The sequence below is a fragment of the Pomacea canaliculata genome, linkage group LG2 (genome assembly GCF_003073045.1).
Source record: "Pomacea canaliculata isolate SZHN2017 linkage group LG2, ASM307304v1, whole genome shotgun sequence".
NCBI lineage: Eukaryota > Metazoa > Mollusca > Gastropoda > Architaenioglossa > Ampullariidae > Pomacea > Pomacea canaliculata.
In genome coordinates this window covers 33,111,841-33,350,375 of record NC_037591.1, presented here as the reverse complement: position 1 = coordinate 33,350,375, position 238,535 = coordinate 33,111,841, and the positions used below count along the sequence as shown (strand labels likewise).

Sequence of the window (238,535 nt, the reverse complement as noted above, 5' to 3'; positions counted from 1 at the left end):
ACTCAAGCACACAACGATGAGACGGACATTGAGAAGTGTCTATGCCTGTACACGGATCAGTTTGTAGTTTGAAAAACCTGTATAAATAATTATGAAAGGCTGAAAAAACCACACACACACACACAAGTAAGGGTCCAGAATGAAGGGCAAGTGGATTCCTTTTTTATCCTTAACGAAGAGGAACAACAAATTACTCCAAGACTTTCCTCTTGACCCGTTTTGCATGGCCTGGATGCTTCAAGAACAGGGACATTGCTGCCTGACAGAAAGATGAGGCTGCCTAGCAAGAGTTAATCGCCCATCGCTTTTGATAAGCGCCCTTTGTCAAGGGCAGTAAATCAGGCTGTTTTGAGAAAGAAGAGTAATCAGGTAGATTAGTTGGCGTTGGTGAGATTTATTGGCTTTCGATTTTCTCCGACAAAACGGAGACTTTATTAGTTTGGCAAAAACAAAGCCATGAACAAGGCTTCTTGCTTTGGATCCATGCAGCCACACAAGCCATCTACTGAAACAAGTCTTGACACATTTTTGTAAGAGACTACAGAGCACAAATATTTGCCTGGTTTCTTTTTTTTTATCTTGTAAAGCTTTTAGGAATTTCTGTAGGTAGTGTTGTAAGAACTTACCTTACAATAACTCTGAAAATGAATAGAGTAGAGAACGAAAAAGAAATTACCTGCAGCGATATTTTCCTACTTTTACGATCCCACAAATTGTAAATTTTTATTTCTTTATTATTGCATTAACAAAAAAGTGTTGGAAAGCTGTGAAAAGTAGACCACTTATGAACAGACATACACAAGTAACAGACTGTGACATATAATCACTTGGCATGAAGATTTTTGAATGTACACGGTGCTTCAGGACGTAGATACTGGGTACGTCACATGACGTCCTCAAATAATTTTGGTTAATGCTTTCAGTCCGACTGACGGTCTGCATAATTAATTTTTATGCTTTCATCTTGACTCTAAATCTTAATTTTTAATTTTTATCTTTCTTTCTTTCCCATTTTTTTCTTCCTTGTAGTCAGTAACGACGCTCGTCTAAGTCTCGACTATCATACTGATGGTACGCGCAGACGCACGCTCATGCACGAAAGGACTATTTACAGCAAAGAGAGATAATTAATGCCGGCGGGAGCCGTGGGTGGCGGAGCGGGACGAGACATCAAAGTCAAGGAGAGAGTAATGACTATTTTTTTGCAGACGAATGGATATTTCTGGAAACATTTTCACGTTTAGCTCCTTCAGGCAGCTTCCCCCTGCGTGTGTCCAGGTCAAGAACTCGAGGTATGCTTGAAGGAACTGGTCACCTCTCAACAGTGACAACAATGGAAACTGGAACGATTGTGCTGTCCTCTTACTCGGTACATCTAGTAAATACTCATCGTTTCTGAAAAAGACGAATTCATTGTTACTGTTGGGATGGTAGTGGTTGCATTCCGTAAAGATGCCAGTCGTCTAGGGCGTGATTAGGCAATGAACCTATGAGGGTCTGGTCGACCATTTCGATCCGTTTCTACCGCTACCCTGATTCGGTTCGACCACCGAGTACATTATTTTAAATAATATCACCGACTCACACATTCATCAACACAAAACTGCAATTTTTCGATACGAATGAGTCAAGTGATGCATGTAGGTCAGCCGCCATTATTGTCAAATGAAAACGAGACGCTATTCGAAATAATTTCACAAGACACACCCACATACAAAAGTACCGAGAGAGAGAGGACACGCACTCACTCAAACTCAATCAATGGAATGACCACTCACAGAACAACTGTAATCACATCTGTCCTGTCAGCCGTGACGCCGCTACACGTAAGCTGCCCAGGATGGACTCCATCCAAAAATCACCTTTGACCTTTGATCATCCCATGGACAATTTTTTTCCTCTCGTCGAGAGAGGTTTTCTGGGTACTACTGCTGTTTACTGGGCGACACACTCTCGTGGGACCCTTTGACCTGGACACTGCTTGATTCCACTTCTTTTGCTGCGTTCGTATCTTGCTGTGGTCGTGGATGACCACACTGGAATTTTCATAAGTTATTGGACGATAGGTGTTTTTTTTCTCCATTACAAACATGTTGACACATACGACTACAGTGTAGATGATGCAACATGCCAGCAATTGATGCCTACATTAGGCGCGATAGCTTCCTTCGTGTTTTCATTCCCACAAGTGGGGTGAGTGATGGACCTGGAGCAGGAATTAGGAGGGTGTGCCGATTTAATTTTTACAGTTGTGTTCCCTCATTCTCATTTTTCTCGTCCCTTTTGGGGCTTATTGGGTGAAAGCTGTTTTTTCCCCCTACCCGTTCTCGATTCTGGCGGTGATTTATCGGGTGGCATGATCTGGCTTGTTTATCCAAGGGCTCCAAACATGACGTCAATAATGAATAGTCGAGGTCGTTCAATGTCCTCTTTAAACAACTGAAAAGACAACTTCATCCAAGAGGAGGCATAAAGGACGTCCAGAATGAGGATGATGACATTTTTATTGTTTGAAAAGTGTACTCACACAACCATATCCTCTTATCTCTTTACCCACCAGCGGTTCTTTTCGTATGTATAGAGTGTATGCGTGCGTGTGTGCGCGTGCTGCGATAAAGGTAAGGAACTCAGAGAATAAACTGAAAATGTCCATGTCTGGACATTTTTTTTTTTTTTGCTTCATGGCAGAGTAACTGGATTGTGTCCAACCCAAAGCTACATATTATGACAAGCCGAGCAAGTGTGTTCATATAATTCACAATATTTTCCGAGCAGGAAAGGTATCTGGACCCAAGATGAGAGAGCAGGGAGGACATCAGCAGCTTGGCTCACCGTAAAGCAGGCAGTGCTGTGTCAACAGACATCCCGTCGTTGTCGATGACTAAGCAAATCTTATCGATGCTCCGACCGCATGAGTGGGAGCATTAGCTGGTAGCTCCCCTGCCCGGCGTCCGGGCTTTGTAGTCAAGAGAGTGCTGACCCGATGGATCGCAAACACTTTAACTCTTTCACAATCACTCGCAACTCTGGTTATTGACTGTTAAACTGAAGGACGAGGCTAAGGACTGAATGCGTTAGTTGGTTAGATGAACACGTCATGCCGTGTCTTGTTTTCTCGGAGGGCAACTATATGTGAGGGTGGTGCTCGTCTCCTCTCCCTTACGTTCCCGGGACGTAAAAAAGACGTTGACAAAATTGTCACATACCCCTCTGATCTTAAAAACTTTTATTTGTAAGTCCTCTAGAGTAAAGTTTCAATGTAGAAAGTAAAGATGTGTGTGGTTGGTAGTTAGTTCATCTTGTATGCTTGAGAGTTCCCTCTCGGCATTCAACATTATGGGGTGATGTGTGGGGAGGTGGAGAAGAATGGAAGGCTGGCGATTTGTCCGCGCGACAATTTAACACACAAGGGATGAGAGTTTACTGTATGAACTCATCTTTTAACCCTCTCCTCTCCCCTGTACACCCTCCAACCATCCTACTTGGTAGGAATGGGATACCTGATTTATCAAGGGAGGTAATGACGGTTTCGTCTTCCACATGCCCTGTTCTAGACATGGTGAACCACTTACAGTTCACTACCCCTTACGACCCCCAGGCTTAAGGGACTCTCTGCTTTTATCTTCCTTATTAGGAAGTTTTGATGAGCGATGTGATCTCATTCTGTTGTTCACTTTCTTCTTTGATAAACCCGACATCCCTTAGAGCCACCTATGCAGATTACTCCCCCCAGGTTTATCGCCCAAAAGCCATTATAGCACAAAACTTTCTCTAATCTTTCAAACCAATAGAGAAAAAGAAATGCGACGGAGCCAACCAGCAAAGAAGCTCCTTAAATGATAGAAAGAAAAAAATGTTTGCTAAGCTCCGCCAAGACCTCCTCCTGTGTCTTGAGCATCCCTGCGAAGTGGATGAGCAATGGTCTCAGACGCTAGAGTCAGTAAGGTGCTCAATGCAAAAACAAAAACAAAAACAAAAAAAAAATCCTTCTCTGATGACATTTTCGCCAATGCATTGAAGGCTAGGTGTTTACTTGACATTGAGCGGCTGGCACTCCAATGACCGAGCAAAGTTTCCGGGGCTGCCTGGCAGCAAGGGTTTGCCCTTCTTCAGCCTCGACATTGTCAGCAGTTTATCTGTTACTCAAAATAATTTTTCAACTGTTGTTGGAGGATCGACGACAACGATGATGATGATGACGGACGAAGACGACGATGATGATGAATCTAAGCCAAATCATCCTCCGGCATTCAGTGTCCACCAAAAAAAAAAATCTTGCACAAACGAGTGAATGTGTATATCGTTCGTACTCCAGAAGCCGCAGGTAGGCAGGTGCAACATAAACACTCGTGAATCACTTTACTGCCGTCGCCAGCAATGCACACGACGTGATAACGTCATTTTTTTTTCTCTGTTTTTATTGTTTTTCCTCCTTTTTTCTGTCCGAGGCATTATCAGCGAGCAGCACGAGCTAAACAGTGGACTCGCTGACGTGTTGTGTTGTCATTAGGACACAGGCGGGACCGATTATGAGGCTAAAAAAATACAAACTCGGTTAAACTTGGCTTCGTGCTTTTGATGACATTATCAATCATTGAAAAAGAAGGAGAGGAAAATAAGCAATGGAGAATGTAGTTTATTTAGCAGGTGCTCGTGATTGCAAGCTGCACGACTCCACTACAGTGGCGGTCATGTACTGTATATTTGTTTGCTGTCTCGGCCATCAGGTTAACAGCAAAGCAAAATTGTAGTTGGTGTTTAGACAAGGAAAACACGAGCGATCTAAAACATGCATTTGTTCTAGTGTAGTTTTTTCTTCACAATATTTTTAAAATACTTAAAAAAACCTAGTGATGTGTGTGTGTGTGCGCGCGCGCGTGCGCATCCATTCCCATTCATACCGAAATTCATGTAATTTTAATTACTTATAAATAATAACCATCATCAAGACAGAGACATCCTCATTTTAAAACTTCATCCGAAATTCTCTAGAAGAAATCTGCTGATAATTTGTTTAATGATACAAACACAAGTCTTAAGTGGTTAGATGCACAGTAACAGAAATAAAAGGAGGTGGGTCTGTCTGTCAGTTTGTCTGTCTAAGGAAATACCTAGTTTAATTTACATATACAAGCATCCTACCTTCTCCATTCCAGCAACTAACGCTTTTTGCTGTTGTATTCTTAAAGGTCTACTAAGGTGCAATTTTGTCCTAAGCAAATCTTTCCAAAAAATATGGAAGAAGGTGGGTGGGTGAATACCCTCTTCCGTTATCGAAATACCTACAAACATCGCCATGCACATAGCGTACACAAGATTTACATATGTCCAAACACAACTAATTATTAGTCTCAGCTTTTTCTCTGTTTGAGGCTTACACATAAATGTCTAAGTACAATGCCGACCTCTGTTCTGTTGACTTCTGTGTTGTTGATCTTTCTGTGCTCATGAGGCATGTTTGTAGGAATGTATTTGAGGAGGAAGCAGGGGGGCGTCGTTCACTCAAATCTTGAGAAATACAATCTTGCACTGAGCTTTACTCAGTCATTATAAAAGCAAATTGCACCCCACCGGACCTTTAAGGAAGAGCACGTTGTACACAGTATCCCAGTTCCATTTGCTTGGCGTGCATGTCAATCAGCCATGGCTGGCTGCAATTTGCTAGTAAATAAAAGCCCGTCTGCACATCTTGAGGGAGGATCAGAGATCCACGCAGACATCGATAACACCAAATGGGTTTACATCGTCATAAAAAGACAACAAATATTTGCTTGGCGTGACAAGAAAGAGTTTTTCTTCCGCGAAGACCCATTCCTTCGCCTTCTGCACTTTGTGTTGTGGACACGACTGTTGTTACACCAGCCTCTCTTTGACCTCAGTTGGTAGGGTCAGGTCTGATACAGCTGCACTTGTATTGATGGGTAAGCAAAAGCTTTTTCTCGTTCTTTTGATGATGCTACATCGTCTGTCTATTCAGTATTTACAAGGTAGCTAGGTAAGCAGACGAGGGTCCGACGGGAAAACCTTCGTCAAAGGCAAAACACAATAGGTCTCTTGTCTTCAAGCAGGTAAAACGAGATGAAATACGAAATAAATATAAATGGGCTACAATAAAGGAAAAATATCAGTAAAAAGTTGCAAACAAAAGTGTTAGGAAAAGTAAAAAGGTTTGATCAATAAAAAGGAAAGACATGAGAACTTGAAGAACCCGATGTTATGAATTCTTGCACATTAAAGAATAAGACATACGAGAGGAAAATAACCAGACCTACTTACACGCTGACTGATCACACTTCTATAAACAATATTTTACTTGTGCTATATTAATGACATAAACAAGCATCCCCCTGTCACATCATTTCTACAGTTCGTTAAGGCCTGACAGGTCACGCTGTCTTCTACAAATAATAAATTTATAAACAATATTCTACATGTGTTACAGTTAATGACATGAACAGCTGTCACATCATTTCTACAGCTCGTTAAGGTCCTGTGGATGCAGCCACAAGAGTTATTTAAAAAGACACGCTTAGCCACTTCCGGTTTCAACGCATGTGGTTGCCACGGACCAGTTGCAGAAGAGTCCAGTCCCCACGAAAGAAAAGAAAACAAATGTTTACAGTCTGCAGATCAAGATACACGCGTGCAAGCTGTTGGCATGGAGCAGCTTTATTATCCGAGTGTTGATACAAAGCAGTCAGAGGACCTTATGCTTGGCAAAGGCTTTGCACTGAGTGAAATCGATTGTATGTAAATACAGTTGGAGTTTGAAAGAAGGTCGCTGCAGGTGTGGGTGGAGGGGAGGATGAGTAGAATCGAATTGCATGTACACAGTCCGCAAAGCGAGCCCACTTCTAATGTTCGTGCTGAGGGCATACAGCTTCAAACAAACAAACAAACAAACAAACAAACAAACAAACAAACAAACAAACAACAAACAAACTGTTATTTGGCACCTGCATACAAGGTTTACATACGTACGATGTACACTGCACTCAAGTCATCTGGAGTGTCATTTGTTCCAGTCCACAAATAGACAAACAGACAAACAAATAAACTCACGACTGCCAGTGTTCGTACCCACAGATACAGTGCCAAAGTCTCATCTCATGTTGACTTTACACTAATCACGTGTCATCACCAGTTCAGGCATGCGCAGTACGCCACATAAGTACACTTCCTGTCTCTCATCCTGCCTCTCTTCTCCATCTCTGGCGCGGAGGACCAAGCCATGGATACGCACGTCGGTTGAAGAGGTAGGGGTGTCAACCAACAAAAACAAAACAAAACAAAACAAAACAAAAATAGCGACTACCTCCAAATGCTCTCCCCCTTTCTCGCTTTTATTTTTAAATCAACAGAAAAAAACCTCAAGGTAATGGAAAGGAAAGATTTGGCACCCGGCATCAGCCATTCAAGACACTGTACTATTCGGACGGCGCGGTGGTTCCGGGTGTAAATTCTTTAGCTCATCACAGTGCCAAAAACCTTCACCAAACCCGTTTTAAAAGAAAAGCAACCAGGGAGCAATAAATAAGGTGATGAAAGAAACAATTGACACTATCGGCCCCCAACATTACATGCTTTGGTATCGGCGTAGGCCTGGGGTTTCCATCAAGCAAGATGGAGTGCATTCAACTGAACGTGCACCTGCACTAGATTCATCTGGACTAAGATGAAGTGTATTCTCCTTTTCACCATGCCCTGTTTAAAAAGAGTTAAAGAGACAAAGATGGATAGAAAGAATGAAAAACACTTTTCATGACCGACGCGTCTACACGCTCTCTTCTCTCTGACTCTTCCTCCCTTTCCGATCTCTTGGCTTTGCTGACAGAGTGTTTCTTTCGACTGAATGGTGAGCTCTCAGCCTCGGTTACAAAGTTTGTTGCGGGGAAGCTGCAAGGCTGCTCTTAATCATCCACAGCTTGCGCCAAGCAGAGCTGTAAACAGACTGCGGTAGCTGCGCTCGGCATCTGTCACTGTTCTTTTCAAAGCGAGGCTTGTAGCAGGCTATGGACGACAAAGAACACACGACTACAAAAATAACCACCTGTTGGACTTAAGCTGCCTTCTGAAGACATAGGGAGTGCATGGTCGTTTAGAAGAAAAGAAAAAAAGAAAGAATGATGGTGTGTGTGTGGACGGTTTGATTACCATAGTGGAAAATATATCACGCATGCCAACACACTCCCACACAGCCGGGTCCAAAAGGGTTTCTGACAAAAGCTTCATCCTCATCGTCGTTATCGCTGACGCCGTCATCGTTGTTGCCATCACCTGTACCCTCGACCCCCACTACCTTCCCCACCATCTTTCACGCGCTCGATACGACTTGGACATCTCCGTGTTGCCATGCCAACGGCATTATCTGAGGCCATCTGCTGTCTGCGACTAGCAGATAGGAATAATAACACAATACTCTCCAACCTGCAAGATAAACAAGCATATCCACACGCGCACGTGCACCGACAGAATCTTGCACGCTTGAGCCTTACAGGCGGACAAGCACACGCACAAGCCGACACAACCTGTACACGCTCGCCTCTTGATGGTGGATATCCACACGCATGCACCGACAAACTCTACACACGAAACGACACCTGCGTCTCCTCGTAGTCACGTGGACAACTCATTGCTTGCATCATCGCCACACACTTCTCGTCTACAAATAACCTCTTCAACCACAACCACACCAGTCTTACTTCACACTGCATTCCCCCACCCCACCACACACCCCTAAATAGAAATTACCGCTTACATTACATCTCACCTCGGAGGGTCAAATCTTTGTGAGAGAAAACCCTCGACGTGGGTATGTTTGCCTGAAGGAAGCTCCACCTGATCGGCATACCTGTGTCAGGAGAAGCTGTAACTCTTCCAGGACATTCCGAGCCTCTCACGTGTATGTCGTAGAAAAAGCGTTCCTCTCGAAAGATGCCGCGAGTGCTCACAGTCAACCTCCTTGCACCTCACTTTCAGAGGTGGAAGGTCAGAAGGAGGGATAACATCCTAGAGATGTGTTCTGATGTAGACACAAAGCTGATGCAGCGTCACTATTGATCAACGGTGACAGTTGTTGCTGAGGACAAACATTCACACAGTCACCATTGCCTGGTCTGTACTCCACGACAGGACAATCAAATTTCCCAGACAGTTCACCAAATAAACCACACTACAAAAGCCGAAAAGTCAAGACCAGACCTATGAACCTGGCAGACATACAGGAAGCTGCTGAGGAAAACTGCAGTTGCCAGACCGAAGACGAGAGGCAGATGAGGAAGAAGAGAGAAAGAGAGCGAAAATCAATAGGAGTTATCAGTCTGCTCAGTCCAAACTATGGGAACATTGCCAGGAGTGTTGGAGTTAAGAGCAGAGGCAGTGCATCATTTCTGCCTCCCTTGGTATCGGCCAGCCGTCGTGGTTGTGGAAAATCTAACCGTGTTGCAGCTGTTACTGGCGGCGGGAGACAGCTTCAACTTCTGAGAGTTTTACGAGCGTCTAAACCCGTGGTGAGATGCGAGGTCATTATTTCGCAGACTGGGCTAAAAACACATAAGCAAAATAAATAAAAAACACGAAAAAAAAAAAAAAAAGGAAAAGGGGAATCTCATGGCTGTTATGATTTGCGTAAAAGTGACTTTGGCCTTTTTCTTAGCACTGTGAACAACCTCTGGCAAGGATAAGCTGTCTTTTGAGAGAAAAAAAAATATGAAAGTGTTTATTTTCCCAACCCCATTCTTCCTCCACTTTTTAGTATTCTCTTGTGTTTATCGTCCTGGTTTATATCCACATCGCTCACCACAAGAGAATGATTTCACTACATTTTTACAGGTCCGTAAATTTCTTTCCATGAAAGCATTAAATTGTGGTAAAAACGAAGGAACAAATAAATATCAAAAAACAAGAAAGTACGAAAAGAAAGAAGAAGGCAATATCTCTGTGCATGCAAATTGAGAGAGAGAGAGGAGTGAGGATAGGGTTCCCGATGTAATGAAAGTTGTGAAGTGGTACTTTTGGAAGCTGCCTGATTTGAGTGCTTTCACCATCAATAGGACGGTGACCTGTCTCGTGGGTTTCAAAGGATCGTCTTTCCTGGCCACCAAAGTTAGACCAATGTTATGTGATTGTGTTCAGAGGGAGACCTTGCTAAATGGTTTTTCGTAGCTACAGACTTTGGCCTTTAATCCTTGGACATTCATTATAAGGAGATCGACTTGTCCGCCGGTGTAATTCGGAGACTGTTGGGGCGTCCTCTTCTTGAACTACAGTGCAATGTGAGCGAATTGCCGGTTTGACAACACGGTCTTTGTTATGATGTTCTGATCTGTTCCAAAGAAATTGAACATGGCTTATATAGTGAAGTGCCTGTTGTAAAGATGGTCTGATCTGTTCCAAAGAATGCTGCTGCACGAGTGACAGCTGGAAGAAGAGGCCAGAAAGACGCAGGGCGAGGAAGCTGGGTCCCACGCAGATGAAGGGTGAGCTGGGTCACCAGAGCTGATGTACTCCCTTTGTGGTTAGACATGGGGAAAAAATTTCTCTTTAAAACGGGTCGACCGGAGTACCAGGCAAGTGACATATCCCTGTCTATAGTGTGACATGAGGTGGTGGTGGGAAGTGATACGTGGCTGAGACTGCAACAGGTGTAATCACCGGAGTGGACTTCATAAATGTACAATCTCTGACACTGATCCACTGTCGTCAAACCCAGCTCACGCCAGCACGTGTCAGTGTACAAACTGTGTCTGGGCTACCCTTGGTAGACGTTACTTGTAAATGCACCCGACCTTCACATCTTTGCCTAATTCCAAAATCAATCACCCTTAATTAACAGAGATATTGTGTAGATAGGAATGTATGAAATATAATATAATTAATATCTGAATACCCCTTAGTGGTGACAGAATAATGAATCTTAAATCTTTAATCTAGCGCATTCTTTTAACCCTTCATATCCCTATTCACACAACGTTCTCTCAATTGTTACAGAAAATAAAAAAAACGTGAAGCTGACGGGTCGATCTGTGACATGTATTCGGAAACGGCATATCAAACAATTTTTGGTCACCAGTGGTCTGTGTGTGTAAATGCAAGACTATCTTCGTGCTTCTAAAATGTACATTCCTGAATGAAAATTAACTTTGTACACGTGAAACGTTTTTCATGTTACAAGGTCGGTAGCACCAACAGACGGAGACACGACCGCCAAGTGCAAGTCTATCCCCCCTAAAGACCGTTATTAACCGGGCAAAGGGCCAAGCGCTCAGACCTTCAATGCGCCCTAAAATCCCATTGCCAAAAAAGTCTGGAAGTAGCTCAGCATGCTTACCAATGGTTTTAATGTTTCGCTTCAAAACCATTTCTTTCCTGTGGCTTCCCACCCACCTTCCCAAACTTAGTTTAGTGCTGGACGATGTTCTCCAGGTAAAAAAAGACCATTACACAACAAAACGCATCCGGCAGGACTGGTAGTGAATCGGTAACCTTCTCAGTAACCAGGATGGAATAAGTTGAAACAATCCTGGAATAAGTTTTAAAGGCTACGTTCTCATGCCGTTAAGACCACGTGCTGCCGTAGTATACGATTAGGACGCGATCCTCCTTTCTCCCAAAAACTATTTTTACCACTCAGTCTCCTAACAGATCTCTGAAGCAAAATGTATTGCAGATAAACAAGTCTGGAACTGGTTTCCAGCGCCATGTTGTAAGGCCGTAAAGATCTATAGCAGTGTTTTCAACACCAGAAGATAATGTTGCAAGATACCGAGCATCGTGCCGTAGCTCTCCTAAGTGGACATAACTTTCCAGACAACATGCCACAGCTCAATGTTTTGTACGAGACTTCCATCAAGAATCGACAAAAGACAAAATCGAATAAGTTCTGGTGTTTTACCCGAGGACCTAAATAAACATGATGGCCAGGGGGCGAAGATAAGACTTTCATCCTTAGAACCCATGCAAACCTCGTGACGCATCTCTCGATTGGAAAACAAAACATCCTCAGTTGTGTGGCCTGCTGGAGGAGCTAGCTCAACCTGCTTCTCAGAGCTCGACAGCATTAACACTGTTAGCTTACAAGAAATAAAGGAAAAACAAGAGGAAAAGAAAGAAAGAAAGAAATGAATTTAAAAAAAAAATGGAAATTAGAAAAAGAAAATCGAAGACGAATTCTCGGGTCAGTTGTTCTATTCATGACTCATGTTTTTGGCTTATTTTCTTTGAGCACGAAAGAACACTTGAGGTCTGTTTCGGAAGATAAGCGGTGCCTTAAAAAAAAAGGTTCTAGCGTGCCTCGCGTTTGTTTTCATTTGTGAATTTTATAAAATTGTCTTGGGCAGGTCGTTTTTTTCGTATTGTGTATTGTCGTACACAACCGCCCAAAGCTGATGACCAGACAAGAAGTTGAGTTCAAGCCTCTGTTACACTTGACTACAACTAAAAATGCTCATATCTGTCCTACTCTATGTTGTGTTAGGGTTTTGATACTAACGGCGCTAAACAATTGATAACCGAACCCAGGTGCTTGAAAATATTAAAATTTGTACAAAGACAACCTTATTTTCTATTTTTCCACACTCAGGTGTTACGCCCGTTGCCAGACATAATCCGGGGTCGTTGCGGTACGCACAGTGGCAAGCCTCTAAGATACCACACACCAACACCAACGCTGCCATCTTCCAGCGGAAGTGACTGTCTGCAAGACGAGTTTACCATTATCCCTCCCCACCAGTGACATCAGGTGAAGGCACCGGCGCCGCCAGATAGCGCTGGATGTTCGGCGCAGACAATGGCGACTGAGGGTGGGCCTGCTGAGTGCAGACTCCGGTGCCTTCTCCGTGGTTGTTCTCGTCTGTCTTTTCTCCAGATCACTTGAGAGAAGTGCGTGCGTGCGTGCGTGCGTGGAGGGTGCGTGCGTGCGTTGTGTAACAAGCACAGAAAGGTCACTCCATCGCAGGTAATTTTTTTCTATGGACTCACACCCACACACTCGTGTTTGTGTGTGTGTGCGCCCGTATGAATGTCAAACATCTTCGTCTATTTTCTTCTGCAACCTACCTCGTACTATCAGCTGCATATTGATTAAGCGGCCAGCACGGACCACGGTAGGCCGCAACCAAGCTGTTGCTTCATATCTTACCAGGTCTTAAAGACCAAGAAGAGAGAATATTTTCCTAAATGACTGGAGGATAATTTCTAATAAAATTTTTCCATTTCAGAAAAACAAGTCCCTACGTTTCAACCTTGTGTACAACTAGAAATCAGAACACGGCTAATCCTTGGAAAGACCTAATACGTTTCCAGTAGTTCCAATGGCTGTAATCTTGACAATACAGCCCACTCTATGTACTAAAAGGGTATCATGGATGTGACATGTCCTTTTTTTCTGTGCATGTTGATCTTTGAAACCTTACTTGAAAAAGCACTGTTTGGTGAAATTTAAAGAATTAGTATCATCTATTCTTCTAAATCCTGTTTACCTTTTCTCATACCCCATCGGGTCTTTAACACGGTGGCTAACCGAGTTTTCGTGGCGGTCCAGCAGCCGAGAAGCAAAAGATTCGCTTGTAACAAAGAAGCTTTAAAGTTGATGTGGCTCAGACATTTGGGGCCTTCATTGCGGTTGTTCGCAGACTTGAAGGTTGACCGACTCCAATAGTTATGACACGGCTTAGTTGGAAATTTCAAAACCTTTGGGACGACCAGTGCCATGACTGTAAGGCCCTGACACACAGGCAGGTCTGAGATCAATATTTTTTATCTGCTGTACAAACGTTAGAACAACGGACAAGGGGCGACTTGTAGCCTTGTATCGTCCACTTCACAAGAGTGCACGACGGCGAAGAAGCCAACTTTGCTGATGTCGGGTATAGGTGATACCTAAAGTGCAATATTTTCCGAAAAACTGAGTTTAGCTTGTTAACAGATACTTATTCCAAAGTCTGATCTGATAACTTAGTTTCGTTAGCGACAGGAAACACATAGATGTCCCTGCCATTATCTTGTGCTCTCCGGAAACAGGTCAACCCTCTAGACATTTGTGACATCATTAGTGTAGACTTTTTGTAAAGGCGTTCATACATCTGCTTCGTAATCGAGGACAAAAGGCGAGAATATAGTTGGGGTGAGATGGCGGGGAAAGGACACCACCTTCACGACATGAAAATGTGAAAAATCGATCTTTACTGACATCTCTCGTCACGAAAGGTTGTAGCTGTAATAGCTGAGCTATCGCGGGTCCAAAAAACACGCCCTCCTACCCACAAACCTCCATTTCCTCAGAAGACGAGCCAAAATGAACGTCGGATCTGGCACCTCGGGGATCTCGGGCAGAAACTTGCATTATTCCTGAATTTGTTTTGTTAGAGCTTGATGACGTCGAGGCCGTTGACTTGCTTCTTCCGGGCTGTCAAGATGGAAACGACAAAGAAGTTGTTATAGCCACGAATGCGATTGAAGCAAGCTATCATGATGGATGACGGGAACGGTGAAAAAAAAGAGATGCATGTTGGTGGAGGAAGGGGTATAAAAGCAAAAATGGCAGGAATAAGTAAGATTGGAGGATATTTCCTAGTTAGTGAGGGAATAGGGTAATCCACGTTGGCAACATTTCTCAGGCGTTAGAATGATAACTTCTTTTTCCTTCTTCCGAACACTTAGTGTTTGTCACTGGAATTCTTCCCATCAACGACTGGTTTCTACGCTTTGAATGGGTTTCCTCGTAGAATGTAGGCTTAAAAAAAAAGTTCTTTACTGCTGCATCCAGTCGTGAATTGATGCTAGAATGACATACGGGGTTATGACCTCTTATCTAGATTTGCACACGAATACGACCCCTCCCAATATAGTTGACATTAATATACATATATCATCGCGCCTGTTATTAGAAACAACCTTTGAATGGCGTCGTGATATTCTTCCTGTCTTAATGTGCAGCCGACTAAAAAACAAAACCAAGAAAACAAAAGTGAATAATTTTACAGCTTATGTCTGCTCCAAAGTTTGGAGTATAAATATTTACATTCTGACTATATTGATTGTGCTCGCGTCAATTAAAACAGAAAATATCGTGAGATATCTAAGATGGCGCACACGAAGACGATTAATTCCTTCTTATCACGCCTCCACCCCCTAAGCCTCAAAACCCGTCCCTCTTCCAAGAAAAAAAGCAGACTACTCACTCACACAGCCCCTCTCCTTCCTTTAAAAAAAAAACCACTCAAACAAATAAACAAACAAACAAACACCCCTATCTTTTCTCCAAACAACCCAAACTACGCGTGCTGCAGATTAGCACGCACAGAACGCTGTGTTTGATGAGCTCGAATCAATGGCAGGACATCTCCTGGGTCAAATTATTGGTTTCAGCGGCTTTAGCATTTCCCCTTCTTATCCCTGCCTCTATTCATTTTACGGGTTTTTAAAACCAAATCCGCGATCGTCTATTTTTCTTGTGATTTCGGAGACCCTGGGGCCAGACTTATGCAGCTCTGCTCGTTTGCAGACCGATTTGATTGGTCGGTTGACCGTCAAAGGCTTGTCGACGATCTCCTGTAAAATTGAAGTTTCTTGTAAGAACTTCTCTCTTCCCCTTCAAAGTCCTCTTTTTTTAAGATATATATTGACCGGTTAAGAAGTATAATCGAAATATTCCGCCCATTTTCAAATGAAGACAACTTTGTTTTACTTTGCGAAAGATTTAGGCTATCGGAAGGATTTAAGCAGAAAGTGATGGAAAAACTCAAAATGCAGGCAGCTAGGTGGACGAGGAAAGAGGCTTAAGAAAACTGTTAAAAACAAGCCTTGTTCGCTATGCAAACGTCAAGAAAAGAAGCAAACAATAAATATTTCATGCCATGCACAAGTGCGTGCGAACTCACAACGGGACAGTGCTGAAGAGTCGGAGAAATGGGTTTGACGAGGTAAAAAGAGTAAGCATCGTCGAACCAAAATTCGATTGACCTATTCCTTTCTAGTTCCAGCATTTCTCTTCTCTTTAATTATTTACAACAAGAGAAAGGCACACTAGTGCAGCATGTCTCTCGGACAGATCTTTCAGACGAATGAATTACAGCCAAAAGTGCTGGGTTTCTGGGTGAAGCACTACAGAGGTCGCGACGAGGACTTGACCCTCCAAGCCTCCCGAGGACAGGACTGCTTTGCGGTGACTAGCCCAGGGTTCATTGGCACACAGGAGCTTTCCGCTGGCCTGCAGCCTCGTGTCTCAAGTGGACGTGATGGTGTGGTTAACGAGCTGCTCGACTTTGCCAGTAAGACCTACACCGAGTCGTTTTGCGGGGTGACTGTCGTCCTGTGGCAGAAAATTTAGCGACTCGGGGCGTAGCCCGGCCATGCAATCGCGCGCCGAACGCCACCGGAAGTCGCGCTGTGGACAGCCTCGCTTTGAAATAACACGCTAAAAGCTGGATGTCATCAAATGCCGTCTGCTTCATAGTAGTGAGACCATACATTCAGACTGGTGGAGAGTCTCTGAAGGGTATCATCTAACCCTGTCTGATCAGGATATGCGAGTAAGACCGCGTCAGCTATACGATCACGAACAAAATCTAACTCAATCATGATTTTACACCAAATTCATTTAGTTATGATGCATTTTAGTTATTCGAAAGGGTTTCCCACTGTTCCGACCAAAATAATTAGACACTCCTTGTTTTTTTTTTTTTTAAAATCAAAATAATCATCTCAGGGAAGTATAAGTAGAATGCAGCTCCGATGACAAGAATGAACGGGAGATCAGCTTTTTGTTTCACCTCATTAATTACCGATTCCACCAAGTGGAGTATAGTTATGAAGTGAGGGTAGTCTTCGCCCTGGCGGCAACATGAGGAACTCAAGGACAAGTCTTGCTTCCAAAATTATACAGTAGTGTTCAGACCCTGCAGAGGTTGTTTTACCTTTGGGATCTTATTATAAAACCGTGGCAAAGGTGCCCTTGTAGCCAGAGGCGGCGTTAGGCATACGCGGGGCCTGGGGCCGACCATCCGCGCGGGGCCGGGTCATGGAGGACGCGTATCAATATCCCTATTGATATGATGCCGGAAGCACTGAGTTATATACAGTTAGATAGGCTGGATCCATTTCGCGAAATAACACACGAATTTAGTGTTTTAATTGTTGGTAACTTTTCCCAGCGTTAGTGACAGTAGCGGTTTTTTCTTACAGCGAAATAATATGGTGACGACAACTAAATAAACTGCTTGTTGTTATTGTCGGGCTTAACGTGAAGACATGGGTTCAATAATTTGATTAATTAGAACCTAGAAGCGTTTTCTGAACGTACTTTTTTGTCACAACTTGTTTAACACAGCCAGCAATAAGTCAAACGCACGGTTTCAATGTCTAGACTCTAGGCAATGGTTCTCTACCCCTAAAAAGCGTCCACCTCTCTCCAAATCCCTTTCTCTTCCCCCCTTCCCACAAGTACACTGTCCCGGCAATGACGTCTCGCTTCCATCAGAAACACAATCCTCCTCCCCTCCATTTAGCGTCCAGTTTCACCTCCTCTCGCCCATTCCTTTCTACCCCTATCTTTCCTCGCTGACCGCTCTCTCCCTCTAACGTCACACCTTTTCTTTCGTTCTTCTTTAACACCAAAGAGGCACACATTCCAGAAACTCCCATCACTCATGACTTTCGCCCACACACATGCACTCAGTCCTAGTACTCTGACCAGGTCCCTGACAAAGACTGGAATAAGTTTCTAGCTGAAGCTATATGTTATCCGGGTACCTGTACAGGATTATGACTCACCAGCCAGACAAGAATGGACAAACCATCCACACCTTTTGTTATTTTGGGATATTTGTGTAAAGAACAATTGCGACCACTTAAAGGATTATATTTTCGGAGACCTAGAGGCGATTGACAAGGCCTTCGGAGAGCCCCTCTCAGCCTTTTTTCATTCAACACAGAATATAATATTTTAAGTTGACAAACTCATAAGGATAAGGTGACCAGACATTTAACGGCAGATCTGTCCACGCCACTACAATATTCCATTTTAAAAAGAAAAACGTTTTTTTAAATTTAAATATAAATATTCCTATCTTATCTTGTTTTCCTGTTTCTTTTTCTGGTCTGAAGAAGGAACGCCCAAGCATTACACCTGCAGATGTTAAGTTTCAAGTCTGCAGTATACAATTTCCAGGCCGAAGGTAGGCGGGGCGTCGGGCTAGAGGGCCAGGTGTCAGAAGGCCGGTGGACACCCAAGATTTATCGCGCATGAACCGTCTAGATTCTAGAAGAACATTCGTGCATTGAGGTCTTAAAATTAATGTGACACTCAAGGGGCCTACAAGCAAGTTGGAATTGACAGTAAAGAGGTGGATATGTTACTGATGTATGGCCACTCTGTGAATGGAAAGGATGGGCCCCGCTGCTGGCACTACAACCTCTAGGCCCGAAGTGAGATGTGTCAAAGGAGCTTGTTTCGTAGTTACTTCACGACACCGTGAAACTTTCTCTTCCCGTCTCTCCATCACCAAGCAAAGTACATTAGTCTACAACTCTATACCAGGGGTACGGCCTGTGGATGCCTTTGGATCGGCATCGTCTGCCAAAATGTAAAATGCACTTGTTTTCTTTTTTTTTAACATCGGCCTAGGTCAATTTGCTAAAAATTTATTATATCAAGAACAACAGAGTTAGAAATCAGCAGTCCGTAGCATTCCAACACAGACAAAGTAAAAAGACTCGGACAACCGTAACCAAAGAAGCTGACACCTTAAGAGGGACGACCAGACGACCACCGGCGATGTACCAGCGGCGCGTGCAATAAGATATCGGCCGGCAGGTCATTGTCGTCACGGGTCAAACACCGGAGCCTGCAGAGCGACGAAAAAGAAATAGGGATCAACAAGACACCTCCAAAACCAAAGGCGCGGATGAGAATCAGTTTACGGTAATCAGATTTTTAAAGACATGCGGGACTTTGATGGACTTTCCAAAAAGCGGGACATTGGGCGTCCCGCCCGGACATTTTATGAGCAGGCGGGACACGAGGTCTAAAGCGTCTGGTCACCTTACCTCGGGGCTGGAGCGCGGGGCCCCTTCAAGAGCGGGGCCTGGGGCGGCCGCCCCATTTGCCACCCCCTAACGCCGCCGCTGCTTGTAGCAAGATAGGACCTCTCCTCAAGATCAGAAGTTCCCTCAAGGTGTTGTAAGGACAGAACCGAGCTCTCAGCGAGAACCAATGGTCTGTGCATACTACAAAATTAAAGTTAACAGTAGAGAAACACGTAAAACTTTTAGTTTCAAATAATTACAGCTTGCAAAGAAATATGTATAGTGGGACTATTTTTCTTTGATATCACTGCGCGAGTTGGTGTTTGATCGTCTGCTAAGGAGTAACTACAAGTCAAATTTAAATAAAAATAACATGAAAAAAGCTAAACACATACAACTCACGCTTTATTTTTGGTTTTGATAAAAAAATACCACGAAAATGTCTGCTAATCCATTCAGCAACACTACAAAACACAGCGTCTGCATACCTCGAGGAACTTCTGATCTTGAGGAGAGGTCCTATCTTGCTACACCCTGGGGTAAAATATGAAATAGTGTCCGCGGGGTCTAGACGCTTTTGAATTTCGGAAACAAGACGCTTTGACCCCCGTATGCCATAGTTTGCCGCACTTCACAACTACGGCTCCAGCAGGGAAACGGTTTTCTCTGATAATGTCACACTGTGTGGAGATTTGTACTTTCGGAGAGTCATAAAAAAAAAAATAGTTCATGGGAATGCACAAAACATAGGCTACACTAAAAAGATATATCTGTCAACACCTTAGGATCTTTCGCGGTTTGCTGTTGAACAAAGGCCTGCGAGCTTCGGAGGTTGCATCAAGACGAAAGTATTACCTTTCACCCATCGTTTCACCCTGACAGACGATGATCAAACACCTGCCTCAGCCCGCCACCTGACATATCGGCGCTGTAACGAGCACTAACTTTGGATGCACCTCTTGGCAGACGACCAACAATCGGATGTCCAACCTTTTGTCTCGTGTCACTGCAGATGGTGGTATCAAAGCCGCCCTCATTCTCATTACACCTTGATCAAAGACTCGATCACTGCAGACGTTTCCACCAAGGGGCGGGTAACCATTCGCTCAGCATGCACACAAACCCTATCTCGCAACTCTCTGGTGTCCGCGGGGCCTCCTTCGCTTCCAGGTGAAAGAGGATTTTCCCCAGACTATAGTTTGCATGCTGATCAGGTCGCTGACAATACTCCCCGAGGGCCACTGGGGAAGAGAGCAGCTAATCATGTAAATTGGGCCTGGCTAAGACGAATTTGCATGTTGTTTTACTATTTTATCTTTTACACGCATCCCGTTGGAACCTTTTTTTGAGCAGAATCATAGGCCCTTTGGACACAGGATAAGACGAACTAGATCAAAGCCTTTTCGCATGTGATAAAACTATTTCCCTTAATGCGAAAGGCTTTTTTTAAAATCAATAAAAGTTAATCGCATGAAACAACGAAAAAAAATCGATAGTCTTATTTGTAATTGTCCTTGTGGATTAATAAAGAAATATTTTATTGTATCCAAATTTTGCTGCATATTAATGTGCTCGTGTGTTTGTGATCTCATCTCGGAACAGCGTTCACTCCCACTCCCCGTGTTTCCAAACTTCGTGAATGACCTTCCCACCTCCCTCCTTTCTAGTCATTTCCGCAATGCGGTTGCATTTATGCAAAGCCGTCTTGCTCTTAATTCAGAATTGTCACCTTTTCAATGGTATTGCTCAGCAGGCTGCGGCTGGGATCAGCTTCTTGCTTCACTTCATCCCTTACCGATCCCATCAGCGGAGAAAGATTTTCCTCTTTTTATTTTGTCTTCTAGTGACGTGATACAGAGGTATTTGTTCCAGCGGACAGATTTTAAGACTTTCATTTCTTGAAAGATTCCAAAGGCGATGGTTCAGGATCATGCACACGCAGCAAGCTGTACGAGATGAGGAATCCACACAGGGCTTTCTCATAATGTGAATGTCTTAGATCACACTGCCATGGACACTAATTTAAAACACAACATACAAAAAAAAAAACACCAATATCAATTTCAATACCAAAAAAACGTTTCTTTAAAAATTTACGTTTTTGATCATTTATGAAAAAAAAAAAAAAAATAGTGAGAGGTGGGGGTAGAAAGAAAACAAAATTCAAGACTCGAAAAGCCTATTTATAACAACAGACTGAATGCAAAGAAAACAACCATTAGGTTATCTGCTTTCATAATAATAAAATAGCATTTCTCTAGCACATATCCCTGCTGGGAGCAAGCTCAATGCGCTTTGACATAAATAATAGGATAGCAATGTTCATGTGGCTCAGCAGATTTTATAGCATAGTTTCCCTGTTACAAAAAAAAAAATTAAACAAGTAAAACACACATAACAAAAAGCTACATTTTGAGACTCTTACAGTCAAACGAAAGATTCATCTGAATACTTCACTGGAAGTGAGTAAGCGAACGCGACAGCGGTGCAGAAACGGAGAAAATGCATGATGACACCAAACGATCTTTCCCCAGACGACATCGCTGAAGCGCACAGATCCAAGTGCAAAGCTTCAGAACATGCAGCAAAGTGTATGGTTTGTATATCAGGAAATGAAAAAAAAAAAAGTATTGCCAAGAATGCCGTAAAAGTTACAGCTTCAGTGAAGGGGACACAAAGAATCTTGTAAAACTTAAGCAACACAACAAAACAAAGAACTGGAAGCAGAGACCGTTAGAGGATGAAGATGACTATAAGAAGAAACGACGTTGCATTGTCATTGAAGAACAATCCATAACAGAGGCAAATGGCGCAACAAACATCACAGATCAGTAAGAGCCACTAAAGTCGACGGAGATGCGTGGATGAGAAAACGACAGAGCTACCGGTTAGGGGAAGGGACATCACTCTCTCTAGCCTTGTTAGCTTGAGTCGACGCACAACTTCTGGTTGACAGTTTGCCTTGGCTTAGTCCATAGCTTCATTGAGAAGGAAAAAGAAACACAGCTTACCATGATAAGTGACAGCGTTTAAAAATCCTTTTCACAAAAGCACGAAACAAAATCACCTTTGGATATTATTAAAACGGTAGTTCTGAAATTTCTTCCTGAGATATTTTTATGACAGTCAAGCATCTGTTAGTTAAGCAAGCAGTCACACAAAAGTTGTAACAGTTTTTTTAAGGGTCAGCCGTGGGCTAGGCTAGGCACAAGTTTCATGCAGTTTGTAGTTCATAGATTGTGTATATAAAAACCAGTTGAATATAGTTTACTGTATGCCAACAAATAAACTGTTTAGAAATAATTTGATCAAAAGCATAAAAAACAAGAATGTAAATCTATAAAAGATATTGTTATTAATAAAGTGATATACAATGGTCTGAGAAGTAGAAAATACATAATTCATCACTGTGACAGTTATATTCGGACAGGAAATAAATTGTGACCCAAACTCCATGCACTATCATAAACTTTAACTGTAATGTTTGTGGATGAATAGACAGCGTGCACTATAGTGATTTATCCGTTCTTAAATTCTTGTATCTCTCTCTCTCTCACACACACACACATCATTTTCTTTCATGTTCTTTCTTGGGGGAAGGGGGAACCAGTGCTTTAAGGGGAAAAAGATTCCGTCAGGGGTTGTGCTCGCCGGCCAAGAGGCACTTTACCTCCCTTTGTTCTTGCAGGAACTGGGCTTGCTGCATCAAAACATCCACTCTCATCTGAATCAGAGGACAATAGAGAGGGTGTGTATTGTAGATTATTTTTGCAAAGATACAGAAAAATGACAACACACATTCACACCGAAAAAGTCATGTAAGAAAACCCCATAAAACTAGCAAATATTCCCTGATGGAAGTATCTGTGATAACCAATAGCTAACAAAATAAATCTAAAAAGACAGAGGGAGCAGAAACAGAGCAGAGACAAAAAAGGCTAAGGACACTTACCATTTTCTTCTATATCAAACAATTCTTCCTCATCTTCATCTGAGTCTAAAACAAATTTTGGTCGTTGATTAGGTCTTCTAAGTGTAGATTTTCTGATTGGTGGGCTCTCAGCATTTTCATAATTTTCCACATTCTCCTTTTGTTTAGCTTTCCGTCGCCCTTAAAACAACAACAGAACAGTTTTATCAAAAAGAAAGAGCTGCATTCTTCAGCCTTTCAAAACTGAAAGCATAGAGGTAAAAACTTTCCATCAGTTCACTCTTAAAAAGCCATTAATAATGAAAAAAAAAGTTTCTATGCAACTACACAACTCATGCAACAGAAAGTTTCTTTGGGCAGTTCTTAATGTGATATGTGATACACACCAGACATCTTGGTCTTTCCTGATGTTTTGAACTGTTTTCTTTGGTGAGCAGCTGAAGAGGAAGCCTTACTGGCACGATGAGTTGTTTCTTCCTCATCTAAGCCCTTCCTGTGACCCTGTTCTATCCGCTCCTCTAGCTCATCAAGCAAAACCTGGAAGCAAGATATTAGTGTAACTCTGTTCTAGCCACTCTTAAAAAAAAACCTTGCAGCAAACAAGATATTACTGCACTAAGGTCTTCATTGAGTTTTTTTTTTTTTTAAACTTGTGTATACCTAAACAATGGACCATTTGAGAACTTTCCAGAGTACAGTAAATTTCAGTAGATTTTTTCTTTATAAAGGAAATAGTGAACTGGCTTGCAACACATTTTTATGTCTGCAAATGCGACTGAAATTTGAAAATATGGATTAGAAACTTTAATTGTTTTTTCTTCTCAACAAATCTATCCCAGTGATTTTCCGAAGATGGTTGCTGCTTCTCCAAATCTTTTAAGTACGCTTTGACAATTGAATAAATTTATTCAACTTCACTTTAAAACATTTTTTAGTAAATAGAAATGCTTGTCTCAAAAAAAATTATCAGAATTGTATTTTTTAAAAACATCAAGAATGCAAAGAAAGTGGATTACAGAATAACTCATCACAATCACCCACCCACACCCACCTATGCAAACAAAACAAAACCTCACTCCTTTAACTTTGAATACCTTTGCTTCAGGTTTGGTGAATCCAGTTCGAGATTTCGAGATAATTGTAACGAAGTAACCATACACAGCATCATCAACCAACTTATCAGAAAAGCAGGAAAAATTTTCCTGCAGCTTGCGGAGACCCTTGTCACTATAAGACAGCATGGACAAGCAGAATGACAGGTCTCTCCACTGGCGCTCATTTCTGAAAATCCACAAAACTGCGTGTAAAAGCATGAAAGGATGTGGCAAATTAACATTTTCAGAAAAAAAACAAAAAACAAAACAACAACTGAAGACTAGAAAGGAAGACAAAAACATTCACAAATATCAAACTCACCTAGTGGCCCGATATCTATGGCACAGTTTCTCTATCAAACTTTCACACAGTTTATCTTTCTGGATGAATGAGAAGAGGTACCTGTTTTGATAAAACAAGTGATAGATTACTTCTTGTTGCCAGCTATTTTATCAAAGAGAGAACAACTGCCTTCTAAAAAACAAATATAGTTCACTTTTGTAGCAAATGTTTCAAACATGCCTGTGTTTTTAAACCTTTAAGACAGGATTGCATATAAAAATTTTTATTTTTTTAACAAAGAGTACATTGAACTCAAGTATTTCACTCACATTCTTGTGATGGACTAATGTAATAGCTGATGTCTGCACTTAAATATCTCACAAAAATTTTATGGAAAACTCTCAACGCATTAAAAGCTAAAGAAAGCAATTTATTAAAAGCTAAGGAAATCGCAGCAAAAAGTCACATAACAAAATCAAAAGACAGGAAATGTATGAGCTTACTTCATGATGGTATGGAAGTGGTCTTCTTCAACTTTGAGGTCAGGATCTGACAGTCGACTGATAGCATCAGGAAGGATGTTGTACAATGCATTGCCCTGTGCAGAACAATCGACTGTAACTTCTTATAGCATGAAATCTTAGAACTTAAGGGGAGAAACCCTTGTTTTATAAACTGTATAACTGTATTCAGAGAATTAGAAACTGCAATCAAAGCCTGAAAACTGCCTGCAGTTTTAAAAATAGCTGTAATGTACACTCATTAGTTTTTTTTTAAAAACATGTTTGAAAGGCTGCCACTTCACCACATTAAATAACACCCACAGAGCTGCTAACAAGAATAAACACCCTCATAGTTGATGATTTCCAGCACTGGTACCAAAACAGGCAGAGGTTGGAATCATTATATATCTTCACAAGGATTATTTTTTTGAAGGTTGTTAATATCTTGCAATTAATAAATTTTCATTTCTTTCTGGATTGACCTCATGAGTATAAAGATAGAGAGGACAACCAATAAAGAAGTCTATCCACTAATAAACACCAAATCCTAAGAAGAAAACAACTTGAGATTGAGATTTTAAAAAAATCCCATTCTTGCAGCTGGTAATATCAAAATGCTGCATACATTCGCCTATGATAGCATTTGCTAACTGCATGTCCGGTAAGTATGGGTTATCTTACCTTCTTGGCAAGCTCATGGAAGAACAGTTTTGCCAGCCCAGAGATTTGTTCGTCATTGTCCACAACACAGATAGCAAGCTCACTGATCTGACCTTTAACTTTCACCATGTCATTAAGAATAAGGTGTGTCAAGACTTGAAGTGCATACCTGCGCACCAGTCGAGACTCATCTCGGAGCCTGTAATGCAAAAACATTGCAAAGTCCCCAAGTGAGTCATGCTTCTTAAGATCAGGGCACGAGACCATACAAGTACGAAAGCTTTCCCCCAAGTTTCCATTGTGAATATTGAGACTGGATATGGCACACCTACACATATACTCATAAGGGAGGTCCGAATGTTCAAACAATTAGTACTTCAGAAAATTTTTTTTGGGGTCATGCTTTCTTCATCTTAAGCCTTGACATCAAAGAAAATCCCTGCATTTATTCTGTTGAAAAGTGTCAATAAAGTAAAAATTAGACCAGAAAAAAAAAAGAAAACCATTAAAATTCTTCAAACTTTAAGATTTTCTCTTGCATTAAGCCCCAGTAGGCTACTGAGGGACAAAGTAAAATTCACACCTGTTATATAAGTGAGGAGTCCAAGGTTCAATTAGATTTGGAAACCGGAATGCTAGGTCACCAACAGCGATCATGCTGTTGGCACGGATCACCTCACTTGGAGATTTTTCTAGAATAGTGAACATCAGCTGCAGGTGTTGCTCACAGAAATCAGAACTGGAGACAGAAAAATTAAAAAGTATTTTACTCATTCCTCTCTGTGTATGAAAGACAACAAAAGAGAAAGAGAGATCACGTAAACATGAGCATGCATGTAAACAGCATATGAGCCAGAGTGATGACTCTACTATGACAATGTGTCTGCCTTCTGCTGATGTAGTCTCAAACGGCAGCACTGCTTTTAAAATGCTTAGCATACTATACCTGACAGACATGAACTTGGCCAAGGCAAGAGTGGCTGCAGTGCGAAGTTCAGGCTGGGGATAACGGCCTTGGTTAGTGCACACACTGAACAGCAGTGGCTGAAAGGCTGCCAGCAGGTTTGGTCCTGAAACATTACATATAAAAAAAAAAAATATTTGGATTGAGATGGATGTTTCTAATTCTGTGCATCAGCCTTTTAGTCACATGAATACACATAATGGACTTAAAAGCATCCATCCTAAACCCAAGACAAGTTACTGACTATATGACAATCATTCTAAATCAAGGAAAAAATATGTCATTGGTAATGGATCTGACAGATTTTAGTTTAACCAAGGTGCTCACCCACAACAATATCCTTTTCACAGATTCTGCGAATGTACTCTGCTTCTGCATCATCTGCAGACATTCCAGCCAGTCCCATCTCTTCTTCAATGTTTTCCCCCTGGGCATTGGCATTCTGTAGAAAACATGATTATTACAATACCAAGAGAATTACTCAGTGAGTCCAGACAAAAAAGTATTAGTTTCTGGTCAATGCTCATTTTAAGCTGTTTCCTATTTTATTTAATTCACTTGTGATAGTGTTTGTACATTTACAAGAGAATTTTAATAAAATCTCCATACAAGTGAGGAAGTCTAAGGTACCCCTGTCTAGAGTTGGCAAAGATGTAGACAATTATGGACACAAACTTTACACCTCGAAGGAAATAAACATGAGTGTATGGATGCCAAGACAAAGATCTACTCTGATCTCAATACCCATGATCATAATTTTCCTGTTTTACTTGTTAACAATGAACTAGTTAAGGAAGACAAGATAGTTCACTTTCAGAGCTTGACTCGGACATATCACCAAGCAAAATCATAGATACTATTATTGCTTCGAAGAATGGTAAAAAGTTGGTCCAGATGGGTTAATAGGCGAGTTTTTTAAGAACTCATCAGTCCTAGGCGTACCATTTTTGACAGAGTATTTTAAAAAGATATTAAGAACAGGTGTTTATCCAACTTCATGGACAGAACCTCTAATCCAACTGCTTCACAAAAAAAGGAGCGGTAGACAAGCCCAATAATTAGAGAGGAATCTCACACTTAAATATTTGCAGCAAGATTTATAGCTATATTCTAAATAAAAGACTAAGTAAATGGATAGAAAAAGATGAAAACATTAATGATGTACAGGCATGCTTTCAAAGAAATTATAGCACTGTTGACCACATCAATCTTTACTTGTGTTAGCCCAAAAGCAACTTGTTAGCTGGAAGAAATTGTATGTGACATTTACTGACTTTCAAAAAGCATTTGACTCAGTTATAAGGGAAAAACTCTGTACAATAAGTTTGAGAGGAAGAATGTATAACACTATAAAAGTAATATATAATGGTGTTAAAGCTTAAGTAAAAGTAGGTGGTGTAACTTTTCTATGTTCCAGGTGCTTGAAGCAGGAAGAAATTTGTAGCCCTGTTTTCACTGTTTATTAACGAGTTAACAAAAGATGTAATTGACAGGGGTGAACATAGAATTCAGTTAAATTCAAATATCCTAGAAATATTTTGCTTGATGTAGCATTAATTTTGGATACTGTTACTTGTCTGCAGAATCAGCTAAACGTTTTAAATGATATATCATGTAAATTAAGTTTAGTAGTTAATTTAAATAAGTCTAACATTGTAGTATTTAAAAATGGTTGTTTTATTTCTTCCCAAGAGAAATGAGTATTTGGAGTCCAAAACATATCTGTTTTAAGTAAGTATAATTATTTGGGTTTCTACTTGTCTGTCTTTCTCTCATGCTTTAAACATGACTAGTCATGCCAAAAAGGTGTAGTTGGAATCCTTAGGGTGGTCTATTGGTGAACAAGCTCCTGATGTTTTCTTAAAATTGTTTGACTGTCAGATTCTTCCTATGACCTATGCTGCAAAGCTATGGGGAGTTGTTGCCCATCTCAAACCAATAGAAACAGTTGACACTGCAGCTGAGTCATCAGACAAATTTGTCAAGTGTTTTTCTTTTCATTTACGAATGATTGATGTTACAGGGAAAGTAAAAAATACATTTAAAAGCTGAATCATTGTAATTATTCTTTTTATTAAGGATATCCGTTTTTGTGACTGTTATTCTTTTACATATTTTAAGAAAAGTCAAAATGAGAACCTCATGTAGACATTTTACCTGAAAGGAGGTGATCACTATGAATGAAACTTTACAAGCTGTTGTTACCTTTTTCTTCTTGCAGTTTTTATCTTCTTGCAGAATGTTTCGTCGTTTCAGTTCACCTAGCACATTTACCTCCAAGTGAACAAGCTGCTGTATAGCCACTTGCCCAGCAAAGGACAACAATCTCGTCAGCATGGTGCTGATGACGATGTTGACCTCCCCTTCTGCCAATAAAAGTGAGGTAGTATTGTATTAATGGCTGCATAAGCAAGCAAGCTGATCCAGATTGCAAATAATTAGGCAATACTGAGGTAAGCAGAAAAGTGCACACGCACACACACAAATGTGCATATATACAAGCACACTTTAACCTTTCCCGCAAGGTTTCCCCTGCTTAAATGTATATGTGCATATTTTCTTCTATGACTTGATTTTCAGAACCTATTTTCTACTTTCGTCACTTTGTTTCATAAAACTTCTTTATTAAGACCTTCCCAATTACAACCCCACAATTTTTCAAGGATATAGTTTGCTGTATAAGATTCATCCCTTTTACAACTACCACCCCAACCTGACTATGACCAACAGTTAGTGTTCTATTGCTATCTTGTTTGCAAAAATTGCGTGTTGAATAAAATTTAAGTACATTTTTAAAGCCTACTTCTGGTAAGTCGCTTACCTTATTATTATTAAATTAGGTAAAATAAGCAAATATTGAAAGAGACTGCTTGTTCTACAATTCCCCCACAGACTTCTATGAATCTGTGGAGTCACCTGTCATTTCAATCCAAACCATATTGCTCCAGTCATAGATAACATATTGTCCCAACTCCTAAAGTCAGATCCATCCAGACTTAAAAGAAAATCGGTCTTCGATGACAGGAGTAGCAACTAATGTCAAATATTATCAACAGAGACACATATTCTTTGAACAAGTTTAGCTACCATCATACTAAACAAAAATCATGTTGGAAAATATAAATAGTATGATTTAAGAGAGTGTCTTTGTCTGCTTTTACCTGGAGAGTTAGTTCCCCTATAAATCTTCAGCTAACAATGGCAGAATAAGCATGATGATATGGTTTTAAGAGCATTATTTTAACATAACTTGAATTAATAAGTGTTTGAAGTCATGGTTTGTGGAATGAAAGTCAGTTAGTCAGTCAATCATCGTTGAGTCAATGTCGTTGAGGGAAGCACATGGATAGACACGGCAGCTGATGGCCTGTAACATGATCAGGGCATCAAAATGTTTTGTTTTTATGCAAGCTTATCTCAAAGTGATGGAGAACATATTATGCTCTTTGAAATTACAAAAAGATGGACATAATATTAGGTGAACCTACTTCTCCATTTTAAGACATCTGTGTTGACCACTTGCCTGTGGAATGAAACTAGACTGGTTAATCTCATTACTACAACCCCCTCTAAGTTATGACCTGATTTTGGTGGATTTTAGTCTTAATAGGAAGGTTTTATGGTACTTAACTTACCTCCACTCTGGCACTCATTAAATGCTTGACATTCCTTTAAAGTTAATGATGCCATCTGGCGTATCATTTCTCCACAAACCATGTCTGGTTGGTCTGCAAGTCGATATATCACCGTCACAGCTTTTTCAGACAGAGGCACCCAGAATGAACTGTCTGTTCTCCTCAGTCCTAAGCAAGAAAATCAAAAATGTTTTAGAAAGTAATTTGCTTCTTTATTGTGCCTCTCCCTCTCCCCTAGCCTCCCAAATTCCCTTTCCACTGTAAGTCAATCAGTGTAGGAACTGTATGAATACTCAAACTGTGGTTGAAATCTTTGGTTGATTAAAAAGAACAAAATCTGAAAATTCAGAGAAAAAAAAAGTTAACGGTAAACTTTTTTTAAAAGAGAGACAGAGAGACTAAAAACCCCAAACAAAACAAACTGACCTGTGACAAGAATAGTTCTCAGGCGAGAAAACAAGAGGTGGTCTGGAGGAAGGCAGAAAGGCTCTGTGGCAGTCTGACCCTTGGTCTTGGTAGAAAATAATAGCAATTAAGTCAAGAAGAGACAATAGTTAAATTAATATTTGAAAACAACAATTTTTAGATACAAAAAATATGCCAACAGATGTTCATGCACATACCTTTTTGCTGGCCAGTTTCAGAACTGCTTGACATGCAGCCTGGGCTAAAAGCCAGTCACCTTCTGCTCGAGGCCCAAGACCTTCTTCCACCAAGACCTCCAGGTTGCTCCTGACAATATCTCTTTCAGCCCTGTTATTGGGTAAAAATAAAATAGAAAAATGGACTGCAGGTGAGATGCTTACTGGGATGCTAAAATTTCATAAAATATCATAAATCATGAATTTTTACAATTTTTGTGTCAGAAAAAAACTCAGGCTTCACAGTTTTAGAGAAAGACCTCAAGCTGTCTTTTTTCCTCTAGAGTTCTAGAGTTCTCAGACAATCTATTCATAAATTGTGCATCTATGTGCTTTACATAGTGCAGATTAGTACATGTAGTAACAACACATTGTATGTGGAAAAGAAATCGCCTTACTCTGCCACCATGGATATGAGCAGGAGCGCTGCTCGGCTTTCTTGAAGGGAAGTGTCAGATATCTTTAATGTAAAACGTTCCCACAGTACTTGAATAACATGTGGAGTTATCTCACCTCTATGCATGAGCTCTGTCATCTGGAATAATACCAATGCGGGGCAAAGATGAGCATTTAAATATGTACCAAGTGAAACAGATAGATGAGTAGTAGGTTAGACAAGATTGATGATGGATGGTGATGGATGGTGTGGTTTGTTGCTGTGATGGTGGTGCTTCCAGAAAAGCAATATCTCCCCAACTGGCTCTCAAAATAAGATTCTTAGTAGCTGGATTCCTCTTTAGTGAGAAGGAAATAGAAAAACCAGAGTTCAAATATGAACAGGCATCTTACCAGAGCTTCTAGGGAAGTGATATCCCCACAACTGGCTCCCAGAATTAGCTTGATTAGGTTTTTAACAGCTGCTATGGCTTTAGCTCTGCACAATGAAAACAAAATTAAAATTGAGGGTAAAATAATATCTGGAAAGTAAGACATATATGATTGTTCTTAAAAAATTTAATAAGTAATAATAATGCAAAATTTGTAAAGCGTATGTTCCTACTCCTAAGGAGTATGCTCTTAGTGCTTTTTCTTTTAAATTGATGCAAGTTTCAAAAACTGCTGATAAAAGTACATGCAACCCCAGAGTTCTTCAGTAATCAAACTTTTTTTCACAGCAGCTTAAAATGTAGCAGTAATAGCTCAGGTCCAAGTTAACTGAAACCGACATCACAGGGAGAATGACGTCAGCAGGTGTTGACGGATATGAAAAAAAGGGAGGTTAAAAAAGCAGACGTTTAAAAGACGGAAGCTGGATCAGAATAAAGAGGCTTACTCTTACATTTAAATAACTTATTCTTCCCACCTTTACTCTAGCCCTCAAAGCCAAAAGGCTTTCACTCACCTTTGACTTCCTGTTGGTTCTAGGTACAGGCGCTTGTAAGCGCTCACCACAGTGTCCTTCACTGCCTGTTCCTTAGACCAGATCAACACCAACATGCGGCGGATGCCAACAATCGCAGCTGAGACACCAAACTCGTAGCTGGTCACAAAGAACTCAATGGCTTCGAAGACATCTGAGGTGTTCTTGGATCCCAGTAACTGGCATATGATTGGGACAGCTTCCTGTATCTGCCCCGCAAATGCAAGGGAGTTCTGAAAGTAAAGATGCAGTCTGGCTTTCTATCATCTTTTTAACACTTTGCCAACATGCTAAGGCAACAACATAAGTGACTTTAGATTTTTTGGTTATTTATGCAGGACAATGAAAATGAAAGATGTTTGTGTGTCAACAATTATCCTCAAAGAAGTGCAACACATTTGAAAGAAGCGCTGCTTCTCTTACTACCCTCCCACCCCCTACTCTGAAAAGTTGCACCATATTACTTTACAGATGCACAGTCTAAGGTAAAGCTCTGGACAGTTCTTTATTTTGTTCGTACTCACTTTGAGGTATTGCACTAGCACTTGCTGTTTGGTCAGTTCATTGACCTCTGCCCCTTCTGCTAGCTGAGACAGACTTGCACAGGAAGCTGCCTCTGTGACCTTGGCTAAGTCTAGCTTATGGTGCTCTGGTACACAAAAATTAAACACTTTTTAATTCTCTAATATACTTCAAAAATTATGTCATAAAGCTCTTAGAATACACCCCACACACACACACTTTCTGAAAGACACAACATAACCTAATGCTTGTCTGGTCACAATACATCAAACAGCACAATCAAGAGAAGCACATCTTGTCAAAAGGAATCAACACTGGTCACGCCTTACCATAAAAAATCTTCTTCAACATAGATATGTAGTCACAGTTGACTTCTGAGCCATCTGCATCTGGTGTTCTGAAGTGCAAAATAAAGATAACTAAATCATTTTATTTTTAAAGTCTCTTAAAAGCTCACAGAAGTGATTTTTAAAGTGCTTGAGATGAAGATGAAGGACAATGCTGCTAAACAGATTGACTTCTATTGTAGCAGCTGCATTTGCCAGCGCACTTTGCATCTGTGTATGCACATGTTTTTATGTATGTGAAAGAAAGGTATGCATGAATGAATGTGTATTAGAATATTTAACTGTTAACTCTGACAATTCAAAGGGAAAAAAAATTTCAGCTTGACTCAAGTAGCAAAGGTACAATTGCCAGACAAGAAACACCTTCTTCGGCCTACAAATACCACAGCTAACGTTCATGACCACAAGTAATAGTGGCACTTTAGTGCATACTGTTAAAAACGTTTTGGGTGTATAAGCTTAAATGTGCAATAACTTTTGCCAACCCTCTAAAGTTTCACATCTACACTTAACCAACCATGTCCTTTACTCTGAGCCTTGCAACCTTTGGTCGCTGCACATCAACAGCAGTCAGAAGTCAGAATTATGCAGTAAATCAACCACAACCACAATGCTTTTGCTTTTTAGAATAGGAAATATATATTCCAGAAAGTACACATGAAGAACTCACTGATTTATATCTTGAAAAATGTCCTCTTCAGAAAATGCAAGTTTTGCTGCTTGCAGCAAAATAAGAGCTGAATGGTAATGCTCCTCAATTAGGAGACTGTAGATCTTGTCCATTATGCTGTTCCAAAATGACAAGATAGTGTATCGTATTATAGGCATGCTCTAGGGATTACCATAAATTTCAGTCTACTGAATGCACCTAAGCCACACTGGTTTATAAGCCACAAATATCTACAACTTGAGAGCTGCATCACAGGCATTTCGTCTCATTTTTGGAATGATGAGAGTGTGCGCTTCAGCAACTGATCTGAATGATTTAATTGTATGTGGCTTTGTTTGCAAAATGTGAACAGTAAACAATGTAACGACGCTAACTGTTAAATTTGATTAATTTTTTTATGAGCTCCATGTTAATTGAAAATTAATCAAAGTCTGAAAAATCAGGAAAAATCTGCAAACAAGCTGCATTGCTGTTAAAGCACCAGTGTTTAAAGCTGGAGGAAAAATGTTGCTGCTTATAGTCTGAAATTTACAGTAATTTTATCTATGGTTCCTAAGCTAGCAAATATCTCAGTTTCACAGAGTTAATTACCCAGTAACTAAGACTATATCATGCAGATGTCACATGCAGAGAAAGAATAGCATGTCTGAGATGAAATCTGAACCAAGGTCATCCAATGCACATGGTATTGGTGACAGGTGCTAACTGTTTTATTAACTAGACTGTATTGATAAAGCAAGGGAGCAGATGAAAGGACAGAGTACTGCCATCTATCCTCCAAAAGGATAATGGGACATTTTTTTAGGGGGGCATAAAAAAATACATGGTAAGCCACAAAATCTTTACAAGCTACATAACCAATAATCTTATGCCAGATAGCTAAAAGAAAATGTGGCAAATTACCCATAGAAACCGTCTTCTGTAATGCTGTCTACATCTGTATCAGAACTTATATCCATTTCATCTCTGGCTGTCAAAGCTTGCTTGATTGCTGGCAAAATCTTGTTCCATTCCTCCTCTAGATCTTCAGCAGACCTTACTATAGGACAAAGCAAACAATTGCTGGCCTAACAAGGAATCTTAGAGTACACTCTTCTAAATCTGACCTCAGCCTCATTCATCAACTGTGGATTGTCTGACATTAATCCATTACAATTTGACCATTCCACACCCTATCCAAAACATCCCCACCCCAACTCCAAACATAAATAAATAAATAAATAAATAAAAACCTGACCAAACAAATTAGTACTTTCTTGCTAAACAGAGAGAGAGAACACTGTGCATTTTAGAGAAAGGAAACATTTCTAATTATCTTAGAGATATTTATATGTTAGAGTGTAGGAATTATTCAGTAAATAAGAAATTACCAGTGTTTAAACAGCAGTAAAAAGAGGCTGACTAACAAAACCAAGCATTTCAAGTTTACCCGCAGGTGGTGACATCTCATTAGATGTAATCATCTCTTCCAGCTTGGCTTTCTCTTTCTCATAATTCACAGCTAGCTCTTCCACTGACAGCTGTAAAAATATGTGGTCACATATTAAGAAGATATTATTGCAGCTTCTAATAAGTCTGTATTTAGCACCATTTTGATATTTGTATTACTTAGACGTTAAAAGGAAATAGTAGTACTTGAATGGTAGTTGATAAACTTGTCTCCTGTACAGCACAAAGGAGTTTAAGCTCAAGGAAAAAAATAAAAAACAAAACAAAAAAGAATGTTTTGATAATATCTACAGATATTATTATTCCTACATTTCTACTCACCTTTGCTGCGAAGGGATTACACCTCAAGATGGCAGTCAAAAGTTGAATGGCATAGCGACGCACTTGGCTAGATTTGTCCTGCAATCGGCCTAACACTAAACTCACCAATACCTCCTGGCGAGGCAGCGGCAGGCTCTAGAATATAATTCAATATAATACAACCATCATCAGTGGTTTGGCACATGATAAAAAGTGTGATGGAAATGAAGTTTAGAAGAGCAGAAGAAATGCCTAAGATACATAGAGAGGGACAACTTTTTTTAACAACTGACAAAAGGATAAAGATAGATTATAAAAACTGCAGTTGGAAACCATATGCTCCAAAAAACAAACAATAAATAAAAGATACCTAGTTTTCAGCCAACACATTCTTTAACTCAGTATAGTACTATCGTTTAATCAGACTTTAAAGGTTTTACAACATGAACCTTGCATATATCAACTCATATTTTAATTGATTTAACAAACTCTTTAAAGGTTTCCTTCAGGTAAGCAAAGAACACCAGACAAGCTTCAGAAAGAATGTTTTGTCTAAGATGTAAAAAGTGGGATATCCTTATTAGAGTTAAACCAGAGGCATAGCTATTATAGAATGAGCTAAGCCAATGCTACCTTTTCATTTACAATTGTGAGCCATATCTGTAGAACCTTGCTGCGTACAAAGGCATTGCAGTCGTGAATGTGGTCCTGTGTACAGCAAAGTGTAAAAAACATTTTAGATGTTTTTCTTTACTCAAAAAGATAAAAATGAACTGTATCAGTAGCACAAGGGAGAAGTGAGGAAAAAAAGACGATAAGTTTATTCTTCAACTTCTCTAAATGAAACTAATTTCACTGTGTCTAAACTCTCCCTGGATCATTGGACAATTAAAAATTAAAAAAAAAACTTCATCAATATTACTAGCTCCCTGATGAAAACAGTCACCATTACTACAACCATAATATAACCTGCCCAAACAAGGCACTCCTTTCTAATGCTAAAAGAGTTAAAACATGACATAGTTGACAGCTATCAGCAGTCGTAGCAATATCACATGACAGACCTGTAATCTGTCTGTTAGCATTTACTATAATCATAACACACAGGTACATCTCTCTATATATACAACTTTCACACCACAAACCTGTAATCTGTCAAAAAATCCATCTCTTGTAAGCCGTTGGTGTTGGTCCAAGTCATCTTTGTTAAGTACTCTGGTGAGGATTTCTCCCATCATGCCAAGAACACCATTCCGGAGACTGTAGGACTAAAGATAACCAGCACAAATCAATATGCTTTTGGTTTCTACTGTCTGAGACAACACAGAGAAGTCTGAAACCCTGATTTAAAAAAAAGACTTTGAAGTTAAATATTTCAGTGACAACTTTGTGTCCCTTAATGAGAATATCTGTATTGTACATGTAATTTTATATAGTTTTATACAATTAAAAGTTTTTAAAGCTGCAAATATCACCACTGAAAAAAAAAACAGTTGCTTTATCATGATCAGAGGTAAAAATAAATAGCAACTGTAGGGGCAGACATATGGTCCAAATTGTGTTTAGGTCACATCATGTGGAATGTGAAACCTAACCTCATTGACATTCTGCTGCCTTTACCTTCTCCAACTTTGCAATTATCCTTTCGACCGTAGTGTAATTATGGTCAAGAAAAGTAAAAACTAAAAACCAGATTCAAATTAAACAGGTCCAAACATTGAGCTTTGCAAAGATATATATATATATCCAGCTGCTTCCTCTGTGTGACAGCATTTATGCATGCACACACACAAGACTCTCGCACAGGAAGCTGTTTCCTCTGGAGTAAAGTGGCTTGTCTACTCACAATATGTGCAGCTGTTTAACAACTAAGCCTTCAACAATACGAATGAAAATGTGGCTTACCTCCCCATCCAAGAGTGCCAAGACAACACTGACATTTGGCAGCACTGCAGCTGGTACCTTTTCAGCAATCTCCACTAGAAACTGTGAGAATGCCCGTGCTCCTGAAGAGTCTCTGGCAACATCCTGGGGATCTACTTGTCCAATCTCTCTGTGGAAACCACAAATGTATAGTACTTAAAGAAATAAATTCCAAAAAGGAAATGAAGCTGTTGCCTGACAGAAACATATGATTCCTGAAAAATAAATGGTTCTATCAATGAACAGTTATCCAGAACTTTTTTTGGGGGGTGAGGAGTTGGGGGAAAGAGCTCAAAATCAACTACATAAAATTCTTTCAGATCCTTTATTGTTAGCATACCGAGTTCTGATGATTGCCGTAATATACAGAAAAAATTTCTACACAGTATTTTGTATCTAGTTTCTGTATTTATGTATGAGTGTGTATTTCTTTGGTAGAAGTGAGTGTGTCTGTTATAAGTGAATATGGGTATATGGTTGTTGGTGATTCAGTTTACTTCTGTATATCATTTCTGTAAAGCACTTTGAGCAGATTGTTGGAAAAGCGCTATATAAATGTTCCTCAAGACTATACTGACCTCATTATGTCTCTAATAACAGTTTTGTTGCCATAATGATTGACAATTACTTCTGCCATTTGTGCCAGGGGTGAAACCAGATGTTCGAAGTGCTTAAGCATTTGAACAATTTTGAGACTGGCACCTGCATGTTAAAAAAAATGTAATTTTTAAAGCAAAGCATAAAAACCATAAGCTTGTCCTGTCCCTTGTGTTCGTCCAAATAAAAGCTTTTTTTCGTCTTTTATTAACAATTTTTGGTCAACCACGAACGACACATTTTTCACAAGTCTTTTTGATTTGTGTTGAGGGATTTCTAGTGCACAAGATCTAATAATAATGCAGCTATGAATAATAAAGGGTGATTATTACACTAGGCAAGTGTTACATAGATCAGTTTTGCAACATACTTTAAATATCGATCAAAACTACAGATACCTACAGCATGCGAACTAAATCAAACTTCATTAGAATGCTCAACCAAAATCCAATGACATACTTAAACTGTGGTTACAGCGCTTGACCAGAGTGCCTATTCCGTGGCAAATGGCATCACGCATCTCCTTCCCTTTTGCAGTTGCCGATGCTGGATTCTCAAGCAGCTTATACAAGCATGAGGAAACCAAGCTGCAAACATTTATCACATATCCAGGTTGGAATAACAACACTATTTTGTACTTAAGAACTATTTCAGCATTTTTTTTTAAATTGTTATTTACATTAAAATGCTGGTGTATTCTTGTAAAAAGCTATTTCTTATGTATGCCATATACTTAAGTCCCCACACCACAGCCTTACCTGACAAAATCTTCTTCAGCAATAGGAGGAACCCATAGTTTGTTCAGATTCAGCTGTAGAATTTGCACCAGAATTGAGAGTGCTGCCTCACGTTCTCCATCCCAGTCTATCCCACTTTTTGTCTGTTGTTTAGTACTTTTCCCTCGAATCTTCAAAAGAAAAATAGGAAAAATGGAAATACCTCAATAGACTTCACACACACACACACACACACACAACCTTCCCCCCCCCCTCACACACACACACACACACACACACACACACACTTCCAAATCATACTTACCTTTTTCACGGCAACTGCATTGGGTTGACTGGTTTCAGTTTCATACATCTCAATAAACTGGCAAAAGAGATACATTGTCATCTTGAGGCCAGTAACATAGCGAACACGCATATCTGCAGGTACATCCACATCTTCAAGAACACCACAGAGGCTTGAGTGAAATACCTTGACAACTGTATTGAGAGAATATAAATATACTATGTTATAATGATGATGATTGATAATGATTGATGATTATGATGATGATTGATGAGTAAGATGATGATGATGATAGGATTTGCATAGCACATTTCCCCCACATGAGTAAGCTTGATGCACTTCACAAATTACCAGGAGTAGTGGGGAAAGTTTCCATGTGACAATTGCGTACATACAAACACAACATACATATACAATCATGAACTGGTGAGCAATACAAGAACATAAAGGATCCAGAAATCCCATAGAGGGTGTATAGTCTATGAAGCAGCAGAGTCGTTGATGGTGTCGAATGCAGCAGACAGGTCCAGTAGAGTTAAGGCAGAAACATCACCACTGTCAAGGGCAGATACTATGTCAGTGGTCACTTTAATTAAAGTTCAGTACTATGAAAAAGTCTATATCCTGACTGAGCATGGGGGATGAGCTGGTGCTCTTGTAAGTAGACCAAGAGCTGTGCCAAAACTACTTTCTCTGTGATCTTTGAGAAAAAAGACAAGTTGGATACTGGGTGATAAATGTTCAACACACTGTCATCAAGCATGGATTTCGAAGTGGCTTCACCAGGGCATTTTTAAAACAAAGATGGGAAAACACCTGGTGAAAAAATGAAATTTACAATGTTTGTAATGGATGGAAGTAAAATATTAAAGCACCCAAGAAGAAGGCTTGTGGGTATTGGGTCTAACTGGCAAGTTGTTGGCTTGGCTTTCAGAATAATTGCCTTTATATCAGCATCAGACTGGTTGAAATTTGGTCAGAGAGCATCCAAGAAGAATGTCACATTAACATTGCTAAGAAGCAGGTCCACTGAGTGCATTGCTATAGTCCAGCATATCATGAAATTCTGAGAAAAAGGTAGAGGCTGTGAGTTTGTTCTTGGCACTCGGAGGGGGTCTATAGATGCAGAACAATAGTGTCGAACAATAGGGAGCCAAAAGAGAGACTTGTACACATTCAAAAGATGTATGTGGGAATAATAAGGCAGTAACAAAAGACAGACACTTTGCAAATGATGATTAGCAGATAATAGCAATGTGTAGGATAGGGGAATGACTCCAGACAGACTCACCTCTGACAAGACTGTGCCACACATCTTCAACAAGTTCACTGTCCAAATCTCTTTGAACTCTGTCATAAAATTGGAACTAGAGAAAATTTAGGAAGTTGGTACAGAGTCAGTTCTCATAAACATTTCTAATAATGACTTGCTTTCAACAAATCATCAAAAGCATTTAGTTTATGCTAGTTTATGCTCTGACTGCTCAGTAAACTGCTTGTAGTTTTACAATCAAGAGTAGTGAACAGGTCAGTAAAAAATGAAGAATGCAAGATTTAACACGTAGTGCGGGGGGGGGGGGGGGGTGAAATTTACTAATACTGGGAAACTGGTGGAAGAAACATTTTAATTAACCTGATGAGTTTATTTCATTAAGCTTGGAGTTAAAATGTGCTTAAAAGGTGTTACAGCTACCTAAATATGACTCATATCTAAAGCTAGAAGAAATTAAAAGGAAATTATATTTAAGTTTTATATACTTGCTACACAAGATCACTAATGACTGCATGAAAGTAAAGCAACTTTTCTTTTCAATTTGCTATGCTTACATAAGAACACTGAAGACTGCATCAAAACTCTCCACAGCAGCAAATGCATTGTTTCTGGATGCATTTTTGAATTCTGAAAGTATGAAGACATAAGAAATATAGAATTAATGATGAAGAATGAAAAACATTCATATAACAATACAAATGGTAAACAAAACTTTTTCTGTCCTAGTTATATCTTGTTTAAACATATCAAGAATAATAACAGTAACACAAATGATAAAGCATACATGTGAAGTGTTCCCAGAAAAGCTATTGGTACTTCAAAGTTAACAAAGAAAAATATGGACACAAAATGTATGCACCATACATTTATAGATGACTATGCTCTTGTCAGTAGCTATACCTACAAACGGTAATCAATAAAGCAAAACACACACACACACACACATATACACACACACATACACACACATTGTGCTGTTTATATCCCACCTTGCACAGCACTAGGTATTGTGCTGCGACTTAGGACTTCTGCTACACAATACTGATTGACAGATGTCTTCCGCAGCAGATCATCTCGAGACACTGGGATGATGAACTCAAAGTTCATGATGAAAGCGTCTGTGAAAGTGAAATGCTTAAAGGCATGAGAATAACCACGAGTAGGCTGTTTCTTCTACAGCACAACAGAAAGGTTTTCCTTGGGTGCAATATGCAAACTAACTCCACTACAGGGCTTCTGCTAAGGCTAAATTCTTTGGGGTCCCAGGGACCCCTTCTTTAGATTTTTAAGGGGTCCCTGTTCTTCGCCCAAATTTGAATGGGACCCCATTGACGAAAATTGAAGGGGTCCTCCGAACTTTTAATGCGTACTGTACGCAATTTTTTGCGTAACCAGAAGCCCTGCACTATAACAATGTTCAAACCACTGGAGCTTAGCAAATATAGGTAATATAAGTACAAAGTTGGAGACAAACAGATGACATTCGTTGTTTTCTGGATTTTGTCAGTAATATTTTTATCTGATTTTTTTAGACTTAGTAAGCATAGATCAATAAAGACACTTGTAGTGTTTGTATACAATTTAAATACAAGAAGAATTGTGTGCTGCACGCGCACACACACACACAAAGTTCTACCATGCACTGTCGGATGCTACAACACGTTACTAATATTTTTTATCAACACTGATGTACCAAAGTCCTCTAATTTTCTACAACGTAAAGCAATTGCAGATTGTTTAATGGCCAGTTAAAGCAAAATGTATATACAAGAATTGAAGACTGTGGATCGAACAAACCTCAGCTTTTCTTTGTAAAAATTATGATCATAAAAGCGGAATAGTAAAATTCTCGTACGGTATCAAAGACTTCAAAAAGAGCGCGTCTCTTCAAATCGCCTAGGAGGAACCAATGAAAGTAAAGGTTTCTAATTTGTGTTCATTAAAAAAATGACAAATTTCATTTAAATTGTCTATTTTATGTGTAAACGTTCTATACGCAAAAATTAAATTCAGAAATATTTTATAAAGTATTTCCCATTTTTAAATACGAAACTATACTTTGGTTTGCTAAAGACGACATCCTTTCCTCATATCTATGTCTACAATGCGTTTAAAATATATTTCACAAATTTCTAACTTCTAAAATTAATAAATATTTATGTTGAATTTGTTGGATATGTGTTTTTCATGAAATAATTAGCATGTCATTTACTCTTTTAGCAGACGTCTTTTTGTTTTGTTTTTTTGGATACTTCTTCCGGTGAGACAGTTTGAACGAGGCTGGGTGGCGGCTGATGGGATCTGTCTCGTAGAGTGTAAGAAAACGCAGTTATCTAGCCATCAGGATGTGGAAAAATTGGATACCTTTCAGAAGGAAAGAACAAGATAATTCAGATTCGGCTGTTCGGTCTGCTGCAAGTGTTATCTCAAACGGAAAGGAAAATACTCTGAAATCGCAACATGAGGGCAGCGTTGGCAGGCGGGAGTATGGCCAAGGAGCAGGAGACTTCAGAACCGAAACGAAAAATTATCCAAATTTGAGCATCGGAAACTTGAATGTAGGCACAAGTAACCTTTCAAGCGAAGGGATGCTGTCAGTACTGAATGCATCGGGTCCTCTGCTGTCGTCGCCTCTTCTTCCTAAAATCAAGCGAGCGGTTGAATTAAATCAAAGCTTCAGGTAATGATAATACGTATGAATTTTATTTATAGCGCAGTACTATTAGAAAACGAAAGTATTAATTGGCTGAGATAACAAATGTCTTTCTTTTTGGATTTTTTTTTTCGACGAAATTCATTTACCTTCCATGTTTCAATAACCAGACATCCAATGTTGGTTGTCTGAAAATGATCCGGATAATGTTGGTGTTGCGAAATCATTTATTGATTGTTCCAAGAAGTGTCTAGAACGTGCCAGATATACAGATAAAGTAATCCCTCGTTTATTGCGGTAGATGCTTTCCAGAACCATCCGCGATAGCCAAAAGTTTGCGAAATAGAAACAGTATATTTATTTATGTATTTATACACTATATTAAGGCTTTATAAACAATCCCCCATACTTTTACGATACATAAACCTTTCCCATTTAAAACCATTCTCACACTGTTGTTTACAATTGTGAGTAGGTGCGTAGGGTTTCAGGCAAGCGATGCTGGTTCTCGTTTCAGAATAAATACATAAACTATTTACTGTAATTCATATTAATTTTATCATTTAGAATATTTCTTTATTGTTAGAATTTATATCAGTAATATATTTTTATACAGTTTGGGATTTTTTCATCTAAAAATTCATAAAATATATTTTTTTCCACTGATCGAATTTCGCAGAAAATCCACAAAAAAACGTAGATCAGCGAATCATTTTTCCCATTAATTTCTTATATAAATTGCGAAAGGTGAAGTGCAAAGAGGCGAGGGATTAGTCTCATTCACATCTTTACTGATAAGAAAGTGTCAGGAAGACAGGCTGTATTGACTCCAGTGTTTAATTTAAACATGTAAAAATTATGATCATATACATGTATAATAAATTATTAGTTGACATTTAATCAAACGAAGTATTTAGAAATTGTAAATACAAAATGTGTGGATTTCAATATTACAGTGAGTATAGCATATCATCACCATTACGACGAAGCTTGGTCAAAAGACCTATCAGTCCCAGCTATGGTCCTACACATCCCACACAGTCAAATCCAGGGAGGCTTCCAATTGTTCGACTTGAAAAAAGGCCATCTCTTCTGGACATTCGAAGGCGAAGTTTGCTAAGCCCAGGTCGAAGATTGTTAAGTCCAAGTACTGTAAAAGTAGCTCCACCAGATCCCAGAATGTTGTCAAGTCCAAGGTAGGATTTAATTGTAGTAGCTACCTTTTTATTCTCATAGTCATCTTTTGACATGTGTAAGCTTGAAACATTATTAAATTAAGAAAATAGATGTGAAAGTTCATGATAGTGAAAGTAAGACATTAAACCAAAACACAGTTATGGTGTTTGATTATGTCAGCTTTGGTTGTTTTTTTTTTTGAGGGTGGGGTGGGGGGCCAAATAATACAAAATCATTTTCTTGTTACAGAAATGAAGTGCATATAAGCTGTTGTAGTACATTGTAAGAAAATGGTGAATTTATTGTGTGGTGTATTACCTATTGAAAGATTTGTTTTGGGTGAAAACTCATTGAGGCCATTTATTCCTGGGGTAATAAAATATTCTAAGGGTTGTTTTAAAAAAAAAATTTTATTCCTTCATTAAGACCAGCCACACGCTTGATTTTGAGATAACTGTAGAAAAGTTGAGTGATAGAAATAAGGTGCTTGAACAGAGTTATTAAGTATGAGAGTGGAGCTAACCAGAGGGTTAGAGTTGTATGCCATTAATAAACTGTTTTAATGAACTGGGTGCTATGTGTTTTTTTGTACTGGTTAAAATAAGACCTAGGCCCAGTTCCCTAGGGGTTGATGACTAAATTTAAACTTCCACCTGCTATTGGTGCAGCATATTTGTTCAGGTTGAATGGAATGTCGACAGTCAAATTTGTTCTGATTAAGGACTAGGCTTTCTCATAAAGTTTCTGTCATGCGTGAATTATAATGCAACAGAAGAATTTGGTCTGTGAAGGCACAAACAATCAAAGCACTCACTACCACCCATTTTAGCATCTGCTTTTATATGTGATCATCTGCACATGATCAGTGTTCACCTGCTAATTGACCCTGCAAGGAAATAGAAGTGAGGAAGTAGGACATCTGCATGCGTCACATTCCTGCATTATCCATCTGTGCCAAACACAGCTGCCTTTAACAAGACAGAATGTTGAAGCTATTCTTTTACAGTCCTGTATATTACCTGAAGTCATACACAAACCTCATGCAGACATTAAATATCATCTTTATCTCTTATAAAAAGTGAATTTCCTCAGGTGATTTTCATACTTATATAATCACACATGTTCTTTAGCACTGTTACAGTGTACTGCATTTTCCTTTAATGTGTGATGTTGGCTCAGGGAGCTAGGCATTAAAGAATAAAATAAGCATATCTTATAAGTGATTAATTGGCTTCTCTAAGGATGTCCAGCATCATCCTCTACTCTTAGTTCCATGTAATGAACAGTGCTATTATCTTTGTTACATCAGCCTTACGCACACACATATGTCCACTTAATTTTTATTTTTTAAGAATGTGTCAGGTGTATCAAAGACTTTGTTCATACATTTAGGCTTTAAGATGCTGTTTTGTGTAATAATTTTTAAATTTAATTATTTACATAATGATATATATAATAATTTTGGGGTAATAATACAGTGCATTTACATAGTGCCTTTCTTGGGCTCAAAGCACTTTGTATGCATATGCACAAACACACACATATACACAATTGTTTTGATTGTTGAAACTCATCAGTTTCAGGATGTCACCAGTTCAAACACCCTCTACTTCAAAAAGTGTTGTGGATACCCAGATGGTTGTTGCAGCTTTACGTGAAAGGAGGTTAGATATTGAACTTGCTTTGTTCAAGCTCTGTCATCGTTATAGCATACTTAAAACAAGAATGTAATAGCGACTTTTATTTGTATCTGTATTTGTAGTTTTACTAAAATAGATGCACATCAAACTTAACATATTTGGTATGTAGCATAAATGTATCTGCTTGTCCAAAAAGTAAAATTAATTTGCTGTAAAGTGTAAAGTTATGTAACTTGAGACCTATTTTTGGCATCTTGATTGAGCTAAAACTGAAATATGAGTTTATATATCAAGATACACATTTGTTGCAGAAAGCGATCCAACTTGCATGTAGATGAAAATGTTCTTGAAGAAAGCATCATGCAAACTGCAAAAAGAAGGCAAGACCTTGTTTTGACATTTTCTGGTGAAGCACATTTATTGTTCCCTGCACATCTGTCTCTTACCAAGAATGCACATATTTCTTGCGCATTAGTTTGAAAAGGAATTCTCTTCTGCTACATGTTCTTTGCTCATGAACAAGAGCTACCAAGTTAGGAAAAAAAATCACAGGATTTTTTAAATATCTCAAAGGCATTGTTGCATCTGTTTCTAAAACAAGGATAAAGGCGCAACATAAAAGTTGGTTCTCTTATGGCCCATAGGGGCACATATGTCCCACAGCAAAAAATCAATTTTTGAAAACCAGCACATTAATCCTGAAACAAAAATATTAATATGTTACATTAGTGACATCCCCAAGCAAAACCAGTGGCAGTTTTTCCACTTAGCACATTGGTTTTTTTTTTTTAAATAGAATCAAATTTCATTTTTCCGGAGTAGTCTTCAAATTGAAAATTTCTATCTGACAATGAAACTAATGCATAAATATCGAAACTAGCCTTATTTATATAAAGTCAGTGACGTACTAAATGATTTTGTACAAATTTGGCTGTTGTATGTTGTTTCAATCGTATTTGGAGTCCAGTATGAGACGAAAATGTCCCTTGGTTCTCAAAGAGTTCAGGTTTTCTTCTATATTGTTTTTAAAGAAATTATGTATTGCTTGTCACACCTTGTTCATGCATATCTTGCAGGCGACAAGATAGCAGTCAGGCAGTTACCTCCACAGCCTCAATGCCCATAATGACAGATGTGTTAACAGACATGTCACAAGAGACAAACAGTTTGAACTCACTATTACACATGGAAAAGATGGCCTTAAAACGTTCTCCAGCCCTTGGAAATGAGTTGCAGGAAACATCAGCAGTAGAAATGCCAGTGCCTAAACTGTCTCAAAAGGAGAGTCGCAGCAGCATTTTGAGTTCGTTGAGCTCATCAAAGCGAGCAGCTCAAAATAAGGTGCAGATTTTGTTATAAACTCATTATAATAAGTTGAAATCTCTTAAATATGCTAAATTTTATTTATTTATTTAGGTTTTTTTTTTTTGGTAATTTCAGGATCTCATGCTGCAGAAGACTGGTTATGTAACAAATTTATGTGGAAGAAAATTTGAGAGCAGATTTTTTTTTTATATTTCTATGTAAAAACATAAATATTTCTTATTTACAGACAACAGCTGTTAAGGAATTTCCTCAGGGAACATCAGTTAAATCACAAATACTTCTTCACCCAGAGACAAATCAAGATGAAAATAAAAAGCAGTCACTAGTTTTTCCTTGTTCTACTGAAAAAGTCATCAGCTCAAGGTGAGCATGAAGAAAGTTATTTTTGTTTTTATCAGTAACAGGTATTTTAAAGCAAGATCTTCTAGGCAGCAGTTTTAGGAGTTAAAGATAGTAACCGTTTCCAGCAATTGCATATACTTTTTAAAGGAGCAATTATCTTTTGTAGTGATATTTATTTCTCAAAGTACAGAACAATCTGGTGGGTTATTAGTGGAGTTTTTTTTTTTAATTTTTTTTTATCATTGTTATTGGTCATTTATCAGACTGCATAATAGTAAAATGTAAATGTAAACTGTAATGGGCTTAAATGTTGAGTATACAAATGAAAAATATTTGACAAATTGTGAGGATGTCAGAAAAACGGAAAATTCATGACCATGCTATGCTGGAATTTGTTCATTACGTGGTATATGAATAGGGGTTTTTGTTGTTTGTTTGTTTTTGTTTTTTTTTTTTTTTTTTTATAGGAGGGGGTTACATCTCTATGTTCAAAAAATGATTTGTTTATTATTTTACTTTTTTTGCAGAATTCCTTCTTCAACAGCTGGCTTCTTTGAGTCAATAAATTTTACACACGTTGTAGATAAGAATGTTAACAAATCACCTTCAAACACTGATCAGGTCAGTTCATGAGACTAACGAGATTCCCATTCAAATTCATAATGTGGTCACTTTAACCAGGAAATTAACAATAAAAATTCACTGTGTTGCTCAAAGATAACAGTATGATTAAGTGAGGGTGTGGAGGAGCGGGGGCTAGTGGATAAGTTTTATTCAACAGCATTTTCAGAGACTTATAATAATGTGAAAGCCAGTAATATATTTGACATAATGTAGATAGCAGCAGTCAAAATTTTATTATCTGTATACCACCTTGAAATGTGTGTTACTGTGATGTGTAGAAAAGTACAAGGGCCAAAAAAGTTCTGTCATTGCTAGAAGCAGAAATGCAATACGTGAATGATGCTAAGTTATGTTTTCATCACATTTTGATAATTTTTTCCTAACTTTGGAAGCTTGACATTTTTTTATGACAAGTAAAAGAAACAACATTTTTGCAGCTATAGGCTGCTCCTAGTTGAAACAAACAAGTTCAACAGCTTAGGATTATTAGTTAACCTTAAACATATGATCCAAAGTAAGCTGAAAAGAAAAAATTTTGCCTATGGGATTTCATATCAAGAACTCATTTGAGAGCTTCAAAAACAAACCGTAAAGCACTATTATAATTCCAAAATGATAAAATCTACAGACAGTAGCAAATCCCTTGTGCTTATTTTTTTCCTCAGGTGTGCTAGTGTGCAAAATGTGTATATCTTTAGCCCCAAAATTTCACAACTCTCTTGTTAGGTGGAAAAATGTGGAATTAACATATCGTTAGAAACACCTGAGTCTTTTCAGTTAGAACAGATACAGCTACAAAATTCAGCAGGATTGTTCAGGGGTTTGTAAACTATTTGTAGGTGTAAATCTATCATATTTCCTCAAAATTTACAGGAAGAAAAAATAGATAAAAATGTAATTCACAACAACATCCATGCAAGTAACAGCCTTTTTCTTATATGTTTTGTGTTTGTGTAGATGGCTTCTGTGGAAAAAAGTCTTGACTTAAATGCACAGTTAAATCGACGCCGTGCCATCAATATATATCCTTCATTAAAAACTTCTTCGGGAAAGGTAAGCAAAACCGAGTGTACCATGTTGTCATTCAGTAAGTTTTCAAATTGTAGTTTGTTTTTGCTTTTTTAATATATGCTTGTTTTCTTACTGCTTACCATTCTCGGAGGAAAACATTTGCTGATCATTTTCATATTTAGCCCAGTGTTTATCTTAAGATGTTTCTTTACATAAAATCTGCCAATCTATGTTCTCTCAACCATGTGGCCACCTGATGACTCCATGGTAAGATTGTCAACCACACAGCAAGGACTTTAAGGACCTGGTTCAGATCTTGTCTAAGAAAATTCTGTGAATGACATATTTATGAAACTGATCAACTTGCTGAAGGCAGGCTGTTGTAGCTGGAGATGGGTTCATGGTTGGTTGAAAAAGGTCCAAGTTCTGCCTTTTAATCTAGGAGCTTCTCTGAAAAAGCTACTCATCTTTAGTCTATATTTTATGGGCTCTGGCATTTTTTTGTGCAATTGGTGTATTTTAAAGTTTGAAGCTTGGATGAGGATCATGGTCTGACTTCAGCCTTTGCAAACCAGTTACTGAATTCATGGCAAGCTGACTTAGGGTTCCATTGAACATTTTCAATACCTTGTTTTGGATTTTGGCTACTTTGCCAAAGTTGGACTTAAAGGCACTTCCATAGGAAGTCATTCTGTATTCAGGCATTTTTCTGATTTATCCAAGTCTGCTCCCTATGATGTTCCAGTTAGCTTTTTCATCAGGGACTTTCTAAGTTTTTCATGCTGCAAAGTTGTTGATTTGATTTTTCTAGTTGATCTGGTGTTGAAGGTGAGTGTGTTCACAGGTTTACAGTTTTGGCTGGTTGTAATTAGGCCAGGGCTTCTGCTTACGCAAAAAATTGCGTACAGTGCGCATTAAAAGTTGACCCCTTCAATTTTCGTCAATGGTCCCCTTCAAATTTAACAGGGACTCCTTAATCTGAAGAAGGTCCCTAGAATTTAGCCTTAGCAGAAGCCCTGTAGGCTCTTGTATAATATTATATTATAGTAGACATTATCCTAGGCTGGTTGACAGTATTTTGTACTGATGTGACCAGTCCTGTTTAGTTGATCATAGTTGGTTTCTTATATCCACCTTCACAGCCTTTGGGAAAGTTTGCCCTCTGTCCATTGAGCTGTTCAGGATCCGTAAAAGTTTAGGCGCTTTTGTTCACATAGTGAGCCTTTCGTAGAACATTGGGGGAATTTTGTACAGATTGCAGCGCTACCAGGTATCCCACCCCATCCTGTTAGGAACACTGCCAGGTGGTCTGCAACTTCTTCTCTAGGTGTCGACTTTATTTTGTAGGTAACCTCCAATATCTGAAGGCCTTCCTCCTATAGGTGGAGGATAGTTACCCCCACTGATATAATGTACAGGCGGTCCTCGGGTTACGTCAGCCCCGAGTTACGATGTTTTGTGGTTACGACACATCTCCCATTTACTGCATTTACTGTATAAAGCCTTATTTCAACTTAAATGGTTTTGCATCGTAAACGTCGTAATGCAAACTTCATGGAGTTTTTTTTTTTAATTACTGTTATTTATTCCTGTTTCATTTCATTATTTAACGTATTTTACATGTGTTTTTTGATAATTGCTATGTTAGGATAGGATTTATGTACTGTATGACACAGCGAAAATTGGTTTACAACACGACATAGGAATGGAACAACGTCGTCGAGGAGCCTGTAGTCTCATTTCAGGTCATTGAAATTTAAAATTATTTTTCATCCTTCTACTTTAATCAGGTACATGGTTTGCCTGCAGTAAGTTCTTGAGTCCCTTCCCAGACCCCTTAGTTTATTGTAGACTTATTCTTTACACATCCATTTCTTTGACTTTGTTTACTTAATTTGTGGGGGATTTGCAGAGTATGATCATTGCTACTCCTGCTGACTTTGAGTCGGACAGGAGGGAGGAAGATGCGCGTAGGGTCCAAGATGTACTGGCCTACCTGGATGGAAATGAGCCAGGCCAAACAGGTGAGAAAGATTCATGACATCAGCAAGCTGTTTATAAGAGGAAGTGACCCTAAAATTTGTTTAGCCTAACTTTATATATAAAAGTCTTATGTAGGTTTTGTGCATAATTTATAAATACTAAATGCAAAACATGTTTAATCAAGAAAATAAATTCAAAGCTATGTGTCCATTTCGGAACGTTTGACTTAAAAAGTACAAAGCTTTTAGTCCTTTTATGGGTGCAGGTTAAATATGTATGCTTTCTGTGTTACTTCTTGCAGAAACATCAAAGCCATCTGCTAATTTCACATCATCAGCAGCAGCTTTTCCTGGTAAAGGCATAATTACACCTAATACCACAGCATCCTCTCTAACAGAATTACTTTCATCTTCTGGAAACACCACTCAGACTTTTCCCACGATAACTACCACACCCAGCTTGAACACCTTGGCACCAGAAGTGACCTCCCATGTGACAATCACATCCCTATCTTTTCTATCACCAAGTCCTACGCTGGTTACTTCTGATGCCCTTTCCAAAAACACAGCTGGTCTTGTGCAGTCATCTGGAGTCAGTGCTTCAACAAGTTTGATCCAAAGCACACCTATATGTTCAACAGGAATTTCAAGTTTGCCTGGAAGTCAGGGGAAACCAGCAGGTGGAACTCAATTAGTGTTAGGGATTCCCTCCACATCTTCAGTTGGTGTGGCATCAAGTTCAACGGCTTTGGCAACTGTGTTTACAACTTCTGCAAGTGCTGCCACTAGTTCCCTTGCAAGTGCTAGTCCAGATAAGAAAGCATTTACATTTAACCCTTTGTTTGGGACCGGGCAGATGCCACCAGTTAGTATCAATAACTTTCATTCTCCTGCAAGCATGAGTGAACCTTTTACCAGAGGTAGTTTGAACCTTGTAGCATCACCTTCTCCTAGTGCAAGCACCACCGGCTCTTCTAGCTCTGTTGCTGGTACTACCAGTTCATCAGTAATAAGTACTGGTGTCTTTTCTGGTGTGTCAACTTCAACCACTGTTATAAATGGAACTTCCCAAGCTGTCAGCTCAGGAGAAAGAGGTGGCAATCCACAAACACTGGCAACTACAAGCAGTAGCAGTGGCTTCAGTTTTGAGGCTGCATCCAACATCAATACATCTGCATCCACCAGTGCAGGAGGATTTTTTATTGGAAGCTCAAATATCCAGCTGCAAAGTTTAGCACCTTCCACAGGGAGCTTCACTTTTGGAAAGACAGCTGAGCAGGTTGTTTTAACAAGTACACTGGGTGGCTCAGATCTGAACACATCATCTGGAAAATCACTCCAGCCAAAGAACCTGTTTGGAGCAAGTAAAGAAAATGAAGGCAAGTCCCAGCCAACATTTAACAGCATTTCAGGATTTGGCGGAGCTGGTACACAGCTTGGCCTCCCTTCAAACAGCCTAGATCTTACAGGTTCTTCTCAGGCATCTATCACTACAACAACAAATAGCACTTTGTCATTTGGCAACCCAATGTCAGAAACACCATTTGGAGTGAAGCCAGCCTCCACTGTGAGCAACATATTTCAGCAAGGAAATTCAGCAGTTAATCCTCAGGGTGGTATATTTGGTGCTCCAGCATCAACTGCCTTTAGTTTTGGGGACTTCTTCAAAAACCGGTTTCACATTAGGTGCTCATGCTGCCAACACTTCTGCTACTGCAGGGACTCCTAGCTTTGGATCAGCTGCTTCTGCTGTCACTACAACTTCTAATACTTCTGCTACCAGTCTGTTTGCATTTGGCCAAACACCAGTTACTACAGTGGCTGCAGTCACATCTGCACCTGCCAGTACTTATGTGTTTGGCCAAGCACAAGCTGCCACAAAAGTTATCACTTCTGCAACTCCCAACAACAGTTTGTTTGCATGTGGTCAGGCACCAGCCATGCCAACAGCCACCAGCAGTACAACATCAACTGGTGGTTTGTTTGCATTTGGTCAAACACTAGCAACCACAACCACCAACACTATAGCACCTGCCAACAGCCTGTTTACATTTGGTCATCAGACTCAGGCATCAACAGCCACAAACAATGCAGCACTGACCAATGGCCCTTTTACTTTTGGCAAAACACCAGGTACAACAACAGCCGCTAACACCCAACAACCTGCCGGTGGTTTGTTTACATTTGGTCAGATACCAGCAACCTCTTCTAGCACACAGCCAGCTGCCAGCAATTTGTTTACATTTGGTCAAAATTCTGCAGCCACCACAACAAACACTCAAGCACCTCCAAACAGTTTGTTTACATTTAGTCAAACACCATTTTCAACTACAACCTCTAACATCACAGCATCTGGAAACAGTTTTGCATTTGGTCAGAAACCAGCAAGCACAGCAGTCACTACTACAGTGAAAAATCTGTTCACACTTGGTCAAGCACCACCGACCACTTCTACCAATACTTTTCAGTTTGGTCCTGGTGCTGCCACAGCCTCCAATCAGCCTTTTGCCTTTGGGGCTGCTGGAACCACAAATTCTGGAAACACATTTACATTTGGTAATTCTACCAATGCAAGTGGAAGCAGCGGATTCTCTTTTGGGGCCAGTGGACCTACTACTACAGGTAGCAGTACTTTCAACTTTGGCACATCAAGTGTAGGTATGGGAGGCTTCAGTGCAAGTGCACCACAGCAGCATCCATTGCAAAACACTTTTGGTGGAAATTCCAGTTTCAGTCTGGGATCAGCTCAACCACAACAAGGCTTCAACTTTGGAAACTCCACTTCAGCAGGATTTGCCTTTGGAAGTGCAAGCAACACAGGTCAGGCTCTTACATTTGGATCCAGTTCTGCTCCGAATACGGTTCAATCTGGACAGACTTTTGGGAGCACTTCTTCTGTACCAGCATTTGGTGGATCCCATTCTCAGACTGTGGGACCTGTGTTTGGCATGTCTGGCAGTCAGAGTGCAGCAGGTGCCAGCACCACAAGTGGGAGTGCACCATTTGCCTTTGGTGCTACAGGAGGAAATGCTCAACAGTCATCAACACCATTCGCATTCGGTGGCTCTGTTTCACAAAACACAGGTGCTAACACGGGCTTTCAGTTTGCGCAGCCATCTACTGGAAGTGCTACTGCAGCTGCCTTTCCTTTCTCTACTTCTGTTGGCACTGGTCCACAGTTTAACTTTGGTGAGTAGATTACTGTCAAAAGGAAAGACAAATTAGAACATGTCTGAATCAAGCAAAGAAATACAATCATTAAAAACAAAAATGATGTAGTTTAATATGTGCTTTGCATTTAACTTCGTAAGAAAAATATGATAGGATCAGGATTTCCTTTTAAAATGAAATTTTTTCAGAATCGGAAAACAGAACTGTAAGTCTAAATGGTAAATAAAGTATTCTTTGAAGTTATGACAACCACTGCAATTTAATGTCCTTTTATAACAACTCTCTTGAGATACCCTAAAAACTAACACATGGGCATTTTACTTTGCTAATATTTTTGACATGCATTAAATTTGTTATAGAGCACTTTTGTAAAACAAAATTTTAGAAAAACGCATAAAGTTCAATACTGGTTGCAAAGCACATAATTATAATAAACCATTCTCAAAGGATGAAACTGCTGCATTCAAATGCACAATAAATACCGCTTGTCATTGACCCAAACATTATTCAGCACGACTGTACATTTGACAACGATAACATTGCCTACTAAACTCAAGTCATGCATACATACACAGACAAGATTCATATATCTTATTAGGCTATAATTTGGTGGTAAGAATAATAATATAACATTAAAAAAGACAGTAAAAGCTTTAATCAGCTTGAGACTGATGTTGTAAATGGTCTGCGTCCAGTTACAATGAATTCTTTGCTTGGATCTTAAGTATGTTATGCTTAGGGCTGAAGAATGCCTGTGTGTTGGAATAGATTTCCTCTAACAGAGCAACAAGTCTTTGCTTTAACTATAATTTAAAATGAAAAAAATCATGTGCTAAAGTTTGAGATAAACATTTTTTTAAAACAGAAATTCATCTAAAAGTAAATCTCATAAAATTACTATTGTATTTTTTTTTAAAGAACATATTGCTTATTTAGCATGCCAGGAAGAAAAGTACATTTATGAGTTTTTTATGTGAGAATTAATAATAACCATATATTGCAATTGCATATGAGCATTCACAAAAATAGAGAATGGGTAAGGTTTATGTACAGCACTGTGGTATTTAATTTTTTTTATAAAAATAGTTAAATCATTGCAGTGTAGCATAGAAACGATTTGTTCTTAATGTAGAAAATTTGCTGAATGCTTTATTGTGCCTCTTTCATTTAAAGGACATTATTATGGCCAAGGTTTGAAATCTTTTTTTAATGGCTTAAGTTTAGTGAATGAATAGTAAGTTAGCTAGTGCAGTTGTCACAGGATCTAACAAATACAGTGATGCATAAATTCCCTTGTGTAGGTGGTGCAGCACCTCAAGGTTCAGCCATGTTCACGACTGGTGCTGGAAGCACAGCGGCAAAGCCCCGAGGAAATGCAATGAAAGCTCGACGTCGCACCACCAGAAAATGAAGCACTTTTGCCCATCTGCATGCAATCAAAGCAAACACCTGACCGGGCCCTAATGTGATGTCATCATGCTTTTCAAAATCTTCCCTTTGTTTGAAATTTTGTATGATGGCATCATATATATATAGTTTTTGAGAGACTGGAAAAGCAGGTACATATGTGACCAAATTAAGATTGTGATATGTTGTCCATGCATGTCTATAACTTTGATTTCCCCTGTGTTATGTCGGGGAATTTGATTATGCTTCCTAACTTATTCATACTGTACTTTGACAAAAGTGGAATCCTGTTAGCATGAGTGCAGCTGGTTAGGTGTATATTTTTTAAAGTTTTAAAGAGAACTTGTTGACCTGCATTTTTTTCCTTTAGAGAAAGTTGTTTTTCTCAAGTGTCACACATCTGTACAAAACATTAAATATCTTACATAAAAAGCAAGAAAATTAAACATGTTACAGCAGCAACCAATAGATTGCCTAGTAATTGAAACACTTTTGCATAACTCCACATTACTTAAAAAATTTGAGAATATTTGGTGGATCATATTTAGAATTATTTATCTGGAATAGGCAGTGGGTGGAGATCGGATGTTGGGCAAATTTTGAACCATTTGTAATTAAATTTTGATTTTTAAAAAAAAATCACTATTTTACATGTAAAGCATAGAATCCATTATACATCACCTTTATTGGTTTTCTTATTTTAAAAAAGTGAGTGAAAAATGAAAAACAGAATGATTCAAGTCCATATGTTAATAGGATCAATTTCTAATGGTGATTGTTTCACAGCATAGTTAAAATATATAGGAAGGATCAGTCAGGTGAAGTGTATTTGCACAGATATTTTGAAAAGGGAACAGACATCCATGTTTTAAAATAGTGGTTTGTTTGGTCTTTTATCTGAAGTCATCATTTTAAAGTTTTATATAACGTGATAAAGCATTTATACAAGTCTGCATACTGATATGTTGCACAGCCTGATAATATGAGTGCAAAAATTCTTATCTTTTATTAGAGCTGCCCGTAATGTCTTTTCTAAATCTGATGGAAATTTCATTTGTACTTTCCATTAACATTCCTATTTCCTGAACATAGACTTGCTTCAGGACAATGGTGTCAACATTATTTAGAAAGTGTCATGACGAGAAGTGTATTTTATGTTAACAGTGTAGCCTTCCTATGGTGATATACAAGATTGTGTACCCATTAAGGTATATGACTGTCCTGAACACTACTTCGCCATCCTGCTCATTTGCATTATGAGCATTTAATGGTACTAAAAGAATAGATTCATTCAAAGGTGATGCTTTATGGAAATGTGTATGTACATATATTCGAGAAGCACATACATTTTTTTTTTTTAATGCACTGCATTTAAAAAATATTTTGATGATACATAAACCTATAGTATGAATTACTTTGCATAAGAATGGGAATCTTTTAAGAATACTTAGAAGCATGTCAGATACTTTATAGGAAGAATACTTTGTATATAATTCAGGTCGTGGGCTTTGGAAATAAAAATTTTAGACATTTGCACATTTTACTTCTGGTGAGATATTGCAGATTTATAGCAAATGAAACCATTTAAGATTTAGCAAGCACCAAAAACTGCTTAATTAAAAAACACTGGGTGTGATGGTCACGGCTATGACAATGAATCTAGGAGTTCTGTTAATGAGGGGCATCCATGTTCCAATGCGATTTACTTACATGGTAACATTGTGCCATAACCTCCACTCTGTCATCTAAAGATGTATATTTATAAGACTTACTTATATTACACCCGTCTGTAAACAGAGCAGTATATTAAAATGACTGAGCTGCTTGTCGCTGCACAAAGACTGCCTATAATCTCATTCTCTTTATCTACATCCTTTCTGCATTCCCACCCCCCACCCCCACCATGTTGTGTCTTCATTTAATTAAACTTGGCTTGCTTGATACTACACAAACTTCAGAAGAAAAGCCTATAGTATAAAGTATAGCAGAAACATAAAAAACTGAAATTCGTGTCCCACCAATGGCTCACACCAACTCACACCAATTAAAAACAAAGATGTGGTTGTATGAAGATATTTTTGTCAACTTCAAAAGTTAAATGGCATTTTTTCACATAAAACATACAAATTTGCACTCATATTCATACAGTAAATGCTATCGTTAATGTACAGTCCATATAATCATACAGTTTTGCACAGCATTTTCTAAAATCTCAAGATTTTGCAAGACACTGTTGAAGCTTCATGAAGAGTGCTTTCCTCTTCCCTTTCTTTGGCCCCTATAAAATTTTCAAGTACCCATTTCTATCGCTTCTAATAGATAACTTAATATTTTTTATAAAGATGTAATGTGCATTTTTGAAAGAAAAAAACCCATAGACTCTCCAGAAGTGATCTCTCTACAGTACCATTCTCCCGGCTAATCTCAACATCTTAATGCTAATTTGCACATGACATGAAATATGGTAAAAGCCCACATTAATACCCAGTTCTCAGAAAAATTTAGACAACTGGAACATTCAGAGGACATATGTTAGCCCTCAGAAGAAACCACTTATACACCCTATAATTTTATGCATAGCAGAAAACTGAAAGAAAAATCTAATGCTACAAATACCTACCCCCACAAAAAATCAAATGCAACTAATATTTTCAATTCAGTCATCTAGGAAACTTTGGCAACATGAACCACAATGTGCATTATGATTAAACTTTATGTAAACAATTATTAGTTCTTTACAGTGTCCAGCAGCATAAGCTGCTAAAAGTGTAGCATGCTAAACAATTTTCATTCCAGACCTTGCTATTGCAGAAGGAAATGCCAACAATCAAAATCTATCTCTTTTGATAACAGAAATTTTAGGCCGAGGTCCTCACTGCCACAACTTTCACAGTAGTCGGTGAAAGAATGCTGTTAACTGCAAATTCTTTTTGTGCTTGCTTTTGTCATAAATGTTATGTATTTCTGGGTAAGTATGTAGTTATTTTCATGCACAAAAACGTGATAATTTGTCACTGAAAATCTCTCAATTGTCTGGAAAAAGTATCAAGCTGAATTTGTGCTTGAATATGCATTTAAAACTAGTGCAAGAAAAGGAAAGCAAATTAATATTTGAAACATATTTTATTAAAAAAGTAATGAAAAAAGAATTTGATCCAACATTGCCTTTAAAACCCTGGACTTGACTGAAGTATTCCTGATCTCCATTAATGGAAACTCATCCCAAAATGATAAGATGATGTATAAACTTAGAAAACTAAAATTTAAGATAAATTTGTAAGCAAATGCTATATCTTTTGTTATCATCTTTTCACAAAAAAATAAACCTGACTTGCCGCATTACCTATATTCTGGAATAAAACTGCACCCTCTTAACACCTTGGAGCATATTTCGCTTTTCTCAACAAGCCTAAATGGTTTTGCATTCCACATCAGTTTCATACTCAATCTTAGGACTGTGAATCTCCTCTGGCCAAAGGCAAGAGATTATTCTGACAAGACAGTTCATGGAGAAATCGGACATATTTGGCAAAATAAGTTGTTAAGGAATTTTAATACAGCTTTAACAGAACTGTTTGATAAAATCTCCATGGTCTGTGGCAACTGTTGCAAGCATCCTGTTTATCCACACATTCAGTTCACTATGTCAGCACTCTCAGCTTTGCGGTATTGATCAGTTGCTTAGATGAATCAGCCAAATACGACCTTGTAATTGTGATTATAGGAATGCCGTGACGAACCATGTAAATGATATCACTGAGCCTGAGGTCGTTTGGAAAGAGCCGCCACAAGATCATTGCGCAAGGCCTCTTGTTTAAGACGACTCTCAAGAGGCGTGATAGACCGCAAGCCATTGACAATGTCTTTAGTTTTGCCAAAGTAAATCTCATTCAATGTATTTCTAATCTTGTTTTCCATTTCCTGCAAAAACAATATTAAAAATGTCTGAATTCCTGTTAATGTAGAAATGCCAGCATTTATTTTGGCAGCTGACGTTTTCATGAATATCAATACTTTAAATATTTGTTGAAGACTGATCTGACTACTTGCTTACAGCCCCCTTTTTCCCCCATTAACATTGCCACAAAAAAAAAAAAAAACAAAAAACTGAACTGTCAATGCCAATGCACATTTACATGGTTAAGTTAATCAAATGATAAACTTTAAAAACTCAAATACAACTGAACAGACCAAAAGAAAGTTCAGATTCCCCAGAACTTCCACATACCTCTACCATTCGGCCAATATTTACTATGTGTGGTGAGGCATCACTGACAGAGGAATCTTGCTCCACCTGTAGGTATGAAAAGAATTCTCCAAAATTTCAACTACAGAATGATACTTCAGAATGTTTAACTACTGTAAAAAACACAAGTTATAGAATAACACATAGGTAAATAGCAATTTGCTCCATAAATACATAAATCAGTGTATAACCACATGATGTCATAAATACAATTCTACCGTTCATTTAATCACCCCTTTAGTTCTTGATGCTGCAGTCACTAGCATAAAACAGAACTTTACAACAGATTAATCTGACACACAGATGTCAAACCACTTCTTTATTCTGAAGATTTTAGGTCAAATGTCAGATCATGCCTTTCATTCCATTCCCAGAGGAAAAGCAATATATTCCCCAAAATAATAAATTTAAATCAGTATTATGAAAAAAATACTAAGGCACTCACCTGCCTAGTCAGACTGCCACCCAAGTTCATGGTTCCAGAACCTTCCTTGCTGGTCTGTAGCCAAAGCATGACAGTGGAGGTCAGTTTGTAATGCGCACTCTTGCCACTTGATTTCTCCTGCACAGAAAATCAATTAAATTACAATTAGATCAGTTTTATAGAATAAAATATAAATATGCTGTATTATTAAATGTTCATTATTGTGACATTCTTTGCATCTTAGTCACAATATAAATATGTAAATTTCCAATGACTGAAACAAAACTATTATCTAGTTTCAGGACTGGGGATTTGCCTCTGCAGTCAGTCTCATTCCCGCATGTGAATAATGTGGTATGTCAGAGCTAGTGCCCAGCGGTCGTAGCGCTGTACAAAAGATGGCCTGCTGTCTTCTTAATGTTTGATAATTTTGGAAAGAAAGAATTCTTTCTTGCACCTTCACCAACAGCACATGTGCTTCCATTGCACTTGCGCTTTCATGATTCTGTATATGCAACTTGTATCAACAGGATGCCTCACACTGCCTTGACCCAGCTGTGACATCACACATGGCTTTGCATCCAAATGGAGATTTGAACAAATGAGGGAAAATCATCATTATTTAATTTCTTGAGATTTGTGCTTCTCCTTGTGATTTTGTGTTCAAGGCATTAACAAGTGATAAGAAAGAAGTATTTTAAGCATATCTGTCACCACCTGGGTAGGACTTTAAATGCTAACTCAAGTAAGAAACTGGGCTCAAAGCTGCCAACAAATTTTGTACTTTTTCCAAACAGAAAATTTATCCAACTTTTTAAAGAAGGAATAGCAACAATAATGATTACGATAGGTTAAAATATGCCCTACCATATTATCTGAATCTCCAAGTGTAGTACAAAGGGTAAAAAAAATTATGCAAAAATGAATTATGCAAGATAACCAATAATGCAGGATTAGGGGGTTGGAAGAGAAGGGTACATTGGAAGGGGGGGAGGAGAAATCTGCCAATTGCAAGATAAATTGCTGATACAAAGATACAAAGAAAGTGGATAAAATGTAAATCTAAGTACCTGTACTTCTATAACATGGATGGAGTCCCAGCAACCCTTGATTTTCTTGGATCCATCTCCAGCTTTCTTGATAAGAATGACACCAGCAAAACCATGATCAAGGTCCCACAAGTAGACTGACGACACGCCTCCCTCAAAATACATTTCTCGATACTGATCAAAGGCTCCATTAGCCTCTACTTCTAGCCGTCTCAGTCGTTCCGATGGCATAGTTCCATCATCAAGAGGAGGATCATACGAGTTACTCCAAGGAGATCTAAAATGAAAATCTAAGTCAGTGGTTAAGACACATTATTGCCATCTCTACCCTTCCATAAATGTAATACCACTGAAAGCATGAAATAGTCTACTTCATCTAGCAGAGAATGAGGCAATGAAGGGGAAAAACATAAATCTGTTGAGGAATAAAATTACTCTACATAAGGAAGCGAAGGAAAGGTCAGGGAAAATGGTAAATAAACAAATTTACCTAAACAGCATCAGGATTTTTTAGTTCTTATATATTTTGAGTCAAATGACTTGTAATTGTGGTTTAAGGGAATATAAGTATGTATGGACAAAGTAGAGGAAGAGATACAGAAATCAGAGCAGCATAACATAGGTGTAATGCTAAAAAACCACCCCAATGCCATCCTATGCCTTCATCTATACATCTTTCAACAAAAATAGGTAGACATACTAGTAAAACAGGTCAGGTTAAACATATCCATATACATGAACATATCCAGCTGTTGCATGGTAACATTTTCCCAAGTTTTCACTGTTTTAGATGATCGCTTCATATGGTCATTGTTGTTGCAATGATTCATGAAAGCTGCATTTTTCATGTTTTTATATGACTGTGCAATACTCAATGAGAATCAAACATATTACATCACTGATTACTGATACTAAATTAAGCAGGAACCAGGATAAACACAATAATGTGGCCATCAGTATAATTTTTTTGTTCAGTTAGGAATGGTTTCTTCATTTTATATTGAAAGCATGCTGTAAGCATAAAGTACAGAAAATGAAATATGAAAGCAAAAGAGGAAGGAAGTGTATAGCTCACCAAATAAACTTAAATGAGCAGAATTTTTAAGGCATGATGCTAAGGGAATATTGTTATCTTTTGATGTTCTATTTTGCATTCTAATTAATACCATAAAAGAATTTAATTCAACTCTGCAAAACAGAATAAAAAATTTTATGTAATTAACAAAAATTACTGCAGAGTCTATTCCCAGTGCCATTTGTACTTCAGGTCTCAAATAAACGAAATGAACTTGAAAGCATCGCCTAAATGTAGTTAATAGTGCCCTATAAGAATGCTAATAGTGAAGCAATTTTCAGAATATAAGTGATAATTAGTAATGACAACCCAAGCTTAGTCTAACACTTTAAAACAAAAAGAATCATCTCAAGGCTTTATAACTTATAAACACATGCAATATAACTGTCCATAAATATATATTTCTTTGTGAAAAACAGATATCCCATAAAAAAAAGTGCTTTACATTTTGCCATTACTGCTGTTGATCAATTTTTTTGAGATTCCCCTTTGTCAACCATGTTGTATCATGTCATCTATTATTAAATCTACAAATCTGAAAACTCCATTACAGAGATAAGTACAGCATCAATAACTAGCAAATAATACAAAAATATAACTCTATAATATTCAATACTGAATAAACAAACAAGAATATTCAAATTTAAACCTCCAGTAATAGAGAGCTCACTGCCATTTTTCAGCTCTTCTCTAAGTTGTCATTTTTATCAAATAGGTTTTAAAACACTGTGACGACTGGTAAAATAATAATAACAGAAATTTATAATGCACTTTACAAAAGAAATGCAAAAACATGAAGACTCAAATTGACACAACAAACTGACAGATTAAAACATGTTCGCAAACAAATGTACAGAGGTATATCAACAAACATTATTAATGTAAAAAATTCAGAATAATAGGAACACATACATGGACATACGCAACATAACATGCAAACATCTATAGAATGGGACAACGAAACATACATACAAACCCCCACCAAGGAAAAATGATATTATCAAAAGATGGAAATTCCATCTGGTAGGAAACATTTCACTGCTAGTAGGAAGATCCGCATCAATACAATAAATAATAACAATATTAGTATTCAGCACATAATCTTGGCTCTCTTGAACTTTGCTTCTGCCTGCGAGACATAACTTTCATTCAAGCTTGATGGCAATTGAAATATCAATGTTTTCTATCAACAACTTTACCTTTGATAACTGTCAACTATATTCTGGACACGCATTCATGACTTCTAAAAAGTAAACTACCTGTAGGAGTCTCCATCTCTGTTATAGTCACAAAGAAGATAGTCCTTGCCCACATTTTTATCACGAGCTATCTTCAGAGGTTGATCAACCGATGACAAAAGGTCTCACACAAGCTAGGCACCTGCAGGCAGGAATAAAGCTTCTTACTGATGATTTACTAACATTACATATACTTTTTTTTTTAGAGATATTTGAGAAAGTACTAACACAAAAAAAAGGCTTTTTAAAAATCAATACTTTACCTATTTTTGTCAACAACCTTACTTTCTGGCATAACTGATGCTGCATTGTGCAAAAATATATAAAAACTGAGCTAAATGAAGGGTAACTTTCACAGGTTCTTGAAAAACTGCAATACCAGCTGCTGCACATATCCAGTACACTTTACAACTTTTTAAAGAGAACAAAAAATGCGCTCGAGTCTGCATAACTATAAAGTTTGAAACAAATGTCTCTATCTAAAGGTAAAAGGATCTACATACACAAATATCATAGGATAGAAATTTTTTTTTTTAATAAGACAATCAAACAAAAAATAGCGTGAGTAATAGAGTTAAATAAAATGTTGCATATCAAGAAAATATTATGCAAAATCATTACCCTTCTTCTTCTTTTCATAAAGGATCATGTTTATTTTGTGACGGTTTTTCCTCATAGACAAGGATTTGGGAAATACTTAATGACTTCTTCCTGCTTGAGCAATATGTAGCCAATGTGATAATTTCATTAAAACCAAATCTACACTTGAAAATTTTGAAGTCCAGAGAGATACAAAAAACAAAATTCTAAATTGTATTGATTTGTAACCTATCAAACGGCACCTTAGAAATTTAAATACAGAGTGCATCTCAGTGATTTAGATACAAGGCAACCAACAGAACATTAAGAATAAACAGGTAGAATTGAACAGTAAAGAATAAAATTGTTCCCATCTTAGTTGGCAATAGAGTAATTTTAAAATAATGATTTTATCTATATTACTACTATCTTCTATCAGTATCTTCCCAATCAGCAACACAATAATGAGGGTCTCAAGTAAAAGAATACAAAAAAAAAATGCATTTTAAAAGTAAAATACAAAAAGCCTTAATCATCTTACAAGATCTATAAGGTCACTAAGGTTCTTTTCAATCTGCTGAGGAGGCAAGCGCCTCATCAAATCCAAAGCACAGTCCAACTGTTGTTCTGTCTGAAAAATAAAGCCAATAAATTTTCCTAACTTTATTTCCGATATAAAACCAAAAGCTATCTGTGATGTAAAAAATGGAGAACACTTCCATCTAAATAATGAAATAATACATTAATTGGTATGTGCCCCTTAATAAACAAAAAACAAAAACTAGCTACAGAGTCGAATAGTGTCCATAGCTATAAAATATGCCTAGCATCTATCACACAAACACACACAAAAAACAATTTGCATAATTTAGCTTCAAAGAATTCGTCAGAAAAATCTTATTTATATAAATATGTCTTTAAAGAAGGCTTTGGGTCTACTGAAATTCTAAGATGACATATTCCCTTGCAGAAGAGATCTGTCTGAAATGATCTGGACAAATAACAAACTCAATCAAGACCTGAAGGACTGTAAACTTCTTTGCTTAACATTTTTAGAAACATTCGATGGTAAATTAATCTTCGGTTGGTGCAACCACCCTCTGCTTTTATAAATATTTTGTTAATTTGATATCTTAATACAATAAAAGGTCAATTTGTTTCATCCAGCGTTAATAAACATTATTACTGTAAAATTGCTGACTGCAAATGCAGTCTTTCGTTCCTTGTGTTATTCTTTTAACTAAACAGTGTGTACTCATTGGAACCTAATCATTCAATCTGAAAATAAGGATTACATTGTTATGACTTATTCTGACGCTCTATGTAAAGGATCATCACTGCAGATTCGTGTTGTTAAATAAGCCAACGCATCCAGTACCAACGCCCCTTCCGCATTTTCGATTTGCTTCGCTAGCTCGCGTGCTACCATATCTACAAGACTGAAAAACAAATACGGAAACAAAGACGTCTTCTTTCTTGTAGTTTATTGTGTATATAATAAGCTTATTAAAAGAAGAAAACTAACCATATTCTCCTTGTTGAAAAGCAAAGATCTGAAAAGGCAGGAAGCGGTACAAGCTAAGCCAAGATGGACTCTTCATCCGGGGTCTGGGGTTCCCCCATCCCCTGAGACCGGTCAATAGCCAATAAAAATAGAGCAGTTTATTATTACCTTTTAAGGAGATATATATGGATCTCAGAATTAAATTTATGATTATGACTTAAAGTAAGTAAGTCGCATTGTTTTAATTGTATTTGATGACGACACTATGATAAAATATCCTTGATAACCATTACTGATGCTATGTGTTTACCGCGGGGGGGACTCCTACATTCAAGTGACTTCCGGGGGTAAAAAAAAAACGAACTCATAACGCGAACAAACTTCACCGTCCATGATAAAAGTGGTACTTACCCACTTATTTAATGATTGTTTATATTTTATTAACTGTATTATCCGATTCTGCCTAATCCGTCTTGTGTACCGTTCGTTAACTTTTTACATGGATAATACAGTACATCACTGAAGTCATGTTTTGGCTCGGTGACAACAGTACACTATCATAATCAGATCGTCTGCTCATAGCAATGCATACTACATGGTAACCAGTTTCATCGGTGTATAACGTTGAATATTTTGGCAGAAACAGTTTCTAGTAGTTAACAGGAAAGTCAGTTTTAAACAGCTACATTCAGCTACAGAAACTATAGTAGGAATTGTTGAAGGTAATATTTTGTGAGATGACAAGATGATAGGGCTCGTAGCAGAATCTTTATGATTATGATGTCTGCACAGTAATTTAAAATAAAGAGTTGAGTGAAATAAATATGCTTACCTAATAATCATACATGTTTGCTTTACCCGGAGACAATACTGAACATGACTGTTTCAGACGTAACAGTTGAGATAGTACTCAAGATAACAGCAAACCTTCAACATGCCAACCCTTGATTCGGAGAGTCATGACAACTCTGTCAGGATGAAAGTTGGATACAACGGGTCAGTTCCTTAAAATGTATTCACATAGATTTTATTCATCATGCACATGAAAAACCTGTACAAAATAAACGTATCAGTTCATTTTCTTGCACAATCACAATCATTTACACACCCAGACACATGTGCATGAGTAAGTTTTGTTTTCTTTCATGTCATTGTTTCCTCAAGTTCTTGGCATTTCATCATTTTCTTTTCATGACATACCTACCCATATATACCTAAATCAGAGGGGAATTAGTAAAATGTCTGAAACAAGATGTGTATTTTCTTCATCGACAGTCTTAGAAGTTCTGGTAGCATCACTGAGACATACTTATTCTTTTGTGGTTTTCCACCTTATTCACAAGAGTGTTTTGTAGAATTTGACTGTTATGGTATGGTATATAAAACCACACCACATATATCTTTTAATTTTTATTTATTTTTTGGTCTTATTAGTACTGTTTACCTTGAAAATTTTTTAATAAATCCTTTAGCATTCTCTATTTTGCTTCATTTTATGTATAAATTAATTTTTGGTGCTTAATTTGAAAGAATGCATTGCAAAGTACCTGTTTGCATCTAGTAAGGTATTTTCTATTACTTAAATTGCATTATGGTACATGATGATTGAAATGACCTTGGCATGCTCCTTGGTATCTGTGTAGCGGCCTGGTGGCGCAACGGTTAGCGCCTGTCACCAATACAGTGAAGGTTGGCTGCCCTGAGTTCATTTCTCGTCTCGGGCACGCTGTTCTTTTTCTGCATGTGGCATCTGTTTACAGGGCTGGCTGCCTTGCCGTAATATAGCCTCAGTTGCTGACACGGCGTAAAACACCAGTCCCCCCCCCCACCTTGGTATCTGTATACATGTCTTTGTGAATCTCAGCAAAAGATTTTTTATGACACATTGCTGACATTAGCTGTGACATGATACTTACTGTGATCAATATAACTATGTTGACAAAGTAGCAGAAGTAAGGAACCTCATTTGTAGCAGTCACCCTCAGTGTCTAGAGTTCAGCCACAAATAGGGATAGTTACATCTTAAATGCTGTTGATGAAAATCAAGAAAAGCTGATCAAATTTATTGTTCTTGTTTACTTGTTTACAAATTTACTGTCACCTCAAGTAAAACTTATCCTTGCGTTCATTCTGGTTGCCTGTTTTTTGCCTTTTATTTTTTAGTGATATCTTGGTCACAAATGTAAAGCTGGACCTGAGCTATAAAGACTTCTGCTCCGAGATCATGGACATCTGCAAGTTTGATTATGACCAACAATTTACAGTGAAATGGCTTGATGAGGAAGGTGTGTGCATAGTGAGCTAAGGACATTATCGTAATTTATTTAAAAGAAATATGCACTTACATATAACGCTTGTTTTTTTACTTTTTTTTTGGTGGTGAAACAATTCTTTCATTTCAATGCACTGAGACATTCTAAGCATTTCCTTTGCGTAACACCAGGTGACCCCTGCACAATATCCTCCCAGATCGAGCTAAACGAAGCTATTCGTCTCTATGAGGTGAACAAAGATTCTGAACTCAGCATACATGGTAATTTTTTTTATTTTTTTATTTTAAATGATGAAACTTAAAATCAATGAACAAATAATATATCTTCGGAAAGTCCAAGTGATAACTTTTTTTTTTTTTGGTGAAAGAATTCCAATGCTGCTTTAAGAATTGTAACGAGATCTTTCATTATTGCATGTTTACATACACTTGACTCCGTTTTTTTTGTGAGGGGAGGCTATCAAAAGATTGATGCAGTGTTTTATATACCTTTCTGAAGGCAATGCTATTGGTATATTGGTATTTTCACAGAACATGATATAACTGTTTCATTATATGATTTAAATTTTTTTAAATTCTGTTAAGCTATAAAATGTATGATCTGTCCTACATATTTACAGTGTTTCCAAATGTGCCTTTGAGACCAGGAATGCTGTGTGCTGGAGAAGATCGTAAGTACCTATATACCTCAGAATTCACTTTTTTTAAAAAAAAAAAAAAAAAAACCACAACATAACAGCAGTAAATGACAGGGAAACAAAGTTGATCTTACTTTGCACAGAACTTCGAATATCAGTAAATGAGTTCTTTCGTTTGATTCAGGTATAGTTTAGCATACAGTTTTAGTTCATTTATTTATTTCAGTTTAATTAATTTTTTTCTTTCTCTCTCCCTCAAGGAAATATATACCGGCGTGGTGCACGCAGATGGCGAAAGTTGTATGTTTATAATGGACACTCGTATCAGGCCAAAAGATTCTCAAGGGTTTGTAGCAAACCACTTACTGCTGAGTCAGGAGGATGTTTATATTTATATCAAACAAATGTCCATGCTTTGTCCATCATCATCATTTTTGTTTACATTGTTTGTCTGTTCAATTAATTATTTAAGTCTATTACTCTGTTCATTTTTCCTTGCCTTCAGTACTTTCATAAAACTTGTGGAAAAGCATTATTGTTTCATTAACTTTCTCAGATGACCTGGGGCTGCATACAAAGAGGCCTCATAGACCCTGTTATTGGCTTGATTGGTCTACTGGTATGACAGCGTGGGAAAAACTCTGATGCACAGCTTTTTTGGCTTCAAACTTATTGGAGCATCTCCCTTCAGTTATCTCACTATCTTGCCAGTATGCTTCATGGTCATTCTAAACCGCATTAGATAACATTCTATCATGAATATGTTTTGTGGAACAGGAATCATCCACTGGACCAACATGACAATTTGGAACCATGCAAGAAGATAGGATTTAGCTGATAAGATATTTTAGAACCAACAGATGCAGCAGACTGTCTGCTCGACAAACTCCAGAAAGCTCAAAACAATGAGTTGGAGGGCCCTGTCATTGGTTTGACCAAGGCCAGATTTACCTATCTTTCTTACCTTCTGCTGGTAGGTGTCTAGGCCAACCAGAATGTGGCTCTGGTTGATATTATTACCTTCTCTACTGTAGTGTGCTCTATCTCTGTAATCTGTCCACCCATTCTGCTGTTCTGCCTTTAGTTGACCTCTTGGCTGCACAGCATGCCACATCCTAAATTGCTGGTATTTTGGTTGGTCAATAACTGTGGCCTTGGTGGAACCCACCTCCTGATAGTTATCATCCTAACTGCTGGGTCATCTGGTAAAGTTAATAAAGCAATGAAATTTTCTTTCATTTTTGCTTTCTTTGCACTTGTGTCCCATATATTCTATACATGCTGAATATTTTGAGCGAAAAAAGATATCTTTCTGTTTTCTTGTCTGCTATAGCTAGAAACACAGCTCATTGTAATAAGATTTTAAATTATTAAAGGACTGTTTATAGTTCAACTAGTTTATTACTGATGTCTCAAAATATTATTGTTTTCTTAACAGAAAGCACAGTGTGCAGTCTGTCAGGATCGTATATGGGGTTTGGGCCGCCAAGGCTTCAAGTGCACACGGTGTAAAGTCACAGTGCATAAGCGGTGCCACAAAGTCTTTCCGTATCACTGTGGAACGCCGGTGAATACATACATTCAGCCATCCACTTTATGTGTTTTTTTCTAGTACATGTTTCCAGGTTGAATATACATATGTGTATTCATAGATTAGTTGAAGGGAGGGGTGTATATTCCTGCGTGTGTTAAAATATGTAATAGTGTGTTAAAGCATGTGTGAGTTTAGAGAATGAGACAGTAGGAAGAGTAAGAGGTAAAAAAGAATGGGGAGGTTCTACTTTACTTCTGGTTTACTTATTAACATATGTTTGTTTTTTTCCTCATAAGACCATGCCAGTTCTTCCACCAGAACAAAGCAAGCTACCTGGTATAGGGGGGGCAGAAGCTAATGGCTCTTCTCAGCCAAGTAAAGGTAATCATTAAAAATCTGAATTTTAATCTGTTTTTAAAAATAAAATTGAAATGCAAATGTCTCTTTTTTATGTAATTAATTGATTCTTCATTGAAAGTGATCTTCCTCTCATAAAGATAAATAGTACTTATTTTCCCATATTTCATTGGTGTTTGTAAAGAAGTTGAGAAGAATTAAAACAAGGGGAAAATTCCTGAATATTGAGCTTTATATATATACACTCAGGATAAGAAAAAGTGGATGAAAATGTGAATTACAGGAAAAGAGAGAGTGAAACAAAAAAAGGAAAATCAACAGTATCAGTACTTGTTTAATTGAGTGCATATGTACTAAATAATATATTTCTGTAATGTTTCAGTTGCAAAAAGTAACACACTGACATACGAACTAGGCAAAGAGGTTTGTTGAATATTTTGATGTTGTATTTCTGATTTTTGTATTAAAAATTTTTTAATGCTTTTTTGAGAATCTTCTATTTAAAAAGAAAGGAATAAGGCAATATTTAGTGTTACCTGATATACATCTTTATATAATGAAGATATCTTTTTAAAGACCGTCATTTTTTATACTTGAAACAGAGCCTAGATTTTATAATCTAAGCTGTTCTCTAGACTCTTCAACAAAAGTCTTAAACTGTGCATAGTAACAAGCAGATTGTTTCTACAATACCTGTTGTCCCCTTCCCTTTCTTCTATTTATAACAAAATAAAACAAAAGGAGGTGACCAGGGGAGGAGAACGTGCAAAAATGGAAGTTTCTGAGGTACATGGTTTGCTTGACTGTTCCTATGTGTGATGTGTGCAGATGGCTTTCAGTCTTCCTCAGAGTGCAGAGCAATTTTTAGCCAAGAGGGTGGGGAGGAGTAAGCTCACTAAATTTGCTGTGTTCTCAACCCTGCTTCAATTTTCTGTGCTTGAGTCTGGCTTTGTCTTCTGGATCCTTATTTGGATCATGACAACCATGATTATTACTCATTCCTTTCGATAAGTGGAGAGATGATAATTTTTTTTGTGACCTCTTATGATATCCTTGAAAAGAACTCGGTAAAAAAAAAGCAGGAATATAAACATGAATCGAGGCAAGCATACTAAAATAGTTGTGAATTAAGAATTTTGCAAACATTTTAAAAGATTTATATTTTCAGCTAATTTTTTAATGTCATTGAATTTTTAAATATTATTGCATATAGCCGGTGGAAAGGGTTAAACATTTTATTAATTGAAACTTCTCCGTAAAAGAAATAAAAAAACATTCAGTCTTGGCTTCAACACTTTCAATTTATAGTGTTAAATGTTGCATAAGCATTGTAAATGATCACTGTTGTCATTATTGTTATCATCGTCTTTATTTGAGCCTGAGGCAAGATATTTGTACTTATTCCAGCAAAATAAAATGGAAGTGTTTGCAGATATTTGTATGTGTGCAAGCGCATACATGCATACTTGTTTCTGCATGCATGTGCATGTGTGCATGCACGTGTGCAAGTTAGCTGTACTTCTTAGGTGTTTAATGGTTCTTTCTTTGACAACTGCTTAACTGTTTGAAGGCAGCATGAAAATATAAATTTTTAGCATAATTAAAACTTATTTAACAAATGGAAAGTTGGTTCAGTTTCCTAGAATTTCCTTTAAATTTTTATTTGCTTATCAAGGACTATTTTCCAAATCTTTAAGTGTGTTTGTCTGCTTGTAGTGCAAATCATATTTTTTTCTGTCCTACTGTTTTTTTTTAATATTGATGATTTGAAATGTTCATTTTAGATTCTGAATTATTCTTAAAATGTCTGCAATGTTCTCATTTTGGTGGATTATACTAAATCAAGAACATAATTATTGTTGTCAATATTAAAGGATTGTGGAAGCATATACAATATTAAAATTCTTATTAGGTTTTCATATACCTTTAACAGTAGTCTTTTTCCCTACAGTCACTTTAACATGATTTTTTTATATCTGACTGCCATCTATGGCCACTTTTCTTATTTGGGTGCCTGTTATTTATATTTCCATTTTAATTGGCATCATCTTCTCAATCTTTGTACCATATTTCATTCGGATAAAACCATAACATATTTAACAAACATCCCATGTTCCCTTGACTCATGTCGGCGCATAGTTTGCAATCAACAACCTTGGTATCTTTACCATTCTACTACAGGCCTGTTGTAATTTCCGGTTACCCAGTCTCTTCCTCTTTAAAATTGCTGATGTGTTCTACCTAATGTTAATCAAAATCTGCCATTGCACAATTCTGTATTTTATAGCTAATTTTACTTTCTTTTTTTTAAGAGTGTTACACAAAAGAACATTAAATGGATGCTCAATCATTTTTGATAATTGGATGTAAGTAAACAGTAAAAGACATCATTGATAATATTAACTTATCCATTTGTAATGGATTGCAATTTTCTGATGCTATAAGGATGAGGTTACGGAGGATGAGATGTTTTGATGCATAATGTCATACAAGTCTGAACTGTTAAAAGTATTTTAAAACTATTTTTCTTTCTCTTATAATCTTCATCAAATGGATTGGGATCACTATACACAGACTTGTAAAGTTGAGGTAAGAATTATTAACATTTTATTGTTTCGTGTGACCTTTGCTGCAGTTTTCAAACCATTAATGTATTATTTGTTAACAAAAAGTGACCAGCAACAAACTACTAAACTTGTATGATTCAAATGTAGCAAATAAAATAAGTCTTGTTTATGCAAAATGTCTGGTTCAAAAAGATGAAATTTTACTAGCAACCATTGTGGCATCAACAGCTTGGGATTTCTGCATTAAAGAAGGCAACAGAAAAGAAATGAAAAGTTTGGGAAGAGTTTGTTGAAGAATGGGGAAAATATTGCAGTTCTTTTTTATGTTAAACCATGATACTTAGCACCTAACTAAAAAGCAAGGATATATACATTCTTAAGCACAAGAAAAAAAGGTATACACTTTTTCTGGAAGGCGACTTATTATCATTTCTGGCCAAGATCTGTTTTTGTGATTTGTTTCAAAAATAGATTTTATAGAAAACTTTTTTTTAGGCATCGAAGAGTTCAGAAAATTGTCTGGGACTTCAGGATTTTCTTCTTCTACGTGTGATTGGCCGTGGCAGTTATGCAAAGGTGCTGCAGGTGGAACATAAGAGGACAAAACGCATTTATGCCATGAAGGTCATCAAAAAAGATTTGGTCAATGATGATGAGGTGAGCCAAATATTCTGTGTTTTAGTCTTGCCTCATATCTTATAAATAAGAGTGCAGTGATGTGTGTGGGGAAGATAAGGGGGTCCTACTTGAGCGCTATGTGAGAGCGCAATACCTCCATTCCCTTTTAGAAGCTTTAATTTTTTACATTATCAGTGTTTATGTAAACATGGAGAGGGAACAGAGCAAGCATTTCAACTTTGTATTATTGTATTCTGTGATGATTTTCAAGAACAGCATTCTTGTAATAAAAATATTAACATGTTTGTCTATGCCAGTAATTGTTATTGATCCCAGTCGAACCAGTAACCTACCTTTTCTAACGAATAAAAAATTTTAATTACGATTTTTAAGTTGAAGACTGATTTTCATTTGGGCTAAATAAATCTGATCTTGAAGGACCTGAAATGTCATTTCATTTTACTGGCTGACTTACATGTTTAGCAAATAAAATATTTGTTTGCATATAGCATTTTGTCATCTTTCATTGGAACTATGAAATTTGATTAATGTGAGGAAAGCTTCTGTTCATGCAGTTCAGAGCTCATAAGCTTGACTGAAATCAAGGATTGTTTTTATTTGTTTTGGATACATTAAATAGAAGGTAAATGTTTACTTTTTAATTTTGTAATGATGATAAAAAGCATAATGTTTACACATTCTCATAATGTTCATAATATTCCAGCACTAGAAAGCTATGAGCCATTTGGCATGCCATTTAAAGTTATTAGCTGATTTTAATTGTTTACTTTGTGGTTCTCTAGGATATAGACTGGGTCCAAACAGAAAAACATGTCTTTGAGACAGCTACAAACTATCCTTTTCTTGTTGGTCTGCATTCCTGTTTCCAGAGTGAGTCAAGGTGCTGTATTTTTCTTTTCACATTCTATTGATTGTCTTATATGTACAATATTTACACTTGCCAAATGTGTACCATCTGTGCATATGTGTGTGTAGAGCCTAATCTAAATTGGATGGTAGTGTAGATGCTCACATGTATGTTCAAATTTTGTGATTTATTTTATTTAGGATGATAATGATGATGAAAGCATGTCTGTAGCTCATTTCCCTGCTGGCAAATTTTATGTACCTTGACATAAGCAATCAGCATAACTCTTCCTATAAAGTTTGCACCTGCAAACATGAACATATTCATGGCTATAGCTGAATTGCTTCAGTTTGTCCATATTGAATGAGTTAACACTATGTCCCTTGCACACATGCAGATATAAAAAGGTGCCTACGCACAAAGCAGACACACATACAGAGTAGTGGAAGTAGTGAAAAGAGGGAGAAGAGAAAGCCACCAGCTTCTGAAAATATTTACTGAAAAGGGGGCTTTATAAGGCCGGACTTGAAAGTATCAAAGGTGGTATATGTACATCAGGGCTTCTGCTAAGGCTAAATTCTTTGGGGTCCCAGGGACCCCTTCTTCAGATTTTTAAGGGGTCCCTGTTCTTCGCCCAAATTTGAATGGGACCCCATTGACGAAAATTGAAGGGGTCCACCGAACTTTTAATGCGTACTGTACGCAATTTTTTGCATAAGCAGAAGCCCTGGTACATATACAAAAAGCGCTTCAGACGCCTGGGGCCAGAGCAACAGCCAAACCTTTTCTTGTGGCGTCAGCACTTGTGAAATATGTGTTTTATTTTGTGTCAAAATGTGCCAGTGATTTTCTTTCATTAATGTTTTTTATAGGTTGTTTTTTATTATTGAGTTTGTCAACGGAGGAGACCTAATGTTCCACATGCAACGACAGCGAAGACTTCCAGAGGAGCATGCTCGATTTTATGCAGCAGAAATCTGTCTTGCTCTGAACTTTCTTCATGAAAGGGGTAAGGATTCAAGTCATGTTAATGTTATGATATTTCGACAGCTGTTTCTAATATACTTTTTAGATGGTACATTGATGTTATACTTTGCCTTTGAGTAACATCAGGAAAGGGCAACAGCAGACTGTTTGAAACAGAAAATCACAAATACGAGGACAATGGGCAAGTCTCGATCATGGTTTAAAAGAAAACAGAGTATACATTAATATGGCTTATGCATAAATACAGCTAATGCAGACAAATGAAAAACATGGAATTTATAATAAAATTGTACTTTTTATATGTTTACCATATAATTATATGAGTGTGGCATTACTATTTATGTTTGGAAAGAGAAACTTTTAAATTTGTTCATTATCATAAAGTTACATCAGGGTTACCTGGAGGTAGAGGCTAAGCCACTTTGAAGATTAGTTCATTCAATATTTTCATAACACTGTACAGGGTTGGGCTTTTTTTTTGTTGATTTTTTTTTTTTTGTCTGTGTAAGCAAAAGTTTGGCTAAACTGCAGCTGTATCATTCTTTTCTCTGGGCAGGTATTGTTTACCGAGATTTGAAGCTGGACAATGTTTTGCTGGATGCTGAGGGTCATATCAAACTTACAGACTATGGCATGTGCAAGGTAGAAAAGGTTTTAGATGCATTATCAATAACTTAAAGCTTCTGGATGTTTACAGGTTTAAAGATCCTGTACTTTTATCTTGCATCAACAGAAAGGTGTGTTTTACGATGTTGAGTGTATATATATATGTTCAGTACTTGACTATAGACACAGCTTGAAACAAAAAAGCAAAAAAAAGAAAATGAGGGTAATTAATTGACAGATTTTATGTTCAGCAGCAATTTATAACCAGAAGTAGTGCAATAAAGAAAAGACAAGTTAACTTAAAAAATTCCATTAATTATTTTTATTTTACCAAACTAGGAGGGTCTTTTTTCGGGTGAAAAGACCAACACCTTCTGTGGAACACCTAATTACATTGCACCTGAGGTGTTGCGGGGAGAGGACTATGGTAACAGCTGCATTTTTTTTTTTTTTTTTTTTTTGTTGGTCTGTCTGCTTCCTTTTTTTCTTCTCTCTCTGCCCCTTCCAACAAACACACACAGCCCACACCCTCACTCCCTATTCCTTCTTTCTCTCTTTCTTAGTACCTTTCCTCAAAGTTTCCTCTGATTCTTCTGTATCCTGTTTTTTTGACGATAGTGGATATTTGATGTTTTTACTTTAGATTAATTCTAATACAATGCTTCATTGTATTCTCCTTTTTAAAAAAAATGTGTTTTATTATTTTTTCAATATAATTACAGTGGCTTGAAAGCAGAATGTGCATAACACCCTTTAGAGCAGGAACGTCTTTATATGTTACTTATATTAGAGGTTTTATTCTCGGATATAACAGTGCAGACTTAGGACTCCTATGTAAATGGCAGTCCCCTTAGTACATATTAAATTGCAAATGAATATGCTAGAACAATGCAATACAGAAAAGGCTACATTACCTGAGATATTTAAAACTTCTTAACCATGAAATTGTGAATGAAGTTTTTTTTCTTTTCAGATTTTAGCGTTGACTGGTGGGCGCTGGGTGTTCTAATGTTTGAGATGCTTGCTGGGAGGTCACCATTTGATGTAGTTGGTCAAGCTGACAACCCTGATGTGAATACTGAAGACTATCTCTTCCAGAGTAAGCCTCCTTTTCAGTTTTGGTATTCAGTAAAGCAGCTTGGGGAAGCAGATAGCCAAGTGGTTAGAGGACTGGTGTCCTAACTGAGAGGCACACCTATAAATACCTTTGTAGTTCAACATACTTATGCCAGTCAACGTAGAAATGGAACCTAACTCTATAAAGGGTTGGGGAAAGGTATGGCAGTGAGGAAATGGGCACCATTCTCACATAAAGCTGATCCTCAAGAAAAATGAGGTCTCCAAAGACCTGAAAAGTTTAAGGAAAGACTTACCTTTTCCTTTACCCTTTTTTTTAAAAAAATCTTAAGGCAATTGTTTCAAATAGGTACCAAGACTTTTTTTTTAAAAAAAAAGGATAAAAGGCAAGTAAAATCAATATTAATTGATAGAATATATGGTGAAACAACTTATTTCTAGCTGCATTCAAGGTTGCAATGTTTGTTGTCGTAGATCATATGACATGTGTTGACATGGAGCCAATGGACAAAAGCAGAACAAAATGTAACATTTTATGTGGTATGAAACATTTTCTCTGCTGTTAATTTCATTCTTTTACCTACATTTTAGTTATCTTGGAAAAGACTATCAGAATGCCACGTTCTGTATCTGTGAAAGCTGCATCCATCCTAAAGGGATTCCTAAATAAGGTAACAAGTGTATTATGTTGGAATTTCAGAATTTAGGTAGTGGTGGTGATTTTTTTAAGCTAAAAAAAAAAAATGCATATAAAGACAGAGTGAATCATCGCACTAGTCATCTTCGCCTCAAGGCTATTTAGGCAGAGTTACCTAACATATTGTCAGTACTGCTATATGTTTTTATCTTCAGGAAACTTGCTGCATGGCTCTTTCTTTAAAATACTTTTATTTAATAGCATTTTTATAGTCTTTACATGACTCTCCTGTTTCCATTTGCTCTTCAGTCTGTTCAAGTGTTGATTTATTAATGTGGCTGCTCTGGAAAAGATTTGTGAATATACAAGAAGATGTTGATATGCCTTGTTTCAGAACCCTGCTGAACGCCTAGGCTGCCATTCAGAAGCAGGATTTTCTGATATCCAGTCTCATCCATTTTTCCGCACCATTGACTGGGACCAGTTAGAGCAAAAGCAGATAGCTCCACCCTACAAGCCCCTTATCAGATCTGAGCGTGACCTTGAGCATTTTGATCCAGCTTTTACAGACGAACCTGTGCAACTGACTCCAGATGATCCGTATGTGCTATTTCAAAATTTCAAACATCTGTAGATGGCATCATTAGTCTTTAAAAATAAATTTGAACTAACTGGATTTGCACTTTCATTGAGGACATTCATCCATACAGATTTATCCAATTTTCAGAATCTGAAGGGTTATGGTGAATGAAATCAAGCTGGTGATATGAGACACAATTAAGGGAGAAGTGGTAATCAGAATAATGAGAAAAATAATGCATTTTAAAGCGTGTACTGAAATCATTTTAAAAGCACCTTTGGGTTCAGACATTTCTTGGATAAGATGGCAACTAATTTGAGACTTTGTTACTCAGACGGATTTTATTTATTGTCTACAGGAAAATTATTGCTGGAATAGATCAGTCGGAGTTTGATGGATTTGAATACGTCAATCCTCTTCTTATGTCGCTGGAAGACTGTGTTTAAAGGGAGAAAATTGTCCAAGATAAACCCACCAGAAGTCATCATTCTACTGCCTAGATGTGTGATCCATCTCGCTGTTCTAGCACTGACTGCTTTATTCACCTCTGTTACTGCTTCTCAGTTTTGCCAAGAAATTGTTCTCCACAGCCAGTGAAAAGTTCCTCAATATGCACACATTCCTTGTACATGATTTTAAGGTATTTCCAGGTATTTGTATTTGCTCATACAGCTGCATAAGTATGAATGCTTTCTGACAAATATACATACTTGAATTCACATTTACACAAAATGTACCAATGTATAAATAATTGGAACCAAAGTTTGTGTATACACACATGTGCATGCACTCACACACGCAGAGCAGTACTCATTAGTCTTTTTAGTGGATGCTCTTAGAATTTAAGTAGATTCAGTATGATGAGGGATCATCAGTGATTGAGATTTCAAGTTTTTTTTATACTTTTAGTGCTCAAAAAAAAGAAAAAAGCCTAAAATGACAAAGTATTTCACAGCATGCAATAAGTCTTTATGTTTATCTGAGACTTTATTCAGAAATCTCTTCCAGATGTAAGAGATGAAAATCGTGTGATATTTTAATGTTTTTATAGTGATTACTTAATGCTGAGGAAAATATTTAGTTCATTATTTTCATTTGAAGCCAATGAACAAAGAATACAGCTAGCAAAAGAAAAGGAAACACGCTGGGGTGCTTTGAGGTTAGAACCCTATCTTGTCACCCACTTTTTCAGTTTGGAAATTTTGATTCAGTTCAGGAGTGGTGAAAATTATCTCTTGAGGTTATTGCTGCTGTTTGTATTAAGATGCATAAGAGAGGAATTCTTAGCCAGCAATCAAACTCTTAACATGCGAAAGTTGTGGTGCAGCATCTGAGCTATACTCAGGTGTTAAAAAAAAAGGTTGTGGCATCTGCTTTTATTATGAGATGTGAAGACTAGGTGATTGTAACTTTTCATATACACCTTCAGGATATCCGTACTTTGAAAGCTGTATGCATTTCTGAGTTATGCTAACATGTTTACAGCTATTTGTCAGTAGAGCATCAATAATGGTTTTATCCATGGTTGTGTCTCACCCACACATTTCCAGGTGCCAGATTTCAACCATTTTTCATTTGTAACTTTATATGATCCTTTACTTCTAGTGCAGTCCTAATTGTGCGTGAACTTCGGCTTAGCACAAAAAACTCATCATTAACTCAGCTTTTTACTGTAATATTTTAGATGACATGGGTGTGTAGATTTTCTTTATAAATATGTTTGCATTTTGTTTGTGTTATTTTGTCAAACTTTATCACTTTTGGATGGGATGACAGAGGCTTTGTACATCATTCATTTGTTAGTGTTTCTACAAATACTAACAAAGTGGTTACAGAGTGCTTGAAATCTTCATTTCTTTTTTATTACGTAATCTTGATTGTTGATTATCAGTGTCATTTTGTGCATATGTGTGTGTGTGTGAGAGAGAGAAAGTGAAAGTGCAACAACCCACAGTCTTTCTTAAGCATGTTGGATGTGCTCTCCTAGTTAAGTTAATCAGAAAGGATTAATCCTTAAAAGTTTCCTTACAATTGTGCATACTCAGGATTAATCCTTAAAAGTTTCTTTACATTTGTGCATACTTGTGTCCTGGTAACGAACAAAAAGTAAGGAAAGTATTTCATTTTTAGTTAAACATGAGGTTTAAGTGCTGTCCTAAAAACGGACAGACAGGTAGTTACCACTACATGCAGATGTAGGTTTGAGAGTGCTGCCATTACTAGCAATGAAGACAGAAAATAATGGAAAAGGTGGAAAATTATGATTTTGTTCTATTATTGCAGACAATTAGAATAAAGTGCTGTGTAAATAAATAGCAAATGAAATTGGTATCATTTCAGCAAAAGGAGCAATTTTTTAATTCATGTTGTGAGAACATTGGGTTATTGAAGAAAAAGGAACACTCTTACAATCTTTGCTGAGAGATATATGTTATGACTTCAGACTTGTTACATGGAGTCTTGCTGTTAACTGAACAATACTGTTGTATATGCATATCAGTGATTATAGTATTGTGGAGTTTATGAAAGTCTAATGTGTATCATATCATGTTTGCTATTTTAAATAATTTACAAGTACCAGCTTTACATGGTGGGTCTCTGAAATGTTTTGACATTCTTGCAGTTGTCAGTTTCCCACATTACATTTATATTAATTGCACCTTTCTTACATGGTCTTTAATGGTTCTTCTTTCCTGCTGCTTGTCATTCTCATTGTTGACAGTTTCTCATTTTAAATTCTTTTAAAAAGAAAACCTTTTTGCCTCTTTCTTTTTTTCCTGAAATATATATGCTCAGCATCTTAACATCAAAGCGAGTTTGATTGGGATACTTGTGTGTGTCTGTGTTTGATAGAAAGGGACAGGAAGGTTGTGTGGATGCATGTGTGTTGTTATGCTTACCGTCTTCCTTTTACTACATTTCAATATTTTAAAACAGAATATAATCAAAGTTTCCTTTGTGATTCTTGCATGCCCAAAATATTGTTGACAGTTGTACTTGATCTTTTGCCAGTCATTAGACAATTTATGTTTTGATGCACGCTCTTAAAACCATTATGTGCATCTATGATGAAATAACTTTGTTACTAGATGTGGCTTATACTGACACATATGAAGTATTTTCGATAATTATATGGAATTAAATGGATGTTATAATCTCTTTTGCTAAACAAAACACATAATAATTGCCTGTATTTTTAGTTCTCATAATTTTTTGCTTTATATTTTTTTTTATTTTGGGTTTAGAGAGGAAAATGTATTCTGTGGGGTTTTTTTTCTTACATCTTTTTCCGAATCATATAATATTTATCGAAATGAGAGGTGACCCTTCTGACAGCCCCAGAAAGTTCATAAAAGGATTAGACTGGTCTATTATGTTTAAGATTTTTAAGGCTGGGAACATTTCTGTTAGACATAGCTATTGTGTCTTGTTTTGCTTAACATGCTGGCTTTGGCTGTTGATGCAATAATGGTCAACGCTGCACAGTTATACACATTGAAGTCACATAGTAGTCACAATGACTAGGTTTTTTTTTAATTCATTGTTTGGGAATTTCATTGTTTTCATATTTGCTATTTGTTTTCTTCATGCTTTTTTAAAAAATATTTTAAGATATAAAAAGTTTGTTAGTAGAGAGAAACTGGATGACATGTTAATGATTATTTTGTTTTGCTTTGTTAATCCTCTGACTTCATATTATAGACTTGGTATCTATAAGGATATGGTCCTTCTTTACTCTTTACTAGCTTTCTATCTGCATGTTCTAAAATTTGTAATTTTTGTGCACTCCTGCATTTTGTATTCAGATCAATTGCTTCTCTTTGACTTTCTGCCATTGATGTTCCTCTTTCTAACACATTTCTTTGCCAAGGTAAAGCTGAATTAAAGTTTTAGCTATGCTGCCAACTTCTACCTCCACATAAGCCACTTGCTTTCTAGTTCCTGCTATATTTTTTTAAACAAGAAAAAGCATAAACTATGATATGCAGATGTTATTGCTGCATTTGTTCAAACATTGTTGTCTTTCACCGAAAAGGCTACATTAGTACCAGCATTATCCTAAAAATATTTGTCCTTCCTATGGCTTTTCAGTATTTGTTTTTTTCATTGCAAATTTGCAGATATAGCTTATCATAATTTATAGTTGCATTAGGCAGAATAGAAATCCATTTTCAAATATTATTTGCTTGATTGAATGAGTCACGAACTTAACTGACTGGATATCAACTAAGAAATGTTTGTACTGTACTTTAATGAAATATACAACAAACTATGTTAAGACTTATTGGATCAGGTTTCTGTATGTAATGCCAAAAGAGCCTTTTATTACAACATGTAAAAAATGTTAAATAAGTTGTGTGCAAAGGATACTATGGGTTTATCATTTTTTTTTCCTTTTGCGATGCTTGTCTTCCATGCTTTTTTTTTTGGACAGTTAAAACTTAGAAAATGTCTGACTTAGCTGCACAAAGAAAAGAGTCATTGATCATATTACTGATGTTTTTGAAAATGACCTGCAGCTTTGTGAAATAAGATTTGGCAACTGTGATTGAGAAGTGTTCCAGTTATCTTAAGAAATAACCACATACTCGTTATGTCATAGTGGTTCAAGAGTTGAAGTAGAAGAAAGTTCTATAGACATTAGAAAGTGATAGAAGGGTGCGAGCTTGTGGACTGTATCCTTACTTTCTGGTTTTGTTGCCTGTACTTCAGCATGAATGCTGCTCACTTGCACAATCCTGAATCTAAATATTAAGAACAAATGCTGACTCAAAAAGATAAGCGCTGTTCAGCATCAAACCATTAAAGCTTAAGGTATTATACTCTGGTGTCAGGACTAGCGTTGCAGTATCCAGTTAAACATTGCTGACTAGATATCCTTTTAGTCTTCAGTGTGCATTACAGATTGGACACTGCTGAATTTGTGGTATTTACTTCTGCATTAAGTTTACATGGAAGTAATGTATTAATTCATAGTAATAAAAATCTTTGTGCAACATGCCTTGACTATGTTAAGCCTGGCCACAATTTTTGTAAATGCACATCCCCAGATAAGCATGTTTGTGGTGAAATGGTTTTCAGTGTGTTGATCAAACACACTGTTTTTCCTGTTAGCAATGAAGATTTGCTGTTAACAACGCTTGCTGTTCTTTTCCAAGTCATTGTGATATCTGCTAACTTTAAGTACCACTGCTGCGACCATTCACTCCAATCAGCTTTGTAAATACACATTGGTAGCAATATGATATTAAACAAATTTCACAAATTTCAAATAAAAGATTCTTTTGTTAAGACTGTGAAAAGAGTGCAGTGTGTATTTAATTGATCAAGGCCTTTTAAAAAATGTGTTCATATTAGTTAAAAACAATAATGAAGACATTAATGCAGAATGTGTTAATCGAAGTTTATATAGTTTAACAATGTTTCAGTGATAATCACTTTGATATGTAAATGAACAGCAAATGTCTACCATCATGCAAAGAAAAAATTCAGTTCAAGCTCGTATTTTTTAAATTGCATTGACTTTTGTACACTTGTCTGCAAAACTCTTGCGGAATGACAAACATAGACTTTCGTTACATGAAGTCTGTGGATACAGATATGGGTCAAGACAGCAGAGGAGAAAGGGACACTGCAGTGAGAGAAGCACACTCGAGGTGGTCACTTGGAGAGTACTATCGTCGTTCAGCGGCGAGCATTAGATGAGTCTTCATCAGAGATGACAGCTCGAGGCACCTGAGCCGGACGCTGCAGCCTGCAGGACGTGCTTGTCGTCAATGGCAACAGACCTGCAGTATGTCAACACTATCTGGGTTACCTCGTCGTTAGAGCTCGATCGTCGAGGAGTTTGAGTGGCTTCAACAGTTTTCCTACTGTTGATGATCTCTCACTGCGTACATACGTTCTGGAAACATCGATCTCGTGAACAAGAAGATCCACAATCTGTTGTGGGTGTCCTGCTGAAGCTGATGACACTTCTTGAATGGAGTGGAAGGCAGCTGCTGATGATATCTAGAGCAGCCTTATCGAGGACGAACGTCACAAAAAAACTCAAACTCTGACATGAAGTTCCATCGACCGTTTGACGAGAATTATTTTAAGTGACGGAAGCCGATGTACGTTTACAATTCCTTGATGACTTTACAAGCTAACCAGAATCCAAAGTTATTTTCATATAAGTGTGTTCAATTTTTTTTTAATTTGACACAAATTTCCAAACTTCGAGCGGAGAAATATGATTCACTTACATATTACAAGTTGTTTTTTTTTTTTTTTTTTGTGTCGCCCTTGTTAAAAAGCGTTTTGAAAAGAGGTCAAGACCTTCTTTCCCGTGATGTCACACAAGACGTTGTGTAACTCATTGGCTTGTACGTAACGCGCTGTCACGACGCCAACAGTGAAAAATTAGGTTAACCAGCATCTTCTTGTTCCCATCCATTTCCAGTAGAGCATAGGGCCGCAACCACACCCCGCCATCGGACTCGGCTGTGGGCGTCCCTCTCCAGTTGGGTCCATGTCATGCCAGCTGTCTCCGCCTCTCTGTGGACTGATCTCCTCCATGTCCGTCTGGGTCTCTCAACCCTGCGCCTCCCCTGTGGGTTCCAGCCCAGAGCTTGTCTTGTTAAATTGTCGGCTGGCTTTCGTAAGGTGTGACCTACCCAGACCCACTTCCGCTTCTTGATGTCTTGGCTGGCAAATTTTTGACTGGTTCTCTCCTACAGGTCTGTATTGGAGATCTTCTCGGGCCATCTAATGTTGAAGATGTGGCTCAGACATCTGTTGACGAATATCCGTATCTTGTTGGTGATGGTGTTTGTCACACGCCATGTCTCAGATCCATACAGAAGGACTGACTTTACATTTACTTTGAAGATGCGGATCCTGGTGTGTAGAGATAAAGCCTTGGAGTTCTAGATATGTCGCAGGGTGTGGAATGCAAGCCTGTATTTATTCGGCTTCTTACATCTTCATCTGCACTTCCATCTTTGCTGACTATGCTGCCAAGCAAACATCTTCTAATTAAAAATAATTTCTCTGCACACAACTAATGCCAGCTCATTAATATGTCATTTTCCGTTCATGTTAAGGATTAGGATTTATTTTCGAATTCCGGGTTTTGATTGATTGATTGATTGATTGGTCGATCGTTTGAATGATTGATTTATTTAATTCATTTGTTGTTCAGTTTTACTGTTAAGTAATTACCCTTGAGTATGTGTGGATATTAATGCGCTTTGAGTCAAACAAGTTTTCTGAATGTTTGTCAATAATTTTTGTTAAGGGACCTACAGCCTTTTCGTCTTTATCTTCATCAACAACATCATCATTCTTGTTACATACTTAATGATTAGAGCGATGTAGTTTTACGTTGACTGTTTTGTGGCCGTGTCCATCGTTAGCGCTCGACAGCAGTATTTGATAGATTATAACCTGACCACAATAGAAAAACTGTTAAAACATTACAAAAATATTTCTACCCTGTAGGTCTTCCTTCTCTATGGCTGTAGCGAACCTGGAGCATTTGTGCCAAGATCGCCTCAAGGAAACGACCACATTGTGTTTACAGCACAAAATATGACCATCTGTAGTTGAACGATAATTACATGATAATTTATAAAGCAAAATGATTCACAGAAGCTAATTAACAACTTCACGAAGAAAAACAGCAAAAAAAGAAAATTATTAATTTTTGGTAAGGTTTATTGGTAAGTTGATTTACTGTGAATTCATCGACAAAGCAATCCTTTGGCAAGGCCTCTGCACACACAAGAAATGTCTTTGAATGGGAATGAAGTGTCGAGCTCTTTGATCATCGTCTTGAACAGAAGCAACCATAGGAAAAAAGTCCTAGAATATCGTCTTTTTTCTTTTTAATTGTTTTCCTTTATCGTCCACAGTTACAAGATGTGTTAATTCTGAGGACGGAGAGGAAGTAGTGTCTGCGCATGATGACAGGAACTCGACTATCGTTGCAGGTCCCTGTGTGGCGAATGAGGACTTGAACAGACAAAGTGCTCGGTCGGCAGTGATAGTTGCCATACCAACACGTGCTTGAGTTGTTATTCCCATTTCCGCAGAGAGTTTCTTGGACGTAACGAGGGAACACATGGATGCCGAGGTCACGCCACCTGGTGGTGCTTGGGCACATCCAAGGAAGACGACTCTCGGTGGTAAGATTTCTGGTGAGGCTTCCATCTCTGTGCTTTCGATTCTGCTTTGGGTACTGACCGCGTTTGGACGAGAGGATGGCGCTGAGTGCTGCGGTGCTGGATGTGTGGATGTCATCGTGAACCGAATATCCCGGATGTCCCGTCTTGGCTTCTTTAGAGCCTGGATATATTCCTCCGCCAGAGCTGCGTGTACCTTCAGCATCTTCCCTGTTATCTAGAAGCCAGTTTAAGGTCTTTTCCGCAAGTCGCTTGAGTACCGGTGGGTCGTCGTTCACGAGATCGTAGATGTTGTCAGTGATCTCCTTCACCCTCTCCTAGGATGTCGGAATCGATGTTTCGAGTGCTCTGAAGGAATCCCAGCTCCCCGATTAACATGCTCGGATGCACGAATGACACCCGCTTGTGGACCTTGGTATCCCAGTTCAGCATCCGACCCAGAACATGGCGGATCAGCTCCATTGTCGCCGAAAGGTGAAGGCTGTGCGCACGTTTCGCTGCCCTTTCACCCGACCTTCGGACGAGGTAATCCTTTGGCTGCTCCGAGCTCAACTCACGCCTGTCTGCTGCTGAGTCTGGCATGCTTCTTACCCGTTGATGCAAAACCTTTAGAACATCAAGAATTAACATCAATCTCCGAAGCTGCAGTTGTGTATGTGCCCTGGTCTTCGCGATTGACCTTTGCATGGATTCCATGTGCTGTCCATCCTTTACCTTCGCAGTCACCTCCATGTTTTCGAATAAACCTTTGTCTTGGGATTCGGGACTCGCAAAAGCAAAGGTTAGGTCTTCTTCTTCTTTTGAAATGGCGAAGCCGAGTTGTGAAACCTTGTTTTGAAGGATGCGACTGTCATTACTATGTCCTGTCTCGCTTGTGATCTCCGGAAAGACAGGAGGACCCATCTCGGATTGCTTTAGGTGGGGCTTAAAAAGCTGAGCTCTTCTTCTGAACCGGTTGTTTACTTTGTGTTCTGAGTTATTACCCCTTAAAGCTGTAAAACGGTTGTCTTTTTCTTCAGTAAGGTCGGACAGGTTCTGTGTTATGGCTCGAAACAGTTTATGCAAGATTTCATTTTCATGAAGACGGTGACGAGAAACTTCTGTTGAGAATCCCAGTCTTTCGTCGGGGGCAACCACTCTCATGCCGACATCTCGTTTTAAATCAGGGAAACTTCCCATCGCTGAAGGATTGTACTGGAATACATCGTCGCCTCGGTTAACAGGTGTAACTTCAGTCTCATCCGGGCATTGAGACAGCACAGGTTCATAATGGATCATTTCCGGAAATGAAGAGGCAATGATAGTTATAAACATCACCTGAAAGTTAAAGAAAAGCTCCACGATTAGAAAATACTCCCAAACTGAAGTTTCCATTCCGAAAAAAAGGCAATCACAAATCATCAGCCACACTGAAAAGAGTTTTAGAAGCAAAGCCTATATCAGAGCTGAACATCAGCTTTGTAGACAGCTTGATAGGTTTGTTTGCAAGGGAGAGCGCCTCCACCAATGATTTTCATTTGGAGTAGTCGGAGGAAAATAATCCACTGCGTAGCTCACTAATTAAGCAGGCTGATGCGACATCTGTATTAATGAGATGAAGCCAGCGAACCAAATGGTAAAAATAGTGTATCTTCTTCTAGAATGTCTCTTTGTAGGAAGCAATCTTCTGGGTGTAAGTGTGGAGATAATTGTCTCTACCCAAGACCAGAGGTCTTAGAGATGTCTACAGAACTCTGCCCAAGCTGAATCGTCAGGGCTCAGACTTCAATGATGCAGGCCTAGCACTGCAGGTGGATAACACTGTTTTTTTTTTGCCGAAAGGACGTGTAGAAACGATCTTTTGAAGAATGTTTAGAGTACCTCCCAGTTCGTTTTCATAGAACTAACAAGATTAAGGATATGTAAACTAGGATATCCTAGCTCTTTACTTTGTAGCATACTTTTGTCATTTATAGTGGAAAGTTTGGAAGTTTGGCCACACGCACACACACTTATACTTACCCATCTCTCTCATATACACATACACACTCTCACTGACTCAGACCAACTCTAACTCGTTTCGTCTCTCTTTTCCTCTCTCTCACGCTCTCTGAGAGCGAAAAAGAAAGATAAAGAGAAGAAACATAGACATGCAGGAACGAAGGCTAAACATGCCTCGTTATCCATTTATTTAATAAACGATGATGATGATGATGATGATGATGTTTATTATTATTATTAGAAATGCAACATTTAATATCTTAAGTGATCTTCATGTTGTGTACATTCCTCAATGGGGAAATGTTGAGGTTTATCTGACCTCCAGATAATTATGTATGTACGAAGTTCTCTTTTTCTAGCAGCCTCCTGCGTTTGCCTGACTGGCTTGTTACCACCTTTAGAAATTTCGTGCCAAAAATAACTTAGCTTACCGTCTTCCAGTTATAATTATAGTTAATGTCCTTACGGGGTGAGCAAAAATATGTTGAGGTCAAACCACGTAGGCAATGTACCCCTACAATTCATGTGAATAAAGGAATGAATGCATATAAGATACAGGTGTGCGGCGCACCTTTGTATATATTACCTGGGATTTTTAGGGGATATTTGTAAGATGTAATGGATATCTGAAGCCAATTTTTTTTATTATTTAAGATGTTTATATATAGAGTGTGTGTGTGTGTTTCTGTGATGTTGTGTCATTGAACTAGTTATGTTCGCATATTCTTGTGCACGGATATAATTGTTTTCTGCACGTCACTGTGTTGAATTTTTATGTCTTGTGTTTCTAATTACTTATTTCCTGACAATTAAACATAGACTAACCACCACTTTTATTGTGGTCGTGATCACACATCCTCCATTTTCAATATAGACATCAAACTTTGCCTTTTGTGTGGTCTACCTGTTAGCTGCTAAACTGTGTATGAAATACAGAACTCAGGCTAATTTGGATGGTAGGGTGTACTTGTGATGATATGGCTAGCCTGTCCACACCATGTTTCAATTATACTTAGCTGTCGAAATGTTTATTGGAAGTAGTATATTTCAGAGAATATGTTCTTTGTATGATCAACTTTATATATTTATTTGAATAAGTATGTTGTAGATGTTTATTGAAAGTAGTATATTTCTTTGTGCGATAAATTTTGTGTTTACTTGAATGAGTAAGAATGGGTGTATATGACATTTTTTTGAAAAGTGTGACATCTGATGCATTCAGGAACTCATCAGTTTTACTTATCTATTCAGGCAAAATCATTACAAAACCTTTTAGCTTGACGCTTACATTTTAAAAAGTTATTAAGAATTCTTTTGTGTGAAAGCAAAACAAATGTCTGTCCCTCTAAATATTAGTTTGAACAATAATTTCCTTGTACACTCAATACAGCAGTTTAATAAGCATTTTAAAATAATTATTTCTCCTAATATGTACTTATAAGTCAAATTAACAAAGTAAATATTTTTCAAATTTTTTTGTATTTTATTTTCTTTATTTACTTATTTATTTTTTATCAGCGAGACTTTGAGTATGAATATCTTTGAGGGACAGTGTGTGTGGTGAGCTGTGCATATGCATTACGTTAATGTAAATTGGTATCATGCTTAAAAAAATAACAGAAGTAAAAGTTTAACGAAATATAATGAAAGACAATTTTAAACAACTCGATTTTACAAAGGGTAGTATTATTTTTGAAAATGGAGATTAAAATGGAAAACAAATCTCCTTAATTTGACACAATCTGCCAGTAAATCTCACATTCATTAGAGTGCAAGAGGTTTTTTTCCCCTTGAATCGTTTAGCTCTGAGGTTGCCTTCATGAGAGGTCTTAAGTCGGACTTAACGATGAGCCTAAGTTTTTCGACTTCCAAATATCTCCATTGATATGCGTGAATGTGAGATAAAAATGAGTCTTAAGGTCGTCAATTTTGAGTGATAAATAGACTATTCAGACCACACATGAAGATTTTTGAAGAGAAAAAGCTTAACTTCAAGCCCGACACGACGACCTCACATGAAAGCAAACCCTGAAGTCTAGAGAGTATAGCTAGGTCTGAGTGTGGCCAGTGGTACTTACCGTGGAGAGAGGCGTCCACATCGTGTCTGGCGATGAAGGCAAGTGACTTTCTTTCACAGGATCGCACGAATGTTATAGGTACTGACGCCACGTGCTGTCCTCCGTCACTCGAGAGTGGGATGCACGCGCAACGTGCAGCGCGCATGCGCCGTTTGGCCAAAGTCTCGTGGGGACACCGCGGTCCAGCTCTTCCACCATCGGCAACATGGTGAACACACAGTGTCCGCCCACGAACAGCTCCGCCCACTGTTCCAAAGGTACTGTTACACTTCCACAAAGATTGTAAGATTGTGAACGACTCTTGAAACAAAATTAAACTGAAGTTAAGTTTTGCTTTTACTCAAAGAATGTGTGTGAGTGTGAGTGTGACTGTGAGTGTGAGTGTAGGTGTGTGGGATAGATAGAGAGAATAATGTAAGTGATTGCTCTCGAATGAAGAAGGGTCCTTCTAAATATTGTGTTGTAAAATATCGTTTTGTATGGTACTTGTCAGTCAGCGTTTTTTATTTATCTTTCTAGCGCACCTGATGGTGATAACTCAAACTATTTTCTTTTATTTTTTTCTTTGAAAGTTCATGTTCAGTGCATTATTATAATATATGATTTATTTTAGTTAAGAGGCACAGCTGTTTTGCCGCCTACATCCATAGCTTTCTTTCTTCATTTCTTTCTATTTCTCTCCCTCAAATAATAATTCACTTCCTTATGATTTATTGAAAGAAATTCGTGATCCATTTTAATTTTTACAGATCTCAACACAACTTGAAGTAGTTCAAGCATATTGAGAAATTAAAAGAGACAGGAAGTACAAAAAACGAGGCGAGACATAAAATAAGTCAGTGACCCCTGTACCAAAACAAGAAGTAGATGCATATCTGCACACGTCTCCCATGCACAAGCAGAATGAAATAAACCATTAGGAATCATAAGAGGTACCATGAGCAAGCTGTTACTGCATATTGACATCACTACATAAACGAAAAATAATATTAGTTTTTTTCCTGTCAAATGGTGCGGTTTGTTTTATAACTTGATGCAAAATAAATAGCAAAAAAAAAAAAAAAATCGGGTTAAAAAAATATTGATGAAAAAGGCTCAACAAGCTGAATCCATTGATATCAAGATCATTGCTGTAGCTTCAATTAGAATCATAGTTATATCATTTTAAAAACTGGTGTAGATGAGGGTAAAGGTTCAGAAAAGGTCACATTTGCTTGAAATCTCAACTGTGAGGTGAAATTACTAATACGTTTAGTACCTGGATGTCCTGAAAAAACATAGCCCACTTCATTGTGTAGGCATATGATGATTTTTAAGTGTTTGGTATTGAATTGTTGGTTTACTGGCTTTTTGAAATCAGCATTTTATTCATTTTCAGCTTTGAACAAAAAATATCAATGAATTAAAATATTAAATGGGAAGTACAAAACTAAACTGTACAAAAAGTTTGATATCATTGAAATGAGGATGAAAAAATTCATTTGTGTATGTACTGTTCTCATTGTTTATTATTGATTCAAAAATTAGCTTTGAATACTAATCACCATGACAATATTTTTACAATCTTAGATAAGACATAAAAATTTCAAAATGTATTTTTAAATCAGTGCTTATGATGATAATAATAATAATCAACAAAAATTAAAGACTAAAAGAGTCTTCAGAAGACAGATCACTGGAAGCGAAGACTCACAGAATAAACTTCGAATGAATGGGTTTAATTACGATCTTCTTAGGCTGAATTGTGTTTGTGCTAGCCATCTTTATCCAAATCCATCGAGCAAGGCACGAGCAGGTCAGCATCCCTTTACTTCGGAGCATAGCCACAGTCTCCTTGGAGCCAAGCTGGACCTTTGACCATGGGATAACCTGGGTTCAGTCTGTGGGTATGTGGTGATACCTTGTAATACCTTTCACACAAAACAAAAACCTTCTTTAGCGTGCATCCAGAAAATAGTAAATAACTAACCCCAACCCTAAAACTAATTAACTAAACAAGTTGGAGATGAAACAAGTTGGTTAAGAAACACAAAGTTTTCTTTTTTCCCAGAAGCAACGACGTCTTGGTTTTATAACTTATATATCTAAGTCAAGTTTTACAGACGGGAGGGTAGCCATGAACTGGTTCATGGGGTCAGGGCGGAACTCTGACGTCATGCCTTCAGTGCACTCGAAGACTATTAAAGTCGCCTCTGGACTCTTCCGTTGGATCAGGTGTTCTTTCTGAACAGTTTCCACTTCGTACTGATATATTCTTCCGGATGTTTCCATTTCCGATAATGCAAGATCTGTGTCTATAGCACTGGATGTCTGAGGTTTTAATTTTATTTATTTTTTTATTTTGGGGGATGGAGACAATGATGGATGTCCTTAATGTAGTTTTTGGTACTGGTCTTTAGTCTGCCTTAGATTACAGTATATTTTACTGGTGTTTGAATTTGAATTTTAAAGTCTTAATTTTGCATCCATCGTCGTCGTCGTCGTCATCATCATCATCATCATCATCATCATCATCATCATCATCATCATCGTCGTCGTCGTCGCTGCCGTCATCATCAATATCAGCACCAACAGCGTCAGCAGCATTGTAATAGTCGAGATTATAACAGCTCATTCCTGCACTGCTGACTTCTAGCTAGAAGAATAAACACGACTATCCTGGGCAAGCCAATAACTTCAAAATGTTCTGTAAATACAATTTTAAAAATCAGACATAAGCAAACCCAGAAATCTCTATTAATGTATCGTGGAGGGTACACAAGCGTTTGCTGCGACCGTTTGTGGCACCAAGAACGCACTTATTGTGTCTGAAGAAATAGAGGAAGTCGTCCGACCAGTAGATTGCCGCGTCGATGACTGATGGCAGTCCTCGCCAGAATTTGTTAATGTGAAGATAGCCACTGGAAATGTCTTCTTTATCGGGGCTCCATTGCCAAAAGAGTTTGGTCTGAAAAAGGAGAGTTCAAAATCCCATTCAAATGTCTGCAAATAGAGAGAAACGATAGTGAATCGAAATAGAAGAGCTTTTCACTTTTAAAGCTTTCAAATGATTCCCTAACCCCGGTAAGCAAGGGGAGGTCAATGTGCTTGTAGAAGAAGATGCTTATTAAAGGTTAAAGAAGTGCGGAGGACAAAGGAACTGTAGTTGGTTTCTATTATTATAAGTCAGCATAAAAACAAGTGTCGAGAGTGAAAAAAGTCTTTCAGTGAAGATGGGGACACGAGTGGGCAGACAACCGTGTACAATGAAAGCTTCACAATGACGTATACAGAGCGCAGGGGAGATAAACCAGCAGCTAGGTTGACGTGAACGGAGAAGAGACATTTCTGTGGATACAAAGTTCCTTTTCGTGCTGATTTCATCAACATCGCCTTTCGCAGCTGAGAGAAAATTACTGCCGCCAAATGGTAAAAAGTCGTTAAAAAGCAAAATGGCGTCGTCTGGTTTCAAAGGACAAGACGCACCATAGGTAGTAAGGAATCTGCAAGTAACAACATCAGCTGAAGACAGATATACGAAGCAAAAACTAAATGAACATAATGTGCAATGTCACATACGCCACTAAACGACTTTCATGTCTTCTCATTTTTTCTTTCCTTTCAGCCGCGTTGCGTGATCATCTGCATCTCTGTTTCCATAAACAACTCCATAGAGGCCGTTCATCCATAATTCAGTACTTTATACATGGAAAGGAGACGCTAAACTCAGTAACATTCTTCACAATGCTGTTTGTACATGCATTATATGTTCGAGAAATCATACAAATTACCCCAAAAATATACACGTTGTCGCGCCCTTTCCGATCCAAAATATTAATGGCGGCTCGAGGCTCCTCTGAGGGTACAGTGTGGAGAGGCAGAGGGTAGCCGGGGTCAAGAGAGAAGTTGCTAAATCTCCATAACTTTTTTCCTGCAACAACAACAACAACTCTCAGCAGGAAGTGAACAAAGTTTTAAAACTTCAGATTTGATAGAGTGATATGCGTGTGTTTCTTCACTCCATCCTTTTATGAAAACGTGCATGCGTGGGTGGGTATGTATTCCTTTCTCAGTTTATCTGTGCGAGTGTGTAAGTGTGTTCTCTTTCTTTCAGTTTCTTTGCTGTGTGTGCACATGTAAGCACGCGCGTGCATATTATGAAATGCATAGTGAGAAGAAACAAACCTTTGAAAAAGTAAGTACGCATGCCTTCGCGAACATGAACCACAGCTAGAGGGTTAACAGGTGCCCGGGGAATACTTTATGTAGGTGCAGCGGATATCCTTTGGACACACCTTTAGAATCGAACCGATAGACGTTGATGCGACTGAATATGTAGCCATATCCGTATGGACCTGTAGACGAGCAGATAGAGTGAGATTAGCTTAAAACACACACATATATATCACAAAAGACAAAGAAAGAATTCTGTGTTAAGTTGGGAAGAAGCAAATTTTCGAATAATCTGACACCGTTATTTGTCATCCAAGCTACAATCCTCAAGGAATCTAGAACTGTGTCAAAGAAAATCAGAGTTTCTCATACAATTTTTCTTTCACAATATTTGTGCAAGCAATCAGGGTGAAAAAAAAAATAGCGGAGTGAGAGACAAAGATATTAAAATTTAAAAAAATGCTGGGAGCGGAAGAGAAGAAAGACGTGGGATGGAGATAGAGTTTGGATAGTCGAAGGAGACAGACAACCAGAATGTAGAGTTGGTCATGCGTGTCGGCATGCTGTATCGAGGCGTGAAGGAGGTGGATGTCCGTGTGACTGTCAGTCAGTACCACACACGCGAGGGATGCGGGAGGTGAGGTCGGGGTGGGAGGGAGTTTGAGAGGGTGGGCGTAAAACACAATGTATCTGTAACAATACTAAGACTTCAATTACTATCCGTACTATCTGCTTAATCGGGGCTGACTTCCTTTATTAACTCCTGCCTCATAGTGTAGGCATTATATAATATTCTCATAATTCTTATAAAGCGTGGACAAAAGCCCACCCAACCTCTCATGACATCATTGAAGGGCATGTTACACCAGCTTGGGATTTTTTTTTCTGTACTGTCTCTGCAGGTTTCGTTGTCAAAGGTGGTTCCCATTTGAAACTTGGATTTCTCCCTGCCAGGCGCAGCATAACAAAATTGATTAATGCGCTTTCCGACATACATTTTTTTTCTTATAAAATATAATTATAATATTTCACACTTAACTGCTTTCTTACTTCTCTATTCCTGAAATCAGCATCAGTGTACAAGCAACTCTTTTCCCTCCTTCTTCCGTTATTCTTTTCTACTACTACTACTACTACTACTAGTAATAATAATCTTCATCACCATCACAGTTATATACATGACATATTTCAGACGTCCAGGGTCTAAGCAGTACTCAGAAGGCTGCCGACCAAAAGCTCACCGTACAGTTTCTGCAGCCTTCTGATGTCGTTCCTGCTCAGCGCTGGGGACTCGGTGAAGGCTCCGTACACGGGTACATCACATCTTTCGTGTTGTTAGAGTGACTGAGGCCCACAGCGTGGCCCACTTCGTGTACCGCCACCTTCAGTAGGTCCTTCGTCTTCTCAGAGTGGTCGCCGAAACTCCATGGTTCGTCCGCATCGAAGTGGATGTCGCCGGCCAGCGTCTGCTCGCCGGGAGGGAAGGCGTGGGCGAGGAGCTGGCCTGGACCATCAGGCAATGGACATGAGTATTATAGTGTCAAAAAATTGTACTAGAGATGGTCTTGATTAGGATTTCAACTATTTCGATCGCTATGTTCATTTTAATTTTTTTTTTAAACTTTTGTTTGATGGTTACTGGGCGTATCGTAACCGTAATAGCTCTCGAGTATCACGTGCAACACTTTATTCATAAGTTCCGGCGGAAGCTTTCTAATGTAACAGACCAAACACGTATACTCCTGCCCTTATATCAGCATATGATGAATATCAGTTGCTAGGTAGCAGTACACAAAACACCTAATTATTACTTCTGACCGTAAATCGTCATTCTAACGAATGTGAAAAGTTTTGTTTTCTAACACTAATTTCTCTGCATTTTTGAGCCACTTTTTGATAAGCTGGCCGTCTGACCTGTTAGCCATGGTCTCGATGATAATTACTTGTACAGTTCTCGTTACAGTTCTCGTTACAGTCCTCGTTACAGTCCTCGTTACAGTCCCCGTGACGTCACCTGACCTCACTTAGTCACCGATAACAACTCACGCCTTGTGATTCTCAGTCTCTCGTTCTTTCTGAGGAAAGCTATCAGAAAATTATAGAAGCTCGACCTCTGCCATCAAATGCGCTGTAATCTCCATGCTCCCTGCTCCAGAAGCCCACGGAGATGTCGGCGTTTATGGGGTTGTAGGTCAAGTTCAGAAGGCTGGGCTTAGACCATGTGTCAAACGCTTTTCTCAAAGCTTGCCTGAGAAAAAAATAAAGGGGGGAAAAAAAAAAAATCGTATGATTAAGCTCTGTGTGAAGCCATACAGCTCAAAGATTTTTACGAATTTTTCCGACCTTTTCTAGATGCAATCTGCTAATTTGGCAGCTGCAGTCTTTCTAAGAATAGTTGACAGACACAGATACAGACATAGGAGAGAAGGAAGTGAGAATAGATTTGAAATGAGAAAAGGAAGAGGGACCCAGAGGACAAAATAAGAGATCATATTCTGATAAAAATGACGGAGACAAGCTTAAGTCCATCAAATTTTAAAAAGCAGAAAGCCCTCGTACCATTGTGCATAAAGGGATATTTTCGAAATAAAACGCTTAAGTCCCCAGCTGACTGTTTTTCCAGTCCATTTGAAATCTGAAACAGATGTGGAGCACACGTTTAGTAATATGAAATGATAAAATCTGAAACATACCTTTTAGCGAAAATTTAATGTGTCTGAAGTAAAGATATACAGTATTTTGTTTAGTGTGTACTTTTATGTCTGAAGCACTGAAATTTGAAACATTCCAGTTAATACACTCTAATAATAAACTTTAGTAAAGCAGCACAAAATAGTTTTACTGACAATACATCTTAGGAAGTAGCCACGGACTTCCTTTAAAAAATTTTGTCATTAGAACAATACGTGTCAGTGAAGTACTTAGAATGAGGACAACTTTTCATCCTAATGACCGACTTATTCTAAAGATGATCACATTACTATCCTAATGGATTATGGTAAAGATGACCACATTGCCGCAACACTGACTATATTCTCATCAACCAGACTGTCAGTCATACAACAAACAGAACAGGAAAGTAGGAAAAAGCTGTAAAGGAAAATCCAGTGAACTAGAGAAGATTCAAGTGAAAAAAAATTTAAATAATTGTGTGTGTTTGTGTGTTTGTGTGTGAGTGTGTTTATTTACTGGTAGGGTCCACTTGGACAGATTTTTTATGAACGTTTCGTTTCGTCCGAGCACCAGGATGTGACGTCATTCTCTGCGGAAGTAGTTGGCCTATATCCGGGTTACCACATCGAGGCTGACGCATAAGTTCCCACGTTTGTCGGTTCACTTTGCCGGTCACCATCAGCTCGTTTTTCTCTTGATACAAGCTGGGCAATAAGGAGAGAAAAAAGTATTAATAAGCCAGCATGCTAATTGTCCAAAGCCAGAGCAAGACTTTACTTTCGCTTGGCATCTGCTCTGGTGCGAGTTTGTTTATTCTGTCTCTCGCATTAGGTATCGAGGAGATGTTTTTAGAGACGAATTTTTAAATGAGACTTTCAGTCAATCAGTCTATGGCAGTTTTAGCCACGTGTGTCTAAAAAAGAACTGCGCCAGAAAAGGGTTGAGGGTTAATGGGCAGTGGGTGAAAGGGAAGGAGGTCAAGAAAAAGTACAGGAGGTAAGGAGGGAGGGATTCTGCGAGTGAATCCATGTGTGCTGTCTCTTGTGGGTGTTGTGCGTGCTTGCATGTGTGTGTATGTGTGTGTGTGTGCTTTAATTTTGAAGCATTGTTTGTTACATATCTTGCTAAATTACTTCTGTGTTCTTCTCTATATTCTCGCCCCTCACCTACTTTCCAATACAGGTATCCCTTGCTTTTCCAAAAATTCGCTTTACATTGGTTGCTTTACAAAAACCCTTCATACGAACTATTTTCGCTAGCGGGAGGAAATCCGAAGATTTTCTCTTTTACGAAAAAAAGAGGAAAATAGAAAAAAGTCATTCAGTCTTTGGTTAATAAAGGCTTTTTGGATACTGAAAATGAAGACCACTAATATATGTACTATTTCTACTCTCTATAGTTATAATAGTTTATTAACTATGTATTTATATAGTTTATAAATTATAAATATACTCTAAATATCCTTCATATTTATTATAGGTTATTAATATTTTTGGGGTTTCTAGGGTTTGTATAAATTTGTATTTTATTTTGTATGGTCTAAGAATGCACACAAACCTCTACCTTATAAATTAATGGAAAGTTTTCTCCACTTTGAAACTATTTCAGCTTACGAATTTTTTGGATAGGAGGGGAACCTGTGTTCTTTTCCTGCGCACATTTCCGTCTTCTACTTATTTCTAGCTCTTGTGATTATGGATAAATAATTTTTCCTGACGATTAGCACTTTACTTGCGGTGAGGTTCACCTGACGGCCTTTCTGAGCGACTTCCGCAAGTCATGGTGACCACCGCGATCTTGTGCCAGGTAGCCGTAATGCTTCAGAAACTCCTGAAAGAAAAATGAAAAATAAATCTTTCATTTTCAAATAGAAGTAAACACAGAAGTACACATCGACGATGTTACATGTTACCGATCACAGGCATCCACGTGTATCTACCCGGTATATTTATCAAGTTTCGAGTGGGGTAAGCATTGTAAGGAGATACTTCTGTTTTGTGTTTATACGGATTTGCTGGAGGTAACTATGCTTATTTTCCAACAGATGTTTCGTAGAAATGTTCTGTTGCAAACGAGTGGTGGGGGTAGCAGGACGCTCTGGGTAGTGAAGTGGAGATCGTACCCTGAGACCGCCATAATGAGAACAGAAAATACATCGATCGAACGAAAGAAAGAAAGTGAAACGTACACAAAAGCAGTAAAGAAAACTCAAAATTCCACAAGTATCAGATATAAGTCAATCAGTACAAAAACAAAACAAAGAAAATGTTAAATACCTACAAAAAATGAAAATAATCAAATATTTTCATGGAATGCTGAGGGAAGGAAAGGAGACAGCATGAATCTGAGAAAGGACTTTCAAAAAATGATAAGAATGGATTATAGAAGAAAATAAGAATGATAGGTTTTTAAAAATCAACGGCGTGTACCCACAGTCCTAGACGATTTTGTCTGATGTGAACCCTGATAAAACTTATAAAACAAAGTGTGACAACACGATTGACCTTTTGCAGGGCAGCACAGGTTATGAGTAAAGTTTGGGTCGGTTCATTGACATTCCAGTGGAGTAGAATAATCATTTCCATCTGTTCTGACATCATTCTGGTATTAGGGGGATTTGTCGCATATTTCAAGCGCCAATAAGAGGTCGACGGGTGTAACTCCAGTTTGACACCCGGGGTCTTAAAATGGATTTCACAATGATGAATGAACGACATGTTTCTTGCAATTTTGTGGCCTGCAAACAACATGAGAGTTCGTTGAACCCCTCTCTACCGATACCCACCATACCAGTGGAACCACCACCCAATTGTCTTCGATTTCCCATCCACATCATTGACATTGTTTCCCAGGGTACCATTGTTGTAAGACTCTTAACCCCATTTTTTCTGCACATGTTTTTTTAACATCTACTCGTACGGGAAGGGAAGGAAATCTGGATTTTTATTTTTTTATTTTTTTTTTGGTGCCTTAGATTGTAAATCGGAAGGTTGGTGGTTCGAGACCTGCTCGTGCCTGGAAAACAGTCTGTGGGATGTTCTCTACGACACCCGTATACCTCACACGTTTCTCTACACTCACTCCTTTTCTTATACACATACCCGTTCTAGTATTCCACATTTTGGCTTTTTTTCGGTAGAACTTTCCCTTATGCCTTTTTATCCACGCTCCACATAGCTTCCAAAGTTTATTATCCCTTTCATGCTCTGATAGTCTCAGGACTGCCCTCTCTCATTCTATCCTTTGTCAGTATGCTTGTGACAGGTGACCGACTTTTTTCACGTTCTTCACTGTATCGTAAAATCAACAAGCTACAGGAAATGGAGTAGAAGTGGCAATATCTGTAAGACAACTTTTAGTCATCAAAAACAACAGCTGTTGGAAATGATGGAGGTGCTCATGCATTCAATCGTGTCACTCAAACAGATATTTTCTTCAGTTCTTCTCGTTTTCCGTTCCCCCTTTCCCCCACCACCTGAAAAAACTGCGAAAAAAAGCTTTCAAAACTTTTTTTTTTTTGACAGAAGAAATTTCTTAAGTTTTAATCCAAATTCCCTGGTAAAAAGCACAAAAAATGTGCTTTCTATTTAAAGACTTTTAAGATACTTGCATGGTCTTCAAAAAAGCTTTTAAAAGAAGTTTCCTTTTCTCTGTGCTTTGTCCGAAACTGTTTGAAATTTATGCCACTTTTCGAGGTTTTTTTTAATGAATGTAGTTTAAAAAAAAATAGTAAATTTATTTTGAAGTTTGTTTCTAAGCCTTACCTATTTAAAACTGACCATTCCATGTCCGCTGCTATAGGATGTAAGAAGTAATGAATAATTACATAATTATTGAGTTGTCTGATTTGTGTGTCAAACAAAGCAAAAAACTTATTAAGTATTATTTCAAAAATGTTTGAATCACAACTATAGCTGACTACAAAAAGGCTTTCTTTTGTAAATGTTCCTTGCAAAACATAATTCAGAGCACATTTATTAAACAGTCTGCGAATATGCTTACTGTGTGCACTCGCGCGTGCGTGTGTGTGTGTGTGTGTGTGTGTGTGTGTGTGTGTGTGTGTGTGTGTGTGTGTGTGTGTGTGTGTGTGTGTGTGTGTGTGTGTGTGTGTGTGTGTGTGTGTGTGTGAATGTTTTTGAATTCCGACAGAACTGTCAAAACTCTCGAACTCTCGCATGTTTTCTCTCCTGTAAACATCTAACAGAGGGTGGGCGTTGTAAAAATACCCTTAAAATTATTTTCTATGCAGCACCTTCTCTTGTCCCATAAAGAATTCAGTGTCAGGTGGTAAGACCATCAAAATATCAAGACCCCAATAACTTATGAAAACTTTGTATTGCTGTTTTTCTCATGTATATGGTCTGAAACCCAACACCGCGGTTTGTGGACTGTAAAACACTTCAAGCCACATCCACCTTTCTTCCACTACTGTCAAACTGCTTGACTTACAGGCAACTTTTGCCTCACACCTCCCCCTTTCCCCAAACCATTTGACTGCCAAAACTGCCAGTCAGGCAAAAATTATTGAGATTTCTGCCTTTTATGTACTTATGGCAGATAGAACTTGAGAGAAGTAGCGTTAACACCCAGGGTGATGTACCCAGAAAGATTGTCTTGTTGTTGTAACTTTGATCTTATGTGTTAATCTTGGTATCAGATGTCGAGGACTGTATATCATCCAGGTTTGGGTTTCAAAGCAAACCTTAGACAACTTTTTTAAACCGCCACCTTTCTCGATCCATAAATATTTATTGGGCATAGCCGGATGTAGGAAGGAATTATTAGTTGTGCAGTCTCTTCATCATATGAGTGTGGTCATCACAAACGTTTATGAATATGGTGTCCATTGAAATTTAAATAGAAAGGAACATTTAAAGGTCTACTAGAGTGTAACTGTTTCTAATGTTTTCTAATGGTTGAATAAAGTGCAGTGCGATATAAACTATTCCTAAAATCCACGGGATTTTCCCCCAAACAAACAAACAAACAAACAAACAAACAAACAAACAAACAAACAAACAAACAAACAAACAAACACACAGATAATGAAAGTGTAGGCGTGGACATGCAGCTCCTTGTCTTTGTATTGAGGACCTCTCTATGAATGTTTTTGTAGCATATCTCGAGAAAGGGAAGCGAGTTACTCACCCAGGATATTTGTCGAAATAGTATCTAGCACTGAGCTTTACCCAGTCGTTAGACAAATAACTGCACCCCACTAGACCTTTAACATGGGTGAGACCGTGGCCGGCATTTTATACGAAATTCAGATTAGTAAAATAAACATTCTCTAGTAAAATAAGCCTGTCAATGTTTACAATCCGGCTGCAATAATTCATTAAGTGAAATTAAAATAACTCGTCCCTAGAATGTTCTGAACATCACTAACTAAATTTTCAACTGGTCCATAATAATGTAATAATTGAAACTTACTGCAGTTGCTTTAAGAATCGCACAGCAGACATAAATACATTTCAAATATAATAATGCACAGTAAATACAGTTATCATGGTTGACGGTTCCTGCTTCCATCCGCAACATCTAAGAAGTGAATAAATTAAGGAATTTATGTCAGAGAAATAAAAATAGAAAGAAAAAACTTATTAAATAAACGAAAGAAGAATGGATCGTTGCTTTTGTTGGTGCAGCTTCCTGTGATTGTCTGGGAAGGATCCAACATGCTAAACATTACAGACTGATACTAGATCACTGGCAGGTCAACACACACACACACACATCACAAACAAACAAAAACAAAAACACAAACACAACACAGACAAACACAAATCCAAAGCAAAAACAAATGTTTTGACGGTTTGGAAACGTCCTTGATACTTACCCTCGGATGGAGACTTGAGGCTCGTGACCTTTGGTGCGTCTTGAGGGAGGCAGTGTTTACTGACATCATTACCGACACCAAAACAACGACTGCTGCAACTGTCATGTTCTGCAACCTTTCTGAACTCCTTGACATTTTTTTCTTCTTTTTTCGATCACTTTCTACTGTCTTTTCTGTACTTAGCTTGTGTCAACAATCAGTGTCGACTCCCTTGACGGATAAAATATTTCTGATGAACTTCAAGTTAAAAACGGATTTTTTGGGTTACTTTACTTATTTAAATTATTACTAGAAACTAACAGAATATCGATAAATAAATTTATAAATTAAAAAAAAATTCTTCATAGTTAAGAAGCCATATCGCAGGAAAAGGAGAATTTTATACGAAAAGCCACAAATTAAAAAGGTACTATGATTGTGAAAAAATTTATTTTTTTATTTTTATGGTGAACTTTTAATGAACGTGGCCATTTGTCTTTACAGAGATGTGAAGCTTTCTGTGAATACAGACTTTGAACACTGTGAGATGACTTTCCTGTGAAAACTGTTGGAAGATTCCTTTCAGGGTGTTTGTTAATCGAACGCAAGAAGACTACACGACTGTAGTCCATCCTTCCAAGGGTCATCAGGAGATCAGATGACACCGGCACCAGATTGTTGGTGTTGACGGACCCGTTCGCCTGTTTTGCGAGAGCGGAACAAGTTCAGACGTTTACAAACTGGAACCACGTTGAATTCAAGAGCGAGATGCTTAGATAACACCCATCGATAACAAAGTAGCAAGGTTTCCACAAAAACACGGCTTGTTTTCGTCTCTCTGGCTACACCTGGTTGGACAGGTAGCAGGGAACCTGAATGGACATACATAAACTTCAGACAGGCTTGATACGCTCCTCCGGGAACTTTCACTCTCTTGGCTCCGGGTTTATGACGAAGTGTACAATATATAAAGTATGCTAGACTTAAATGTTCATGGCGAAGTTGTCCAATAGCGAACTGTTAGTAGGATAGTTGAACCTCGAGCAATCAACTCTCTGTGTGTTCTCCTCAGGAGGGGCGTGGAGGTACCCTCTTCCCAACCCTCCTTGCCTCCTTGTATGTCCCTCTCTTTCCTCTGTGCATGGGTACACGTGTGCTTGTGTCTGTGTGGCGAGTATGTGCGTGTGTGGGTATATATGGTGTGTGTGTGTGTGTTCTCTAGCGCTTTCCTTCCTTTCCCTATAGATGCACTGGTTCACAAAGTCCAAGAATCCATGTTATATCGAACTTTACCTTTAAGTCTCAAAAACCACAACAGTTTTTTTTTAACTTATAAAGGGTTATCGCCCCCTTAAACGCCGCGAACGCCGCATGTGAACACCGGCTTCAGTCGTCTCTCACCCGTGTCAGACGACGAACACTGGCATCCAGCACTTCTGGCCTGGTTCATTGGGCACGGACCTTCGTGTTGGAGAGCTTACTTACTGGCGTGAACTTTCACCCTGACTGGCTGAGGCGTTGATGACGAAGTATATTTTCTGTGCTGTGAGGTTTGCATTCCGAACGTCTGAGACCAACTGTTGTCCGCATCTTGCATTATTTTTTTCTAGACTTGATGCTTGTGTCTACAACGGAGTGACCAGTGTGTCATCTCTAGAAGGACGACTGTGTTTAATCTGGACTAATATTACAATAAATGGATGGATGGACTGCATGCAGCTAGTAACCAAACAAGCCATGCATATAATCAGTGCATAAATAACTTTTTTTAAGTCTTCGGACTCGCGCATACTCTATTTCTTTTCTTATACGTTCGAGAAACTGAATCTACGGAAAATAAAATTCTAAATTTTAAATTTATTCAAGAAACTATAAGCACATAGAGTTCTGCATTTAAGTTTTGGAGCAAGGAACATCTAGTGCAGAAGATAATCATTGAAAACACCACAACACAAACAGGTTTCTTCTATTGCTGTGAGCAGCACATTGGACTCAATGACTTAGGACCTGCTGTTCACCGAGTTTTCGTGAACATGCGGAAGAAAGTGCATGACCTATATTTCACTAGCCAGACTTGATATGTTTATATATCTATATATATATTTATACTTTAAATGAGAAGCTAAGGAACCAGAGGTGAATACAATGGGTTAAAATCTCATTTTCGAGCTGTGAATAAATATCAAATACTGTAAGGAGGAAATCTTTTGACTGGCGAGTCAACCTTCCTACTCATGAGACGTGCACCACCGCGGCCTCTGAATTACGCATGCTGTAACCTTGTCTAATTGAAATACAGATTTTTGTATCATTAATTACAGGTTGAATGAAAATCTTCATCATACTTGCTTTATTTAAGAGACAATGTGTTATTTTTACGGCCATACCCGCTCATTTGTGCTATGTAAAAAGTTGTTTTACTGTTATTATTATTTATGGAAAGTGACCCAGCTGGGTCATTGGGAATTGGATGGGGAGTGGCCATTGGTTTTATGCTGAGGAGAGATGTAAGGTAGGGGAGAGAGAGAGAGAGCGATAAAGTTGTGAAAAAGAATCTGTGTAGGTCAAATAACTAAGCTGTGGACAGATATCATCGCCTTCCCTCACCCTTTTCTCTATGATGCCTCTTTCAAAAGCTTACCACCCCAGTAAGGTTGAAAGTATTTACCGCAGCTGTTTTCACTCAACGATTTTTTTTCTTATTTCAAAGAATAACTAAGTTTGCACGCAGATGGGTTTTCTTTAAAGGACGATGGCTCTTCTGTAAAAATGCTATCTTACTTGGCCCCGTTACAGAAGCCAATGACCGTGGTTACGAACCCAAGAAACATCTGTTCACCTAAGGTTCGCATTATCCTAGTACACACAAGTAACTACAGCCACTAATGTGGACCTACAAAAGGGGATCTCGAGAGTATCAGTCGACCTCAATCCCACGATGCTTTCAGGCCATTGGTTATTCTGTGATTACATTATCCCATCCACACAAAGGATGCAGCTCTGAGTGGTGTTGTAGGTTAAGTTTTGGCCATTCACCCCTTTTTTCTCTCTTTGCCCATCGAAGAGCATGGCCTTGCACCAATTTTTTCCATGCAGGCCAAAGGCCTCCGTATACCCTTTCTGCACTTGTACTGAGTACTGTGTTTATTAGTGCAGTGCAAAAATACTTTAGTGTTTTCACGGTTTGTTGAATGGATCGCCAGCTGTGGTAACCGGGTTGAAAAAGCAGGCCGGGAGAGTTCTCCGGATGTACCCCGTCTTCTGGGCCAGTCCTGCGATATTCTGAGCTCAATGCAAAAGTCATATGTTTCTTTTTCCTCCCTCTCCTTTTCTTTTTTATTTAAAGCAACCGAGTATACCATAGTCAGCAATAACTTGTTCAGGTCATCGAATTTAAAAAAAAATCGACCTACTTGTTACTTTGCAGGGGAAGTTTAAAGATAAAGTGCTGATGCCAGGTCCTATTTGGCGATATCATGGTCAGGCCAACTAAGCTCTCTCGCAGTGTTAATGACCGAATGTTTAGTGAGTTTTTATTTAGTAAGCTTCTGAGTAAAACTTTTCAGTGGGGAGAACAATGTTGCTGTTTTGTGTGTGAAACTGTATTTAATAAATTCTTATTTATTCCTGGATATTGTTTTCTACTGACTGCATGTTTCCTTTCTGCAGGCTTTGAAGCTTGGCTTCAGCATGGATTGTAGGTTCCTGAACATTGCCTCCTGGCTGAACACAACAACAATAAATAAAAATTATAATTAAGTGAAATTTCGGTTGACCAAATATTTATCCGTTCTGGAAATAAGAAAGCCTCGTTGAGGGCTGTAGGTGAAGTGAAATCTATAAGCAATTCTGATTAAAATAAAAAATGTTTAGCATCCACATCACATGAATACTCACAGAAACTCACATCAATTACTTTATTATACCCGAGCTGAAAATGTTGCATACGAGCAGCAGTAGTAGTATTGCCAGGTTTAAATATCTTTGTCCTTCTGTCCTTGCTGTTAACAAAATGTCGAAATCAGATTGTGGTCCTTTCAATGCTGAAGGTCCCATTACATCTACTCACTGCACGAACAATTAAGGGTTTGTTCCCATTCCAGATTCAGTTTCTTTCACTACCGAATCGAAAGAAAAGACAGACCAGACTTCCTTCCCTCGCATACACCATGTCCACCTATACCACAGTTAGCACTCGTTTTTTTCCATAGACTCCCTTATTGTGACAGATCAGTAAACAAAACAAGAAATTACAAAAAAGTGCCACACTGAAAACACTGAACTCTACAGGAAAAGGACAACATGTAGGCATGTTTGAAGGGTGAGGTTAGTAGAAGGTGGCGAAATAGCCTCCAACAAGGAGTAAGAGCGACGAGAAAGGCGAGAGAGAGAGAAGAATGTGTGTACTGTAGGTCACATAGCTAATACTTTGTACAGATATCATCGCCTTCTCTCTCTCTCTCTGTCTGTCTTTCTCTCTAGGGTGCCACTTCTAAAGGCTTATCACACGTGGAAGACTGAAAAAGGTTATACTGCAAGTAATTTTGACAGCTGTTCCCATTTACGAATATGTGTTCGCACTCCAGATAAAAGCTAATGACAAATTTGCACGTTGATGTCTTTTTGAAGGGCGAAGGCTCTTCTGAAAAAGATGATTTGGTTCTTAGATCGCAATGCAGGAACATGCAGCTGTGAACATCCGTACTTTTTTCTTCCCTTTCGTCTGCTGTTTGATCCTAAGCTGACAGGAACCTTGAAGAAACCGTCCTCTTCTTGGAGAGGAACAAGGCTGGGACTGGGAAGGAATGCTCAGTTACATCACTGTTTTAGAGAGGCAATGAGAGAAAGGAGAGACAGTTTCCACACAGACAAATTGATTTAGCAGAAGTCAGTTCAGTCAGAATACTCCTTTGTTCAGATGCTGTTAACCACGGGAGATGTGGATACTGGTTCACGAGAAGAAAAGTTTTCGTATTACATGGGCAGTGAAGAGTAATTCTGATTTCTATGAAATACTTGTAGAAGTACACAAGTAAGATTTTTCACTGGATAACTTATACTTGAAAGGTTCCCTGCATGTCTGTATATATATATATCCTGTATGTAAATGTTTCAGCAGCTTCTGTTCCTGTAGTTCAAGCACTGGATCTGACTGCACCGCAACGTGGTTCTGCAAAAACATTGTGTGTGTGTGTGTGTGTGTGGTGTTCGTGTTATAGTGGCCATGATATGGCCTTAGTTGGCACGACGTAAAACACAAACAAACAAACAAACAAACAAACAAACAAACAAACAAACAAACGTTATTATAATTCTTGACTTCCTAGCGCACTCACCACCTAAGGAGATGAGGCTCAGGCAGGGCTTTCCTGCTCACACCCACGACGAAATCTGTGGTTTGCTAGGCCTAATAATGACCCATCAACCCACTTATCCCCCTCACTTATCCCCCAACCCCGACTTCACGGGTCAGTAAACCTTAACACTGTTGGTACCCACCTACCGACAAGTCTACAGTGGTTGCTCGTGTCGGCGGCTCAATAAACCAGTATCAAGGTACGATCGAGGTGGGGTGTGCACGAAATCTCCCTTACATTTGTTGTAACATCCTCTCTGGAAATATTTTAAACATTATTTAGACAGCATATTTATTCAAGCTTTATTTGAGAAAATTGTATGGGTGAACTGCCAATTTAATTTCTCCATACCTGTGAATGAATAAAAATATCTGTCTGATGTCTAGAAGCAGTTGAACCTCGCTTGTCCTAAAGAGACTGCATGGTCCTTACAATTCTTTTCAGTCTCCCTTCCTGATAAATCCACGGATCCTCCTTCTCGTTTCGTTCTTCTGACCTTTGACATCAGGTCCTCCTTCCTTCTTTCTTCAAACTCTCGCATGCCAATAGGTGAGTTATCCTCCCTTTCCCATTCCTTCTTCCCACAGAACCTTGCTTGTTGTTAAATCCTTGACAGATCCTTGGTGATATAGCGATACCCGACTTCCCACATACCCGTTTGTCACAAGCTGTTTATAATCGTCCTCTTTCAAGTGACACCTTGTCGCAAGGAACTCCGTCTCGCTCGGATGCGGTTCACAGTTCGCGATTACCTTTTCTTTCTATTCCCCTTCATGAGTCATCACTTGGGGACACAAGACACCACTCGCTGCTAGATCGAAACCCCACAAAAAACCTCTACTTCTTTATAATTCCCTCTTCCTTTTTAAGTTATATTTTTTGGGAGATCTGTTCTTCAAAATGTTTAGGTGTTAGAATTCAAAACTCCAAAAACGAAACAACAACAGAAAACAACAAAATAACAGCTGGCCCACCGAATAAATTGATTCCCTGAAACCCCAAGATTCTCTCAGGTTACTTTAGGGCAATAAAAAGATTGCAGAAAAGTGTGTCCAGAAGACAGCAACTTTGAGTTTGATAGCATTCAAGCAAAGATGTGTCGTGTGCAAAGTTTGGAAGGAATGCTTCTGAAGCTATTCAACCGACTCTTGAGGTATTTGGCCGTTGTTCGCAGACGTCTAAAGTTGTGTCGCAGACAGAAGATTAATACACAGATGATACTATGTAAGTGGCTGTCTTTGTTTTCGTTTTCCGTACATCTGTAAAACACACTCACACTCAAACACACATAATTTTAATTCCAATGGGCTACTATAACAAGGGCAGCCTGTTCAGTTACAAAACAAAACAAAATCAGAAATGCTGGTTACAAGACAAGGATACACATCCCTCTCCTTGTTACACATATGTACTCACGCTAATATGTACAAACAGAAAGCAATATCCTATGCAAACAATAATATCTCTTCATATACAGACAGCGCATGACTTGGTAGCACTTCGCTTCTGCTAAGTCAGTAACCTCAAACCATGGTTAAAGAGGAGTAACTCATTGTACCAAATACCACAGCCGGCTTAGGTTGTCTCCCTTCCATCACAATGCTGCTCCAGCTTGATTAATTTATTTTTGTTTCAGCGAATGCGTATGCCTTTTGTGTGAGTATGAGTGAACGAGTAAACAATAAACTCGAGACAGGTTCATACCCTTTTCGAAGGTAGATTATTTACTTTTTTCTTTTCCTTTCTTTCTTTTTAAATTTATGTTTAAATAAATATCTTCCATTATGCATCCTTGTCAAGCAGCCTGTTGGCGCAGCACTAAACAACCGACACGCCTTTAATATTACCTGGGTTATCAGCACACACCTGATAACCTGTTCCGTTCTCGACAGCAAAGAGCCTTCCACTTGCCTGTTGGGGTGAAAATCAGTTTTACTCCATCTCTTGTCTTCCTTGAGCACAACAACAACATCGCTAGACACACTCGTGCTGTGTAGCAGTCGGAAGTCGTGCAGAGAGCGTTTTGCATGGTTCGCAGAGACATTTAAAACTGCAGATATTTTACATCTCTGTTCTGATTTAAGTTTTAATTCGTGAAGGTTTTCATTACAAATGAGTTTAGCTGTTTGCAGTCCTTTTTCATGTATCACTGGTGCTGAGCAGATTTATGGTGAGCATGATGGGTAGTTGTCCTAAACAGCATTTTGCTTCACACAAAAAGATGTTGACATGATCGCTCACTCATTCACAGTATGTACAGCACTCAACACTCGGCAGGGACCAAGTGATGGAAAATAAGGGCACATGGCGCCACAGGTCACAGGTCAGCCAGGTCATAGGGTCTTTACGTCATGGTTTCGCTAGCTTAACCTAAAAGCAACTTCCGTTTACAAATAAGACTCAATATGTTGCGGGTGTTGCCAGGGTTTCGTGGGTTTTCTGAAGCCACGTGTCAGACCTTTTAGTGAAGTCATCTTCACAGCTAATGCCAACAAAAAGCCACCTTTCTCGCTTAACACACTTGTACAAGTTAAAATTACTATTTAACTTAACTAACCAAAACTATTGCGGCTAAGACTAAAATGATTTTTTAGTGAACAGTGATTTTGACTACCTGTTCCTCATAGAAAATTCACTGCCGTTCATAGTCCATGTTATCTTTCACAGTTCACTTCATCTTTCACAATTCACTTTATTTTTCGCATTCTCCCTCCTGGTTTCCACATCACTCCCTCCTCACTTCCCTTCTGTAACGTGTTTGACACGTGTCATTGATTGTCCCACTCACCTTCCTGGCATTGTCTTTGCAACCCCACCTCCAGGTCGCGACCCACATCCCATTCTGCTGAGTGGAGTGGTGGTGTTGGGTGGGGAAGGGGTAGGGGACGGAAGTGCAGTGCTGGCCTTCATGTATCACACTCTCCTAGTGGGTTGTGAATGGCCTGTTGTTGTTCTTGGCAACCGCGTCCTCGACAACACGAGCGCCACCTAGCAAGTCCTTTCTATGCTGGCCTACCTCGAGGTCAGATGCATAAACCACTAGAGTAAGCTACTGCCTTTCTCTTGTTTGTTTATAGACGGGATGTTGGACAAACTATGGACACAAGCTGTCAGTCTGCACAACTTCCTTCTCTTCTGTTTTGAGAGGACCTGCCCTCGTCCATCCCATCCCTTTCTTTTCTATCGAAAAGGGGAAATCGAAAACGTATGCGTTTCGTATTTTATTTTTGTTTCTTTTTTCTCCTTCCTTCTTTATTTTTAAAACCCATAAATATAAGGTGGACAACACAGAATGGCAAGGCAAGGATAAGGAAATGGTAAAACGGGAATAATAATACTTTAAGAACACAAAAATATTTTTGCTTTAGCCTGAACACCCGTTAGTTCACTAAAAGCCAATAGTCTGTCATGTATTACCCTCGATATTTTAGAGACGGCCAGCCAGACAGACAGAGATATAGATCGAGCAACAGAGCCAGGAACGGAGAAACGACTTCACGCTCGATTTTTGCTCCTCCCCCCCCCCCCACCACCACCACTCTTTCTCTCTGAGAGGCAGACGACAAACAGGGGAAGGAGAGACAGAACGAAAATGGGAGGTACAAGGATAAAGAGAAAGAGTGGAACGATTTTTCAAGATTATTGTTGATAATGGTTGCGAACTGGCGGAGAGTGAAAGGTATGTGTGATAGAGAAACACAACTGACAACCTTCATCTCCATATCTCACACACATACACAAATATACACAAAGAGTCATTGTGAACAGTGTACAAGGCCTTTGGCCAGTCAAAGGTTTATGAAATAGTCAAGGAAAAGGCTGTTTGTGTGTGTGTGGAAGGGAGGGGCCTGCGTATGTGTATGTGAGAGGGTGCATTAAAGTGTCAACACGCCAGAAATGACTGCGCTGATGAAATGCCGAGGTCACGTGACTCAAACGAGAGGTGGAGGCTGGGTCAAAGGGTATCCTCTTTTTCCTATGCGGCGGTAGAAGGAACGAGATTCCAGCTCCAGCAGTTGTGGACACAAAAATTTAAGTGTCACGTGCACGTTGTGTGATTGCATATGTACCTGTGAATGTGAATTGAATGAGCGACAGAAGCACCAAAAGGCATGCAAACAATTAAAGGCACGCACACATTTCTCTCTCTCTCTCTCTCACACACACACGCGTACGCACGCACATACGTGCAAATATATTTACTAATATTCTCTAATTAACACACACATACACACATATGCCCTCTCATAAAACAATTTCTCACTCTCTCGCAAACATACACAGCAAACTCTATACAGAGAGAGAGAGAGATATTTGGGGTGGGAGATGCAAGAAGAGAAAAAAAACAAATCCGATAATGTTATTCATTCATTTTCAAACCATGCAGAACCAGACGACTGCATAAAATTCCAATCGTTATCCATGCTGCCGCTTTACAGCCGGGTATACTGCCAGCGTCCAGACAATAACAAAACATCAATGATAAATGTGAGGGCAGCACCACGAGCGTCTCCCTGCCTATCCCTCCCTTCCCCAATACCAACCCTCACCCTCCCTACCACGCCAAGCGTTCACACGCGGAAACATCACGTACAACTCTCGGGGATGAGGAGGGGAAGCGGGAGGGTGTCCATTCCTTCTCGACTATTGATTGGGAACCAACACGTGTTGCGTCTTGAGCATATGTTCCTCGCGCGTGCTCTGCGTGTGTGTGTGTTGGTGATGATGATGGAGGAGAGGGCGAAAAGTCAAGGACGTTTTTACCGAGGCATGCGCGAGCGACGAAGCATCTATACGTTCTCTCCGTTCCTCGCTGACACTCTTCTCGCCACATCTCGTGGTCGGCGCGAGAAGACACCGCGCAGCAGCAGCATCACCTCAAAGGGCAGACGACTCGCCAATCTTGTTCTCGACGCAAGCGAGGTTGGGAGGCTGAGCAAGCGAGTTGTCCCCCACCCTGTCTTGTACAGTAGCCTGCCATCTACACTCGTATCATCTGTGAAGTCTGTGTAGCTACATGCAGCATCTGTCTGTGTAGAAGCGGAGCGCAGTGCAGGCAGAAAACAAGGGCGACTTGGGAGGCTGAGGCATTTCCTGTTCGAGATCCTCTCCTCCCTCCACCACAACTCTCCACCACCTCTCCCTGTGCAGTCAAAGCGGTTGGCTGTGTTTGTTTCCCCACTGGTGTGGTGATGGTGATGGTGATGTTTGCCTCCGTACCAGCAGCAAGTGTCGAATGTGCGCCTTAGGTGATGAGTGATGCGGCGACCAGACGCGACCTTCGTCCTTCAACTCTAGCAGTCAAGGTGGAACTTTCGCGGAGTGTGTAACGGCCATCGGTGACGTGGAGAGTGGAGGAACCCAACCGACTTTACCTGGAGCCAGAACTGCTTTTTGTCTGCCTGCAGGTGAGACATGGTTTGCATCGATACTTAGCTGTGAATGATTTCGACGAGAGAGGTGTGTGAGGGTGGGTAGAGGGTTGTAGGTGTGTAGCACGTGAACTAGTGTCGACCTGTACATGAGGTGGTGATGCGACTGGTGCCTTGTCATTGTTAGAATGGAGAGTGTGCAATGATGGGTTCTTTTTCCACCTTGCTCACTTCAGTAAATAGATGTAACCACGTGTACTGCTCTGTAGTCGTGGGTCGAGCTAGCCTGTAAACATCTGTAGTGTAGTGACGTACAGTTTTGTAGTTGATGCCAGTGTAGCCCTGTGAAATATATGAGTAGCCGTGTGTGAAGTAGTGCTCTGTAGCGGATGTCAAGTAGTTTTCTTCAGCCACGTGAAGTAGTTCCCCGTGTAAATTAGTCTCCACAGCCGAGAGGAGCAATGCCCTGCAGGGCACGTGCATGCACGTGCTGAGCCTCCCCCATCCTCATCATTAACTCCTTATCGCCGTATCCTCCACCTGCACACAGCACAGCTCGTGTAGTTGTTAGTTTGTGTGGCTTGCGTGCGTGTATTCATTCTTGCTTTATCCTCATATACGTATTAATCTGTAACACTGGCCTGATGGTGTATCTACAAATAGGTTTACACATGTGATGTGTGATGATCTATATTTCTATACTAAATATGTTTACATGTATACATTATATACCAGTCCACACAAAGGTAATGTATGAATGTTTTTAGACATCTGTGAAAATATATATTTATGTTTGTGCACACGTGTTTGAATGGCTCGGCTAATTACCTCCAAAACAGCGAAAATCTTGCAATTATCTTTCAGCACGATTATCTTTGCATAGACGTGTGTGTATGTGTTTGTGTGTGTGTGTGTGTGTGTTCGTGTGTAATATGCTTCACCAAGGTACTCACGAGTTCTTTCTACACATTAGCCGGCTGTGCAAGCAGTTTCACTAATTTAATTTTATTTAGTCAGGCTAATGACCACCATGATTTTCCCCACTGCTGTCTGCTCCCACCGGATCCCCGGTCCCCTCAGAACATTTATCAAGTAACCAGTAAGAAAAAAAAACGTTGTACAAGTTTGTGCTGTTGAGATGAAATTTTCCCAACATCCACATGACATTTCAAGCACGACCATCTTTGTTTACTTTTTGCTTTGTTTACACTCGTTTCCTTCATTTATTCCTTCACTGCAATGCTATTTTCCTCTCTCTCTCCCTGATGTTGAATTTGTCTCTCAACAAAGGTAAAATAATCTTTGTGTCAATGCTTCTCCAGCTGCATCGTCCAGCGAGCTGACCCGAGAGTCTCGCCAGTCAACATGAGTGCCCGGATGACCGACCTGTCTGTCCCGTCTAATCACGTGACTTTGTACGTGAAGGCTGGGTGGGATGGCATCAGCTACGGGCCTGCCCCTTCTGCCAGCGCTTCTACATGGTCCTGGACCTCAAAGCCAAGCAGGGTAGCCTGACCTACGACGTCATCACCGTCAACATGGCGCGGCCGCCGGAGGAGTTCAAGAAGTTCGCCAGCAAGCTGCCGGTGCTGAAACACGGTGACGAGGTGGTCATCGACGGCGATGAAATCATGCAGTACATAGACGACAACTTTCCCGTGCCGGACCTGCGCTACCACAATCCCGAGGCCCACGCCGCCTGCCTGGACGTCTTCTCCAAGTTCTCCTTCTACATCAAGAACGTCAGCCACACGGCCGACTACCTGCTGAAGGAGCTCATCACCTTCGACCGTTACCTGGAGGGTTCCGGCACCCGCTACCTGTGTGGCAATCACCTGACACACCTGGACTGCCTCATGCTGCCCAAGCTGCAGCAAATCCGGGTGGCGTCCAAGGCATTCAAGGATTTCGAGATCCCGCCGCGTCTGGCGGCCCTGTGGCGCTACCTGGGGGCCGCCTACGGCAACGACACCTTCCGGAAAACCTGTCCTTCCGACCAGGAGATCGTTCACTACTGGAGCGACAAGAAGGAGACGCCACCGCTCCCAGAAGCGAAGAAGAGGTTGTACATGATGGAGAGTGACCCCGTCTTCACTTTCTCTGTCCCACAACTAAACGGCCAATAGATGACCCCTAACCTTTTGCCTGATCTTATTTGCTTGACCTCGCATCTTGTGCTGGGCTTATCAGAAGGACTGCAAGAGTTTGATCAGCGATCGTTATTCGATTGGTGAGGAATTAGCTTTAATGGACAAATAAAGCACAGTCTTCCTCCTTGTTTGCTCTTCTCCTTTTGCTCCATCTTTCTTCATCTCAGTCTTCCTCCTAACTTTCCCCACGTAGCCCCTCCTTCTCCGATTATCTTTTCTTCTTGGCCTTCCACACCTTTCCATCTCACCGTGGACCTTCACCGTGTTAATGCAACCATCACAGGCTTCAGAAAGTTGTGCCCTCGTCAGAGCTCTTCTCGTATAAACAAAGAATCCATTATTCAGCTTTTGTAACGGCGCTTGGTTAGTCACGTTTCCGCAGATTTACACAGGAAGACTTCGTTTCCAAACAGATGATGGTCTGTGGTTTATATTGTTGTATTGTTTTCATGATCGTAAACACCTGGTGTGTCGCTGTAGGGTGTTTATGTTGAGCAACAGCAGAGCCTTCGAAAGCACACAAAAGAGTGAATGACTGAAAGCGAAAGGGATTTAAAAAAAAAAGCTGAACACACTAAAACAAAACATTTGGTCCTTGTTTCTGATGAACTTAAGCCTGAACAGAAACACGTTTTTTTTTTAATGTATTGTTTACCTCGTCCTTTTTGTTTTGTTTACAGTAAGCTGATGTCATGCTTTTAAAAGTATTTTTTTAATCTAGTCATGATTATTTCAATCTTCCTTCTCTCGTGTCTGCTGTTGTGAATAGAAACTACTAGTGCCACTGGCATTCTGTGTGAACCCGAGTATTGTAAGTGTTAACAGGTGGTTGTGATTGGAGCTGCTGCTAGCCTTATTATTGCTGAGTAACTCTGAGTCAACTACAGTTGAACGCGAGTGTGCTGCCCTTTGCTTTTACTAGAGCTGACTGCTGTTACTACTATAGAGCTGTTACTACTATAGAGCTGACTGTGTTACTACTATAGGGCTTACTGCTGTTACTACTATAGAGCTGACTGCTGTTACTACTATAGAGCTGTGTTACTACTATAGGGCTTACTGCTGTTACTACTATAGAGCTGTTACTACTATAGAGCTGACTGCTGTTACTACTATAGAGCTGACTGCTTGTGTTGTTACGATTTCTATCAGTTTTTTGTTTATAACGATCATTTTTGTGTTGTTATTGCTGAGTGCTGCTGTTGCTACTATAGGGCTGACTCAGGTTGCTACTATAGAGCTGACTGCTGTTACTACTATAGAGCTGACTGCTGTTACTACTATAGAGCTGACTGCTGTTACTACTATAGGGCTGTGCTGTTACTACTATAGAGCTGACTGCTGTTACTACTATAGAGCTGACTGCTGTTACTACTATAGAGCTGACTGCTGTTACTACTATAGAGCTGACTGCTGTTACTACTATAGAGCTGACTGCTGTTACTACTATAGAGCTGACTGCTGTTACTACTATAGAGCTGACTGCTAGTGCTGTTAGTGCCGACTTGTTTATCACATTTGTTTGTTGTTTATAACGATCATTTTCGTGTTGTTATTGCTGAGTTCTGCTGTTGCTGCTACTAGAGCTGACTGCTAGTCGTTAGGGCCGATTTGTATCAGATATTTATTTGTTTGTTTGCAATGACAAATTGTCTGTGTTGTCAGGGTTGACTGCTGGCGACTTTGGTGCCCATGGGTATCCAAGTTTTTGTACTGAGTTTAATTTTTGTTTGTGATGACTGCAGATGTTGACCGTTAGTGTCGCTAGTGCTGTGTACATCACTGTTAGCGTTGACTGCTGTTAGTACAAGTGTACATGTACCCATTGTTAGCACAGAATCCGGCCTTTGACTGCTAGTGGCAGCGATTTCTGTCAGAACAGTTGACCGCTGATGTTGTGAAATGTCGGGACACACTGCCTCGCGCTTTAAAAAAAAACTGTAGACAAGCAGTTTCACTGAGTGATGCCATTACTCTACAGTCACATGCTCTCTAGCCGCATGTTGTCAGCAGCACACCACCAGTAGGTGCGACCATTGCGTGTATGACAGCGATCAGCAGACGAGTGCTTATTGGCACGATGGAGGGAACGAGTAGTTTGAGGCTCCCTGTGGGAGATAAAATAGAATTATGATGTCTGCGTCAGTTATCGCTTGTTGCATCGAAAAGCTATCACGGTTAATTAAACGCAGCTTTCCGAGCAGGTTCCAGACTGTAACCGACAAGGACAGCCAGGCAGGTAGACATCCTGAAGGAAAGATAGAAAGATAGACAAACCAAAGCAGAGAGATGTATGAAGACAGTAAAAAATTGGGGTAGAGAGACGGACAAAGAGAGAAGGAATAATCGGTGGGGGAGAAGGAGGGGTAGAGAAGCTCGGTTTCAGCTGTAGATAAATGTATGAGGAGGTTATTTTATTTATTTATATTTTATTTATTTTTTGCCATGGGAAATACGGAAAACCCAAGGTCCCATGACGATAAACAAGAGCAGATTTAATGAGACCTGTTTGCCTGCGTCCATCAAATTTCATGTTTTCTGTTCACTGTTTACAATGGAGGTCCGTGACTGTTTGTGACCTAACATAAGTGGCTAGTCGTGACCAAACACAGGCGTCACTCATTTGCCGTGACGTGTCCGCTGCTGTGAACCAGGGTACGCATATTAATATAAGAAATGAAAGACAGAAAGGGCAGTGGGATGAGTTGGAGCACCAGGCTCGTGGCTAGTACTGCGATTCGCCTCGACCTGTCCTTCCTTAATCACACACATATATTATCCAATCGTTTTTTTTTTTTCTTCTTTTCCTGTTTATTTTCTTTTGTACCGTTTCTTCCACCTGTCCTCGCTACAATCCAGGTCGTTCTTTCGCCCTCGTCCTTCATCATCTGTATCAGCTCTTGAAGGAGCTGTGTAGATTGGCGCGTCCTCGATGACTCTCAAGTAGCTGACAAGGGCGATGGTTCTTTTGCGATACCCTGCTTCCGCACTGGCATCCACCCCGACATCCTCGGTATCCCATTAATGTGCAAGATCGCCTACATGCGAGTTCCGGGGGGTTGTCATGACAGTAAGACAGACCCCCACACGCTCACCCCGACTTTTCCACATTCACTGGTTTGTATATTAAAGATACCCGAGATTGGCAGTCCTCCTCTCATCACCCACCCACCCGATGATGCACTTTTGCTGTGCACGAGAGAGCGAGCAGGAGGAGTCCCGCCATCTTGCAGGTGACGCACGCGGCGGGGTCAGGACCGGGACGGAGTCGGAGCGTGCGCCGTGCATCACACGTGCAGGTGACGTGCAGCACGTAGGCGGCCGATGCGCAGGCTTGCCGCGGGTCTTACACACGCGCTTGTGCGTCACTTCCGCCCCGGAGAAATCAGGCGGCCTCAGAATGTTTCTCCAGGTCCCGTTCTCTCCCTCCGCGAGCTGACCTGATAAATGCTTTCGTCTGCAGGCTGTGCACAACATGTTTGTGACGCACACTGTGCATAACATGCATGTGTGACGCACACTGTGGTGTCACAGGAAATTCACTCACTACCATGCTCTCACTCACCTCGCCTTTTCCATCATTCCTTTCCCTCCACCACTCTTTTCCTGCCAACGTCGTTAAGAAATCTTTGTGGCCAGCACACACCCCGAGCAAAGCAAAACTCGTATTTGTCACCGATGTATATCATGTAAACTCGAAACTGGAAAAAGGAGAAACTCTTATCGTTTGCATCCTATATATATTTCTAGTCAGTACATCCTTTAAAAGTTTCTATAACTGTTTCCTGTTGGTTTATCTTAAAAGAAATGTAATTTACACCGATCACATTTTTTTTTTAGTCAGAACTTCATAATGATTGTATCCTGACTTTTTATGTATTCTGGGTTAGAACCAATAAAATGAAATGTAATGATAATATATTTCGTCTAAGACAAATGAAATTTTTTTATTAACTAGCATCTTGCTGTCATGCGTCTTTGTTGACTTCAAACCTCAAATGTAGTAATACACTATATCCTGTGTGTACAATGATAGTAACTGGAGATATTTTTTTTAAATATTTGTTTCATGTTTTTGGCATAGTTATATTTCGCTTGTGCAGACTATTTATTTTGTCATCTGTTAATTGATGATGTGGTAAAGAGATTGCAGATGAGTGATGCAGACGGCGGAAAACGACAATAAGATGAAGTCACGTGCGGTGTAGCACGCTCTCCCCAGGATACCTTCGTCACGTGATGTGTCAGCTGCTGTCATAACGAATTACTCATCTCGCTTTGGAAACATGTTCATGTCTTCCACGTGTATTTATGATTGGCCTGTTCACAGAATCCTATAGGATGAATAAAAGTGTTACTCTGACCAAGAGCGTGGCGTGTGATGGTAGTGAATATTACGAATATGTAGTTGAGAATCTTCTCAACCTGGACACGGGAAAGTTTGTTTGTATAATCAAATAAACAAACAGAAATTGAAGCATAAGCAGGTAAAAAACTAGAGCGAAAAAAAATATTTTCTCTAGTTTCGGTTTATTTTCAGGAGCATCAAAACAACAATTTTCATATAATTGCTTTATATTTTTTTCGCAATGAATTTCCACCTCCGTAACGAAAGTTCTCTGCTCTAAACTGTTTAGGTTTCAGTTGCATAAAACTTTAACAATATTTTACAACCGTTACACGGGAAGCGTTTCTAATTATTATTTCTGATATTATTTCTAGTCACTGTGATATTATCTCCAGTTCGCTTCGTCCTGTGCCGTCTACAAACCTCTCACTCTTGTTCTCCTCTCTCTCTCTCCATGCCGTATTTACTTAATCTCTCCCTTTTTTAAATTAAAAATTAATACTTATAAATGATATCTTTCTGCACTTTGTCAACAAGCCGCCTCTATCTTATCATTTTCCGACCTTAACTTGCCTCATGGACTGGCAATCCATTGCCATCGCTTCAACTTTTGGAGAAATGTAAAGTCGATTTCTCCATCTTGCCAGGAACTTTTCTTCTGTCCACCCTTCCTTTTCTCGTGGTTCTGAAGGACGAAAGACGAAAGACTGGCCGTGGTTATCTCAGCACCTGCAATACAATCTTCTCAAGATGAAGGGTGTGGATGGGGTGTCGGGGGAAGAGGGGAAGAAACATGGGGAGCAGGAGCATGCAAAGTCTCCGGAATAGCATGTGAGACATCTGTATACAGCAAATCTTGCCAGCAGCAGCAGCAGGGCCTCCGAGTGATATCCAAGCAGGTGATAATCTATCGTGGAACCGTTATCCTGGCATATTTACGTGTGTTTGGGTATAAATGTAAACTCTTACAAGCCGTCACATAGCTGCTTGTCAGTGAGGATCATCACCAGTGTAAAGATGATGGAAACTTTCTATATTTTATTGTCTTTCTTAAGTTTTGATGTTTATTGCTATGGTTGTACACGTGGATTGGAAATAACTGCACTGTACATTCGGTCGTTGGTATGTACCTGCACCCTCGCTAATTTTTGTTGCTTTATTTATTTATTTAATTTATAGGCTTGAGTGTCGAGCAGTTGAAAGGGACAGGGGTGGGCTCTTCTTTACAATAGCCCGAGTCATCAAGGCTAACACTAGGATAATTATTTTAAATGAATGAGCTCAGCTTAGTAAGATACTATTTCTCCATAAGTTTAGGGAATAAACATATTCTCGAAATACAAGCCTTTGAAGCTTGCAGAGTCGTCCTGTGGATCGAGATGAGGTCATGACCTTTCTTCTGTGACGTTAAGCAGGCTTGTTGTTATGGCAACGCCTCCTTAAGGCCATCCTTAACGGGACAATGCGCCAAAGTGTCAAGTCTCAGAAGTCCCTGTAAGTCCTGTTGTATTGGCAACTGTACTGGCCGACAAGTCTGTGAACAAAACTCAACCTTGTGCTCATGATAATATTATTCTGCTCTTACTTTCAGACTTGTTGATCACAAGGAAAGTAGTAGAGGATTGTGTTTTCACTGTGGTCAGGCTGGTCGATGTGGTCAGAGTGCGTCTGATATCACACCAACGTGACGTCACTCATTTTTCTTTTTCCTTCTGTCCTTTCTCATTCCCTCCCCCAGTCTACTTTTGTATGTACTATGATCACATGGAAGAGCAAAAACTTACTGAATATAATGTCAATATGCAACTTCTTGCATCAAAAAGTCAACTCCGATGACTAGGATTGAACGAAGAAAAAAAAAAAACAACACAGGTAAGGTTTCCCTTGAACAGTTACTTCAACAATTAAGGGGTCGATTGAGCGAAAACACCTGTCCCATATACCTATACCTATCTATGCACACATACGCGCTCAAACACACTAACACAGAGATAGGAGTAGAGGTAAGAAGTAGAAATTATGTTCCAAAGACTTGCTCCTCCCGTCCCAGGACTTGAAAAGACCTCACAAGTAGGACAGGACAGCTACTGCCTCACCTACTTTGTTTCCTGCACACCACATTCCTGACTGCGCCCCCTACACACCTCCATCCCTGGTTCTTCCACTACCTGCCTCTCCAGTATTGACCTGTTCCCCACTCTTCCTTCTCCACTTCCCTCCTGCCCTAAGAGAGATGGGGGCTGCAGGCAGGAGCCCGCTGTTTCGCACACCTCGCGTGTACCTGCCGTTCCTGTCAAGGTGACAAAGTCTTTTGAACACGCGGTGTCCGAACCCCGCGAAACCTGCTCAGCACGCGGCTTGTGTTCCAGTTTATAGTTTTATTCCTTCATGTCGTGGTGGGGTCTGTCGGTGCTTCATGCAGCATGCAAGGGAAAGTTTGTGATGTCTGTTGAAGCCGACCTTTGCACTCTCTCCTCGTGCTTAGTCCTGTCCTCGACCTCACCTTGTGTCGGAGCATCCACAATGTGCGTACCAGGCATTGGGTGATCATCGCCCCACCCTGAACTCCTGATTCACCCAAGATGAGTGTTGACTTTTTTTCCAGCCCGAATGTAATAAATGGTGTACTGATATAACCGACTGAGTTATTTGCGCCTTGTGTAAAGGGAGATAAGCAGGAAGCACCCGCCTGTTCCGAACTTCGTTTCCAGGGCCAGCAACGGCGGAAGGATGAAATGTGAAAAAACTTATCGAGTTGGAACTTGAATCTCGTCCAGCAGCGAAATATCGTGCTCCAGGCTCCAGAATGCTCAATTTAAACATCTTTGAGGCTGAGGTCAGCTGTTGACAAGAGACTAGAGGGCAGCAGTTTCGAGCAGGGAAAGTGATTACGAGACAGGTGATAGCAAAAGCACACGGACTGACAAAAAAAAAGTTCTCGACTAAAGCTACATTTTTAAAATGCATCCACCTGCAACTTCCACATCTACCTCACGCGGGCAGACAAGAGCCTTTAAGACCAACCTGAATGGTTTGCAGTTTTGTTGTTTTTGTTTGTTTTGGTTTGTTTGTTTGTTTTTTTGTTTGTTTGGTTTTTTTTTTGTTTTTGTTTTTGTTTTTTTGTTTTGTTTTTTTGCAGATGTCGGTAGATGAAGGCGATACAAACCTAACCTGTAAATATCAGCTTCCAAAGCCCATCTGTTATTTAATTATCTGCTAGCAAAGTACGCGATTCGCACCTGCGATCAACGAGCGCCGCTAACAGTGTACTACGTCACGTTGGTACACCATTCACAACATTGCCTGCAGTCAACAACAGAGCGACTGTTTCGACTATCCAGAGAATGCAAGTCTGCATTTCTCGTGCTAAAGTAGTTTTCCAGAACCACGAGTAAAGCAGACTGTCAGCGTCCGAATAATCCGACCTGTCGCTCATCCTCTCTCTGGTTGGTGTTGACTGCAGGCAATGTTGTGAATGGCTGTGTAGCGATTTTCAGATTGAAGAATAATGAAGGATTTATTATCTCTTCTAACACTAACCCTGACAGGTGTTGTTTGTTTGTCAATCAAGCTCTGTCACTAAACAATTCAGTCGTGTGATGCAGCAGTGCCTATACACACTTCAAGCCTGATGAACACTACCTCCGCTCCTCTCAGGCGCCACCTTGCACCCCGTGGCCCCACCTTTGCTGGGTTTGCACAGTTTTTGTACAAGCAATTACCAGCCGAGCCGATTGCCTCCTGGTTCCCCCCGAGCTGACAAGATAACAAAGGAGCAAACAGCAAAAGGGCAGGTAACATCGTCGGGTGGATGGGTGGGTCGGTGGGTGGAAGGGCTGATGATAAAGACCAAATCGGGTTTGAGGAAGACGGGGTGGGTGTGGGTGTGGGCGTCAGACGCCAGGTAAAAGTCACGTGCAACAGAAATAAACGTGGCGATGAGACCGCAGAGGCAGAGAACAGGAGTTGTAATGATTCGTCAACGATAACAGATTATTTTGGTCTCAATAACCAGTGTCTTTCAGAGCGCTTTTTTTGAAAACTATATCTAGACACGAAATTTTGGGTGTAGACCTGAATGATAAGCTATCGGAAAGAACCTGCACTTTTGTGTACATGTCTTATAGACCTGCACGTCCCCTTCCAACACATACAAATGATAATTCACACCCACAAACACATATACACACCTGTTCTGGTGTGCTTACATAGCAGTTCCTGTTGTCGGCTCGTGGAAGTGTAATTGTAATTACCTCACACAGCAGCCTCGCTCTGGTAAGTGAACCTGTCAAGGTAAGAAGGTAAATGCGACCTTTGAGGGTCGAGAGGTAAGGGATCGCCCCAGTCCCTCACTCCCAGCATCCCTCATCAGGCTGGCACCACACCTGTGTTTTCACCTTGACCGCGGGTTCATCTTAGTTGACGACTCTTATCTGCTGACTACTCTCCTCTCATTACTTACTGACGTGTGTCGGCCTATACTTGCTGGGGCTGTGATTGTGAAGCAGTGGTAACTTTACCCCAGGGGTGGCTTATTTCCTCTCGATACCTAAAGCCCTCTGTAGTCATAGCATGGACTGTATTCAAGACGGGGATGACTGGATTATCAGCCTTCCAGGTAGGTCTGCACCTGTTTCCAATTACAGGACCCCCGCACTTACTTCCGGTACATAAATAAATCTGGGATAACGTTTCCTCTGGTGCAGGTCTCAGTTGGATAGTGTTGATCAGGAAGGGTGTGGGGGTGGTGAGGAGGAGTTGCTTAATAGCAATAACTGGGAGGAAACTGGAATACCTGGAATAATCTCCCAGCTGGTCGTGAAAAAAGGAGACAGCTTGACTACAGATAGTGTGATTGGAGAGGAAGTGTAAAACCCGGGATCTTGCTGAATTCTCGGTGAACTGGTGACGACCGAGCGTTGACCTACAGTGCACCGGATCACCTTCTTCTTCCTACCTGTCAGGTAGTCCCGTGGCCTTAGGGTCATCTAAGAGTGAGTATTCAAGCTTTTGTGAGGGCACAGCAAAGTCCCCAAATGATTACCAATTAACCACTAGTAGCCCCGCCTCTTCGGCCCTATGCTCCACTGGGGTTGATTAGGAACTAGAAGAACCCCTCCCTCTTGCCCCATCCGTCAACGGTACGTGGTACACGTGACCCGGTCTGAGACAAACATGGCTGCGTGTCGAGTGAACCTCCTGTCTCTCCCGCACGACTGTTGCGATCATCTTTTATCCCTTTAACATCTCATTAGTCTCCCCACACCTTTTTTTTTTTAAAGGAGGCTAAATGCTCACGATGTCCAACTTTTTGGAGGCTGTAGACTGTAGAACCTATCTCAGAACAGACAAGGTAACTCTAGCTGGCAAAATGTCTCCCGCGGAATCTTTATAGTCGTGATATGATTGGTCATGACGTCACTACAATGCTTGTAGCGCCTCGCTCACTGAACGCTCCAGAAAAAGGGAGATAATCGATACGGAGAGAAGATTCAGTCAGGTGTTACCTCCCTTTAATTAAAAAAAAAAAAAACCACCAACAGATACTTTATTTTCTAAAGGAGTACAGTACAGTGTAATCTTGTTTTAGTCATGTAATTATTCTGCGCTTCGAACAAGGAAAAAATGTGTATTTTTTAATAAAAGGACGACATAGAAGATAACTTTTTTAACATAGAAATAAAGTAAGATAGGTGTGGTACATCATTGAAAAGTAGTCCAAAATGTGTTTCCATTCACTCCACGATGCTCACATGATGTGAACATTCATTAGCTTCATCACGATCATCATCCTTAATACCGATAGGGCTTTCGGTGCAATGCAAACAAAGAAAAAAAAAGACGAAATACGATAAATTGTTGCCCAAACTGACATCTCTTAAAGAAGCACACTTTCACCTTGATTTCACTCCAGTCTTTTATTTGAAAAAAATACATTTTTCGGATTTTTTAGAATAAACTGTAAATAAGGGTAATTTAAATTTTAGTAAATTCAAAAGAAAAACAGTAGCATCGGTACAGCCCTGTGTGTGCGTGTGAGTCTTTTTAGGCAGCGTGACCTTTACCTACAATGGTAATGAGAAGATAATTATAATGGTGACAATGATGCTTGTGATGGTAATGCTGGCGTATTGTTCATTAACCCACAGCTGCTAAGAGTCGCTCCACCAATCAAAACTGGCCTGTGTTGAGGTTGTATAAATTCTTGTTTCCGACAATGGCAGCTACTCGAACCCATGTCTTGTGATCCTCGGCCTGATCCACCCTCAGGACCAGCGACGAGGTCTCACACGATGATGTGTTTGTCACAGTCCTGAGAAACTGGGACAGGCCGAGAGGTGGAGGCGAGATCAGGTCGAGAGGATGCGAGGTCAGGCCGAGAGGAGGCGAGTTCAGGCCGAGAGGAGGCGAGTTCAGGCCGAGAGGTGGCGAGATCAGGCCGAGAGGTGGCGAGGTCAGAACGAGAGGTGGCGAGGTCAGGTCTTTCGTCACCTACAGCACGCACGAGCAGCGACCGGTAATAGTTCTCTCTGTGCTGCCACCTGGCGCTCTCCACGCGTGCGCTCTGCAGCTCTTCCTGTTTCTGCATTAGCGTCACTTCCTTTTCCACAATCTCTTCCTCTAGTTTCTGGTTTCTAAGAAAGATAAATACCAAACGCCGGTAACGTGGATTCTTAATGCAGTAAATTCTATTATGATTTTAAAACTGTTTCTCATTTCACATCTCACACCACCCCCAACAAAAGGAGGATAACTCACCTGTTGAACAGGTCACACAACTTTTGCTCTACTTTGGATTCCATGAAGATTGGAAGTGATTCTGAAATGGATTGAGAGAGAAAGTTTGATATCTTGTTGTATTGTTGATGCTGTTGTTTTTATTTATTGTCGTGCGAGGTTAGTGTACTACTTAGTGGTGTGCTACCTCCGCTGAATATATAAATATTGACAGAAAAATTTAAGAAGTTACTATCTTATTCTTACGTTTCACCACCTGATCTAATATATATTTAAATATTTCAGCCAAACATCCAGATTATCATTGCTTTCATGTTTTTCACTATTTTCAATATTTCTGATAACTAGTTACTCGATCGCGGTCCTTTTTAATATGTAGACAATCAAGATAGCTTTGGTTTGGATGGAATTCGTCATTCCTTCTCTCGTTCACCTGTCAGCCGGACTTCCTGGTCCTCAAACCACACTCGGTCCACTCCGAGGGAGGAGAAGCTGTCCCCGTGGTCCTTGAGCAGGTCCGGCAGAGGAGCTTCGATGTTCCGATGCACCATGAAGGTCAAGGTGATGCTTTGCGCAGGTTCTACTCCCGACAGGAAGATGAACTCCGGAGGGACGAACAAAAGACGAGAAACCTGCGATCTCAAAGCCTCCAGTTCGCTTCTTTGAAAACGCCCGAGACTCTTGCCGCTGACATGGAATCGCAAGTGCGTGAAGCCGTTCTCTGCAGACAGAAGGGAGGGATGGTCAGCGTGTGCTCACCCTTTCAACACACCTACCTGCGTCATCACCTGTTTCTTGGGTACCTGTGAACGTGGCATGTTGGGTATTATCGTGTTTATGGGGGTTAGGGGTGCTAATATTTATGTAAATAATGACAATTGGTTATTTTATATTGTACGCGTCATTTTGCGAATAAGCTTCAAATTTTGTCATTATTTTATCTTCGCTATTAAACTTAAAGTCGATCTGTTTCAATAGAACTTATAAACAGTTTGGCTGTTTCGTGACTAATACGAGTTCTGATTGGTTTTTAGCCCTGTTTGAACTTCCAGTTCAAATTGTTGCCATTGCTGCAATGACATCTCTTACATGACTTAATGTTGTCATGGCTACAGCCAACTGGCACCTGTGAATGTTTGCTAATTATGTGAATTTATGTTCTAGACATCTAAAGCAAAATCTGTGAGCGCAAAGGTCAGTATGACGACAACTGAATGTTTTTATACCCAGAACTGAAGGAAATCATTATGTTGTTGTTGTGTTTGGCAAGGGAAAGTGCTTAAACCTCGCGGTGATTTCGCACTGTGGGAGATGGGAAGTGTATTAAAGGTCAACAAGCATTTTAAATGTTTGGACTGGACATCAAGGAATATATATAGTACACAAATTATTTGCAAAACAGCAACAAAACAATGCAAATATTTACGCCAGTCTTTATAATGACTGTAACTTCCATCCAGGAAGTCAGGTCCCAACTGTCAATGGCGTCTGTGACCTTTGCACTTTTCACAAGAGGCTCTATTTGAACTGAGTCACTGACGTCACTGCCTCTGTATCGCCTTTAGGTTAAAGTTTATTCTAAATGTAGTCCTGCGGACAACCATGGTGAAATGGATCCCCCGTTATGTTTGAACTACAACATCCACACCCCACTACTGTCAACACCAGGCTGCTTTCCGGAGCTAAACCAACCGGCCACGTAAACCGGTAAAATGTTGATGAATTTGCTTCTTAATGCAGCAACCCACCCGGTTTGGGGTCTGGAGCGTAGAAATACAGGACGTCTCCCACCCGTCGAGCGTAGTCCGCAGACATGCTGTGAAGATCCTTGCGGTCCACGTGCCACAGAAAAGCCTGGAGCAGGAGGGGTTGTCACGTGAAATCATCTTGCTCTGACGGAGGTAGTTGAAGAACTTCTCTGGGGTGTTCAGCTTTTCCAGAATGCCGGTAGGAATTCCTTTTCTACCTGCCAGTGAAGACATAGGTGACTATCGTTCTGTCGACACGTTCAATAGAAGTTGGGGCAAAGAGGAAACGTATTTTACTTTCGCTGTCAATCGTCCTTGTCCCTCCATTCACTAAGCATTTGGCTAAACCCTTTCCTTTCCAAACAGAGATAACGTGTGAAAATGGAAAAGGGCTAGAGGTGTTTAATATCTAATGTGATCACACCCACACAAATACGAGCATACAATCGCCATTTCATACTCACCCGTGCATAAAAACTTCAACTTGTGAAAATCATCTTCTTCCAGAGCCTGAGCCACCTTCAGAAGGAGGATGTTTAGCTCCCAGTCATCGGATGGAAGCAAGTTGTTCGTGAAAATAGAGTCGTTTGCCATGGCAACAACTCACTCCATTTCTAGAGCTGTACTGGTGGTGTGGCTCCCAGCACTTGTCTGTTCACAGATAAGAAACATCTTTAGCATCACAACAAGTTCCTCAGCACAGTAACCACTTTTTAAAAGGATGTCCAGGTCAGATGCTGAAATTGTGAATTCGAAAGCCTCACCCTACACCCTTGCGATCGATTCAAACAACAACAACAACAACAACAACAACAACAACAACAACTCGGAATTATTTAGCGTGTAATCAAGCTTGTGCAGGAACATGCTCCCAGCGCTTGTGACAAAAAGAAAACATAAGTATACAAAGGAAGGATGAACACCAAGTACTGATGAAGGACTAAAAGACAGACCTGGTAGACACGAGGAGGAATGGAGTAACAAACAGTGACGACTGTCCTTCAATTACATTAATCAGCAAAGTGGCACGACCAGAGCAAACTAATAAATGAGGAACGAGTTGAAAAGTTCCGTACTTACAAGCTTACGTACAACTGTTAATCATACCGGATGTTCAAAGTTTAGGTACAGCAAATGTAATAAGTGTCTTGTATGCTAATATCAGAAGATAACTTCCCTGTACTTGCGCAATAATCAGCTTACTATAAATGACAGATACTGAAAATGGATTCCCTGTTATCAACACGAGTTGAACTGATGTTTGAAATCTGCTCTCGTTGTCTTCATTCACATCTGGTTTGTTTTGTTGTACGTAAGTGAAATCAGGGTCTGCAAAATATTTCATTTGCCATTTTCGACTTTTGAAATCATTTCAGATAATTTGGTTTTCTTGCAAGAAAGAAATAGAAATCTGTGATATAATTTTCTGAAAAGATATTTAAGAAAGCGATTTGCAAGTCATGAAGGATGACAAGCTGGGTTTGTATGAAAATATTTCCAATGTTTCCCTTCCTCGATGGCCTGTGCAGATTCCCCTATAAACATTTAAAAAAACATACAAAATCAGGTCTGTGTCACGACTGGAACAGTGCTGTGGATACAATTGTTTGTAGCCTTGGTTACATTTTTTTTTTTTTGGAAATAGAGCAAGATGAGAGCAACTGCTGGCTACATATGTCATTCATGCCATATAACATTCATAGACAACATGTTTGCATGTTATGTTCTGTGGTGTGTGTGAGAGAGAGACAGTCTTCATAAAGCGCCACGAGTGTGTCCAGAAGGCTGAGATAAGGCGGTATATCAGTTATTATTATTATTATTACTTGTCGTCAGAGCAGTCTCTCTCTAAGGGAGGGAGGGTTAATGCTGACATTTATGCAAATTTCCAGGTCAGTGACGCAGAAAGCTATTTGCCTGGTGTCGTCTTCGACATCTCCCTAAGACGTGACCTCACGTGAAGAGTTCGTATCGCTGGGTATGTAGAGTAAAGGAGTACCCCCTTCTCTCTCTCTCTCACGACACACACACACTTCCTGTAAAGTCGTCTGGCTGTCTACAATGTCTCAAACAAAGTGGTTCTCTAACTACATCCGTGTTTAGGAGAAATAAAATATCACAAAGTCCATGTCAGCGTCTTCGCGTGCTTGTGAGTCCACGAACGTGTATTACTGCGCGTGTGTGTCTGCTTGCATATCTCTCTCTCATCTTACAACCTCTTTGGAAATGTGTTACCTAGCCACACACCTTTACATTACACAATTGTCAAAGATAACAAATTTAGCGGCAGAGACGACTGAAAACGCTCGTTACCTACCTTACACGATGCTTGATGACTGTGCACTGTGAATACTCCTCGACACACACCGTCACATTTTCTCACTCTCGTCACACATGACATACTCCGGGAACGTTGCGACAGGAATGTCATGGACTGTATCGTGTCACCACTACACTGGCGTATCATGTCCTGTGTCTCTGTCACTCGTGGCAGTAGCTAGCACTGTCACATCCACTATAACAAGAGGCCTGGATTGGGTTGAGCTCAGCCAGTTGACCTCACGCAGCAGTATTTATAACTTTTTAAATTTCAAATTTTGAGCTGAGCTTAGTACAGTGTGGTATTTCCAAACAACCCCGTTACGCTAGCACGCCTAGCCACTTCTTGTTGCGCAGAAGGACCTCATATAAGTATGCTTAACTTTGAGCTTTAAAGGCTAACTCGCTGCCGAGCAAAAATCATTGGAAAAAGAATATAAGTATTACTAAAACATATTCCGATGCATTTTTGACGAAGAGACATGAGAAAGATTTTATGAACGTTTTTCTCTGAATCACACCTGGATTTGTCAAGAAACCAGGAAATAACAGAAAGGTAGTATTTCTAAAGAAAAAAAGAAAGCATCGTCTGCATGAGCTGAATTCGAAAAGGAAAGACATAATCCTCGGTAAAAGAAAACAAACCGCTTCCTAAACACGAAAACCTGAGAGATGTTTCTCCATTTGATTCAAAAAACATGCATAGATATGCTAAACTGAGTCAACACACAAGAGAACTCTCTAGTCCAGAGTAATTTTCTTCTGCTTTCTCGAGACAGGCGAGAATGCTGATGCTTGAAGACTTACATTTTGAAAATTACTAGTAAATATGTACTCACATTTTGGGGATTATTATTGTAAAATGAACTTAACCCGATCATAAAATGTTGTTCTCGGGTTAGCCTTTAAGGCTCTTTCGCCGTTTATGGGTATTGAAATTATACGGATGTACATGCTGTTTGTGGGTGTGGGAAGCTAGTTTCACGCAGTTAATGTCACACACACAAGCCACTACTGCTGTGTATGTCAGAACAATAGTGGTTTGTCTGTTTACAGGAAGAAAAACTTCTCTCCAGAGGATCATATTGCCTAATGTATGGAATGCACGCATAAAACAGGTGTTAAATAAGCTTTTTTTTACACATACAAGCAAAGTTACAGAAAACAAGCAAACTATAAAGAAAAACAGAAACAGTGAAAGGAAAGACTGCGATGAAAGAAGACTACAACTACTGGAGGAATTAAGAGGAGGGTCATAGCCAGCCTTGAAAACATCCCCTGTATCAGTTAGCTTATTTATTATATAAGTTTATTGCTGTGCTTTTGCCCTCCCTACAGTTCACAAGCAATAAGTTCAACAACAAACCGACTTTGGCAAATATTTCAATATCACTGAATGCAGGCACGAGATAGATGTGAAAGGTGCTGGACAGCAATGACAATTACAATGATCAACTTTATTTTTACCAGTGAGCAATTTGAACTGGGAAGGTGCTCGAGTAATAGTCAAAGTTAGAAAGAAAAAAAATGTACAGCTGCTTACTTCAGCCTTTTTCATTTTGATCATTTTTTTTCCCCCACAAGAAAAGGGTTAGGATACACGGCGGTTTCAGATGTACCCCAGATGCATCTCCGTATCTTCTGCAAGGTACGGTCGCACTTAGTTCCTAACTTGCAAAAGAAAATGACTGAAATCTTGTTGTTCTCCTTAACCGATAACAATATTGTGATCATCGTTGCGAAGCGATGCAATTGTCGTTCAAATCAACCGTTAGCGTCGAAGACGACGATAATTGTGACAGCGGCGATAAAAAAAAGAGAAGAGATTGGGAAATAAGGATTATCTGATCTTCAACCTTTCCGTTCGATTATCTCCCAGCATTTCCCAATAACCTTTGATAGTAAACTCTTGTCGTGATCTGGGTCGGAAGGCAGAAGTGTATCATTGGTGGGTGTGTGTATTGTTGAATGAAAGTGTTGGCAAAATCTGACATGTCAAACTGTCGGTGTCGTGACACAGCCACGGGCTGATTATCGCTGTTCTGATGAGGAGGAAGTATCGTCAGGTGACATAGCGGTTTGATACAGGACTGACAGAACATAACTCGTCAAGCCCACACCTACCTGTATTCCTACCTGTCGAGCGGAGGGACCGACGTTGCGTGACACATTGTACATTTGTCACATAGGCGTTCACCCATGTCATCATAATGGATGTTTGTGTTTAACTTGTCTCACCTTCAGAGACAAGAATTTTAAATCAGGAGATAGCAGTCAGGATGTAACTCCTATCTGGATATGAATCTCTCTTTCTGTGGGTCCGAGTGACTGTGTCAGTGTTTGTGTTCGATTGGGATGACATCCGTCGACGGCGATAAACAAAATTATGTGATGTGATGTGATGTGATGTCGCTTAACTGTGGAAAGTTTAAAACGACATGTCACACAACTCTGTGTCACTTGATGTACTACCCTGATGCCATGGAGCTCACACACACCGACACAAACACTCGTCCGGAAGGAAGACATTTCTCTTTCTTTTGTCCGTCTGTGCCTGCATTTTCAAAGGAGAACAAATGAACTTGTGAGTTATCTTAGTGGATTTCCTGACTCAAACGTTTAAGAGTTTAAAAGCCCTCGTCAGGCTCAACAAGGAAAGAGGGACGAGGAAAACCCCACCAAGGCGAAGCACCCTCTGTCTCACTGTCTCGAGCTCTTCCCCCCATCTTCCACGCTACCCACCCGTCTCCCACTTCTCCCCGAATCATGGACGACTACTCGGAAGAGCGAAGAAGCCTGCTGAGGTCCGCCAGTTCGCCTTCCCCGACTAAATCCCTGGCTGACGAAATCCGGGAAGCAGAAGCCGCGTTGGTCACTGTGACGTATGAGCATCACACGTCACAACGGTCAGCTGTCCGCATTTTCGTCATCGCCTTTATCTGCGTCATCACCAGCGTGGCCATGAACGTCAGCTTGCCGGTGGTGGCTGCCACCATGGAGAGTGTCGAGGGCAACGTCTTCACTGTCCTGCTCTACAGCGCCCTCTGGTTCCCTTTGGTCTTCGCTGTGCTGGCGCTTGCTGCTGAGGGTACGTCACGTGACTTTTGGTTTATCTTTCTTCTTTTGTGATATCCTGCAAGTGTACTCGAATGTTTTCAAGTAAATAAACAAGTCTGAGGGCAAAATTAGTCATTCTGAGGGCACGATACTTTAGTTCAAAGCATTTTTAACATTCGTATTTATTTCATCGATATGTTACTCACTTTTGCAACGATTGTGAACATTACCATTCAACAACACAACACGGATGCAAATAAACAAACTCGACAGAAGCATCATAAAGTAAACATTTTTCTAGAAGTCATTCCGTTGTTTTGTTGTCGCCCGTTAATTGCTGTTCACGCTCTCATTCTCCTTCTGGGTTTGACCTCGTATAACCTACCCTTAAGCTCCTGCCATCTCTCCTTTTATTTTGATCAGTGCATTTTATTGACATTTTTTTTTTTTTTGTTTATTATAAATGTGCCCCCTATCTTTCAAAATAGGTCGTACGCTAAAGAAGGTAAAGGCATTCTCTCGACAAATCAATTGTTGGGAGGGTGGTGTTAGAGTAGGGGTGGGCAAAGTACATCCCGTGGAGGTCATTGGACGACCAGTCTGCCAATAAGTGAAGTGTACTAGTTTTTTTTTTAAAACCAAAGTTCGTTTGACAAGAAAAAGAGAAAGGTGGATAGTGAGTGTTGAAAATTCACCAACATGTGGACAGCATGGTATTTTTTTTCACAGATGTTGGAGATAAAGCTGTCTGCTTAATTTTCCGAGAAGGCATCTCAGTTTTCAAAAAGGACAACCTGAAATGCCATTTTAGCACAAAACATTAGCATATTATAATGAACTTTCCGAAGAAGCAAGAGCGAAAAGGTCAGACCATTTGGTTGAACAGTTGAAGAAATACTTTTAGCAAACCGAGCAAAACCCAACAGGCGGCAAGAAAAGTGACTTCATTGTGGAATATAATATTGCAAAAGAGAACAGCGAACGGCGAACAGACTGTGGAACTCATGTCTAAACACGTTTTATGCGATTGCAGGTGACGGTAGACAAAAGCCTTTCTCTGGCGCCCACCTCGACATGGCGAGTGTACTGCATCATGGGACTGACCATGGGCCTCAACGGACTCATTGTTGTTTTCGCCTCCCCTCCCAGTCGGACGGCGCCATACCTGCAAGGCCTCCTGTCCACCAGTCTCATCCCCTTCACGGTTCTTTCCAGATTTCTTCTCTTGAGGAAAGGTGAGTAAACCAGGGTACAGGTGAGGCAACTGTCTCTGTTCCCTTCCATACCATTTACACAAGACTTGGTTTAGTAGTTCAGTTAATTATAAAATAAGAACGATTTTGCTCATCCTAACAAAAATAGAGGTAAAAAATAAAATAAAAATGATCATATGATATTTAACACTGAAATTATGTTTAGCCCAACATGTTCACAGGTATCAGTCTTCGTCGTCTTGGATGCACTATCGCTGTCCTCATCGGGATTTTTATCACCGTTGAGCCTCAGATCTGGTCTCTTCCTGGAAGCGATGACAATTCTTCTTCTGGTGAAAGCAAAGTGGATCGCATCGTCTGGCCCATCATCTTCGCGGTCGGGTTCTTGCCTGCTGCTGTTAATGTTGTTATTTGCGAGCGGGAACTCCAGAAAACACAGGTATAAATGTACTTTTTTGGTTGAGTGTTTTTTTTTATTTGTTTTTTCATTAAGCGTGTGCACTGCTTTTTGTGTGGACGAACCAAGTGTCCCTGTGTTTGTATAACAACCTGTCTTACTATACGACTGCGATAAGGTTCCAGTCCATTCACAGTGACGGCCTCTGTCCACAGGCGCAGTCTCTTAGCTTCATGACCTGGTGCCAGGTGTTTCAGCTGTTCACACTTCTGCCCCTTTTCTGGATGGACTTTATTCCATTCTTTGGAACGGTGAGTTTCCTTCTGGTGCTGCTGGGAGGTAAAAAACCTTGATGGGTGGATGGAAGCGGGTGATATATATATGACAGCAGTAAGCATGTACTCTCTCTCTCTCTCACACACACACACACTTATATGCAAGCACACACGATGGCATACATACTCACGTACGCCAATTAACACCGATTAAACTTGACTGCAATCCTTCGTCGCAGTCAAACTCGTTCGACGACTTCCGCCATCACCTCCGTGAGGGTTCACGTGCAACTTCAGTTCCGCAGACGACTGTCGTGGCCTGGCCGCCAAGAACTGGCTGTTCATTTTGTCCTACTGCCTCAGCAACCTCTTCCAGTTCTTCCTGATTCAGCAGACAGAGGGCGCTGTCTTCACGGTTGTGGTGCAGTCGCTGGTCACGCCCATGGCCTCACTCTTCTGGACGTTCTTCAAGCTGGACTCGTCCACGCTGGACCTCGTCTGGTCGCCGGACTTTACAGAGACCACTGTCTTCACTCTAGGAGGCCTGGCCATCATTGTGCCCGCTGTGATACTGTACAATGTCTTCGGCAGAATGGACGCCAAGGCCGACGACAAGACCGATATTCAGTAAGTAACAATATGCCCACAGACGGAACGAACAAGCCGTTATATACAGAGACGAGGCTGGAGGGAAGGAGTAAAGAGAAGATAGAGAAAGAGGTGAAAGAGAGGGAGAGAGAGGGAGAATGATATAAAACAAATTCAAGGAATGTGGACAGAAACACACTTCAGATGACATGACACATTCAGACGATGAGCTCAGGTAACATGAGTTTTAGTTAGCACTTGATTGATTAAATGTCAATAAATGTCTATTTTCAAAGTTTACTCGAAACTTGATGCTTGTAAGATGCTTGTGTTCTTGTTCTTGTTTTACCTTTGTTCAATTTACTTTAAAACTATTTGTACAAACATCGGATTTAGCTTATTTTGAAATTTTAGTCATGGGTTTGAGGACAAGGAACAATGAGCACAGTGACAGATGACATACTTCGATAGACAGTGATAACTGATGACAGACCAGTGATAAGCGACGATTGACTGGTATTTGCCGGTATTCCGGATGTTGAAAGTCATTTCGATGCTATTTTTAAAATTTGTTATCGTATTGTTCGTTTTGACTTCGTTAATTGTACGCTCTCCATCCTTGCTCCAGCTTTCCCCAGATTAAATAAAATCTGCATTCACGAGCACAGACACGTGTGTGAGAGTGCGTGTGGGTTGTGGGGATAAATGTTCCGAAGCGTGTGTATATGCATAAATATGTGTATGTGTATAAATACTCTGTACAAACATCTGGAGAAACAGAGCTAATGCCAGGTTTTTCTTTGCTATTCTTTTTCTTCTGCTTTAAACACTTTCACCTCACTTGTTGGCAGAATAAAATTTCAGTCTGCCATCTATTCCACCAACTAATCTCTGGATCCTGGACAGACAGCAGAGAGTTTCTGTTAACAGTCCTCTCTCAGATCCTGTTGTCACTTGTACAGGTTCCTTCTAAAATTTGTTGATGACACTGCCTTGCTGTCTCTTTTGTAAAATAGTAAACACGTTCATAGTGCTGTTCGTGTCTTTGTACGCTAGTGCCACGAACATTTCCTTGTCTTGAATGCCTCTAAGACAAAGGAAATTATTTTTGACTTTAGGATGAACAAGCCTGAGGCAGTCATCAGTACTATCCATGATGATCTTCAATAACAAGCTTAAACGGGACATCAACACTGACATGATTCTCCGTAAGTCAGGAGTCAACAATAACACTACGAAATTCAAATCTTTCTCTGTCATCTCTGTAATTCTCACTCGGTTCTATCAGTCCTTTATTGAAAGTCTCGTCACTTTTTCTTTCATCTCTTGGTTCCACATCCTCTCCATAGGGAACAGAAATAGTTTTGTCTCCCTTGTTAATATCTGTTCCAAGATCACAGGAACCAGGTAAAGGGACTTAGCAGTGAAGTAATCAGCAAATCCATAGGAAGGCATCCGTATCCTTACTATTCCCGATCATCTGTCGGCATGTGAATTTTCACTTCTGTGGTCTGTCTATAAGTATACGATGCATGTATACAGAGCGAATCATCGTCGCAATCCATTTATTCCACGTGATATTCACTTGATGAATTCTACTGGCCGTGATCTTGTGTTAGCCTGTCACAAACTGTTCCTGGGTGTATGTGTTATATATATATATACACATAATGTGTGCGAGAGAACTTATTTACTGTAGTCAACATGTAAATATGTAGGTACTTAAATAGCTCGCATATAGCACTACCTGTGATTGCCCTTGTGGACTAATAAAGTTTATTATATTTAAAGTTTCAACGTTTTAGAATGTGTTTGGTGATGAAATGTGGTCTGAAGTGGAGATTTACAAACAAGTATGAATGGACGCCGTGTATCTTAGTGGGTTTCTCCACAAAAGTTATGTTTGTCTATGTGTGCATGCTGGTTTGACATACTTTCGGGACTATTCATGACTGTAAAACCTCTTTTTTTACTTCTTTTTAGCTATTTTTACTTGTGTAGTAATGGATAGAAGGATGAATAGTGTAAATACAATGTATAGATATCCACTGAGAAAAAAATTTGTGTTTACAGTATTTATCCTATTGATTTTCAAAATCCGTTTTGGGTTTTTTAAAATTTTATTTTAAATCCACAGTTGTTTCCCCTTCTCAGACTAGACAGTTAAAGTTGTCTCCCATTTTATGAGAAGATCACAGTTGTCTCCCTTCAACTGGCGCTCAATGGCGGTGGTTTCCTGTCCCTGGAGAAGAAGAAATTTCTGTAGTACATGTAGCAGCTCTGAGTGGCACCTAGATCCGAGTCATGGGCGCCCAGTGACAGAGTGTGGAAGAACATTCCGACTATCATGACAGAGTACTTAACCCTCATCGAGATGTCCCTCGCCTCGTACACCACCTCGTCGTCGACAAACACCTGAGAACATAAAGTAAATCTGACTTTGGGTTCTCGGCAGCCAAGAATGCACCATTCAAACGAAATCATCATCACCATCAATCATCCATCATCCATCAATCACCCAACCACCATCCATCCATCATCATCAACAGCACCAGCAGCAATCAATCAATCAATCAGCCAATAATCATCAATCAATCATCATCAACAGCAGCAGCAGAAGCAGTATCAGCATCATTCATTCATTATTAGTTTCATTGCTGTCATTGCAATCATCAAACCAGTACCACAACCACCATCAATATTCAGGGCCGCCGAGAGCCAGCCCGGGCCCCGGGACAGACGACCTCTCCGGGCCCCTTGTACTTGTAATCGTAAATTATTTTCCCAGTATATAATGTATGTTTACAATTCGAATCTCAATATCTACACTTCATTCAGTGTCACGACCGGTAGTCGGACATTGCGCATTCTTTACGAAGAACGACAAGAGATCACTTCAGATTGAGACGTTCTGTTATTTATTATACACCAAAAAGAAAAAATACTAAAAAAAAGTCTACATCCTAGGTTGGTTCAACACCGACACTACGGCAGCGCGCAGGCTGCTACAACAGTTCTCATACACATGTCCGTTTCAATCCACACCTAACGATACGTGTCTCCGAGCACCTTTCTAGCCACCAGCAATGTCCGTGTGCTCATAAATGTTCATCAAACACATACACACAGTCCGTGTAAACCGTCTTACTCTCCCTCTAACGTTGACGGTGGAGATAAACAATGGGGGGTACGACCTTCCCCCTCTCTCTCTGGAGGTAAACCCAAAAGGCAAAAGTCTTACTTTGAGTTGTCGGCACCAGCGGACAATCAAATCGTCAGTGTCCTCAACACTCCATTGCACGACTTTTTAAAGACGACAGCGACGGCCCTCCACGCGGTCGGTGTGTCGTCGTCGTTGTCAAGTACGAGAGTGGAGCCCACTTGCTCAACACTCCCCAGCTGTGATGAGATGCTGCCCGCCTATAGTCGTCGGCTCGGGTTGTTCTTCTCTGGAACTTCTCAGCTCGGCGATGTCCACCGCTCCCAGTAGCAGATTCGGCGAGGAACCTTCAGCAGCAGTTCTACTGAAGTTGCGATCCCCAAAACACAGCAACAGCAACGGCAACGGCTCCGTAGCAAACACGGTACAGCAAGTCCGTCATCAATCCACTCCACTCACAATTAACACAATTAACAGCCGCCGCTGTATCAATCAGCTTCTCGATCGCTGGATGGCTCTCTCCCCCCCTCAACTCGCTGCTCGATACTTCCTCTTGTTACTCGTTTCTCCCTCCCCCCCCCCCCCGACCGACGCTACGGTCCGCCTTAAATCTTCACCCCCAGTCCACTAGACCAGCCCTGCGTACCGCAACGCGGGCGCACGCGTGCGCCTACGACGGGCGGGCCGTACCGCAGCGAAATTTGAGTGAGCGCACGCGGGCGCACGCGTACTTGCTTGAGAGGTACTACGCCACGGGCGCAAAGATGGCCGCCATGGTTGTAAAGTTTAGGCGTGTCGATGATATTCACGGTGGATCTTCTAATAAATAAGTATTTTGCGATAGATAAATATATACGACGACAAAGAAGTGTATTAAAAGTTCAGATTTCATCGTCATGTCTTTCTAGAGATGGTAGATGAATTTGCCTTCGATCTTGAAACTCCGAATCGGGACCAAAACAACAGAAAGTCTACTCGTCGTTTGTTTTTACGTGATATACTTGACTACCGCATTGTTCTTTCCACATAATCTTTAATTCTTATTGACTTTTTTTCCTCTTTTAGTTCCCAAATGAATGCCACTAGAAGTATCTTGTTTGGCGCTGCAATAGATTGCTTCTATTAATTAGTCGTCGTTGTCAAATATGTCCATCAACAAAATTATATTCACGACTTCGCTGTCAGCCGCCATTTTAACAGGCGCCCACGGTGGGCGAAGGGTATCACAAGCTCTTTAGGGCGTGAGTGAGCGCCCGCGGGCATCCGCGGTGAGCGCCCGCGTTACGGTACGCAGGGCAGGTGTCGCATTCTTTCAGCCGCACGTGAGGTCCGAAACTCACGTGGGGTTCACGACCTCTATATCCGTCAACTAATTACGCCGTTGACTGTCCATCGCAGAGGGGCAACACACACAGGGCTGGCTACGCCACCCCGCTCCCCCCTCCATTTCCTTTCACCAAACTCAGGCGCAATTGCCACAAAAAAAAACAAAAAAAACAAAGGAGGCACGGACTGATCCGTGACATTCAGTAACGAAATATAGACTACAAACAGTAGGACAAGTGCACTAGGATCTACATCACTACTTGAACATAAAGTTGTTTACATGCGAGTGGTTAGTAAATGAGGAAAAATGATGTTAAAGGATCAGACTTGTAGCACCCCGCTCCACAGACCCCCCCCCCTTTTAGTAAGGACTGTTACGTCAGCAGCGATGTCAAAACCTCGACAGATTAGAACAACGGGTAGAGGTATCACATCGCCTTTTGTTCTAAGTGCTGCGAGTTTGTACTAAGCTCACTGACGTGCAAGGAAATGTTCTCTATGTAAGTGATTTATACTTCTACATGGAAAGAGGAAGAACAGAAGAAGTAAATGCCTAAACAAGTCTTCATCGAGTGACAGCTAGCGAAGCCGACAATTCTTGAAAGCTTTGGACCAGACCTGGGCAAAGGCCTCCTGTCTCTGACCGGCCCGCCCGCCAGTATATATACTATACATACAGTATTAGGTAAAACTGAGTTAACTATATTAGTCCGGCCCTCTAAAACCATCCCAATTTCTCATGCGGCCCCTTGGGAAAATTAATTGCCCACCCCTACTTTGGACTGACGGGTAACTTGAGCAAATAAAGCCGTTTTTACGAACCCTCGCTACTATGCCACTTTTGCTCGGTCCCGGTAGGTGGCATAGTAGCGAGATTTGACTGTATGCCACTTTTGTGTGACTGTTAAAAGACACAAGTTGTGAAATTCCGTGCAGTGCTCGATTACTATACTGTACGGTAGTGTAGGACATCGCAGTTAGGTGGGATGGAACATAGCACGCACACAGGGAGGGTGGAGGCTGGCGATGGGGGTGGTCGCTGGCCGGGTGACAGTCACGTGACAGAGGGAGAGCTGGAGGGAGTCTGTTACGACTGTAGCGGTAACTTGGCTCGTTTAAAGATCTGAAAATCTGCGGTGTCACACTTTCCTGTACAAAGTCACTTCAGTCATCCGTTGAACAGAGGAATAGAACACGTATACAGCAACTCAGAAAAAATCGAATAACGACCACCTAGGTCTACCCCAGCTTTTTTTTTTTAGATCCCTTCTAAAATGCTAAAAATACAAAATAAAAAAAAATATTAAAAAATATATAAAAAATTAAGACGCAGTACGCCCTGACCTTGACATCGCCACTTCCGCCAAGGCCCCGTCAAACTAAGAAAACTCAATTTTGTAACAGAGTCGACTAGCGACAGGATGCAGGTGCGCGGATGTGGTTGGGAGGGGTGGAGGATGAAGAGGCGAGGGGGAGAATGACAGGAGACAGCTAGCGCCAGCCGACGATTCTTTAGAGCATAGGACTGACAAGTAACTTGAGCAAATAAAGCCGTTTTTACAAACCCTCGCTACTATGCCACTTTTGCTCGGTCCCGGTAGGTGGCATAGTAGCGAGATTTGACTGTATACAGCATCATATATGACAGCTTCCTTGAAGACAACTAGCGCACAATAAAAAAGATTCCGAGGTGGCTTTGGGGGACGGATGATGGGTAGATAGTATCTCCTTTTTACCGGGGGCTTTGTCGGCAAAGAGCAAAAGAAGGTCGGAGGCCGATGTGTTATTACAGGGCGATGCTGGTACATCGCCGGAGGTCGTGCGATCGTCCCACACCTTTAGTTACAGTAGTCAGAGTCCTCCCGGTGACATAACTCTCCTCCCTACCTCTATCCGGGCCATCCTCCCACCGTGCGAACACTGTCTCTACACTTAAATTACCTTTCTCATGCTAGCCTCCTCTTTATCATCCTTCTCCAGCTCCAAACTTCCCGCGACACCACCGTGATCAATTTATAAACCTAATATTTGCGGGACAGCAGTTTTTAAAATGTTTTGCAATAATATGTTTTATTTTGCTGGCTGCGATAGTATTACAGGATAAAATAGTCTCATTGTATCAAGGATCTACTGTGTAGACTAATGTAGTTGTTTGTTTGGTGATGGAGATACGGTTTAAAAAAGTCTCGGTGTTGCTTAGTAACTACGAAAAAAAGCAGCCTTGATGTCTCTCGCTTACAGGCTGCAGCGCCAGGGGCGGGCCCCCACCATGTCGGTTCACAGAGTGGCCAGTGCACACATCAGTAACATACCTGCCTGATCTCCACTGTTAAGTCCGATTTGCTTGCAGGGCCCGCCCCCTCCTCCACACCACCCTTCCCCGTAGTGGCACCTGTAGCCAGCAATCTCATGGCACGAACGGTCTTCAGGGCGGTTGACACGCGATAAAATCTTTGGTGTCCAGCGGCCGTCACCTCTTGGCTTGTCCAGCGAGAATATGATAACCGCTGACTACACTTCTCACGACAGGCCCCAGTACCCCGAAATTGTATTCTACAGACTTGAAACTCAACTTCTGCATGTGTAATGCTTGAGTGTTCTGTCCTTAGACCTTTCTTTAAAAGAAAAAGAAAAGGAGAAGAAGAAAAAAAATCCACTGACCAAGGCCGGGCCCCCTTGACAGCCGCGGGCCCGGGTACACCAGACCCCCCTGTCCCCCCCTCTCGTCAGGCCTGTCAATATTGTCATCACTGTCATCAAACCATTAAGTACTACCCACGTCGTACCACTGGTACATTAGAAAGGTCAGTTCATTAAGTTCTACCTTTATGTATCCGTCCTGGTGACCAGGTATGTTGAGCTTGACGTACATCGAAATCCTCTGCCACCTGGATTTCTTGAACGTCCAAGTGCCCCGCCCCAGGCCCAGCCCCCACGATGTCTCGCACATGACGTCAGGGCGGTCACAAAAGTCCGGTGATTGGTCACGTGGCAAGTGGGCGAAAATCCCTCCTACACCCCCTTCTCTCCAGACGAAGCGAAGTGTGAAACAGTCTTCGGTGTAGCTGCCACTGCCACAAGCATCCACATTGCCACCCCACAAACCTGTCAGGTGAACAACATGTCATGTCTTAATGAGCTCTCCCATCGTTACGATTTTACGTTTAGCCCACTTATTGTTAGTCCCTTTATCAAGCAAGGTTGATTCTGACGACGCAGGTGCGTTCCAAAATATCTTTATATACCGTCTGCTGAAATCAGACTCAAAATAAAATGCAAATATTAATAATTTACATGTTGTTGTTGTTGTTGTTGTTGTTGTTGTTGTTGTTGTTGTTGTTGTTGTTATTATTATTATTATTATTATTATTATTATTTACACCACCCTGAAATTCCAGATAGAAAATGAGTCAATCGGTCTCTCCATATAGTCTTGCTTTTACCTGGAAGCTTTCCACCCTTGGAAAAATCAAAGTTAGAGCTGAAATAGATGTCGAAAGACATCAGCATTGCGGTTTCGGGAGGAATAGGAGGATAAAGGAAACCACCGCCGACGGGATTGTCTGGAGAACCCCAGTAGTGCTTCTTGGTGAAGTGGACTCTCAGAACATTTTCTGAGGAACGTAAACATAACAATCAACTCTCTTGAAATTCGAGCCATAGAAGAGGAAAAGGCGGAAGATTCAATATAAAAAAGACAAAAAGAACGAGACATTGTGTTTGAAGATAGCAGTAAATTCAGAGATTGCTTAGTACAGTGGTTCTCAAAGTTTTTCGGACCGCGGACCACTTTACTTAAGTAAAAGCTATGGCGGACCACCAAGGCCTAAGTAAAAAATATGGCGGACCACCAAGGCCTAAAAATCACTCTGTACTATGAATTTCAAATTTAAATTGCCGCCTTTGTTTCATTTTAATTCAAAACTAATTGTCTTTTTGTGACAGTAGTATAGTAATAAGTTGACATAAAACTACGTATACCTCGTTATTTGTAATTAAAATGTTAATGCGAGGAATGCATCACTTTAAACATCACTTTGCTGACATATGACAACTGTCAGCCGCGGATCACCTGACTTATGTCCGCGGACCACACTTTGAGAGCCACTGGCTTAGTACACTCATCCTCGGTAGAGAAATTTTGCTAAATAATGATATTTACGACAACATTGCAGAAGATTAAGAGGTACATAACAGGAAAGAAAGAAACAATACTTCATATGGGGACTTTTATGTCACGTTCAAGTGAAATATTGCGGACTGTACTGTGAGCACTGAACAAAGTGCAACTCAGGCCGGAAGTCCATGCAGTAGTCTATGCTTAGGTTCTCAAATTGTATCTGAGTCTTCCACTGTGGTTAGAAAAACATTTTTTACAAAATTAAAATTAGAAATAAGAAAATACCTTTCCCACCAGCAGGATCATTCACAACAGCTATAGAATCTTTTCCCCACACGTGCTCTGGCGGGAAGTCCACCTCCCAGGTATTGTTGGAGGTTCGATTCCAAACCACGCGCTCTGGAACTGGGTACGGCAAAGTAATTTTGCAATGCGCAACGAACATAGCAGATATGAAACAATTGTAAAAAGATTTATTTTATATGTCTTCTACACTGTAACTATAAAGGATATTTTAAAGCGATTGAATTCAATGAGAGAAAGATCGGCCACGTGTGTGTAAGAGTGTATGTATAGTGTGTGTGTTTTGGGGAAGGGGGCTTATGTTGGTGGAAGGGGGGGGGCTGTGTTGTGGACGGAGGAGGAAGGCAGGTGGGTGAGGGGTAAGCTAAAAATATGCAACATTTGCCAATAGATTCATATGGAAAGAATGAAAGAAAGAAATTTTCATGTGCATTAAGAACTACTAGAAAAAAACTGCCATCTCACCCATGACAAGTCAGGCAGATATTCCTGACTCACCTATAGGTCTATGACCCTTCGCCCACGTTTCTCCTTCAACAGAATTGTGCTTGACTGCGAGTGTCGACAAGAGCAGATACAGGAATACACATAACAGCTGACATCTGGACAAACATGGCCCCATCGTCAGGGACCGAGTTAAGGCATAGAGAAAAACTGTACGGCAATGGAAAACGTGCACAACTCAAGCATATCAACTCAAATCTAGGCGCCATTAATAAGGCGTTATGTATGACTGTACATTTGAACCCACAACAGAACACTCGACGGATTTTGTTTAGGCTTCATGATACTGGTGATATGATTGTTGTCTTCCGCTCCGATTACTAATAAAGTTATTGCTGTCAGTAGTATTATTACCACTACCACCTCTACTTCTACCCTTTTCTTTACCACTTCTAGTGTTACGTCTCTATTATGTCTCTGTTACCTCCACCTCATTTTCTTCTTTCCTTCTTTATCATCATCGTCATCGTCATCTTCGTCATCATCGTCTCTGTTATCACCACCACTGTCGTCTTCTTTTTCTGCTATTTGTTCCTCAAAATCTATCAGTTAAACTAGCTCTCCAAACTATTACACGCAGTTGTTGAAAAGTGCAAAAGTGATCGTTATACGAGTAACGATGAAGCCACGTGTACAAGGAAACGGTACAAATGAAAGTGCTCTTACCCAAGAAGAATCCACGGCCATCGTCTGGAAAGCTGCAACTTACGTGAGATGGGGTAACCTACCCATGATGACAAGTAAGACCGCGCCATTTTGTCCTGTTCGAGTCCCCAATGTCGGAGTGGAGGTGAAAAATCCTTGGAAGGCGCTGATACAAATCATGCAGGCCACCATGATATCGACCTGTCGTCTTATCTGTAAATCGAATCAGTTAAATTTATTGTGAAGTGAGGCAACATCTTTGCGATGCATTTACTTCAAATTTAGGCGTTTGTGTACGTGTTTATGAGTGACTCAAGACTTAAAAATTCTTTATTATTGGGCCATTGACTCATACAGCTCTTTATGAGTGAGGGAATGAGTGAGTTGGCAAATGTGCCTCTGTGTGTATGTGTGTTTGTAAGTATATGATGAATTATGTACACATATCTGCTTAAATTCTCGGATTTTTTTTTCAATTGGCATTACACTGGGGGCATACAACTAATGATGAAAAAATAAAAAATATATAGTTATTATCTTTAACAGTTTTTATCTTATTATTATAGAAATGTATGCAAAAAGTGTCTTAACAAGTCTTGTACAAATGATTGAATAGACAGAAATCAACCGGTGTCACGATCTCCAGCTTCACACCAGAAGCAACTTGACTTTTCAAAGTGCGCAGGCGCAGGGGTCTATCAGTTATTATGATTGCAGAAGGTCCTTGCAATTATTTGAAATAAAGCGAGCATCTTACACATTTTGGTCACAACCGCTATACTCCATTCTACCCGTTGCGCCGTGTAACTGTTTAGTTTTTAGTTTATTCCTTGTTTCTAGCATAGGATCGCTCCGTGAAGCTGACGGCTAGATTTTACAGAAGTGATGACGTAGAGCGCAAGTTCCCGTGACGCTACATGTTGACATTCCCGTAAGCGTCGCGCCAGAGCTGAATCTCAAACTATTTTCGGCGATCACCGACTACAACAGCAGGGATAATGTGCATACATCCACAACAATCGATGGAATGCAGGTGAAAAAAAGTGTTGCTAATCAGGCTGTTAAACCACGGGAAACAGCTTGTGGCCATGATGTAGTTATTTGACTAAAGTTTCCTAACAGCGTTGTCGGGAGGGCGGATATTGACGAGAAAACCGAGATCGTGCATCCGACAGTTTCATGACCCTTGGAGACAGGAATATGTTCAGGGGATCATTGGGGATAGTGAGGGACATGGTCGTACAAACTTCGATTTCTTGTTGTACCTCTTACAGCGTTCGATAGATATGTGGACAGATAAAACTGATTAAAGATGGTTTGTGAGAGGAAGGAAGATTGTGTGCGGACTTTTTTTTTAAAATACACACACACACAGTCAGTAGTCAGAGAGAGAGAAGGAATATATATATAATAAGCCTTCACTCTCTTCTGATTCTTCCTATGGCCACAAAAGGAAATGCTAATGTTGTATAACCAATGCAGCAATGCTTCAACTCTTGAAACAGCTTCAAGAGATCTGATCCAAGGGGACCCTCCGTACACCCCTCAGTTCTCATTCACCTCTCTGAATTTTGCTGGGTCATCGTCACCAGCTTGAAGCCTTGGGAAGAACCTGCATGCCTACTTTTTTTTCTCCGCAATGCCTTCATCGACCCTAATATTTACTGACCCAGCCAGTCTCACGGCCTGTCTGGACTGCTTCAGTTATTTTGCAATGTCGTTACTTCAAAATGCGATGTCACAAGATTTGCCCTCACCACAGAGTGTGTTTTCAAGATTTCTTTTATTTATCTGTCTGTCAGTGTCTTTCCGTAAATGTGCAATGTGCAATAATGTTGAGACATATAATTATTTCTCTGTATTTAATCCATCTAACCACCTCTTGTAGCATAGGCAGATAAAATAAGGAATGAAAATCTATCTCTCTCAATATTAATTTATATGTGTGCGCGCGCGTGCTAGTCTACCTGTCTTTGTATCTGTGTGTCAGCAACATAAGGTCTACTTTGATCCCAATGGCGCTTATGCTAATTGCAATCTCTCTTATGCCTGAGCCTGCACGGTCCTTTGGTTTTCTGAAGTGAATCAGCAGTTTTATTCTGTCCCTTCTAACCGTCGCCTGGACAACGACAAACGCTCGGAGGTAGGTCATGGAATAAGGAACGCTTTTCAGCACGGGTCGTTCTGGCTGGAAGAAGAGCGAATCATGTCACGTGACGAATTGTTTGCGCGCTAAGCTGCTCTGTAGAGGCCCGCCCGTTGGTCTCACGTTAATCCCGTGTTTACTGAATAGGTGACGCAGCAGATTCATGTTCTGGTTTTCAGGCTAGAGTATATAAAGCAATGCCAGAGTCCTGTGCTTACACTGCCTTTCATTACTAGCGACCTTATTTTCGGCCCTCACTACTAACGGTAAGTTGGTGGATTTAGTCATGTGACATGAAGTCGAATCGCTGATGCATTTCCTCATCAAGCTTGTCTATCTAACTCTTTGATGCCCGAAATCATCGATGAACGATGGATGATCTGGTAACGTGGTACCTGTCATAATTTATGGATGCTCGAAGCTATTTATTGAGAGCAGACGGTACCTATGGTTTACTGAAATATCAACACTCTATAGTTGACATGATTAATTACCTGTGTGACTCTCTATGGTACGTTTGGTGTATAGCATTACATTCGAGATGTTTGCTGCAGCCTGTCTACGCAACTCTTGGATTCAAGGAGTAGTCAGACCACCATGGCCCAGTCCAAGATCAAGCTTACCTACTTCAACGCTAAAGGGCGCGCCGAGATCTCCCGACTGATCCTAACGGCAGCGGAGAAACCGTTTGAAGACGTCCGCATTGAATCGTCGCAATGGCCCAGCCTCAAGGCCCGTGAGTAGGACCTTTTGCTTACCTGCATATAGTCACACTCTCCTACTGTCTGTCTTGTCTCGAGGATATGTTCCTTGGGGTGATGCCTACCTGCCTTTGTCTCTGATCTCGGTCTTCTCCCACTTACTTTTACCTCTAGTATAATTATTCTCTATGTTCTTCTGTACTTTGTGCTTGAAACTAGAAACACAGCTGTGTGGTCATGCATACACAGTCCCAGTATGCAACATAGTACGAACATTCTTTCTCCTTTACTCCCTTTCTACCTTCCTCCTGTAGGGGTGAGGTGAGGTCTAAGTTCGACCGTGTTTACAAAGCCATTAAGGTGTTGTGCAAGGTAAGGTGAAAACGTGTTCCTACTTCTTTTTCGCAAACATTGATCGCTGCGCTGGGCTTGTCGCTCTTTTTTCTCACCAGCCACAGCTGTCGTGGGGGAGAACGAAATGTGATAGCAGACGGCAGAAACAGGGTTGTCAGGCTGCTCCAGGCGTTCGAACACTCTTTAATAAGCCCACCCTTAGTCCAGCTTGCAGTGGATTTGCAAGTGCTGACACATTGCCATGTTTAGCAATGAATACGTCTGTACTTGAACCACAGCAAATCTCTGGAATTTGTATATCTCTCTCTCCAACTCTCCCTTCTATTACTATTTATTCATCTCTAGTCCCTTTTCCTTTTTCTATCTCTCTTCCATAGCTGTATTTCGTTCTCTTTCTTTCTTTATCTCTCTTTTCTTCTCTCTCTCTCTCGCGCTCACTCATTTGTCAATTACTAGCTTCACACGTAAGTGTGTTTCTATGTGCGTGCACAGTTGCCCTGTTGAATTTATGAACACAAAACCTCACTTCTTTCAGAAACCAAGTTCAACTGTCTGCCAACCCTCACTTGGGGGGAAAGAACTATGGACAGAGCATGGCTATTGCCGCCTTCTTGGCTAGAGAGTTCGGTGAGTGCACTATTTCTCCAGACATTTCTGGCTGGAAGTATAAGGTCTTTGCTATTTGCGTGGTTGATGGTTTGCTCTTATTTTCCCAACGCCTTCACCGAGCTTACCCAATAAAAGGTATGTTTACTGTGTTCAGGAGTCTTGCCACACTAAAGGTTAACAAACACTGAGCAAGGTTTTACAAAAACTGCTGAGAACTATATCTTGATATTAATTGTATTCTTAACGCATGAACAGTTTCGTACCCGGCATGACAGCGCATTTAATATCAAACATCTGATACTCGCTTATTGTGCTGGTACCATTTGTTCGTATATGCTGAGTGCTCCGATTACCTGTTCTAGTATTTAGAGATGGCATAATATTGCGATCACAGGTTGATATGTTCTCGTATGTTCAGGCTTGTATGGCAAAGGTAACGTAGAGGCTATGCGAGTGGACGAGGCGATAAACGTCTGTTTGGACTTTCAAAAGTCCATGATGCAACTGTTCCATGCGAAGGATGACGAGAAAAAGGTGACTATGTACAGCAAAAATTTCTTGCTTCTTAAACCCTTATGAAAGTTGGTCAGTCTGAGATTTTAACAACAAAAAAGTGTGGACACTTGACAATGCAAAAACAAATTTTGATGAGAGAGACGTGATGGAGGGAAAGAGAGAGGAGGTAGGTATGGAGAAAGAAGAAGGGTAAGATAATTGGACTGGAAAACGTTAGTGAGAGATAAAGATAAACGAATCAAAGAAGAAAAAAATCCTGCAACGTTTTCGCCAGCCTTTAGTCCATTAGAGATTGACGATTATGGGATAGGATGTTCGCTGTCGACATGACACACGCAGTATGTCAGAGGTCAAATAAACTCCACACACAGGCACACCTACTCTCATCTCTCTCTCACATCGTGGTTTGCAGGCTGAAGTCATGAAGACTGTCGGAGAGGACCTCGTCAAATACTTCACGATGTTGGAGAACTTGCTCAAGGAGAATGGCAGCAACGGCTTCTTCGTTGGCTCTAAGGTAATCAATCCTCATTGCTGCAGCTGCAGAAAGTCTGATGAGACTAAACGTCAGATTCTGGGCTGCATGCTTGCTAAATGTCAGTAAAACATCCCTCCACAAGACGATGTGTAGAACACATGTGTATGTTGTTTATGTTTATGCTTGTGTTGTGTATGAGACATACAGTTATGGGGATGCCTGCCGACTACTTCACTTCAGGTTGTTTTTGCTTCTCTTGTTGAGACGATAGAGATGTTACAGAGATAAAATCAAGACGAGGACATTTAATCTGTATTTTTTAAACTTGTGCTTACACATAAAATGCACTTTCTCGCTCACATACACAGAAAACAGCATCACCAATGAAAGAATGGCATAGTCCTACGTAATGTGAATCAGAACAATGCAAACAGGCTACCTGGATTCAGAAAACTGTTATGAAAATCGTTTTCCATGTTTCCTGATTAATGCAATCTCACTGTTTGTTTTTTTTTTTAAACATCATAGCTTACATGGGCTGATCTCTTCGTGTTCGATCACCTTGAGAGAGCGGACAAATTCAAGGAAGACTGGGGCACCAGCTTTCCCGAGCTGAAGAAGCTGAAATCCAAGGTGGAATCCATCCCCGCCATAAAAAAATACCTGAGCTCGAGGCCGGTGACAGCCTTCTGAGCTACTTCATGTGCAATTTTATTGTGACGAACAATTATTTATATCCAACCTTTAGTTACTAGCTCTGATGTTGTGACTGAAGCTGTTTTTCAATTGGACAATGTTGGACTTTGAAATGTTTCTGATGTAGGTTAAGCATGTAGTTATGCTGAATTGTTTTATGATGGTGTTGAAGCTGATAGCAGCCTGCACTATGCGCGTACTTTGAATCGCCAATAAATAAATAAAAAATCTTCCAGGCGCTCGGCTTAGTTCTGACACCAAACACAAACTTTGCCATTAATTGCACATCGTATTACAAAAAATAAAAGATATGTGCATAAGTTAATAGCCTTTTCTTCATTTTCTTTTTTTAAATCCCTGCACGTCCTGACAGTTTATGGTCTTGTCTACTTTAACAAAAATATAATTATGAAAATTATGCAAGTTTAACTTGCAAAGATCAAGTGCTAAATAGAAATACTTCCCGACATGATTAACTATATATCCTATGGGATATATCAGTTGTTATTTAAGGGTGTAGAATAGTGGAAAAGAATAAGCGAACAAATACAAAGAACACACACACACACACACAAAACTGGTTTACAAAAATTCCCTAGCACTCTATATCAAACGTTTAAAATAAAAAAGAAGGAAGTCACGATACAAAGGAATATTTAGTTTATCACGTAATTCCCGACATCCATGTAGAAAACAAAGCAACAGATGTGTTTAATGATAAGGCTATGCGGTTTGTTTACCAAGCACTTTTGGACACCACTTTGTTCAAAGACCCAGACACACACCAACAGACGCATTGCAACAGTATCTTTTAAATAGCTTTTCTTTTTATTTCCACATATCTCATTAAAAACATAGAATCAGCTTCCACAGATTATGCCACAAACCTTTTTCATCTCTCACATGATTTTTTTTTTTTTTTGGGGGGGAATTGGTGTTTTATGCGTGTCAGCAACTAAGGCTATATTACAGCAAGCAGCCAGCCCTGTAAACAGATGTCACGTGCAGAGAAAGATCAGCGTGCCCGAGACGAGAAATGAACTCAGGGTAGCCAGCCTTCACTGTATTGGTGACAGGCGCTAACCGTTGCGCCACCGGACCGCTAACTTTTTTTTTTTGTGGGGGGTGGAGGGTAGGAATTACAATCTCACAACTCTCAGATAGTTACCTGATTAAGCAAATGATCCTTACTATCTTTGAATACAGCTTGGATACAGAACCATGCAATCACAACCTTTAATCGGCCTTCACCAAGTGATGACCTGTCTGACCTGACAAATCGTCTGCTGAGCGATCTGTCATGACATGTAGGTCGGGTATCGCTGGCTATGACCTCTTCTTTCGAGCAAACATTTCTCCAACCACTGCCAGTCGTGGCAACCACATCGCCAAAGTATTCAAGCAACAAGATTGTAGCACATCAAACCTTGGCAGCTTCCACAATTGGAGGTGGAAAACCAAATGAACATTAAATCCCAGGTACGCATCCACACATTATCACAGTAGTGCAAATGACAAAGATATTAAAAATTATATTTAAATATAAAAGATAAATAACCTGTATAACATTATAACAAAAGATAAAGTAAGATAAATTAACATGAAGGTACAACGCTTACATGTTGTTATAAGAGTGAAGAAAATCATAGCACCTTAATCAAAAACCTCAGTTTTAAAAGCGATGGTTATGAAGTAGGGAGGTGACATTGCCACAGACAGAATTTTCAACTCTGTGAATGCCATCTGGCAGTTGATGGTAGAAGGGATGTACGCTTCCCAGACGGTCAGACTTGAGGTACTTTGTACCCAGCACTGACGAGACCGGCCCTCAAGGCAGTTAGCGCCAGGTCAACTTTGTCCACAGCGCAGTTGTGACCCATGATCCCGATGCGCCAGATTTTGCCAACCAGGTCACCAAGGCCTCCGGCTACTTCCACCTTGTAGCTACAACATACAGAGAGATGCTTAAGTGAACTGAAGAGGACGAAAAATAACCCATGGTGGTGTTTGTTAGTTAACTCTTACAACACAGCTGGGGCCCTTTTCTGCAATGTTTATGAACACATATGCACATTAAAACACACGCGATTACACACATGCATGTGCACTAAAGAATGCACAGACAAACGCTAACTTCTTGTAATATTTAAATATAAATCAGTCTCACTTTTTCATGGCGAAATCTGTGATATCCTTCCAATGGACCTCTTCGGGAACCTTAATGCAGGTGACACAAGGGTTACGAATGTCCTGAAACAACATCAGCACTTGTGTAAGCATCCACAGTACTGGCTTCTCTCCACCACCAGCTCACAATCTTGGTGACGAGGTGACGCCCTGTGGTATTGCTGTCAGATGTGATGTGACACTATGTAACATAGCTGCATGGAGTGATGCTGTGCGATGATGGATGGGATGCCTTGATGCAAGCTGGTGGCTAGTGCTATATTTAGTTGCTAGCTAATACAGCATTCCAGTCAACAACATACTCAAATTTTCTTTTCATACACAGTATTAAGAAAAAAAAATCAGAATGAGACATTAAATCACTAAAGCACCATTTGCAACTATTCTTCTTAATTTGCCAAAAAATCTTTTTAACTACTCAAAGTATTCTAATATACTCATTCAAAAATATATCCTTCCTGTATGTGGTTCTTTAATTAAAAAATTATAGAACTGAAATCAGTACAATACTTTCTGAGATAAGAACAAATTTTGCTCTATTAAACTAATGCTGCCACCTAAGAACATCAAAGTGAACAACGGGGATATTATTTTAGCTTGTTTGCTACACAGAGGTGAGACAGCTTACTTTATCAGTCACAAGAAGCTGCAAACCAAGCTTCTCAATGCCCTCCCACAGATGCTCTGCACAAGCTCTGTGATTAGCCCAGCTCTGTTGCAGACCCTGGTTGAACCAAAAAACACAGACATCTTTACCCAAGGGCTTTGCTGCCATTACAAATCTGGTCTAAATCTAGTTACACAGGAGCTATGGCTATTTGATTACAATTCATGGTGTATACATACCAAACAGAAAATTTATATTAACACACACACACAAACACGCAAGCACTCACCCATGCCAACCAAAGGATGTATCCCTATTTTTCACACACACACACAAATCCACATACACTGGCCTCTCTCTCTCTCTCTTTTTCTCAGGTTCACCCACTCACTGACAAGACCAATTAATCATGCCTCACCACTTCTGAAAGGTTAGCCAGACCCTCCCTCAAGCCATACATTAGGCTGATTGGTGATGTATGATGGTATCTGAAAATAATTGACCCAGATTAATTTTGCAACACAGGTTATAAAAAAAATAAGAATTGTACCAAAATGTACAGAGAAAACCTTGTAGGCCAAAGGTGCACAGCCATTCAAGATTGTTTTTTTCTACACCAACTTTATAAGGAATCTTATCTTAAATTTTCAAATGAAGAAAGAATACTACTAAGAATCCTTGATAACGCCTGCCACTTATTAACTCCCTTGCATTGGGGCGCTTGACAAGAAACATTCTACTTACCTACGAGGTTGGTTGTCACACCCAGTAATTTGACAATTCGGTGGCATCAAAGTAATATGATCTGATTCTAGTGGCACGATTTTCAATCTTCTTCCTGCAAAACACCATTCACATTTTCATATATTTCTCTGATTTTCAGGTTTGTTACAAGTTAAACAGTACATTAAATAGCAATCTTCACCAGACTGTAAAACTTTAACAACTATGCCGTGATAAAGACAAATTAGTTTTAAACCAGTTCCTTAGCAGAAAAGAATTAAACTTCATGTAGTGCCATTTGTCTTTATTTTTTGTCATCTCTTATTTGTTTCTTTTAAAAAATGAAAGAAAATTTGGGAAAGAGGCAGTCTATCTTTTGCAATGCTTTACCTCGCAAGGTCAGAGAAGGACATGGGGGCAGTACCTGGGGAAACACCTAGAACTTTCTGTGAGCCAGCATAAAGACAATCAATTTCTGAAAATAAATTGAATAAATTAATCAAATTACATCTAAATTTTAGTTCATATAAGAAAAAATCTGAATCAAATGACCCATGAAAATCACAAAAAGACTAAAAATTAAAATCTGAACATTTGAAAACCACAAATCATCAGAGAATATTGTCATGATGCTATATTCGTGTGTAGGAAAATCAGAAACACAATAATTATCAAGGACTACTACCAAAGGTAGGCTGGTTTAGTATTTCTTGAAAACTGCAAAATGTTTACTTATCCTTTTTAGGCAATTTTTCACATCTCAAACATTAGCCTAAGCAACCATCATGACAGAAAATTAATCATTACCCCAGGCATCCATAAATAGAGGGACTCCTCCTATGGCAGCCACCGAATCCACTACTAACAGACTGTCATATCTGTTATACAAAAGAGCATAAAATAATATTTACACATAAAGTTGAACACATTTTGAAGGCATAATAAGTACTATAGAAGACAATGAAGCATGCCAAATTAATGCATTCACTCCATAAGAAATGGCAAGGGATATATATTATTGTTATTTTGAGTTTGCTTTTACATTATTTTTGTGTCTGTAGGGATTCATTATTGAAACTGATATACTGAGGTTGTCTTAGTTGAACATAGTGAAGAGGTAGGAGAATAAAGTATCACAGTGGTGATTTCTAGAAATGTATTTATTTTCCCTTTGCTATGAGTTACAGGAACTTCATTTTATTGTGAGTTATAGGGAAATAGGTAAAGGGCTGAACATATTTATACCGGCGACACAGTGATCCCAGACCCTCCAGAGGCTGAGCTGTACCTCCAGATGATTCTCCATGGGTGATAAAGACAATGGCTGGATTGTACTTTTTCAAAGCCTGAAAAAGATCTCTATATATAGAGACTATACAGATTCCATCAGGCTTTTCAGCATTGTGAATAGCTTACATCTCTGTTTAACTTGTTTCATAAGAAATTTAATCCTTTTTGTTCTCTTCTAAAGAATCATGATAGCAACAATTGAATCACTTCCTTACTGAATTGGAGATTAAAAATAAACGAGAGTTAAAAGTTTAAAAAAAATCAGAAACTATTAGGAAGCTGTATTTAGTGAGTCAATAAAACGTACGTTTTAATGTCAAACACATCTGCACATTTGTTAAACGGATCAAATATCAAATTTAAGAAACAAAACAAACAAATCGAATCCACATATATATTCTTACATGTTATTCTCACAAAATCTCCAAAAGTGCAGAGTAGCTTTCATATACTGAACTGTAATCTCATCCTGTTATACTAATCTACATTCTACAATGTCTGTAATTTGTACCTCTTCAATTTCTTCCCTGGTGAAAACCTGACCCATAGGGTGAGAGATCTTCTTAGCTACAGATCCTGATAGCAGACAAAAATAAAACATAAAATTCTAAAACACTGTTTGATTAGATAACAATTTTGTTTATCTTGACAGTCAATTTTGTGAATCTTGACAGTCAATTTTGTATTTTTTTTTACTTTAATAAACTAACAAACGACACGTTTTGTCTGCTTTTCAAAATGTTCAAGACTAACTGCAAGATAACTTGTTTAAAGGGTAATATTTTCTCATAGATAATCGAAGTATGACAGACAGCCAAAACAGATACTTGTTTTTGTAATAGTTAATGTTAGAAGCTGAAGCATTTTATTTTTAAAATAATTTAAAATACTAGCTAGGTACTCAGCAACTCTTACCATTTCTTTCCACCATGTCAGCAAAACGAGTTCCCCAAAGACCATTTTGACAAACCACAGCAACCTCTCCAGGTTCTAACAGGTTACAGACCATAGCCTCCATTGCAGCATGCCCTTAAACAATAATGCAGTTTATGAACACCGTCTTAAGGCTGAAGAAATAATTATGATTATGGTTACTTAAAATCTAGAAAGCCTATGCCACTAGCACTGAAACAAGGAAAATGGTTTTATACACACATACACATGGCATGATCCCAGAATTTATGGATTTTCCATCTGCTTCTTTTTTTTTTTCATCATGTCATGATAAAAATGTAAACAATGCCATAATTTCTTGTGTGTACAAATTAAGATTACTGACCTGAACCTTGTAATGCAAATGTCCAGTTATTTCTTGTCTGGAACAAATACTGGATTCCCTGCTTCACTTCATCCATGATCTGTCATGTCAAACACTGATCTCATTACAGTTACTGGTGTAAAAATTGATTTTATCAAAATGTAATGCTATATTTATGCATCCACACGCGTTTGTGTAAAAACCGAGAGATTGAGAAACAAGTTAAAAGGAATTAAAGAGTGGCAGACTGCAAGAAGCCATGAAACTTACAGGAAAATTAACTTTTTCATGGTAAATATATCCTCAATTATGCTATAATAATTAATTTTAATGACGACTGAAAACTTTCGACCTTGTATATTCGGGTGAATTAATGTATATCATGAGTTAGTCTACTGTTTAATGCTTTCTCCCAGATCGCGGTGGAAACATATGGCACTAAACCAAACCTGAGTGTAATCTGGATGAAGATGACCGAGTAGAGGCAAAGCCTGCGCCTCGAGTACCCTGGGTGGTGCGTTCGATGGACCCGCACCCATCAGCAACTTGTTGGGGAACTGGAGCGGGCGGGATAAACATTCTGGAGGTGTCATCACAGGAGCAGACGACACACTCATGGCTGCAGCGCGGTGACAGACGTCTGCGGACAATAATGGACGGAAGCGAGGTGCCGCCTGACCTACTTTACTTGCACTCGCTTTGAAAAGAGCTGCCGAGGAAAAGCACTTTATCGAGCTTCGAGCCATAACTTCAAATGCCGGATGAGCTGTAACAGTAAAACTTCAACCTCTGTGATAAACACAGGGTGAAGTTTGGGGACTTTTTGACCTGACCCTCGTGAGGCCTTATCAGGGTGACATAAAAATATCTGCCACCCACCTGTCATCTCTATACATATCTTACAAATATGGATGGAAGTGCGCAGCACGCAAAATAAAATGAAGTAACAAGAAACATGTGTGTTGGATGTTCACCAATAAATAGAAAGACATTTTTGAGATAATGAAAATTTGATTTTTCTTTGATGCTGGATTGTTAACGCGTGAAACCGTCAACAAGGGGAGACTATCACATGACAACAAAGACAGGTGAGTACATGACCTATGTTTGAAGTTGGGTTAGTTTAGTTGGCCTCATCGTTTCTTCTAATTTTCCCTTAAATTTGTATAATTGTTTTAAGGACTGTTACGATCGGAATTTGTGTTGGACGTTATTTGCAGTCGGTGAGCCCCGGTGTTTGAAATTTATTGCCTGTCTCCACGTACAGTGGAGAATATATACATATACTTTCTGGCCTTTAAAGTTATCTCTTTCGGAAACACCTAGTGACTGTGTAATTTATTTACCCTGATTGTTATTTTCTCCATCTTCCCCTGTGTTCTTTCTGTTCCGAGAAATGTTCAATGTGCAGGTATGTTTGTATTATTGTCTATATTACCTGATTGTGATGCTCTTCTCTGTCTTATAGCATCGATCACTACCTATATCACACATACACACTGCCTTTTACATCTTCAAAGCGTACTTAGCTCGCCTCCGTGTGGGTAATGCGCTATATAAATCATATTATTATAATAAAATTTTTATCCCGACACAAACTATGTCAAATTTAGTTTACGATTTGTTGATAACTGGGGGAAAAGAAAATGCCCGTAGCAATCGAGAAGTGTATGTAAAAATATTCATCACATATTTTAGTGTATGTCTTCTTAACTGCCTCATAAAATGGATGTCAGAGATTTAAGTGAGGCTGTGCGCATGATTTGTATTCATTACACTAAAAGGGATTCATCCCCATGCACTACAGATTCATGGTACCACGGAATTGTCTTGCTTTATGTTAAACTCCTCGCAATAATGGTCAAGATTTTCATTTCTACATCCTATAGTCTATATCTGTAACGGACGCTTTTCAAGAAACACGTTGGTTCAAACGCCTCGAATATGCGCACGACTCTGTTACAGGCTTGTAGGGGTGTATAGTGTATTTTAATGACTGGGTATATCCCAGTGTAAATCACACACACACTCTCTCTCTCTTTTCTGTTCTGTTCAAGCCTACAAACATCACCATACACAGGTCAACAGCACAGACGTTAGGACATGGCAGGTATACGCTTAGTGACGAAGCGTATCCTGTTACTAACTACAATTAAAACAATGTCACCCGAGTATAATAAATAGCGCGCGCGAAAAAAAATCCAGTCTCAGTCTGGGGATTTTTTTTTCCTGAAATCTTTACTCGTAAATATGGGAACGGAAAGTGAATTCCAGTATTATGGGCATTTTTATATACAGGTCAGTGTCAATATGCTTCGGTAGCCAGGTCACCTCGTTCCGGTTAAAAGATGGCGGTTGCATGAATAAAATCCATCACTTGTGACCACTTTTCAAGATTCCCATAGCCTCTCCCCCCTCTAGGTCCAACACCGTCTACATGACTCGGTGAAGCCATTCACACAGCAAAGCGAACCTGCTTCGGCAGAACAAGCGCAGCTTGCGAGAGAGATAGAGTGGGGGAGGAGACGGATGCACTTGAGGACAACGACTTCAACTGGACGTCACATCCGGTCTGCCTCCTCAACTGACGTCTTGTTTCCTTTTTGGTCTCGGCGAGCTTCACCACTTAGCGGGCTGAAGTCCAGGACAGTACAATAGTTTGTTTGTGGTTCAACCGTTTTGTCCCTGTACTCAAACAAGGATGCGAGACAGTGTAACCTAGGAAATGTACTTTTCCAAAAGCCTCAGAGAGAGGTTGGTTGACTGCTAAAGAGAAAGTACCTCGCGCTGGTTTCTTAATGGGGGAAAGAGGGATGCTGGGAAAGAGATGTTGGGAGGGGGAGACTAGGGCTGTCATAGTCTTTTCTTTTTTCTCCTGTTCTTTCTTTATAGCCTTCCGATTTCTTGCAGCCTGTGAAGTAGGTTGTTCTTATAATCAAGAAGTAAAAGAGACAACCGCGCTGAACAATCAATGGAGGGCGTGTACTAACAGGATAACATTGTTTATTCCAGCTGGAAGAGGTAAGTAGCTTTAAGTGCCTGGAAGCAACCCTCCCAAAGGACAGCCGATCCAAAGGTGGGGCCGAGGGCAGAAAGCAGTTTGAAGGATTACAAGTCAACGGACGTTTCATCAGCGTTTAATAACACTTCTTCGCCTTCAGTTTCATGTCCTGATGCGAGCTGCTTCTTCTGTGCACAGGACATTTTCGGTTTAGACAAGGAAACATGAACGAAAGGAAGAACCAAATGAAGAGGATAACGCAGGTCGAGAGGACTTTCCCACTCCGGAAATATTTACACGACGTTGTCATGGATATGTTGAACTCAATCCAAGGGCGAGCTTCTGCCACTGAAACAGGTTTCTCGGTCTAAAGTATACAGCATCCCATGATGTTCTATTTCTGTACGGCTCCAGGGGCGGGGTGAGGGTGGGTTGGGAATGAGGAGGGGGGAAAGTTGTACAGGCGGATGAGTCGACAATAGGTGGCAACCACTGAAAGTCAGGTTTGAGGAACTCTTGGCTTTTTTGCTGATTTGTTATTTCCAGATTTTAGTGACGAGTAACAGACTTTGCAGCAAAAGTGAGTTAAACATCTTGAAAAAATCTAATGTAGACTACGTTGATCCAAAATAACTAACTAACTAACTAACTAACTAACTAACTAAATAAATAAATAAATAAATAAATAAATAAATAAATAAAACAGTCAAAATGTTACATACCACAAAACTTTCTACACAAAAGGTAAAAGGTGGTCCTGGAAAAAAACTTTAAAAAATGCTAGAATTGTTAGTTAACCCGTGTTTAAGCAGACATGCCCCAGACCTTGTGGTAGTCGCTTGGTCAGCGGTCTTCCACATCTTCAACAATATGTGCAACCACAAGACGAAATTGAACTGAAATAATTTTGCATCAAAAGCAAAGTATTTTTGCCGGAAGAATTTCCAGTGGCGATAAGCGACTGTTTCATTTTGTTGCCGCACTTGACAGAATTCTTCTGGGAGGAAAAAGAAAATATGTAGGTGTCAATCCTCCTCTTTAACCGTGTATGTGGCCCAGACCTCGAGGACGCTTGATGATGGCGACCGATAATGACAAGGATAGCTAGACATAATTAAATTTCATCAGTTATGTCTCTTTATTCCTTTCTTACCTTTCTAATATACTTTTTTAAGATTCGGGCATCATTCAATGACTTGGTAGATTGTTTTTCCTGCTGTTCTGATTGTTCAGCCGTCAACATGAAAGTCCGCCTCATGTGATGACCAGACATCTTCAGCACAGCTTCTCGTTGTAAACACTACGTGAAATGTACGTGAAATGTACGTCTTTCGTCGTCGGTAGTTGTCAGCAGTAAGTTTTGTCGAGTTCCATCAACTCAGTGATGCTCTGCCCGAAATCCGCCTGCACTGCGCGCAGAAAGAGAGAGGAAGGAAGGGGGAGGGGAAGAAAGAGGAGGGCAACAGACAGGCAGACAAAGAGAGAGGAGTGGGGGAAGAGAGCGAGGAGGAACAAAAAACCGGAATAGAGGGAGGGGAGAGTCGTACATTTAACACATTGTTACAAGAAAACTTTCATCAACCACTCAAGTGGGAGGAAATAATTCGAATTTACGGAAATGAGCCGACGGTTTTCAGTGAACATGTTACATGTGTTCTGTGGAAGTCCATCCCTGCGCTGTATCAATCTTTACATCTGTGTTTCATTCTCTGGCTTTACAACTCACTGTTTACAAGAGCATCTCTACTTGGGGGAAAGCAGCTGATACAGTTCTTCCATCACTCCATTACAGTGTTCATCTCCATTTGACCCAGAAAACCACTGATCCAGAACACATTATCTGTCGACCTCTGCCTTGTTTAGGACCCTGAGAATGGGGGTGTCTGGAGCCCAAGTCTACAAAATGGCTATCACACTGAGTACGTTTCATTGTTTGCTTACTTGTTGTTGTTTGTTTGTTTGTTTGTTTGTTTTTTTTTTTTTTTTGCAGAAATTTGGCAGAACGTATAATTTGGGTTATTTGGTCAATGCTCTGTTACTTTTTAACTTAGTGGTATTTTAGTTAATTATAATTTCTTTTTGTGCTTTAATGCCAATTTTAATTGGATTTATATTGTGCCTAGAATTCCGGCTTTTTCTTTATTTCGCGTTTTATTTTCAGTTTAAATTTTTTCATTATTAGTTTTAGGCAAATGAACCAAGATGATAGCTTTTGATTATGAATTCAGTTCTGTGTCGGCCTCTACTATTATCTGGCGCAAAGTCTTGTTGGCATAGAAAGTCAGAAAATTTGATAGATGCACTGACATCTGAGGTCCCACTTGTTTGCAAGAATCCCTACGCTACCCAGAAGTTATAGTTTGTGGCTACGGCCACAGATTATAAAAATATTATCAGCAGTAGCGAGACTGGTTTTTAGAAATGTTTCTCATATGCAGGAAGGGGTGGACAGGTAGAGAGGGGGGGGGGGGCGTGTCGATCGACTATACAGTGTCGTGTTGTGGTCTGTAGGAATGGCCTTATTTGTCGACAAGTATAACATATCACGAGGTATTAAATGTTCTTGTCCATCATGTTGTGTGCTAGTCTTCTTTCCTTTACCGTTTCTTCCTCTCTGTCCCTTTTCTCTTTGCGCGGTCCGGTGGCGCCACGCTTAGCGTGTGTCATCAATACAGTGAGGATTGGCAGTTCTGGGTTCAGATCTCGTTTCGGGCACGCTGTTCTTTCACTGTTTTTTGACATCTGTTTACAGGGCTGGCTATTTTGCTGTGATCTGTAATAATAGTTGATGGCTTGGCGTAAAACTCCAAGTCCTTCTCTCTCTCTCTCTGTTTTCCTCTGTCTTTAATTTGCTTATTTTCGCGTTTGATCGTTTGCCCTCTCATTAGGAACAAAAATAAAAATGTATTATATTATTTATGATTACACATGAATTTCCCCAAAAGGCAGGACTGTTAAGTATTTCGAATGACGAAAGAGAGAAAAAAAATACATATGAGGAAGAAGGAAACTCACAAATCTCTCTCTCTCTCACACACACACACACACAAAACAATTAGCAGAGAGAGGGAGAGAAAGATATTGAGTCGATGAGTAGAAAAGACTGATCGGTCATCAAGGTATCTGTCAGTTATTAATGACATCGTGTCACCTCTCTCTCTAGCGCTTGTTCGTGTCACACAAAATATATGGAGTTTGAGGTCGTCTTGGTAACTATTCTTTATTGACTGAGATAGTGTGTCTGAAGGTCCGACACACGGTATTGTCACTCGTGATGCTGCATCGTAAAGCATGATGGGAAATACAGGGAGGGTCACGTCTTCTCGTGACAGAAAAAGAAAATCCCTGTCAAATACCTGTAGTTCTCTACCCCACCCCTACTCTCATCCGACGTCAAATTATTAATCTAAAGGTAATAATTCCTTTGAATAAAACATGAATAGTACTTTTAATGGCATAGTTTTCTGATGTATGATGGTTGATGAATCACACCTGTACTTTCCTCCTTCTCTCATGCATGATGGGACACCTTTACTGGCATAATGCTCGCAGCCATGCTATGGCACAAAACTCTGACACATGATAAGCCCCAACTATACAATCACAGTTCTCTGACACATGATAAACCCCAACTATACAATCACAGTTCTCTGACACATGATAAGCCCCAACTATACAACCACAGTTTTCTGACACAGGATAAACCACAACTATACAATCAGAATTCTCTGACACATGATGGATGATAAACCGCACCGATACGCATGATAATACGCACTTATGTATCACACAGGCGATATTATTTTGCTCATAGTTTGATCTCCGTCTGTTCAAATCCTCCCTCTCCCTCTTCCGCCATATATTCTAAGTAATTCGATGACAGTTTGGCATGTGACACACAGACCGTTGTTTCCGACGACCTACTTACAGAGTGCTGCTCTCTTTCCTGTCTAAAGTTTAGGCCGCAATTTGCCTTCCAACCCTGAAACTTAATTGTAGCTATAGGTCATCCCCTTAACCTTTTTACAAATGTTATCTCGTTCCTGGGTTCTCATCCTATTAGAAAAATCTATCGAGTAAATGGATATACAGAATTATTGCTTCCCTTAGGCTAAATCTATGTGTTATTAAATTTAAATGAGTTTTTGTTTTCAAAAAAATAATTAGTATGAAAAGAGAGCATGTTTAAAGAATTGTCTGCGTAACCTCATGCTTGAAGCTAAAATTATCGCCTTATTCTCTCACTCGCCACTTGTTCCTGTAACCACATAACCCTCAACCCCTTCAGCACATTTTTTTTTGTGTAAACTTCCAAGTAGCAACATTTTCCTGTCTCAGACTACAGGAAACATTCGTGGACTGGTCGAAGCGTCTAGACTATGAAGCTAACCTATAGACTCTAAAGTGTGAGTCGGCTTTGTCAGGTGCCACAGTTCTTAAAAGGCCAGTGACACATAATTTCGAATATATATGATTGCTGCTGTCTCACATTGTTAAGCGGCGGTTTAGGAGAAAATTGTCCAGTCGCACGCCTGACAGTTAAAGTTCATGCGCGGTCGAGTTGACCTGGAAGGTGAACGAAGAGTGTTGCAGTAGATGTCTCGACTGGACCACTCTCGAAAAAATATTATCAGTATTTTTATAAGGAGAGTAAGACACCTTCGTGCTTTAACTGCAAGATGTCAGCTGGAATTTTATTCTAGAAGAGCCTGGCAGTTGTCGACTGAGAGTAATCAGTACACAATGGCAAGATTGAGAGAGACGGACTGGGGAAAGGGGGCTTAGAGCAAATGCTAGCAATGAAGTGAGAGGAGACAGATAAAATAAAGTCCAGACTGATGAACTTTGAAGCTGTGGCATTATGTACTTACTCGGTCCAAAAGTGTGAAGGAATCCAGGTCACCGACATTAAAACATTTCCTGTCTTTACAAAGTCTCTCCAGTCTTATGAATGGCCAACTCATGTGCACTTAGAGGACGGCACGTGGTTCATGGCTGTCAAACTGACGAAACAGAAGGAGGTGTGGTTGTACCAGAGAGTATGGACACTCATTTTCTCTGATGGCACTAAACGAATAGCACTTCGTTCCTAATTCAGGGATCACAGACTTTTATTAGTCAAAATGAGATATTTGTGCAATGAGCTCTACATTCAAAGATAAAAATAAACTATATGGGCATAATGTAAGTATGCTGAATTTCAAAAACTTATTAAGAACCGATATATAACATTATAAAAATAACATAAAATATATTCTACCTCATTTGGTTCGAAAGAAGTAAAGGAAACAACGCGCACACGCAGGCACACTCGAAAGAAAGAAAATGAAACATACTTTTATGCATGCTTATGTTTATATATGTATATCAATGTTCATATATATAGTTTCATGAGTGCGCATCCCATTTCCTTAGTGTATAAACTGATGTGAGTTTATTGTACCTGCCCTCGACACCACGTACATGCCTTGTTTGACAAGCTGCATCTTGCTGAACTTGATGACCTCTACCTCTGAACCCTTGTTCGCACGCCCGGCAGAGATAAATGTTGCGTGATGCACATCCCAGAGCGGATGGACCCTCGTGTAATTTACTTGTCCCGTGATTTGTCATTCAGTCCTCATGTTGTTAGCTGCTCGACCGTTCGCGGCGGCCGTGCACGTCACGTGCATGACTGTTCACATCAGTATGACTTCATCGAGCATCCATCCACTTCAGATAAGACAAACATAAGTACATGTACACACCACTGACAATATATATACACAGTTCCTGCACTGCTCCGCACGTGTATTTCGGTCCCGTGGCCAGCAGGCATAACTAACTCGCGTAACGAAACCAATTTATTCACATTAAGGTGAACCTGAGGCAACATAATTTTTATACGTATATCATACATCTAGAAAAACACATAGCTAATTAGTAGGTCAAGGTAAGTTGCAGTAAACATTACAATGTCGTCTTTCTCATTACTTATACTTTGTCGAATGAGAAATGGACCACATCCTACACTGGAATTTAAAATATTGGTGGAATTTTATTGAAAAAAACAAATATGTCTCTAAGATATATTTTTCAGCAGCATCTATTCGTCTTTCTTCTTAGATGATTCGTCTTTTGGATTTAATTATGTGAGCAGAAAAAGTCCAAAGACTTTACAATTATGTTTACTTTCATAGGCTACACGATATCTTGCTACAATGATCTGATCAATCACTTTATATATATATTAATTATTGAGGGCGCCATCCATTCACAGGGCCGCCGAGAGCCAGAACGCGCCCTGGGGCAGACGACCTCTCAGGCCCCTTGTAATCGTAAATTATTTTATTTTCCCAGTTTATAATAATATGCTTACAATTCGATTGTCAAGATCTACATTTCATTCAGTAACGATCGATATATATAACTACAAACATTAATTAAAGAACAAAGTGTACTATATGCTTGACTATAGATCCACATTAAAAAGGACAGAAAAATCCCCTGACCATGGCCGGACCCCTTCACAGGGTACAGCATCTCCCCTTGTTCCCCCACCTGTCGTCAGGCCTGCCTATTCTAACATCGTAGTACGAAGGATTGTACAATGCAAACCCTGTCATCGCTGTACAAAGTCCCTGCTGGGGCCCCACGTCAGGCGACCAATCAGAGCAGGTTTGGCATCTGACGACGGCAGCGAGCCGCTGTACTAATCAAAACATGGCGAGCGGCACACCTGTGTATAGGTGTGACTACATACACAGTGGGATTAGGAGCAGGTGTGACCACTCGTAGGTTATCATACGATGGATTGTAGATCATTCCACGGATAATGACATTAATATGTGTTCATCAGTGAGTGCAAGTGTTTCTCTGCTCTGAAAGTATATTCACCTGCTTTGTGGTCTTTCGTCTGTACTCAGGTAAATTCATTGTAGTCACGCGCTATTCGTTCTGTTTTCGTTTTGTTAAGTCACAGTGTTGGATTGCAGTTATTGCTTGCAGTTTTTCTCCAGCTGTCTCTTTGAATTTATTTGTGAGAGAAGTAAATTTTTAGTGTAAAATCAGTTGTGTAAAAAGTCACATGAGTGTGACATGGATCAAGAATTATTCGCTCGACGGCGAACGTGCGCTTCCGCAGGGTGCACGCACACGCGCTCGCAAACACCTCCGCACTACTTGTACGTGTACACCGTTGCAGAAACTATACATACAATGTAGTATATATAACCAGACGCAAATTTCTTTTATTACATGCACCAGCCTCTCCCTTAAGAAAAGAAAAAAGCAATTCCGCTCGTTTTCATTTATTTATGAAGAGAAACAACACGCACCAACATTTTTGAAGATATGATCTTATTTACACAAGTTATTTTGAGGTCTTTGAAAGATGTGAACAAATATAGCACAGTCGCCTGCCATCTGTATAGAGTCTAGAGCACACACACATATATATACACACAAGTACCTGTACACAACAGTTGTAAAATTTAAGATTTAACCAAGTTTAAAGTCACGTTTTATTAATGTTTCACAAGCAGCTTGACTATTTTTGTTGTCCAAACAGGGATCTGCAGTGATGAGTTGCCTCTGACAAATCCAAGATGTCAAAGCCAGGCCCCAGTCACTTGGGGTCACTACACAAGGACCCTTATATTGACGCTTTGTCACTAAACACACCAGCGGACGGAGGGGGAGATTCGGATTCCTTGGGCCATGTGGTTTGTGCAAATTTGTTGTCCAGCGACGCAAACCAAGTGACTGATCCATCTTATGTTGATGCTTTGTCATCTCGCTCCATTTATTATGATGCATCAGATGTGCCAGAAAATCAAGGTATGTCCACATTCTGATTTTTTTTTGGTGCAGAAAAAATATCTACCTTTATACATTAAGGCTGGAAGGTTTGTTGCAGATGACGAAAAACAGAGATATTCATGCTTGCGCAGGTATTGGTTTCCTTTTATGGGCATTCCTAATCTCATTTGTCATTGGAAAAATCAGGAGTAGATGGCTACTGACCAGTCTTTGTAGTGGCTACAAGAGAAGTATTTTTTGGACCAGCCATCAGAAGAGAGAATTCAGGGTTTATTGCCATTTTTGTATCAATAAATCTGAGCACAAGAAGCATTATTTTTCAAATAAGTAAAAATGAGCCACTTGGTTGGGGCAACGGGGGCCTGGCTTCATCAAGATCAAGTTGACTAATTGATAAAATGTTAAAGATTCTGAAGTTTTTATTAGGAGTGAAGGTACCTGTTCAAACATTTATTTACCATATTTAAAATCAGTTATAATTGATTTGAATCCATTATTTTATTGAGCATTTATTTATTTTACAACAAATTATAGGGACTGCTTGGTAAATTTTTATACATGGTAATGTCTACTTTCTCATGTATGAACCTGTATGAGTAGCAAATTAAGTATAATGTAACAGTTTTTAGTAAAATTTGGTTAGTAAGAAGAACACATCTTAACATTTCGTGCATGTGGTCATGTGTGTATCTTCCTGTATAGTTAGAAGAGTACATATCCAAATACGTCCTCATGTTTTTTTTACACAGTTGCAGTAATGCCCGTGTAGCAATGTCTTGGAGTTAGATCATTAAAAGTTGAATGGTGTGTCAAATTCCATTTTAGAATTGATTGTTGTTGTTCATTTGCCTTATAGAATTAGGAACTTTTAAGAGCTCTTTGCTATTAGGTTTCTTTTCATAATTTCAGATTCAGACTTGACACTCAGGCGTGTATCACAGAGCCAGACCTCTGCAGATGAGCATGCAAGACAGGACTCAGCTAAGAGAGATAATACCAGTTCACCAGTCTACTACCTTCTTGAAAGCTCGAATGAAGAAAACTCAGCAAAGATTCAGGATCAGTCTTTTCCTGCAGTTCCAGTAGGGGGGCTTGCCAGGAGGAATACTCCTAAACCAAAACGCCTATCAAGAGTTGCTTTTGATAACAGCCAGTCTGAAGAAAATGTGAAACCTTCTGGCACCAGCACAGAAGAAGCACCATCTATTCATTCTGATATCAAAGGAAATTATGTGTATGATGTACCAAAATCTACATCAAAGTATGTGGGAAGGAAGATACATTTCAAGAAAACTCTGAAGTTTGTGGTAAATTAAAAGCTAAAGATGAAGATATTTATGAAATTACGTTCAAAGATGATCAGATTCCTGCCTCAGTAACTGACGCTGTGGCAGCAGAGCCATCAAGTGTAGAATCCAGCGGCACATACCAAGAACTTGGACAAATTCAGTCTGCCTCAGGAAAACAAAATATATATGAATTAGCCAAACCCATGGGTACCAAATCCCCAGAAAACCTTTTGGAATCTTCTCTCAGAAGCAGTGGACATTTTGTCAGCTGCAAACAAGGTACTCCTCGAAATAGTGGGGACATGCCTCAGATGCCAAGTCCTGAAGAAATTGAACATGAGTACACCCGACTGAAATATAGCAGATCCCGCAAAAAGAGGGTGTCTGCAGAGCATAAGGGCTACAATAGTCTTCATAATGTTAGTGAAGAGCAGAAAGGTCAGTTTTTATTTCTGCGTCTTGCTAAAATGAATAATCATTGTGCACATGTTTTAATGCGAAGATTGTTGAATTTTAAGCTAAAATGTTAATGCAGTTATATGCACACACATGCAAACATGCATACAGTGATAACCATGTAGCACAGAAACCTTCCTTTGGCTGACCCAGCTGGCGGCAATGAGTATCTGACTGCATAGAGGGCTTGGGATCACGAGGCAGCAAGGAAGAGGAGATGGGCACTGCCCTCAGATAAAGCTGGCCCTGATAAAAGTGAGGTCTTTAACACCTGGCTTTCCAATGACCTGAAAAGGGCAGGGGATGACCTATGCATACAGTGAAGCATGCATATGCACACACACAGAATGACATTTTAGTTGCACTCATACTTAATATGTATTCATGTATACACATTCATGCCCATAATAATAATAGTTTTAATAATTAAAAAAAATATAGGAAATGACTTGAACTCCGAGTATGTAGCATACAGAAAAGTTTTAAAGTTGAAAGTGTTGTCAGCATATTATTTTTCATCATTTTAGAGGATTGTGGCACAGGTGGATGCCACTAACATTTGCAAATTCAGTGTGGACATAAGAATAAACTGCAGTGCTGGCATTTAAACAAAACATCAATATAAACTATTAGGAAGTGATTTTACTAACCTCAATACCCTTTATAATGCAGCTCAGAATGTCTCAGAAGGGAGTTGTTCAACTCAGATCTTATGTTCCACATAATGATGGCTTGGGAAGCTAGACATCAGAGTATTCAATATCCATTAAATTACTCATTTCAAATGGCTTTTATACAAGTAGGAAGTGGATTCACAATTTCCACCATGTATAATCATATTTACAATCAGCTGCTTTGTTTTAGTGCTAAGAGTTTTTTGTCCTGCATTCCCACAGTTTGAAATCACTGATCGAAGAGATCGAAATAAAAGAAAAATGACAATTTTAATGCATTTTATAGCATTGTGGAAAACCTCACATGGTTTCTAAGATGTGACTGGAGTATTCAAATAGATACCTCTATCATGAAAGGAAATGTTTGTTAAGTGTTATCCATTATGGCTGAAAAGTGTGAGAGTCAGCGACATACAATGTCATTTCTGTATAGTCCTATACCTTTACATTCAAAGATAAATAGAGGAATTTAACACTTAACTTGAAACAAAAATCTGTTTTGCAATACACATATAGGTCGATGTTTCATCACTTCTTTATTTAAGAGGACATTGTTACAAACTAAAGCATTGGTTACATTAAACATTGTAGGTGGTTCACTTACTGAAGAACCCATCTATGATCATGCATGGGAATGGAACAGCAATCGAGATCGTAATTCTGTTACCTCTGATGGCGGCTGGTCTGAGGGTAGTTGGGGGTCTTCAGAGTTTGAAGAATACTCAGACCAGGAAGGTTATGAAGCAGAAACAGAGCAGCCTGCTCCAAATAAACCACTTCCTCAAATTCCACAGTCTGCGGAAACCAATGACAGTTTACAGGTACAGTTCATTTGTTGATGAGCTCATGTTTCTTTCAATGCCACCCATGCTGTTCTGCTGTGGTTTATAGATCAGTTGCTTTCTTGTTGACATTTAGACTTTTTTTGCAATCTTGTTTGTTACTCTTGTTGATGGTACTATATCTGGGGTGTTCAGCATGTTGATCATTTAAAAAAAAAAAAATAGGCTATACATGTATTTACTGTTCACTTTACAGTTAGTTTGGTTGAGACTTTTATTCTGTATCACCATTTAACTACTTGTTAACAACAACAACAAAAAAATGATTTAAAAATGCCAGAGATATAAGCCTTCACTGGATGAATGATTTTTAAGAAATGTGTCTAAAGCCTTGTTATTTTCTAAATTATGCAATAAATTACCTGTGCTTGTATTGCAGAGGACTAAACTTTTCAGCTGGACAAAGTCCTCTGATCGGAAATTATCGCAAGATGATGATGGTGTGTGTTTGCCTTTTGTTATTAACATTGAGAAACATCCACTACCAGAACTTCCTCTACAGCCTGAAGGTTTGACAGAAAACCAGGTGAATTTCTTTTCTTTTTAGACAAATAGTTGGGAAGTAAGTTATGCAGGAAATAAGTTTTGGATTACAGTTTTCAACTTTTTTCTTCAATGTAAAAGCTGTATTCAATGAGACATGATTAACGTAGGTGCACCAAACAGAAAGGTAAAGTAGCAATACTTCTCACTATTTTTTGGAGGGGTCATGTAGTTCATGTTATGTGAAAAACATAAAAAAAACAGGAAGTACTTGAGAAAAAGTTGCATCTTCTTTAGTTATGAATCTATGCCAATGCATCTGTTTATGTATGAAATATTTCCTGGAGCCTTGTGGGATAGGTTTTTTAAAAAAATATCTTTGATAGTAATATGTGCTTGCCTGTTATGTTTTCTTAGAAAAAACGTCGATGTGTGATTCAGTTAACTATTTCAAGTGAGAGATCATATATTCAAAGTCTGGAGAGAATCCTGATGGTAAGAATTGCTTTATTTTGGTTTTCTATTTTACACTACTAGCATGCATTGCTGTTGTAAGTTTTCTGAATTGTTTATAGCTGGAAGAACGTGTGCATGGAATTGATTCTGATGACAATGAAATCAATGACTTGATAGACACTGCAACTTGACTAGCGAAAATATTGCAGCTTTCTCTTACTTCAGGGTTAGACAACTATGATTTGCCTATTCCAGGAGTACAAGAAACCAATTCTGGAACTGATCAATCACCCCAAGTCACACATTCGCATTGTCTTCAAAGAGGCGGAGGAGATTCTCACACACCACAAGATGTTCCAGATAGAGTTGTCAGAAACTGTTAAAAAATGGGATGAAGAAGAGCGTATTGGACACATTTTCACAGCATCTGTAAGAAGCATCATGCTTTTTATTTACTAATAACATTTAGTTAGGACAGATCGGTCAGGGAGTGGTGAACTCACAATCTTTTTCATGAAGCCGTGAACATATTTTTGTGATTTCTCATGGTACTACTAATAGCTTGAAAAATTTATTGTTCATTTCATGCATGTATTGTTCAATGGATGTAAATTAGTCAACTTTTAGTTGGATTAATAAAGCTAAGAGAATCTGAAAGCCAGGCAGAAATTTGACTGCAGTACGGAAAATGTGAGTTGTTTATTTCTTAGAGAAGCAAGAATATTTTTACGAGCTCTTACATTGGTTTTGTGATTCAGTTTTCGAAATCCATGCTGGTTGATGCATACAGCAATTATGTCAACAACTTTGCAGCAGGAATGGACGAGATTCGAACCTTACAGCAAAATCGTTCATATTTTGAGGAGTTTTTAAAGGTTGGGCACTATTTTTTTCAGAAGTTGTATCTGTCACATTCATATCCATGTGGTATGTCAGAAAGTGTGTGATATGTTGAGCAAGGTGAATGAACACTCAAAATGATGTGATTGCATGCTTCTGTGTTACTTTAAACACTTAACCATCTTTTATTTGCTTGATTATTTTCTGACCTGTTTTCTTAATGAAGTTCTTTCCAAAATACAGAGCAAAGAACGAGCTAGCCATGACCGCCTGTCTATTTTTGGTCTGATGGTGAAACCAATTCAGCGGTTTCCGCAGTTCATCATGCTCATACAGGTAATTGAATTGGGCTTTTAGAAAAGCTCATTGGGGAGTTTTCTTTCTCTTAGTTGTGGTAAAGAAGTAGTTTATATATATATACCACATTTACACTTTCCCTATATAGAAATGCCAATCGCCCATTCTCCTGCTGAATAACTGACAGTACATGATCTATAAATTATTTCTGTTTTTATACTACATAGGGTAGGTTCCATGATCTTGTGCAGTTTTGATTTTTAAAAAATCTTGCATTTGGAATTGGATCCTGTGCATTTCTTTTTGGTAGACTTGACTTTTAAGTGTATCATGTTGTTATACAATTTTTATAATTTTAATTTGCACAGGACCTTATCAAGTGTACCCCACAGTCACACCATGATCGACAAGCATTGCAATTAGCCCTGACAGAACTGGAGAATGTCACACACAGACTGAATGAGCGGAAACGTCTCAGTGAACAGTACTTTCAGGTAGCCTCTTTTTATAAGATGCAGTGTTAATTTATTTTTCACCATTGGTGAAATTATAATACAATAATACATTGAATTTATGCGGCACCATATCCTGGTCCTATAGACAGGGCTCATGGTGCTTTACAAAAGAAAACAAAAACAAAAAAAAAAATTCTCATGGTGAGACAAAAACACAGCAGAAACTAAATCTCAGTCCATGATGAACACATAGGCACAAACTACATATCAACTAAAGTTAAAACTATATATGACAAGAAATAATAATAATAGTAGATGGTGTTTATCTCCTGCATACGAATATCGCTGCATCATTAACAGCGATGACTATAGCAGCATGTATGTAGTAATTGTCATAAAACTTAAATTTCTATAGTGAGCTTTCTGCAAGACTTACCAGATGACATGACATGGAGGTAATATATACTACAGTTGCTCTCTTATGGTCATTCCATCTGGTAATGTCAAAGAAGGAATGAATAAGTGGATACCATGACAAAGAGAATCATTTAAACTTGTGATCTTCTCATTTAAAAGGCTCAGCAAACAATAATGATGCTGCCACGCACGATGCCAGTGCTTTCCAACCGAAGCAGTGAGAAACCTCGACGCCTTATTCGTTTTGACACCTTTGATCAGATAGTATGTGTGTTCATATTACATTGTAAAATAACAACCCTTGCTGAAGTAGCTAACAAATAATGAATATTTGTTTGGTACAAATTTTATGATTTTGAAAATTTACAAGCTTATCTGTGAAACAGTGGTGAAAACTAAGCATACTGAACAGCAAGCCATAAAATATGTCAAAGTATAACAAGATTATGGATAATTTATAATTGAATAAAATTTTGTTTTTTATTATTTTTTCATGACAGTTTTGCTAAGCTACTTACATGAATCTCTGATTCCATAAAATAAGGATTAAAATAGGTATGCACGATTTCACACTACTAATGTGCTAGTAGAGTTGGGTGAGAATACTGCAGTGGCGTAGGAAGATGCTCAGCTTTGGAGGTGCAGGGGGTAGCAAACTCCATGCTGACAGTGAATGACGTTCAGCTTCTTGCCTTCTCTACTGCCCACATTAACCCTCCCCCACTCACGGTTCCTACACCACTGTGCTGTTTACCTTATGCTAAGATTCAGACTTATACACAGTAGTCAGTCAAGTAAGTCAAGAAAACATCTTGAACAACTGTAGTCAATGACAGACTTTCATGGTGATCTTTGTGCTTTTCTGCAGTGTGGAGAGATGGACAACATGAAGTCCTCTCAGAGACGAGTGCTTCTGATGAACGACTTTGTAATTTGTGTGAAGGTTGGCCTCAGGTAAGTGGTCATGTCCTTCATATTATTTGCCTTGAAAAGTGCTTCCTGAGGACAGCAGAATTGTTGCAGTTATTTACAAGAGGCACAAAGACTGGCATTGATAAAATCAACGAATTTTGTATAAGTTTCCAAGATTTTGTATTCAAACGTAAACACACAAGTGCGTACACTCATGTGCATGTATATATATGTAAACTCACATAGGTAAGACAGTGACTATGCAGATAAAAATTTGAAAGTGTTCATAAAAGCTTACTAACTTAGATTTTAAGGTTGATGTGGTTAAGGGTTTCAGTCATCATTATAGCTTCATGTTATTCTGGAGGAAGAAAAAGTAGCTTGAATATTTTTTATGAGCTGTTTATTGTAGAAATCAAGATGGATTTATGATGGAGCGATATCGACTGAAGTGGGCATCTAAACTTGCTGACCTGGAACTTAAAGACAGTGCAGTCATGCCTGACATGGGTGGTGTATTCAAAATGGACCTTGGAAGACTGCAGTCCTTGACTAAGCACTTTGGTAAGCTGTTCAGCTGAAATAATGAAGTATGACTTGAAAACTCTTCCTTCCCACCAGATGGGCATCTTGTTGATCAAAGAAGGGAAAAGATGACACCTTCCAAATCCAATTGATGCTCAGGCCAAATGTAGATCAAATAATGAAGATACGGCTGGGATCTGTGTAGTCACAAGACAGAAAGAAACTGCATTAAAACATGATTGATTCATGCTGATGGAAGGTCAGTGGTAGTGACGACTTGAAACCGTTACGGGAGAGGAGACTGGCAGGTGACAAAATAAGACGTAAAACTATAATATTGACCTGAAATCAGCAAGTATTTTTGTGTGCTCAACAGAAAAACCTGACGAAGACCCATTTCACCTCTGTGCGGACATGAGAGACATGCTTCATGATTTAGCTGTGTATGGACAAATCATCAACTTGATGCAGTCACGGAAACGAAACTATCATGGCTATGTATGTATACATACTTCTTTTGTCCTTGAGTATTAGAAAATCATGTGGACAGAATTCTCTCGACCTAGTTCAGGTCATCTGCTCTTGTCTTCATTCTGTGTAGTGACATTGTCATGAAAGAGAAGAGAGGGAATCCTTTCTGTAGATCCAGTTTGAAGAAATGCTTTACATAATTTCTTATGTCCTCTGTCTTCTTTGTGATTCCCATTATCAGTCTTCCTTTCAGCTGGCTCACATTTTGTTTCATCTACTCCCAGGTCTTGTTTGTCTGTGTTCTCATTTCCTGCAAATCCAACTCCATTTTAACATGGACAGTGATCACCCCATTAAACTCATATCATTTTTCTTTTTTTCTTTCTTTTTTTGCTTGTCAGCAGGCTGTTAAATTTTTTTGAAGCTCTTTCTAGAGAGATGCATGTTTATAGAGGAACTGTGTTTTGGCTGGGAGAGCATGTAAATGGTCCCCAAGAACAGCAGGACTTGTAAGATAATGGAGGTCATATGAATGGGGGCATGCTTCGGGACACAGGAAAATATGCTGTTGTGCAGGGTTTTTCTGAAGACCTTGTGGAGGAAGTCATCATTGATCTTCAGAGGCAGATCCATATAAAAGATGAGCAGCTTCACCTGGTCAACAGCTGTTCTGTCATCCTTGTGGATAACTCCAAGTACGTTGGAATTTGTGCATTTTTTCTTTGTCTCTGTCCCTCACTTTCACACATTATGAAGTGATATGGTTGATCTATTCATGCATAGTTTTACATGCTTGTACACAATGAATTATGATTATTTTGAGTTATTGGACCTATTATTTTTTTAGTTTTTGTTTCTTTATAATGCTCTTTGTTGGAGAACTTAAAAAACAAGTTTTGCTTTTTTTAGACTTTTTTTCTCTCTGTGCTTTTCAGTCTCACAATGCTGTACACTTTCATTTGGCTAGGTCAGACAAGCCTCACTACATTCTTCAGTCATCAACTCCTGCTCTGAAAAATGAGTGGTGCATTGATTTCATCATGGCCAAACTGGCCCTCGGTGAGAAAAAAAAAAAATAATTAGCATTAGAAACATTAAAATTTTGTATTGAGTAAGCAAATGTGTGTGTATTTTACAAAATTTTGTGGTATTTGCTTTAGAATCTTGACTGAGCGTTTAAGCCTGTCAGTGCTTAAAGATGGCTCAAGATACAAATTTGTCCCTGTATTCCAGCTTTTTGACCTCCTTAGATACATCTTCCCACTCAGACAGGGTCAAGGTCCTCTGTCTAGACTATAAATAGTCATTTCTCTAGGATACGATAGGTCAAAGGTTCCAATTTTTCCAGCATTACATATGTGTGCAGTTTTAACCATACACTTTACAGTGCAGTTAAGCTTTGTCTGCTGATCAAGAGGTCCTTTCTTTATATAAATACTTAATGGTTTGAGAATAATAAGAACAGACTTAATAGATTGAATATACATGTGTCTATATCTGAGTAAGTATTTGTGAGTATCTCTTATTCTTTTCTGGCACTATCCCTGAAATGAAGAAAAGCACTTTCTCTTGCCATGTCTACAGAGAAACAAAACATGCCAGGGTGGGATCAGGCTCCTCTTTCTGGAGATGAGGACTTGGAGCCTGTGCCAGCTTTGTTTATGAAGTGTGTGCCTGTTGATGTGCCCAGAAATTTCACTAAGGTACCAGATATTTTCACTTTCATTGTGCTCATGTGTATGTAGGGAGGAGAGTGGGGAATGTGTGTGCATTATTTGTTAAAATGAAATGGAGTAAAAGAGCGCAATATGTTGATAACAAGCTTAAATGGAACATCAACACTGACATAATCCTTCATAAGAGCCAACAATGCTGTTCCTCCTATGGAAATTCAGATCTTTCTCTGGGGATCAATAAAGTTGTATTGTATTGTATTGTATGTTGAAGATACCTTCTATTTTATATTTTATTTCATTTTGTGGGATTTTGATATTGCTGGAAAAGATTTTTGTAGGAGAATTGTAGGATTTTGTATTTTCTGCATGTCTCAGATGAAATGTGCCACAACAGTCTTCATGCCATCAGCAGCACAGGTTGTGGGGCTTGGCATGCAGCACCTGTGGGTGTGCTCATCAAATATGTCCAGTGGACACGTGGCAGTGGTGTCCATCCATAATTCTAGACCTGCTCTGACAGAGGCTTTCAAGGCATGTGAATGTGAACTAGTGTGCTGTGAGGTCATTCCTGGTTGCGGTGGTGAGACTCAACCTCGTCGGTTTGTATTCAGCGAAGACACAGTCTGGATGGCTAACAAACAAAATGAGTAAGTTTCAGTGAACAGGGTGGGTGGATGGTGTGCGTGTGCATAGGACACTGTGCTTGTGTGACTGCCTTTAACTGAAGGGAAAAAGAGATGTGTATATTTTTCTGTCAATATCATTCTCAGAATTGGTATAATGGTGAAGGCAAAACTGACCAAACTGTTACAGACAATTACCAGAATATCCCAAGAACATTCCATTTATAATTATGTGTAACTGGACCAGAAGACACTAGTTTTTTTCTGTTTTGAGAGTTCTTTGTGTGAACAACCTTATGAAAATAAGGAAAAAATAACACAAGATCATCTTGTCATGGTAGTCATTATTGGTTGCATGCGGTATCATCGTCTGTTTGGCCAATCTCACTGTTATGAAAAGAAGTAGTAGTCATTTGTCTTATGGCTGATCGTTTGTCATGACAACTTGGCTTCTGTCACTTGCAGTCATCCGAGGTTCAGGTTTGTAGTTACTGTCATGCCAGTTTTTAGTAGCATTGGGTTGTTGTAGCTTAAATGGACAATACCTTCTACAGAATATTGTGAATGACTCCTACCTTTCTTTCTTTTGCTTTAATTGCAAGTCATAACAACAACATGGGCGGCTTTATTCTGCTTTATGACCTCCTTTCTTTTCATTGTAATAATTGTAAGCAATTTAAGTTGTGGCATGTTTTCTACACTTTCATTGCTGTCATCACATTATCATTGCATATCAATGAAATTGTATTTTGATAGTTTCAGTCTGACCACTTCATACAGCTGTTATGAAAATGTTTAATTCATAAAGTGCACATAAACATTCAAACATGCTGTGTCTGTTGGAAATATAAACTGGGTATGTGACCGAGGTGTTCTTTCATATGGTATGGCAACATAAAAATAGAAGCACAGAAGAAGATAAATTCTGCATGTAGAACTGTGTTGCTTGCAGAAGGATAGAACACTTAATTTTCTGCAGAATTCTGTATGGCTTGCAGTAGGATGGTCTCTTTTGGGTATAGCCCCCTTCAAGGATGGCCTATGGTACTGCGTGTTTAGAGATGTTCCACCGTAGTGTTTGTGTGTTGTATCTAGAGGCATGATTCATTTTTCAGTGCATGCATTTTTTCCACTTTAGTATCAGTCCTGTAGACAATCCACTTTGTATTTATACTGAGGAGAAATCTGCACATTTGTAAAAAGAAAAGATTATAGATACATAGGATGTTATTAATCAGAATATTGTACTGTCATAAATGTTTATATAATAAAGTAGCCACCTAGTCTGTGCATTATATAAAAGGCAATTTTGTTTTCTTTTGTGTTGTTTATGGAGCAAAAATATGTTCTTTAGCAGTTTACATCAGAATATATTGACACATATTTTAGGGGATATCTGAAGACCAGATAAAAAATTGACCAATTTATGGTACACTCCATACTTCATTATCCATTATTGTAGGCAGAAAAAGAAGATATAAATCACGATTGACCTTCTCCATGTCTTACTGAAAGCAATGGTATCTTCTTGTGTGCTGCATATTTGGTAACATTCTGTTGTATGCAAGATTTACAGAAATGCAGTCGGTTAATTGCATATATGCTTTAATTTACTGTCCTTTCACAGAAAGGTTTAACATTTAAAATAAAGTTGTCCTAACCCACAGTAACTTTGACTTTGTTTTGCTGTTTCAAGAATCATCATCTTCCCAGTGTCAAGCAGTGGTGGCAACACAGCTTCACGTGAGCCTCTTGCAGTGCTTCGGGTTCCAGGTCTGGTGACCACCCTCAAGTTTGTAGATGAACGCCTCTTCTGTGGACTTGTTGATGGTGCTATGCTAATATACTCCAGAAACGACGGTGAGAAAATTGTTGTGACAAGTGACTGATTCAAAAGACTCTGGGATTTTCATTGAATCTCTCATCTTGTGGTACAGTCCAAGAGTTAAGAACAAAGATATCAGTAAGAACCTCAAAGGGAAAAGGATGATGAATGAGAAAGGTTGCTAAGCCGTTGTTTACATTTTTATAGATACTTAGACTTTTTCATGCAATGCCAAAATAATTAAACAGGAGTATATTTAAAGTTTCAGATTTGCTGTCAACACTTTTTAAAAAAGAAAATGCCTCTAATTAGAACTCAAACAAAGAATGTACTTTCAAAATTAGAAACCTAGTCCAGACTAGTCCAGAAGAGGGATTTATGAGTCACGAGTCATGAAGAGTCATGGTTAAAATATTTCAGTTGGAGAATGGCGAGTCCAGTCTCCACGCACTTTGTCATTTGGCCGTGCAACACCAGTCCGCTGCTTGAACGTGGTAGATGAGAGTCTGTGGGTGGCCTGTGGCAGCGAAGTCCATGTGGTGGATATTGACAGCCTGAACCTCACTGTTAGTTTGCATTTCATTATCATCCTTATGTTTGTTTATGATTCAGAAATAATTTCGGCTATTGACTACTCTCTTACAGTGATTCTTGTAAGGAATGGCAATGGGGTTTGTAGTCCATCAGATATGTTGCACATATTTATCTTTATTTTCTTATAATCTTGATGAATAGAAGTTGCACAGTCATTTACAGAACTCATCTGTAAATTTCATCCCTCTTCTGTGTCTAGGGGCGCCACAAGCTTGGAGGAGATAGTGATAGCACCATTCTACAGATGGTGCGATGTGGCGTGGGTGTCTGGGTGGCATATCAGAACTCACCAACTGTGAGATTATTTCATATTGAGAACATGGAGAATCTTCAGGAAATGAGTATTGCCAACACTGTTCGCAGAGTTTTAGAAGGTTTGGGCAATTAAGTATTGTAAATGTACCTAATTACCAAATAGGAAAAGCTATCCTTGAACGTCAAAAGAGAGTTTAAAAAAAAAAATTTTTACTCGTTATTCATCATAAAGTGCTTTGTAGTCATATATATATATTCAAAAAGGTTCCGTTTAATATTTTTGGCTTAGTATTAAGATTTTCAAGAAAAGGGGGATGTTTGGTGGGATGTGAAATAGTTTAATTTGCTTTTTGAAGAAATGTGGTTTTTACCTGGTGAAGAATAAGACAAAGATGACTAGCGTGAAAAGGCTATGTGCTGTTATCCTTGCAGAGAAATCTGCGGTGGTTCCATCCCTTGACAGCATGGTCTCCTGCCTAGCAGCAAGCACTGGCCTGCTGTGGATTGGCACTGACACTGGGGTCATCCTCGCTTTGCCCTTACCCAGACTTCGTGATGGTGTGCCGCGATATCATGGCCGACCATCTGTAGCCTATCATGCACATCGTGGCCCTGTCAGGTAGTCTTTTTCTTTGCCTTCTTTGCAAAAAGATTTATGCATTGTGCATAAAATTAATGAAATCAGAATATTCTCTTCAATAAAATCGTGTGTGTGCATATGTGGGAATTGTGTGTGTGCATGTGCATTTAAATCACCTATTTTGTTGAGAAGGTCACTACCATCAGTTTGACTTGAACTAATGTTTGTGTATGGGGACTCTGTCTAGGTTTATTATTCCAGTCTACTATTCTGGGAGCATCTTGCAGCTGCACAAGAACAGTTCCCTTCGTCAGTCACTCTTCAACCGACCAAGTCAGCGAAATCTCAAACGTGAGCGCATTGAGAATGAAGGGTTGACTTCTGATGTCAAGCTTCTGTCATCTGGCACAGACATGGAGACAAGTCTTCAAAGAGCTGAGTCTCAAGCGAAGGAAATGAAGAACCAAGAACCAAAATCCCCAGAAGGTATGGTTCCAGCTTCTGCAAACTTGAAGCAGTCCAAAGAGAGCAGACCATCACTAGCAACCAGCAGTCAGGTGCAGCAGCTTCAAGGTAGTAAATATGTTGGCAACGCAGCAAAGAATGGAACCATGCCATCTGCAGGATCTAGCCACCATCGTGGATGGAAGAAAACTCGGAATTTGTCATTTCGAAGTGAGCTTGCCAAAAGGATTAAAACAAAAACCCTCAAGAAGAACCAGGCACAGTCATTATATGATCTGCGGTCAATTGATCCATTGGAAGTGGATGTACTGTACAAAAATCTTCTGGAAGGAGACTCCAATGGCGAAGAGGAGGAGGATGGTTATGATCGAATGAGCAGTCAGTCGGAGATGAGCCAGTCTGTAGTGTATGAGGAATCAAATGATTCAAGAGAAAACAATAGTGAATCTTCAGGGTATGTGGCAGGATCTGGCAATGACATGCCAGAAACAGACAACAGTAGGTTAGAGCTACACAGCAACAGTGGGGAAACAGCTGGAGCATTGCTGCCACTTTCAGGCAAAGCATCGACTGAAAGTACCAGCAATAAATCTAAGAACCAGTCTGTAGTCCCACCCATTCACCTCACCATTCCAAAAGACCAGGGCTTTGCATCCAGTCCTCCACAAAGCTCACCATCTTCTCCACGGCTGAGTAGCATACGTGCACACACAATGCGAAAAACTTCGACAAGCAACGCTGTTATGATCGTGAGTGGTGGAGATGGTTATGTGGACATCATGAGAACCCAGTGCTCATCAAAGAGTGAAGATGCTTGTCTCTTGGTTTGGTTGTACAAGTTCTAGTTCTTGTTGGTGAGTTTTTGTTTAACGGTGCATCAAATGCCTTGAATTTGCTGGCACTGCGTGCAGTTTGTAGCTTGTCTCTTTGTTCAGTGATAGAAGCATTGAGACTGTTTTGTTGACGCACACCATTGTTGAGGAGACTAGTGCTTAGAAACTGAAGAAGCATGTTAGCATGTTGCTCAACATTTTTACTTATATGAGTTTTCTTGAGTTATAAGAAGGGAGTAAGGACAAGAACCTTTAATGTTCATTCAGGCCATGTGTTCTTGTCACACACCACATGTGGACGTGTATTCTTTTCACAAATAAACATATGATTCATTTTGCGTAGGGGTAACCCTGCTCAGAGTGACGAACTGTATTTAACAACACACAGGGTAACCACGTGTAACACTACCCCCATCTCAGCCTATGCCTTGACTGTGACAGTTCTAGACAGGGATCCTGCAGTTGTTGCTTTGGGACTGCAGACTCTGACCACATTTGCGTTTTTTTCTTGAGGACATTGTGTTTAGATTAATCTTGGGAACATGCTTTTGTATGTGTACTAAAGCCTTACTTGCTAGTGTGCAAGTAGCTATATTACATATATTTTCATTTTTTTTGTTAATGGAGAAGTGTGGGGCAGGGAAAGGGGATATTTCTGAAAACAGGAAGGTATTTCATCCCTAAATGGAGGGAATATTTCTGAAAATACTTAGGTACGACTGCAGAGAACAGCTTGATAGCCAGGTTGTGAGTGTGCTTGGCTGTCCAGCAGAAGGCTTCTGGTTTGAGGCCTAAGTAGGCCTGTGGCTGGGAAACTCTCACCTGGCACCTGTCAAATAGAAATGAGTACCTGATGTAGGACAAGCACATGTGGCCAGAGAGGGTTGGTCCATATATTGTGCTCTTCACAATGAACCACTTACATCCACTGCCTTTCTGCCCATTAGGCAATGGGATACTTTAATTTTATGTATAATTCCAAAGTAGATCTTTGTGATTTTTTTATATAGATCTTTGGCTTACATGAAATGTGATTGCATAATATGAATGCTTGCTTTAGGTGGTGTGAGAAGCTGTACAAAAGAGAACACTAATTTGTTGGGATTTCTTTGAGTTTGAGGATAGGTTGCATACCACATAACTGTGCTTTGCTCAGGCCAGATCATTTTCATGAAGGATGTAGCTGGAACAGGATTCTTTGTTCCAGAGATGCCATTCAAGCTAAAAAGACAGTTTTCAGAATGTAGTATTAGTATAAATAGCTGCTAACTCACCAGATTAAGATTTTGTTTTAGCGATGTACATTTGAAATTGTAATTTTACTTGTTCCAGCTCAAGGAAGTGTGTGTATGTGCGTGCAGGAATGCATGAGTGAATGATATTTTTCTTCCAAAAAATTGTCGAATGTGAAAAGACAGTCCAGAAAAACTTTGTTGTTAACTTTTGGCATTAACATTTGAAGCTTTATTTGTTAAACTTTTTGTTCTAGTATAGTTTATCCTATTAAGAATCATTTGTCTTGAAAACTGGGCTTCAAGACAATGAAGAAACAACTGTCTACATGAGGACAGCAACTACACACATCTGTGAGCCATGGAGAGACTTTTGCTTCTCTTGCTCCTCTTCCCTTAGCCACTTGTATTTTTGTTACCACGTGCTGGGAGTAAATTAGGTCCTTTCTTGGTGTGTGTATATATAGGCAGCCTCTAAATACATCTCACATCTAGCCATCATTGGGATGTGGAATCTGTTTACAGAGCTGGACAAACTTGCTGTGATACAGCTTTAATTGTTTGCTGAGATGGAAATGTAGTACACTAAGAATAAGAATCACTTACCCATCTAGTGTATTTTCACTGTTTGCACTTAAGGATTTTTCCTTTTCACCACAAATTATACCTTTAAAGATCTTTTTAACTTTTTACATTCGCTTGACTTTTGACTAACCTTGCTTGTAGTGACAGATGTCTTTGACATGCGTAGATTTTGGCCAGACTTTCTTTTAAATTTAAGTTTAGTTTTGTGATATTTTCTTAAAATGGCGTATTCTGTGGTCACTGCGTGAAACAAGCAGGACTTTTTGGCCAGATGAAAATGGTTTATTTGAAGCCAGTTTAAAATAATGTACCCAGAATATTGCAGAATTCTGGCCACTGCTGCTTCAGTTGACATTGACCAAAGGTTGAATGACAACTATGGTCAATAGCTGGAGCCACCGAGTTAAAATACAGGGGGTGACTATTGTGAACGCCATCAGTAGTTATTAACTCATTTTGGTTGGATGCAACCACAGAGGTAATTTAGATTTTTGATCGTATGTTATTTGGCTAACAATAGAGCAAAGGACTCCTGCATAACCTTGTGAACATTGAAAACTTCATAGCAGAGAGCTTAAACCAGTTGAGACACAAGTCTTGCAGTCTGCTAAATAACAAGTTAAATGTAAAAGATCAGACAGATTTATTGAATACTTTAGATGTTGCATTCCAAACAGTTTTGCAAGATTTTTAGTGATTTTTTCAACATACTATTGTACAGTTAACCAGTCCTTTCACATCCAAGTGAGGCAGGAAAAAAATATGATAACCAATGAAAAAAGTGCAACTTTCTTAATCCAGCCATGATGGTACTGAAATAATAAGATAGTGTTTGCAGTTTCCCTCCCTTTCTTTAGCATGAAATGACAAGGTTTTGACAAGGTTTGTTGGGTAAAGTTTCTAATGGGGTTGTAAGTGGTAAGTAAATGAGATACTATGGCTACATATGGCCGAGGCAGTTGTATGCTTTACAGGAGTTGCAGGTGCTTCTGCTATCATTGGTTTGTTGACATTTTTACACAAAATACAAAAATTGTTGCAGTGAAAATATACCCTTTCATTATGCAAGATTAGAGCTGTGATATAAACACCATCATTATCCAACATTAGCCCTATTTGTATAGCCTTAGAAACATTATAGAGGGTTGACCATACATAAAATTATCTTTGATTTATGTGTTGATTTACAGCATTGCAATACTGTGGTGTGGTTGATGTCCACCTCTAGGTCATGTAAATCTGCCTTTAAATCAGCATCAAATGGTATTTGTGCAGCATGCATATATTGATGTCTGATGCGTTACTAAACAAATAATGTTTTATAAGCAATAGTTCGCTGTTATATAATGTTATATAATTGGGTTGTTTTTTTGAGCAAATGTGATGATCTTTGTAGTGCCATTTGGAACTGAAGTAATGGTAGAAGCAAAAATAGAACAGGTAAAAACCATCTAGGACAAGGGTCAACAGGAAGATGTTCAGGTAAATGCAAGCACTAATATTTTTTAAACCATGAAAACAGTCTGTTGTTAGTCTTGTTGTTATTAATTCTAATCAATTTGTTATTTTTATAAGAAACAATTGTTAACCTAATTATTATTCAATCCATGTTATCTATTTTTTTATCTAGCTGCAACGTTTCTGAACCAAAAACCATCCAAAAAGATTGTGGATCAGCTTATTACTGTAAATGTTATTAACATTTTTAATGAATTTTTCCTGTTGTTTCTGATAATTGTATTATGCAGAAGATGCCATAGTGGCGTTCAGGCTTTATTAAGAATATGCCTTTTGTACGTTTGCCATGTGCATCTGCACAATACATCCAAGTTTGTATAATATGAATTGAAAAAAAATATTTATAGTCTCTAAATCCAATGAAATCCAAGCTGAGAAATTTGTGTAGGTAAAAAATGTTCGTTTGCGATGTATAAAGTGTCACTTGATGTCTCAGCTGTGCCTTCTTCAAGTCCTAATGGGAGATACATGCATTGCCAGTCAAGATGCTTTTGAGTAGCATGTTAAAAACACCTTTTTAAGCATTTTTTAGATGTTTGAAATATTTTGTTATCTTTCAGAAGAGCCTTGTATGCAAATACTTTTTTTAGATGTTTCATTAACTTTTGTACATGATTTATGTGCTTTTGTGTTCTAGTATTTTAATATGGCAAAAAGTTTACATGCTTTTTCAAAGCACCACACTGAAATAGCTCATATCCAAAGCAAGATTTACCATAGCCCAACTCAATGTTAGAGCTATTCAAAGATTCTTTTCACACAATTTTTGGGGGTTAGTGGCACCTTTGGAAGGAAATATTTTTAGTAAGCAACAGGTTCTGTATGCCATTTACCAGGATGTCCAGGAATTTTTTTTTTTGCAAAGCATAATTCCTATAAAAGGAGTCAATGGTCTGTTTAGACATGTCAGCTTGTAGTTCCACACACAAAATCATGCAGTATGGTGCACATTTTAGGGCAAAAATGCAGGATGTTTTATGTTTACAGCTCGTTGTTGGAAGCTCCTGGATGACTCTAAAACAAAGCAGTGGGATGGGTGGGATGCAATGGATTATTGTCCTTGTTCTGTGATAACTTTGGGATACCACATTGTTATACTTTAAAACAAATTCTACCACTAAATTTGACCCATTTTGTTGAAATATTCATGCCAAGATGAGATTTGCACACACCCTGGTATGGTTTGTTTTATGATTGAATGTGGATGAGGTTATGTATGTACATGCACAAAACACAATACATAATCTCACCTGCTTATTGGTGGGTGCGTTGTCTCTACTATATAAAGGGGTGACAACTCACAGAAAATTTGCACAAATGAAAATAAACCTTGGGTGAGCACAAGATGGTGACCGCGACATAGGAATTGATAAAAATCCTGAGCATTTTGAAGCAGAATTGTTACATGATGGAGAAGAAATTTCTGATAGCCGAGGCATGTGCTTAGTAGACTTGCAAGGTGGTGGTGGTGACTATGTTATGCATAATTCTTGCATTTTATCACAGTCCCTGTGAACTATATAATCAAGACTAATATTCTCACTTGATTAATCAGTAAAACTCAGCAATTTTCTAATTTGTTTTATTGCCAACAAAGACCAAACTCAATTTTCATGTGTCACTTTAAAAATCACATTCAGACAAAATTATTGCATCATCATTCCACATTCCGTCTGCTGCTTGCATTACATGTACAATGCAAGAAACTATCATTGTTGTTTGTTATCAGAAAAATTGATTTGTGAAATTCCCCCTTGTCCCTCGCTCCCCAGCTTGTTAAATACTGTAGGTTCTAATATCACATACAAACCCTAATATCTTTTACTGGTTGAATGCATCAAGGTAATATCGTATGTCAAAAACCCTCTAAGTCAGTCAAACTTGCATATGCTTCGCCACCTTCAGCAAAATTATCAGCTTTTATATTTATATAAACCAATGTCCTTTAAACATCTTCAAAGTACTCTCTCTGATCTCCCCTTTGCTGCCTGCACATGCAGTTGCCAATGCACACAGCAGCTACTTAGCTGCAGACAAATATGTTTGAATGTGGCAAGTTTCCACCACACTGCTACCCACTGGAGACCTCAGCAGAACAGCAGCTGAAGATGGGGTATGTTAATGGGTCTGTGCGTTTTGTGGCAAACGTCTAATTGATCATCAGCTTTAAGAAAAAAAAAAAAAAAAAAAAACAGGCAGCAAAAAATTTCCCTACCCCCACCCCAACCAAAAAAAAAACAAACCCAGAAACAGTTGCATTCATTTACCCAGCCCTATTCAGAAGCAAACGACAACACCATCTGCAGAAGTATACATCATTCAGAACTCTGAAACTATTTACGCAAATAAAACTGTATATATATATATGTGCAAAAAAAAAAAACAACTATGCGACATAAATTTGATTATCTGACTATATACACATGCCTGTTTATGCTGAGAAAAAAAATCACAAAAGTGCAAGCCAGGGAACAATAGCACAGAACAGGCTGCAGTCACTGTGGCAAGGCATGAATTTGTGGATACATACCTTCATGCCTCAACTCATCACAGCATAATGGAAATCAGATTGCTCATGAACACAGTTCACTTTTATACATGTTTATATACTCATGTTTAATCCAGAATCAGGTTTAGTTTTCGGTCACAGCTTGGAACGATAACTCTATAATAAGTAGCTGCTCTACCCATTTGTATTTTATTCTGTCCAGTCTCTCTGTCCATCTCCACATGCTCGCAAACTTACTGTCATGCCTGGTGTGACTAGACACTCAGGGCTGGAATAATGGCTATCAAGATGCCAGCCTGTCTGAGAAAAAAAAAAGAGTGTAGAGGGGGTAAGGTCTGCAGGGAAAGTTGGTTTGACTTTGCCCCCAGCTGTATGCAGTACTTGCCAGAGTGCAAACAACCTGGACCAACTTATCAACATGACATACTAAACACATGTGAATTAGGGCCGAAGACTGGCTCCCAAAAGGTCAACAAAACTCTATTTAAACCGACAGATATCACACAACAGAAAAACAAGGCAACCAATGCTGGCCTTCACTTCTTTAACAGTTTAACGGAAACAAAGTATGTCAACAGGCATATTGGACTCTGCAGCAACAACTAACAATCTAAGGCAAACAAGAATGCATCGCAAGATTTTTAAGAGTCAACATCTGTATCCTGTATACTTTAAGCTGATTTTGTCTTCCTGGACGCTCAGTTATGTTGTGTGTAGAACTGGATGAATGTGGCTATGATTCAAGCAAAACCTCCAGGACTGTTGTATGGTCTGCTGGGGGTCTTGATACTGGCCTTAAAGAAATCAACAGCCATCTCTCTGTAGCAGATATTACACAGCTGCACATCTTCAAATTGCGGCAGTGATATCAGTTTCTATATATATATAAAAAAACACTACAAAAACTACTGTCTATGGAGCCCTCTAATGGACTGCATCATCCACACAGTCTGCTAAAGGACCACTTCCCTAGCCTGTTGATGTAATGGTGATAAACATCGCATCGTGCAAAGTGTATGAATAGGGAATGTAATTTACAAAAGGCCTAGGGGTCCATGATGCCATGATTTAAATGACTGCTTTAAAACCTGTCCCCAAAAGCTTCATCCACATGAAGTTGAGCAGCTAGTGCCCTGTAATCAATCTGAAATCATTTAACTGGAGTTATAAATCCTTTTGAGTGTTTGCACAGAAAAAAATCAGTACATTAGGAGAAACATTATTATGATAGAAATGCCTCAACAGAGCTAATCACAAGCAACATGACAAACCCAATACTCAAGAGCTATCAAGTTGTTCCAGATGAAAGGAAAGATCTTTGGGTTTTCAAACTTTTTCAAAACAGCAAGTAATTTCAAATAAATGCATGCAGAAAAAATATTTTGTTAAGTGGGTGAACAAAGGGGACAGATAGAAGGGATAATCTCACTGCATCAGAAAATGACTGTTTCCAATATCAGCAAGTGCAATAAAATATGACAATAATATCATGAACGAAACTGAAAGACTGCCCATTGCTTCACTATACACTTGCTCATGATTGTCAAACTTTTCACAAAAGTTTTCACAAGTTTCCAGTTCCATAAAAAAAATCTATTGATCCTGTTGATCACAACCGTGCCTGAACTCCTCAGTTTTCTCCGTGAGGATGAGACACCCCACATCTCTGCTGGCCAAAGACCAGATTTGTTTCATCTCCCACAACTCTTCTTCAGTCAGATTACAGATCTTACAAGAAATCCAAAATTGTCTCCATGCCAATGGCCAGCACAAAAATATCTATAGTGTTCAATATCTGTAGCTGTAAAAGCAGCCTCTCATTGAAAGGGCATCTGCTGTCACCTGTTTGAAGACATCGAAACCAATGAGAAATGTTGAAGCAATCTTTGCAGTCAATGATACACTGGCCTATGCATTGTTGTCAAAAATATCCCGGTGAAATATTTTACTTCGTTTATTCATGACATTTGGAACAAACAGGAGATTGTGAAAAGGTGAAGCATGACACTTTCCAGCATGGTGGCTCTTCCAACACAGATTTATGATGTTCCTAAAGAGTGCAGCATCCTTGGTGTTAAAAAACAAATCTGTATAGTGCTTACACATCCTGTTAAGTTCCTACCCTCCTCAGGCTCTTCTGTCTAAATGATAAAGTTGTTTATGCTCACTTGACATGACTTTTTTTTTTTAAACTGCACTCATTTCTTCTGAACTCTTTCGCATGTTCAGACGCCTCAGCTGTCACAATTTAATGATGTCCACGTGTCCATGGTGACATGCTCCTTTCATTTATGCACTCTGGATGTTTAAATGGAGTAACCTACTGAAACCATTCCATTCCTTTAAAAACGAAACAAAGTGCAAAAGGAAATCATCCCAGGAATGAAGAAATAGCAGCAGCAAATGTTATCGTAGAAACATGACGAGATGGCAAATAAGAGAGCCTCTCTACTCTCTTTGGATCATGTCAGCATTGTTCTTGAAACAGTTTCCCTTGGAAACTCATTTCTATGTCAGTTTGAGCTGACCAGCTAGGGCAGTCACTTCAGTTAATCGTTGGTAGTTGGCATCATCGTCATCATCATCTTCTTCTTCATCATCTGCCTCCTCCCGTTCTGTCTGGCGGAAGGTGAGGTTTTTGTTGTTGCGGGGCAAACGCAGTGTGCAAGGAAGCATCTCTGGCATGACAGTGTGGTGTGTCACTAGTGCTGTCAGGTTGGGCCACTCCTTGTCCAAACCCTGCAAGCAAAAAGAAAAACAACAATAAAATCTTACCCCTAAAGAAACAAGTTTAAAATCCAGCAGACATGTATGAACATAAACAAAAACAACAACAAAAATATCATTTAATTTTTAATACCTTAGGAAAGGGTATCAACTTAGAAAAAGAAATTAAGCAAAACACATCAAAAATAACATTAAAAGAAAAAACAAACCCAAAGCTAACATCCAGCAAATATTTGATGTAAGCCATCTGTAATTCTCAAGAAAATTAAGATGTCAAAAAGCAAAGTACACTGCGTGACAAACAAGCAATCCTTATGGACCTGCAGTTCCTCTGTTTGCACCAAAAGACCAGTTTAAAGACAAAGTGTTGCAATAAATTTTCTTGCCACATATCCCATGGGCGGTCGAAATGCAATCAAGTGATCCTGGCATGCAGCCTATCATTGCTCTTGCTGGAAACTTGATGGCATTTCTGCCAGAGGGAGCCTAAGAGGCAGAAAAGTTTTGCCCCGATGCCACACTTTTGCACCAGCGACACACAAATATTAAAGTTATCAGTTTAAAACTTTTGTGATTAGCCACTAGCCCGTTAGCCAACTAGATGACCAATGCCCAATAATCAGAACCAGCATATTCTCAAGAGAATTTTTCTCCTAATTCTTTAACATTTTTCTTTACTGACTGCTCCAATGATTTCAAATTAACAGAGCAACATTCTTTGGAGAATAACAAAGCCGTAAGATTGGCTGATTCAGGATGAGAAAAGGTAAAAACAAAAACAAAAAAATTTTTTTTAAACAAAATGCTGGATTCTATTTGCTGGCATCCACTGTGCTAAAATGCTCATGAAATGCAGCCAGATTTGTTGGATATCAAACAATGGCTGGTCTCAAGGGAGATAACACTATACAAATTTGTCATTCCCCCTACGTTTTCTGCTCCTAGGTAGCATTTCTAATTTTAGTAACATGGAGAAATTTGCTAGAGGAATGAAGAGAAGACGAAAAAAATGTCCCAATTGATTTTTCTTAATACATGGTACACCGTACAATCATGCATAGTTCTTGGACTTCAGAGCATGGTTGGAGATCTGCAAACCTAACCCCTGGAACCACTAATGCCAGTGCTCGCCAATGCTTTGTCTCTAATGTTTCCCATTAACCATTAATGACTCTTCTCCTGTTCCTTCCCTTTGCTCTTTAACCTTTAACCCCATCTACACTGTTTCTTTTATTTCTGTACATTTTGGCATCAAGTAACCTTCTACGAAGCATATCCTTGACATTCAGCGCAGGGGGCATTATGACTGGTGAAGAGGTCAGTGCTAAATAAAGATGGGACTACTCTGCGAGTAAATAAGGAAAGTATGCTTACTTTCAATCTGACACCCCGGTGTGTTTTAAGGATCAGGTAGTGCGAGATGCCGGAGCTGTTTTCAAACTTAGGCACACGGACTGACAGGGCAAAACAACCAGGATGCGTGGTACTGTCTCGCACTATAAACGAGCCCACCTCTTCTTGTGACAAATCTCCAAGGCTATCTCCCTGAAAAATATCAAACAACCAAAACCAAACCATAGTCATTAAACACAAACACCAAAAAAGTGTGGATGAAAATCTCTGGACAGCTTGAAGTTTGTGGCAAATGAGATGATCAACATAGGTATTAAAAAACTCAAGCTTTATGCCTGTTGTGTTTTCAGTTTATTGGCTCTAGGTAGTGGGAAGTGGAAGAAAATCACTTTTTAAATAACAGAAACCATCAAACATAAGCAAGAAACTTAATGCAAGTATACACTGCTGACATAAAAGATTTTAAAGCTTTTTCGAGACTGGCGGTCAAATGGCTTGCTGAAATCTGACAGCCTAAAATTTCATAAAAGTTTTTGTTATTTGTCTTGGTAGACTATAGCAGTTCACAGATGATTGCTCTGTGTGGAAACATCAGACAGGCAACAAAAGCTAATCACTTCAATAGACTAATAACAGAGGTACATTTACCCCATCAAAGATAGAAACAAACTGCATCATGTGATCAAGCTGAACTGGGGTATGTGCACTGACCTGGGAATGCCTGCTTGATACCAGGGAGCTTGTCGCAGAGTGGGGTCTTCTATGTGACTGCGATCCAAACACATGAGTGATTCCAGGCTGAAATGAAAAGAAATGAACATTGACAGATGAATGCACTGACAATATGTAGCTGGGTTGTAATGCAAACTTAATCAATGACCTAAGCTGAAGCTGCAGAAATGTGTCATCAATCTCTTGTTGAAGTAGTCTTGCAGTATTTTTTTCACAAGTGGTTCAAGATATACACACATCTTCCAGACAGACCATCTGTTTCAAGACAGATGGACAGATCATTTATAACCTAAGCACTGAGATAAACAACCTGAAGACGCATGAACAAAACATTTCAATCACCTTTGACTGAAGCCAGAGACTTCTAGTAATTTTTACACATGATTTAGATATTCATCTCTCAAAAATGCTTGAGGCTTTACATTCAGCTTCACAGTAATGAAAACATTTTTCTCAAACAACAAAGGAAAATAAAAACATGCAACAACCTGGCTCTTTTGCTTTACACACAAGCACAATTTTTTGTATGAATTTGTTGAAGTTCTCCAGCTGCAAAAACACTACTGATCAACCATTTATTTTACCCCCATAGTTTCATTCTAGGCACAGAGTCAGTTTAGGAACTTATCAGAGAGATGACAGTACTTATATTTCCATCTCTCATCTGGGTATTCCAAAAACATCTGAGAAACAGTATTTTATGATCTTCCAAACCTCTGCCATTCACATAAAAGTGTCTCGTTTGTGTGTGGCTGAGAGATAAAGGGAGCAAGTGTATAAGCACCACGCTCTCCCTGCGCCTTCAGATTCAAAACAATCTCCAGCACCTGACAGGTAAGAAGTGCTGCCCCGTCTGCAGGAACCGGCCGCACAGCACCACTCTCTGCCGCGGTGACGGCGGCTCGCGTCCCTTGCCTTTGACCTTCCTCCACACCGCCATCAGCCACGACATCGGGCGGGTGCTCATCGCTCGACGACGACGACGACGGCGAAGGCTCGGGTCACCTGACGATCCCAGCGCCTCCCGCCTGTATCGCGCTCCTAGTTTCCATGGCAATTCCTGCCTCCTTGGTGCTGGACGGCCCAGGTAAATGTAAATGGCGCAGAGGCGGTCCTGCCGAGCAAGCCCGAGTACCTTTTGAGAGGAACGAGCAAACACGGGCGGCCGCTGTGAGATCTATTCACTGCCCTGTTCCAAGAGGAAACCTTTCCCACGCTTGGAGCGTCATCAGCGGAGGGTTGGTGCTTGGGGGGAGAGAGCTGGTCGTGCCCCTCCCCCACCTTTCCTGTCCCACGACAAGCACTTGGGCGCACGCAGGTGGACCTCTTTGTAAAAACACTTCACGCCAAGTTCGCGGAGGTTCAATAATTCGATAATTTCAGTCCAGCAGTTCGATAAACACGTGATTATTGCGCGGGTCTGGGCTACAGATGCGCGAGTCAGCGCTTTCATTCGGTCCACATCTCCGCCCCATACCGCTTCAAAGTAATTTTTTTAAGAATTGAATAATAAAGTATGTGGGAACGTGAGAAACACATATTCCAGTAGAAGTCGACTTCAGAATTTTACTCCTATACATTTCTATCTCTTCCAAATCATCTATGGATGTTTATCAAACACTTCCATCCTTTCAACAAATAAGTTGGGTAGAGAGTAAGGGGAACTGAAAATTCTCAGAATTCACACGTACCTTTTAAAAAACAAAAGGTGAGCAAGGGGGTCTACATCCTAAAGTTTGACAATATACAAGAGTGATGTTACAGCACTATAATCGTGTAAACAGCGGGCCGGGGATCGGGTGACTGACGGTGACAACCCTGACGCACTACGATGAGGTGAACCCGAGGCCGTCACTCAACGACAAGCCCACTGCTCCGCCAAGCCTGGTGGTGTATCGAGCACCTTGCTTCTGCTCAATGCTTACCCGCCGTGGAGAGCATTCGATACCCCTTAATATACCCGTCCCCCATCTCCCCCAAGATCAGACTTTAAAAAGCATGTCTTACTGGAAGAGAGACGACAGCTGAAAGATTGGCGGTTCACCATGTGCTAAAAGGTAACCTCTTCCCTCCATACCTCCACCCTCTCTCTGTAATGACCCCTGGGAACGAACCGTACCCCACCCGTACCCACTGAAACATGATCAGAATCGCTATTAAATGAGCGCTAGCGTCCTTGGATGGACATAAAGTAGTTTGTGCTCGGCCATCTCGTCTTGCTGAAGCTAATGGCGTGCCTGCGAGTGTCGGAGAGGGAACAACAATGGAGGTAACTGAAGGGATTTGCCGGGACCTCCCAGCAGCCCATGAAATGCGACCCTTGCTGTTCACTAAAACTCCTCGTCTGATGCTATCGACCCAGAGTTAATGCGACGCTGGCTGCTAAATTTTCCGTGAAAACTGCATAAATCTCACTTTTTTAAACATGACGGTTTTTCACTACAGGACCTTTTTATCCCCTTCTCTCCTCCCACACGCCCCCAACCTGCTGTCTTGGCAGTCAGCTGAGGGTTTCATCCCACTAGACACATGTCTGCTCCGCTGTGAAAAAAACAAATGACCGCATTTTCTGGCTCGTCGACTTTATCCTAGTCTGTAATCTCGTTTCAAAATCGCGCAAACTCACGCCACTTCTCGCGGGAATGTGATCTGGCGACTGATACTATCAATATAGGTAATCCCCTCGGTTGTTCAGTAAGTAGGAACCAAGACATCGTTCAGACCAAGAGAGACTCCAGAGCCATTTTGCGGCATGAAACTTTCTAGCAGACTGGGTTCCGTTGGTTTGTTTTTGCTTTCACAATGTGCTCCTTCAGCCCATCTTTATCAATTCCAAAATAACTTAAGAATCTTTGTCTTTAGCGTGAAAAAAAAGCACTGGCTGAGTACAACATTCTTAGCATTAAAGACAGCAGGCACAGGTTCCCTGGACCAGGCCTTGCTGAAGGAATGCACCATCTATACGTCATGGGAGCTCTCCTGTGTAATTTTCGTCTACTTTCCGAGCAACAGATGAAAATGTCGACGTCTGAAGGCGTGCACCTTGCAAAAATAAGCGAAATTATTCACTTTTTTTTTTTTAAATTATCAGTTTAAAATGAACGATACACTCAAATTAGCTTATGAAGTACGGTCTTCAGTACATTTTGCAGATATACGGCTCATATAACGTTCCTGACAATGGTGGTGGTGGAGATGGAGGAAGGGTATGTCGCATGTCGGCACGCGATGATACTCTATGCCAGTCTATGGAATCTCAAAAACTTTCATGCGAAGTGGCCGCCAACTGAACTTGGCTGTAACGCCAGATGACACATTACACATTCCCTGACAATCCTCCCCTCTCCATGTCAATGTTTCCATTAGCATCGCCAAGCTGTCCCCAACAGCCACCCCGGGTAATTTGGCCGCAGGGTGGCAGCTGGTGCGGACCCATAAAAATCAAACAGGAAAGTAAATTGCAAATTGCTTTTCTGGGAAATAAGCTCGATGGACAAAGGGTCCGGAACACAGGGTATTTGTCCTATCCGACTCTATGAGGCTCTTCTGGAGATAAGTCTGAGGCTTGCTGACTACAGTGGCACTGGACAAGAAAGTTATCGCAACGCGACTGACACACCTCAGCCAAGGGTTAGCATCTCCCACCTTCCCACAAACATTTATCAGTAAACAAAAGAGAAGCAAACTACGAGATGTGGGTGCTATAAAGAGGATCCTCTTTGGTGCTAGTGAAAGCTGTTAGAGTGACGAGGTCTGTAATCGTTCCTTTGTTAAAACATGAACTACTCGAGACGACAGTCGCACTTACTCGCCTTGCCCGAAGGTTTCAATCAGCATCTTACAACAGGCCATTGAAATGCGCGTCCTGTGGGCATGCTTATGCTGACTAATGAGGCACGCCAGCCGGTACCCGGGTAACAACGGGTGGCCTAAGTTTCGAGAAGTGTCCATTGGAGTGCCAGCGGCTCTCGCGGAATGTCCCGCTCGGGTGTCCAGAGGTATGGGGGGGGATGGTCCGAGAATCCGGCTCACGTGCAAGACATTCCAGGGGGTCATCACCATGGGAGACCTCGAGAGACTGGCAGGGCTTTGTCACTAACCCTGGAGCACTGTAATGAGGCATCATGGACCACGTGATCCCACCCTGCCACTGGCGCGTGGCGACTGGCTTGAGATGACAAGTGTGTCTTCTGCTTCTCCGACCCAGAGGTTACCACTTGCATAAATGCACAGGGTACACAAAACTACAGGTACATGTTTCCAGATGCTACAGATATATACAACACATAGGGCTATAAATACATGACATCAGAAGCTACGAGTAAAGGTTACAGAATTTGTCTCCTGTGCTCTCAGCTGCTCCTCTTAACTTATAAAACAAACCCTAAATATATAATAAAACCTAAAAACCCAGTTTCAAACTGATAAACTGAGTTCTCAGTCTGTCACATTTACTTCTAACAATACAAAAGAATATAAACCAGCAAACAAAAGTAGTAAGTCAACGGATCATTTTTTTTTCAACAGAAGATGATTTGCGCTTAAATCAGTCCAAGTGACTTGACAAAGAACAACCGTTCCTCCTTTCATCTACCCACCATCACTACCATCATCATCATCAGTTTGCGCTCGATGGGGAGTAGGGGTTGACAGAAACTGAACACCACCGCTACTACTGACAAGTTTTCAGTGGAGGGCGTCAGTGTTTTGATGTCCGTGTGATGACAGATGTGCGATCCTCTCGTCCCCTGACCACAATTTTCACAACCCTCCTCCCACATTACACGCGCTCTCTATGTAGTCTGCGTCTCCCCAGCAATCACCCCGCCCAGTCATCCTCACATTCCCCTCATGGCGAAGTTATGAGAGCACAGTGTAAGTGAAATAGTTCCCTTTGATGCTGACAAACAATCAAAGATAACCCTTGATAATGCGCAGCAGCTTGCTTTGTTCGGGTCTACCCTCCCATCCTTTTCACCCGCCCAACCACGTGACATCAGCCCTCTTTCACTTTCATCGCGTTTTCAAGTCAGAAACTTACCCTGGGGTCATACGCAACATGATAATGATCAAGACGAGAAATGCGATGATTAGGACTACTACCATGCGGCGCGCGCACACACAGCCCTCCTCTTCAGTTCCGCCATCATCAGCAATCGCAAACAATTCCTGTCGCAATACCACAACTTACCTGACACCTGACGTTGTCGCAACCTGTAGTTGCGGGACTTTGCCTTCCAGAGGTTTCTTTCTCTTGGAGTTGGCGAACCACCTGAAGATGCTGAGATCGTAATAGTACGGCATGGTGACACAAGTGGCAGGGTGTGGCTTCCCTTGGTCTGCCGTCTCTGTCGCCAAGAGACAGACGAAGCGCACCAGACCGTCAAAGCGTGGCAGCTGCTGTCACACAAACACCTACAGGTGACGTCAGCGAAGGTTACTTCCAACTTCCTTCTCAAAAAAAGTACTTTAACCTCCCTGGCTGGCTGGCTGGAGAGACAGTCTATGGCAAAGTATCACGTGTCGTGCATATCACAGATAAGCACGCAATACCAACAGTGAAGCCGAAGAAAGACAATCGTCACCAGACACGCACACCCTCCGTTGTCTCTGTTTCGGCCGTAACGTCACCTGTTGTCACAAACACCACAAGGGGGAGAAACTCCACGAGCGTCTTCTTCTGCTGCGTGCGATGTAGACATGTTTTGTTTGTCTGGCACCGGGGACTTGTCTGGCTGGCAGCACGTCGCGTCACGACTGGCTGTGACGTCAGCGACTGTCGCCTGGCGATTGCTGATGCACACGGACTGCAGTGTGTACCACGCAGCATGCAGCTAGAAAGCGGTATTTTCTCATTTCTGTTCTGTCTGCACCTGAACCACAAGCAATTAGTAGTATTCTGTGACGACTGACTGCAAGGCAGCTAGCACGCGCAACCACAGGTGCACCCTCAACATGCACGAAGGAGGAAGCGCGTGCGCCGTTGGCAAGTGAGTCACGCTCCGACGGTCGCGACGACGACGACAATGATAGAGAAGGAGGCGGCGGCGTGTTGAGTAGATTCGCACCTGTGAGGGGACGTGGTTGGGTGGCTGCTGTTGTTCACTACCCTAAAGGTACAGGTAGTTGGGTAGCGGCGCCCGTAGCATCCAGTTCCCACCTGCAGTCTCTGTGCGTCGCAAACTGAATGTCCGCTGGCCTCGTCTTGCGCATTTGACAACACACGTTTAAAAAACATCAACAAAAACCGCACACACCATGTGAAGGTCAGGTGAGAATTTCAAGAATGAGAAGAACATAAATTTTCGTCTCATAAACAAGGCTTTTCCGTCTTGACGTGTACCCACGAGTGACACGGAGGCAGCGGAGCAGGGTGCTGGGGTATAAGCTACCTGTCCTAGAGTCTTACATGCATGGCGGAAATGTCCTCATATATCTATAATGTATATGTCTCTGCAACACTTACGTAAGTCAAATGGTGGGCGTTTGAATCGAAAGTGTCGGCTGTTGCTGCTGTTGTGGCGGCGACGAGTTTGCCGCCTGACACCTGAAGGCGACCACACCTCTCGTCACAACATTCCCGACGTCGGCAGATGCCGAGAAAGTGCTGTTGCTGCTGCAGCATGCGAGTGTCTACACACCAAACGCCGATCCAGCTGTCGTGACGCGGAAGCACTGGAGGTGGTTGGGGATGGAGAACAAAGGCAGGTGAGTGCGCAGTGGACCAGGCACTTCAAGCTCGCGCGTGGAGTGACGGGAGAAGGGAGGAACCGGGGACAGGGAGGAGGGGGGTTAAGCTACGATGGTGCGGGGAGGGGAGGGGCGGGTCTGGTGCTTTAGAACAATCGCTAGGCGAGCTAGAGGCTCGCATGACCCCAACAGTTGTACTTGCAAGAAGTCGCTCGCAGCACCGCAAGAACCCAGCTTTTGAACAGGTAAGCACGCGCACACACACACTACTACCACAGTCAGGTATGCGTTGCGCGTTTGCGATCGGCCCTCCAATCAACACAGTGCATAGAAGACAAGCAGAGCCTGGACTGTTCTCAGTCATCACCCTACAACGGCCTGCAGCATGCGTACTCGCGAATCAAACTGCACATGGCACAACTATTGTACACAATGCAACATCAAACCTTTCACTTTACAATCTTTAATCTACAAACCTTAGCCTCCAGTAAGATGTGCAACGATACAAATCAGAAGCCGGCAATCGTCGCGGATCTATTTGAAAAGCACGAAAGGTATCCCGTCCATTGCTCGCCGGAAACTTTTAAGACAGACCATGTGAGTGTCAGCAAGCGACCTTTAAAAAAACAAACAAACAAACAAACAAACAAACAAACAAACAAACAAACAAACAAACAAACAAAATTAAACCTGCAGCAGGTCGTATAGGGAGTAGTAGAATTCGATTTTTAATACATCAGCGCCGCTTTCGTTTCTGTTTACTGCATATCAATAATGGTGTGCAACAGAGCACCATGACATCAATCAACGCTGTGTAGTTTGCTCCTCGTATTTACAGACTGATTGCAGCTGGATTCAATACTTCACACGCGCGCACACACATATACATAGAGAGAAAAGGTGGGAGGGGGGATGCAGAAGACAGAGAGATATACAAACAGAGGGACATAAAAAAAAGACTTGCTAGGATAAACAAACATCAAGAAACACACATACAGAAAGAAAGCAACAATAATGTCCAATAGTTGGGGGAGGGAGAATGAGGGGCATCGGCACAGTTCCACCTTGGGCAAATGTGCAGTGCAAATACAACACAGAATCCCTGCAAGTGTGATCCGGTGAAGCTGCGGAAGTCAGGGGACGAAATGACACCTAAGAGCTTGAGTTATCAATAACCGCTGCACCCTCCCTCGGAACTCTCACCTCTCCTCGCTACCCTCAAGTATCATTCATTCTCACAACTGACGTGTTAACTCTTAAAAAACAAACTCACTAATGATGAGGATGATAACGATTTTACATACAAACCAGCTGCTCTTCCAGCCAATCTTGCTGAGGGAGAGAAAAAAACCATTTATCTTCACTTTCCCATTGTTGTACGTTGTGCCCGAGGCTTGCAACTGTTGCTGTGACAATGGAACTCCTATGACGCTATTAATAATGCTTTGTGCAAGTTTGAGACATCCTCCTCCTCATCCTCCCTCAATCTGCTTGGAGATTATCAAAATCCTTGCTAAAGGTGGGAGGTTAGGGTTCGCGCGCCCGGTTATGAAAGCGAAAGAGAAAAAAACTTTAAGCGGATGACGGCATCATCATAAAAATATGAGATTAGAGGATGTCTCAAGAGTTCTGTAGGAGAAAGGAACAAGACTGTGCAGCTCTGATCTTCTACCTCCTTAGCAACACGTTGGGAGGCCTTCCGCCTGCGATTTTTGTTTTCTTCTTCAAAGATGTTTACAGAAGGAAAGAACTTCGGGTCCACTCGGCGCTGTCCGGCGGATTTCGTGAAATTGATCGCTGGGAAGACTCAAAGCGACAAGTCGCATCTTCGAATCCCAGCTGTTGCGGTTTGTATGTCAAATGAACACAGAAACTGCAAATATTTTCCACAGTTTACTAAAATGTTGAGAAAAAAAAAAGACTTTCGTACAACGCATCTTTAGATTTGAGGCGAAATGTTACATTTCTGATTCCCAACTGTTTGCATGCAGAAGTAGGCAAATACAGCGCTCGGAATCCGAACGGGCCTGGATCGCTTTCTGTAAACGCTTTTGCAGAAAAAAAAAATCGTCTCCCGCCTGCCTCAGCTGTGATCTGTGGGAGAGAGGGAGAGTAGGAGAGAATTGTGGCTGTGGTTGGGAAGACTCGGCACGGTCTATGATTTACTCCGGTCTGTCTGGGAGCTCAGCTCGAGGCACGGCGTACCGGATGGACACGCCGTCATGAACACACACGTAGACCGCTCGCCACCCATCATGATGACGACCAGCCTGAGGTGACGGACAGCACGCGCGCTCACTGAAAACTGAGATGTCCCCCCACCGCTCTGCTGACGTACCTCTTGAGGTAGGACTGAGTGGCCGAGGGGGTAGGAGGGAGCATAACATTCCTGTCGAGTTTTCCACCGGACGTCAGTTGATCTCACGATGTGTGTGTGTGTGTGGGGGGGGGGGGGAGAGAGGGGGGGAAAGAAACAGGGGTGGAGAAACCTCTCTGCTGGACATTCTTATGGGAATATCCGTTGACCAACAGTTCACGCCCTCCACGGCGAGGATTTTCAGCAATAAACGTCCTCTTCTACTTCAGCCATCGCAACTTGTGTCGTCGCCTTTTCAGCAGTCGTGGACGGCAGACTGCTATACATGCAATTCTTACGGAAGACAATTATACGACTCTTAGCCTATTCAATTTCCATTACACCACCGCTCTTCTTCATGACACATCTCAAGTATATAAGTACGAGACAGGACCTAAACGACGAGACCACATCTTACAGGGTTTTGAGTGCGAGTGGAATACGAAGATAACAATGGGACAGTATATCAACAGACAAGCGAAAGTCTTTGTCGGCGATTCTCTTCTCCATATGCACGCACGATATGCAATGGATCAAATGGCCTTTCCTTTACCACCCCAACATCAAGCCCTCCCGCCCCACATCACTCCAACACCTCCCACACAGTCTCGACCCTTGCTTGTCCAGCTCCTTTGCCGCACTTGGAGAACCCAGACCGTGACCTCGACACCACCTTGCCCCTCCGTTCACCCGCCTCACGTTGCAGCCTGCTAATTGCGTCTCCCTGGCCACCCGTCCTCCATGCGAGGGCGTCAATGGCTGTCTTGCTGGGAGAAGCAAGATGCGCCCAGCACCATGATGTAATGCAGGTGAAGTCAGATGGGTGGGAATACCCATCGGGGGAGATACGGGTACGTTATCGCGGGTTAGGGACTACGATATCTTCAGGCATTCCACCTTCACGAGTCGGTGACCAAATGACAAGCTCTCGAGCACAGACACATCAGCGCGCGGAAACATGTCTCACATTTCTGTCGTACAGAAATAATACATGTCTGTGTGCGTGTGTGTGAGAGAAATGCTTTTGGAGTGTATGTAAAAAGTTAAAATCCTTTTCATTTACAAGAGTAAATGTCTTCACAACGAACACATAATACCTGGATAGCTATGTTAATATTATTTTAATCTCTCAGTTATAAACAGAGGACAACAGAGTGACCAAGGCTTCAGAACTACACTTCCCATGTTACTCCTACAGCTACAAACTTCAGACACAAGTCAAAAGCACTCGAGATTTACTCACCCCTGCCGCGATTTCTCCGTGACGTCGGGGTCCTCGGACAGAAAGGGCGAGTCGTTCTGATAGCGCAGCACGACCTCAGTGTTTCCCGACGGGCAGCTGGTGCCCCTCGATAACCCGCCTCCCGCTCTGGGACTGGCTTCGAACCGCGGACCCTTGCCACCTGCACGCAGTTCCGCCATGACGCCGCCCGTGGAGGGACCGTATACGTACAACTCCCCTTCCACAGGAGGAGAGCTTGGAGGGGGTGTGGAGGAGGAGGAGACGGGGGCAGATGTGCTGGCCTGGACTGAGGTAGTGTACTGGTGATGCTGGGAGGAGGAAGACGACGAAGAAGAACCGGAAGCCGTCACCTCGTAGGAGCTGGAGTGATGGTGATGGTAGCGGCTCTCCAGCACCCGCGACTCGAACACCCGCACGCCACTGGTGCCACTACCACCACCAGCGCTTGCGACAACGCCGCCAGAGCCGGTGGCGATTTCACTCAGCGGCCGCGGCTGCTTCTTGTGGGGCGAAGCACGAATGGCTACACCATTGTTCGGTTTGGGCGAGGACAGAGGGGCAGGTGAGGAGGAAGAGGAGGGCAAGCTACTGTGGTCGTCCACGCTGCGCCACTGGTAGCTGGAGGAAGGTCGCTGCCTGGGGGTCGCCTTGGGCTGATTGTTGTTGCTGATGTTGCTGCTGCTGCTGCCGCTGACTCGTGCTGCTTGCGGTGGTGGGCTAAAACTGGGAGGCACTGATGGGAGGGGCCTGTTCGCCATGTGGATCTGGTGCCGCACCTGTGAACAAAAAATAAATAAATAAAAATGCTCAAATGACAACATTAGCTTCTAACTGTTCAAATTTCACACGTCGGAGTGTGGCGCGAATATTAAGTGCGAAGATGACAGTTCGACAACTGCATCATTTAAAAGTCTTAACACGAACATACCAGCTAAAAAAATAATTTTTAAAACCTCTAGTTCCAAAGAACGAAAATTCCCTTTTCTGACTTGACAAGAAACACAACCAGCATATAATGAGTTTATACAAATTAACTTACTGCTCAAGATGTGAACAGAACATTTCAAATTGCTTTTCATTTGATTGCTCCATTTTGCAACCACTTGAGTCAGGCGATGACGCCAACTGACAAGACGATAACAATCCCACTTGTTAACTCCACACGTACGCGCGTGCAAACACACACAACAGATCGAAGAGCGTTCAGTTAAAAGTTTCCTGAGCTGCATGAACATCTGCTGCACACACCAGTCCACCAGAGGCCAACCTTATTAGTTTTGTTGACTGGCGCAAACCCTCTGGGTCTGCTGGATATTAGCGAGACAAAGAAACAATAGCAGACTGCCGACTAAGGAAAGTTCAGGTCAACATTTTTATCCTTGGGACCACAAAAAATAACTGTTTACTCTGCTGTTTCCAGAAGTGCTCATCCGTCCTCCTACCACCTTTCCCTGCCTCATGGCTTGTGTCTGTATGATTGTATAAGCGAGATGTGAACTCTTTAGGGTTTTTGTTTTCCTTATTTTAGCTTTTGTTTTCAACCTTGATGCTTCCGTTGTGTAGAGCTAGTGAATTTGAAATGAATGACCACTTAATTTAAGTCAACTGTGGGTCAAACGTCTTTCTTGTCAGAAACACAACTGTTCAAAACTCAAGGCAGCAAGGCCCTCTACACATTTCTTCATCTGAGGAACGATGCGCTTAAAAAAAAAAACCCAATAAAATACCCCGAAACTGAAGGAAATTATGGATGCAAACAGGCACACAAATAAAACATGAAGCACCGTCTTTGATGAAAACAATGCGCCATGCTCAGCACGACTACATTAAGTTTGCATGAGAATAAGAAACAACCCCAAAACAAACAAGCCCCACCCCACCGCCCCAAGGGGAAAAACTCATGGAAAGAATCCAGAACCCTATATGAAAGCATATTTCTAAAGTCTTTTGCTATACTCCCCCCCCCCCCAAAAAAAAAGACTGTTTTCCCACAAATCACCAATGTTATCCACATACACAAGTATGTAGCTGTTGCAATGCCATGCTCACTCCTCTTTCAATGGCAAAATAAACAAACAAACAAACAAACTAATTACAAACACACTAAATTTTTCGTTTGTGTCATTCCCGTACTGTTTACTAGCGTTCCATTATTTCCCTTACTCCCTCAACCTCTCCCCCACTCCATCCCTGATATCCTACCGCACCAACAAACTGATATCGGGTTAGCTATTTCTTCTGGATGCCATCGATGAAGCTGTGTGTGTGAAGACCTATGAGGGGAGATGGAGGGAAGTAACGGGGGCGTGAGATGGGTAGGAACTCGGGATCCATATTACTGTTCCAGGTGACATAATTATCACTATCGTAGTCCCGGGTAGCTTCCTGCCAGACAGGTGGAGGGAACTGCCGGGGCGGACGTGTACCACTATGACCACCACACTCCGCTGCAGCAAACACTCAGCATCCGAGGCCTCGCCAGCGCGTGACGGTAATATATTGATCATCACCTCGGGGCACAGCCACATCCACAGACCTTGACCTGTCCATGGCAACCTGCACATCCAGTGTGCTAATCATCGATCTCAACCTGTCCCGGCTATCGGTGCACGCATGCTCCAATCACTTCTTTGCCGTACGCACGCGTGCACGTGTGGTCGATACCACAGAATCTTGCCCTTAGACCTACATTTTAAAAAAATTTCTTTTAACACTTCATTGCTAACAGGCGCATGGTGACTGCACCTTCTACTTTGCGAGCATGTGCTGTCTATTTAACGGTCACGTACCATTGTTCACTTAAGTCAGGTTGCTTTGAGAACATCGAGTAAGCATCGACAAGTAGTAACACATCAGCTGCAACTTCGTTATTTCATTTCGTCGACGCTGGATTACAATATAACGTAAGAGGACGCAGCTGTGGATGTTTTTATTTTCGAGGGGACGGCTGGGTGGGAGAATCGAGGCAATGAAAATAATATGAAAGCTTTGTTTCAGCTGGGTTAGTAGACTAGTTCTAGAACACTGTTCCATCTCCACTACCTCTCTCTCTCTCTGCGAGTGTATGTGTGCCCGGGCGCGCTTTGTGTTTGGCAAGTCAAATTGTAAAGGTAGCCAAATGCTGTAGCATGATGATTAACTGTAAAGCAGCTCCACACTCTCGCTGTGAAAGCCACTTATCTCTCCATATTTGTGCCCGCGCTGACCTTTCTTTCCCCTGTCTTTATCTGACGAACAATGTGCGAGGTGTTCCCACAGAGACTGCCACAGGTCCGCCCTGACTAGTCGCTTCTTTGTGTGCCAGACACTGGCCACATTCTTCTAGGATCAGGTGGCGTCTTCCGTGCCCTCCACTATAAAGGGAAGACAAACAGTTTCCTGGTCTTCGTCTACAAGATGGTACGCGTTAGTTCCCCTTCATGTCAGAACTGCGCATGGTTCGCCTCCTGACGGCAACCTTAGACACAATCTTACAGGGCTGTTTACTGCTGGATAATAAATACGGCATATCTCTATCAAATTCACTTGCAATGCCTTAACAAGCCCAGAATACAAAAGGAGCTCTCTAGGTTATGGACTTGAAACAGTAGCACACTCCCCCCACCCCCAATTTGGTTGTTTTTTTTGGGGGGGCTTGACAAGACTTTCAAGATGGCCACACAATACATTGGTTTCTTGTGTATTTGTCATCATTATTATCTGTAGACGGCTTGTTTTAATCACATCAAAAGAATTCCAGAATTCCTCTTATTTCTCTGTCAACACAAAGTATATAACTGCTTAAGGCATGAAAAGTTGCTTTAAGAGGAGAATTTTGACTAAAGTTAATCATGTTTGTTTATCAGAGACGATATGCTTTCAGTACAAGCAGTGCATTTCACAATGAAGCTAAAATGTTTTGGATGAGTTTGTTATCTTTAAATTTACATGCAAAAGATGACCAGTAAATTCCAGGGAGAGAATCCAGACATTCAAGAACAAACGCCTAAGGAGGCTGCTCCAGATCTCATACGGAAAATATAAAACCTATGATTTTGTATGGTGTCATCACAGTTGCAGGATACCAGGCACCCCTACTTGCAACAGTCAAGTGGTGTAAGCTGATCTGGTTTGGCCATGTAACCTGGGCACAATATCTTGTCAAAGACTGTCCTTCAATGAAATAAATCGATCAACTCTGAACACTAAGGCTCGATGTTAATCAGCACTGATGCAAATCAACATTCACTATTGCCCATATTTACTTATTATGTTAACAAATAAGTTTGTTGTCTTAAACGTTGGAGAATACAGAAATTCATAACAAGTGACCAAAAATGGAGAGGGGGGGGTAATAAGGGGAGAGTATGACGAAATTATTGTTTCAGACTCACAGAGTCAAAGGAGTTGCTTCCCTTGACTGCTCAAACACTTAGGCTTTTTCCTTGTTTTCCACAACTAAGTCTCATTTTTATCCACTATAGTAATGAGTGTGGTGGTTATTTAAGCCAGTATTTTCTAAAATTCAAAGTACCGGCACCTCAGATGGCAACAAATCAGCCAACTACATTCCCAACAATTAGCATGCCAATGTCTGAAACTGCCATTCCTTCCTCCCCCTAGCATGCCAATCCTAGCAAAGAGCAGACACTGCTACATCACATGTGCTTACACAGTTTTAAAAAGTTGACGTGTGGGAAAGACCATGACAGCTTATCACAGACAAGCTTGCAGTACAATGTTTGTATGCACTGCAGAAGGCAGTTTCCACTTGCAGCAACCTCTCTCTACTCCTCCCCGATGTGAAATGGTTACAACGACATGTTGTTTATTTATGTACTCTGATTATAAAAACCCTACACGTTTATACAAAGATCAGACTGCAACATCATCTTCCCATGACAAAAGAAAGCTGCTTCTACTATGTATTTATCACATTTAAATGTAACTATGACAGAAAAAACTAGATTGTGCTTAAACAAAAAAGCTGCCCAAAAGACAAATTTAGGTGCAAACCACAAAGCGGGGAGGAGAAAGGAGGTGGGAGGCTCAGTTATGGGAAGAGAAGACCACAAGAAGTATGTAAGAAAGAGGCAGGTCTTACATCCTTGCAAGTAACAACAATTAACGACTAAGAAAGTATATATATTCAACTGTTTTACAAAAAATTGAAAAAAAAAAATGTGAAGAAATAAAGAGAAAAGTTTGCTGATCTGAGCAGTCTGGATTGGCTAGCTTCTGGAAATTTACCTTATCTACTGCATAGATAAATATTTGTGTTTTTGGTAGAGAAGCTTACATAAAAAAGTATCGAAGAACATCTTATCAAACAGAATTAGTTGGACTGGTGCTGTTTACATGATAACTTTCACTACTATATGATAAAAGGACACTGAAACAAGTTTTTATGCAATACAACAGCTATCTGTCGATAAAGTTGTTCTCACCCATAAAAGTTTAACAGCCAACTTTTTAAAAATGAGTTTAAACACTGCACTCAAAAATTACTTTGCCTCATGTCCTATCAGCTTGATGCTAAGCCATTTTATTCTAAAAACTGTATTTTTAAAATTGTCTCCCCTGGTAAAACAGAGAGCTTTTTCTGCTCTGTAAATTGCCCGCTGTGCTGTCTTAACACTCCTGAATTGTCCAGTGCTCTGAAAAATCCTTCTCCCACAAGTGTAACATTTCATCCTTCTTGACATGTGAAAACATAGATAACATACATACCAAACAAAGTGAAAAGTTGATATCTAAATGAAAAGGACACCAAATTAAACAAAAAACTGACAAAAGCTATTTAACTGGAATTAAACGTTAACCAACTTTATAAATACATCACTCCAAAAAAAAAAAAAAAAAAAAATAATAAATAAATAGCACAGGTAAAGGAAACAAGCAGAATGTCATGAAACAAAACAAACAGAAAAGAAGCAGGCTTAAAAGCCTCAAACTACCCATGCATCTCATCTCACCTGTTCATGTCTGACGGCTTTCTGATCTGTTTCCCTCTCACTTGCATCAAGGCACAACGATGCTGCTGCCGTGGATGTCGGTTCGACTGGCTGTGTTTCGCACCCATTTGAAAGAAACCTGCGGTCAATCTCATTCTTGAGCACAGTGACAGGGGACCCTTTGAATTTGGAATCTTTCTTGGACTCGATGGACACTCGAATGGCCTGTGCTGACAGTGGGTGGTGGGGTATGACACACGACACCTGCTCCCTTGTGCAGGCGGCTCATCGCTAGGGGAAGGAAGCTGGGCTGGGAAAAGTGGGGCAGAGTTGTGTTTGGTGATATTTTTGTGCACATATGACTTTCCCCCACCTGCTCCTTTTGCAGATTTGTCAGAACTCGAGGAGGGCAAAGCATGTGGCTCACTGAGGCGAGATGGTATCGGTTGGGAAGTAGAAGGCATGCTGACCTCATGGAGGGAAAATCTATGCTGTACCTTGTCCACTGCCTGCTTGGCCTGCACATGAAGCTAGCAACATCAAATTATGGCTGACAATCAGCACAACTATTTGCTATGTAATCAACACTAAAACGCAAACAATTTACATGATGTACATGATGCTCGGAAGTCTATGAGAGAAAAAACGCTTTGGACCAAATCGGAGTATATACAAATTTGAATTGAGATGTAAATATTTCTCAAACTGGCACCCAGTAAAAAATGTGAAACAGCTCTGAAAAGGAATGTCATGAAGGTGGTGTGGGTAGAGTAGGGGGATAGGGACAATGGTACTGAAGACTTAAGCACAAGAGATAAGCAGAAATGTATTACAATCAAAACCAACAGATGGACACAGGGAAAAGCATGTACCCAGTCCTCAATAAGATGGCCTGATTATGTCTTATAAATAAACAATTTGTGAACTCACCCACACCCTCTGTCTGCCTACAACTTCTGGCTCTGCAGTCAAATCTTCCTGAGCCTGCCGCCTCTGCTCCATGCGCTGGATGGCCTGCTGGGAGAATGGGGTAGGGCGTGCAATTTCTGCAAGCTTCCGCTGCAGCTCTGCCTGTTAACAAGACACCCAGAGGTCATGAACTACTTAATGGCAGGCTCTAGGCATACAAAGCATGTAAGAAATTGTTTGTTTTCTTGTTTGGCAGCAATGGTGACACTAGCATGACACTGTTTTGGTGTTTACATTACTCAATAAGTAACTACTTCAGTTCACATTAACAAATTAGGAAAAAATGTAAGCTGCTTCAGGTCTGACACTGTAAAATTCAAACAAAAAAATCTTATAAACAGAATTGGCACAGTGTGTGTGAGAGAGAAGAGAGCCGATGAAACCCATAAAAATCCACACTTGTCCAATCCTCACCAATTCAAGCAGGAACATCTTTCTCATCTATAGGAAGGTCATGGACTATGGTTGGTGTATATTACTCATAGCACTTTGTTTTTTTTATTGGTGTTTACTTTTTCTAAAGTGCTAAATAAAATGAAAAAAGTCTACCACATGGAGCAAAATGTGATGTACCTATAAAAAACAGAACAAAGTGGGACATTATCACTGTCAGTTTGAGAGGGTAGAAAAACCAGAAGGTGCTTGAGGAATGCAGGAGGGGTGAGTGCTGAAAGAGTGAGTTGCGTGGCAGATGGCACCACCCTAAATTTATATATTCATATTTATAAATTCCCCCTTACCCCACCCCACCAGAGTCTCACATCCTCCATTCTGATCTGCTGTGATGGCAGCCTTGTACACTATCTTTAAAATATATCAAATCCTTGCCAAATTAACTTGCATATGCCTTCATAAGCCCAGAGTACAAAAGGAACTCTTTAGGTAGAAATGTCCCAGACTCTCCAAGACCCTGTACACTGTCAGTCTGTTAGGTGACAGAATATGACATCACCTGTATCATGCCTGGATACCTGGCTAATTTTTCTATATATGACCCGGTTTGTCTTGTTTAGGAAAAATCCAATAAGAGCATGCAGCTTTATCATTACAAGTGTGTATACACTTCGAAAACAATTCTCAAGAAAACTTTACCCCAGCCATCAGTATATTATTTTTCTATACAACTTCTGTTTCTTTTATTTTCATTGTGACAGTCACATGTACAAAAGAATGTACATTACCTACTCAAACTGAAGAAAATGTTGCATTTGTTACCAATAAATTTTCTGTCACATTTTATGAACATTTTGTAGATATGAAAAATGATCTACCAATCAAATAACAATTTGTCTTGACAACCTTGCCAGTTTTCTCCTATAAATACAGGCATGAAGACTAATTCTTCTTGGGATCAGCATATTGACATTCCCTGAAAAACTTAGGAGTAACGTTATTGTTATTCGTTCAACGTTAAGTTGTAGTCCAAACCTGGGCTTGCTTTTCAATCTCAAGAAACTTTGCTCTCTGTTCTGCCACCTGTGCTTCAATCAACTCATGGAATGTAGGCTGACGTTCTCGTTGCTGAGCATAAGCCATCTTGAATGCATTGCCAATTATGGTGTTTAGTTCTGTTGCCTAGGAATGGAGGCAAATGCATTACAAAAAAAAAATGTTTTAATGCCTGATACCTCAAATATTTTTAAGTGTCATCAACTCACTTAGATGCATAAATAAAATAGGAAGGAACTAACTGAAAGTTATTATAATTCTTTAAAACAAATTTTGTTGAGATACAGATTTTTGTTTACAACGGGCATTCAAAATAAACTTACAATAATAATGTGATTGTAAATGCATTTATTTACCTGGTCTGGTGTCAGTGTGGTGAATACATGGCAGTACTGCAGATTCATCTGCCCCTTGGGCTCCCTTGCCAGAAAAGAGAACTGACAGTGATCCGGATCACAAGTTGCATATGCTATTCGCTTCAACTCATGAAACATGTACAGTGTCTGGGGAAAAAGACCAACAGCCAATACTTTGCAATTAGCCAGAGAAAAACAAAGAAATTCTAAACTAGCTACTAAATATTATAGTCCTCTGTATTCATCCTTTTTAAGAAAGTGCTGGTATCTATTTCTGAATGTTATTGAATTAATGAAAAAAATATACTTTCACCTGACGACAACAAGAGACACATTTATGCAGAACCAAAATAATACAAGAAATGATACAGGTACTAAGAAAGAAAAGAGGAAGAGTCAGTTATGGAAGTGTACCCAGAAGAAATCTTCCAAGAATTACCAAATATGGCAAGACCAGGGTGTGGATAATGATAAAACCAATATAGCTGTGAGACCTGTATTGTACTTTTTGACTCGCATCTTCACCAAATACTACACACCCATTCTTTTTATATATGTTGACACAATATTTAAAGAAATATGAAGAAGATACTTATGTTTAGAAAAACAACTCTCTTTCTGGGGCTTATTTTGTTAGACAACTCTACACAGTCCTACTAAAAGCCAGGAATAGTTAACACCATCATGCTTGAAGATGTCTTACCTGTAAATCACTGCTGAACACCTTGACACCACCCAAAGAGATGATCAAGACCACTTTCTTGCTTTTTGTTACAGACTGAAAACAATACAACAATGGAATCTTCAGAAAACAATTTATGCGATTTTCGTAAGTTGTCATGCATGTGTGTGTATATACATATATGTATTTCTACACCAAAGTGAAGGTCCTTCACATGGCGGAGTCAGTACATGCTTTACAATCTGGAGTTAATGCACTATACAAATCCTATTATTATTGTTATTTGCTACAATCTGGACTTAATGCACTCTACAAATCCTATTATTATTGTTATTTGCTATCCTCAAAGGTTAAGGAGCAGCAATTGTATGCTGAGCAGTGAATGAGATTCTCTAGCTCATTCAGTCATGCCTACTTTTAAGAAAAGGAAGTCACCTCTTGGTTGGATAATGTTCTAATGAATAGTTGTCATTTGTGGAAAAATTCCAAAGCAGATCTATTTATTTCTGTGTTAACCCCAAACCATCAGTTCTGAGATTGCCCGTTGCTTCCAAAAATATCCAGCATGTGTGACCTACTTCGGAGTCTGTTCCTTTGCAATTTTTTCTTCTCATTTTCCTGCAGCCTCTTCTACAACTAACAGAACCTTATATTCAGCAGCTGAATCTTCTCTCCTGCCTGCATATGTATATCATGGATCCTCTGATAATCGGTTTACCAATGCTAAAGACACACACACACAGAGATAAAGGTGCTTATTCATACTGTCTTTTCTCTTCCCCACAGACCTCTTTTCTTTCTCCCATGAAAACCTAATGAATGAAATCTTTTGCCTGTCATGTAGTTTAACAGATTCTAAACAAATACTTGTTGTAGCAACCACTTTATGTGTACCTGCTCTTTGGTCCCTTTATAAACTGCAGCATAGAAATACACTGTCAGTCCAACTTTCACAGTAAAAGTGAGAAGATGAATTAGAATTTAGGCTTTTTTAGGATCAACCCTCTCAGGTTTTAATAAGAAGGAGCTTAAAACAAATCAGGAACTGTTTGCTTCTGTGAAGTTGCGTGAACAAAAAAGATTATAGGAAAGCATCATGAGAAATGAAACCAATCTGTGAGCAATACCTACAATAAAATAAAACATGAAGCCTGAATATTTAGCAATAAACATGTTACAGCCATCTGCCTTTTTGCATACTTCAGAACTGTTAGCAATAATCTGTTTGTGCTCAGCCTCTTGTGACAGGCTAAACCCAAGTGAAAACATTTTTATTGAAGGGAGGGCAATTGGGAAGAGCTATTGTATGATACACCTCAAAGACTTAACGTTGAAAGCATCTGTGATGCTTGTACTTTATTACTGGGTTTGATCATCTGTATTTATTTCTGGACTTTATTGTTTTGTTTGTTGGTCTTATTTTACTTTTTTTTTTTTTTTCTTTTAACCTTGGCATATCGCAGCCTCCAATGCAGCAACAACTATTAATTTAGGCAGCTTTTACTCAGTTCTGATATACTCAGTTCTAGTCTATTTCAAGACAAATATACTGATTCCCTTTTCTCTATTTTGTTTTAAATCTGCTACCCCGCCATCACTAAAGCATTGTTTGGGCATTGGCTCACTTTAATTTTCCTGTCTGCCTGGCTGAGTAATGTAATCACTGGTATTAAACGACGCCGGGCATCGGACAGGGCAAACAAAAACAAATGCAGCTAATCGGGTGTGGCGACAACCCTTACCTCCAGGGGGAAAATACCCCCAAGCACGTCTCACTGGGGACAGGTCTGGCGTTTCATATCTGTCTGGCACGCACTTCATAAGCAGACCACGCGTGCACCACACCACCGGAAACGACATGCTGTGCCTTTTTTCCCTCCTCTCCCCGCTACCCCATCAAAGCCACCCGCTGATAAGGTTTCCTTTGGCTACCCACGATCAATGACAATGTCGACGAGTACTTATTTTTGAGTTTGGCTGCAGTCTCATAAAATTTGTCATTAACGCCGCCACTTTCATTCCCACCATTTCTAAGACAAAGTATTTGTTTTGATTTTTGACAATGTGATTAGAGTTTTCTTTCGTTGTTCTTTCATCCCCTCAATTACCTTATGCGCCCATTGCCTGGTCGGCCTAACAGGTAGGACAAGCGAGGTCTGTACAGTGCTGAGACCAGTGTCACCCACAGCAGAGGGGGCTGAAAATCCAGGAGGCTCGCGCAAATGCACGGGTGTACCCTCTTGTATCAAGTGCAAGCAAACCCAACACTTTTTCTATTTCTCACCCCAGTTTCTCTCTCTCACACACACAAACACAATGCAAGTGTCAAACCACCGCACTGCACTCTAGGTTAATAAGTCTTAGCTCGGCATCCAGACAGGAAAGTGGTGTGCGGTGCCAGACATGCGGTCTGTCCAAGTGCTGCACCGTCCTCAGTCCCGCCAACTACGTGGCCTTAGAATGACATTTCCTCGGCGGAGCCGCGGGTTCCCAGGCGGCACTGGCGACCCTGGCACATCTCTTTTCACGATAAGCGTAGCAAGAGAGTTAAAAAGTACGCTTCTTCTGCCCCTCACTCCTCGCAAGAGGCACAGATCCTTGACGATGGCTAGGCACAACCGGTGCATACACGCATGCACTCTCTTTCTCTCACGAGGAACAGGGTCTCCCCTAGCTACAGTCGCGAGAGTAAAAACGGGGTGAAAGGTTATCGCGCGCATCGTCACAACGTGGATGGCGCTGTAGGCGGCGTGTTTACCCACCCGAAGAGCTTGCAGCTGCGTCTCCACCACCCTGGCTCTCGCATCTTCATCTGTGCCCGTCACGGAGAACGACCCGATGTACTGCAACACAAGAAAAAAGAAACATACAAACTGCGTTCACTTGTTTTTCTTTTTCTTTTAAATGTAGGCACATGTAAATCATCTCTCGCCACTTGCACCTGTCACAGCCCACCGTCGAGCTGGCATCTGAACATCTAACATCAAGTCAACCAAAAGAAGATTCTAAATGCAGAACCTTCCTACTGCAGCCTGGCGCCACTGAAACCTCTTGGGAGAATCCCTCCCCCACACACCTTTAGCTTCAGCACGCCTCACCCTCTCAATGCTTTTCTTTTCTAAAGACCTTTATTTTACGAGAGGCCTGGCAGATTTGATGGTATCTAAAAAGACTCGCCCGTTTATAACATGGGACAGGTGGCGCTGCCGCCGCTACACTTTGTCTCGCTAGTTTGCAGACCTGCTAGATGTAACATCGAAAGCTTCTACTGCTGCTGTGGCCCCTGCTGCTAAACCCATATCTGAGGTGCCTGGTGGCAGAAAACAAATGACTGATTTAAGAAAGAAAAAAAAAAAGTGTGGGATACCACCAACAGAAGTAGCTGAGCTGGAAACGCGACTTCAACACCAAAAAAGGTCATTTTGCCTCGAACAGGTTAAGCTGTAAAAACTACCGGGGAAGTTTTTGTCTACAAGATCGCTGTTATTTCAGTTTATTACATACCAGGAGCTACAGTAATTTAGAACTTTCACATCACCTTCAGTTTTCTGAAAACTGCCAAGGACCAAGCGCAACGATTCCTGTCACCAGAACAACATGTGGTCACAGGATTGTTAGTGACTGTGCAGCGAAACAATGGAACTCTCACCCTTTCCGTATCCGCCACCTACCCACAATGGAATCCTTTAAATGTGCCATGAAAACATCCCTCTTCCTTAAGCATTACTCCTAACAACAGTCCACACAATGCTAGTCCTTTTTCACAACCTTCTTAACTTTTTCCCATTATTGCTACTTCCCTACTCGTCTTCCATTTCACGATACTCTCAGTTCTTGTTACTCGGGTCCTCTGTGCGTTTTTTTTTTTATTTGTCTTTTATTTGTCATCAGTACTGTTGTTTATCCATCCGTCGTTCATGTGTTGTTTGCTTGTTCCTGTTTCCCTCATATGTTGTCCATGACTCGTTCTTGTTCTTAAGCACTACGAACATGCTCCTTAGGTAGTGAGTATGCATAATATAAATTTTGCATTTATCATATTGAGATCCCGCACTTAATAAGATCATCAGCAGCAGCAACTGATTAATCTACATTGAATAATTTAAGGAGACAGTATATTAGTTTTTCTTTCTGTTAGTCATTGTCATGCTGAATCGTTTTCAAACAAGCTTAAAGATGACGAGAACTTAGGATAAGAAATTCATGATATGCACCTACAGTGAGTTCTAAAAACGAAATGTACAAAGCATTGACATATAAACATCGTGTATTTAAAAAAAAACAACAACCTTAAGGTCCGTAATATTTGTTTATCAATGTCCTCTCTCGATGAGTAGGATCAAAATATATTCAAGTGTCTTAATTATCTAAGCACCTACATGTTCCAGACTGCAAGATGCTTGCAAGGAACAGAAATTCTATGCACCAGAAGTGGACCTCAATGCCTCACCTTGTAGCCAACCCTGTGGTTGTCGGCGTCAAAGGTTTCCCTAGCACATGCAACATGCAGCCGTGACCCCGCATACTGGGCTGGCTGCCACCGAATGCTGCACAGAATCCAGGGTCTGGCACTTGGACTAACAAGCTCGCTGTCTTCCGCACATAGTCCAAGCCACTGCCTCATGCCAAGAAGTTTAAACAAAACCAGAAAGGTGTGCCAGGAAGGACCCTGGAGCAAACAAGGCTTTTCTTCTTTTTTTTTTTTTATTTTCCCTTGATTGCTAAGTGCTAAGCCCACCTCCTCCCCACTACCCCCAACCACAAGGGTGGGGCGGATGGGGAATTTGAGGGCCTGTAGTGAATAGTCCCAGTGGAGGGAGGACGTTGACAGAAGAATGAACACCTAGGGGAGTTCTGAGACTCCAAATATAGAGGCACTACAAACGAATTCTGGCAAGTCTTCGGGGAATTTCAATCATCGATTAGCCCAAACACACAGACAGACAAACATATACACGAGACTTGACAGACTGTTTTTGATCGAAAGTCTCTGGCGTTCAAACCTAAGTTCTGATGCAAGAATGCTCACGCTAGCTACGATTTATTTACATCGTCACTCTGATCACGTGATCCAACAAGGACGTTGGCGCGAGGTGACAAAACATTCGGCTTTTGTGTGCGCATGCGCAATGGCTGATCTGCCTGACGTCGATCGAATTCTGTTGGTGGTGAGATGTGGACCGTGCTACTGTCTCTAGCATCTCACCTCTCTCGCACGCACACTCCACAAACAGGAAGTGCTTGTTACCCTGGCGCCAAGCACGCTGATGTATTCGACTACAGAAACTGGACAGTGAGCGACAGAGGAGGGAGTGGGGAGGACAGGGATCCGGACACATCCCTGCCCCACTCAGCCACCTTGGTGTCTTGGCTAGCAAGGGACTCAGACGAAGTCATGGACGTCAGCTCTAAAATTAGTGCACGCCGGCCAGAGTCTGACTCACGAGCTCTCGGGCGAGAGGAATCTTTGGGGTCACCAAACATCGGGAAAACTGCCACCAGGACCTCCGTGAACATCGGAAAAAGTTGTTTACCCAACTAGGCACATCATTACTATGTCAACGATTAGCAGTGTCAGAGACTATCTTGAAGCGAACTACACTCGGGGTAAATGAGTAAATAAACAGGTGGCTATTGGCAAAACCGGACTGTGAGCAGACATCCATTTTGGTGGTATGCTGGGGTTCGAGTGTCAAGCGATCACAAAAGTGTTTGCTTTAGCATCCAACTATCCTCAGACCGACAGAACGAACGAACAACTGATTACGTCATCGGCCCATTACAAGGAGTAAGTGGTTTACAGGTGCATAAAGAGCTAAGCTCTAAGTCACGAGTAACTAGTAAATACATATACAATTTGACAACAATTACATTAACCCTCTATCTCACAGTCCAGTAGACAATGCTTTTATTCAAGAAACATTCATACAAATCTGAAATGCATTAACAAACAAATATCGACAGATCGGATAGGATCTGAGCGTAACAAAGCTAACTTTAAACTAGATGGCCATCTGCGGGACTTAATGTGTGGGAAATTTTCTTAAATACTAGCGCATGCCGGGCTAACAAAAATAAAATGCAGTTCTGACTCTTCGTTATCACGACAGAATGGGCAGTTACGACCCTTAGCAACAGGGTTAATGACTTGTCTTAGGGCTCGTGAGTTTATGGGTGACACACTTGGTCTGACTCTAGTCAGGGAGCTTCAAACATCAGCAGACAGACACAATGACGCATCGGCGACTTTTGCTAAAGGTTTTATGTCTGAGGGAGGAAAACTTGGCAGAGGGTGCCGGGTCGTATGGGTAAAGGGTTTGAACGCATTTGCCTCCCATCACCTCACCTTTCCTCACCACGGTGTACTTGTACGCGCAGGTGCGGGGCTAGAGGAAATATCAGATCGCAGAGGAAAAAAAAAGACCTTGTCGACGATGCAGTCTGCAAGTCACATGATCGAAACTGTTGCTGTCGATGACTTCTCGAATTTCTACACCCTTACTCACCACTATCGATCACCATCACCAACAAACCCCGTCCACCAACACTTCGATCGATTATTTGTCTGCGTGCGTGCGTGCATGTGGCAGAGGGTGAGGGTAAATTTCATCACCTAACCTCGCTTTGGATTTCTTTGGCTCTCGTCAAACAGTGACTTGTTTTTGCGAAGCAAAGCCTCACCAGCCTGGAGACGAGAGGATGGGTTGCAGACGAACGAGACAAACGTGCCCTGCGTACTGTCCCCAGTCTTCTCGCCCCCGTACTCCCCCGCCAGCATCCCCCTCCCCGCCCCGTCACAGACGTAAGGGACGGGGAAAAGGCACAGACTGCAGCAGTGCAAGACGAGATAAAGGCATCTTCACACGCTGCGACTGTGTGGATACTGCATCGGCATAGGACATGATAAAGGCATCTTCACACTCTGCGTTTGTGTGCAGACTGTATCAGCACAGTCGTAATAAAGGGACCCTCACACGCCACGACTTTGTCGAGAAGCGATACCCACTACACCAATTCCCTCCCCCTTTCGTGGCGCGACATGCAGGCTCCTACGAGGCTATTCACAAACCAAAACATTTCTCAGCCAACGACTTACATTGAAATAAAATTTAACAACTCATCATACATCGTTATCCATAATGAACATGCTAGTGCAACTTACAGTAACAGGAAGGAGATTAAAAAAAAAAAAAGCACGATGTGAGAGAGGATGGTCGCAAAGCGCAAGCGAGGTTACCTTCAAATGCACTGAAAAGAGCGAGGCGCTTGGCTGCACTAAACGCTTTGCTAATAAGTCACTTTTGCCGGACTAGACCTTCTCTCCCTTATAACCCCCACCTCCATCCCATATCCATCAACGACGAGTTTCTGCCTTTGGCTTCTTTATGGCTGCGGGGAGCCGTTTCAGCACATCCAGGGGTGTCCGGTGGTGTAGCGGTTAAAACACTCGCTTGCCACCATTGCAGTGATAACCCAACAAAAAAAGTTCAGATCTCCTCTCGGGACGCTCTCTGCATGTGACACCATTTTCGCAAGCATGGCCGTCGGAGGGGTAGGGAGGACTTTCTCCGGCTTCCTCCCACATCCATCATTTCTTGCCCTTTACAGTGCAAAATCACTTGGTGGAAGCACTTCCAGGCAAATCAACCAACTTCAGCACTTCCGCCATAAACGCATTTGCTTCCGTTCGTCATCGGAGGCAGCCGAAGCGCTGAATTATGAATCACCAATCATATTCATATCCTCAGCTTTCGGTTCAATCGGTGCGCAGACAGCTTTAAAAAAAAATACTACTAATAAAATAAAAATAACCTCCACATCCCTCATCTGTAGTATATTTTCCCGCTTTACGTAAATAGCACCTTACCGCTCGACGAGAAGAGACTGAACATCCCTGGGACCAGAGAAACCTGCACCACGGCCGTCCAGTCACCGGGCAGAGAGACAGACTGTCATCCTGACCCCAGCCGGCCTCCGTGCCGCCGGAGAGGTGGGAAGGTAGGTGGGTGGGTGTGGGAGCGAACCCCCGTATTCCCTGGTCTGACTTACCTTTTCAGTGCGTGCCGGACAGGCGGGATGAGAGTCAGGTGAGTGGGGGGTGAGGGAAGTGGTCAGGTCACACTGCACTCGCGCCGCTTGCTCGTGGACACAGACACGCCGCGGGGTTGCGGAGGGACGTGGGTCGGGCCCGGCCAAGAGGGCCAACGTGTTTGTTCACCGTGTTTATTTCTGAAGTCACCTTCGCAGGTGAGACGCTGTTTGCGCATGGGCAGGAGCTGAAACATCAGGTCTGGTTTGCTAGTATATCTTTTTTTCTTTGCTTTTGTTTTCTGATTTTTTACGGCTTCCAAACAAGTTCGTTCGTACGGTCACCCGGTCCGGGTTTTGGGGCTGGGAGGATGGGGTTAGGGGGTATCGCCAGCCAAAAGATAATACCACTTTATGGCTTTCTGCATTAGTTACTGTCTCCCCCTCCACCATACATTATATATATATATTTGTGTGCGCGCGCGCGCACACGCACACACACAATTGTGAACGCAGCAAGCATCTCCTCCACACCTCCACCACTACGCCCAACAGTTGCGAACAATCCAAGCTACCCGACATCCCATGACAAGTTTACTCACACCACAAATCAATCGGACCCCACTCCCATCAGTCGATCAAGTGTTTTGTTTCGCACGCATATGTCGTTAGTTCTCCTTTAATTCAATGTTCTTTCTCTCTCCAATTAGAGAAAGCGTGTTTTATCAGCAATCCTGGTGTCTAAGAAACGGTTTGTCGTGTCTTCTCGTGGCAGTCTCTACGCGAAAGCAATTTATGAATCACAAGGTGGATTGGAAGAGGTCGGGAAAGGAGGGAGGGGCACAGCTGTGCAGGGTCTCAAGCCATGTAGCAAAACAATGTTTCACATGGTTGGACTGTCCAGAGAATGAACTGAAGGTAAATCTGGTTCTTGCCTCCAAACCGCAGGTTATGTTCCTCTGGAAGGAGAAAGACTGGGAACCGAGTGGTTGGGGTGGGGAGTGCGTGTGTGAGAGACTGGCTGGGTAAAAGGTGGTTGAAACCAAACGTTGCTCGCTGTGATGCCTGACAGCAACGACTCGTGGGAAGACCATGGTCTGTAGGTAGCCCCTATCCTCCCAGGACGGGTTATCGGCAGGATGAGTCACACTGTGCCACTGACGGCCGACCGTGTTTATAAATGCCTCTGATTCCAGAACCAGATGCTTGAAGGTGGAGCAAGACATTTTTATCGTCAAATTTGCTGATGGACAGAACCTGTTAGGTAAGCAAATATACAGCCAGATGTATATATGGAATAAATGTATATGTGTGTGTGATTTGTGTGTGGATTTTTATATCCGTGGATGGACTGGGGGAGACTAGGTAAGCTGACAGATAATGCGAAAGCAAGAAGAAACATGACCCTCGATCGCAACCACTTGTATGCGAAGGATATGGGAGGATAGGTGCATCACACACTTTCCAATCCACAAGGTGCATGCAATTTGTTCATCGAGGATATTTTACAATAACTAAATTGACTATCGACTACAGCAACAGCAAGACTATGCAGTCAACTTCCCACAGAATATTAATCAGACTTCTCTCTCTCTCTCTTTTGCACGTGTGCTAGCGCATACTGGTAGATGTGTGTGGGGGGAGGTAGGTAAAGAGGTATTAGGCTATACAGTGATACCTCGGTTCTCGAACATAATTCGTTCCGGGAGGACGGTCGAGAACCAAATTGTTCGAGAACCGAAGCAATGAAACCCATAGGAAATAATGGAAACTGGATTAATTCGTTCCAAGCCCCAGAAAATGCCTATTTACTGGCCTAATTTGTATATAATATGTAGAAAAACATGAGTCTCAACAAGAAATAAGAAATGAAAGTGTATTTATTAAAACAAAAACAACAAACAAACAAAAAAATAAAATGTACTGTACAGTACAGTACAGTAAATTGTGTTACATTTACTGTACCTGTACCAAACTTTATGGCAGGAGAGAATGAATGTGGAGGGAGGAGGGAAGGGGGATGGTTATTGTTTTGAAGGGGAGTCCTCTTCAATAAAAACAGAGGGTAACTGCTCTTCGGGTGTTTCTGTTCTCTGTATCTTTTGCTGAGGAGAATCAGAATCTTGCTCTGCAGTTGCTTGTCTGATTTCTTTACGGAAGAATTTGTCAATTGTTTGCTGTTTTTTTCTCCTCTGCACTCACACTGATGACGCAAGCAAGGCGCACTGGGCCGAATGAACGCCATTCGGCTCAACTCGGCTCATCTCGGACGTTCGGATGTTCGAGTTCCAAATATTTGTTCGGATTCCAAGACAAAATTTTCTCGAATTTCCTGGTCGAATACTGATTTGGTCGAAAGTCAAGGCGTTCGAGAACCGAGGTATCACTGTATTCTACTTTTGTGGGTCAATATTCCAAAAAAAAAAAAAACAAACATTATCAATAACTGCTTTAAAAAAGTGCATTTTCACATTATCTTCCGTACTTGTTCCTGCATTTTATTGTCCGTTATATGTCGACATTTAATTATATCTTTGTGTGGTGTTTACCAACATAGAAGACTATATATGGCCTTAGAGTAAACGTGTGCAGGTTTTCTTTCAGTGTTTTGTATGGCGTGTTACACTGTATGCACTCTGTGCTTTTTCAGAACCATCTGATCCTGTGTAACTTGTATGACGATTCTGTTCAAATCAGCCACTAATCATCTTTGTACAAGTTTCAACTTACTGCAATTTTATTATGTCTGTTAAAGGTCAAGAGCATCAATTCAATTTTCACTAATAACTTTGCCACAGGGAAATATTTGATGGAAGATGATTTCTGGCAGTGTAAGGAATTTGTTGAAATGTACCTCAACTCAAAAAAGCTTGTCCAGCCTCAACAGTAACCAGCGAGTGGCCGTTCATACATCAGTATCCAGGTTTCGAGAAGGCGATATTTCTCAGGCGCCCGGAATCGATAATTCTGCGGAAATCAGGAAATGAATATTTACTTCCGGTGTCAAAGTTTAAAGTGCAAGTCCAATGACGTATGTGTATTATGGCAAAACAGACGACTGAGCTTACGGAAATTTGTGAAATAAAGCTTTCGACAATATGCCTTAAAAGAAAAATAATTATCGTGATGAATTCCGTTATCTAAAGACTTGGTTGGAAAATGTTCCTACCTAGAGGTGATGAGGGAAGAGGGATGATGGAAGTCGGAGAAAAAACCGGAGTAACCGGAAAAAAAGCCAAAAGCCACCCCTGCCAATAGGTGGCATAATGTGTCCCAAGACGAGATGTGAACCCCGAACCCTCTGATGTCGACCATACAACAAGAAGAGCGCTAAACTATCCTTAACAACGTTTTTATGTACTAGTGAAACTGTTTTGAAGTCTATGTAGATATCTATTCCTAGTCAAGCCATGTATGTACAGAAAGGGGAGGGGGAAAATACAGAAAGTAACAGAAAATTATTTGAAAATCTAAAGACATAAGTGGCTAGAGCTTTATTACCAACCTACACAATCATAAAAGCTTTTTAAAAAACGAGTTTTCCTTACGACATGCAAAAATTGTGCGTCTGGGCTTAAACGGGTATGTTATTAGCGTTTGTGTCAAAAGTCAGCCGCACTCCCATCGGTTTCGAAACCCGACGGCTGCCTGGTTTATTACTGATGATTCACACCCACACCCCAGTAACCCAATCGGCTGCTGGGAATCTCCTTTGACACAGACTTTAGTTCACGTGTATGGCGCTTCAAGAAAAATTACTGTGGACGCCGTCTCACCGAAGATTTTAAATAAATCACCAGCCGGTCACTCCAGCCTTGACCGCTAGTGTCTCGCGTGATTCACTGCCTCTAGACCACCTCTGACCACAGAAAACAGCTACATCCGGCCGTTCACAATGGATGTCACCAACCCAGGTGGGTTCGCCGTTCTCTCCCCAACCTTGCGTGATCCAAAGGTCGTCACCAGCCAGGTGAGTTCATTGCTCGCACCGCGATAGGGAGCTGGCTTCCCGCAGCTTCAGGCCACCGACGACTGGCAATCAGTAAACCACTCGCAAAACTGTTTCGTCGAATCTTTACGCTGCTCGGAGCGTAACTCAAGCTGGGAATTGCCAAACAAACCACAAGCTCAGACACGATAAACTACCTCAGCGTCGCAGAATTGTAAAAAAAAAAAAAAAGGCAGAGGGGGCAGCAGATAAGTGCCGATTCCAGAACTTAACTTCGCCCAACGAGGGCTCTGCGCATGTCTGCCAGCATAAAGTTGTCGCAAGCGAACCTATCGGTTTAATATATTTTTTTAAAAAGCCAATCTCACATCTGATGACGTAGTCTTCAAGAGAAGACTTTGGCGCCTGCAGACGGACAGAGCGCTCCACCATCCTTCCCTACAGCCCTTGCACGCTGAGCTGCTCCAACACTAGCACGATTAAATTCCAGCCCACAAAGAAAAAAACAACAACAACAACAAAAAACAAAAATAAATAAGGCGAGAAGATCGGCTCGTAAGCAAGACGGCGAGGACCCGCCAATCGATCGTCTCTGCGGCAGATTGCGGCGAACGCTGGGAAAAGGTAAAGACACGCAACGGCGCAAATTTCAGGAAAGAGAAAATAAAGGGAAAAAATGGGTTTGGGGGTGGGTGTGTGGGGTGGATTTGGTGCTGATGTGTCCTGAATCGAGATCGCCGATGAAATATATGTGTGTGTGTGTGTGTGCGATCGCCAATGAAATGGTGTAAAAGTAGCATTGAATGCCGCACGACGATGGACGTATGGATGTATGTGTGTGATGGACGAAAGAGGCGTTGTGATCGATTTCCCTGTCACTTGACATTCCCTTTTTATATGGCACTGTTAATCTAATCACGTTCACAGCGTTTACCTGAGAAATAGACCTCATCCATCCTTCTCTCACAGCCGCAAGCACATAAGAATTCTGAAACGCATCCCCAGTCTCTTTCATGCACATTTCAAAATGACTTTTCTTCACTCTCCATTGTTGTTGTTGTTGTTGCTGCTGCTATTGGAGGTGTTTGGGAGTCAGGTAATAGGAGCGATGTGAATGATTATATCAGCACTTGATTTCTTCTTCCTCCGCGTATCTTTATTTGCCCACAAAATCCTCCGACAGACGAACGTGACGAATGAGAGCCGTTTATTTATTTATTTCCCAGCTTTTTGCCCAAAATAGAGAGAAGACAAAGGAGGTAGGGAAATAACCGCCTACGAAGATGTTAAACACACACACATGCTCAAACTATGGAAGAGGGGCAGCGAAAAACCTTCTAACATGGAGATTATGCCATTAGTTTATCGGAAACACTTTTTGTTGCTGTTGTTGCATGGTCCCGAAGCCAGCTATTGTTCCCTCTCTTGCTCTCTGCTTGCGTGTGAGTGCGTGCGTGAGTGAAATCACGTGGAAAACACCAGAAAAATAGCACAAATGTGAAGCTGTATCAACAGAAGGTCAAGTGTTTTTTACTAAAAACTTGCGGATGTTGAACACTTTGCATAACCGCGTGATGAGGTTTTCATCTGCGACATTATATAACCACGCAGCTACACAAATACATTCGTTGCACCATTTCAAGTGGCCGGTGACCTCAAGTGTGACTGGTGCAGGGAGAGGGTGCAGACGAGCCAGGCTCAATCAAGTTCGGATGGTCCTAATACGTGCACATTCTTGCTTGGCAACCTCCCCATCCTAAGTGCAGGCCCCAAAGGTAAAGGGCACGTAGGTAGGTGCATACGGGAGGCGAGACACCCAGGAGTAGAACGACTACTGTGTGGAAAGGTGATGAGGGCTCTAAGCTGCTTTATTCATGAGGCACAGGCAAGAGGAGGGAGTGTGGGAGCAGAGTAAGCAAGGGAGACGAACAAACGTGGCAGGGAAACAATGCTGCATGGTCAGGTCGTGGCGGTCGCCTGACAAGGAGAGACCTATTGTTAGCGCTGCCGACAGTTTATCGCCCCCAGCACCAGTGGCGACACCAACATGGGCAACGGCAACCATACGGGTGCATAGGCAACGAACGTACGAGCGTGTGTGTGTGCATGTCGCTATGCATTTGCTGGTGAGCTGAAACCCTCGTATGACAGACAAGCTTTGATCTCTAAGTCCCTATCAGTTATGGTCACGGAGGCGTGTAGACTACTGTGTAGACTACTATATTAGTGTGGATCCTCTAAAGGACTTACCGCTTGACATTATACCTGGCGAGACTGCTCAAATGTCGGTTTGCGTTGAAACGGTCTTGTACTTCTTCCCATTTAGGACAAAACGTATCATACGGGAACCGATCACTTATAAGTAGTCCCGCACATCACGACAAGAAGCCGGATTACGATGCCGGCTAGGGAGCTCTATTTCAGAGAAACGAGTTGTCAAACCTCTTCCTCTTTATGTCAATAAACAGTCCTTAAAGAACAACACAAGACCTCAGCGAAAATCGCTGGAAATAGAGCATAAAGTATCACAAAGCACATTTCAGCTGTATTTTATGACGATGATGCACAAGAAATAGTATATCAATATTTTTCTCCTAATAACACCTGGATCTGTCGAGAAAACAGGAAGTAACAAAACTATAGTATTTCTAAAAATACCGTTGTCTACATGGGATGAATTCGATTCGAAAAGTGTAGTCCTCGGTTTTAAAAAAAGCAAATAACAGACCAGGACACAATGTGCTGTTGCTGAATGTTCTCTTTGACACTCAGGTAGCGTTAGTACTCATTTAGAAAATCCTAAAGATAATGGCAACAAATGCCAGTGGATTACCTCTGTTCAGAAACCTGTATGTACAGACCTCTGATTTGTACAAACGTGCCGTGTGAACTGTGTCCCCACATCGTACTCAAGAATTTTCTCAAAACATTTCAAAATCGATTGTTATCTACACACTTATATAGTACAGGCAAGAGTTGGACTTTCAATAAAACGAAGAGATCTTCCTCCTACAGCAGCGCCAACTATACAAAAGCACGAGCTGTTAAAATCAACTACGATTGCTGATAAAAACAGGTGAGAATGCTGATGTTTGAAGGCTTATAACTTGAAAATCAATCATGATTATGTAGCAGAATTTTGGGATTTATTATTTAGAATAAACTTAACCCGATCATAAAGAAAACGTATTGCTCTCGTGTTGTTCTATAAGCTGGGATGGTGCGTACAATGATCGATCACGTCAGCTGTTTGGGTTTTCCCACCCAACCCTTCTAACCGAAAAAGGGGATTTTCCTCCCATCCTAATCTGCTTAGAGTGGGGTGGTAAAGGATGATACAAAGTAGTTGAAAAGCATATATCGGGATATACAAAAAAAAAAATCATAAAATGTAAAAGAGATCGATGGAAAATGGAGCGCCCAGCATATTAAATAAGTAGCAATCTCTCTCTCGTGTGTTCACACACGCACACAACAATCACATCAACGCTCTTTAAGAGCTACGTTTCCCACCCCCAGCCACCCCAAGCTCCGCTCTCCCCTTTCCAATTTCCTGTGAGAAGGAAACGTCAGGATGCACATAACACACATTCCCTATTTACACCTTCGCCGGCATCTTAATGAAGTCAGGCGAGGAGCCTTTCTTCCTGCACAGGCCGCTCAAAGCTTCCAGGTGGGCCCCGCAGACAGGTGAGGCTGCAAGCACAGCGTGCCCTCCGTGACCCCGCACTGGGAATGTCGCCCATGCTCGGTGCGTTGATGACGAAGAAAACACAAAGCTGGCGCTGCGTTCCCCTTCGTTCCAGAAGCAGTCCGTAAAGAAACTACCCCGGGTAGTAAAGGGTAGGTAATGGTGGAAGGGTGAAACGATGAGAAACAAATCTCAAGTCGTCTGGAAGAACTGTCATTTCTTTTCTAAAGTACGAGTCTTTTGAGATGCGACTATTACACGATGTCCTGCAGTGATGCCTTTTTTGACAGGAAGAGGGTGTTGAAAAGTGTGCGTGGGGCCTCATTCACTATGTCAAAAATATACTTGTTAGAATAAGACTCCATCTGCTCTGCATGTAGACTCCATCAATTAATCGACCAACCAACCAATAAAGGAGTATGATGCTTGCTTATTTCCACACGTCAAAAAAAAAAAGTGGGGGAAGGGGAAGGCGGGAGATTGGGCGCTGTGTTCTATGTTCAAGGATTCACGAGCTAATTTAGAAGGTACTTCTCATACATCTCCGACTGTTATCTTAAGGACCAGCCAGATAAGTATCACAAAAACATCTACCTCACAATGTGTCCCTTCTTTTATTTATAAATAGAACAAACCCTTCAGATTAACCTTTTAGACCTCTGAGACAGGCCTTTCCTGTCCTCTGAGAAACTGCGCGTTCGGAATACATGATGAAAACCGTGGATTTATGTAAAATCATAAACGCCGAACTGCGCACTTTGTATCGTTTTAAGTATCGCGTTGCCTTCTTGTGACCGATAAGTTATACAAATGGCTATCACGAATCTTTAATAAAGCTAAACTATAACATTTAGAGGAAAGGCAGCCCCGAATAACGTAACCAACAGCTTTGTGGGCGGACTGCGCAGCCCCACCAACAGTCATGGCTAGTCTCTCAGCCAGGAACCCCATGGAAATCCCATTAGCTAGTCTTGCCGTCGTTGGGATCAAAGCTGTCAACAGGTAAAGGTTCCTACGACAGGTGTTCTCATGGCAGTTCTTTGGTGCGTGGGTGTGTGAGTCAGTGGCAAAACCAAGTGCAAGTACTTGAAGAATCTCCATAACGTATAACTCTCAGGGGTTGATGGTCCGGTCATTCCGTCATGAAATTTATTTTTGTATAGTCAAGCTGCTTCCTCCCAAAATCGTGTACCACAGAGTAGCTTTCGTTAAGAAAAATGTTATATGATTGTACAATAAGCAGCAGACTCAGCTGTCATTGTAGGATCAGGTCAATAGGACTAGCGTTTACAATAAAAGCTTCCTTTTCGTGGTTCACAACCACTTCTGAACATACCAGCGTCTTACAATCATCCAGAGAACCTCATCAAATCCCTTTAACATCATCCGTTTAAGCTCCGTACATATTTATTTAGTAATAACGAGGAGGCGGGTCAATATCTTTTACCAACCATTACCGTTTCCGTAGGGTTTTTATTATTATTTTGTGTGCGTGTGCCCAGGCTAGAATACGGGTAACTAAGGTGATTCTTGCTTGGCCCCACCCCAACCCACTGCTCTTTGGACCAGTGTGTAGAGGAGCTCTAAAGGTAAAGGTCGTCCCTGACCTGAGTGAGGCGTCATTTATCTCAAAGCAGCTTTATGTGAGGGTGGCGCCCATCTTTCTCTCTCGCTGCCTTACCTTCCCCATCCCTCTGTGGAGTAAAATACCCATTCCTGCCAGCTGGGTCGACTAGGGAAAGTTTGCCGCGCTACACGGGTATCGAACCGGTGCTCGCAGTTCGGACGCCATCACTCAGCTATCCATTCCCCAGAGGAGCGCTAACTTACTTTCTAATGACCCTGAACCTTGATCCTCCACGTCACCTCCGGGGAAATCATGCCACTGTTGCCGCGACTTCCTGACAGTCGGCTGCGTGCGTAACTCTCAGCAATGGGTTCGGCGCCTGCTTTGCAATTAAGCCTTTGCCCTCAAGATAGACGTGCTTCCTGCTGATGGGGCCGAGAAGAACAAAACGCAGAGGTGTGATAAGCTTTTAGCGGTGCTGAGTTACTCGGGATATTAGATTAATGACGGTGAGAACTCGCTCACTGAAGCTTTCAAGACGGCGGTAGCGAAGGCGTATGAGGGGGGTGGGGAGGGGATTATATTAACGGGTTGCAGGTTAAGGTTAATAGGAGAGCAGTTGAGGAAGATGGTGTCTGCTCTTGTAACTTTCTTTCTCCCTTCCCATCTGTCTTTTCCCTCTACCCTAACCCAACCCTACCTCACCCCCGAGTATTCTCTTCACAGAAAGCGTACACAATGTAAGCCAGTTACCGCTAAAAGGAAGCTTTCGCCATACGACTTCCGGTCACAAGACAGGATTGGCCAACGAACAAGGAAAAATAGTCCATTGGTAGCTGTGCGTAGATAGCGCAGGTAGACGCGAAACAAGCCAGTTACAACTTACTTCTTTGTGGAAGACAAGAACGAAGACATCCCTTGTAACAATCAGACAGCCTTACAATTAAAACTGTGTGGACAAATATTAGTATAAGAGCAAAACTAGTTCACATGTCAGGTAATCTGAGCCTGTCTTTGCACTTAGTGCCTGTGGATCCTACGGTTTAGCCCACGTCCTTCATTTATAGATTTGCCCACAAGGCTCGACATCACAGATCGTTTACAGCTGCTGCCGGGTCCCGGAGCTAGGCACATGGCGGGGAAAGTGTCTGTGGGTGTGTCCCGGTAGGGGATGGGTAAGGGAATAGAAAAAAAAAAATAGTAGGATGACCGGCAACACGGCCATAAAGTATGGATTATTAATTAATTAAAGACAACTGATTAATGTGTACCCGTCAATATGGCAAGTACTAGTCTGCCGACTGGATGTCCGTCAGAGTGCAGCAGCGAAAAGTAACAAGGAGTAGATGCCATCGAAATGGTTTAGGCCTTCAATTTACAATGAGAACGGAAGAAATGTAAACAATATCATGCGTAATAAGTGAAACAAATGTCAGCTGTTTACCACTCGAACATTTAAACACACACACTCACGAGGAAATACAAAAGCGAGAAGAGAGGGCAGGACAACAGGCACGGTTGGCTGTTTGCTAGTCCTGTGCACTGACGTCATTGTTTGGCCGTGAACAAAATGCACGTTGTCACGGTGGTGAGGGATGGAGAAGATCACAAACTTCATCAGTTCCCACCACCACCACTCCTCCGTCCTAGGACTAGGATGATGTCGACAACTGCTGTTAGTGATAGGTGGGCGGGGGATGAGGGCGGAGGGAAGCACGGGTTGTTAGTTTCCGGGAGATGCTGTTGACAAATGGTGCGGAGAGTATAAGCTGAGGGAGCGACCAGAGTAACAGACAATGGGGCAATTAGTGCAAACTTTGTAATCACTTTTAAAAAATATGAAAGGGATTAGAACATCTCCGCATTGTATGTGCATGTTACATTACAGAGGGAATCACTAAACAGCTTTTATCTCACGAAATGTTTCAAGTCGCATGATACTACTACTAAGGCAGATTTATGTAGCATATTTCTCTACTCTGGAATACTCAAAGCGCTCAAATAAAAACAATGAGGAACTAAATACAGATTCAAACTGCTCATAAACATAGACCATACATAACTGCAAACAAGTATACATTCCTTTATTTCATATAACATTCCTTGGAATGGGGGAATCCTATTTTCGGTCAGTTGTTGATCAACAGGCACCACGCTTTTGGCGTTGTGGTTATTTATTCAATTTCTCACTGTGCGCCCTGAGCATCTTCATGAACCAAAAAAAAAAAAAAAACAAAAAAAAAAAAAAACAACACCCTGCGCTTTACCCCCCAACACACATATTTCTCTCTCTGCCTATGTCTGTGCCCGCGCTCTAATAAATGTTTACTGATCGACAGAGCTTTACTGCTCATTTAACCGTCGTGGCATCGTATTTCGTTGCGTCAAGATAAGCAGGTTTCTGCTATGTTTAACGAGAAAGGTTCTTCACCTTCCCTTTTCATGACTCTCGATGTCTGACTTTGACTAGCCGACATGCAGTGAACCCAGCCTAGCCTCCTGTCATCCCGAGTCTGCTTATCAAAGACGGCATGGAAATCCTGGCCATTTTTCACCTCCCTCACGCATGCGCACACAGATAGGGAGGCAGAACAATCAAATCAGCAGCATCGAAAATGTGAATATTCATTTTGTGATCACTCTTCTCACTCAAGAAAAGTTTGGTTACCAATATGCTTAATATGTAAAAGTTTCAAGGTATTGTGCGGAAAGCTTAATCAATCTGGAAAAGAATGATGACTGAAGTGATGTAGCTAAACCTTACGTCCAGCTGCCGCTGTCCTTTACATTTTTATTGATCTTATCGATAACAAAAAGCAATGCATGAAGTAAAAATCATTTTTTATATATATACACAAACTAGGGTCGACACCTGTGCTATACGGAACAAAAGATGTCCCATGCAAGTTAAACCGTTGCTGCCATCTTTCACACAAAATCGACCATCAGACTGACTACAGTTTCCAGCAGCGACTAAAAATACATCCTCAGGCGAGCCCAGGCGGCTGGTCCCTACAGCGACTTCCACAGCCTCATATTCAAAACGGCGGGCGCCGCCGCCGAAGCGCCTCTGTCAGTGCTGGACATAATCTATTCACCCAGCAATGGATTGGTTAGTCTCACTGTCTCACACAGGCCTCTGCCTGCCTGTCGTGTAAGGTGGCCACTACGTCATTCAGAAGGGGTGTGCTATAGTGGGTTGCATTCTGCAAGTATAGTATGGAGGTTTTCAGATTTGCCACAGGGAAACAGTCACACACACACACAAAAGGTCAAGATTAGCATAATTCATCTGACACTGTCGGCTTAATCTTTTCTGTTGGATTATTGTGAGAAACAAGCAGCTGTGAGAATCACTTCTGTTGTTGCTGCTTTTTTGTTCAGAGGGAAGGGGTGTTTGCATCTTGAGTCAGATGTACATGAAATAATGTAGCTTTAAATGATAGAACTTTCCATTAGTAGTCTTCATATACCCACCCATAGACATAATTTTTGCTGCTGTTACTGTTATTGTCATGACATATTACAATTAACAGAAATATCAAGATTTTTAAACTGTAATTTGACACATCCACTCTATTTCACTACCCTTTTCTGCATTCATCTTTGCTGTTTTTCAAATTCATTTAAGTATATTATCAAACACTATTGTATCCTTTTCTGGCTTAGGAGATAGCTCTATGTAAATTCAAGTCCACTGAGTTGTATTGAGGATCACAACATAAATCATAATTAAACGCTAGTTGGAGATTTAGCTCATCTTACACATAACAGTAACCAGTGGTTATTGTGACATCACAACATGAAGGTATAGATTTTTAACTGTGCAAAAACAGGCTAAGCCTCTCAAGGCCATCACATACTGCCCTTTGCCTAGCTTATTCTTTTTTTTTTTTTTGCTTTAAAGCAACACTAATAAATGACAATAATAATACTCCACTGCTTGTGGTTCTTGTCATGTAGCAAAGGCAACAAGGGAAGAGTAGTGTTAAGCAACCACACCAAGGGTGTGACTTAGTTTTAGATTTCTTCCAACATCATATTGTTTTAGATTACTTTCAACATCATATTGTGGGGATGGTCTCACATACACACAGTTAGATGAAGTGGGGTGGTGGTGGGAAATGATTGTATATGTGGACGAGGGGGAGAGAGTGTCTCTGTGGGTACGTGTGTTGAACGACGTTTGGAGATGATATATTCTTACATAGTGCAAACTTCCATCAGGAACTTGCTTACTGCCAATCAGATCAACAAGAATGATATGCCAATATCCCATTCACAAACGAAGCAATTAACAGCCACATTATCTAGCATATTTTTGAAAAATGATCCAAAAACATTGGTCCACAGATGTCCATAATAACGCATTGCAAGACACTTAGGAGCTTGCAGTATGTTAATAGCTTAATGCTCATGTTTTAGCTGGGCTTTAGTTTGGTCTTAAAAAGAATGAAGGGTAAGCGAGAAAATAAATTGTGTCTGCTATTGGTCAATATATCAAACATTATACAACACTGAAAAGTGACCTATGTGTGTTAGTATGGGAGAGATAAAGAATGGTTTGAATGATGGTGAATAAATTTATAAGAATCTTTTGATACCTACTGATAAATGTGTACTTATGTGACTTCATGTGTGTAAGCACCTTGAGCTTATCTTCGCTGGTGGGAAAGGCACTCTATATATCTTTTACTGTTTTGAAATTCTTTGTGTGATAGACTCTTTGCTTTTGGTAAAAGCACTAATTAAATTATTTATTAACTTTATTTTCTCCATACAAAAGGATATAAGTTTGTACATGCACATACATGCAGGACAGAAGATAACAAGTTCTAAGGAACTATACACACAGTTAATACATATGTTATTCATTTTAGTTACAAATTGTCTGCACTGATGCTGTATAGGACAAATATACTCACTCTTGCCCCATTTTTTTCTCCCTCACTAACTTATTATCATGCTGTTTTTACTAACTTTGGATACATAACAAAGTCCCCATGGAATATGACAGTAGTTACATTGCCACTTAAGCAGCTCATTCTTTTCTCTGTACGCATTTACTGTTTGAATTTAAAAGTTTTTAATCTAACATTCTTTACAGGCATCAAGAAATAAATGTACTAAGTTAAGATTTCTGTCTAAGATTTCTTAGTAAGAAATGATGGGTTTAAAAATGTGGTAACATTCTTCACTGCTAAGGTAAATCTTCTTAAATAGTTAACTTCATAAACACAAACACACTGTTTCAAAAGAAAAAAAACAAACCAAAAATGACTGCTCTTTTGTAAAATAAAAATATGTAGCTGTTTAAGGTGGCTTTTTATTCCAAATGCTAGAATATGAGCTGAATGATGAAGCTGAATCACTGTCTGTAATGACGTCAACAAACATAGAAGTCACACTAAAAAAAAAATAAATAAAATCTGGTGCAACAACAGACATGTTGAGTGGAAAGATGACTGGAAATTCAAAATTCATGAAGATAATCTAATCACAAACCACTCCAGTTTCTTTGCCAGCTGACAGTTACACAGTACATGTGTGCCACTGTCTGGTGCACTGATTTAAACCACAAATGGTCGTCATCAATAACAAAGTCTTTTCATTGCAGAACACCAGTTACCTAAAATCACCTTAAGTTCCCACGCTTTTCCCTATTTCCTAATGCCCATATCTTCTATGCTTATACGATATCTCGTAAAGAACAACGCGTAAAGTATTATTATATTTATGTGAGAAAGCAGTTGTTTCTGCTCAGAGATCTCGTTAACGTATTCAAAAACCTTACCTCTGCTACACTGGAAAAAGTTGCAGGATCTGATTTGGAAACTGAAGCAGAATGCGATGGGGTATGCTTGGGACTAACGAATGCTCCATCCGGTAATTCCTCGGGTCGAAAATCATCCCGTGTTTGTCGGCTGCTGCTGTCTTCGGTTCGCGAACTCTTTGCCTGTTGCAGGACTCGAGCCGTGTCGGCACGCTGGTATTTTTCCAACTTTTCTTGCACTTCTTGCATATCCTGCTCCTCCATCTGTTTTCTGGCTTTTGCAAAATACATCCTGCCCAGCTTTCTGTATGCACATACCGCCAAAAAGACATTCAGCTCAACTTATGATGGCTACCCATAACGGACTGCGCTCTCATTGTTTTTGCCCCTCGCCATCTTGGGAGCCAGTCGATGCTTGGTCATCACTTCCGGGTCTCCTGGGTCAAATCTTAACCTTTGCCCGAAGCAGTTGAAAGGGGACAAGGATTCAGGGGTAAGATGTTTTTAATACCAAAAATTACAGATTGACGAGCTGTCAATTCAACTGTTAGACTGGATAAACCACAACGCTTTAAACTATTTTACACAGAGGAATTATGTATGCGAAGCAGAGCTGCAGAAGGTACGACCTTCGACGTGGCTTGCGTCGTCTGCTTCTGGATTCCTATACGAAGACTGCATTATTGCATGGTACACAGATTAATTAAACATTTCAATTTCGTTTTATTACAAAGTGATCAAAGAAATTTGTTTAGCACTGCTGCCTTTTTTGGGATATATGTGTACATTTTCAGTTTTTGTGTATGTGTCTCTCTCACTTTACCTACCTTTACGAACTTAAAATCAAGTGCGCTTACCGGGCTATGGGAAAAGATGGGAGTGGGTGGGTGAGAAGAAATATGAGTATCGTGCTATATTCTCTGCCAGTTTATATTCATTGTGGTTTTATGTTAATGTCAAGGATGCACACTTAAAACTGTCAGGTA

The 238,535-nt window shown here is 40.4% G+C and overlaps 14 protein-coding genes across 26 annotated transcripts; 6 read left to right on the top strand and 8 right to left on the bottom strand.

Annotated features, from left to right (window-relative positions):
• Positions 1-19,757: 19,757 nt before the first annotated feature.
• On the bottom strand, positions 19,758-42,121 carry LOC112557770 (condensin complex subunit 1-like). 2 transcript variants are annotated; one of them, XM_025227801.1, is made up of 34 exons: positions 42,051-42,112; positions 41,185-41,313; positions 40,750-40,822; positions 40,214-40,272; positions 38,944-39,116; positions 38,661-38,809; positions 38,362-38,489; positions 37,884-38,007; positions 37,288-37,435; positions 36,528-36,650; positions 36,016-36,090; positions 35,404-35,538; positions 35,063-35,153; positions 34,537-34,672; positions 33,634-33,750; positions 32,946-33,013; positions 32,619-32,743; positions 32,077-32,327; positions 31,524-31,608; positions 31,133-31,269; positions 30,717-30,846; positions 30,520-30,604; positions 30,094-30,261; positions 28,664-28,824; positions 26,786-26,900; positions 26,441-26,564; positions 26,078-26,233; positions 25,516-25,693; positions 24,835-24,929; positions 24,371-24,451; positions 24,049-24,235; positions 23,341-23,491; positions 22,976-23,134; positions 19,758-22,747 (listed from the first exon to the last, which is right to left on the bottom strand). In XM_025227801.1, exons 2-34 carry the CDS (start codon positions 41,300-41,302, stop codon positions 22,638-22,640), a joined length of 4,215 nt encoding a protein of 1,404 aa, XP_025083586.1. In that variant the 5' UTR covers positions 41,303-41,313; positions 42,051-42,112; the 3' UTR covers positions 19,758-22,637. The 2 variants fall into 2 exon arrangements, with proteins under 2 accessions (XP_025083586.1, XP_025083585.1); XM_025227800.1 differs by having other exon boundaries at positions 19,759-22,747; positions 41,993-42,121.
• A 312-nt stretch (positions 42,122-42,433) lies between these two features.
• LOC112558156 (nuclear pore complex protein DDB_G0274915-like) lies at positions 42,434-57,063 on the top strand. Its single transcript, XM_025228424.1, is given in 12 exon segments — positions 42,434-42,875; positions 43,805-44,044; positions 45,602-45,688; positions 45,976-46,044; positions 46,741-47,005; positions 47,217-47,353; positions 47,860-47,953; positions 48,914-49,009; positions 50,880-50,991; positions 51,252-52,680; positions 52,682-54,138; positions 55,422-57,063. Coding segments are annotated over 12 exon segments (4,431 nt in total). The 5' UTR covers positions 42,434-42,540; the 3' UTR covers positions 55,532-57,063.
• Positions 57,064-57,586: 523 nt separating this feature from the next.
• LOC112558155 (F-actin-capping protein subunit beta-like) lies at positions 57,587-65,780 on the bottom strand. Its single transcript, XM_025228423.1, is given in 8 exon segments — positions 57,587-59,448; positions 59,756-59,821; positions 60,219-60,335; positions 61,268-61,523; positions 63,581-63,686; positions 63,689-63,701; positions 64,680-64,769; positions 65,664-65,780. Coding segments are annotated over 8 exon segments (819 nt in total). The 5' UTR covers positions 65,667-65,780; the 3' UTR covers positions 57,587-59,280.
• LOC112558154 (protein kinase C iota type-like) lies at positions 65,741-83,656 on the top strand. Of its 7 annotated transcripts, none has more exons than XM_025228417.1 (20): positions 65,741-65,864; positions 66,532-66,638; positions 67,806-67,927; positions 68,086-68,175; positions 68,535-68,585; positions 68,813-68,898; positions 69,991-70,119; positions 70,383-70,467; positions 70,826-70,866; positions 71,272-71,319; positions 73,018-73,032; positions 73,506-73,667; positions 74,432-74,529; positions 75,369-75,505; positions 76,040-76,125; positions 76,429-76,516; positions 77,063-77,188; positions 77,758-77,837; positions 78,198-78,403; positions 78,742-83,656. In XM_025228417.1, exons 2-20 carry the CDS (start codon positions 66,577-66,579, stop codon positions 78,827-78,829), a joined length of 1,800 nt encoding a protein of 599 aa, XP_025084202.1. In that variant the 5' UTR covers positions 65,741-65,864; positions 66,532-66,576; the 3' UTR covers positions 78,830-83,656. The 7 variants fall into 7 exon arrangements, with proteins under 7 accessions (XP_025084202.1, XP_025084200.1, XP_025084206.1 ...); XM_025228415.1 differs by lacking the exon at positions 65,741-65,864 and adding an exon at positions 65,917-66,045; XM_025228421.1 differs by lacking the exons at positions 65,741-65,864; positions 71,272-71,319 and adding exons at positions 65,917-66,045; positions 71,185-71,229.
• Positions 83,657-86,527: 2,871 nt separating this feature from the next.
• LOC112558234 (matrix metalloproteinase-14-like) lies at positions 86,528-104,641 on the bottom strand. 2 transcript variants are annotated; one of them, XM_025228570.1, is made up of 9 exons: positions 103,785-104,641; positions 103,274-103,483; positions 99,182-99,264; positions 97,951-98,138; positions 97,321-97,396; positions 96,873-97,009; positions 96,003-96,265; positions 95,596-95,708; positions 94,773-94,943 (listed from the first exon to the last, which is right to left on the bottom strand). In XM_025228570.1, exons 2-7 carry the CDS (start codon positions 103,406-103,408, stop codon positions 96,039-96,041), a joined length of 846 nt encoding a protein of 281 aa, XP_025084355.1. In that variant the 5' UTR covers positions 103,409-103,483; positions 103,785-104,641; the 3' UTR covers positions 94,773-94,943; positions 95,596-95,708; positions 96,003-96,038. The 2 variants fall into 2 exon arrangements, with proteins under 2 accessions (XP_025084354.1, XP_025084355.1); XM_025228569.1 differs by lacking the exons at positions 96,873-97,009; positions 97,321-97,396; positions 97,951-98,138; ... (1 more) ...; positions 103,274-103,483; positions 103,785-104,641 and adding exons at positions 86,528-87,868; positions 90,610-92,519; positions 93,408-93,556; positions 94,380-94,519 and having other exon boundaries at positions 94,774-94,943; positions 96,003-96,037.
• An 8,577-nt stretch (positions 104,642-113,218) lies between these two features.
• On the top strand, positions 113,219-120,500 carry LOC112557132 (chloride intracellular channel exl-1-like). Its single transcript, XM_025226786.1, is given in 3 exon segments — positions 113,219-114,017; positions 115,304-115,434; positions 115,437-120,500. Coding segments are annotated over 2 exon segments (759 nt in total). The 5' UTR covers positions 113,219-114,017; positions 115,304-115,346; the 3' UTR covers positions 116,108-120,500.
• Positions 120,501-126,407: 5,907 nt separating this feature from the next.
• LOC112557955 lies at positions 126,408-129,642 on the bottom strand. The gene is made up of 5 exons (XM_025228123.1): positions 129,430-129,642; positions 128,966-129,183; positions 127,651-127,938; positions 127,239-127,299; positions 126,408-127,114 (listed from the first exon to the last, which is right to left on the bottom strand). The coding sequence occupies exons 2-5, from the start codon at positions 129,030-129,032 to the stop codon at positions 126,766-126,768; spliced, it is 765 nt and encodes a 254-aa protein (XP_025083908.1). The 5' UTR covers positions 129,033-129,183; positions 129,430-129,642; the 3' UTR covers positions 126,408-126,765.
• A 3,580-nt stretch (positions 129,643-133,222) lies between these two features.
• LOC112555845 lies at positions 133,223-138,653 on the top strand. Its single transcript, XM_025224388.1, is given in 8 exon segments — positions 133,223-134,372; positions 134,830-134,846; positions 135,375-135,576; positions 135,777-135,994; positions 136,168-136,263; positions 136,467-136,502; positions 136,505-136,854; positions 137,934-138,653. Coding segments are annotated over 8 exon segments (1,293 nt in total). The 5' UTR covers positions 133,223-134,050; the 3' UTR covers positions 137,986-138,653.
• Positions 138,654-138,928: 275 nt separating this feature from the next.
• LOC112558265 lies at positions 138,929-147,782 on the bottom strand. Its single transcript, XM_025228620.1, has 7 exons — positions 147,631-147,782; positions 146,895-147,086; positions 146,223-146,326; positions 145,707-145,826; positions 144,745-144,915; positions 144,126-144,406; positions 138,929-139,230 (listed from the first exon to the last, which is right to left on the bottom strand). The coding sequence occupies exons 2-7, from the start codon at positions 146,981-146,983 to the stop codon at positions 139,024-139,026; spliced, it is 972 nt and encodes a 323-aa protein (XP_025084405.1). The 5' UTR covers positions 146,984-147,086; positions 147,631-147,782; the 3' UTR covers positions 138,929-139,023.
• A 1,810-nt stretch (positions 147,783-149,592) lies between these two features.
• Positions 149,593-152,603, top strand: LOC112558233 (probable glutathione S-transferase 5). Its single transcript, XM_025228567.1, has 5 exons — positions 149,593-149,755; positions 150,610-150,701; positions 151,102-151,217; positions 151,612-151,716; positions 152,206-152,603. The coding sequence occupies exons 1-5, from the start codon at positions 149,736-149,738 to the stop codon at positions 152,368-152,370; spliced, it is 498 nt and encodes a 165-aa protein (XP_025084352.1). The 5' UTR covers positions 149,593-149,735; the 3' UTR covers positions 152,371-152,603.
• Positions 152,604-153,488: 885 nt separating this feature from the next.
• Positions 153,489-159,317, bottom strand: LOC112555075 (serine--pyruvate aminotransferase-like). The gene is given in 13 exon segments (XM_025223266.1): positions 153,489-154,317; positions 154,541-154,623; positions 155,189-155,284; positions 155,586-155,655; positions 155,912-155,932; positions 155,934-156,005; positions 156,281-156,365; positions 156,698-156,768; positions 157,136-157,236; positions 157,692-157,756; positions 158,096-158,209; positions 158,460-158,538; positions 158,888-159,317. Coding segments are annotated over 13 exon segments (1,314 nt in total). The 5' UTR covers positions 159,185-159,317; the 3' UTR covers positions 153,489-154,157.
• A 77-nt stretch (positions 159,318-159,394) lies between these two features.
• On the top strand, positions 159,395-188,716 carry LOC112555051 (rho guanine nucleotide exchange factor 10-like protein). Of its 5 annotated transcripts, none has more exons than XM_025223220.1 (24): positions 159,395-159,526; positions 168,989-169,257; positions 170,149-170,966; positions 172,250-172,479; positions 172,880-173,026; positions 173,401-173,478; positions 173,695-173,868; positions 174,198-174,314; positions 174,523-174,615; positions 174,945-175,070; positions 175,608-175,712; positions 176,317-176,402; positions 176,773-176,924; positions 177,262-177,383; positions 177,933-178,051; positions 178,324-178,415; positions 178,941-179,059; positions 179,408-179,679; positions 180,121-180,135; positions 181,352-181,515; positions 181,901-182,046; positions 182,274-182,448; positions 182,762-182,948; positions 183,157-188,716. In XM_025223220.1, the coding sequence occupies exons 3-24, from the start codon at positions 170,732-170,734 to the stop codon at positions 184,217-184,219; spliced, it is 4,017 nt and encodes a 1,338-aa protein (XP_025079005.1). In that variant the 5' UTR covers positions 159,395-159,526; positions 168,989-169,257; positions 170,149-170,731; the 3' UTR covers positions 184,220-188,716. The 5 variants fall into 5 exon arrangements, with proteins under 5 accessions (XP_025079005.1, XP_025078996.1, XP_025079013.1 ...); XM_025223211.1 differs by lacking the exon at positions 159,395-159,526 and adding an exon at positions 162,910-163,358; XM_025223228.1 differs by lacking the exon at positions 159,395-159,526 and adding an exon at positions 166,456-166,623.
• A 390-nt stretch (positions 188,717-189,106) lies between these two features.
• On the bottom strand, positions 189,107-201,241 carry LOC112555083 (tyrosine-protein kinase-like). Its single transcript, XM_025223275.1, is given in 5 exon segments — positions 189,107-192,790; positions 194,153-194,307; positions 194,310-194,323; positions 194,843-194,929; positions 200,055-201,241. Coding segments are annotated over 5 exon segments (600 nt in total). The 5' UTR covers positions 200,168-201,241; the 3' UTR covers positions 189,107-192,559.
• Positions 201,242-205,527: 4,286 nt separating this feature from the next.
• On the bottom strand, positions 205,528-237,976 carry LOC112555074. Its single transcript, XM_025223251.1, has 8 exons — positions 237,571-237,976; positions 217,304-217,384; positions 214,563-214,637; positions 213,860-214,006; positions 213,483-213,629; positions 212,016-212,156; positions 211,107-211,603; positions 205,528-205,928 (listed from the first exon to the last, which is right to left on the bottom strand). The coding sequence occupies exons 1-8, from the start codon at positions 237,838-237,840 to the stop codon at positions 205,676-205,678; spliced, it is 1,611 nt and encodes a 536-aa protein (XP_025079036.1). The 5' UTR covers positions 237,841-237,976; the 3' UTR covers positions 205,528-205,675.
• Between the last annotated feature and the right edge of the window lie 559 nt (positions 237,977-238,535).

Coding starts and splice junctions, on each gene's coding strand:
- LOC112557770 (XM_025227800.1), bottom strand. CDS start 41,302: ATGAACTTTGAGTTCATCATCCCAGTGTCTCGAGATGATCTGCTGCGG. Junction 33,751..34,536: donor ACAGAAGACGGTTTCTATGG/GTAATTTGCCAC, acceptor ATTTTGGAACAG/CATAATGGACAAGATCTACA. Junction 24,452..24,834: donor CACTTCCATACCATCATGAA/GTAAGCTCATAC, acceptor TTATCAAAACAG/GTACCTCTTCTCATTCATCC.
- LOC112558154 (XM_025228417.1), top strand. CDS start 66,577: ATGCCAACCCTTGATTCGGAGAGTCATGACAACTCTGTCAGGATGAAA. Junction 70,867..71,271: donor CATACGAACTAGGCAAAGAG/GTTTGTTGAATA, acceptor TGATGTGTGCAG/ATGGCTTTCAGTCTTCCTCA. Junction 77,838..78,197: donor TAAAGGGATTCCTAAATAAG/GTAACAAGTGTA, acceptor GCCTTGTTTCAG/AACCCTGCTGAACGCCTAGG.
- LOC112558234 (XM_025228569.1), bottom strand. CDS start 90,630: ATGTGGACGCCTCTCTCCACG. Junction 87,869..90,609: donor TGTGGACGCCTCTCTCCACG/GTAAGTACCACT, acceptor TTTAACTTTCAG/GTGATGTTTATAACTATCAT.
- LOC112557955 (XM_025228123.1), bottom strand. CDS start 129,032: ATGTCTGCGGACTACGCTCGACGGGTGGGAGACGTCCTGTATTTCTAC. Junction 127,939..128,965: donor CGCTCCAGACCCCAAACCGG/GTGGGTTGCTGC, acceptor TTCTGTCTGCAG/AGAACGGCTTCACGCACTTG. Junction 127,300..127,650: donor CCAGGAAGTCCGGCTGACAG/GTGAACGAGAGA, acceptor AATCCATTTCAG/AATCACTTCCAATCTTCATG.
- LOC112558265 (XM_025228620.1), bottom strand. CDS start 146,983: ATGGCGCGGTCTTACTTGTCATCATGGGTAGGTTACCCCATCTCACGT. Junction 145,827..146,222: donor GAAGGGTCATAGACCTATAG/GTGAGTCAGGAA, acceptor TGCCGTACCCAG/TTCCAGAGCGCGTGGTTTGG. Junction 144,916..145,706: donor TGATCCTGCTGGTGGGAAAG/GTATTTTCTTAT, acceptor TACGTTCCTCAG/AAAATGTTCTGAGAGTCCAC.
- LOC112558233 (XM_025228567.1), top strand. CDS start 149,736: ATGGCCCAGCCTCAAGGCCC. Junction 150,702..151,101: donor CTTCTTGGCTAGAGAGTTCG/GTGAGTGCACTA, acceptor TCGTATGTTCAG/GCTTGTATGGCAAAGGTAAC. Junction 151,717..152,205: donor GCTTCTTCGTTGGCTCTAAG/GTAATCAATCCT, acceptor TAAACATCATAG/CTTACATGGGCTGATCTCTT.
- LOC112555051 (XM_025223220.1), top strand. CDS start 170,732: ATGGGTACCAAATCCCCAGAAAACCTTTTGGAATCTTCTCTCAGAAGC. Junction 173,869..174,197: donor GACACATTTTCACAGCATCT/GTAAGAAGCATC, acceptor TTTGTGATTCAG/TTTTCGAAATCCATGCTGGT. Junction 178,052..178,323: donor ATCCTTGTGGATAACTCCAA/GTACGTTGGAAT, acceptor TCATTTGGCTAG/GTCAGACAAGCCTCACTACA.
- LOC112555074 (XM_025223251.1), bottom strand. CDS start 237,840: ATGTATTTTGCAAAAGCCAGAAAACAGATGGAGGAGCAGGATATGCAA. Junction 217,385..237,570: donor CTTTTTCCAGTGTAGCAGAG/GTAAGGTTTTTG, acceptor CTTGTGTTGCAG/TACATCGGGTCGTTCTCCGT. Junction 213,630..213,859: donor CCACACTGACACCAGACCAG/GTAAATAAATGC, acceptor CTCCATTCCTAG/GCAACAGAACTAAACACCAT.